The following is a 288,358-nucleotide window of genomic DNA, read 5'->3' as shown; positions in this document are numbered from 1 at the left end:
TTTGAATGGTGTCAACTGTAATTTCTCTTTTCCAGATTTCACGAGAGGGCGCAACACATTTCCCGAATGCTCCGTGATCAACTCCTCATTCCGTCTGATAAAGCTGCGTTTTGGATAAGTCACGTGACCAAATATGGCGGGGAGCATCTTCGTCCGAGATCAGCTGATCTTACATGGATACAGAATAATCTCATTGATGTGTATGCGTTCCTTGGCGCCATTTTACTTGTAGTTTCGGGGTTGCTCTTTCTTGTTTGCAGGGTCTGCATTGTGGTTTTACGCGACTCGTGTAAACGCCAGGATAAGGTGAAAATGACTTAGTCGATCAGATTAAAGTTCATTTTGAACGCATAATGAAGAATGAAGTTCTTATTCTAAATCATTATTTAAATTTTGTTGATATTCCGGGGATACCGGGTGAGTGGTATTAAAATGCACTGGCCATGTCATTATTGGTAATTACTTTAAAGGTAGTGAACACTATTGGAAGTTGATCAAAATAATTATTATCATAAAACCTTACTTGGCAATGGGTAATGGGAAAAGGTTGATGGTATAAAACATTGAGAGAAACGGTTCCCTACGAAGTGCCATAGTTTGCGAGAAATAAGTAATTTTCCACGAATTTGATTTCGAGACCTCGGATTTAGAACTTGAGGTCTCGAACCATCTAAACGCACACATCTTCGTGTGACAAGGGTGTCTTTTATTTCATTATTATCTCGAAACTTCAATGACCAATTGAGCTCAAATTTTCACAGGTTTGTTATTTTATGCATATGTTGAGATACACCAACTGCAAAGACTAGTCTTTGATAATTACCAATAGAGTCCACTGCCCTTACATTTTAAATTGTCAGCATAACAACTTATTTTGTACGGAGCAATTAGAGCTGTTGGTTGTATCAAACCATGAAGGTGTTCTACCTCCATGGCCAAACATTGTGAGAACGGCTTCATTTGAAGTAACGTGTATTTGAGAAAGAAACTTCTCACCAAATTAAAATAGGTTTTCTCGGCCAAATTCGGCAACTGAGCAGCCAATTTAATTTTAATGCGTTCGAAGCGAAGGTCAGAGTAAAACGAAGTTTCAAAACTGTTGAGTTTTGCGGCATGTCCGCCATGAGTGTACTGTGTAAACGACGTATCACCAGTCGATCGCATCTACACACGTCTTTTCGTCGTCAGTGTTTGTACATCTTAATACCTTTTTTTCTGTTCAAAATAACCTGAAAAGCGAGTGTCTGATACTGTGAATCATTTAACTAATCCTTTCTATAATGGTCTACAAACTTACCTTTACAAAATCGTAGACAAGGGGTTAAAGTTGAGCCATTTTATTTATTTTTCAGTAACCATTGTAACATAATTCAAGACCTCTACCCTACCCACCAAAAATAATATAAACAAATTGTATTATAAAACTGATCAAGTTTTTTTTTAATTACATGAAGATATTAACCAAATTTAGCTGTCAGAAGATGACACATAATGGTAGTCACACAGTTTGTCCTGAAAACATTTCAAAAGAATTGCACAAAATATTTGGAGAGAATGGTTTTCATTTAATTTAATGTAGTTGAAAGGATTTGCTGTTGTTAAATTTTAAACATTATAGAGGAACAGTAGACAGGACATGAACACTCTTCACGTTTGGTTGTTGTTGTTGACATGTAATACGTTTCTTGTGGGTCACTCCCTGTCGTTGATGATTATAAAATGAGAAGAACAAGAAGTAAAAAAAAACATGTTTTTAAAAAGGTTATGATGTCATTAAATAATCGTCGACAAATAAAGCTTGGGATTTAAAGAGTATTATTTTGCATAAAGCCCCATTTTCAGTAACATAGCATCTTCACACAAAAAATGAAAAATAAATAGATTTATATATCACGTTTCAAGAAAATTGTAAAAAGGGAAAACAATCAAATTTTGACAGCAGCATTCAGTTAAGCTATTTAAAAAAACCTCTACCATGGTTGAAATTGTGCACAATGTACCATCATCGTGGATAGTTGACGAAGCTGCCGAAGTTTTACAAATGTACCATTTTGAGTTATTTTGTGTGGATCACCGACACTACGACCGTACTAGTTCGGAATCCCGTATTTCATGTACCTCCATGGTTACTATTTGTACACTTCGTCCACTCAGTAATCCCAAAAATATGTAAGTTTATGCACGTTACATCCAGCGAAGGTCACAGTAAAACGAAGTTTCAAAACTGTTGAGTTATGCGCCATGTCCGCCATGAGTGTACTGTGTAAATGACGTATCACCAGTCGATCGCATCCACACACGTCTTTTCGTCGTCAGTGTTTGTACATCTTAATACCTTTTTTTCTGTTCAAAATAACTTGAAAAGCGAGTGTCTGATACTGTTAATCATTTAACTAGTCCTTTCTATAAATGTCTACACACTTACCTTTACAAAATCGTAGACTAGGGGTTAAAGTTGAGCCATTTTATACCGACAATTCCTCCGTCTTCACTATTAATTGTGTAACATTTGTGTGTTGTTTTTACGTGTAAAAAAAAAAAAAACGCGTTTTAAAATGGCCGCTGTGGAGGTTTTTTTTCTACTGGGGCACTAAAAACTAACCTCTACGGCGGTTCGGAATTTTTCGTGTGCTCTCGGAACATTCCGGCACGGTTCGCGACGATCCCCCACGCAGCAGGTTTGGGGAGTTGTTACATAAGAGTGGACTAACCTGGTTGTTAATGATTTCATGTCTAAAAGATGCAATTACTGCTTCAGACTTCTTTATTCAAGTACATTTGTAGCAGCAGGTTTGGGGAGTTGTTACATAAGAGTGGACTTTATATCACTGGGACTTGGTTGTTTATATTTTCATGTTTAAAAGATGCAAGCACTGCTTCAGACCTCTTTATTCAAGTACATTTGTAGCAGCAGGTTTGGGGAGTTGTTACACAAGAGTGGACTAACCACGAGGACCTGTTTGTTAATATTTTCACGTCTAAAAGATCAGTACTGCTTCAGACCTCTATATTAAAGTACATTTGTAACAGCAGGTTTGGGGAGTTGTTACATAAGAGTGGACTAACCACTGGGACCTGGTTGTTTATATTTTCATTTTTAAAAGATGCAAGCACTGCTTCAGACCTCTTTATTCAAGTACATTTGCAGCAGCAGGTTTAAGGGGGGTTGTTACATAAGAGTGAACTAACCACTAGGACCTGGTTGTTAATATTTCCATGTCTAAAATATGCAAGCATATGCAAAATGACGTCATAAGGTCATTCTTGCTCGGGTATTCTCCGATGGGCCGAACCGCTGTGGAGTTTAGTATTTAGTTCCTTCCATTTTTTTTTTTTCTAGCGGTTTCAGGCAACAGTCGTTGAAATAAAGACACATATAAGCCTCGTTCGCGGTGTTTGTCAATAATGAAAACGTTGCGCAGCTAAGACAAGTTTCGTGAAATGCAACTAAAGGAAGTGGTGCAGCTGGGCAACATTTACGTAGCGTTATAGGCCTATCAATCAACAGAGTAAAAAGGACAGAGATTTTATGACAGTGGCTCAAGTTAAGCACTATACTTTACGTGAAATCCGGCACGGGTTTTGTGCGGGTTAGCCTATAGCCTACGTTATTTCTTCGGCAGCGACGACGGTTGGTTACCATGTGCCGAAATATATTTCCTTCTTTCGTTTAGCGAAACAAAACAAACATAAAATCATCAGCCATTGGTTTAAAAGTACGGTTTACGCTCACCACACGTTTTTTTTTTAATAATAATAATATCGGCCACATTTTAGGGGTAGGTCTATAAAACGACCCGTGATCATTATAGTTGAAAAGTACAATTTTAGTAAACACTAATCTTTCGTCTTTTATTGTTTATTTGTCAATCACGAAACCATCGGTTCCCGGTCAACACCTCCACCCACACATCAACCCTTTATTATAAACTTTATTAAACCTCCCATAAAACAAAACAAAATAAATACCTTCATCAGACGGGTCCAAATAAATTAATTAATATGTATTCTTTAATTAAATTTAGTTTAATCTATAAACCTTCTTTTATTTTTTCCTTCAAAACATATAACAGTTTATTGATTGTTAAGTCGTGTTAATTATGAAGAATTCTGTTCGAAACTACAAAAAGATATTAGCTAAATTTAAATATCAGAATATGAAATAATTTAATGTTTGTAATCCACCACAAAGTTAGTATTTTAAACACTTCCAAAAAATTTCACCAACATATTTGGAGAGTAACAGTGGTCTCATGTTGATTAATTTGGTTGAAAGGATTTGAAGTTGTTAAAGAAGTTCGTTATAGTATAACAGTAAGGGTTAAGATGCCCGAGAAATTGACCAACTAGTTTGAGATAATATTATTGGTAAACTTAATTTTTTATTTGTGTTTTTAACTTAGAGTTGTCTAGCAAATTTATTTGCAACTAATAAGCTTATACAGTAATTCATTGTTGAAGAGTAGCCTTACTAAGGGCCCTTAGTTTAATTTCATTAGCTAATTTAAGTCTTTAAAGTAATATTTCATTTTGCTGTCGAGATTTAAAATGGCCCTGCGCTGCTTTTTTACAGCTGTGTCCGGCAACAGTCGTTGAAAATGATATTAGCCTCGTCCGCGGTGTTGGTAATAAATAAAACGTTGCGCAGCTAAAACTAGTTTCGTGAAATGCAACTTTTAAAATGACTGGCACAGCTGCGCAACATTTACGTGGCGTAACTGTACGACATGGCGCAAGTTACACACACTTTCGTGAACTCGGCTGCATGGCCTAACACCGAGAAAAAAGCCAATGAGCAACACAAATAAATGAACTTCCAAATACAATAAATTAAATTCCAAATACAATAACTACAGATCTATAGAAAAAAGTGATTATATTGTGTTTAAGAAATAATTATAAAGATGAATCGGTACATCCTCTTTATTTATTTATTTATCATTATTTTTATTTACTTTTTTTTTTTTTTTTTTTTTGCGGGGGGGCGTAATTTTTGTTGCAGTTAAGCCTCTTTTTAGTTTTGTTTCACTTTTTGTGGTGTCGTGCAGTACCTGATGACAAATCGTACATAGCACCTGAGAACGAGGAAAAACAACCACATCACCGCAAACAAAATGGCGCCCAAGAACGCGTACACGTCGATTAGGTAGTATTGGACCCACGTGATGTCTGCTGACCGGGGGCGAAGATGACCGCCACCGAACTTGGTCACGTGGGCTACCCAGAATGCAGCTTTGTCAGCCGGGTTTTCAAGTTGATCCCGCATCATACCAGAAATGTGTTGCGCCCTCTCGCGAAATCTGGGGATAAAGACCAGACGATAAAAATACCCATCAGTTGCGTATTTGGTTAGAACCTTAAATAATAAGCCAGAGCCCAAGCCATTGGCATAATAGACTGGTCTATAACTGTGACTTAAAAAAAGGGCCCTATAATATCATGTTCTACTAACCGGTTTCTGCCGGTTTATAGTTCATAGTTCTTAGTTAAATTTATTTCCATTTCAAAATAGGTTATAGTCGGAATCAAAGCTGCTAATGGCTTAATGATAAACAAGAACATAAAATCCAGAAGTTGTGTATTTTTGATTAATTCAACTACAACTTACATTGTTTCAGCAATGTTTAACGTTTGTAAAGGTTTTATGTCGTCATGATCAAGTCAGGCCCGGATTGGGAGACTTTTGAACGCTAGGTGGCAGCAGACTAATTTACTGTGTATATTTCCGCTGTTTACATAAAGTTCTAAGCATGTGCACGATACCGAGAACAATGAATTTCGACCGGTAAGTCTGCTGCTACCAAGTGTTCAAAAAGTACCCCACTCCAGCCACGAACAGCTTCGTTCGTAAAGCGTGCCCTATTTGACTGTATTATTTTGGACGTACCTTGGTTCAGTTATCACTCTTGTCACTGCTTCATACAAATCATAATGGGTCATTGATGACACTTCGAGCTTCAAACCCATCCCCTTAGCAACGACTCTCTCCATGTTGTCGAAGTGGTTGCCAAAAAGTGGAATGCCCACCATTGGTAAGCCGTACCAACCCGCCTCCAGAACACCCAGCAATCCACCATGGTTAACGAACGCTTTAACTTTTGGATGATCTGAAATAATAAGAAAGAGAACAACTTTTAACGCGCAGATACCCAACCGATAGATTGTATGCCTCCTAGCAGCCGAATTCACGAAACGCTATGATTAGTTCGAGTAACTCGTCATAACTTAGGACGGGTTCAATGCGTCCTAACGTCTATGGTTAATACGGAACTCGTCCTAAGTCCTAAGATTATTTCTAAGTTAGTGTAAGTTTTGCTGATAACATGTTTCTGTTAAGCAATACTTTTCTGTGCTAAGCAAGTTTTGTTGTGCTTAGGCCTACATCATGCTTTATGAAATTGGGCCCTGGTGGTTAACGACTCAACGTTTCGACCAGTATGATCTAAACATAATAATGATATCAAAGTTTTATACAGCGCACGTATCTACCAAACAAGGTACTCAAGGCGCTGAGTATATACAAACTTTCAGAAAGATAGGTTATTGCAGTGATGAATTCTGAGACCCAATTAAAAAACACATATAAGGGTTTACAAGGTGCTACGGCGCACACAGCAGCCACAGCCAGGAACACCGCGGTGAACCCCTTCTCTTTTCGATAACTGCACTGGGTTCTTTTACACGTGTTATACACACCACATTGGACCAACGGCTTTACGTCCCATCCGAAGGAAGAAGCAATGGTGTATTGCTTAAGGACACAAGAACCATAGGTTAAATAATTATTGTATATCTTACTCATCAGTTGTTTTTGAGGCATCCATTTTACAAGTTTAGTGTTGTTCCCGAAGCGTACGTATGACGTGTTACCAGTGAACTGCCATAGGACCCGCTGGGGCAACCGAGCAAATCCGTCAGAGAAAAGCTGAGCTTGCATAGCTTCCATCTCGTTCACGTGACTGCCCAGCGAGAACAGAACAGCGCCCTCATCGCCAACGGTGTCAAGAAAGTCTTGAATATCTTGAGGTATCTGCGAAGTGATTGGAAAAAAACAAACGTGACGCCACAAGCTCTTTATTTATCTCGAAAACACGTACGACTTGTTGAACCGAAGTTGATTTTGCGAGACATTGTTAATGTCGGCAGGTTACAGTAGATGAGTTGTTGAGATGGTATTGGTCGAGTAGACTTTTAATTTTAAATAGCCTGCACATCTGACGCCAGAGATTGGCCTCTATATCATATTTCAATCCCCGTGTATATTCACCTTTCACTTACATTCATTTCACATAGAGATACGCAGTCAAGTTCTACACCAACATAACATGCAAGTACACGCACAACATTCATGTGTATACATGTATGTACATAATACACACACGTGGACACAACATTCAGAGGAGCTAATTTAGGCTTTCCATCTAGTCTGTGTTTTGATTTGTCCGAGGTGATGTTTGTCGGCTGCACAAACATTACCTTGGACCAATCAAAACACATATAAGTAGGATTTGAAACTTTGCATGGTGGAAATAAGATATAGAAGAGTTTGTGGTAACACCTTGTAATAACTATCTCTAAATGAGTCGGGGTGGTTCTGAAATGAACCGTTGGATTAACTCGACGTTTCGATCAGTATGCTCTGATCGTCTTCTGGAGAAGACGATCAGAGTTACCGCAACTCTTTTATAAAACACATATACGGAAGCCTTTAGCACTGCATTTGTACATCGTATCCAATGTAATCACTTGTTCTCAATAACCAAGGATAAAGACAGGGGCCCAGTCTAAGGCCCTTTCGAAACCACGACTGTGGCTTTGAGATTGGCTTCGGGCTCCGTTCTCACGTCTGGTGAAGCCCTGAACCGCAGGGCCAAGCTAGCCTGAGCCGAATCCATATATGCCGAAGCCGTGGTTTCGAAAAGGGCCATGGTTTTAAGAAGAGACGAGAGAATATGATTATTTATAACGCTAGGGGGCAGCAGACACCATAGTTGATGATAATTTGTACGTGGACAGCGTCAAATGATTAAAAGTGTGTAAACAGAAGGATGCGACATGACACGGATAGACTAGCGCCATTCCCCTGTGCAGTTCAGTCTAGCACCCTGTGCGCGCACGTCGTGCGTTTTTTATGGAACCGTGTAGAGTCATGGAGCAATAAATTGCTCCTTGGTATAGAGTCCAGTGACCAACCAGTTAAACGGGTTAATCACTTGACTCTCTCAATACAAAGCTCGGTACATGGCAAGCCTCTGATGCCACCTTCGTCCCAAAAAGTCGCACAATGAAATGCTCATGACGTCACTGACCACCATCTTTGATGAAACGTGCAAGCGGCGTGCAAGGCTATCATTGGCTGAGCCGAACACAAGCGTGCACTTTGCCATCAAATAATGGCGGTCGATGACGCTACGTGCAATCCATCTATTCGTGAGAAAACTCCATAGTATTTCTGACTCACCTCTTGTTCTGGTGATGTGGGTAGATCTTGAAAAAGTAGAGGCAATACAACCATTATCGTGTTCGGCTGCAGAGGTCTTGCGAATTCCAGTTCAAAATCACCGATGAAGATCTGAAGCTCCGCCTTGGCCAACATCTCGGACATGTAAAGCTCCGGACTCAGGTTATACTTCTGCTGGAGATGTGCGAAAAAATACTGAACTTGGAGGTGGTTTGCTAACTTGTGGACGCCGTACATATATACATTCTTCAGGCGCTGTAGGAAGTTCATCCTGTCTGTCAGGCCGGCTTGGCGGGTAGGGATGTAGGCTGGGTGACTTGGTATTCCGTGCCTGAAACGATTCATTAGACGAGGTTCTAGAAAGTACCGCCACATAAAAATAAAAACAACTCTTTTCTTGTCGTGTACCATGCACGATAAATCCAAATCTATTAAAAATAGAACTAACACAATCGAAAGGTTCCAAAAAGCAAAGCAACACCCCTTTCGATTTTTGAGTTAACGTTGAAATGATGTAAATGTAGGATTGGACAGGCTGTGAAAAAAAAAATGAATAGGACTGAGATGCCTATTTAAACGTACTGGACTTCTCTGGTTATCGTCAAAGACCAGTACTCTCACTTGGTGTTTTCCAACATAAATGCATAACGTTTAAAATCTCTGAAAATGATGGCTCAAAATGGTCATTATAGTTGCAAGAGATCAATGAAATAAACAAAAACCGCCCGTGTTGCACAACATTGTGTGCTTCCAGACGCATAGTAAAATGATTCAGCTGGAAGTCTTTTTTTATTTTAGTGTCCTGTGCTTTTAATGACTATAAGTAATGGTATTGCTGAGACATCTACGATACCCGTGCTGTCCCAGAAGCAAAGGGGTGACATCCTGGAAAATGGTGGTAGGGAGGGAGGGGGGGGGGGGGCTATACTCACCAGTCTCCCCTTGCAGGCATAAAACCCCTTGCACTGATATGGAGAAAGCGAAGACCAAGGCGTTGGGCAAGAAGAGGCTGACATTCACTGAGATCTTCTCCGACCAGTATGTCAAACTTCTCGGCTTGAAGACTCTTTATTGTATCGTTATCACCAAGCAGGCTGTCACAGTCGGTCGCGAAGTTAAAGTCTATTTTTTGGCCCGGTGGTTTAAACCATTGTTTGATTCCACGGTACCATATGTGGTTTAATAACCCTTTCAATTCCCCGCGAAGGCTAGCGCGTGAAATATCACGCAGGGTGCTTTGACGATCGTCTGCCGTGAATTTGGACTTGTGGACGGTGAATTTAAACAATCCGGCGTCGCTCGCGTTCATCCACTTCGTACAGCTGTTGCTGAGGAGGAAGGTGACGTCATGACCCATTTCGACAAGAGAAGCTGCTATTTTGGCGCTGACGGCATGGTGACTACCGTCATCGCCCGCAGTGTAGAAAAGAAATTTTAACACTTTTGTGGATTCTTTTGGTTTTCTGCAGTTAGCGGTGAAGGACAAACAGATCAACATAAAAGCAAGTGGGACGAATATCTTGCCGAATTCAGCCATGACGGCAATTGTTGATGCCAGATAATTTCACCTGTATTAAAATAATGAAGATGAATGTAAATTAATACCTCTTGATGACCTTTCTATTTAAAATAATAATCATTATTTGATAGTATAGGTTTTCTCGGTCAAGTTAGGCAAATGAGCAACCAATTTCATTTTTATGCGTTCGAATTAAAGCTATTTTGCCTCTCCAGTTGTTACTGCGTTTCAAATTTAGAATTCGGCCATTCAATTTTGTTTTGAGATCGAGTCAAATTCCTTTAGCACTCTGTTCAATTTAGTGTATCGTCATTCTTTTTCGAGACACAAACGCCTCAAGAAGCGACTACGAACTTGAATGCTGCTTTGATGAATTGTTAAATTGAATGATTATTTTGTTAAATCGAATGACGCAACATTTGACTTATCATAAAACGAAATCGAATGGCCCTTTTCAGTAGCAATCGATTTCGCGCGAAATAGAATAGCTTAATTTTCTGCTAAACAGATGAAACTGAGGGGCCCTGTTATTCACAGTGAAACATTTTATAATCTCGGGGGGGGGGGTTGGGGGTGGGGTTTGGGGGGTGGGATTTTGGGGGTGGGGTTTTGGTGAGGGAATCGTGAGGGGTTCAAAAGCGTCCTTGTGAGAATGTATTTTGAAATGTTAGCGTAGCTGCAAATCTTGAAACGTAAGCCTAGCTTGACTCGGGATTGAAAGCGTAATTTTCGATTTTAGCGTAACAAACATAAATGATGTATATGGATTGTATGGATATAGAGTAGCTGCGTAGCTTGGAACGTAAGCATATCTTTTGGAACGTAAGCATATCTTGGAACGTAAGCATAGTTGGGTATCTTGGAACGCAAACGTAGCTGCGTATGGATTGTAAGCATAGCTGAGAAGCTGTGTAGCTTAGAACGTAATCTTATCTTTTGGAACGTAAGCATATCTTGGAACGTAAGCGTAGCTGGGTATCTTGGAACGTAAACGAAGATTTTTTAAGCTACTCACACAATAACACTGTCAATATAACAAAATGCGGTATTCCTACGTTTTGACATCGTCAATCTTTTTTTATTGTTTCCTGAAAACTCTAGCAAAAAGAAATTAGGAGCCATGAAACAAAACAGAGTAACGATCATAAGAAATAACGGATTTGACACGAGGTGTACCGACTGACAAACCCACGATGACAAACATGTACTCTGATGTCTGGCTCCAACCCCTTTCAAGCTCACGGCGAGACCCGCAAGCTGGGAGTTCATAGCGCCCGGGATTACACCTCCAGCCCCCCACGAGACACGGCATGTGCGGTACGTGATATGCCCCGAGGCTTACGTTCCGATTGCTCCACGCTGTGGGGCCATATAACAAGCTTCCGTTACACGGACTCTTTGAATGCGAATCTTACGTTAGATTTTTCACCATTATTTACATTTTGTAGTGATAATTTGAATACATGATCTTTTTCGTCAATTACTCGTTAATAATTTTGTAAAAAAAAGATTTAAATTTGGTTTGGTAAGTTACATTTAGACGGCTGGAAGTAAAACTAGCCCGTAAGGTCACGTGATTGTTTGTACCACTTTTTGGTTAGAACAATCACGCGACCTTCGTTTTTGTTTTAAAATGCTCAAAACGGCCAAATTTGATGATTTTTTTTAAGGACTGTTCTTCTTCATTCCCGGAAACCCGTTGAATACATTTCTTAGTCTATTTTGTAGCCCAAATAGCCCAATTCGGCCGGTGTGTCCCTTTAAAGTATGATATTATTATTTTAAATAACACATTGTATTGGGTTACAAGGTTATTGTGGTGCAATATAATGCAGATCAAACCAGGAACCTTTTGATGCGTGCTGGTGGGTTCTTTTAACGTGCACACACGGGACCAACGGCTTCCAATCCAAAGGACGACACAGCAATAATGGTTAAAACTCTCCCCTGCCCTACTGGGTCTAATTTTATAAAGCGGCTAAGCACAACAATTTACTTAACACAACATTTTTTGCCTTTGATTAAAACATATGTTTACCAACCAAATTTCCACGTGATTTTCAGGAAAAGCACTTAAAGGAACACGTTGCCTTGGATCGGACGAGTTGGTCAAAACAAAAGCGTTTGTAACCGTTTTTTATAAAATGCATATGGTTGGAAAGATGTTTTAAAAGTAGAATACAATGATCCACACAAGTTTGCCTCGAAATTGCGTGGTTTTCCTTCTACTGTGCGAACTAACATGGTCGGCCATTTATGGGAGTCAAAATTTTGACCCCCATAAATGGCCGACGTGTTAGTCGACGAGGTAAAAGGAAAACCACGCAATTTCGAGGCATGTTTGTGTGGATCATTGTATTCTACTTTTACAACATCTTTCTACCCATATGCATTTTATAAAAAACGGTTACAAACGCTTATCAAAGACCAACTCGACCGATCCAAGGCAACGTGTTCCTTTAACAGTTGCAGTACCCGTAACAAGCAATATGCAACAGTTGAAAATTTGGTTGGTAGTCCTGTTTTTTTATCAAAGGAAAAGTATCGTGCCAGCAAATGTGTGTGCTTAGCAGCTAAGCCATAGAAGCCATCCCATTATTCTTCTAGTTTTTGTGTTTGCTTATGTGTGTTCATTCATTTATTTGTAAAGTTAAGAGACTTACATATCACGACGAAATGAAAACAAATTTGAAAATATCAACAAAAAAATTATATATCAAAACAATGAAGACACTGATGGGCACCTTTGGTAATATTGTCAAACACCGGTATTCTAACTCGGTGTATCCCAGCATTGACTGTGCATAGAATAACAAAAATCAGGAAAAATAAAATAAAATACTCAATTGGTCATCGAAGATGCAAGAGAGAACAATGAAAGCGAAGATGCAAGAGAGAACAATGGAAGAAAAAGCACTCTTGTTGCATCAATTTGGTACGGTGCTTTCAGATGCCTAAAAAAAATGGCTTCTTGCCTGCATTGCGTATTTTATTTTAGATAGTCGAGTAAGAAATTACCCCTCTCTCAAAAACTATGTTATTTTTTAGAGAGATAAGTTTCTCACATTGTTCTATACTGTCAACAGCTCTCCATTGCTCCAATGCAGATCCATTTCGCCTTACTTTGCCCATGACTCACAGTAAGGCGGGAGATCGAACATTCACTGTTTAAGCAACTAAAGAGTGGAATGAACTTCCCTCCTATATTAAATCTGCTGAAACAGTGAATGTGTTTAAGAAGATTCTCAAAACCTACCTCTTTCCTAATTTTTTTCTTTCTATTGTTGTTTGTTTGTATAATGTTTAATTTATTGCTCTTTGTAAACGCTGTGATATGGTTTTACCATGAATAGCGTACCTAAATGCTTAATAATAATAATAATAATAATAATAATAATAATTGCTCGTTACCAAGTAAATTGTTACGCTAACAATTTTATTCAATTGTTTTATACTACAACATCTCTCCATTGCTCGTTACTAAGTAAATTTTTATGCTAACAATTTTATTCATTGTTATACTACAACATCTCTCCATTGCTCGTTACTAAGTAAACTGTTATGCTAACCATGTTATCGAGTATAATTACCAATGGTGTTCAGTGCCTATATAAATATCCTCACAAATTACAGACCTAAAACGTTAGTGTTGTTTTACTTACCTCGAGTTATTCCAAGGTGATTGCAATATGGAAAAGGTTTGCGGTAACACCATGTAATGACTATCTGTAATGAGTTTGGGTGGTTCTGAAAAGAACCGTTGGTTTCAACTCGACGTTTCGATCAGTAGGCCTATGCTCTGAACGTCCTCTGGAGAAAGTTGATTGCAGCTTCTTGCCAAACGAGAGGTGAGCCGAAGTTTAATAATCTCTGACTGGCGCCAACGATATATACCACTATTTTTTTAGTACAAGCTGAGCTTTAGCACTTGTGTTTTACTCCAGGAAGTACCAGCACTTCCTACCAATAATGTTTTATGTCTTTTGGTTTTTTTGATCTGTTGAAAAATACCTGGACCATGAACAATGAACAATGATTTGGTGAATTGACTGTGACTGATTATAAACAATAAAAAAATAAACTTAAAGGAAATCACAGCATTGGTAAGAACAAAAATCGTCTAGATTACAGGTTTACAAAAAATTACACGGTCTAATGATGATTGTAGTAGAAAACATCCCTTGAAATATTTCTGTATAAAATGATATTTTTGATGAACAAATCAACAAGATAAATTTCCCCTTCAAAAACTATCGCTCAGTAAACGTTTGATTCATTGTTGTTTAAATCGATAAGTCGTTTTTTTTTCACTTCTCCCTTGACCTAGATGGCCGATCAATCTCAAACTTCTACAGGTTTATCAGTTTGTGTATTTATTGTATTTATTTATGATTTATTTAAAAATCTTTATACAGTATACACAAATCAGCGCTCGAGCTGTTTTACATAATGTTCCTAAAGTAAAAAATAAAATAAAAAAATAAAAAAATATTAAGCTGGTAGGTGGGTGTACCGGAGGCTGTATTTATTGTAAGGTTCGCCATTAAAATAAGACCAGTGTTGCAGGTACATGACTCCTTTGGTATTATGTCAAAGACTATAGTATGCTCACCAAATGGTTAATAACAAATCTGTGAACAATCAGGCTCAATTGGCCATCGAAGTTGCAAGAGAATAATGGAAAGAAAAACAACTTTGTTGCACAAATTTGTGTGCTTTAGATGACCAAGGGCTTCAGGCCTGAAGTTTTTATAATTATTGAGTGAGAAGTAGGGGTTGCCTCTTTCTCAAAAACTAAGTTACTTCAGAGGGAGCCATTCCTCACAATGTTTTATACTATCAACAGCTCATTATTTTGAATAATTATCTAATGACCAGTGCCTTTGAACGCGATTCATACTTAATGCGAATGTGGATGGGAAGCCGCGTTTGACGTCACATGGCTGCGAATCTTTCACACAGGAAGTGATTTAAAAAAAGGTGATTAGAGGAGCGAACCTCTATAATAAGGGAATCAATGTGTGGTGAAGAGGTTTTCAACCAGTGGTTTAAACCCGCCGGGGCCTGGTTCTTGATAATTTTAAAGTAAATTAAAGTATAATTGGGGTTTTTTCAAACAAAAGAGTATATGTTTCTAGACAATAATAATGTTTTGTTTAGTAATGGTTTTTAACGATTTATATGTTCAAAACAAATAAAATAAAGTTGTGTGGGGGTGACTCCGCCTACCCCTTTTGCCCCGATCGAACATCGAATACACGTACGTGCAAGTACATTTAAGTCCTATAGTCGTGAGTTTATACGTTTCGAAAAAGTTTTTTTCGGCATTTTGCCCGGCAATGTCGACCAGGTGTATTGCTGCAAAACATTTAAATATGGGGTCAGTTTGCAAAGTAGTCCGGTCCGACATCTTTTCCAGCGTTGTGCAGCAAACACTTCCAGCCGTCGTGCTTCGAGAATCCGGAATACACCACACATTTTGGCATGAAGAGAAAAGTTTTTTTCTAAAACATGACGCCATCCCAACATTTTTTTTTACCTAGTGGGGAAGTCGAAGAAGATACCTGCAATACGTAACGAACCTAAAGGAGCATTTGCCCAACGTGAACAAAATCAGGTAACGTTTCAACTTTGAGGGCATGAATTTAGCTTGCGCCAAGCGTCACTATCTTGTGTTGTGTTGGCACTGCATGCGATTCATCGAACATTGCGCCTCAATTGACGTCACGAACAGTGCCCTCTCGGGCTTTTTTTTCAAATTTGTAAATACCATGAAAACTATTTTTTTTTACCTTAGTTAATTGTTTATTCATATTCCACATTACAAACACACTATTCTAGTGACAAAAGCTTTATTTTGACAAATAACCACTTCTAGGTGACTTTAATGATAATAATTATTTTGAGTAATTGCCAATAGCGTCCACTGCCTTTAAGAAAATCCGCATGCCTGTCCATGCCTATCGAAAAAGATCCCAATATTATTACAAAGTTTGTGTGGGGCTCAACCATTTTAAAACATATTGATATATATATTATTGCAGGCTAAGAGAAAATCCCTCCTCTGTTCAAAGGTCAAGAAAGAGCGGGTAGGGGCCCATAGTTTTAACCTTACAGCAAGAGTAAAAATATAAGCAATGTGTGTACCACATAATTAACAACATGACCAATTCAGTTTAAACTACAGCAAGGTCGTAACACGTCACCCAGCAAAAGTAACGTAGAGCCATTGGAGCCGGTTCGCACACTACGTAGTTACACTGCAAATTTGTTGGTCAAAAAATGTGTTGGGTAAATGCATTACTAATTTGTTGGTCACAAATAGTGGACGTTGGTTAAACAAAACCGTTGCCCAACACGCTTGGGCAGAGTTAACCAAATTATTGGTTAACTGATTGGTCCAATGTGTATATTATTGTAGTTGGGCAAGATTTGCCCGATAAGTTGGTCAAAATTACCACAGTTACCAATGGTGTTGTGCTCAAAGCTTTCTGGTTGTTGGGCAAAGTTCCCGGTGCGCATTTTATTATTGCAAGTACAATGTTCGTACTGTATATGTAGTAGTATAGTAGGCCATACACATACACACACAAGCAACATCATGGCGGCTGGCTGTCAAAAATACTCTTCGAGATTGGGGAATGGAGTGCTTCTCTGAAACATTATAGGTAAGATGCTAACAACGACCAATATTTAAAGGTATACCCATAGAATACACTGATTCATGTGTAGGAACACAGTTTAGTTTTCAGAAGTAAAGTAGGACGGAGCCCACCGTGCATAGATTGATGTTTACTCCCGTGTAGTGGGGGAATGGCTGCACAGTCCGTTGTCGTTAACGATCAAAAGACAAGGGTTAGATTGAATCCGTTGTGTTCCAGACTTTTTAATCGGGCTCAGTTATCTTGTCAAAATTATATAAAGCCAATATAATTCGGAAATTATAATTAAAAAAAGAAGGATTAAAAAAGCAGTGAACACTGTTGATTGCTGACTCTTTTACCAGGTTACTTCTGACATTTATTTACCTCATCAGATCGAAAAATACTACGCTGCCCAGCTTCCAGCAGATACAACAAAGCAGAAGTTGAAGCAAAAGTGAAGAGGAATGGCTGGCTGAAAACATTATATAACTGCACATATCAGATGAATCCAGTGTGGAAAGAGTACCGCAAATTAGATGCCCTTTCCGAATTGAAGTTTTTGTTGCATCATTTTACGTTAAAAAAAAGGGCACTCATCTTCCTCTTTTTGAAAAAAATCCAGACGATCAACGTATATTTTTATTTTTTGGCCTAACCAACAATTGAATAAAGGAGTAACCAACAAAAATACTCAATCATTGCTACTTTTGTTGGGTAACAACCTTTGCCCAACACGGTTGCCCAACGTTGGTTCAAATATCAACTGACTACATTATTGGGTAACATTTTAACCAACATAATGGTAAACAAACTTGCCCAACTATAAGTAAAAAAATATTACCCAACTTTTGGGTAAAATGATTTGACCAACTTGTTTTGTCAAACTGTTTGCCCAACTATTGGATAAACTTTATTGCCCAACCACTGTTGGTTAAATTATGCCCAATTATGTAGCCAGTTGATATTTGAACCAACGTTGGGCAAACAAAATGGGCAATTTTTGACCAACGAGATTTGCAGTGTAGTTGCCCTTTAAAACAATTTGAGACATTTGGGACGCTAATACAATACAATACAATACAATACAATATAATAATGTTTATAGACCCCAAAAGGGTATTCAAAAGCTCGCATACAGTAAAAACATTGACACATTGAAAACATTACAACACAGACAATGGCTAAAATACAATTACAATAAAAAACACTTCGAAGCACGAGGGATATAAAAGGAGGATGGGAAGCAGGCGCGGATCCAGGGGGTGTGGGGCGCACGCCACCCCCCCCCCCCCCCTTTTCAGGCCAAAGAAAAAAAGAAAAGAACAAAAGAGGGAGAAAAACAAGAGAGAAAAAAGGCGGGAGGAGGGGGACGACACAAATAAACTTCATGCCTGGGTATTTTTCTATCAAAAACCCTATTATTAACCCGTCGTTGGCCTACCTCATGTACACTGTTTCATTGTGGACCACTGTTATTTCGCTCACAGACATTGTCTCAAGAGTAATTTAACGTGAATCTGGGCATGTGAAAAGCGTGTTTCCCAAAATGAACATCAGCGCGAAACACACAATTTCAGCTCTGTTTACCGCCGTGAATTCGTCGCGATCACCATTCCACTTCCATCGACCAGCCCTGATTTCGAGGAGGATCCCCTGCATGCGAATAAAATCACACGCCTGAGTTGATCCCTCTTGAAAATGCACGCCCTGGCAAACATTTTCGGTGTAACATGCGTCGTAAAAACTTTTGTTTTCCTTCTTCAGTAAGTTATGACCCCGTTGACGAATTTTAGGTGTGAAAATGCAAGTATTTTGATACCGCAATTATGTTAATGTGCAAAACTTTGATCGCCAACGACAAACAGGGTAAGCAGATTAGGGGGAAAACTAGCCCCATAGATCGGTCCAATCCACTCCGTATACTTGGCCCAAGTTTCTTCATTCTTCCGCTGCTTGAAAGAAAAGAAGAAAAACCGATCTGCAATGATCTGTATCATGAAACATTCCGTGTAATATGCTTCTGAATTTGTAGAAAGCCCTACGCCTAGATTTGTTTAAAAAAAAAAAAAAAAAAAAAAAAAAAACTATGTTGGGTAAATATCAAATGATTTTTAAACCGGAACTTTATCAAAGGTCTTGTTGCGAACTGCTCGTGTTTGGCGGAGCGCGCATACGGACGTTCGTACAGTTAGTCGGGTTCCTTTAATTGTAGCAATTAATTGTACCATTCACGGTACATTCTTACAGGTTTACTCCCCACTAAATTTGTATTTTCCCTCCTAACTCAATATTCACCCATAATCAAGACAGCTTAACTCTGCTTTGTTGAAACACAAACAAGATTGTGCAATCATTCAGGCTCATTCAACTGTAATTTAACATTATTTTTGGTCACCGCAGCAAAATCAAAATGGCCATGGCCGGGATCGGTTTTTTCTTAATTAAGGAGAAGTAATAATAATAATAATAATAATAATAATAATAATAATAATAATAATAATAATAATAATAATAATAATAATAATAATAATAATAATAATAATAATAATAATAATAATAATAATAATAATAATAATAATAATAATAATAATAATAATAATAATAATAATAATAATAATAATAATAATAATAATAATAATAATAATAATAATAATAATAATAATAATAATAATAATAATAATAATAATAATAATAATAATAATAATAATAATAATAATAATAATAATAATAATAATAATAATAATAATAATAATAATAATAGTAATAGTAATAGTAATAGTAATAGTAATAGTAATAGTAATAGTAATAGTAATAGTAATAGTAATAGTAATAGTAATAGTAATAGTAATAGTAATAGTAATAGTAATAGTAATAGTAATAGTAATAGTAATAGTAATAGTAATAGTAATAGTAATAGTAATAGTAATAGTAATAGTAATAGTAATAGTAATAGTAATAGTAATAGTAATAGTAATAGTAATAGTAATAGTAATAGTAATAGTAATAGTAATAGTAATAGTAATAGTAATAGTAATAGTAATAATAATAATAATAATAATAATAATAATAATAATAATAATAACAAATTCTTATTTCGTGTGAGTAAATCTGATTTTAAATTACCATTTTAGAAGTTTCAACAGAAATGGTATTTTTACTTGTTTATAATGCACTTGTTCACCATTTTAATATAATTTTGATATGTGTACACTTCTGAACTTTTCGTCATTATCGATTAAAAAATCAGGCCCCTACCTTAAGGTTTTTTGAAAAACTAAAAACACTTCTGCAGTTGAGAGCGGGCGTCAAAGGACAATGCCGCTGACGTCATTTGTGGGAGTTTGCTTTGTTATACATCAACAACGCGGCTTTATCTACTTATGACGTTTTGAGAGTGATTACGTAACAGCGCTTTTCGCAAATCTCGCAGAAAAGCTGTGGATAAGGGTATACAAAATGATTGTTTTTTTGTACACAATTGAAACCTATCTATAATCACATGACTCGATTTCCTTATTCATCGAAAACATTTTAAGAGGAATTCAACGACTTGACATTTTCGTTCAAGCAGGAATTCACTGCTTCCGTAAGCGCCAAGTTCTTTGCCTACGGTAAAGCACAGCATGACATTTTGCACTGCACATGCCTGGCGGCAATTTGTTATCTATTTTTTTTAAGGATTCCTTTGTATAAAAGACCGATTTAGAAGGAACAACTTTCAAATTGAAAGCACTAACGACAGTAGCAATTTCGTATAATACAGACAAAAAATGCTGCCTGGGGGTGGCGCGGTCTTTCATTCTGAACAACATAAATAAAATCACGCCCCCCGTTTGGAAAATCCTGGATCCGCCGCTGGGTAGCGGTTCGACGCAGGTGGCACTCGCATACGACCAGACCTAGGAACCAGTGGCTGGCAAGCACATCGTGAAGAGGATGGTTAGCACCATTCAGTAGCTTAGTTAGCTTGGCAGTCTGCAAATCCCCATTATGCTGTGTCAGGTGGAAACAAACTTACCAGGTAGATCCGCTGTTCTCGGTAATGTGCGCATACTCAGAAGTACGTAAACAACGGATATTTACCTGAGTCTGCTGCCACCTAGCGTTCAAAAGTCTCCAATGAACCTTGCATTATGACGTTACAGAGCAAAACGAGGCAGACCATTGAACAACAACCCACTGTGGATTTCTTTTTAAAAATTGCACTTAATTTAAATTAAACTTACTCTAATGTTATTATCAACCTTGCAACCCCAAGAAAATGAACAATCAGAACAAGGAATTCATTTTACGCTTAAATTCCAATTTAAAATTCTGATTGATTACGTAATTTTCAACTTTACCTGTCGTTTACACATGTCGCGTAAAACCACGAAGCAGACCCTGCAAACAAGAAAGAGCAAACCCGAAACTACAAGTAAAATGGCGCCAAGGAACGCGTACACATCAATGAGATTATTCTGTATCCATGTAAGATCAGCTGATCTCGGACGAAGATGCTTCCCGCCATATTTGGTCACGTGACTTATCCAAAACGCAGCTTTATCAGACGGAATGAGGAGTTGATCACGGAGCATTCGGGAAATGTGTTGCGCCCTCTCGCGAAATCTGGAAAAGAGTTGGAAGAGTTTGTTAAGATGGCTGATGATGTTCATTGAAACTGAAGCAAAGTCACTTGTCTTGATCCGCAAGACATGCACTGTTTTTAAAACCGATGATTTCATGGGATAAACTTGCTATGACGTAGCTTAGCATTAATAACCTTGTAACCTTGTCACAGGCACCACACAAAAAAAGAATGCAGTTGCAGTTGAAACAGTGGTTTATTTTATTTTAACAGTTGAAACAAACAAAACTACAATGCTACAAATTATTAAGTTTTTTTCTTTCTTTTGGGTTGTTAGGGCTATGGAGCTTAAAATCCGCAAGAATAAGTTCTGTAAGCCATAACAGAAAGAAACAAAAGCTACCGCAAAAAAAATAATAATGGGGCATGGTGTTGTTCCATTCGCACTCAACAAGTTGCAGGGACGGGTTTAACTATTGCCAGAGGATTAGACTTGGGAAACATCAAAATGATGAATACCAGTAGAAACTTCGTTGGAATGTTGGCAGCGGGTTTCGTCGGGCTGTGGCATGGAGCTATGTGACATTAATTCGTTGACGGATGATACAACGTAATTAAAAAGAATAATAAATAAATTAACAAATAACGGAAAGAACGAAAGACTCAAAACAAGTCTTGCCGCTGTCGCTTCTTGTGCAGGAATGATTTGAGTCAAGGGCTGCGCCAATGTAGGATAGTTCCGCGCCACACCATTAACGCCTCAGCGAACTGGCAACTATTCTTTATAAACTGAAGTTACTTATAAGGAAAGGAATTCGGTGAATAAAAATAACTACGTAAACAAATGACTGGGTACTCCATGTCAGTTGGTTACATAATTGGTTCTTTTATATTATTGGTCCTATGTGATTTAGTGTCATCTTGCATTTTAAGACCGTCTGCATGCAGCGTATAGGCCCAACATGTGCATACATGCTGTGTACATCATAGAGTGTTGTTTCATTCACTGTAATTCAGGTGTGATGCGAGGTCAAAGGTCAATGTACGGATCCGGACATCCGCCCAAAGCGGGTATATCATTATGGCGTAGTTCACGAGCCTCGACGTGTCAGATGTTCAGGCTACTGGGGCCACTGATGTAGCGGACACTTTACGGCTATGACGACATTCCCTACCCATAAGCGCCTTGATCGTAGACTAATTATAACACTCTTACCTCGGTTCCTTGATAACTCGAGTGATAGCTTCACCTAAAACATCTTCATTCAACGTCAGGATGTCCAGCTTGAGTGCCATCCCTTTGGCTTCGGCCCGTTCCATGTTGTCAAAGTGATCACCAAAGAGTGGGATACCAACAACTGGTAACCCGTACCATGCCGCTTCGTGTACACCATTCAAACCACCGTGGCTTAAAAACATCTTGGTGTTAGGGTGATCTGTACAAGAGATGAGGACAATAATTATTATACAATTTGGGAAGCAAATCATCATCTTGGAATGGGTTGAATTGCTGCTGTAGCTTGGCTAGAATTTTAAATATTTTTTAGACTCGCAAGCCGAAGTGAATTTCACTGTATATGTATTTATATGTGTGACAATAAACAATTGAACTGAATTTGTTGTTAGAAATAGATGACCACAGAGGTAATAAAAGTAATACTTGGTTATCATAAAGTGCATATAATTATACGTAATATGAAGATCAAGGTCCCTTTTGTTTTCCTTTGCCAGGCGTACAACCCCACGGCACCTACACCCACTCCTTGACTCCGACTTTATAGAAAGCTCGGCAACGACACACACCAAAGATACACATTTACATAGCAAACACTATACACATACCCATGACCTCCTGCTGTGGCATCCATTTTACGGTTTTGGTGTTATTTCCGATTCTTATTCGAGAAATGTTACCAGAAAACTGCCAAAGCACTCGCTGTGGTAGCCTGGCCAGTGCGTTAGCAAACATCTGAGCCTGCTCAGACTCCATCTCGTTTACGTGACCTCCAAGCGAGAAGAGGACGACGCCCTCATCGTTGGCACCATCTAGAAACTCTTGCAGATCTTCTGATATCTATGTAATAAAGGGTAAACGATGGGTTCGTGCTAAAGCCAAGGTTAAGATTAGGCTTTAAACTATAGGTCAGAGCTAAAGTTTAATGTACCTCAATAAATGGATGTGGCTACAGGACCATACGGGTTTATTAGATTATTATTAGGATTCACTTTAATTGGGATGGAGGTGCTGACTTTCTGATGACTATGTTTAAAGGCACTGTACACGTTTGGTAATTGTCAAAGACCAGTCTTCTCACTTGGTGTATCCCATCATAACCATTAAATAACAAGCCTGTGAAAAAATTAGGCTCAATCGGTCCTCGAAGTTGCGAGAAAATGATGAAAGAAAAAACACTCTTGTACGAATTTGTGTGCTTTCAGATAGGAATAAAAGACTTCGTCTTTTATTATTTTAGTGAGAAATTACCCCTTTCTCAAAAACAACTTTACTTCAGAGGGAGTTGTTTCTCACAATGTTTTATACTATCAACAGCTCTGCAATGCTCGTTACCAAGTCAGTTTTTAAGTTAATATTTGTTTTGAGTAACTACCAGACGTGTACCTTCCCTTTAAGAGAATAACGATGGGTTAATGTTGAAACTGGGGTATGGTAAGTTTTAGGCATGATTATAAGTAAAGTTTAGGCCAGAAGTTTAGTAGTATGTACATCAAGAAATGAGTGTGGCTAAATCAAGAAATGAGTGTGGTTTTATAAGGTTTGTTTTGGATCACGTGGGACGGTGGTGCTATATTTCTGGTATCTTGTATAAGGGAATACCGATGTGTGAACTGGAGCAGACTTGAGGCATGCAAAGTGAGGTACATTGTGGCCGTAAGCAAGTCACTGTACCAGACATTATTCAAAGCTCGCAAATGGCCAACAAAACGCTTCAGTTCACGTACTATTTCCCGGTCATTACAGTAGTTGTTAAAACCATATTACGATTGGGCACCCTATCGACCTACCTTATGTTCCGACGGTAAACCCAACAAGGGTGAGGCAGTGAATATGGCGTTCGGCGGTAGAGGGCGGGCTAGGTCAAGTTCAAAGGACACTGTGAACACCCAGATTTGAGCTTCAGCCATCATGTCCGCCATGCTCTTCTCTGGACTGAGATCATAAGCCTCTTGGATTGTACGGAAAGGCACCAACAGGCGGCGTCGGGCGAGCATGTGGACGCCGTACAAATAGCAACTCTTCAGGCGCTGAAGGAACGTCATCCTGTCGGTCAGACCGGACTGGCGCTCCGGGATATAGGCTGGGTGGCTCGGTAAACCATACCTATAGTTATAATGTCACGAAACGAATGATTTGGATTATTACAGAAAACTTGATTTAAAGCCGTTGGTCAAAGATTTACAAATAACTTACAGGGTTTAGTGAAGGAAATTGTGAAATACTTTACTTTTTGAGAAATCATTAAAAGTATTATCAATTCTCGATATCGAGAATAACGGATTTATTTTAAACACAAGTCATGACACGGCGAATCCTGCGGAAACAAGAGTGGGTTTTCCCGTTATTTTCTCCCGACTCCGATGACCGATTGAGCCGATGACACGAAGTGTGGGCCTTTGGACAATACTGTTTACCGATGTGGTGCGGTTGATTTAAATGCAGCCCATATCAATAACTGTGATTTTCATGCATCGCAAGATTGCGCTCACATTCGGTACCTCCTGAGACCAATGACAACACAAAAAGGGGAAATATGGGTTTTCTCGATCAAATTTGGCAAATCACCAGTCAAATTTATTTTCGTACGTTCGAATTAAAGCTGTTTTGCCTCTTCAGTTGTTACTGCGTTTCAAATTCATAATATTATTCGGCTAATCAATTTCGTTTTGAGTCGAGTCAAATTCCCTTATAGCACTCTGTTCAATATTTAGCGTATCGTCACGTCATTCTTTTTCGTGACACACACGCCTCAAGAAGCGTCTGCGAATGAACTATTAAATTGAATGACTATAAATTGTTTGTTAAGTCGAATGACGCAACATTACATTTGACTAATCATAAAACGAAATCGAATGACCCTTTTCAGTTGCATTCGATTTCGCGCGAAATAGAAAAGCTTGGAGGTTAATGGCTGCTCATTTTCCGAAATTGGCCGAGAAAACCTATAATAACTCCATTGGAAATAAAGACCGGGGTGCTACAAAAGAAATTATGTGCACAACGTCTATGGAAAAACCTTCAGTAAAGGGACATTGGAAAGAACAAGAGATGTCTCCACAGGGATGCATATTTGAGAATGTGTGTTTAATTGTGTTTTGAGAAACCCGGGAAATGTAAAAGTCTGATCCTTTTTTTATCAGTCGGTATTCATTGCGTATACTAGATAATCTAAATGGGATTGAACGGAACTTGATGTCTCGAAATCAACCATCTAAACGCACACAACTTCGTGTGTCAAGGATGTTTTTTCTTTCATTGTTATCTCTCAACCTCGACGACCGATTGAGCTAAAATATTCACAGGTTTGTTGTTTTATGCATATGTTGAGATACACCAACTGTGAAGACTGGTCTTTGACAATTACCAATAGCGTTCACTGTCTTTAAAAGCAAGCAGTGTTGGTCTATACTTAATTTCCAAAGGAGCTGCGACAGAATTAAGTAGGCCTACTTTTAACCGGTGAGCTGACGCTAACTGTCTAATCTTGTATGACTAGACAAAGTTTGGGATCTTGTAAGTTTAAAGGGAAAGTACACGTTTGGTAATTACTCAAAACAAATATTAACTTAAAGGCAGTGGAAACTATTGGTAATTACCCAAAGTAATTATTAGCATAAAACCTTTCTTGCGGATGAGTAATGGGGAGAAGTTGATGGTATAAAACATCGTGAGAAACGGCTCCCTCTGAAGTGCCATCGTTTTCGAGAAAGAAGTAATTTTCCAAGAATTTGATTTGGAGACCTCAGATTTAGAACTTGAGGTCCCGAAATCAACCATCTAAACGCACACAACTTCGTGTGACAAGGGTGTTTTTTTTTTCTTCATTATTATCTCGCAAGTTCGATGACCGATTGAGCTCAAATTTTCATAGGTTTGTTATTTTATGCATATGTTGAGATGCACCATCTGTGAAGGCTAGTCTTTGACAATTACCAATAGTGTCCACTGCCTTTAAAAACTTACTTGGTAACGAGCATTGGAGAGCTGTTGATAGTAAAACATTGTGAGAAACAGCTCCCTCTAAAGTAGCACAGAATTTGAGAAAGAGGTAATTTTTCTCTAAGACTTCTAGCTAGAAGTATTTTATTTTCTATCTGAAAGCACACAAATTCGTCCAACACCAACTCCGATGACAAATTGAGCTCAAATTTGCACAGGTTTGTTATTTTATTCATATGTTTAAATACACCAAGTGAGAACACTGGTCTTTGACACAGTTACCAATAGTGTACCTTCCCCTTAAAAAACCAACATCAAAATGTATACGTACCACATTCCCTTAGCAGGACTAGAACCGAATCCACTAATAAGAGAAAATCTGATGCCCAGTATCTTAGCAAGTAGAGGGTGACAACTGCTTAATTCCTCCCCGATCAGCATGTCAAATTTCTTTTCTCTTAGACTGTTTATGGTAGCATTATCCCCTAGGAGACTTTCACATTCAGTCGCGAAGAAGTTGGTGTACATATCACTTTTGTTGGATGTAAGTTTCTGCCGCCATACGTACAAAACCATGCGGAAGATACTTGACGTATCGCCACGCAGACTAGCACGGGATAACTCTCGTAAGTTTTCCACTCGGTCGTTCTCTGTAAACTTGGACTTATGCACGGTGAAGTCAAACAGGGAGGCATCGCTGGCGTTCATCCATTTTGTACAGCTGTTGCTGAGCACAAATGTCACTTCATGACCACTTCGGACAAGTGCAGTTGCAATCTGCTTAGCCATTAGATGGTGGCTGCCTTCATTGGACGCGGTGTGAAATAAAAACTTCAGCTTCTTTTGGGGACGTGTTGCCATGGAGTTTGCGTATACAACAATGAAGGCGAGGACTATAGCATACTGAAGGTTCTTCTGGCTGGAGTGAGCCATGGTGAAAGGGGGGGGGGGGCGGTGGCTGTTGACAACAAAACAAAATTCGTTATAAATCAACAAAACAAGACGAGCAGCAGAGTACTGTTCGAAACGATCGAGACCACACCGGCTCTTTTCAGAGCCAATACTCCCAACAAAAGAGATTTACACACGGTTGTACACGCAATAATGTATTATTTTTTATAGGTTCTTTCACATGACGACATTGACCGTCATTTTGTGATGATAACCAATTAGGAGATGTGAATGCCGTGCACGCACGGCGCAGTGACTCTCAGCCAATGATAGCATAGCCCGAACATCTGACGTCACACTTCGAAGCTTGTGAATGTTATTTTACCCTTTTCGAAACCACGGCTTTGGCTTTGGATTCGGCTTTAGGCTAGCTTTGTCCCGCGGTTCTTTTGACAATTTGCGCGTGCTTTGCGTTCAGACGAGAGGACGGAGCCTGAAGCCGAATCCAAAGCCGTAGCCGTGGTTTCGGAAAGGGCATATGTCAGAGATTTGCAGTTGAGCCTACGTCAATCTTCGTCTATATGCTAACCTTTCACAAACCACTTCACATTTTATTTAAGATACGCCGTCAAATTATATACATTTCATGCAGCGTGAAAACGTTTTTATCAATACGTTAATAATCTCGGTTGGATATTCCCAATAATATTTCCAATCTTGGTAGATCACTTTCAGGTTTTTTTTGTGTTCTGCTGTTTTTAATGTTTTTATTTGTTTTATAAATTAACTCTGTGATTGACAAATCGGTGGTTCTACATCATTGTAGAGGATCAAAGACATGTCATTCCGTTCTTTTGCAGTGTGTAACTATCTTTTTCTGATGCAGTTTAAGACACTGGACACCTTGGGTGATATTATCAAATACCAGTCTGAAGTAAGGTAGTTTTCGAGAAAAAAAGAAATTTTCCACTAACATTTTTTAACTTGATGGCGATAACTCAGAATTAGATTTGGAGGTCTCGAAATCAAGCATCTGAAAGCACACAACTTTGGATGGGTTCAATGCGTCCTTAAATGATGGATACGGAACTTAAAGGCAGCGGACACTATTGGTAATTACTCAAAATAATTATTAGCATTGGTAACGAGTGGGGAGAGGTTGGTAGTATAAAACATTGTGAGAAACAGCTCCCTCTGAAGTGGAGTGCTTTTCGAGAAAGAAGTAATTTTCCACGAATTTGATTTCGAGACCTCAGATTTAGTATTTTAGGTCTCGAAATCAAGCATCTGAAAGCACACAACTTCGTAGGACAAGAGTATTTTTTCTTTCATTATTATCTCGCAACTTCGATGACCGTTGAGCTCAAAATGTTCACAGGTTTGTTATTTTATGCACAATATAGGGCCTATGTTGAGATGCAAGTGAGAAGACTGGTCTTTGACAATTACCAATAGTGTCCATTGGCTTTAACTCGTCCTTTCGTCTTACAGAGTCGAACATCAGCTTCGAAAACATAATCGAGTTAGTTTTAAAGGCAGTGGACACTATTGGTAATTGCTCAAAATAATTATCAGCATGAAACCTCACTTGGTAACGAGTAATGGGGAGAGGTTGATGGTATAAAACATTGTGAGAAACGGCTCCCTCTGAAGTGCCATAGTTTTTGAGAAAGAAGTAATTTTCCACGAATTTGATTTCGAGACCTCAGATTTAGAACTTGAGGTCTCGAAATCAACCATCTAAATGCACACAACTTCGTGTGACAAGGGTTTTTTTTTCTTTCATTATTATCTCGCAACTTTGAAGACCAATTGAGCTCAAATTTTCACAGGTTTGTTACTTCATGCATATGTTGAGATACACCAAGTGAGAAGACTGGTCTTTGAGAATTACCAATAGTGTCCACTCTCTTTAAACAATGAAGACAATTTATGTACATTTTCAAACGGGTTTCTCACTTACTGTTTCTACTAAACATATGTGTTGTCAGCACAAACCTCAGAGAACAAGTGGTGCAAGATGAAGCTTGACCGGAACTTGTTGTTCTATAATCATTTGTTTAAGGGGTCATCAGCCAGCAAGATGTTTGGGCAATATTGGACTTCTACCAGCACATTATGTTTATTAGGTGTTCGGGCCAACAGCCCGGAACACCTCTTATTTTTGTTCGTTTTTTTATGTGTTCGGGCCAACAGCCCGGAACACCTCTTATTTTTGTTCGGTTTTTTTTTAGGTGTTCGGGCCAACAGCCCGGAACACCTCTTATTTTTGTTCGTTTTTTTTTTAGGTGTTCGGGCAAACAGCCCGGAACACCTCTTATTTTTGTTCGGTTTTCTTTTTTTATTGATACTTCTTCTTCTTCTTCTTCTTCTTCTTCTGTACGTCCCTTGTCCCCCTACAAAAACATCTTTTCAAACATTGTATGAACTTGAAACTTCACACATAGTTAGATGACGTCATCAATTCTTGAGTTATGAATATTCAAAGTTTATTAATTCAAAAAATCATAACTTTTGATCTACATGAGGGATTCTTACAATCGAAACATCATCGGAATTGTTATTGCAAACTCCGTAAACGCCCCACAGACATGACCCCATTTTGATGTTGTCTTCTGGCTCAAAAAAGAGGTTGGAAATTTCAAAATTCACGTCTAAAGAACAGAACGTAAATCCCCATTGGTATGTGCATAAACATTGCACGTAGGCATACACACAACGTGTAGTGTATTAGTGGTGCAACAGAGTCACGCTCCGTTGATCATCCATAGAGCGCGAAAAAGCTTCATGCAGAATAGTCTTCCTTCAAGGCGGTTAAAACATACATGCCCATTACAATCTTTTCTACAGTCGTCAATATTTCCTAAGTTCATATTTCCAAAACTACATAAGCTATTTTGACAATCTATACATCATATGAAAGGGCTTTACGTACTTTACAGAAATGGATATGTTGGTGAACTTTCGTTGACCTTTTGACCTGCTTAAACCGGAAGTGACTGTGAAATGATTTGAAAGGGCGTTGTTTAATGCCTTTTAGGTTGAAATCATGGAGGAGTAAAGAAATATACATCCTTTGATGTTTTACCATCACAGCATACAAGTCTGGCAAAGGTCTGGTGTAAAACAAATATTACCGATGACATCACCAAACATCTTTTACTAGAGTAATCAGGGTTGTTTTGACAGTTTTTGCAATTTGAATCATTTATTACAAATCTTGAGAACAAAGCAAGGTGTAACTATTTGTTTTTTAATCCAGGCTTTTACTCCCGGTAACCGAACACCTTGAGTTTGTCCACAAACTCTCAATTTCTAGTTCTAGATATTTTCGTAACTTATTTTTTCCCCGTGCGTGTTTAAGGGCCAAATCTGAAGTAATAGCATAACTGTACACTACTTTTTTACTTCGAATCAAATAAGATCAATAGGACTAAAGTATAATATATACTCAAATGTATTAAAGCAATCGCACAACATCGGTAAACAGTATTGTCCAAAGACCCACCTTTCGTGTATCACAACTTATTATGTAAATTAATATAGGTTATCTCGGTCAAATTCGGAAAATGAGCAGCCAATTTCATTTTCATGCGTTTGAGTTAAAGCTGTTTTGCCTCTCCAGTTGTTACTGTGTTTCAAATTCAGAATTCGGCCATTCAATTTCTTTTTTAGTCGATTCAAATTCCTTTAGCACTCTGTTCAATTTAGCGTATTGTCATTCTTTTTTGTGGCACACACGCCTCAAGAAGCGTTGCGAATTTGAATGCTGCTTTGATGAATAATTGTTAAATTGAATGATTATTTTGTTAAATCGAATGACGCAACATTACATTTGACTAATCATAAAACGAAATCGAATGACCCTTTTCAGTAGGATTCGATTTCGCGCGAAATAAAATAGCTTGGTGGTTAAATTGGCTGCTCATTTGCCGAAATTGACCGAGAAAACCTATAAAAAACCTGTGAAAATTTAGGCTCAATCGGTCATCAAAGTCTGGAGAAAATAGCGGGAAAACCAACTCTTGTTTCTAACGAAAATATTCAGAAAAAAAGTTTAGAATTGACCTTATCTATTAAAGACAACCTTGACAAAAAGAAAGTTGGAATGGCCACAAACACTTCTCTCTCTTAACCGTTTTTCCTCGGTCAATTTAAGAAAAAAAGCAGCCAATTTAACCACAGCCAATCCTTTTTCGCACGAAATCGAATGCTACTGAAAAGGGTCATTCGATTTCTTTTTAAGACTATTCAAATGTACTTTTTCGATTTAACAAAATAATCATTCAATAAAACAATTCATCAAAGTTGCATTCAAATTTATTTTGGGGCATTTAGTTATGGAATTTGTGCTATCTTAAAAACGCTTGGTTAACTTTTTGTTTTCTTATGAATGTTAAACGCATGCGGGTCATTTTGGGCACTCTTGAACATAATTATGCCAAGATGTCTGGCACGCCAAAAAGATTGATGCTTGGATGAAAATTTACAACAACAACAAAAAAAGTACGAGGAAAAAAAATAAAAAATTCAAGCACATTCAAACATAAGGTCTTGCTCAGTTAACCATTAAAGCTCTCCCGAAAAAAATAAAGAGGGCTCTGAGCACACTCTCATAACCATTGCCCACCCCCTTTGTTGCCCCCCAAATGCACCCCTCTCCAAACAAACAAAACAATCTTTGTCTCTGCCAGTGCTTGCCCAACCTTTCAAATAATTATAATACATGTACATTTGTACATGTATTGAAAATATCTTAAGCAACACAACACGCCTCTCTTAATATTTATGCATGAGGTACGTCACAATGCTAACCCAAAACGAGGCGATGGGCACAGCCACTGCAAGTGATGGGGGACTTGCGCCCAAAGCCTCCTTTTGGGTAAGAATTATGACGTCATGCATAAATATTAAGAGAGGCGTATAGTTATAATATGTACTGGCATTCTCCCCCCCCCCCCCAAAAAAAAAAAAAAAAAAAAAAAAAACAATTACAACACCTTTTTGATCTCCTGATAGGAACAGTTGCATTCTTTGTTCGGTGGCAATGATGATTCACATTGTGCCACTGGAAATCTGAAAAGACTTTGTCTCAAAACTTAAAATGCCGTTAGTTGACAGCATGACAGAGAGGGTGGGCACGGAGCCATAGCGGGTCCATAACTTGGAGGGGGGGGGGTAGCCTGGCCCCGCCTGAGTTGAGGGGACAGGAGACAGCCTGGACTTTGTGCAGAGCTGTGCTACCAGAGCACAGCAACATCCATGCAAAATGTGATTTGTCTCTGTTTGTGAACACAAGAGCTGTGTAGTAAAGGCACTGGACTCTATTGGTAATTACTCAAAATACATGTTAGCATAAAACCTTACTTGGTAATAATATGCAATGGAGAGCTGTTGGTGGTATAACACATTATGAGAAACGACTCCCTCTGAAGTAACATAGTTTTTGAGAAAGCGGTAATTTGTAACTCAAGTATTAAAATACTTCAGGTCTGAAGCCTTTTTACTTAAAGGTAGAATATTGGTATAACCAAAACACTAGTCCAGTACCTTTAAGAGAGTAGCATCCATTTTATAATTGTTCATGTGGTTGCTGGTCGCGATTTTACAGTCCAAATGCAGCACAACGAAAGGTTTTAATGCTATACAAAAACACACTTATTTTTATTATGCAAAAAAAAACGCAATACAAGTTTTTTTAAAACTGGTAATGCGTTTTTGTTTTTTTTAAAGCTGGCAGCAATCAAATTAATGACCGAATACTGAGCCGGAGCAGTATGTTAATAAATAAAAAAAACGAGAAAAAAAACCCCCATAAAATTTATGTTTTTTTTTTCTTTTCGTATTATACTTAAATAAATAGATAAATAAATGACATTATAGACTTGACACTATTGGTAATTGCCATAGACCAGTCTTCTCCCTTCGTGTATCTCAACATAATATGCGTAAAATAACAAACCTGTGAGAATTTGGGCTCAATTGGTCGTTCAAGTTGCGAGATCAATGAAAGAAAAAATATACTTGTCACAAGAAGTTGTGTGATTTTAGATGCTTGATTTCGAGACCTCCAAATCAAACTGCGGTCTCGAAATCAAAATGGTGGAAAATTACTTCTTTCGCGAAAACTATGTTAATTCAGAGGGAGCCGCTTCTCACATTAATTTATACTTTCATTGGCTCCCCATTACTTGTTACCAAGTAAGGTTTTATGCTAGTAATTATTTTGAGTAGTTACCAGTAGTGTCCACTGCTTTTAAATAAATAGACAAATAAATGACATTAACAATCTAATGTATTTGTCCTTGCTTGCCTCCGGCAATGATTTTTAGTTACAAATGTCACTGTCTGTCCAATAGTGGACAAATAATTTGCCAATGGGTGTTCGCTATTTATGGCACTACTAAAAAGTATTATTAAAAGGCCAGTAACCTTGTTCAGTTAGGAATAGTTTTGATGTGCTTAGCTATTTTTTTGTTTTATAAAGCAGCTCTATAAAATTGAGCCAAGGGCTCGATTAACAAAAAGCTATGATAAATCTTAACTGCAAATCACTTTAAAAAGTGTGATACATAATACAAATCGATACAAATCCTAGGGCCTTTCTCACACGAAGCAACTTTTTTAGGCAACTTGAAAACAACAAGGTTAGATTTGCATAACAATATATTCCTTCCCAAAGAGAATCATTTGAAGCAATCAAATGTGAATGGATTTAGTTCACAGAAATTGCCTGGAACTGGTTGCCTGTAAGTTGCCTTGTGTGACATGGCCCGTTTGAAATCAGCCCCTGAACTTAAACAAGAAATATCAATAATTTACTACATGATAATAAAGGAGTGTGCGTTACGAAACATGAAACAAACGAAGAAAACAAAATTCAGGCGTGACAGGGGCGCGCAGCAGCACGATGCAAACCATCATGTATGCTGTTACAGTGTCTCCTTCAGCAGTGCATCTCACACCTTTATAAAAATGGTATTAAAGACACTGGGCACTACTGGTATTACGCATTCCGTGTAATGCTTCTGAATTTGTAGAAAGCCCTACGTTTAGATTTGTTAAAAAAAAAAAAAAAAAAATCAACCCCAAGAAAATGAACAATCATAATAAGGAATTCGTTTTACGCTTAAATTCCAATTTAAAATTCTGATTGATTATGTTATTTTCAACTTTTCCCGTCGTTTACACATGTCGCGTAAAACCACAAAGCAGACCCTGCAAACAAGAAAGAGCAACCCCGAAACTACAAGTAAAATGGCGCCAAGGAACGCGTACACATCAATGAGATTATTCTGTATCCATGTAAGATTAGCTGATCTCGGACGAAGATGCTCCCCGCCATATTTGGTCACGTGACTTATCCAAAACGCAGCTTTCTCAGACGGAATGAGGAGTTGATCACGGAGCATTCGGGAAATGTGTTGCGCCCTCTCGCGAAATCTGGAAAAGAGATGGAAGAGTTTGTTAAAGATGGCTGATGTGCATTGAAACTGAAGCGAACTCACTTATCTTTATCTGCAAGACAGACATCGTTTTTTCATCCCAATGATTTCATTGGATAAACTTGCTATGACGTAGCTTAGCATCTTTTTTTTATAGTATTGGTCCTAAGAGTGTCTTGCACAGATTCTTGTTCAGTTAGTACATCACGTATGCAGTGCATAGAAATATGGCGCAGGGTGAGTGTGATGCATGATGGGGACTGCGCATTATTAAACCAATGACAGTGCATGATACGTTTGCCCATCCCAGCACCTTTGGTTAAAGCAAGGCGCTGGGGACGAGCGAAGTATCATTATGGCGTAATTCATGAGCCTCAAAGTGTGACGTCATATTTTCAGGCTACTGAGGCCACTCATTTGGCGGCCATTTATATACGGCTACGACGACATTCCCTACCCATAAGCGCATTGATCGTAAACTAGTTATAACACTCTTACCTTCCTCTAGCTACCGGGCAACCTCGGTAGTCTAGACACTGCTCTAGACACTGCGACGAGGGTCGTGGGTTCGAATCCCACCCGAGTATTATGCCTGTGATATTTTTTCACAGGACTCGGGAAAGTACTGAGCAAAATTAATACTCTTACCTTGGTTCCTTGATAACTCGAGTGATAGCTTCAACTAAAACATCTTCATTCAACGTCAGGATGTCCAGCTTGATTGCCATCCCTTTGGCTTCGGCCCGTTCCATGTTGTCAAATTGATCACCAAAGAGTGGGATACCAACAACTGGTAACCCGTACCATGCCGCTTCGTGTACACCATTCAAACCACCGTGGCTTAAAAACATCTTGGTGTTAGGGTGATCTGTAACAAAGAGTGAGGAAAATATTTTTTTTTTTTTTTTTTTTAAGAATCATCACCTCGGACTAGTTAGCTGCAAAACGTTTTCGAGCCGCAGGGATGGGGCGCCTTACATCAGCCACATCGGACCATGTCCACGGGGCATGCACAGCTAAAGATTGATCATGATTAATTTTTCCGAAGGCCGGGGGGGGGGGGCTGAGCAGAGAACCAACGATAACTCACGTAATAAACATATAGCTAAAGCGGGAATCGAACCAGGGCAATGGTGGTAGGAGGCGCAAGATGTACGGTGCACATTTTAGTCATAGCCTTCTTCAATCAAGGTGTACGCGGCGGCGGCACCCACGGATGTCACGCACGAAAAGACCTGTGCGAGCGGCGAAGCGCCGGTCTTTTTTTCGTGCGTGATTTCTGGGGTCCTGCTTGGGGGTGACGCGCGCGCCTTGACTAAAGGCTAATCCAGCCAGATATTATAATTCCGGAGGAAGGGAACTGGAATGCCCGGGTAAAAACTCCAATGGCACAAGTCGGGATTCGTACCATGCAGGAACACAGTGGTACGAGAGGCGCGCTCTACTCACCATAGAGCCGGCCACTATATTATGAGTTTTAATATTAAAGGAACACGTTGCTTTGGATCGGTCGAGTTGGTCTTTGAAAAGCGTTTGTTATAAAATGCATTAAGGGGTAGAAAGATGTTGTAAAAGTAGACTACAATGATCCACACAAACATGTCTCGAGAATGAACGGTTTTACTTTTACCTCGTAGACTAACACGGTCGGCCCTTTATGGGAGTTGACTCCCATAAATGGCCGACCGTGTTAGTTCGCAGAGTAAAGGGAAAACCATGCAATTTCGAGGCATGTTTGTGTGGATAATTGTATTCTACTTTTAAAAGATCTTTCTATCCATATGCATTTTATAACAAACGGTTACAAACGCTGTTTATAGATCAACTCGTCCGATCCAAGGCAACGTAATCCTTTAACAACTCTAGCAAAGAGTCGACTGTATTATTATTCTTCATCATTTCGCTATGAACCAAAATGCTGTGCCAACACGAACAATGCATACGTTTTGTATGAGATGGACACTGTGTACAAAGGGTCATTCCGTGTCAATTCAACACGCTTTTGGACCTGACCTTCACGGATTTAAATGAAATTCGGTGTGCTGATTGGACTCCCTGGGAAATGCCCAAATCCCAAATGTTATGTAATTCGGATCATTATTTTGGGAGATACGGCTTAACGAACTTTTGACTAATTAGCATGACCTGCTATTTTTGGACAATCATATCTCCAAAAGTAAAATACGTACAGAGATAATATTAACATCATGTTAAAGCTCTTGACATGACCCACGTTTGATAACATAAAATCAAAACATTTCCACGCACCACCGAAAAAATACGCAAAAATTTGACCTTTGACCTTGATTTGCGAAAAATGCGTGTTTTTCAAAATGCGTTTTTTTTTTTTAATGCAAGTTTAAGATGTAAGCAATAATATTCTAAAAAATTGTGATGGGCACTCTTACAGTTTTTTGTTACGATTTTTTGAACATTGGCTATCAAGGCCAAAACCATAAAAACCCATTGTACAACATACACAATGTACAGTGTACAGAGTATTGTGTGGTAGTGTGTATACGCACATTAAAAACCATGTTACCCTGGTGATAATGTGGAGTCCTTCATTGACATGACTTAATGAGCTAATTCATTTCATAACCCTTAATTTAATATAGGAACACTGTGTATCGGACATACTGTATACATGTTATACAATGACAGTGTGTACAGAGTATTCACATTTAGTGCTTTAAAAGTTATTCCCTGGAGGATGACCATAGAGAAAAATGTGTTGTGACCCATTTAAATCACACAGCAAGAAAAAAAGCACGCTTTAAGGCAGGTATCATAAAGGTTTGTACTGGAGCATCCAAGTCTTTATTTCACTCGAGCACACAATTTATGCACCGGCTGTCGCAAGAAGATATCTGCTGTCGCCTGAGAAAATACTCTCATTAACTGAAAGTTCTAGCAGTGATCCAGAAGTTCAGGGACCATCAATGTCATCTGCACATCAGGATATTTTTGTGCAGCCAAATACCGACATTAACATTATCAATGAGGCTATGACAATTATTGGTGTATCTCCTATCATAGGCCTCCTAAGTAATAAGACAGCTCATGGAAGTTACATGGAAAACAAAGTTAAAAGAGAATAGAGACAACAATAAAGCAGAAACTGGAAACTGCTACAGGAAAACAGTTCGGTGACGATGAAAGTGAGATGATAACTCTTGACCGTCTTACCAGCGAGTTGGAGTATCAAAAGAATAGCAGATTAATTTGGAGCATCAAACTACATGCCAAGAAAAGCAAAGAAACTGGTGAATTAGCAGGGAATGCTTTCCATTCCAAATCCTAAGGCTGGAAAGCTCTTTCATTAAAAATGGTGCAAACTGTGAGAGACTTTTACTTGTTCGAGTCCGTCAGCAGACAAATGCCATGAGGGATGAAAGACTTTGTATCGGTTATGTTGATGGTGAGAAGAAACATCTCCAGAAACATCTTGTTCTTTGTATCTGAAAGAAGTGTTTGAACTTTTCAAGGAAACAATCCTCCTGAAAGTGTTGCTGAAAATTTGCTGAACTTGGGCTGAAGCAGTGCATCCTTGCCGGATCTAATGAAATGCATTCAGTTTGTGTTTGTACGATACATCAAAATGTGAAACTCAAAATGTACGTATCATGTACACATTACTACACATTACACTGTGGAAGGCACTAAAAACTAAACTCCACAGCGGTTCGGCCCATCGGAGAATACCCGAGCGAGAATGACCTTATGACGTCATTTTGCATATGCTTGCATCTTTTAGACATGAAAATATTAACAACCAGGTCCTAGTGGTTAGTCCACTCTTATATAACAACTCCCCAAACCTGCTGCTACAAATGTACTTGAATAAAGCAGTGCTTGCATCTTTTAAACATGAACATATAAACAACCAGGTCCCAGTGGTTATAGTCCACTCTTAAGTAACAACTCCCCAAACCTGCTGCTACAAATGTACTTGAATAAAGAGGTCTGAAGCAGTACTTGCATCTTTTAGACATGAAATCATTAACAACCAGGTCCTAGTGGTTAGTCCACTCTTATGTAACAACTCCCCAAATCTGTTGCGTGGGGGATCATCGCGATCCGTGCCGGAATGTTCCGAGAGCACACGAAAAGTTCCGAACCGCTGTAGAGGTTAGTTTTTAGTGCCTTCCTTACAGGGTACATGTACATGTACATGTACATTTACAATGCGTTTTTATGGTTTTGGCCTTGATAGCCAATGTTAAAAAAATCATTTAAACAAAACTGTAAGAGTGCCCATCACAAGTTTTCAGAATATTGTTGCTTACATTGTAAACTTGCATTAAAAAAAAATCACGCATTTTGAAAAATATGCATTTTCGCAAATCAAGGTCAAAGGTCAAATTTTTGCGTATTTTTTCGGTGGTGCGTGGAATTTGTTTTATTTTATGTTATCAAATGTGGGCCATGTCAAGAGCTTCAAAATGATGTAAATATTATCTCGGTAGGTGTTTTACTTTTGGAGATATGATTGTCCAAATATAGCAGGTCATGCTAATTAGTCAAAAGTTCATTAAGCCGTATCTCCCAAAATAATGATCCGAATTACATAAAATTTGGGATTTGGGCATTTCTCAGGGAGTCCAATCAGCACAACGAACTTCATTTAAATCCGTGAGAGTCAGGTCCAAAAGCGTGTTGAATAACACGGAATGACCCCAAAGGGAAACTTTTGATGCGCTATATGTGGCAGCAGACTTACCAGGTGAATGTCCATTGTTTACGTAGTTCTGAGCATGCGCACAATACTGAGAACAAAATAATTACCTAGTAAGTCTGCTGCTACCTAGTGTCCCAAAAAGTCTCCCATTGGCTATCAGCGGCTTGGGTTGGGGGTTGGGGTTTAGGGATGTAAGTGTTAAACCTGTAAACACGCAGGAAATGAGCTTTTGGACGCAAACTCTTCAATTCACAGCCTGTAGATTATAAAATGGAATAGATGACGATTATGTAATAAAAGTGATGCTAGGTTATCATGAGGTGCACATTACACGAATGTAGATCAATGTGCCTTACATCATTGTTATCCTTCGTCAGGGGTCAGCCTTAAAAACTGGCACCTCAACCCACACTTGGACTCCGACTTTATAGAAAGCTCGGCCACGACACACACAAAATATACAGATTTACAGAGCAAACACTAAACATACCCATGACCTCCTGCTGTGGCATCCATTTTACGGTTTTGATGTTATTTCCGATTCTTATTCGAGAAATGTTACCAGAAAACTGCCAAAGCACTCGCTGTGGTAGCCTGGCCAATGCGTTGGCAAACATCTGAGCCTGCGCAGACTCCATCTCGTTCACGTGACCTCCCAGCGAAAAGAGGACGACCCCCTCCTCGTTTGCACCATCTAGAAACTCTTGCAGATCTTCTGATATCTAAGCATGAAGGGAATAACGATGGGATAACGATTGTCATACAAAAGCTTCCCTGAACCAATTGACATTGTCTTTATAATCTGAGGAATTCGAATGTGAGCGGTACACAATTAAGTCAATGTACCAGACAGTATTCAAACCTGACTCGCAAAAGGCTAAATGTAGCTGCAAAACGCTTCGGTTCACGTAGTTTTTTTCCGTTCATTACAGTAGTTGTACGTTTTTGCACCCTATCAACCTACCTTATGTTCCGACGGTATACCCAACAAGGGCGAGGCAGTGAATATGACATTCGGCGTTAGAGGGCGGGCTAGGTCAAGTTCAAAGGACACAGTGAACACCCAGATTTGAGCTTCAGCCATCATGTCTACCATGCTCTTCTCTGGACTGAGATCATAAGCCTCTTGGATTGTACGGTATTTCATCAACATTTGGCGTCGGGCGAGCATGTGGACGCCGTACAAAAAGCAACTCTTCAGGCGCTGAAGGAACGTCATCCTGTCGGTCAGACCGGACTGGCGGTCCGGGATATAGGCTGGGTGGCTCGGTAAACCATACCTATAGTTGTAATATTGTGACGAAATGAATGGTTTTGAATTATTACAGAAAACTTGATTTAAAGGCAGTGGACACTATTGGTAATTGACAAAGATCAGTCTTTTCACTTGGTGTATCTCATACATAAAATAACAAACCTTTGAAAATTTGAACTCAATTGGTCGTCGAAGTTGCGCGATAATAGTGAAAGAAAAAAACACCCTTGTCACACGAAGTCGTGTGCATTTAGATGGTTGATTTCAAGACCTCAAATTCTAAACTTAAGGTCTCGAAATCAAATTCGTGGAAAATTACTTCTTTCTCGAAAACTACGTCACTTCAGAGGGAGCCGTTTCTCACAATGTTTATACTACCAACCTCTCCCCATTACTGGTTAACAAGTGAAGTTTTATGCTAATAATTATTTTGAGTAATTACCAATAGTGTCCACTCCTGCCTTCAAGTGCAGCTCGAGTTTCATAAATTGTGAATTTCATGCATTGCAAAGCAATTTGCAATACATCAGTCAAGATTGTTTGATGTGTTTCAAAAAATCCGAGAAATGTGAAAGTTTTTGTTATTATCCGGTAGTTATTACATACGCCAACCTGAATGGGATTAAACGGAACATGCACACCAGTGTTGGTCTATATTTTATTTCAAAAGAAGCGACGACAAAATTAGGTAGGCCTACTTTTAACTGTGGATGCATCTGCCGCTAACCGCTGAATCTTGTATGACTATAGACAAAGGGTGAATTTTTAAATACAGTGAATTTATCTACTTACCACATTCCCTTAGCAGGACTAGAACCGATTCCACTAATAAGAGAAAATTTGATGCCCAGTATCTTAGCAAGTAAAGGTTGACAACTGCTTAATTCCTCCCCGACCAGCATGTCAAACTTCTTTTCTCTTAGACTGTTTATGGTATCGTTATCCCCTAGAAGACTTTCACATTCAGTCGCGAAGAAGTTGGTGTACATATCACTTTCGTTGGATGTAAGTTTCTTCCGCCATACGTGTAAAACCATGCGCCAGATACTTGACGTATCGCCACGTAGACTAGCACGGGATAACTCTCGTAAGTTTTCCACTCGGTCGTTTTCAGTAAACTTGGACTTATGCACGGTGAAGTCAAACAGGGAGGCATCGCTGGCGTTCAGCCATTTTGTACAGCTGTTGCTGAGCAGAAACGTGACGTCATGACCACTTCGGACAAGCGCAGTTGCAATCTGCTTAGCCATTAGATGGTGGCTGCCTTCGTCAGAGGCGGTGTAAAATAAAAACTTCAGCTTCTTTGGGGAACGTACCGTTGCCATGGTGTTTGCGTAGACAACAATGAAGACGAGGACTATAGCAAACTGAAGGTGTTTCTGGTTGGAGTTAGCCATGGTGAAGAATAATTGGCTGTTGAAAAAAATGTATTATAATAGGTTTCAAATGCAGTGGACACTATTGGTAATTACTCGAAATAATTATTTGCAAAAAACCTCGATCACTTGGTGATGAGTATATAGGGAGAGGTTGATAGTTTATAAAACATTGTGAGAAACGGCTCCCTCTGAAGTGACGTAGTTTTCGAGAAAAAAGTAATTTTCCACGAATTTGATTTCGAGACCTCAAGTTTAGAATTTGAGGTCTCGAAATCAAGCATCTGAAAGCACACAACTTCGTGTGACAAGGGTGTTTTTTTCTTTCATAGTTATCTCACAACTTCGACGACCAATCGAGCTCACATTTTCACAGGTTTGTTGTTTTATGCATATGTTGAGAGGCACCAAGTGAGAAGACTGGTCTTTGACATGCACCAATTGTGTCCATTGTCTTTAAATCATCAAAATAAGACGAGCAGAGTACTGTTCGAAACGATCAGAGCCAACACTCACAACAAAAGAGATTTACACGATGTCATGGTTGTACCCGCTAATATAATTACTATCATTTATAGGTTCTTTCTTCAGCGTAGTATTGTTTTCAACAAAATAATTGCCCACAAACCATCCCTTTAGTTCTTAATTCATAGATGGGTTTCACATGACGTCATTTGTGATGAAAATCAATTGGAAAGTTGAACCCGTGCACGCGCGGCGCAGTTACTCTGAGCCAATGGGAGCATATAGCCTGAACATTTGACGTCACACTTTGAAGCTCGTGAATGTTATGACCCTTTTCGAAACCACGGCTTTGGGTTCGGGTAAGGCTAGCTTGGCCCGCTGTTTTGACAATTTTACGCGTGCTTTGCTAGCCTTGCTCAAGGCAGTCGCATTATTCGCTGCGAAAAGACGCCGCTGTAAACCCACCCGTATACCCTGTGCGTGGTGCGTGCGATCACACCGCATGACCCACCCGTATACACACAGTCACATCGTACGACTACTGTGCACACAAGTCATCCGCACTCGTACCACTAACCGCATGCGGAGGCCGTCAGGCCGACAGCCTTGTCGGGTCTGTAACTTCCGGGTTTAATGTGTTGTATTGAACAATTTCCACTAGTGGAAAAATTTGGGGGGCTCTCGGATATGCTGGTATGCAGCTCATGAATATGTATATCTTTCGTCAGACTTATCAGACAACACAGGATTTGAGGCAAATGAATTATTCATTTTGACGTCCAATCACGCACGCCTATCATGCTCGCTGAGCGTCCGTGGTGGTGGTGTGTGATGTAGACATGTCTCGTCTTTCGCGGGCATTATGGTAATGAGCTGACCGTGGGAACTCTTCGCTTATAATAGTAATGAGGTCAGTGGCTTCAACACAGACCCTACAAGGCTGTCGGCCTGACGGCCTCCGCATGCGGATAGTGTACGGGGGCATCGTGTCGTGCGATGTTACGCACAGTGAATATGGGTGGGTTTTCATACAGCGGCGGTCTTTTTTCGGAGTGAATAATTCGACTGCCTTGAGCTAGGCTAGTGCTTTGCGTACGCGCTCAGGACTTCAGACGAGAGGACGGAGCCTGAAACCGAATCCAAAGCCGAAGCCGTGGTTTCGGAAAGGGCCTACAAAAAAGTGCCAGAGATCTGCCGTTGAGAGCCTACGTCAATCTTCGTCTATATTAACCTTTCACATACCATTTCACATTATCTCGAGATACCGCAGTCAAATCATACACTTACATGCATCGTGATAACGTTTTTAACAACCTATTTTAATAACCTCGGTTGGATATTTTCAATCTTGGTAGACCACTCTCATGTTTTGTATTTGTGTTCCGTATGTAACAATGTTTTTTCTCCAGAACGCTCCAAGCCAAATTTCTGAAAAACGCGGGGTTAAACAAACCCGCGCGACAAAGAAATCGTGACGTCAGTGATGTGGAAAATAGCGCCCTCAGTTTGCCAAAGCTGGAGAACTGTGTTCAAACCCAATTATGGGAAAATCGTCACTGCCGTCAAAGGGTCATTATATAATAGATAAGCCGTTTTTGACTCTCGGCTGAAAAAGCCGCGCGGCGGCCGGTGCATTTTTGATTAGAGTTATTTAATGCTTAATGCAAATGTTGAGAGTAAAATGGTTATATTAACCGGTATCTACGATGTCTATTTTGTCATACAAATGGAATGCTAAATGAACATGTTGATAGTAAAATGGTTATATTAACCGGTATCTACGATGTCTATTAATTTGCCATAAAAATGGAATAGTTGAAATATTGTGGTAATACCTCAATATCTAATCCTCTATCGGCTCTTAAGCTGCAATGGTGGTTATAGAAGACGAAGACATGTCATTGCGTTCCTTTGCAGGGTGTAGGCCTAACTACCTCTTTCGGATGCAGTTAAAGACACTGGACACCTTTGGTAATTGTCATAGACCAGTCTGTTCACGGACTTGGTGTATCTCAACTAGCACAAAATAACAAACCTGTGAAAATTTGAGCTCAATCGGTCGTCGAAAGTGCGAGATGATAATGGAAGAAAAAACGACCTTGTCACACAAGTTGTGTGCTTTCAGATGCTTGATTTCGAGACCTCAAAATCAAATTATGATGTCTCGAAATCAAATTCAAATAATTTTTTGCGAGAAATAAGTTCTAATATGGGTTGAGGGGTCGGCACTTAGTCGGTTGACCATCAGGCAAAAAAGTGAACATCATCTTCCAAAATAATAATCGAGTTACTTTTTTAAACAAGATATTAATTATGTACATTTCAAATGGGTTTAAACTCACTTACCTGTTTTTACCGAACATGTGTTGTCAGCACCAACCTCAGAGAACTAAGTGGTGCAAGATGAGGCTTGACCGGAACTAGTAATTATTAATCACTGGTTTAAAGGGTCAGCAACCAGCAAGATGTTTGGGCATTATTGGACTTCTACTAGCCTTGCTCAAGGCAGTCGCATTATTCGCTCCGAAAAGACGCCGCTGTAAACCCACCCGTATACCCTGTGCGTGGTGCGTGTAATCACACCGCGTGACCCACCCGTATACACACTGTCACATCGTACGACTACTGTGCAAAGAAGTCATCTGACTCGTACCACTATTTATTTATTTATTTATTTATTTATTTATTTATTTATTTATTTATTATTATTTATTTTTTTTGGGGGGAGGTGGGGGAAGCTGTCTAATGGAAATGTTCGAAACAAGTTTAGAATTGACCTACTCTATTATAAACAACCTTGAACACAAAGAGTTGGAATGACCACAAACATTTCTCTCTCTTAACTGTTTTTAATAGAATTGCACAATTCTAACTTATAAGAAAAGAAGTACATTATATAAGCAATGTACATTGTAATTTAAGCACAATGCAGCCTTACTATAATAGTTTATTATCATCGATAATTACCAAAATATTCATGAATAGACATTTAATAAATACAACCTGCAAGCAAAATATAAATACACAATATTTTTGAAAATATCATTATTGTATTGTGAACATTATAGCGACAACCAAAGAGGGTTTCCTATAAATTTAGAATCAAAATCGCTCATAATTTATTTGCATTTTTCTTCTTATACAAAAATACAGTATACAATTAGTAAGAAGCTACAAATCTCCTTGCAGACTGAAGTAGTACACACACAGCAACAATAACATTTAAAGAAATACATTGTTGAATAAATAATGATTTGAGAACAGTTGAAGAGAATGGTTTTTTGAACATTCAGTCTATGGCGTAAACGGGGGTAAAGGAGCAGAGGTCGATTTCACATAGAGTTAGGACTAGTCCTAAATTAGGACTAGTATGAGATAAGACTAGTGCTAGTCCTAAGTAAGGACGAGTAACTCGTCCTAACCTGAGATAAGACTAGTCCTAACTCTTTGTGAAATCCACCCCAGAAGAGGGGCTCTGAGCACACTCTCATAACTATTGCCCACCCCCTTTGTTGCCCCCCAAAAAAACACCCCCCCCCCCAAAAAAAAAAAAAAAAAAAAAAAAAAAAACTTTGTCTCTGCCAGTGCTTGCCCAACCTTTCAAATAATAATGTTATGTAATACATGTACATTTGTACTTGTAATGATAACTTCTTATGCAAAACAATAGTTAATCTTAATCTGTACTGGCTATAAATACAACAAAATTACAGTAATTTTTTTTTCTCCTGGTAGGTTTCTAGGAACAGTTACATTCTTTGTCAACCAGGATATTTTATTATATACCATCATGTGTCACTGAAAATCTGATCAAGTCTTATTCGTCAGCTTAATCGTGAGGGGCGGGCGGGGCCATAGCCCGCCTGGGTTGAGGGGTCCAGAAGACAGCCTGGACTTGGTGCAGAGGCAGGTTCTACCAGAGCACAGCAACATCCATGCAAAATGTGATTTGTCTCTGTTTGTGAACACAAGAGCTGTGTACTAAAGGCACTTGACACTTTATTTAGTTACTCAGTACATTAGCATACAAACTTACTTGATAAGGAGCAATGGAGAGCCGTTGATTGAACATAACATTGTGAGATACTAATCTGCTCTGAAGTAACAAAGTGTTTTAAATAGATTGCTTTCGGTAACTTCTCCTAAAATATTTGAATTTGAAAGACTTCAGACCTTTTGTTAGGCATCTGCACATGCGATATTGAGCAACAACGTTGTTTTTTCTTTTCATTAATTTCTAGCAACTATGATGACCAATTGAGCCAAAATTTTCAAAGATTTTTTATTTGATACATATCTTGAGATACCAAGTGAGAATACTGGTCTTTGACAATTATTTACCAAAGGTGTCCAGTGCCTTAGAGAGTTGCGCCCTCTTTCTCCGGTCATGTGGGTGCTGGACGCCAATGTCGGTCCAAACGCAGCACAACCGAATGTTTTAACACAAAAAACAACTTAAATGTTTATTTTGAATTTTTAAAGAACCATTATCAAAGTTTTTTTATACAAAATTGAAAGCTGGCAGCGATTGAATTACTGAGCACTGAGCCGCAGCAGAATGTAAATGTAAAAAAGAAAAGAAGAAACAGAATAATTACATACGTCATCGATTAGATAAATAACCTTAAAATAAATAAATAAATGTGATAAACAATCTCATGTCTTTGTCCAATGTCTATGCTTGCGTCTGCAATGATGTTTAGTTATATATGTCACTGTCCAATATTGAACTCGCCATAAGGTGTGTGCAAACTGATGAAAGAATCACTAGTCTGTGATCTAACGTCTACCACAAGAGGGCGCTAGTTCCTTGCGCTACTAAATAGTACTAAACACACTCTCACATAGATCCTGTCTGTCGTTTTTGGAGTCAAAATCGTAGACAATATGCACAAAAGATTTGACTCCCAAATTGACCCACATTGACGGAGGTGCATTCCGCTTTGTGCAAGGAGGATATTATAGAAATCAATAGACCCCCTGCATAACGCGAATTGCTACCAGATACGCTGAGTATTAATTGGTTTTTTACCCATACACCGATGTGTGCTAGCTCTGTATACTCAGTACTTTCCTGAGTCCTGTGAAAAAAATATCACAGGCATGTTACTCGGGTGGGATTCGCACCCACGACCCTTGCAATTCTAGAGCAGTGATACGCTGAGGTTACGCGCACGTTTTGAGGCATAAAGAACAGCTATCGTCCAATGATCTGCCTCCTTTTGGCCTCAGGAATGGCACTTCTTGACAGTGCGACGCCATATTCAAGGGGGGTAGTATAGTATTTGAACGTTACATTCAAATGGGAATGGATGTTTTTCATGAGTATTGCCAGGAACTGGTCACCTGTAAAATGCCTCGTGACATGGCCCTTGGAGCTTTGCGAAATCACTTTGGTAGCACATAAGGAATTTTGCAAAACAAATTAATTCCTAGTTCCTAAAGAAAAATATTTTAACATTCAAATGTGAATTGATTATCTTATTGCCTTTAAATAGCCTCATGTGACATGAACCTTAAACTTTGCAAAATCAGCACCAGGACTGAAAGAAATGTCAATAATCATTGAATCAACTACATAATATTGTAGTAGTGTGCGCTACAACACATTAAAAGTAAGAAATAAAAAAAACCAGTAAGGCGTGACAGGCTGGGGTGCGCAGCCAAGATACCAGCTCTAGTCACACCAGTCATATTCCTGAAAAAAATCCAGGGGACAAAATTTCCGCTAGCCCAGGACTACCACATTTACAGCGGGGCCACTTATTTTTCCAGTTTGAGATAGCCTGGCAGGCGAGTGGAAAAATAATGCAAAAATCAACATCACAGACAATAATGAACTGTGCTGTATTATAAAACGAAATACTTTCGGTGAGCAATTTGTGCCATGATTGAAGATGAACACGTGTTTGTTTCGGGCTACCAAAATCTCATCGGGGCTACTAAAAATTATGGGTTACTAGCCCTGACTACCATGAAAATACACTGTATTTCGACCCCTGCTATCATGTGTGCTGCTTCTCTTCTTCAGCAGTGCATCTCACACCTTGACAAAGATGTCTCTGGTATTATACTCATTGAATGCTGCCATAGGCTAAACCTCATAGCTCCATTTAAAGGCACTGGACACTATTGGTAATTACTCAAAGTTGTTGTTAGCATAAAAACAACATGTTAGCCTAACGAACCATGGAGAGCTGTTGATAGTATAAAAATTCGTGAGAAACGGCTCCCTCTGAAGTAACATAGTTTTTGAGAAAGAAGTAATTTTCCACTAAAATATTTGAATTTGATTTTGAGACCTCATGATTAGATTTTGAGGTCTCGAAACCAAGCATCTGAAAGCACACAACATCGTGTGACAAGGGTGTTTTTTCTTTCATTATTATCTCGCAACTTCGACGACCAATATTGAACTCAAATTTTCACAGGTTTGTTATGTTATGCATTGTTGAGATACACTTACCGTGAAGGCTAGTCTTTGACAATTACAAATAGTGTCCACTGTCTTTAATATTTATGCATGAGGTACGAAGACTGGTCTTTGACAATTACCAAAGGTGTCCCGTGTCCTTAAAACAGTTGATACCTCAAATGTTACTAACGGCAGCGGTCTTAATTGGCATGTCTTGTTGTTGCTGGTGCTTCATCTTCACGAGCTTCTGTATGGTGAGGTTACGAACTTTGACCTCTTGATCCAGTGAGTCCCTTTCCTGCAGGAAGTCAACGAGGTCTGCAGAGATTTCTGGCGAGAAAAAAAGAAAGAAAAATTTCAAAGTTCAGTAATAAAATTTAATTATTTTCATTTGTCAAATATAAACCAAGATAACAAGGCCACAAAATGAGGCAGAAACATCATTCAGTCATTTGCTTTAAAGGGATGGTACATACAAATGGTAATCACTCTATAACTGCAGTGAAAATATTTGGTAAGAAGCGTTTGATAAAAGCATTTTTGAGAAACATGTCACTTGGAACATTTCTCTCTGACAGTAATGTGGTTCAAAGATGTAGTACAAATAATAGTTTTTATGCCCCCTAATTTAAAAACACTGGACACGTTTGGTAATTGTCAAAGACCAGTCTTTTAACTAGGTGCATCTCAACGATATGCATAAAATAACAAACCTGTGAAAATTTGAGCTCAATTGGTCATCGAAGTGGCGAGATAATAACAAAAGAAAAAAACACCCTTGTCACACGAAGTTGTGTGCTTTTAGGTGGTTGATTTCGAGACCTCAAGTTCTAAACTTGAGGTCTCGAAATCAAATTCGTGGAAAATTGTTTCTTTCTCGACAACTATGTCACTTCAGAGGGAGCCGTTTCTCACAATGTGTTTTACTGTCAACCTCTCCCCATTACTCATCACCAAGTAAGGTTTTATGCTAACAATTATTTTGAGTAATTACCAATAGTGTCCACTGCCTTTAAATCTTTTTAAAATTATTTTTACTGTGTACATCTTCATACAGGATTTAAAAAACAATCAAACGATTCCAAAAACTAAAGTTTGCCTTTAACGTGGCATAATAATATTATTGTTTCAAGCTCGGTTCCTCCCAGCACCTGTATCAATAAAGACTAGTTTGTAAGACAGTAGTCCGGTAAATCAATAGCTCGCAGCTAATGGTAATCAATTATAACTCCACCCATGGTCATAACTGTCATAACCACTTAATGTTCTACTTTAATTCCTCATCACTCAATACACCACCAGCAGGTGCAGCTGGATGATTTGCATACATGATGCGGTTACACACACTAACATGAACTCATGTGCATTCAGTTGCTGAAGAACTCTTAAAGGCAGTGGACACTTTTGGTAATTACTCAAAATAATTATTAGCATAAAACCTTTCTTGGAGACGAGTGATGGAGAGAGGTTGATGGTATAAAACATTGTGAGAAACGGCTCCATCTGAAGTGCCATAGTTTTCAAGAAAGAATTAATTTTCCACGAATTTGATTTCGAGACCTCAGATTTAGAACTTAAAGTATCGAAATCAACCATCTAAACGCACACAACTTCGTGTGACAAGGGTGTTTTCTTCTTTCATTATCTCGCAACTTCGATGACCGATTGAGCTCAAATTTTCACAGGTTTGTTTTTTATGCATATGTTGATATACACCAACTGTGAAGGCTAGTCTTCGACAACACATGTATTACCATTAGTGTCCACGTGAGCATTTTGTTTCATAAGGTGGTTAGAGGTTTTGAGATATTATTGGTTAGGGCCTGTATTAAAACTTTCAGGAATAATAATCCGTTATAAAGGAATATACAATCAAGGAAGCATTACACAGTGACACTTTCCGAGCAACATTTTGGGGCAAAAAAACACCAGGTATCTTCATTACCAAATAGCAGAGAAGCTTAAATGCGAAGGATTCAACTGAGGGCTCCATTGACAGCCAGAAACAACGACAACCGTTCAAAGCAAGAGTTTGAAAGTGTATAAACTTTTCCAGGGGGGATGAAAACTGAAGAAAAACCCATATATGGCTTACATTGTGTAGGAGAGAACCAATGCACAACTCTACTCGCATATAATGGCCGTTTTTTTTTTAGACGGGAATCAAATCAGGGTGGCAGTAGAGAGAGGAAAGCACTTTATATACGAGACGCCCATGCCGCGTGCCTTTTCCAAGGGGAGCAAGCCTGCCCTTTAAGAATGAACAACCAGACTAAAAGAACAGCACTTGGTTAAGTCAATGCTCTGGAATGTAATTTCACCTGTGACAGCTGCAGTAGGGCCTAGGCTATAAGTTCTGAAAAAAAAGAAGAAAAAAAATTCTTCTTACCTTTTATCATATTTTCATAATTTGATAAGACTTTCTTCATCTCGGCTGCACTCATCTTGTTCACTGCAATAAGAAATTCAGAATGTTTACTTTTATTGTAATGTGAGACGGGCATTTTGTGTAAACAAAAACTTTAGACATGGAGGCTATTGCTAAAATATTGCCCCTGGTCTTGTCTATTTGTCCTTTGCGAAATGAAAACAGACTGGCCCTGACAAAGATTCTTTTTAAAAGTCTTGATGGAAGTTTACTTTCACTGTTAGATGTTCAAAGCAATTGGACTTAATTTCCATACAGTTAAAAAAAAAATCAAGGATAATATTTCTTTATGAGGTCATACTTTATGCGAATGGATACAAATTTTGACATCACAAATTCACAATGAATTCGCAAAAATTGAGGTGTGTTCAACTCATGCGAAACATTCGCTGCGAAAACAGCTAATTTTTGATGTAAAAATTCGCCTCGCAAGCACATTCGGAGGAACCAGGAAATATGAACTGGCATTACTGACTATTAATTCCTATGGACCCTGTACATGCCATAATACAAATACTACAAACACCGTTATATACAGAGCAATAACAAAAAACACAAATCAAAAACATCACGAGACTGAGGGTAAAACAGAAGGCCTACCAATGAATCAAAGGCAGATTAAACAATACTTACATTGCTCCTTGTTCAGTTTCTGTTTATTACTCCATCTTCGAGTTTCACTCTCAACGTCTCGTTTCTCTGCCCCTTCATCCTGAAGGGACAAGACACGGCAGAGTTTATCTGACATTGGCGTCAAAAGTCCCTCTGTCATTTCAATTTTGTTGCTACGGACTCTTGTTGATTTGTCGAACTGTTCATCATTTTCAGATGCTGTCCTAGTTTTTTTGCTATCCTTTATCGACAACGGACTTTTGATGTCTCGGACATCAGGCACTGTGGTGGTTCGGGTGATTTGAGTTTCTGAGTTAATACTCTGGGTTTTGATCACAACATTGTCGTCACTCTGCGACTGAGTCAATCGTGTCCCATAGAGGTACTTAGCATAGCTCTTCCTCAACTCTACGGAGCCTGATTCACAACTTAGATTTTGCTCACTGTTTCGTCTTAAGATGTCTATCTCAGACACACCTCTCAAAGGGACCGGACTGCTTGACCGCGTACAGGGGCTACTGTGTACCTGCAGAAGATTCTTCCGATTTTTCACGTCTTCATTCTTAGATTGATTGATGAGCCACTGGAGTTTGTTGCCGATGGATTCCCGAGCTCCAGGGGATGAAAAGTCTTGTGGGACGCTGCATCCCCGTCGATGAAGAAACGGACTTCGAGATTTCTTTACGAATCTTTGATGTTCTAGAACGAGACAGGTTTCATGGGCTTTTACTTCGGTGTGCAGAACGTCCGGCAACTGGTTGAATCCGATCTGGATTGGGCTTCTCCGAGGAGAGGGTTTCTTGGAGCAGAGGTGGCATGTCGTCAGGGGTTCACCGGTGTCGAGGCTGCAGATGCTGCACTCGCTCGGCTCAAGATTGATCGAGACGAAACTCGTATCTTCCTCTTCTTGCATTGTTCCCGCTTAAAAGTCTTGAACACTGCAATGTGATTATCAGTTGGTAATAGACATTACAGCCAAGGTACTGCTTTCACTGTATCTGAGGAAAAAAACAAAAACAATTAAATTCAGATCAAAAAAGATTGTAAAAAATATGTTTTTTGTAGACTAAGGGCTAATTTCTACCCACATACTATTTATTATTAATAGGCCTACAAAAAAGAAATTTAGTTTGCATTCGTATGAAGTCCATTACAAAGAAATGGCTCATGGTTCGACTTTCCTATCAATTTGATTCACCAATAATAATATTGATAATAAAAAATACTAATAATAGTAATACTAATATAAACTAAAGGTTTTTGTTGAATGAGTTTCACTTTCATTTCAGTATCATCAATTTAAGAATTTATAAACAAACCAGAGATCAGTGCTTCAAAACCACCATCCACAAACAAGAAAATTCCCCGCCTTGAAATAGTCAATTCAACAGGTTACTGCTCGTGTCGTAGCTTTGTTATGGATGTGCACCCTCCATTTTGTTTCACATAAAATTAAATGACAAACTGACAAATCACTAGGCCACTACGCATTATGCTTACTACGCATTCATTTGGTAGCCATGGTTGCCTTACAAAATAATTACAAAAATTCACAGTAAAAATGTGATGATTTGAGGAATTTGTTGTCTATTTTAATACTCACTGTGTGAAGAATTTCACTCAGATAAAACTTCTTTGAGACAAAGAAAAACACAGCCTTTTACCACCACACACTTTCTCGTCTTTGCATCTTGCTCAGCGATGTATTGTTGTATGGCAGTAACTGGAGTTTCGCTTCGAGTCATAACACACGCCACAACCGGACAACAATATTTTGGTTGACAAACGGGTGTAATATAAGAACGTGTAGTACACGTCAATCTAAAAAGTAGAACAATCTACTCTTTTCTCAAACATTGGTTGATATTAAAATCACCTGTACACTTTTTAAGTCACATTGAGCAACTTTAAGAAGATGTTGTTTTCTAATGACCTTAGAAGCTATGTTATGAAGAAAACATGAAGTGCTTGAAATAAAATGATTAGCTCATGACGTCACACCGGTGCAGATCTTTTAGCAATCAATCAGCGAGACTGGTTTTCAACAAAAGGTTTCAGGGCGGATATCCTAGCCTTGCATTGTGCAACACTGGTGCCGCATAAAGTGAACCACTCCCGAAAGTTCAACAACGAATCTATTCATAGGGGTTCGGCGTGTGCCACGAAAACACAATTAAGTCAACTCCATTTTTGGAGGGTAAACTTTAAACTGTTACTCAGCACACTGGCTGCAAGGGTGGGGTCCCCAAACAGGTGCATATGATAAACAGTCCCCATGTTCTATGACCCAGTTTCCAAGCACCTCAAGGTATCATGTGAATTTTATGAGTTCACAAAAACGAAAATGTGGCGCACCCAATTGGTTTCTAGTGAAAGTAGGCGCGCTATATTGATTGATAGACTGCGTAAATGGAATGATTACCCCCAGTAAACCCCCCCCCCTTCCCCCCCTCAAAAAAAAAAAAAAAAAAAAAAACATACTTTATAATTGTATACAATTATTTGGTTTAGTTACTAATAGTATTTTTTTTAGAGATCGCATAACATCATAAGGCTAAGGGGCCGTTCACAATTATCAACATTTTCACAAGTGTACAAAGAGTACACTTTTTCAAGACCCCCCCCCCTCCCCCCTAAAAGTGTACGAATAAAATGTTGATTTTTTTTTCACACAAGTCTACATATAGATACATGTCCTTGCTATGTACACTGTACAGTAAATTTTCATGTACGTTGCAGACTACGATGCCGCGCATGCTGTACCAATCTTGCGCTAGTATCGTCTAATTGCGCAAACCATTCCTGCACTGTTTTCAAATTGCGCAGATAATTCATGCACGATCTCTAAATATTGCGCAAACTATTCCATATCTATCGGCATATAGCGCACACTACTCCTGTACTATTGTCAAATTGCGCAAAATATTCATGCTCAAAAACGCACAGCCACGGTAGACCCCCCCCCCCCCACCACCCAAAAGAATGCATTGCCTGTACAATACTGCGAGTAACCCTGTGTTTTTATTGATATTCAGTGAGTGTCAGAGACTGATGTTGGCGACATAATGGTGTTTGGTGTTTGATGAGCAGAGTGTATAGGTTTGAATCCCGGCGGACAAACTACCTGCTGTGCGCCGGCAGAGATGGTTCTTGTGATTGTTAGTAGTAAACAGCCATGGGATGGTCATGAGCCGAGTATAGTGCATCCTCAGGGGAGCTCATGTTTTAGTAATGTGAGGTAGTTTGGGGCGCCCTTCGCCTTATTAAATCACTACACTATAAAAACTAACTGTTACTATATTGCTATAAGAAAGGCAGAAGAGTAATTATTACAGATGAGATACACTGACGACCGGGCCTCGAAAAAAAAAGAGTTAATATTTTGATGATGGAAAGTTGCGGTTTTATTTTACCCTTTCATGTCTAAGGTCGCATTGCTAGAATTGCCACCCGTGTAGTCTTCATAAAAGTATAACTTAGCATGGAGGAAGGAAATACCATCATATGAAGTCGTCTCATATCAAACACAACGGCGATGTTCAGTATAATGCAGTGTAAGTAGCGCAAGAGGGCGTACTTTACTGGGCCACAAACCACACAGAGCGCAACCAAAGTGACTACTTTATGGAGGATGGCGCCAGCGCCAGACAATTTTTATTTCCTTTCCATGCTACTGACTAATTTATTGTGCATGTAGTTTACTTCCCTCCAAATCACGTAATAAAACCCCCATTTAAAGAGGACGACAAGACCATCAAAAAGCTCCCTTTTCCCAAGAGATCTTAGCCCTGCGGCAGGTCACTTCCATCTAACCAATCAAATAGCTCCATTTGATCGGAGCGTCCCCGTCTGTAAAGCATTTTACTTCCTGGTTCGTCCGGATGAACCCGTGGGTCTATGTTTACAGTAATGACAGTCAAACCATAGTGTGGTTGATTGGTTTTGATGTTATAATTTCAGGGCGTAACGTCGTTAGAGTAGGTGATAATTTCCTGTGTATATTTCACCGGATTGTCTAGTCGTATAAATTAGTATACTTTGAAGACATGCGAGATGGCGAGTGCAGCGGGAATTATCAACCATCGGCGTACCATTCGGCAGGCTAGTTTAAAATCAGCAGCCAGCGCTATGGATATTTTGATGAGCATGGGATTTCCGAAACACAGGGTGTAAGTATTTTTTGTTCTGTAACTGAACACCTATTTTGATCCCTGTTCGTCCTAACAGGAAATACACAACCTGGTCAATTTAATTACTTTGATTTTAATTTGATGGGGGTGGGAGGTGGGGTCCCGATGCGATGGGGCCCACACTTATCATATTCATAATCATATACAGTAACTTAATAGGGGGGGGGGGGGGGGGCTAATACTATTTAATAATAATATGTTGCCTCAACTTTCATGAGTTTACTGACTACTCTCACTTATTTAGCATTGCATGTCTGCATTACATGTAGCCCTGGTAGGACGTCAGTCAGTGCCACTGCACTGCGTTGCCTGCAAAACTAGCAACGGAGGAGTCCAACCTGGGCTACACTACATGATTGATTTTGTACAATGTATCTGAGAACTATCCAGTATGTTTTCATGTTGACTGTTGGCTTGAGTTTGTAGGACGGTTCAGTGACAGAGCCTTTAGTTTTTACTCTATAGTCAAGGCGCACGCGGCACACCGGATGGCACGCACAACCCCAAAAATGTAAAGACTATCACCGTGAGCAGCGAAGCCGCGAAGCGCCTTTACCAACTCGTTTGGGGCCTTATGTTTTTCTTTACATTTGCCAACGATTTTAGTGGGAGAAAATGTAATGCATAATGCATTAGCGTGGTGAGTTGCTGGCCAATAAGAAGGCTCCACAATTACTTGCATGACGCTACATTTTCTCCCACCAAAATCAATGGCAAATGTAAAGAAAAACATTTAAGGCCCCCAAAACGAGTTGGTAAAGGCTAAAGGCTCGCGGTGATAGTCTTTTTTCATGCGTTACATTTTTGGGGCTGTGCATGCCATCCGGTGTGCCGCGTGCGCCTTGACTAAAGGCTATGACAGTATAGGTCCTAGGCCTCCCGTGGCGTTACGGGGAATGATAGTGGAACAAACCTTATAGATCTAGGAGTACTTCTTTCCCTACTTACAGCTACTATAGCCTAGTGTGATAACGTAACCCTCCTGGCGGCGAAGGGAAGGGTCACGTTATCGCAAGTGGAAAAGTTTCCGTATGGCGCCAGGCTCGGGCCTTTATCACACGGCTGCCGACCCTGCCGGCTTTAAACGGCCGTTGGAGAACTCGTTGCTACCCTTTTATTCCCTTATTAAAGGAGTTGGGTACTTTTTAATTTTTCCACAGATTTACATTAAACTTACAGGGTTTGAAGATAATGATAGAGGAAAGCGTCCCTTCAAATATTACCATCTGAGGTTCTGTAGTTTTTGAGAAATGGGTAAAACAAGTCACAAAATGCTTTTCGTCTCAAGTTAGACAAAAAATATTTTACATTTAGCATGTAAAATCCCATTAGGCCTAACCAGATTGTATTATACCATATATAGCATAACTGGTTAATACGGTTTAACATGCTAAAACTGAGACAAAAATTATTTGTTTACTCATTTCTAAAAAACTACATTACTTCAGTAAGTAACATTTCAAGTGAAGCTCATAATCTTCAAACTGTTTAATGTATCTAATCTATGTGGACATTGTGTTTTGTGTTAGGAAAAAGTACATCACCCTTTAAAACTCAGCAGCAGTGTTTTCATTGTCAGTTTTGAGTTTTTGTTTGAGTATTAACAATGACACCTGTAAGGATAGTATCAATTTTGTAGTTTTTGCCAAGGTTTTTTTATTTTAAAAATTACTAAGCCTTTTTGAATAAAATTTATAACAACAAACAGTAATTTGAAATGCTTGGGAACAGAATGTTAGGCCTTGGAGTGCTTTGCTATTCATTGATTGTGACCTGCACTTGAACCCTGTACTCAAGGATGTTGGTCACTTTAGTTGAAGCAGCTGGCAACTCTTGGAAGGACAACCATGGTTTAACTACATTGAGTATTGTAACCATGGTAACACAAGTCCTGTTTTTCACTGATGAATTGAATTTCACTGCATCCTGTCACTTGAAGACATATGTATAATGTGTCAGTCACTACATGTATGTCATCCATTGATGTAATAGCCAGAGGGGTGTCTGTGTGTCTTAATACACACATGTAAGGACACTGGGCACCTTTGACCAGTCTTCTCACTTGGTGTATCTCAACATTAATGCACAAAATAACAACCCTGTGAAAATTTGAACTCAATTGGTCGTCAAAGTTGTGAGTTAATGGAAGAAAAAACACCCTTGTCACACAAAGTTGTGAGCTTTCAGATGCTTGATTGCAGGACCTCCCCGCAAAATCTAATTCTGAGGTCTCAAAATCAAATTCAAATATTTTAGTTGAAAATTACTTCTTTTTCAAAAAATACTTAACTTAAAGTCACCTGGAAATATAATTTTTTTTCTTTCAAACAGAGTATATGCTTACGAACAATAAAACAATTTTTTTAGTAATTGTTTATCACGATTTATATGTTTAAAAAATAGTTGTTTGGGGGCTGACTCCGCCTACCCCTTTTGTGACGTCAAACGAGGCAGACTTTGCCTGCAATGCGTATAGTAAACACATGTGCAAAGTACATGTACGTCCAAGTCGTGAGTTGGTACATTTCAAAAAGTGTTTTTTTGCATTCAGCAGCAAAACACCTGGTCGGCATTTATTTTTTAAACGTACAAACTCACGACTTGGTCGATACATGTACTTTGCAATTGTGTTTACTCTACGCATTACAGGCAAAGTCTGCCTCGATTGACGTCACGAACAGCGCCCTCTCGGGTCGAGGTCTACTCTTAAATTTGTAAATAACATAAGAACTGATTTTTTAAAACCTTAGTTAACTGTTTATTCACATTCCACTCATCAAAACACCCTATTATTAGTGACAAAAGCTTTATTTTGAAAAAATACCACTTCCACCAGGTGACTTTTAGATGGAGCTGTTTCTCACAATGTTTTATTATACATGTAAACAGCTGTCCATTGCTCGTTACCAAATAAGTTTTTATTCTAACAATTATTTTGGCCTTTTGGTTTCTTTACCTGTAGTGTAGTCCCAGGTATTACTTTATTGGCTTGTCCCCTTCATTGCATGCTTCAAAAGCATACATTGTAAGCAGTTTTTATAGTGCTTTAATTCCTCAGTTTTTGTTTTTGTTTTTTTTAAATATTTTGTTTGCCTTTTTATTAAAATGTAATTGTTTTTTATGTTGTGAAATTGTGTGTAATTTGTAAAACAGCATAAAAAGTGACAGATCAAAAACAAAAAATTTGCAGAATTTTCAATTTTTCAAAGCTTTATTGGACACATTTTTCACTTTGTAAAACGACTTGCTTTTTAGCAATTCAGCAAATGTACAACAGCATTGACAGATTGCAGACATCAAAATACACAAGTTTACTAAATTTGCATTTTTGTTGTAAATGCTTTTAGACACATTTCCCACTTCATAAAAACAACACAATTGTAGGGCCTATTACTTCAGTGGGATCTATCCCGAAACCTAGCACAAAACTTGACATGGCTAATCCTAGAAATTTGTGTTTTTGTACAGTCACACTCTATTTTTATTTTAGTATTTTAAAAATGCCCTGTGTACAACATGTCATGCATGTGTAATTGTTAATGCCATTTATATGCTCAATGGACCATTGTGCGTAACAATCAATTTGTGAAGAGACTCCACATATTCTTGCAAAGTTCAAGGGCACGTGTACACACATTTTCAATAAAGAATCTATATAGGCCTACAAAATACGTGGAAATAGGGTGTTAATACTGGCATGCTTTATACATAAAAATACTGTTTGAGCATCCACATCGTTAATGGCTCCTCACTAAATAATTGTGAGAAGTTGAAATTGTGAGAAGTTGAAGCTATAGTTGAAGCTTTGTTATAGCTTCAACTTCTCACAATTTTTAGGTCACAACATACTATGCTTTTAAAAGGCAGTCGACACTATTGGTTATTACTCAAAATAATTATTTGCATAAAACCTTTCTTGATTACGAGTAATCGGGAGAGGTTGAACATTGTGAGAAACAGCTCCCTCTAAAGTACGGTAGTTTTCGAGAAAGAAGTAATTTTCATCAAATTTGATTTTGAGACTTCAGATTTAGAATTTGAGGTCTCAAAATTGAGCATCTGAAAGCACACAACTTTGTGTGACAAGAAGGGTGTTTTTTCTTTCATTATTATCTCCCAACCTTGATGACCTGATTGAGCTCAAATTTTCACAGGTTTGTTATGATATGCATATTGTTGAGATACAGCAGGTAAGAAGACTGGTTTTTGACACTTACCAATTATTACTGCCATGCTTTAAAGGGACACACCGGCCGAATTGGGCTATTTGGGCTACAAAATAGACTAAGATATGACTTCAACGGTCTTCCAGGAATGAAGAAGAACAGTCCTTAAAAAAAATCATCAAATTTAGCCGTTTTTGAGCATTTTAAGACAAAAACGCAGGTCGCATGATTGTCCTAACCAAAAAGTGGTACAAACAATCACGTCTAAAAGTAACTTACTTAACCAAATTTAAATATTTTTTTTACAAAACTATTTACGAATAATTGATGAAAAAGATCATGTATTCAAATTATCGCTACAAAATTTAAATAATGGTGAAAAATCTAACGTAAGATTCACATTCAAAGAGTCCGTGTAACGGAAGCTTGTTATATGGCCGTTTTTTTTTTTTTTCATTTTTCGCTAAATACGTGACATTTTGATTTTCTTTTTTTTACAGCAACCATCTATAAAAACATTATTTATGATTCTACACCCCTAAATTGCGTAAACGGTGAGCTGGTGTGTCCCTTTAAATACAAAAAAAATACACCAGTTTGAGCATCCATATTGTGTGGTGTCATTAATGGCTTCTCAATTTTTAGATCACAACATTATATGCTTAAACCTGCTTATTGTAGCCTAATACACAACAAGGGCACTGGCAGTGCAAGGTTCTGTACGTAGAGACTAAAGAAAAACTGACACTGTCTCCTTTTTGGAATTTAACTTTTTATAAAAAAAGTGAAAAAAAATCTTTGAAAGTTGTATTTTCAAGGCAGTTTGGTCAATTTTGTTTTACATTTTTTTTAATGCAAAATGTATTTATTTATTTTGTTTTAAATACACAAATAATGTTTTCGTTTTTGTGGTCCACTTCTATTCCAATAAATAGAGTCTTTATGAATGAAACTAAAAATCTCTGACCTTACATCAAAACGACCTAAAATACCAAAATACTAGTGCAGGTTGAGGTAAAATCCCAAAATGCTGGATTAAAACAAAATTCAAATACAACATATTTATGGTTTTGTTTAAAAAAAGAGACTTTCAGTTTCCGTTTGAGTTGTTAAATACTCAATCAAAGCAACTATGAGTTTTATCTTTTAATTGGAGCACAACAAAAATGTATCTTTGGATGTACAGACATGTGACAGATTCATTTTTTTTAAGGTTCAAATTTCCTGTCAAATAAAATGGTATTTTAAACCATTTTAAGAAGTTTAGAGACTTTGTTCTGACAGTAGAAAAGGTGAACTACTTGCATAGTACAAAAAAAGAAACACATCCATTTCATATATTCTATGACAGTATGAGGAGATGAGGTCTGGTAGGAGGCTGAGAAGTCTCAAGTGTAGAACCTATTTGTTAAAGAGCTCTTTTCTACCACAATCTTGTGTTCATATTTTTAACGGCAGCCAGACTTTTTCTCTTGTTCTTTATTGTTTTATTTTAGCCCCTTTAGTGTAAGAATTTTGATGCCCTTGTGTGTGATAGGTCCTTTAGGTCTACAGTTTCAATTCCATCTACAGTATTGTGTAAATATTGTTTAACTTAATTCACAGTATAATTTGTTATTCTTTTATTTAAAAAAAAAATATTTCTACTGTTATGGAAAAGCATGTTCAAGCATGTAAAACAATTATTAACATTGAATCAAATTCATTAGTCATTTTGCCGTCATTTCCTCTATAAGGGATTCCTGACGAGCCTCATACATGTATAGCCTACACATTGTTGAAAAAAAAACAAATTTTAAATACTAGTCAAATGTTGAGACCTTGAAGAACTGATAAGCAAAAGTAATTCTTTCTTTTCCAGGTTTCTCTGTATTGTTTTGTTGTATTGACCGCCAAAGGGTATGCCTAATCCCTCAATAAGACTAGTTTAGTTTCAGTTCCATGAGTGCAGCTCCATACTCTGTCAACGTCAACCAGTGTTTGCTCACTTTACTGAATGAATAGTCTCTGAACATGCAATGAATGAAACTTGAAAGGTCAATGGTTGATTACCAAGGGACCTGAAGGGATTTAAGTTTGGAATTTATACTCTGGACAAATTTAACACTGAAGTACTTTCACCTCAAGGAACAATGTCTGAAGGTTGGGTCAATTGATGCATAGAAAGTGAAATTTAGAGGTCCCTGTTTGATGTTGCGTTTTGCTTGTTATTGTTAACTCTTTTGATGTTTGTATTTTATGACCTTTTACTAACTCTTAAAAGAGCTCAAATGCTCAAGCTTAAGAGTCGTTAACCACCGGTTCTTTTCAGAACCAAAACTACTCGAAAAGAGAGGTTATTTATTAAAATGGTGTTACCACAAACCTCTCTTAGTTTTATACTTTCACCATGCAAAGTTTCAAATCCTACTCACAAAGACTCTGTTTTGAAAGATGTAAAATGGTGGAACCTTTTTCCCTCTCTTTTAAATTCACTGTACTGACATGACTGAAACCAAAACTGGAAATGCTAGAAGGCGTTTTTAAACCCTGACCGCTGATTGTTTGAATGTGTTTTTCTTGTTTTCTACAGTGAGAAAGCATTGGCAGCTACAGGGCACCAGGATATTCAGCTGGCGTCAGACTGGTAAGTATTCATCAGTTTAATCAACAGTCCCAACCAACCTTATTGCAAAATGATTATAATATGAGCATTCATTATTTTTGTTGGATATGAGGAAAATGATCAAGATGGAGGCAACATGTTAAAGGCAGTGGACACTATTGGTAATTACTCAACAAAATTATTAGCATAAAACCTTACTTGCTAACGAGTAATGGGGAGAGGTTGATAGTAAAAAACATTTTGAGAAACAGCTCCCTCTGAAGTGAGGTCATTTTCAAGAAAGAAGTTATTTCAACGAATTTGATTGCGAGACAATGTTTAGAATTTGAGGTCTCGAAATCAAGCATCTGAAAGCACACAACTTCGTATGACAAGGATTGTTATTTTATGCATATGTTGAGATACACCAACTGTGAAGACTTAGTCTTTGACAATTACCAATAGTGTCCAATGTCTTTAAAGGTCTTAAAGGATGCTCTGTAAATACTACAAAATAAAGGAAATGTATTTTTTTTAGATTTATCTTCAAGAGGATGTGTAATACCAAACATGACACATCCTGTACATCACTTGTTTAGTGTGTGTACATCTGTACACGTACTGCACGTCCTTTCCTGTTCTACGCCCTTATCTACCCCCGACAGGTCACAAGATCAACTTTAGGTGAAATATTTTTTAGTGTAGTTATCAGTTTGGCAAGAACATTATTACAATGTAGAGTCTATTTAGATCATATCTTTGGATGAACCTTTTGTACATGTAAATAGCAGAACTCTTCTGAACATTTTTTTTTACAGACACAATTTTCACAAATCTTTTGTGGAGTGTCAGACTTAAGGCTGACACTTTGAATCAAGTCTTAATTGTTCTCTGGTTTTAGGACTTGAGTTGATTCTGACTGGACTTCAGAGACTTTAGACTTGACCTCGTAGACTTGAGACTTGGTCCTCGAGACGTTTTGTGATTATTTTAGGGAAGTGAAGTTAGGACTAGTCCTAACTCTTTTGTAAAATCGACCCCCAGACACCTTTGGTTATGGACCCTTCCCATCAAATTTGCTAATTACATTCACGCATGCGTACAGACCCTATTGGTTGGCAAACGCTAGCCCCGTACAAAACAGCGCGATGTTCCCTCATTTTGCTAACCAAAATTTTAGTGCCCACGCGCTGTGTGCAATTTACATATTTCATGGGAAGGGTCTATTGTCAAAGACCAGTATCCTCACTTTGTGCATCCCAACAAATGTATAATAACAAATCTGTGAAAATTTGGACTTGATTGGTCATCAAAGTTCCAAGAGATTAATAAAAGAAAAGACAACAACCTTGTTCAGTTGTTCTGTTGGTGCATAAATTTAGTGTGGTTTCAGATGCCTAAAAAAGGCTTCAGGCCTGAAGTCTTTTATTGAGTTAGAAATTACCCCTTTCTCAAAAACTGTGTTACTTCAAAGAGAGCTGTTTCTCACAATGTTTTATACTACCAACAGCTCTCCATTGCTCATTACGAATTAAGTTTTTAAACCAACAACTATTTTGAGTATTATAGTGTGTAGTGACTTTAATGACAACTGTTTTTTGGTTATCCTCTTCCAGGCTTCTTGATCATGTTGATGACCCAATGCTGGACGAGCCATCACCGAGGGAGTACGTCCTTTACGCATGTCCAGTCGGACCTCTAGGTGAAGAACTCGATGAGTTCTGGACGAAGTCTCTTCAGCATTGCGGGAGAAATGGAGCACACAGTCTCCTGCCTCATGTTACGTTGTGCTCATTCTTTCCCGTAAGTAGAGACTCTAGTGTTAAACAGGGTGTTTGCACACCCTGTTTCAACTTCTTTAGCCAATCTTCATCTTTTATCTGTATTACCCCACATTCACTAGAGCAGGCTAGTCGAAGTGTTGAGACCAAATTAATAAGAACTTACTCAGACTAGTGTTGTAGTCGCAACTATTACATCATTAGTCGAGTCTACCGTTTTTCAATTTTCTTTTTAGCATGTTGCCACAACTACTACAAAAATAGTTGTGTCTACCTAGTTGTGGTAAACCAATTGTGTCGCTCATGACTATTCATGACAACACAATTGACTTACAAAACACAATCAGACATCAGTGACACAATCTTTCAATCCTTTCAGCTTGAACTTTACTATATTGTGCTTGCGGCACAAATTATTCACAACTAGTGTAGTAGTTGCGACTGATTGAGGTGTGACTTGTCGAGTAGTAAATTAGTCGCCTAGACCTACAAACATGCAACATTTGTTTTTATTATTTTTTTTATATGCAAGTTCGCCCCAAACATGGCTTAAAGCCATCCTGCTTGTAGGTACAGAAATGATTAAACATTTAAAAAAAATGGGAGAGCGGGAGGCAGGAATTGATATTCCTCATAAAACAGACCAGATTGTAGGATGGAGGGAAACATCCACCAGGCAAGAGATGCAGTACCTGATCAAGCTGTTGGAGTGACTCCTTGTTCTACATCTGAACAAATCAAGAGTGTATGGTATGGTTTCACGCTCAAACACATTGCAGGGCCCAATTTAATAGAGCTGCTAAGTACACAAATTTGCTTAGCATGAAATTTCTTCCTTGATAAAAACAGAATTACCAACCAAATTTCCACGTGATTTTCAGGATAAGCAAACAACAGCTGAATACCAGTAACAAGCAATATGCAACAAATGGAATTTTGGTCGGTAATCCTGTTTTTATCAAGGAAGAAATTTCATGCTAAGCAAACTTTTTTGCTTAGCAGCTCTATGGAATTGGGCCCACAACATTGTTTTTTACTAAATAATTCTCTTGGACTCTCTGACTCTTTTTTTTTCCCAGTGTGTAGACAGCAATGTAGAGATGTTAACGGCAGCTTTACAGCAAGCCATGGAGGAGCTTGAACAAACAGCTCCAGAGACGGTCACACTAGAACATTACTCATCGGCAAACTTCATTGGGCTGTTTGTCGAGGAAACACACGCTGACTACATGCGTAGATTGACAGCGCAGTTTGCCACTGGGGCACTTAGAAAAGCAGGTAGGTCTTATAGGAGGTACCATGGGGAAAGAGTTAAGGGTCAAATTTTGTTAAAAAAAAAAAAAAAAAAAAAAAAAAAAAGTTAAGAGTAACAAAAGTATGGGATCACAATATAACGTGAGGTAACATAATGTCATTTTGTTTACCAAGGACCTTAACATTTTGGAAAAGTTGTTGGCACATAAAAGTTACTCCATTGTATTTTGTTGTAGTTTACTTTTTCGCACCATAGGTCGATTAGCCAGTGTGTGTGTTTTCAACAGATACTTTCATGGTAAAAGTGCCACCAGTGTGTCTGCTTCCTCCTATCAGAATGTTTGAGGGTGACACCAGGCTTTCTACTTTTTCTCATCCATACACCCTAGCTTTGTAAAGATGTAGAACAAAGAGCCATTCCAACAGCTTTATTTCATGGTGCATGTTTCCCTCCATCCTATGTAGCCCCATATCAGAAGTGACTTTAAGTCTTGTTTTGGGCGAACTTGCAATTAAAAAGTAACAACAATTTAATAAGTTTTAAGGTGGAATGTAAACAACAGCATTAAAGACAATCAGACTTGTTTGTTTGAGTGTGCGGTAAGATTTTAATTTTCTTTTTTGTTTTCAGGGGTGAAAGTTGATCCCCACAAGAAGCAGCTTCACATGACCTTAGCGTATCAGTTTAACACCTCACACCACGACGTCTTAGAGAAACTGTCTAAGGAAGTAAGTATCAACGCCGCAGCAAGATGGGAGCTCAGGTTGTACTCACGAGACCCACGAGCTGCTAAGACAGAGGTAAGAAAGATGGAGCTTCTGGATCTGGATATAATAATAATATTTGAGTTTATATAGCGCTTTTTCACTCCCGAATGGGTGTCTCAAAGCGCTTCAAATTATTTCCCCTGGTCACTGGGCCTTAATTCACTCCTTAGACCATCTCACCTCCCTGGGCAGTATACAGCCTTGTGCAACAAATGTGCTACTCGGCTAAATCAATCACAAGAACCATCTCTGCCCTTACAGGTACCCATTTACCCCTGGGTGGAGAGAAGCAGTAATAGGGACACAAGTGTCACAACCGAGATTCGAACCCACACTCTGCTGAACAGAATCAGCAGAGCTTGAATTCGGTGCTCTTAACCGCTCGGCCACGACACCCCATATATATTCTCAGCGCTCTTATAAGAGCCAAACGAGAAGAGAGAAGACAATGATGAAGAGTCAGTTTTAGATGTGGGAGGAAAACCCCAGAGAATTATTCCAGGAAAAACCCACTCCTTCAAGTAGGGACTGAACACCCAAATGAGTATCTCGTCTCTTTATCCAAGATGCAAATTAAATTGTTGCAGTACCCGCTGCTAAAACACATAGGATTCGAACTGCCTCTAGCTACCGGGCAATCTCATCTGCTCTTGATTAGCAAAGGTTGTGGGTTTGAATCCCACCCGAGAAGGATGCCTGTGATTGTTTTCACAGAACCCGGGGAAAGTACTGGAGTATACAGTGCTTACAAACATTAGGGTAAGGTTAAAAGCAAAATTAATATTCTTTTCTGCACCCAGGGGTATAAAATAGGTACCTGCGAGGGTAGAGGTTGATATTGTTTATGAAAAAAGCCTTAGGAGCACTACCCTTTTGTCCAGGCTGTATACTCCCCTTAAAGACAACGGGTAATTGTCAAAGACAAGTCTTCTCACTTGGTGTATCTCAACATAATATATGCATAAAATAACAAACCTGTGAAAATTTGAGCTCAATTGGTCGCTGAAGTTGCGAGATGACAATGAAAGAAAAAAACACCCTGGTCACACAAAGTTGTGTGCTTTCAGATGCTTGATTTCGAGACCTCAAATTCTAAACTTGAGGTCTCGAAATCAAGAGGGAGCCGTTTCTCACAATGTTTTATTCCATCAACCTCTCCCAAATACTCGTCACCATGAAAGGTTTAATGCTAATAATTATTTTTAGCAATTACCAATAGTGTCCACTGCCTTTAAAGCTGAGAAGGATTAAAGGAATTTTATTTTCCGGATGACCAGGGGACTAATGTAAAACGTGTTGAGACGGTTACTGTGAAATGCACATTACAAGAACTAGTTATTATTATTATTATTATTATTATCCCCGATGCAAATTTAACATCTATAAAATTTCCCATTCCTTCTCAGGTTTTAAGGGTCCTTTACTCACACACACCGCGCGCAGAAGACGAACTGGAACTCATTCCCGACGACTACATCTTTATGTCTGGTACGGATGCCAGAGGGAGTAATGACGGCTGGTATAAGGGCACATCTCATCAGACAGGTTTGAACGGAATGTTTCCGGGTAACTACACAGAAAAGGCACCGGAGTCAGACACATGGACAGTACACAGGTGATATTAATAATTTGATTTGATTTGATTTGACATGGGGCCAATTTCATAGCGCTGCTTAGAGGCCGATTTTGTGCTTACTGTGCAATATCTATTTCATAGCGCTGCTAACCGTAAGCACACGAAAAGGCATGCTAACCTTCCGGTGCTTACCGCACGAAAATAAATGACGTCACAATGCAAATCCACGGTAAACACGCAATATGGCCGCCCAATTTTTCTGCTAACCTGTGAAATACGCTAAGGCTTAATTAAATTTTTCTGCTACAGTAAGCACGCAAATTTGCTTACCGTTAAGCAGCGCTATGAAATTGGGCCCTGGTTCATAAAAACAAAGACCATCGCTGCCGAAGGCTGAATTGCAGTCAAATTACAACTGTACAAAGATATAAAAGTACAAGTTTCAAAGAAGTTAAAATACAAGAAAACGATCAAATATAAAACACCAATATTTGAAAAAGAACAAGATTTACAAAGATGACTAAAAAACTGTAGTGGTCCAAGAAGATTCAGACTGAAATTGCCTCCAAATTAGGACAACCAAAATCTACAAAGGTGATAGCTCTAATTGACCAGCAGAAGTAACTAATTAATCTCAGGAGTGAAGAGAAAAAAACAAACTCAGGTTTACATAACAAAATCAGACTAAAACAAACAAAAAACAAATAAATTAATAGTGGCGTCTTATATAGCGCTCATATCCCCCAATTAGTGTCGCTCAAGGCGCTTCAAATTACAGTATTTTCCTGCAAGGCATGAGGGACTACCATTGAATTATGAGACCTACTCCTTTTTCATAGCACCATGTAATGTTTTTTTCCTGGCGCAAACCAGGAACACTGAAGTTACTAATAGACTAAAGGCTACCTAAGAATCAGCAGCCGCTGCAGCTTATCACCACGGTAACATGAGTTGAAATATAGGTTGCTCTTGGCAACAGCCACAGTGGCTAATTCAGACACAGAGACCATTTTTATTCCATTCATTAGTCAAAGGAAATGTAGTTTCTGGAGTAAGAAACAAATCAAACTTTCTGTTTCATGTTATGTTTCTTGGTTGTGCTGAACATCTCTCAACTTATTGTGTTGTTTTTCACCAGAGTTATTCCCCTCACAAAATCCTTGAGCGCTAATCAAGTCTTGATCAACCTTGATGACAAAGTGCCCAGTCCGCCTGCCCCTCCTGGAGCAGACGAACATCGGTCCAGTCAGTACAAATCACCAGAGGGACTCTTAAAACAGTCTCAGGAGGAGGAGTCCAAATATGCAAATGTGAGTGACATCATATAAATAATAATCATAATAAAAATAGTAGGTATTTATAATGAGCCAAACCAATCTTAACAGGTGTTCAAGGCACAGCAGAGTCAATGTAAACACAACAATACATGTACATATCCATTAAAACCAGGAGGAAAACCACGACCAGACCTGCAGCATTTAGCCAAAGAAAGTCCTGCCAAAGCCGGGCTCTCTATGACAAGATTGTGCAGGCCAAGCCGAGCGATACCGGGCACACACTAAAACATAATATGAAAGATCAAATAACCAAATTGCTAATTAGGATACATTTGTAGGATTTGAACCTTTGCATTGTGGGAGTATAGTTAGGAGAGGTTTGTGGTAAAACCATGTGAAAATCTCTTTTTTTGAGTTGTTGTGTTGGTTCTTAAAAGAACCGGTGGTGAACAACTCACAGTTTCGATCAGTATGCTCTGATTGTCTACCGGAGGATGCTGGACTTTTTTGTGATCACGAGCTCCTCTGCTGCACCTTTGCTCCCACAGAATTTTATTTCAGCCATTTATTTATTGTGGTTGTAAATGACTCTCAGAAAAGCAAACTTAATCACTTTATTAGCCAAGAGCTTAATATAGAGAGAAGACAATGAAGGAAGTTTAAGTTTTTCTTTTAGATGTTGGAGGCAAACCCCAAAGAATTATTCCAGGGAGAGTCCATGCAGTCAGGTATGGACTGAAAGCGTGATACCACAGGTGGAAGGCAAAGCTTAAAGGCTTTTGCATTAGGCACTTTACAAATGTCTTTATTATTATAATTATTAAAGCAAGATACCACTACGCCAACCTGACCGCTCAAACTACTGAAATACCTTGGATATTTTTCTTGTCGTAGCTCTTCAAGTTGACCAAGACGCCGGCGCGATCGAACAGCATTCCCCTTGCCACAACGACGACGGATCTTCACAAACAGCCAAGACGTCTCTTTGTTATTCGCCATGCAGAGAGAGTAGATATTACATTTGGCCAGCAGTGGTTGCAGTACTCATTCGATACCGAGGGTAAGTTAATAGACTGTGCTAAGCGCGCTAGCGATGCACGCTGCCTGTACTCGCACCGCCATTGCTGGGTCGTGGCAATGCAATGATTTGTACACGAGGGCGTGGCAAAATCATCAAATTTTTAGCTTTTTATGCAAATTAAGTGTCTTCCCCATTGATTTCCACACGTTCCCTTGCAGCACAGTTTGACATTATTATGTAGAATGATCTTATTGAATAATTTTATAGTAACAGAAAGTGAATACTAAATCTATTTTCAAAACCTTGCAGATAAAACACATTTTGAAATCGCGCATTGCAGTCCCTGTGCCTATCGCACTTAACTCACCTATTGTCTGCTTAGTTTTCAGTCTTAAATTTCTGTTAAAGGCAGTGGACACTATTGGTTATTACTCATAATAATTACCAGCATAAAACCTAATTAATTTGGTAACGAGTAATGGGGCGAGGTTGATAGTATAAAACATTGTGAGAAATGGCTCCCTCTGAAGTGACGTAGTTTCGAGGAAGAAGTAATTTTCCACGAATTTGAGTCTCGAAATCAAGCATCTGAAAGAACACACTTTTATGTGACAAGGGCGTTTTTTTCTTTCATAGTTATCTGGCAACTTCGACGACCAATCAAGCCCAAATTTTCACAGGTTTGTTATTTTATGCATATGTTGGGATACACCAAATGAGAAGACTGGTCTTTGACATTTACCAATAGTGTCCACTTTCTTTAAGTAGTAATTATTTAGGGTACAGTGTATGTGTTCTATATATCGCTATATCATGCTGTCCTGTCACAGAAATTGTGTTTTTCTCTTTTTCTATGTATTTGTGTACAACACATCGCGCTTTCGCGACCCAGCAATGGCGCTGCAGCCAACGCCAGTGTACAGCACCTACACATGAGGGCTTAAATGGAACAGTCTATACTGTTAAGTCCCACACTAAGAAATGTTTCTTTGTTCAACCCCAAAATTATTTACAATTTTAATTACTTGGTTTTATTACTTGATGTTTTTTTTTCCAAATAGGTAACTACCTCAAGAAAAATATAAACATGCCAAAGAAAGTTCCTGTGCGTGCCGGAGGTCCGCCAAGTTTCAATAAGGACTCGCCTATCACTGAGGTGGGACAATTCCAGGCCACGTTAACCGGTAAGTCCACAAATAGTAAAAGTAAACTGGTGATCCCCTGGCAGCCGCATCCCAAGTTGTGTCGTATAATCGGGTGTGGTCCCTGGCTACACGGCAGCTAACGGTTGTATGGCGTTATTTTGATTGGCACCCCTGATCAAAGTGGCATTTTTTTCCCATGACAAATACATCAGGCTAAATTCATTGGGCGGTTTGGTTGGCGTAGTGGTATCTTTTATTGCCATCGACCTTCTGGATCATGTGGACCCCAGTTTGAATCTCGCCGGGGGCACTTTATGTTTCAGTCCTTACCTGATTGACGTGGGTTTCCCCTTGATTCATTCTTAAAGGCAGTGGACACTATTGGTAATTGCCAAAGACTAGCCTTCACAGTTGGTGTATCTCAACATATGCACAATATAACTAACCTGTGAAAATTTGAGCTCCATCGGTCATCGAAGTTGCGAGATAACAATGAAAGAAAAAAACACCCTTGTCACTCGAAGCTGTGTGCGTTTAGACAGTTGATTTCGAGACCTCAAGTTCTAAATCTGAGGTCTCAAAATCAAATTCATCAAAAACTATGGCACTTCAGAGGGAGCCGTTTCTCACAATGTTTTATACCGTCAACCTCTCCCCATTACTCGTCACCAAGAAATGTTTTATGCTAATAGTTATTTTAAGTAATTACCAATAGTGTCCACTGCCTTTAAAAAAAAAGGTCAAAAATAAGGTGAATTGTGAAGTAAGCAGTGAGTGCCATGGTATTGGGCTCAGCTAATAATTCCTTCTCTGAAGTTTTTTGATGTACTTTTACATTATTTAAATTCACTACATGGCCCTTTTTGGTTGACAATTACAATCTCCCTTGTCTTATGTTTTTGTTCAGGGGGAAAGTACAGTGGAAAATTGATTAAATATAACTATAAAGTAAATACTGTTTTCTCTTGTCTTTCCTGTTTTTCAGGCGAAAGTATGAGGGAAAATGGAATAAAAATAACTCACGTTTATTCTTCACCCGCCCTGAGATGTGTTCAGACGGCGCAGGCTATCTTGCAAGGTAAGAGAAGAAATACATGCCGTGGCATGTCATGGCTTGCCGAATTATAACATCAAAACCCTGTGGAATAGGGACCTAGGCAGGGACAGTGTGTAAGTTTACCGGGGTAACCGTGGGGTAAAACACTCCTGGGCCTCCCCAGGTCTGTATTCCCTGTTTTCCACGGGTACAAGAGAAAGACAGCAGAAATAGCAGGAGGGAGTTTTGTGAAGCATCAATGCAAAAACGCGTTCTCCTTTTTTGTAAAAACGTCATACCTCACTTAGGCCTGCTCTAAACGTTGCAGTGTTGCCGTGTTAAAACTCAAATAATTGGAAAATGACAAGTTAAATTTTACCAAGGAGCGATGTAGCTAGCCCAAACTTTTGATTTAAAGGAACACGTTGCCTTGGATCGGACGAGTTGGTCTATAAAAAGCATTTGTAACCGTTTGTTATAAAATGCATACGATTAGAAAGATGTTTTAAAAGTAGAATACAATAATCCACACAACATTGCCTCAAGATTGCGATTTATGGGAGTCAAAAAGTTGACTCCCATAAATGGCCGACCGTGTTAGTCGACGAGGTAAAAGTAAAACTGTGCAATTTCGAGGCATGGTTGTATGGATCATTGTATTCTACTTTTACAGCATCTTTCCACCCATATGCATTTCATAACAAACGGTTACAAGGCAACATGTTCCTTTAATGATAGCGTAGGCTTTATTCTCGCAATTGTTTGTATTTATATTACCAGGTCTGAATTCTCCCGACTGTCATAAGATACGTATCGATACATCTCTCTTTGAGTGGCTCGCTTGGTGTAAAGGCATCCTCCCGAAATGGCTGACACATTCTGAGCTGACGGCGTTCGGTCTAAACGTTGACACTAACTATAAGGAGCTGATATCAGCGAGTGATCTCAACCTGCAGGAGAACTGTCAATCTTACTATAAGAGAGGAGATGCGTTGTTGAGACGGGAGATTAAGGAACATCCAGAAGGTAGGTCAACTGACTTTAGACTGGTTCCCTTGCCTTTGGATAGTCCGATAGAGCCAGGCACAGGACCCAATTTCATAGAGCTGCTAAGCTCAAATATTTGCTTAGCATGAAATTTCTTTCTTGACAAAAACAGGATTACCAATCAAATTTGTATTTGCTGCAGATTGCTTGTCACTGGTATTCAGCTGTTGTTTGCTTATCATGTAAATCACATGAAAATTTGGTTGGTAACCCTGTTATCATCAAGAAAGAAATTCCATGCTTAGCAAATTTTTGTGCTTAGCACCTCTATGAAATTGGGCCCTGGTCTTATGAGCCAAATGATTTCATTGGATACAATGATTTCATTTATTGTTGCTGTAGATGATGATGATGTACAGATGTAGAGATACATCTAGGACTGTCATGTGACTCATGTTGTGGTAGTGTCGTGGCCGAGCGGTTAAGAGCACTGAATTCAAACTCTGGTGTTTCTGATCAGCGAATCCCCAGCCGTGACACTTAACCATTGCTTCGTCCTTCAGATGGGACGTAAAGCCGTTGGCCCCATGTGTTGTGAAACGCATGTAAGAGGACCCAGTGCACTTATCGAAACGAGAAGGGGTTCGCCCAGTGTTCCTGGCTGTGACTGCTGTATCAGCCATTGGACCTTGTAAACCCTTTTAAAACGGCTCCCTCTGAAGTAATGTAGTTTTTCGCGGAAGAAGTTATTTTCCACGAATTTGATTTCAAGACCTCAGAAAGCATCTGAAAGCACACAACTTCATGTGACAAGGGTGTTTTTCTTTCATTATTATCTCGCAACTTCGATGACCGATTGAGATTAATTTTTAACAGGTTTGTTATTTTATGCATATGTTGAGATACAGCAAGTGAGAAGATTAGTCTTTGACAATTACCAATAGTGTCCTGTGTCTTTAACAAACCCAGTGAACTTATGACTAAGAGGAAGGGAGTTCGTCCCAGTGTTCCTAGTTTGATAGGCAGCATATTGCACCAAAGCAGATTGTAAACCATTAAAAGGTTCAGTTTGCGGTGCTTCACTGTTTACCTTCTACACAGCTCCAATCAGTGATATAATGACAAAACATTGCATCAATCATGTCATGTATGCTGATGATACTCAGCTCTACTTACTCTTCAAGCCATCAGAGGGCACTGCAGCAGTTCATCGTCTGGAGGACTGCGTGAAGGACATTAAGGAGTGGGCTGTCTACAACAAACTCCAGCTTAATAACAGTAAAACAGAGATTCTTCATTTTAGCTCTCGCTTCCGCAGCTCAACAGATCTTCCACCAGCCATGATCGGTGACTCAGTTGTCGATTATTGCACCGAAGCTCGAAGCCTAGGAGTTGTTTTCGATAGTGAGCTTCACATGAAGGTCCATGTCAGTAACATCTGCCGAGCCGGATGGTCCTTCATTTACAGGATAGGCAAAATCCGAAGCTATCTAGACGAACCAGCGACACTGAAGCTAATACACGCCTTCGTGACATCTCGTATTGACAGCTGTAACAGCCTTCTTATTGGCCTTCCAACCAATGAACTAAACAGACTCCAGCGCCTACAGAATGCTGCCGCCAGTTTCGTCTGTCGAGTTAAACGTCACGAGCATATAACCCCAATCCTCCAATCACTCCATTGGCTACCAGTTTCGCAACGGATAATCTACAAGACTCTCATTCTTACCTTCAAAGCACTCCACAACCTTGCCCCTTCGTACATACAGGACCTCGTTCATTGTCATCAACCCACACGCACCCTTCGTTCCGCATCCCTTAACCTCTTGCAACTGCCCTCACCTCCTCGGACATCTACCTATGGTGGCAGAGCCTTCAGTATCGCAGCCCCCTCCTTATGGAATAAGCTTCCATCACATCTTAAGGACTGTTCATGTATTGACATTTTTAAGCGTCATTTGAAGACATACCTTTTTAGGCAATATTATTTTAAATAATTGTTTTTGTAGAGTTGTTTCTACTTTTTCACTGGCTGGTCCAGATTTGCCTTTTAGCTTTTTTGTAATTGTCTTTTTAAACCGTTTTCTTCAGAAACCCTCTGTATTGTAATGTTGTATTTTGTAAATTGTTTTTTTTTTTTTTACCTTTGTATCTAGCGCTTTGAGGCCTTATTTGGCAATTTGGCGCTTTATAAATATCTTTTTATTATTATTATTATTATTAAATGGTCTTTGACATTTACCTAACATGTCCTGTCCCTTTAATACTTGTTATTAGAATTGTTATATGACCTTTACCCTTTGACCTGCTCCAGGTGATATTCTGATTGTGGGTCATGCCAGTAGTTTGGATGGTTGCACACGGTATCTACAGGGTCTATCAGCGAGGCCTGCGTTAGAGTTCTCAAAGATTGTACAGAAGGTAAGACCAGAGGCCTATAGTTTCATGAAGCTTTTAAGCAGAAAATTCTGCTTGGCAAATTTCTTTGCTAAGCAAAATTTTAGTGGGGCACCAGCCAAAACAGTGCAAACTATATGTAAGGTTGGCTGTTAACCTGTTTATACTAAGCAGTACTTTTCTGTGCTTAGCAAACTTTTTGTGGTTGCAGGCTTAATGTACAATTTGTGACGGGTATCCTACTCAATATTGTTGAGCAGGGATTTTTGTAAGCAGTATTTTCTGTTGAGGCAGCTCTGTGAAACTTGGCCCTGTACCATAGAGTTATATATAAGAACTAGAGGGCGCACTGGCCTATGTATATACGCGCCCCAGCATGCGCGCAGGTGGCCATTTTGTAAGTTGAACAAACAGGCATTGCTTAGCGTGTGTTTGTGCGGCCATTTTGTAAGTTGATAAAACAGCATCGCGTCAGCGTTCAATAAACACAAACTCCAACGTGTACTTCGTATTCAATGCGCATACAGAATGGTGCGCGCGTGTCTCCTTGTGGTCCCGTCGGGTTTGTGCAAGAAGCATCACCAGTGCGCCCTCTAAGTCTTATATATAACTCTATGCCCTATACCCAATTTCATAGAGCTGCTCCATCAGAAAAAGTTTAATAATTTTCCACTAAGCAAAAGTAAGCAGAATACCAGTCCCAAGCGGTGGTTGTGATAAGGTTTTTTGGCTTAAAACCCTATTCTGGTAAGCACGATTATTTGTGCTTAAGCAACACAACTTGGACCTCTGAATTGTCAGGAGTTGTCTGGTTTCAGGATTTTTGACTGATCTTCCTGAACCTTAAGATTTTCTTGAAAGAGGAAAACTTGCCATCACAGAGATAACAAGGCTTGGTCCTTGGTCATGACCAAAACATCAGATATCTATTTGAAATGATGTAGAGAGTAACATTCTTTACATTCAGGGTGCACGTTTTCACACAAAGATCTGGTCTTTTAGATTTTCCATGTGTATACAATCTCATCTGTAGGGTGTCATGGCCGAGTGGTTGAGAGCACCGAATTCAAGTTGTGGTGGTTAAGTCATCAGAGTGTGGGTTTGGGTCCCAAAGGTGACACTTGTGTCCTTGAGCGAGATACTATAATTGCTTCTCTTCACCAAGGAGTATAAATGGGTACTTGCGAGGGTAGAGGTTGATATTGTGTATAAAAAAGCCTTATTGGAAGGTTATTGGCCCAATGACTACGGCACTATTGTTAAAAGCATTGAGACGGTTATTGTGAAATTCGCTAAATAAGAACTTGTTGTTATTTTCTTGTAAAATGTAAAATGTAAAATTTTGTACATGCAGTGTGCTGATTTGTCATTTTAATATAATCTTATCCCTCTATTTATCCCTCTGTTCAGGTGCCGTATTGTGGCGCCATCGCTCTTCAAGAATATATCGACTTTGGTATATGGGACCTTATAACTCCTCCGTTTCCAACACTTACTCATGCACCTAATGGGCGATTTGACTGGCACATTATGCAAGGGTAACTCTACCTACATGTATGTACCACCCCACTGACTGTACTCAAGAGAATCAAGAGAATTACATGCTTGGATTTGGCTGCCTAGTCATGTAAGCTTGACTCTCTACTGGACCTTTTTTTAAAGAGGGGCTCCAAGGTTGAAGTTCAGTTTTGTGATGTTATGGAACGTTTTTTTTATGAGACAAAAATTGCACTTTGAAGGGTGTCAGAAACAGTTGCATTTTACACCATTTTGGAGTGAGATTGACTTGTAATTTTGTTCCCTTTCCTGAGGTGACTCTTTTTTAAGAAAATGAGTGCATCACAAAACATATTTTTACCATATGGGGACCCTCTTTGAAATTAATTTCTTATCTTCACAATTTAAGGAATTTATGCCAATGATACAGGAGTAAGTAACAAAATATATTTAAGAAATTGCCTCACCCCTAACAACTCAAGAGATATTGATTATGATATATGGTTTTTTCTGACAGTATTTGTGGTTTAAATTTGAAAGTGATTAACTTGTTGAGAATATTGTCACTTCGTGCTGCTCCATTTATTCTTCCCATGTTGTAACATTCTAGCAATTTGGCCAGTGGCCCCGAATGGAATGACATTAAACCAATACCAAATATGCTTAAAGGTACTGGACACTATCGGTTATCACTCAAAATAATTGATGTCATAAAAACTTACTTGTTAACGATCAATGGAGAGCTGTTGATAGTAGACAAAACATTGTGAGAAACGGCTCCCTCTACAATAATGTAGTTTTTGAGAACAAAGTAATTTCTCACCAAAATGTTTGAATTTGACTTCCAGACCTCAGAAATAGATTTTGAGGTCCCGAAATCAAGCATCTGAAAGCCAAAACTTCGTGTAACAAGGTTTTTTTTCTCTTTCATTATTATCTCGAAACTTCAACGACCGATTGAGCTAAAGTTTTCACAGGTTTTTTATTTCATGCATATGTTGAGACACACCAAGTGAGAAGACTGGTCCTTGACAATTACCAATAGTGTCCACTGCCGTTAAGTGTCTATCCTTCAGGAAAAAACACCTTGGTCCATTTCTGTGCTTACAGCACCCATGTAATGCACATAACTTTACAGGCCTTTTTCTTACTAAGTTCCTTCTGTCATTTAAATTTTTGACTTCTAAGCTGAACTTCGTCTTTTATATTTGTTCTCAATAATAACTGTGTCTTTCATACAACTTTAGCTAGACAAAGAGTATTTTTTCTTAATAAAGTGTACAGTTAAGATTTTATCTCAAAAGTAGAAACCTAACAAGCAGTAAGCAAGCAGGATACATTACATTTATATTTTTCTGGCTCCTTTTAAATTTCAGCTTTTTAAAGTTTTAAGCTAGGGTTAGTTTACATGTAGTGTCACACTTAGTTAACTTTTGTTGTTTTTGTAATTCCTCCCCTGTGAAATTACAAATATTTTGTTTGAAACACCCCAGTTGATTAGAAATTAATTAAATTTTGACTACAAGTTTGAGTCTTCAAAACTCCCCTCAAGGTGCGTTTGGGAAACTCCAATTTCTGCGGCATTCATTTGTGAATGCTTAGGCCTGACATGCAGGTTCGATTTTCGTGATGAAATTACTGTGGCAGTTTTTTGACTGTTTTCTAAACAATTAGGTCAGCTGAAACTTCCACATGTGACTTTTAAAGGCAGTGGACACTATTGGTAATTACTCAAAATAATTATTAGCATCAAACCTTACTTGGTAACGAGTAATGGGGAGAAGTTGATGGTATAAAACACTGTGAGAAACGGCTCCCTCTGAAGTGACTTAGTTGTCGAGAAAAAAGTAAGTTTCCACGAATTTGATCAGGAGACCTCAAGTTTAGAATTTGAGGTCTCGAAATCAAGCATCTGAAAGCACACAGCTTCGTGTGACAAGGGTGTTTTTTCTTTCATTATTTTATGTGTATGTTGAGCTACACCAAGTGAGAAGACTGGTCTTTGACAATTACTACTAGTGTCCACTGTATTTAATGTATCCTCTGGATAAAGCCCGGTTCAAACTTCTTGCGATTGTGAATGTGAAGCAAATTTGTACATCACAGGGCTTGTTTCGCTGCAAATATTTTGCAGGAATCGAGCACAAGTCAACTGTTTTAAATTATTCGTTGTGAATCTGTGTCGTCAAAATTTGTATTGTTTTCACATTCGCAGGAAGTATGAAATAATAATAATAATAATAATAATAATAATAATAATAATAATAATAATAATAATAATAATAATAATAATAATAATAATAATAATAATAATAATAATAATAATAATAATAATAATAATAATAATAATAATAATAATAATAATAATAATAATAATAATAATAATAATAATAATTTCTTGATTTTATATTTCGCTCTCTTCAGGACCAGCCTGTTCGAGGGCGCATGGCAGTAAAAATTGCAAAAGGTTAAGAAAATGACATACAAAAAGTACACCCGTAAAAAATATATCAGCAAAGTAGATATACAAATTGGATTTCATCATCACAATGACAGCCAATCTACGATTCTACCTTTAACTTAGAAAAAATCTAACAAAAAAAAAAGCAAACAATCAAACAAACCTCTTTAGGCCTATGAGGGATAACAAAATGCCCCTGAGGGCCAAAGATTTTGACATTTCCGCTTTTTACGATTTTATGAAAACCAAACGTTTGTACCATGTTGACCCATTCATATTTAAGATGATAATTTGAAATATTTAAACACCAATTAGACATTTTTGAGGTCTAATATAATAGATATTTTGACATTTTTCTGATTGAAAGTGTTAAATTCATCTCAAGAATGATCCCAGCACTGAATTTAATCCATCCCTTAAGGGACAAAAGGCGCTGTTTCAATCAACTGATACCAATTTGGAAATTAAAGCTAGCCCCTAGGCTGTATAAAATATTGAAGAAATGATAAACCTTCTATCTGCCACATCTGACAGGCTTTAAAGACACCCGACACTACTGGTAATTAAAAATAATTGTTAGCATAAAAACGTACTTGGTACGAGCAAGCGAGAGCTGTTGATAGTTTAAAATATTGTAAGAAACTGCGTTCTCTGTAGCAAAAATAGTTGTTGAGTGAGAGGTAATTTCTCACTCAAATATTTTAATCTTATAAAATACTTCAGGCCTGAAGCTTTTTTATAGTCAGTCAGTCATCTGAAAGCACACAAAATTCTGCAACAAGGTTTTTCTCTTGAAACTTCGATTCGATAACCAAATGAACCCAAATGTTCACAGATTTGTTATTTTATGCATACACAATTATTATGTTGGGAGACACCTAATGAGAAAACTGGTCTCTGACAATTACCAAAGGTGTCCAGTGCCTTTAAATTAACGCTAGCAGTGGTAAATTTTATGCGGTTTTATAGGAAGTTGGTTACGATTATTGTTGCATCTAAGCCATCCCAATTGTTCCTATCTAATCTACCCCATAGTGTCAAACTTCATATAGCTGCTATTTAGCAAAAGAATATTGATTAACAATTGCCTGCTTAGCAAAATGAGTATAATACCAGTCACAAACTGTAGTTTAACATGTTATTTTGGCTGGTAATCTTAGTATGGTAAGCATAATTTTTTGTGTAAGTAAAGCTCTTATTTTGTGCTTAAGCAGCTCTATGACATTGGGCTATGGTGGTGTTTAAGCAGACTCCTATACAGGGTGTCTCAAAAAAAAGGTAATCCTACTTTAAAGGGTTTTTATGGCCAGACTATATGTTTACCAGCAGAAAGCATGGCATCATCTTAAAGCTGAAACCTTGTGCTTTCCAATGATACATTTGGTTACATTCAAGGGTCACGCATCAGTGAGCACCATTGTCTTAAAGTTGCGGTGCAAAAATGCAGTTGGTTCATTTTTGAACCCATGTCATTTTGGCCTTCAGACTGAGTCTGTAAACCTCAGGTTGTCACAAACGGTTCAGCTAATAACAGCAGAGTGGTCAAGAAAAGGTATGAAACCAGAAGTTTGCTGGGATCTCTCTCACACCGCTCAAGAAGACACTCACAAAAGTATGTCTTCTTGCAAGATCAGGAAGCAGAAGTTCATGACGGATGTGAAGATGTGGAACAGATGGAAGTGAAGGTCCAGATGAGTGATCCGATTAAAAGTGGTGTGGCTCATTCCGTCTTGCACTTGTCTCCCGTGGGTGGTCAATCATTGCTGTCATAGGGTATCAATGTTTTCCTGAGATCTCGCTGTCCTTGGCTTTCCCGAACTTCCTTTGTTGCAGTTGAAGCTGTTTCCGTGTGCTTCATACTTTCTCACATTGGCCCAGATTGTTTTCATTGCTGGTGGTTCTCGGTCTGGGAATGCTTCTCCAAAGGCATCCCGTGTAGCCTGCAAACTTCTGGTTTCATACCATTTCTTGACCACAAAGATTCTCTGTTCTTCCGTTAGCTGAACCATTGTGACAACCTGAGGTTTACAGACTCAGTCTGAAGGCCAGAATGACAAGGGTTTAAAAGTGAAACAACTGCATTTTTGCACCACATTTTCAAGACAATGGTGCTCGCTGATGCGTGACCCTTGAATGTAACCAAATGTATCATTGAAAAGCTCAAGGTTTCAGCTTTAAGATGATGCCATGCTTTCTGCTGGTAAACATATAGTCTGGCCATAAAAACCCTTTAAAGTAGGATTACCTTTTTTTTTGAGACACCCTGTATAATTGTGGACACCTTTATTAATTGTCAAAGACTAGTATTCTCACTTGGTGTAATTATTATACATATGTTGGGATACATCAAGTGAGAATACTGGTCGTTGAAATTAATACCAAAAGTGTACCCTGCATTTAACAAATACTTTAAAATGAAATTCATGCTTTTTTTTTTTTTTTTTTTTTTTTGCTGCAAATGGTTGTGTATTTGCATATTCGCAATAATGTTTTAATTTAAATGAATTACTAGTAAAAAAGTTTATTTTTGTAAAAATGGCGATGTGAGAAATGTGAAACTAACAGATTTATCTATCAGACATGTCTCTGGACCCGGATAAGGTAAACATCCAAAGTCAGATTCTTCAAAAGTTTGAAAGGAATAAAGTTAAAGGCACTCTAGACACTATCGGTAATTACTCAAAAATAATTGTTAGTATACAATATTACTCTCTAAATGTAAAAGAGTGAAAAACACCACTCTTTTACATTTCGAGCTTCCTCCATACGGCTCTTCAAAAAGAGTGGTGGTTATTTCACTCTTTCAGAGGGGTTTCACTCAGGACAGAGTGAAAAAATCACTCAAAAGATGCAAACTTCAATCTAAAAGAGTGGTAGACCACTCGAAAAAGAGTTGTCCTTCCAATGGCTCTTCAAAGAGTGCCTTTTCACTCTTTTACATTAAGAGAGCACTTGGTAACGAGCAATGGAGAGCTGTTGAAACGGCTCCCTCTGAAGTAACATAGTTTTTGTGAAAGAGGTGATTTCTCACACAAGTATCAACTGAAGTCTTTGATTATGCATCTGAAAGCACTTAAAGTAATGCAAGGAGGGTGTTTTTTATATCACTATTCTCTCGCAACTTCGATGACTAATTAAGCCCAAAATGTTCGCATGTTTGTAATTTTATACATAAGTTGGGATACACCAAGTGACAACACTATAGTCTATGACAATATTATGAAAGGTTTCCAGGGGTGGATTTCACAAAGGTAGCCCTAACTTAGGACTAGTCCTAGGCAATGCTAGAGATAGGACCAGTCCTAAGTTAGGATGAGTTACTGGTCCTAACATAGGGCCAGTCCTATCTCTTAGCATTGCCTAGGACTAGTCCTTAGTTAGGACTACCTTTGTGAAATCCACTCCTTGGCCTTTAAAGGAACACGTTGCCTTGGATCGGTCGAGTTGGTCTTTGAAAAGCATTGGTAACCGTTTGTTATGAAATGCATAATGGTTGGAAAGATGTTGTAAAAGTAGAATACAATGATCCACACAACCATGCCTTGAAATTGCGCGGTTTTCTTTTTACCTCGTCGACTAACACGGTCAGCCATTTATTGACTCCCATAAATAGCCGACCGTGTTAGTTCGCAAAATAAAAGGAAAACCATGCAATTTCGAGGCAATGCTGTGTGGATCATTGTATTCTACTTTTAAAACATCTTTCTAACCATATGCATTTTATAACAAACGGTTACAAATGCTTTTTTTATACCAACTGGTCCGATCCCAGGCGACGTGTTCCTTTAATTGGGTGCCAGTGTGGGTCAGAATGTGACGAAGAATTGTAGCTATATTAGTGACAATCTAAAACCAAGATTATTAAGAAAAATGTACATGAATATAATATACTAACTTGCAATATGCAATTTGTCCGCACTGTATTTATTTTGCTAAAACATTGTAATTATTTAATTTAAGGGTTCAATTTTCGATCGGTATACAAAACAAAAGGTGGTTACTAAAACAAAAGGCGGTAACCAGCCATGAAAGTTTTGTGCTTAGCTGGTTGTCCGTTTATATTTTACTAAGCTTACAAATTTTTAAAGTCATTTCTGCTTAAAATGGGCACAGGTCACAAATCTGCTTAGTAGACAAATCAACTCTAACGAAATTGTGTCTGACAGCAATTTGGCTATAAAAATACAAAGATGTGTAGTTGGTTTGTAACTTGACCTATATTATAAGAGTTGCTATAGCACATGAGTATGGAAGTGTATTGCAGCCATGATAACTTATCGATACGTACAATATAACTTTGCATTTATCGTGTACGTACATAATAAGTTATTCTGTACTTATGTTAAAGGCAGTGTACACTATTGGTAATTATTAGCTTAAAACCTTACTTGTTGACGAGTAATGGGGGAGAGGTTGATAGTATAAAACATTGTGAGAAACGGCTTCCTATGAAGTGGAGGACTTTTCGTGAAAAAGTAATTTTCCACGAATTTGACTTCGATACCTCAGATTTAGAATTTGAGGTCTCGAAATCAAGCATCTGAAAGCACACAACTTCGCGTGACAAGATTGTCTTTCTCTTTCACTATTAACTCGCAACTTCGATGACCGATTGAGCTCAAACTTTCACATGTTTGTTATTCTATGCATATGTTGAGATACACCAAATGAGAAGACTGGTCTTTGACAATTACCAATAGTGTCTAGTGTTTTGTATATTTTGTTCATGTGGCGGCAATACGCTTCCGTACATGAGCCCAGAACACTTTACCCACTCAGTTTCCCCAACTTAAAACGCATTGAAAGAAGGATCTTCGACAAAAATGCTTAATATTATTTTAACTTGCATACTTTATTACAAATCTATATAATTTTTGTTGCATCTATTTTAGCAATGTACATTGGCATGTTAAGTTATATTTAACAGTGTTTTATATAACTCTTTAAGACAATTCTGAGGCATAAATGATGTAAACAAAGTTTAAATAAAAATTTTGCTATTTTTGAAAGAAAACAACTTGTTTGATTTGTCTGTGTTATTTTCGGGGAAGTAAACCCAGTCCTCTCCCATGGTAACAACTCATTCAAAAAGAGCCTCACAAAGCCAGGCATCACCAAAACTACAAGCCATGGCTCAATTTCATAAAGCCTGTAAGCACAAAAACGTGCTTAGCACAGAAAGTATTTCTTAACAGATAGTTTTTGCTTAGAAAAGGAAAATGTGTAAGCAGTATATTCTGTTTGACAGCGTTATGAAACTGGCCCTAGCTGTTAACACTATCGTGGTGCTGGGGCCACCTTGATTTTTCTCCAATTCAAATCAATGTTACCAGAGCGAACATGTACGGAGAAATAGTCTGGTTCCTTTTTGTACGATGAGCACTAGCATCCATTACTGCTATTGGAAACATGATACACGACCAAGATCATGGCTGCATGATAATGGTCTATTGGTAGTTCCCCGGGAAGTAAAACATTATAATATCAGCTTACCCCGCAATGCTCATATGGTAGTACCGGTATACCGATGACGCTAGAGCCAGTTTTGTTCAATTTGTTCGATATTGAGTAGAGGATGTCCCCAACATGTTATGATACACATTGTTTGCCTCTTATACACAGAAGAACTCTGTAAAACCCTTCTATGTGCGAGATTCCAAGCACATATTAAGACACAATGGGGCAGGGCACACCATTATATCCAGCACCATTCATGTGTATCAACATAAACCAAATGTTTCACATTCTTTCGCCTTCATGCACTGTAATTATCCCAATACATAAAGCACGCTTGTTGAACACCTGTGGCTCGTGTCACCGACCTGCTCACGTCACGACTTTTAACCAATCACCATGCCCCGTGCTTATTAAGTACCGCCCACTCACACTTACGTCCAATCGGAGCTGCCGTTACTCCGTAGTACAGCTGGTATTGAATGTAGCCAGCGTGTGTTGTGTTATGTAAGCTCTGAATGCAGTGTTTTAACGCGGGCATTCGCAGACGACATTATTTGCAAATGCAATAAGTCACACTGGATTTTCACACATGTCAACATTACTCTGATTTTCTTTGGGACGAGACCTCGTTAAGTAGCCCTTTATTGATTATTCGTCGACCGCCATTGCTTCGTCAATTAATGGTCATTTCCGCTAGTGCTCGAGGTTGTGCAAATGAAGGAAGACCATCTGGAACACTGTACATGGATGGAAAGAAGAGAATTTAAGGTAAGTGAATGACAACTCGTCTGTAAAGACGAGAGCTTTGTCAGGGCAACATTTCATAAAGCTGATATAAGCAGTACTGCTAGACAAATTTCTTTGCTAAGCAAACATTGAGTCGGGCACCAGCCACAACCCACGACCACAACAAGGCAAACTTTAACGTTGGGCTGGTAACCAGATTCAGCTAAAGCAATACTATATTCTGTCTTTGTGCGAGTTTTTGCGATTACATTACGTGTTTGCATGGAATTGGGCCCAGTAAATTATATTAACAGTCTGAAGACAGTATTCTTTTTTTTTACTAAACTTATAATATGACATTTTTTTTACACAAGGCTTTCTTATACAGGCAGCCTGGACCCAACCAAACTGCTAGGTATACATGCAACAAATAGACCACTGTGGTAGCACATGAGTAATTTTTTTACACAATGTCTTACAATCCCTGAGACTTCAGTTCAATGGGTTCTTTTCTTTGGGATTGCCCGGATTAAATTGCCTAGTGTGACATGACCTTCATTAAACATGCTGTATGCAACAGATGATATTAATTAAACTAATCAACAGATGAGTCTAACATTGGCTACATCAACTTGGGCCTAGTTCTGTTGAAATTGTTAATCACAAACAACATTGAGAGGCGAAATTTCATATTTAGGTTAAACTCAGTGGACATTGTTACCTTTGCCAAGACACAATACCCTAATAAGTTGACTACATCACATGGTGTCAGTGCAGCACAATCCATTTGGTTGGGCCATTTCGGGGTTGGTTTGGTGTTTTACCTTGAGTCTTCTGAGATACCCAAGTTTCATACAAGTTTTGTTCGGCAGAAAATACCATGTGACAAACTAAATGTTATTGTTTCTTATTGGGCCAAAATTTATGAGACTGCTTTACTGCATAAAAAATGTTGTGCTTCATGGGCCTTTGTATAAGGAAGGCACTAAAAACTAACCTCTACAGCGGTTCGGAACTTTTCGTGTGCTCTCGGAACATTCCGGCACGGTTCGCGACGATCCCCCACGCAGCAGGTTTGGGGAGTTGTTACATAAGAGTGGACTAACCACTAGGACCTGGTTGTTAATGATTTCATGTCCAAAAGATGCAAGTACTGCTTGCAGCAGGTTTGGGGAGTTGTTACATAAGAGTGGACTAACCACTGGGACCTGGTTGTTAATGATTTCATGTATAAAAGATGCAAGTACTGCTTACAGCAGGTTTGGGGAGTTGTATACATAAGAGTGGACTAACCACTGGGACCTGGTTGTTTATATTTTCATGTTTAAAAGATGCAAGCACTGCTTCAGACCTCTTTATTCAAGTACATTTGTAGCAGCAGGTTTGAGGAGTTGTTACATAAGAGTGGACTATAAACCACTAGGACCTGGTTGTTAATATTTTCATGTCTAAAAGATGCAAGCATAATGCAAAATGACGTCATAAGGTCGTTCTCGCTCGGGTATTCTCCGATGGGCCGAACCGCTGTGGAGTTTAGTATTTAGTGCCTTCCTTTGTATAATTGTTGATAAATAAAATGCGCTGTCGTTACCCTCACAGAAACACCTGCTGTACATAATTATGGCACCATCATTTACCGTTTAATAGTAATACATGACTTCATTCTCGGCTCCAAGAAAAAATTCTGCTTGCAATATCATGCTTCTGTTTGTGACATTATTTTTCTCAATTTAAAGACACTGTCGGCCCTTTGGGTAGTAAATGTCGAAGCAGTCTTCTTACTTGGTGTATCTCAACGTATATTATGCACATACTAACAAACCTGTGTAAAATTTTGAGCTCAATTGGGAGATAATAATGGAAGAAAATACACACTTGTCACACGAAGTTGTGTGCTTTCTGATTTTTGATTTTGGGACCCCAAAATATAATTCTGAGGTCTCGAAATCAAATTCAAATGTTTTAGTGAAAAATTACTTCTTTCTCGAAAACTTCCGAGAGAGTTGTTTCTCACAATGTTTTATACTATCAAAGTATTCCAGTGCCTTTAATAGTTTTCGAGTGCCTTTAATAAACATGACCTTTCAATCCATGATTTATACCCTTCTTGAGTCATAACGAAGCTCACGCTAGATGTTGAAAACCATGAGTTACGGGGCTTCAATATTTGATTTGATACAGCTCTCAATCAAACATTGATTTTTGGATCTCGTCTGTCAGACCTTGTTAAAATGTTAGAGACGGCTTTGTGTAATTTGAAAAAAGGGTATTGAATACATATAGGATCAGATGACACACATGATATGGCGACGTTCTAGTGTGAATACGACATCATTGCTTGAAGAAGATTGAAGATAGTAACATTAAAATTCCTAATTTCTAAAAATAATAATTATTATAATAACATACAGCACTTATAGATCGCACATTATCTGAACAAGAAAATGTCATTCAAGGGCGCCGGTTCCCAAAGTTCCTGATGCATTTTGAAAGTCATATTCCGAAATTTATTGAGTGCTATAATCAAAATCAAGAAGAATGCTTGAACAGAAAATAACACTTATACGCTAGTAAAAAGTCAGAATTCACTGTTTTCGCATGACTCCAATGATCAAAATACTTCGGATGTACTAACATTTGGTCACATAACATGCCGATTATACATGTCATTGACATCACTCACCAATGTAATGCCATGTGCTATTCGTACGAGGTGTTAGAAGAATAAATGCGACAGCAGAAAGATGCTCGTAAATTACAGGAAGTATTGAAGCTCAAACTCACCAGGTGCAGCCAACATTATCTCATAAATACTGAATACCAATTAAAAGGCACTGAACACATTTGCTAATAATTATTGTCAAAGATCAGTATTCTCACTTGGTGTATCTCAACACGCATACATTTATAACAAAGGTGAACATTGGGGGTCAATTTGTCATCGAAGTTGCACGAAAACAATAAAAAGATACCCTTGTTGCACAATCTTGTGTGCGTTTTCAGATGCATGCCTGAAAAGTTTAAGGGCCTGAATGTTGTTTTTTCGGATTCAAATGTATTTTTGGGATTAGTTAAACTTTCTCAAAAGCTATACATTACTCCAAAAAATGATTTTTTGGACCATCAACGACTCTAATTCTTTGCTCGTTATATCAAGTAAGTTTGTATGGATATATATCATTTGAGTAATTAACAACACTGTGAAGTACCTGTAAATGCGTTTAGACATTCATTCTTTGGTATAATTATTCTTTATGACTTCTGACTAAATGTTGTAGCTGAAACGACTCATCATCCAAAGTACGCCCCATGTGTACTGACACAGAGGTCGAATGAAGTGATGTTAGTTACACCGTTGGCAGTGTTAATTTTACGGCAAATTTCACTGCTAATTAATTGCTACTCGCCGTAGGTGATTTCCCCCGCCCCCATTCCCGCCTTGATCTCCCTCCTGCAGCGTATTTTTATGTTTTAATTTGTATTTGTTTTATACCGGGGAACTGGTCCCAAAAATAAATTCAAACTTTGATTTACAAACACCCCGCCAAAATCCACAAATAAATTAGAAATTGGAAAAAAATAAATTGCTGTCCGGCAGGCAATTTTTGTTTCTGTACATCAACATTGTCACTGTTGTATTGCTTTTCAATTTGGATTTTTGTTTCTTCAAAAGGGGAAAAAAAAACAGTTAACAACCTGGGCCCAATTTCAAAAAGCCTGTAAGCAAAAACAGGCTACCAGTCAACAATCATTCCATAAAGTTTACATTGCTGCTATTGGTGCCCACTAATTTTGTGCTTAGCAAAGAATTTTGTTTTTTTAACCAGTATTTCTAAGCAATAAATCAAAATGAACGCCATTTACATAACCGTTACATCTTACACTGAATGAACACAGTCTAAATGATGACAATGGTGACAATTTTCTGCTAAACAGCGTTTTGAAACTGAACCCTGTACTAAAAATGATGTGTTTCAGGTATAACATGACTTCGAGTGACCTCGCGAATCGACCCGCCACAATCAACACTATATTAATTTGCACTCCGTAGTCTATTATTACACCAGGGTAATTCTCTGAAAACAAACATATAGCGGTGATTTAAAGACAATACTGCGGCGCAGATCGGTTTTTGAACGTTGACTGTTTTAATTAAAGTCATGGTGTAGTGTATGTAGTATAGACATGGACCTTACGTAATGACGTCACATACCGCCATCTTGGCGCTGATAAACAGATAACGAAGCAATGGACATCACATAAATTGCATGCCCAGCGCACATGGGGATGGTCAAATAATGAGCAACCTCTTTTTGACCTCTCTGTAAGGGTGACACTCATGACGTATCTTTTCGAGAAAAAAAAGTGATGAGTTGGATGTTGTTCACGCTACCCCCATCAGTGTCGAGTTTCCTGTGTTGTGGAACAATAATTGAACGCTGGTTCTTATCATACCAAAAAGAAACCAGACTACTTTGTTTGCTCATCTTCAGTATGATTACATTTGCTGGAGTGTTAGAAATTTGAAATTGTTGATTTTTTTTTATTTGCAGGATTAAACGTTTCGTTTTACAAATTCAATCTTCCCATAACATAAACCAACATTTCTAAAACACCTCGTGGGGGGAAAAATACAGTAAAATGAATCAGTTTTTGATGTTGAACCATCTAACAATTTCCGGTTTTTGTTACTGACCCTTAACTGTCTTATCTGTCACTTAAACAAGTGCTCGCACTTTCTCCCAACTTACGTAGGGCGATGACATGGCTAGAATTGAATCGGAGTGTTGGTAATAACCCATCATCGAGTTTACCATAAGGGGTTACTTTGGTTCATTTTGATCAAATACTGAGAGTATCGTTTCCTTTCAAACCTCAACATCAATTTCATATTTATTTATAAGTCTCTTTAATTTAAGCTGAAACGTTCATGCCATTGGGCATAATCATATATAAGAGAAGCATGTTTGGAATTAAGAATCTAGTTAGCCGGTGTAATAACGAAGAGGTTGAGTGTATACGGACAGTGTTCGAAAGGTTTTTAATCAATGTATTTATTTTCTCGCAATCCATGATTTAATCATCTAAACTTAGGCCAGTGAGCTGAGGGCACCGACAAGGCCTAGCACGCGCATTCTCGTGGAGAGATTATTATAATCGTAGTTGAGCATTACGCGAGTAAAGATGGATTACTTGTTGGTGAAAATAATATAGACAGTAAACACATTGGTGACCTTGGCCGTGGCGGACGAGCTAAGCATACTGCAGGCTGAGTGCGGTGACTTAGCAGGAAAAATCCACTGTTCGTGATCTGCGCATGCTCAGAACTATGCGAAGGAAGCTAACCTAGTAAGTATGCTGCCATCTAGCGTTCAAAAGTCACAAATTCTTCGGTTATCCAAAACTGCGTATGAACTTGTGATGATAACTCCTCTTTTACCTGGACGTCAATAAGCCCATTAAGTAAATTGTCTTAGTCCACAAAGCACAGACGAAAACGTAATTACTAAAAACACTTGCATCTTACCAAAAACAAAACAAACCACCTCAAATCGGTCAATATATTCGCGGGCATCCCCCCGCAGATGTCGTTTTTGTCTCCGCTTAAAATTACACCTCGCCACGCCGCCAGCGATTTCGTAACAGTTTTCCTCCTGGTGTGTTTACGTTTCCTCTACAATATGCGGAGAAATAAACCCATTTCTCCTCTAGCTTATTCAAAGGTGGAATACGCTCCCCAGCTGTTTTTCTTGGACGGTGGTAGTAGACCCGCAGCGATGTGTATTCAGTTTACACGGAAGGACCAGGTTTATTTTAAGACCGGTAAAAACTTCGCACCCGAGTTGTCTACGGCCAATGCCGATGGGTTCAAATAATATTAAAGGGAATTTTTCATGCGAAACATTTCCCTATTTTTTTGACCCAGGAAGGCCCCGGAAAGTAGAAATATAGCCTATATACCTTAAGTTCTTATAAGAACCAGTTCAATTTGTTTTAATCCTATATTACATAATAAACTAAAGTTAGTAAGACACTGCTCCATAGAATTAATAACGAATTGGTTCGGATCCAACCCGAGCTCGGGAAAGTGCAGAGAGGTGAAAGGCAAGGCACTACAAAGTAAGCTAACCCGATTCATGTTGATCACAAATACACTAGTAGTTTACTTAAAGATATGGTATACATTTCTGGTTAGCCCCGACCCAAAGTTACGAAAATAGTAGTTGGAAATTTGAAATAATTTTGAATAAATTTGATACATAATAAGGCCACCAAGAACACAGACGTTTGTTTGGCATATTGATATCGTATCTTACTTTTTATAGGCCTTTAGGCCTACAGACCTTTCTCAAGATGTCTCCATCTGGTCAAGTTCCTCATGTCAAATACCAATAACATATGCAAATAATCATTTTGCAAATAGGAACCAGACTATTTTGTTCTTCCAGCCTCGGTGTGGTTACATATCTAACAATAGGAGAAATTCAAGATGGCTGCACCATGATAAAGGCTTTTAAGCCTTGCTTACAAAAGATACAAAAATGCACCGACAATCATTTAAAAAGGAAAATAAAAAGTGAAACTCGTTTTAATGATTGAACTCTTTCCCAACGCAAAATGTCGCCTGTCCCTTTAAACCCTACTCTTGAGTTGACATCCTGTAGACGTGACGATGAAGAGGGATTAAGCACGTTCGAGTTACCCGCTCGTGTTTGGGTGACAAGGGACCGTAATGGCTCTGTAATGTCACTATTGCGAAGGGGCCTTCTAAATCACATTACTACGCAATGTTTAATTATTTAGTGTTGATGTGAACATAGAGCAAGATGTGATGCATTGGGGTCAGAAATAGGGGCGGGGACTCATCGAATAAGGGGGGGCACGTTGAACGATGCGGAATGCAGAAGTTGTAAATAACATAAGGTGAATCCACTATATAAATCATATTCGTAGAGTTTGTTTAAAAATGCATGTTTAATACTAGAAAAACAAAATTAACTTTGTGTGTACCCGATGCAAACTTAGCATCTATCAATATGTTCCATATTTGTGTGTGTTTGTGTACCTTTTGCATTGTACGGCAGATTTGTGAACAGTTTGCGACTTTTATGATAATAGGTCATGATGAGAAAGTTACCTGGGGTCAGCGCGAATGTTTCCATTAATTTAAACGCCCATTTTTGGTCGTGTTTGGGTGACACGGGACCGTAATGGCTGTGTAATGTCAATGAGGGCCTTCTAAATCACATTACTGCGTAATGTTTAATTATTTAGTGTTGATGTGACCATTAGCAAAATGTGACGCATTGGGGTGAGAAATAGGGGCGGGACTCACCGAGGGGATGTTGAACGATGCGAAATGTTCACAGGAACTAACTAATATGGTGAATCCACTATAAATCAAATGTTGGAGTTGGTTTAAAAACCCAGTAAAGTGACAAATTACCGGTTGACGACCAAAGTTAACAAGAGTATTTCCCATGTCTTGACACAAAATATTTCGTATACAAATCGGTGGACATTTCCCGTAATTAGTATTACGGCATGATTGTGACAAGTTTATGGTGTTTTGCACTTATACTTTGGCAAATGTTGTATTTCAGTCAACACTAGAGGGCGCTTGATAAGACGGATCAAATTTACTGGATCGCTCTTAACGGCTAAGTCATATATCGCACGCTAGTAAAACAAATTACTTTTCATTTCTCTAGTTTCTTGACCTGACAAAATAGTGCCTCTTCAATTACCAATATATAGTTATGTAGGATTGAAACTGTGCATGGTTTAAATACGATATGGAACGGTTTGCGATAACACCATAAAGACTATCTCAGTAGTTGGTGTGGTTCTGAAAAGAACCGTTGGTTTCAACTTGACGTTTCGACCAGTATTCTCTGATCGTCTTCTTGAGAAAGATAGTAATAATGGGGGTGTACTTTCCTCAAATTAGGCTGTTATGGCCCCGAACTCGACCCATAATCGATTACCAAGGTCCAGAGTTTTAATAGCAATTTATATTTGTTTAAGGTAGTTTTATGTTCGAACGTGTCTTATTTTTTTACGCATTTGCGCAAAGAAAACACACTCATGTGAAGTATTCGTTTTAGAGTCTTCGACCTTCAGGAGCGCTATACAGGTGCACGTGCACTTTGTGAAGAATCAACCAATAAAGATCTTATCAGGGCCAAATTTCATAGAGCTGCTTAGCACAAAAATTTGCTGAGCATGACATTTTTTCCTTTGATAACAAAAAGGATTACCAACCTAATCTCCACTTGATTTTCAAAATAACAACAGCTGAATACCAGTAACAAGCAATATGCAACGAATGGAAATGTTATTGGTAATCCTGTTTTTATCAAGGAAGAAATTCCATGATAAGCAAATTTGTGTGCTTAGCAGCTCTATGAAATTGGGCCCTGTTTTCACATTATTTTGTATTAATTACCTCGTATGGATACCTTTTCAACTTAATTGGCACTTTTTTTTTTTTTTTTTACTTTTATTCTTTTTAGTTTTCCCAAAGGCAACACAGATTTGAACTTACAATTACACAATGCATAAACACTAAGAAATGAGTTTGAGATAAATTTGGAACACCACACAGTGATTATTAACCAACAAAAACAGGCACGAGCGAATACAAAATGAGTCTACATACAACATATTGCAAACGCTAGCTGCGATAATGCATAAAGTAATATTGTAGTATAAAAAAAAAAAAAAAAAAAAAAAAAAAAAAAAAACAACTTGTCACCAAGTTTGTCAACAATGGTTCATACCAAAACGGTAAGCAATGTTTCTGAAATAATACAATAAATGTGAGATGGTTTGATAATCGAATACATTTCGAATTTTACAACACGTTGTGGTAATTTACTCTTCTGGGTACTTGTTTAAAAACTTCAGACGTGAACCCGTTAATTTGATAACAAGCCTATAGTAATGTCATGCAGGATTATTATAAGGCACGTAATAGACTTACAACTGTGCAAGTGAACTACATCCCCCCCGCTACTTACGTCTTCTGGCGAGTCAGTTTCTGTAAAAATGAAAAAGCAAATCCACCCTTGAGGCTGTGCATAAGAACACACTCACGGCCCATCCTCACAAGCTCATAAAAACAATGTTAAAGACATTGTACAACTTTAAAAGTGAGAATTAAGTAGGTCATGTTTGTGCGAGCCTTTTATTAATTTACTTGACGGCAGACTGAACCTTGTTACGGGAATTATTTTTAAGTTTTCTTCCTCGGTTTAGCCTTCTCCTTATCTGCAGCAATTGTGTTAAACATATTTCATTTAAATTAATATTATTGTCAATTTCACTGACTAGTTTAATTTTGTGGATACGAAAATCATAAAAAATACTCAAGTGTATGATAATCTTAAGATTTATGAATTGAAGTGATGACAGTCTTAAAAATGTATGTATGGAGAATTCCGACGCTTTGAGAGAGAACAAAAAATATATGAGATGATCAACATATCAACATATTTTTCTTTTACATAATAGTCTAAATTAATAAACATTATTTTAAAAATAAAGCTTGCACTGAATTCCCTGCCCCTGTGATCGCCGATTATGTGAACGGTGAGCAGAGCCATGTAATTGTGTCCTTATGGGCCCCATAAAATCGGACACCCAGTTCGGTCTGTCAAAATGGTGTGGCACCTGAGGGTCAAGCTTATTTGAATTCTTAATGGACACTATTGGTAATAACTCTAATTATTTATTAGCATAAAACCTTACTTTGTAACGAGTATATGGGGAGAGGTTGACAATACAAAACATTGTGAGAAACGGCTCCCTCTGAAGTAACGTAGTTTTCGAGAAAGAAGTATTTTTCCACGGCATTGATTTCGAGACCTCAGATTTAGAATTTGAGGTCTCGAAATCAAGCATGAAAGCACACAGCTTCGCGATAAGGGTGTTTTTTCTTCCATTATTCTCTTGCAACTTCGACGACCAATTGAGCTCAAATTTTCTGAGGTTCGTTATTTTATGCATTATGTTGAGATACACCGTGTGAGAAGACTGGTCTTTGATAATTACTAATAGTCTCCACTGCCTTTAAGCTGCTCCGTGTCCAGGTCAGCCTTATAAACCCAGAAGAGTAGTGGAAATATCGTATTGACATGTTCGTGTGAAAAATAAGCATGGTTTCTCTCAGGAGAACGATAACATGTTGTGATAGGGCAGGATGCTATTTGTAGGACCCATCATCAAACAGACAACAGCACACACTAGTTCCTTACCACCTGCGTCCCATTTTCGAAACGACGGCTTCGGCTTTGGATTCGGCTCAGGATAAACTGGCCCCGCGGTTGTTTTGACAATTTGCGCGTGCTTCGCATATGCGCGTCGGGCTTTAGACGAGAGAACGGGGCCTGAGTCGAATCAAAAGCCAAAGCCGGGGTTTCGAAAAGGGCCTATCTTCATCATAAATAGAACCCCAGAGAATCATGGTTCACTTAGTCCTGCGTTTGTACTATACACAAGACGAGTGTTGCTCTGGCTTTATATAGTTCACGGGGTCATGTTTTCTTCTTCCAAGGATTACAACCTCGTACATTTCCGCTTGTTTTGTTTTGTATTCTTCTTTTGGTAAAAGGCCGTGGGGTGACTTGGCTCTGGTCTAGATATCAGCCACGTATTTTATAACCCAATCACCTGTAAAACATTCAAACGTTTTAAGTATTTCACATGCTAGGGAATGTGTAGCTTGTGTGCCGCGAGCGTCTCCACTTTACTATAAGTATTCTTCGCCCACACAGCTAGCGCAGAAATTCGACGCTCGCACAGTAGCAGATAATCAATTTCCAACATATCGATAAAATCACTGGGTGTACACTGGCATATTACCGCCATCACTATGACGCAATTACGCAACATAGGCGTTCGTTGGATTGCACCACGGGCAAATCCAACCACTTATGTTGACGCAATTACGTTGCGCAGACGACAAACGCAACATGGACGTCTAGATTTCCCAAGATTTTTCTGTTTAAGATGATTGTTCATGGTTCAGTGTCACCATAGTAACTTGCATTGTGACATCACGCGTTGCTGAGCAGAACAGACTCATTCTAAATTTTGGTGACATGACAAACAAAATTGAGCTTAAATGGATTGGTTTGTATAGCTTATATTAATAACCCCCGTATAAACCTGCCATACAATGTTAGCAATTCCATCAAATTCAAGATGATCTATCAGACAGTCTGGCTGTTAAACCTCAGCCGTAAAACTGATAGATTTCATAAAGTTTGACACAAGGCCTCACATTATTGTTAGATCAAATATAAGAAAAAAGGCGGAAAACCCCCAGACTGACAGAGAACTATTATCCATCGTAAATGTTGCGCGGCTATTACAATTGGTTATGCAGGTGCTTGGAACGATGAAAACAAAATAAAATACCCATTAACAACAGTTTATAGCTTATTAAAATAAAATCAGCAAACAAACATTGGTCAACTGATTATCTGATCTATATAATGTTCAAAAACTTGTTCTTGCGACGGTGGTTATAGCTTTAAATTGTAATGGAAGGCACACGTTTGGTAAATACTAAAGCAATATTAACTTAAAAACTAACTCAGTAAACCAGAGTTGGAGAGCTGTTGATGAAAATATTAAAACGTTAAGGGAAGTGGCTCCCTCTGAAGTAACGTAGTTTTTGAGAAAGAGGTAATATCTCACATTTCATATTACCTCTTTCACAGAAATTATGCTACTTCAGAAGGAACCATTTCTCACAGCGTTTATACTATAAACAGCTCTCCAATGCTCGTACACCAAGTCAGTTTTTAAGTTAATACTTGTTTTGAGTAATTACCAAACGTGTACCTTCCCCTTTAAGTTCGTTTGAACTATTCGTGTTGGAAAACTGGGGCTACATTGCATCTATAAATAATTGTGGTTAGGTTATACTTTGGTCTGCAACTTGTTCTGTAATATCTTCTGTACTCTAGTGTGCTATGTACGTTTTTCATTGTTATTGAAGAGAAATGCCCAATTGCATGTGTTCTAATTGTTATGAAAATACTGTACCAATCATATCCGAGTAATTAGAATTTCGCACAACACGAAGAGCACTGGAAAGACAAAGTAACGATAGATATAAGAGACAGGAGAAAAGGCGAAAAAAAAATGGAGTTAGATACATCATAGGGATACTAGAACAAACTAACATTTTGCTTTGGGTTGGACACATCTGCTCGAAGAAAATACAATAAGATGGACAGCAAGAATAATGGATTGGCATGCCACGGACAGAGAAAGGGAAAATAAGTAGACAGAGAAGAAGATGGAGAGATGACATCGGGGTTTATGCAGGGTAGGGACAACATGGACCCAAACTGCAAGAAATGTAAATACATGGCATTTGCATGAGGAGGACTATGCATCTTGGATGAACACAGCCTAAGTGATGATGACGATTTTCAGTTGGGAGGAGGAATGTATCACCACGGACGGTATCCAGTGCTTTTAAGTCTAAAATTCTAATAGCATTGGTTATGATATGTAGTTTAGACATTCAATTATATCGATTTAAGAAACTTATCTCCTCACTCGGCGTCTTGGGGAATAAAACTGAGACTGATTTATCCAGAGAAGACAATTTCATTCGGATTCGAAGCTTCAAATCGGCAGACTTAAGGCGTCCCGCTTTGCAAAACATAAAGGCCGTGAATTGGAAGGACCGACTCCCACTAGACTATTGCATCGTGGAACATCAAAACGCACTTAAAACATATTGAAGAGAGGAGAGAATCGTCAATTTATGTGACCCAGACAATTTGATTAATTGTTGAATTCAACCGTGACGGGTAAGTAAAGGATGCTTCTATCTTTGGTGGCATTGGCGACCGTGGTACGATCGCAATAATTGGGGAAATGCATCCTTGCTAGCTTTAACCATTGCAACTTCCGTGCGTACAGCTTGAAAACCGGAAAAACCATCACACGCACTCACGAGGATGGAGGGATTTTGGCTTGAAGGAAACCGGTGTTCGTGCAAGCAACACTCTCTACATGATCCAATATCAACGTACATTGTTGACCCACTCTTCTCTTCTTATGCCACATCCTCGCTGACTTGAGAGGGGACAGGACGAAAGGACGTCCTTACTACACCACATTGACTTGAGTTTAGTGTTCAAGCGAAATGTCAAGTTTGTAAATGGTCTGCTGCGGGTACGTCGACAATAGTGCACCCGGTTGGAAAGCTGTGCAGTAGACATGTAGACTTCAGCAACTTCAAAACGTAAGGTTTGCTTGTTCATGATTCAACTTCTAATTTTACCGCTATTGTTGTGTTGTACTCGAACTACTATGGTTTTGTTTGACTCTCGATGTTTCGTGTCTGTATTATTAGTTTGTTTTAAACTAAAACGGATTTTAAAAACTTTCTGGTCTGAAATTAAGAAGAAACAAAATTAAAACGACGTCAACAATAATGTTTGTTTGTTATATTATTTGAAGCCAATTTGTTTTATTTATAATAGTACAAATGATGAGTCATGTAAAACAAACACAAATTGACATTGGAATACTGAAAATCTATTTGCTGAAAATCTATTTGTTTCATAATGAGCAGCAGATGGAAAATCATGGGGGAAAATGAATAAATAGCAGCCGGTCAACAGCCAAAAACTCATTAGTATGAAAATATCTTGTGGCTATTTAAAGATTAGACGTGTTTCTTAACCGAGCGGATGTGCTGTTCCTGTACAGCAGTGTCGTATACTGCAGATGTACATCAGCTGATGAACTACCTTGATATCTCCGAATCAACGCCGTTTGGCCAAATAGTAAGCTATACGTCCTGTGTGAATGGCAACGCATCTTCTGGAGATTTATCTGATTATTATCGAGAAGAACCCTCTTTTTTGTCTCTCTCTCTCCCTCTATCTCCTTTCTACGTGCAGGGGTATTATTTTTACGAGACTTTAAAAGGGAAAGGAGAGCTTATTAGGTTAATGGACTTTAGAAGGATTAAATATTTCAGGCCGTTGAGGTTGACATTTTGAAGGTGACTTGAAGTGCCACTGCGATTACTTTAAGTTACGCATTCAGCCATAAAGCTTAATTGTTACTGTATGTTTTAGATCTCTTACCGACTGCAGATGACCTGTACGTTAAAATGAGCTTGCATGCAATCATACATGCTTAAAGGTGAAACTCATTTCGTTTGTTCAGAAATAACTATGAACAAAACCAGTTTGCGGATACAAGTACGATTATAATGTAGTAAAGACCCTTAAATTGGCCGCCATATTTGATGACACGTGCCCACTTGAGAGGCTTTCGGGAGGTTTAGCTGCACGTTCCGCGTGAACGTGAACGTGAACGTCAGGAAATGGTGTTGTTAAAATCTCACGTTTTTAGCATACGTGAAGTAACCACTCACGTCAGGTGTACGTGCAGACGTCATGCGTGAGACGCAATAAACCAAAAGTGTTTATTTCACCTCGAAAAAACACAGTTTTCTGAAGTTCACGTTCACGTTTTTGCTTGCGTAACGTGCAGCTGCAGCAGCAGCAGCAGCAGCTACCCCCCCCCCTTTGGTTGAGTCTTGTGCAGTGCGTACACGCATGGAGGAAGAAAATGGTACACGCGTGCACATTCCCCATTGTTTGACCTCAATGACGTTGCTTTATAATGACGTCATGTGCAATCCATCTAGCTATGGTTTCAGCTATTGGTAAGGGTTTCTGTTAAACGACGTAATATACCTCATACATGATCCATGGACACCTAGCCGTAGCCAAAGCCGTATCTGTCAGTTCGGACACAGCCCATTGTCTTGCCGTTAGCTTGGCACCTCCAGCTGGGCCTAATTTCATAGAGATGCTTAAACACACAATTTTACTTAAAGCGAAACAATCCTAGCTTAGTAAAATCAGATTACCGGCCAAGACATTGTTATGCTTAGTGAACAACAGCTAAATACCAGTCACAAGCGTTGTATATGGCATGACATTTTGGCCAGTAACATGTGTAAAATAAGCGAGCTATTTTCTTGCTTACTCAAATGTTTTTGCTTAAGCAGCTCTATGAAATTGGCCCCTGGTATAAAATTAAATTTTATCCACCTGTAAATTCATTGAATTCATATTTGTGGGCAATATTTCAGCATCCATGTGGTGTTGCTTTTTCCATAAAGCATCGACTGCAAATTGTGTGTTCTTGTCATGGTTTTAATCCCGCGATCAATGTTTCTTATAGTTGAATTCAACAATTAGCTTTAACATCTGTTAAAAATTGGATTACCATGACGGGGAAAACCTTTTTTTTCTTCGTGGGGATGTATAGTTTATGTCCAAGCACGGTTGTGTTATTTTTGTTTTGTAATTTATTTGTTGTTGTTCAATATACCGATACTCTTTTGGTACGTCATTGCACTATTGTACAAGATAGTTCGTTCAATGTTTTTATTGAGTACGCTTGCAATTTGGGTAAAATAACACCAGGATGCATGGAGTTATCAGGTTGGAAACCAATTTCCCCCTCAACGGTAGCTTTATAATAATCTTGCAGCACCGATCGATGTTTCACCAATCAAACCCCCGTCCCCCTTTCTGATGTTCATGTTTTGATAAAGCATGTGTCTTTCGAATGTTTTTCTTTTGGTTACAGCTGATGGTAATCGCACAGACGTATATATGCCTGCAATGATCAGTGGAACGGAGAGCTACGCACAGCACATCGCAGCAAGCTGCAGACGACACGTCGTGGCAGTCGACGAATTTGCGGGAAAAATATAACGAGAGGGAAAAGCGCGGGAAACTGACGACAGGGGAAAGCACTGTAGATAGTGATGTATACATTTACATACAACGAGCGTCAATTCGTGTCATGAAATCATCTGGTTTTCATGTCATATGAAATAAGTGGCCGGTGTGTTATCGAGTGTCTTTGGAAAATCTGTGAGTAGTGTGATACATTCGGTCAGTTTGCAAGATTTTGCCACAAGGGAAATTCACCTGCTCAGATTCTATGGATGGTCGTGGTGTGTGCAACCCAAGGCATCTAAAGGTATGACATTCCATCTATCTTCTTAGTTTAGTATTCATTTATTCCAACATGACTACAAGATCATATTTTATTTCATCTCCCCCTTGCATCAACATCAATTGACTTTGGAACACAAAATACACGACGGAGCGACTGAATTATTGATCAAGAGTATAAATAATTTTTACAAGGACGTGACATATTATGACGGGTGGTGATGATGTCGGGGTTTCTAATATCGCAACCACTGGTTGTCGAGTGTATTAAAGGCAGTGGACACTATTGGTAACTACTCAAAAAAATTAGTCGCATAAAACCTCACTTGCTAACGAGTAATGGGGAGAGGTTGATGGTATAAAACATTGTGAGAAACGGCTCCCTCTGAAGTGGAGTAGTTTTCGAGAAAGAAGTTATTTTCCACTGATTTGATTTCGAGACCTCAAGTTTAGAATTTGAGGTCTCGAAATCAAGCATCTGAAAGCACACAACTTCGTATGACAAGGGTGTTTTTTTCTTTCATAGTTATCTCGCAACTACGACGACCAATTGAGCTAAAACTTTCACAAGTTTGTTATTTTATGCATATGTTGATATACACTAAGTGAGAAGACTGGTCTTTGACAATTACCAATAGTGTCCACTGTCTTTAAAGGAACATTACGGAATGGGGGTTTTGCTAACAACACAGTTGCTGACAATGTAAGCAGGTTATGTAAACCACCAACAGCATAAAACGACACACCTGTAGAGTTGAGATCGATCGGCCATCTGGTCACGAGAAAATAGTGAAATACCGATTACACATTTAAACAAAAACGCCCGCAGAGCGTTACACTCTAAACGTGATATTATTTTTATTTATTTCCCATCAAATAATTTGACATTTCAGACAGAAATATTGCAACGGATGTTTCCTACTATCATCATCATTAGACCGTGTACGTTTTGAGCCAATCTGTGATATTTTATAGATGGATTTATTTTCTTACCAATACTGTAATGTTCCTTTAAACGGAGCCGTGACTGACATCAAGATCAAACACGGGAAATAATATATCAGGGCTTGCTCGAATCAAGGTTTACGATTCATTATACCCAAGTACAGCTACCAGCTGTGTTAACCGTCATTCAACCTTGGAAGGGTTTGGTTAATTTCTGTGCAACACGAAAAACGTCTACAAATTTACTTGTTAATTTTACTTTGCCAGTTGTGTTTACTCATTCAACCTTTAGTTTATTGCCTTTACCGAACAAACATAAAACATAAAATGTGATGCAAAAGGGAAACCCCGAACAGGCTCGCATTAATACTACATGGAGAATATTGATCACACATTAGAATAAAACAAACATATATAAACAACAGCAAACATGCAAAACAACAACTGTAGAAAACATGGAACGTAGTAAACAAAATAGTGACAACATTGATATACAAACATACAATGTGTATAATTTGATAGACAATTTAAAATACAATATTGGCTACGTATTGCAGAAGCATGAAGTTAAAAGAGAAAACCACCCTACACTCAATTGCAGGTCATCAAATTACAGACTATCCATGGCTGTGGCTAAGGGTGTCATAAAAGACCTCTTTCGATGCATGGTGGCATGGTGGTCAAGCCATAGCCATATATAGTGTATGAAAACATTTTGTTTAATACTATTTTGTTTGTTTGTAAAATAAAAAATAAATTGAACTGAAAAAAAAAATAATAATTACTTCGTAACACGTAACTTTAATTTTTTTTTTTTAATGTACTGGACGTTTGATTGCTTTATAGCTTGAGGTCGGACTCAGTTCATATTCAAACTTTTATGTTTGGTTTTAATCAACGGTACAGACTCAATAATCCTCCAGAGACCGTCTGATGTGGCGAAACGACCTACACCACGCAAATTAATTGTGCTGTTTGAAGTTTTAATCGTGGACAAGTCTGGGGGACACATAGTCACATTATAACAGCACTCTTCAGCTGTAATTAGGCGCAATTAGTCGAACAATGAAGCGAATTCATCATAATTATTTTATTCCACGTACTAAAAATGCTAATGTATCATTTGCTACGAACTTAAAGGGCACCGTGATTGCTACTCAATATTATTAACATTCAGTGTGGAAATAATTGGTTGATGTTGAGTCGAAAAATGTTGACAGTGGTTTTTATATTGTGTATTCATTATAATATTTGGCTGGAGACAGACATTGGTGCGCTGAAAACAAACGCATAAAGCGCCTAACAATGTTTGGTAATGTTCTTATAAGCGAAATCGCCAGAATGCAAAGTGGCCCCTTTCAAATTGTAATGCAATAATGGGAAACGTTGGTACAATGAAAAAGCCTTCTTTAGATGTATGTTATACCTCGAAATACGTTTCATGTCCGAATACGTTTCATGCATGACATTAACGATCAAATTATATAGAGTTTGAAATTAGTCTAACTTACCCGTAGTAGTAAATGAAAATTGTACATGAAATTGGATAAAAACTTCCCGCTACAGTCCTTGAAGTATAGACAAGTCAGAGTCGTCAAAGGTTGAAACAAACAGAAGAAACTATCTGGAGGTAGACATGCCGCGGTGTGATGATATAGTTTGATAGAAACTTGAGGCTACACTAACTATTAAGTTATCCCGAAAAGATAAGGTACACATTTAGTGATTACTCTAAACGAATATTATTTTAAAAACTGACTTCTGGTAACAATTTGAGAGCTATTAATAGTATGAAACATTGTTGGAAACGACTCCCCCGAAGTAACGTAGTTTTTAAGAAAAAGGCAATTTCCCACTAAATATTAAAACAAAACTTCTAGCTAGAAGTATTTTATCCCAAAATGAATGCGCACAAATTCGTCCAACAAGGATCTTTTTTTCTTTCATCATTTTCTCGCAACTTCGAATACCAGTTGAGCCCAAATTTTCACAGGCTTGTAACTTTATGCTGATGATGGGATACACCAAGTGAGAACACTGGTCTTTGACAATTACCAAACGTGTACATTGCCTTTAAAGGCAGGCTCACGTAAAGATAAATTTAATTACCTTGGATATATTCCAGAATAACTTATCTTTACATCTCTGATGAAGACACTTAAGAGTCATTCGTAAACTCATGGAGAATGTGCTTTCGTGTCGCCGTTTGACGATAGTTTGATGGAAATCGTAGGTAATCACTGCTGAGTTATGAACTAATTAATTGGTTTTGATTACAAAGAACTGTACTTTAGTTCTACGAAAAGTACAATTGAAAAAGTTTACATGTTTCAAATGAATAATTATTGGACAATGTGCTTTAGACATTTCGCCGTTTGATTATTATTTTATTTGAAACATCATGCCACATTAATCCATTTTACCCCAATCAACTGAACAATTGGCTTTATTACAAAGAACTGTACTTCAATTCTACGAAAAGTACTAATTAAAAAAGGTAATGTATTTTAAGAAACGATGAGACAATGTGCTCTAGGTAGAGATGTCGTGGAGATGTCTGATTGAGATGTCTATCTCAAGGCTCCTTCAACTCATGAATAATCCCGTTGAACTGAATTAGTAAAATGTTCTTTAATTCTTCGAAAAGTACTATTCAAAAAGGGAACAATGTATTAGGGATGAGACAATAACCTAGATTGACGTGTAACCGTTTTATCTTGAGGCCCCATCAACTCATGAGTTACCCAAATCAACTGAATCATATTTATTGGTTTCTAGGAAAAGTTCAAACTAAAAAAAAGGACCACGGTAAATATAATGGAACACATTATGAAGACAATGTGCTTTAGGTAGACATGTCGCCGCTTTATGATAGGTGATCAGAAACCCCAGGCTCAATCAACTCCTATGTTGTCCCGTTCAACTGAATAATATACACTCATTAAAGACAGTAGACACTATTGGTAATTGTCAAAGACCAGTCTTCTAACTTTGTGTATCTCAACATATGCATAAAATAACAAACCTGTGAAAAGTTGAGCACAATCGGTCATCGAAGTTGCGAGATAATAATGAAAGAAAAAAACACCCTTGTCACACAAAGTTTTGTGCGTTTAGATGGTTGATTTCAAGACCTCAAGTTCTAAATCTGAGGTCTCGAAATCAAATTCGTGGAAAATTACTTCTTTCTCAAAAACTATGGCACTTCAGAGGGAGCCGTTTCTCAATATGTTTTATATCATCAACCTCTCCCCATTACTCGTTACCAATAAAGGTTTTGTGCTAATAATTATTTTGAGTAATTACCAATAGTGTCCACTACATTTAAGTACGACCGAATTGTACTTTGATTCCACGAAAAAGAAATAATTAGAAAAAGGGCTCACGTTAAGAGAAAGTGACCCTGGATATATTCCAGTAGACTAATTACTTTCGGCACGCAAACCGTCTCAACCTGCCCCGTACCCTTTCCCCGTCTATAATCACTCCATAGGAATCAATGGTGCCCTAAAATCTAATTATTACAAGTTCTACGGTTACTTGCTTTCTAATACGTCTCCTTTCGATTTTCTTGTGGGGTTATTGAGCGAGGGGCAGAGGCAGGGAGGCCAGAAGGAAATGCCAGGAGAGTTTTTCTTCTCATCCGTTTCTGATGAGATATTTCGTTAACGCTCTTGGGGAGGTTCAATTCAACCAGCCGTTCTGGTTTGGGTCTCCCATCCAAATTAGTGTATACTCCATTGAGGCTTTACGAGGGTAAAATAACCTGTATTTATTATTTCTTATTTTTATTTAGAATGCAAACTTCTTTTTTTGTGTGTAATCATCAAAGCATTTACGTTTTAAACAATAATTAGGTCAACACTTTACGAAATGAACAGTTATGATAATTGTGGAATTCAAAAAGTGAAGGAATACGTTGCAAGCCGAGGAAAGGAAAAACAGTTAATTTTCGTGTTCGTGTGTTGGAATCTGACAAAATGTTTATTCAAAAAGGTAACATATCCTTTGTTTGGTAGTTTGTCTCTTTTGTTGGAAAATGCAAAATTAAGTTCTCTCCATCATTTCAACAAAGTTGATACGCAGTTTGATGAGGCTTCTCATTGTTCTTGCATCGATGAACGTATTACCTAGAATAATTAAATAATTATTGAAAAGATCTGGATCATATTATATAATAATCAAACATAATTGACTAATCTGAAAGAGCACATGTTGTGTCCAATGAACTAGACATGATGGCAGGCGCAAGATTGCTCATGACTTCAGGATTTTATCTAAATCTTTTGCGGAGCATATACAATTTCTCAATGGAAACAAAGTCACTAAACGGAGTCACTATAAGAAGGGCATGTGTCCAAACCTGTAGTTTTGTATTACTAAGTGATATCCACATTCTCCAACGTCATGGATTATACCATCGCAGCTGGAGATTCTTGAATGACCATTAGGGAAACGCAAAAACAAAAGCCATTTTTAGGAAATTAAATCCCTTTCTTCAAATATCACGGAAGGGTTTAGTAGAAATCAGAGTCTGTATAATCCTCATGATTCTTTATATTTATGCATGAGGTACGTCACAATGCTAATCCAAAACCAGGCGATGGGCGCAGCCACTGCAAGTGACGCTGGACGTGCACCCATAGCCTCATTTTTGGTAGGAATTAGGACGTCATGCATAAATATTAAGATAGGCGTATAGGGAACCCATATCCACAAGATACTAAGGAATTGAAACAGTCCTCAGACCTAAACCCCAGATGGATGAATATTGAGAGGGGATACGTATATACATGTAGTCATTTGGACGTATTAATCTTAGTTGAGAGAGATGACTATATGCAAGTGTTGATGTGATTTTCACAGATATGCTCTGTGGCTTAGGATGGTGCACTGAGATAAATTGGAAATAGTTGATTGTCTGATGACATGGAACATTAAATCCCTGTCATGACGCGATGAACATTGTCTGCAAGGTATGCGGTAACACCATGTACATGGAATGTCTCTCATGGGTTGTAGTGTTTACGGTATCATGTACATGTTAATCTCTTTGACTGTGGCGTTTCTAAAAACAAAATGACAACTAAAGTCAATGGCTTAAAGGCAGTGGACACTATCGGTAATTGTCGAAGACTAGCCCTCACAGTTGGTGTATCTCAACATATGCATAAAATAACAAACCTGTGAAAAGTTGAGCTCAATCGGTCATCGAAGTTGCGAGATAATAATGAAAGAAAAAACACCCTAGTCATACGAAGTTGTGTGCGTTTAGATGATTGATTTCGAGACCTCAATTTCTAAATCTGAAGCCTCGAAATCAAATTCGTGGAAAATTACTTCTATCTCGAAAACTATGGCACTTCAGAGGGAGCCGTTTATCACAATGTTTTATACCAACAACCTCTTCCCATTACTCGTCCCCAAGAAAGGTTTTATGCTGAAACTTATTTTGAGTAACTGCCAATAGTGTCCACTGCCTTTAAATCAAGCCGACAATTTGATCAGTATACTCTGATCGTCTTCGAGATTTGCGGTAACAGTAACACCTCTTAATGACTGGCTGAGTTGGGGTGGTTATGAAAAGAACCGTTGGTTTAACTCGAAGTTTCGATCAGTAGATGACGATCAGAGCATACTGATCGAAACGTCGAGTTAAACCAACGGTTCTTTTTAGAACCACCCCAACTCATTAGAGATAGTCATTACATGGTGTTACCGCAAATCTTTCCATATCGTATATCAACCATGCAAAGTTTTAAATCCGTGAACTTAAAATAAACATTCTGGATTCGTTTGACTGACAACGGGTTAATCCTGTCTCTTTATTCAATTCTTTCAAGCAAATCGAGCTCGTTATTCGGATACAAGTACTCAAAACACAAGCCGTGCGTGTAATGCTCCTTACAAAATTTCAGGACGAGAAGAATACAACACTGCGTTGTTTATGCTGGATGGAATGGAACCATGAGATCTGTCTAATAATATTGTATGTTGGTGTCTACAACGTATGAGTTTTAAAGCAAAGTATGGTGAGATATCAATTGTTCACGTAGTACGACCAAATCACAAGGTGAAACCACATGAGTCGGTACGCACGGCAGACTAATAAAACAAGGAATTACAAAAACAATTAAAGAAAGGGAAAACCAGCAACTGAAAAAGGCAACGGTTGAAACATTCTGTGTATGATAACAATTAATTAAGTAATTTATTTACAACTTAATCAAAGCTTACAAAGGGTGATGACAAATGAAGTTGAATATAGCATAAATCAAGGCATATAGTTCGTAAATGAACAACTGGATCAGTATAATAAAGTCTAAATTCGTATAGTTGGTTTGCGGTAACACCATCTTGCCAGGTAAACATTTTCTTTTGAGAACTTGTCCCGCTTACTTTATATTTCACTACCGCGGAGTAAATTTTTGGAATCCGGGAGACTTCAGTTCAAAAAAAAAAAAAAAAAAAAATGTCCTGTTTGTTAACATCTGGGCGGAAGGTTGAAACTCGCCCGGTGTCTCAATGTGTTGCAACACTCTTCTGTGCAATCAGCCATTGGATGGGTTGTTTGGAACTGTATAACAACATCTAACACGTTCAGTGTTGACAAGACACTGTTTGACGGAACACTGTAAAATTATTTTTTACACTTGAGACACGGGCAGACACATTAGTAACTGCTGGAATAGCGATGTACACGGGTGAGGTTCCGCCGACGGCCCCTCTTGATTATATTTTTACAATTAAACTCAAATTAACAACCTGGTAACCTATTAGAAACTTCAACACAAAGAGTCATTTTCATTGCTCATGGTTCATGTTTCATTTCCTCGGGTGAGATTTCGCCGAAGGCCCATCTTGATTAGAAATTTTACAATTAACTCTAATTTACAATTTGATAACCTTTTAGAAACTTCAACACAGAGGTTTCGTATCTTTGCCAAGGGTTCCTCATAATGTCTGTATGTGTCAAATGGCTTCAAGGTGACCGTCGAAGCCGTAGCCGTAGTGTATAGCCGCAATCAGAGAGACTGGCTCTCTATGAAGCATATAACCACTGCATAATAAGTCCAGGTTGATTTCACATGTCGTCTCTTAATTTCAGACCATAAAACTTTGAAGGATTTTGTTCCTGAAAATGTTTTACCTTATCAATAGATGCATTGCCTTTCACCAAGCAAGTTTTGTATGGTCATAATAATTGTTGGAGAACTATGCAAAAGTATGACCATACACCCAAGTCTATTGTATTTCGTTATGATTTTATAGCCGCCGGTTTTATCTTTCGTATAATTCCCTAATTCTAAACACAGCGCCAGGGTGGCGAACAAGACAATACAAGCCACAAGTCGTTAATAGTTTTAACTAAAATAAGCATCAGTGGTGCTAATGAGCAGTTGTCATTAAATGATTACATTTTGACACAAAATTTAATTAATATCCCCAGGGGCTGGAACTGTTCATTTTATTTTTAAATCACCACTGTTAGACCATCTTTCGGAAATATGAGTATCCTTTGAACTGCGTAAGCGATGACAATTAACCAGATAAGTCTACTACAACTAGTTTAAGAGTCCCACATTTTTTCATATAATTATTTACTAATTGTATGTGACACGCATTATAGTCTTGGGTGTATCAATTAAGAAAGTTTAACTATTGTTAAACTTCGATGTCAATTTTTGTTGACCAACTTTATATTTGATAGTGTCTGGGACACTCTTCCCGTGTCCCTTCTGTTATCTCCCCCCAAACCCCCATTAATCTGTTCAGTTAACTTATATTAACTAGTGACGTGACATCTTAGTCATCGGTCTCCACACATTGCAAATACATTCTCACAAATTTCTACGAATTTATATGCAGTTTGTGAGAGCAGGTGTTTTGTTGACATTCTCGTCATAAAATGTTACTGGAATGTGATGGATGTTTTGACTTATTTCTAATAGCTTCGTGATGTTCATGTAGTATTTCAAATTGTTTTGTCCTTCAATTATTGTATTGTGTTTTTTGTTCAACGGGAGGAAACTATTTATTAAAACTAAAAATAAACTCACTTTACAAACATGCTGAGAGGCAGAGTTAACCTTGACACAATACTTTGAAAGAGTCAATGTTTGTGTATGAAATTTCAAAGTTGGATAATTAGATATATTGTTAAAAATAAATGTTTCTGAAAATTTCAAACACTAAAACTGAAGTGACGCCAAAAGTCTTATATTCCCTTAAAGGTCAAACAAAACGAACCCTACAAAAGTTGAATAAGAAGATGACAAAACAAACTGTTTGTTTACATGGTGATTGATGTTTAATTACTCTGTTTAATTACTATGTAATTACTCGTTATGTGGGGTTTGTGAGATGTTGATACTGACAGTTTACAGTCCAAGGAATGTAGTTTTACAGATTAATAGATTGCAAACAATAACAATCTGAAAAATGTTCACGGGTGGGTACTTTCTGAATTTTTTATCCCGATGCAAATTTAACATATCTTACATCGTTGTGGTACCCGCTGCCAAAAAGTAGATTCGACTGCCTCTAGCTACCGGGCAACCTCGGTAGTCTAGTTGGTAAGACACTGCTCTAGAATTGCAAGGGTCGTGCGTTCGAATCCCACCCGAGTAACATGCTTGTGATATTTTGTTCACAGGACTCGGGAAAGTACCGAGTATACAGTGCTAACACACATCGGTGTATGGGTAACAAACAAAACAATATTCTGACTTATTCTTAATTGAAACCTTGATTTGTTTTTACCAAGACAATATCTTATAATCAAAATATAACAGAATCGAGTTTGGGCTGTTTTGCCATGGGATTACCAAGTACGTTTACCAACTTAATTGCATTAAAAACGTCAATTTATTTTCTCGACCTCACAACACTGTACCCGTCTTTAAGTACCAATTATAGATTTCTAAAAAGCTTCATCTTCTTGTAACCCCCCCCCCCCCCCCCCGCCCATGCACATCTCGCTTGCGGTCGCTCCTTAAGTATTAAACAAGGTTGTCAAATATGGGTTAAGTACCGTTTCTTTTTGTATACGATTACGATCGAAAAAAAGAACCATCACTTAAAAACACATTTTAAAATTCAAGTAACTTACAAATCGAACGTTCAAGCTCGTTGGAGTGTTTCCTGTTTATTGCTGGGAGTCATTTGCTTTGGGCTCACGTACTTAGACGGTGAAATGTGTACAAGTCTGATGCATGGAAAAATGAATTACTTCAGCATTATACATATGGGAACTGAAGGACAGGTTCCCCGAGTTCCGAAAGAGAAGTCTTACACATTTCAAGTAGTGGTATATATATAAAGCAAGACAAGTTCACAGATGAACATAATCTACCCGGATAGTACATACAGTGACATTGTGTTACCGCAAACCAAATTGATACCTTAACATGTAAGGTCTAAACGTTTTTGTTAGCATACACAACAATGTGCAATTGAAAACCATGATGAGTTATTCCACCAAAATCATAGCGCACAAATTACCATGAATAATATATGAAGGTGGGTTAAAGAGCTTCACAAAATCTGTATCAAGATTCCCCAATGACAAGGGGGGGGGGGGGGGGGTTCTTAATATTTTGGTTCAGCTACATCGCGTGCCTTTTGACACAGAACCGTGTTTGCATGATAATTTATAAGTATGAGTGATGTAGATGTCAGTTGAGGACGGAACAAAACGCAGAGGATCTTATTTTGACAGTAAATTTGAAGAAAAAAAATTATACAAGTCGTGGTATTTTTGTTCAAGAGCAAGTTTGAAAAAAAAAAAGACTAAACAAAACCACGATCGTTCCAGCAACCAAGTCGCCTCTTCACATTTCATAATACTTACATAAAATGTAAAATGGGAAGACAACATACGAAACTTATAGGTTTTATTGCTACAATTAATTACATGAGCTATAAACGAAAGTTTATGGACGGGCCTGGAAAACAAACGTTATATTTCCTCATTAGTTTCTGTAAAAAATGTCTCTCTTAAATTGTGTTCACAGAACAACTTGAATGTAAGGCAATAGTAAAATTTCGAGTATAATGTGCACACAGGGTAACAACATGAGAGACAATTCAAACATCACAAACACACGACTGTGCGGCACATTTAGAGCTCGGGCTACATTTAGGTGCCGCACACACCAATCAGACATTACCTGCGGGATATAATAATAATAATAATAATAATAATAATAATAATAATAATAATAATAATAATAATAATAATAATAATAATAATAATAATAATAATAATGATAATGATAATGATAATGATAATGATAATGATAATGATAATGATAATGATAATGATAATGATAATGATAAAAAGATATTTATAAAGCGCCAAATTGCCAAAAAAAAAGGCCTCAAAGCGCTAGATACAAAGGTAAAAAGCAATTTCCAAAATAAAACATTACAATACAGAGGGTTTCTGAAGAAAACGGTTTAAAAAGACAATTACAAAAAATGCTACAAGGCAGTTTACGAAATCTGGACCAGCCAGTGAAAAAGTAGAAACAACTCTACAAAAACATTTATTTAAAATAATATTGCCTAAAAAGGTATGCCTTCAGATGATGCTTAAAAATGTCAATACATGAACAGTCCTTAAGATGTGACGGAAGCTTATTCCATAAGGAGGGGGCAGCGATACTGAAGGCTCTGCCACCATATAACATCCAAGGTGCAATTTTTGCAAATACGTCTCTTATAAAATGTAAACACAACGATGACGCGAAGCTCATTTTGTTGGTGCAGTACATGTACACACTCTATATGCTTGTCTATCGCTTGTTTGCATGATTTCCTTCTCAAACCAAAAGTCATTGTCGAGGGCTAAATTAACCTTGAAGACATAAAGGCATCGATTTAGTGAGCTGGATACCAATGCATGATCTCGTTCTGGGTTGTAGATGTCATGAACAATGGTTTAATGATATGATGCATCTTTGAAAAATATATTACACTATTTAAAGGGAAGGTTCACGATTGGTAATTACTAAACACAAATATTAACTTAAAAGCTGACTTGGTAACGAACATTGGAGAGCTGTTGATAGTATAACACATTGTGAGAAACGGCTCCCTCTGAGGTAGCATAGATTTTGTAATAGAGGTAATTTCTCACTTAAATAATAAAATACTTCTAGCTACAAAGAAGACTGTTACTCCCATCTGAAAGCACACAAATTCCAACAAGGGTGTTTTTTTTTCCATCATTTTCTCCCAACTCCAATGACCAATTGAGCTCAAATTTTCACAGGTTTGTTATTGTATGCATATGTTGAGATGCACCAAGTGAGAACACTGGTCTTTGACAATTACCAATAGTGTACCTTCCCTTTAAAACTTATCGTACTATGGGATAATGTTTAAACATTCTAGCTACAGATATGTGAGAGTAAATTCAATGGAAATTGCGTTAATAAAAAGTGTTCACGCTTTGAATAATCTGAGGATAATCTGTGCTATTTTATTAAATTGTAGCTAGGTGTGTGAGAGTAATGCTTCAGAAATACCATTTGGAGTAGGAGTGTCTAGATTGTGCAAAAAAAAAAATGAAATTGAGTACGCTGCAGTGTGCTTGGGATTGTTTGTTTGTTATGTCATAATGTATGGATCAATAATAATATGTTTTATTACTATTTATTAATTTTAATGATTATTTTTGTTTTGTCTAAGTTTGTAGTAGGCCTAACTTAAATACCTTTAGAGAATATCTGAATATCTGAAATGTTTGTTACGATTATTTCTCTTATTATTCCCCTCACAAAGTCTTACTTAGTATGCGAGCTATTTCTTGCTACGATATATTCGAGACCACATTTTGTTTGGCATTGCATTGAGTAGGATTGGATTACTTTGAATTGTACCAAATTAATTACATTAAGTGAAATAATGGATTGCTTGTCACTCAAGCTAGACAATGTCTGATCTGCATTAGAAATACTCAACTGTGCCTCACATGCATTACATTTACATTATGTGGACATTTCCTTTGAGCACCGTTACCAAGACGTAGTTTTGTTTCTTTATACAAACAGGGCTTTCTGATACCCTTTTGTTAAAATTGTGAGCACTTTGACAAGTATACCCGTTTGTCATAGGCCTAAAGCGCTATTTAAGAAACTGCGTATTACAGTTTAAAGCCATTGGACACCTTCGGTAAACAGTAATGTCCAAGGCCCACACTTCGTGTATCACAACTTCTATATAAAATAACAAACCTGTGAAAATTTAGGCTCAATCAGTCATCGGAGTCGGGAGAAAATAACGGGAAAACCCACCCTTGTTTCCGCACGTTTCGCCGTGTCATGACATGTGTTTAAAATAAATCCGTAATTCTCGATATCGAGAATTGATATTGTTTTTATGTTTTCTCAAAAAGTAAAGCATTTCATGGAATAATATTTCAAGAGAAGTCTTTCACCATTACCTTCATGTAAACCCTGCAAGTTATTTGTAAATCTGTGAACTTGTAATATTTTTTTCTGCACCGAAGGTGTCCAATGGCTTTAAAACATATGGTTATAAATAAAACGATTCATACATTTAATTGAGTCTGCTATTTTGTATAACCAAATATTTGATTCCACAAATACTGCGGACCGTGTTCCGCTGGCTGTATTTCTTGAAGCAAAGGTTTTGTGTTTCCACAAGGCCTATTCACAAATTTCAATACACTGTACATAAACAAATTGAGAGATGTTAAGGCAATGTGTCCTTTAAAGACAGTGGACACTATTGGTAATTGTCAAAGACCAGTCTTCTCACTTGGTGTATCTCAACATATGCACAAAATAACAAACCTGTGAAAATTTGAGCTCAATCGGTCATCGATGTTGCGAGACAATAACGTAAGAAAAAACACCGTTGTTACACTAAGTTGTGTGCTTTCAGATGCTTGATTTCGAGACCTCAAATTCTAAACTTGAGGTCTTGAGGTCTCAAAATCAAATTCGTGGAAAATTACTTCTTTTTCGAAAACTATGGCACTTCAGAGGGAGCCGTTTCTCACAATCTTTTATGCCATCAACCTCTCTTCATTACTCGTAACCAATAAAGGTTTTATGCTAATAATTATTTTGAGTAATTACCAATAGTGTCCACTGCCTTTAAAGATAGTGCCTCATTTTCAAGAAAAACAAACACGTTCGTTCATTCATTCAAAACATTTGAACATTTCAATGGAAAACATTACTGTCTTAACGATTCTTTTTCTTATTGAAAATCCGTTAACCATAGGTCAGTAACCAATAATCATTGCAATAATATTACAACACTACTTAAGTCCATATCCCTGACTGTATGTGTCAACCATCTACACTTGTTATTATTTTGCAGCGTTGTTACGTCTTACCAGACACTTAAGCTAACAATAGGTCGAATATTCATCACAAATGCACATAGTGAATTAGCAATGCTTACCAATAACCTTGACTGTTTGTGTTATGCATCGAGAAAGGCCCTTGACACCAGTACACACCTTCTCTTCACTTGAAGCATTATTACGTTTACCAGACACATCGCTTAATTATCACATTATTACGGCGATTACTGAAGTTTTGGAGAAAGAAGTATTTTCAAACTAAAATTTGAATTGAATTCGAGACCTCAGCTGAGGTGAGGTCTAGAATTCAAAGCATCTGCTGAGAGCACACGACCCATGTTTTTTATTTTTATCCCGTTAAGTTTTGAGATACACTAAGAGTGAGAAGACTGGTCTTTGACAGTCATCGAATGTGTCTACAAGTGCCTTTAACAATAGGTCAAATATCCATCACAATTACACACAGTGAAACAACACTGCTTACTCATTTAACCTTGGCTATTTGTGTAATGCATCCAGAAAGACCCTCGACCACCATCTATACGTTATCTTCATTTGTAGCATTATTACGTTTTATCAGACACCTAAGTGCTATTCAAACAACAATTTAAATTGCTTTATTTTAGCATGGTTGTAAAAAATACCAATAATTTGACAAGATTCTCAAGATAACTTGGACAGTATAGAAACGTTGTCCTTTCACACGAGGTACGATTTGTACAATTTTACAACCATGCTACGTTTAGCAAAGGAACATTGCTAAATTGATATCGTGTGAAAGGGGATAATTAACAACAGACACTTTTTACTCACAACATCGGTTGTTTGTGTAATGCATCGAGAAAGGACCTTGATCCAATGCATTATTCCCTTCTTTTGTAGCGTTGCTACGTTTTAACAGACACTTATAATACTTAACAACGTTTAAAGGTAGTGTACACTATATATTGGTAATTACTCAAAACAATTATTATCATAAAACCTTTCTTGGTTACAAGTAATAGGGAGAGGTTGATAGTAAAAAACATTGTGAGAAACGGCTCTCTCCGAAGAAACGTAGTTTTCAAGAAAGAAGTAGTTTTCCACGAATTTGATTTCGAGACCTCAGATTCTAGAATTTGAGGTCTCGAAATCAAGCATCTAAAAGCACACAACTTCGTGTGACAAGGGTGCGACGATGGTGTTTTTCTTTTTCTTTCATTAATATCTCGGGAAACTTCTACGACCGATTGAGCTCAAATTTTCACAGGTTTGTTATTGTATGCATATGTTGAGATACACCACTGTGATGACATTGTCTTTGATAATTTACCAATAGTGTCCAGTGTCTATTAAGTGTTATCGACAGTAACTTAACTGGGGTCCCTCGCTTAAGTTAGCATGGTTGTAAAAGGTAGCAACATTGGACAATATTTTCAAGAGAACTTGGACGGTCAATACAATACATTTTGAATTTGTTTACATCCATGCTACGATTTAGCAAATGACCTATTGGTATTGTGTGAATAGGGGTTTTATACTATTAAACATCATTTAACAATAGGTCGAATATCTATCACAATATTACACAGTGAAACAACACTGTTTACTCATAACCTTGGCATTAATTTGTGTAATGCATCGAGAAAGGTACTTGACCACCATCTACACGTTCTAAAATCTTTTCTGCATGTATGATGGTTTACACGACACGGTGGCCAGGCAACATTGCGGCGACGCTTCGCCTTGAAACTTCCTATTTTCGACTCTAATTGGCAATCAATGGGACCTTTAATTGGAGACGTTTATAGCTGGCTGCCTTCACATCTGGTTCATTGCACTGGATTTAATACGCTGAAAAGAGATTAAAAGCAGATAGTCCCAGGGCCTTACCATGATACCAAGTAACAACCAGCGGATTTTTTTTTTCCAAATCGTTTACACAGAATGTGTGTCCGTCTTTATGTGATGGGGAATAAATGTTATATGAAAAGATGAATAAAAATTTACAAGCATAACATTTTCTCCAGAAGACGATCAGACGTCGAGATGAAACCAACGGTTCTTTTCAGAACCACCCCAACTCATTTAGAGATAGTCATTACATCGTTTTACCGCAAACCTGCCCGTATCGTACTTCCACCATGCACAGTTTTAAATCTTACTTAAAGCCATTATACACTTTCGGTAAACAGTAATGTCCAAGGCCCGCACTTCGTGTATCACAACTTATATATAAAATAACAAAACTGTGAAAATTTAGGCTCAATCGGTCATCGGAGTCGGGAGAAAATAACGGGAACACCCACCCTTGTTTCCGCACGTTTCGCCGTCTCATGACATGTGTTTACTATAAATCCATAATTCTCGTTGTCGAGAATTGATAATTGTTTTAATGTTATTTTACCATTACCTTCTGTAATCCCTGTAAGTTATTTGTAAATCCGTGAACTTTTTTTTCTGTTCCGAAAGTGTATCATGGCTTTAAATAACATTTTTGAATAATAATATTATTTATATCAACAACAGCAAATATTTAGCACCTCGCACCTTCAATATCTTTCTGCACTCATAGGCCTAGCACCTTCAATATCTTTCTGCACTGGAGAGGAATGCAAGAAGAATGCGTATATGATGAATCAAACAAACACTTTGGGGAAGATTCTCCTTGAAACGGGGAACGATGGTAGCTTGTTTGTTGTGTGAGGTAGATTTATTCACAGTTGATCAAAGGTTGTGAGTAGACGTATAAACGTACTACATTTAATGTATAATGACATTATTGAAATTGTATACACAGCTAATCGCCTCTTGATGTACAATGACGTATTTTATTTGTTAAATTGGTGGAATCCTTACTAATGTTACCATAGCAACCGGGTAGACAGATATTTGTAGTTAACCTCTTTGTGTTTATGTTTGTATGCGTTTCTAGCAGCCCGAGCCAAATAATGCAGATGGGCTGAAAACAAAAGGAATTGTTAATGAACATACAACCTTTACATGAACTACCATTGCTGAGATCGAACAATGGTTTCCATTGTTGTGTTCTTCAAGCGCGAACCAACCATGCTCAGCTCTAAGCCAATTTGATCTTCATTTTGATCTCACACGAGGCAGTTTACAGGCAAAAGGCAACAGTTTCAGAAAATCTCCCCGAAAAAAAAGAAGAAAAAAAAACATTCATATTTGGATGCTCACATTGTTTTATTGTGGACCGTATAACAAAAAGTGTCTAAACATGACCTATGTCATACCAAAGTGGTCCTGGTGCGCTGTAAGGCCAAATAAAAAGAAATACCAGTTGGTCGTCCGGATTAAAAAAAAAAAAAAAAGAGGAGGATGAGGACCTTATTATTTACTATTTACAATTTTTTACAAGATGGCCGGTTAGTAATTCAAATCAAATACGTCACCAATTCTGCAGTTTGAAGCTCCCAGGCCATCAGTCCTTTTGAAAAGATGAATACAAAAAAGGATGCGGGCGGGGACGATCAACTGGTATTTTTTTGTATTTGGCCTAATCATTATTATTCCTAAGATGGCGGCAGGATGAATGAACCGTTCGGCTGCGTAGACAAGTTAGAACGCCTGAAAAATTAGAACCCAGCTTAAAGCCAAAACAAAATCCAAGTTGCCTGTAACAAATGGTGTGTATAGATGGATCGCACATGACGTCACTGACCGCCATCTTTAATGAGAAACAATTGAAAATCGCACGCGTGTATAGACCTTGATCACGCTGTCACCATATTGGTCAGTGTTCCCTGTTTACAATCGGTAATGAATGCTAACCTTCACTGCGGTAACATGGCACCAGCCTAATATTTCGTCCAGCCTATCTCAAATTGGTTACGATAAGTTGATATGGAGTAAAATCAAGATGGCCACACCGTTATAAAGGTCTATTAAGCGCTGCCAACGAATCTTAACCACGCCAATGATAGCCGTTCACTAGTGCACGTTTCCTCAACGATGACAACCAATGCAACGGGTCACTTTCTTTCTACCTGGGGTTGTACAACCACGTGGCTTTAATGGTATCTCCAAATATAGCCTCACTGCAGACATGACAATCTGTGCAATTATCACAAGCAGCGTAACGCGATCATCATCTGTATTGACAGGTAATTAATGTAAATAATGAATCAATGGATCTTGTGTTATTTATTTACGATGTTGAAATCTTAATTGACATGACAACCTTTTCCACCCAATTACTGAGATTTCCCTCCCGCTGTGTTTGAATACAATCAGAATTAAAGCTTAAAATGTAATTAGTTATTGAAGAGAGACAGTTAATTGGTCGTATGATGCACCTGTGTCTCGCGGTTGAGGTTTTTTCTTGTTCATAGCCCATTTTCGAAACCATGGCTTGGACTTGGTCTCGGGCTTAAGCTCCTGACCGACTGATGAAGCCCAATACCGAAAGCACTATTATTCAAAAGAACTGACGGAGCCAAAGCCAGATTTTCGGATCAAAGCCGTGGTTTCGAGAAGGTTCATTTAGTTCACGACTTGAACATATATTTCACCCCTGAACTTTATTTTAAAAGAATATGCCTATATTCATGCATGACGTCATAATTCTTACCCAAAATGAGGCTATAGGCGCACGTCCGCCACCACTTGCAGTGGCTACGCCTTTGGCCTCGTTTTGGGTTAGATCTGTGACGTACTCAAGAGAGAAGTATAATGATCATCTGAGGAGGCTAAATGTGCCAAACGAACTTAGAAACCGAATCGAACCACCACCTTTAAATACGCAGTTTCATCAGGGATATCCTGACAGAATCCGGTTGCAATCTGAACCTTAAGTTTTTAAAGGTGCATGTATGAAATGGGGTTGTTTTGAATAACTCTTCCTCCAATTTGTTGTAATTTGTCATAAGATTGAAAGTGTGTTGAGAAAACTAATATTACTGTAACTATAGCTCCTTACTGTTGACAACGACAGCATGCTAGCCCCTTCTTGTACAGCGATTATGTCTCATAAAAAAATATACCATAGTTTACCCACGAAATAATTATGTAACTGATATATTTGTGAATGTTTGTTCGCTTGATAAATATAGAAACATTAAGATATACCTGTTTAGAGATAGTGGTTGTGCCCGAACGGCAGCCTACAACACTCGTGGAAAATAAGCAAAGGAGTGCTTCTCAGAATCATAAAAAAAAAGATCGCGTCTCCATTACTACTTTAAACCACAACGTACATCCATTGACGTCTTACATTCGGTGTTACGTCTACAACATGAACAAGACAAAGTGGTGATAGCCAGTTTCGCTGTCAGCACTCACTACAGTTCCGTCGTCCAAGCCGGAACATAATTCCTAATTCATCAGCCGTATGCTTCCACACGATCTGAAGACCGTGGTGCCCCCTAGCTAACACAAGGGTACAACGAGGGGACGATTGAAGAACATGCTGTCGATATCAAACTCGAACTAGCTGAGTTGTCGTAATTTGTTCTAGTTTGTGGTGTGTTTCGTAGACGTTAATGCATATAGTTGTTTATGGAGTTGTGACAACTGAGAAATGTGAGGAGATCGTGAAAGGGCGTTTAAAGTTGATTTCACATTGTAAAAAACGTCTCTGGTAAAGGAAATCTTAGGTCTTGTTTGTCTGACTTCTGTATTTATACTTAATATTAACTTTTCGTTATCTGTCGATATCAATATGAAACGAGTTGTCGTAATTTGTCCTAGTTGAGTGGTGTGTTTCGTAGACGTTAATGCGGAGTTGTTTATGGAGTTGTTACAACTTTGAGCTTACACTGGATGCATGCTTAGAGAAGGTTGTTTGAAGTTGTGTTAACACTATATTATAAACAAAAAATTAAAAAAAATTAAAAAACGGCAAAAGGTCTTCACGTTGTTTGTTATCTGTATTATTTAATATACTTTTATTTCGCTATCTGTTGACATCAACCTGAACCGAGTCATCGTATAATGTTGTCCTAGTTTAGTAGTGGGTTTCGTAGAACTAATGCAGAGCTGTTTATGGAGTTGTGACAACATATAAATTTGAGCTTAGACTGCTAAGAGATCTTATCTTGCAATGTTGTTTAAAGTTGTGATCACATTCAACAAAACCCCATGTCTCCGGTAACGGCAAAAGTCTTGTTTGTATCTTTATTTATATTCTTCATATTAAAGCCATTGGACCCTTTCGGTGCAGAAAAAAAGTGTATTGAAATTTGTGAATAGGCCTTGTGGAAACACAAAACTATTGCTTCAAGAAATACAGCCAGCGGAACACGGTCCGCAATATTTGTGGAATCAAATATTTGGTTATACAAAATAGCAGACTCAAATGTATGAATCGTTTTATCTATATCCACATGTTTTAAAGCCATTGGACACCTTCGGTGAAGAAAAAATATTACAAGTTCACATATTTACAAATAACTTACAGGGTTTACATGAAAGTAGTGGTGAAAGACTTCTCTTTAAAAATATTAGTCCATGAAATACTTTACTTTTTGAGAAAACAGTAAAACAATATCAATTCTCGATAGCGAGAATTGCGGATTTATTTTAAACACATGTCATGACACGGCGAAACGCGCGGATACAAGAATGGGTTTTCCAGTTATTTTCTCCCGACTCCGATGACCGATTGAGCCTAAATTTCCACAGGTTTGTTATTTCATATAGAAGTTGTGATACACGAAGTGTGGGCCTTGGAAAATACTGTTTATACCGAAAGTGTCCAACGGCTTTAATCTTTCGCTATCTGTCGACATCAACCTGAACCGAGTTGTCGTAATTTGTCTTTGTTCGGTGGTGAGTTTCTTATTGAATTGTGACATCAGAGAAATTTGTTGAGATCGTGAAAGCGTGATTACAGTTGTTTTCACATTGTAAAATACAATTTCTCCGGATAATAGCAAAAGCATTGATTGTTTTCTGCATTTTATACTCCTCCATGTTAATCAGGTGTCTTGTGATTATTTATAATCAGTTCAGCTTTCGAAACCAACTGAATAAAAATCGAAATGACAGTATATTCTAGAGGATTGCAGCGTTTCAATTCTTTAATTTAAAATTATACAGATTAATATTAATTGCATTTCACGATCATAATATGATTTTCTTTGATTAGTTTATAGTGAACAAAAACGATCTTGTTATGAAAGATTGAAATTAAATAAGGATGAAAAGCATCTTAACAATGACTGAGTTTCCCTTGAGTTCGTATCCAATCTGATATTTCAATACAGCTCCTTGAACTTTCCATGGAACATGCTTCTCTCATCATTACATGGATTACAAATGCAATTGCACAATACAAAAGAAGTATTTTGTTGTAAGTAAAACACAGGCAGTCACATGGCCCACTTCCATGGCAGTTCTTCTGAAAAGCAAGGTATACGTTTGGTAATAACTCTTAAAATTAATGGCAATAATTTTGATAATACAAGTTATTTTGAGAAAAACAAGTACTTTGAAGCCTCAGTCTTTAGATTGTGAAAAAAAAAAACGAAAAACGCGACCACCTTTATGATCGTAAATTGTTCAGATGTAAAAGTGTATTGTGTACATCAACATTTTTGGTTCCGAAATTCAAAGATATACACTTTGCGTTTAAAGGCATTGGGCAGTATTGGTAATTACTCAAACTAATTATTAGCATAAAACCTAGGTTGATACAAGTAATGGGGAGAGGTTGATAGTATAAAGCATTGTGAGAAACGGATTCCTCTGAAGTGGTGTATTTTTCGAGAAAGAAGTAATTTACCACGAATTTGATTTCGAGACCTCAGAATTAGAACTTGAGGTCTCGAAATCAAGCATCTTAAAGCACACAACTTCGTGTGACAATTTGAGCTCAAATGTTCACAGGTTTGTTATTTTATGCATTTGTTGAGATACACAAAGTGAGAAGACTGGTCTTTGACAATTTACCATTGGTGTCCAGTGTCTTTAAAACGGCACTTTTGTGTTTGATCTGCACTCCACCAACAATCAAGCGCCATTGGCCTAACTACCTCACTTAAGGATCTGCCGTAAACTATTGACGTATTCTCATTGGTAGACTTGGTAAATATTCTTGCTCGATGATATTATTTTCTCTGAAAGTAATATTTCATGTTTGATGTCATATATCATAATGTCTGAGTCTTTTGCTCTGTTACTTTATATTAGGGGTCTTGTGTCATTTGTGCAATTTAATGTTTTCTGGGTTGTATAGTCGAATTATATTTATCTATCTTTTTATCGTATTAACTGTAAAATTGTAAAATTAAAACAGCAGTTCACTTTTTAACTGCCAGTGTCTTTTTTAAATATTGTTGAATAAATAAACCATTAATAAAAATATATAAAGAATGCACGCTGTGTTGAAGGGACGGAAACAAAACCTATTTTGAATGTGTCCGCCGTTTGCGAAGCAAGGCAATTTTTTTCTAGGATTGTTTTTGGGAGAAGACTATACTTCTAGAAATCCCCAGTGATGTAATACGGAATTAGAAGTTCAACTTGGACATTTTTATGTAACCCTACGATTGAAATGTATACTCCAATCGTGAATGGTCGATTTGCCTATCACCGAAGTGGCTCTCACACGGGACCCAAACTACACCTCTCTCGTTACTGCTAACTCGAATATAGTTAAAGGGACACGTTGCCCTCGATCGGGGGCAAGTTGGTCCACGACAAGCGTTTGAAACCGTTTGTTACAAAATGCACGATTATGATTAGAAATGTTTTAAAAAATATGCCTCGAAATTGCACGGTTTTTCTTGTACATCGTTCCTTATAACACGACACTCCATTTTGTGGAGTCAAGTTTTTAACTCCTTTAAATGGTCGACCGTGTTAGAAAGAAACCAGGAATTTTTTTAGGATGGCAATTCTAAACTACTGACACAAAAATTGCCGCCCGGAGGCAAGCCGGGTACAACGGGCCGCAACGAGACGGGATTTCAAAAGGCAATTGTCCCGCTCATGGACTGAAATCGCCGGGGAAATCCTGAGCTTCGATGATCAGTGAGCTGAGCTGAAGAGGGCAAAAGGCTAAAAAAAAAAAATGTTTAGCGTCCTGTCTTAACAAAAAATGGAAAGGCGAGGGGTTTAGTTTTTACTGTATTTTTTTTTCTTTCTCAAAAATTCAATTGTTTCTTCTTATTGTCACAAATGAATGCAAATCTACTTATCTGTTGACAAATCATTTGTGTTTGCTCATGATATCTTTAACCTACCATTTTGAAAACAAACTAACTCATTGCTATACCACAATGCCACCACCAAACCATAAATTGTAAAACGGCTCTCAAAACTGAGTATGTTGAACCACGCTGTAAACTATACAATTTTAGCTGATTTAGCACGCCACCTTCGTACTGCCAGAAAGATGTTTATTATTGTTTCTTCCATCTACACTCTGTGCTTGTTTCTGTTTTGTAAACATAAGATGCTGTCATCCACTCTGTTGGTGTAAATCGTGATAGGCCTATGTCTTTTCTCTCGGTCTGAGTCTGAGAGCTTGTCTGAGTGAGCTCCGTGTATGTCATGTTTTCGTTTCCCGCCTCTGCGCGTGGCAGGGCGACATGGTCTATTAAACTTCCATTATTACGTGACGTCACTGCCTTCGATCGGTCATCGCTCGGCCGCCATGTTTGACCGGAGACGCGAGTAGCCTGCGGGAATGCGTGTGTTTTGTCAGTGTACTCGGATGTATGAACTCTAGTGTTTGCATTGCTAATTGAATAAATATGAGGACTGCTTTGCATTAAAGGGACATTACGAGCATGTTAATTCTTTAGGAGAAAATGTGAACCAATTACTGGGCAGGAAATTATTCCTCCCCGTTACAATAGGTGAGATTATGTGCACCTAAGATAAGCCTTTATGAAATAATAGCTTTGAGTAAATTAATGGCCTGCCGTCAATTTCACCAAACTCTTCCTAACTTAGGATTGATCTTGGGATTTAGGACGAGTTCAGTTCCGTATCCAAAGACGTATGTGCGGCACCATAATGTAGCCCGAGCCCTAAATGTAGGACGCATTGAACCCATCCTAAGTTAGGACGGGTCTCTCGTCCTAACTCGAGACAGGATTAATCCTAGCGTTTCGTGAAATCGGCTGCTGGACAGATTCGCTTGATATTTGTTTTTGAAATAATCTTACCCCCACTTTTGATGTTAGTTTTCATGTTAGTTTAACTGTATACACCCTGATATAGAGGATTACAACAATTCCGTACGGTTTCAAAATACAAAAAAAGGTATATTTTGTCTTTACTTACAGGCTTTGATGATGTGGGTTCTTGTGTTGGACAGTAGTTTATGCATGTAACTACTATTAATGACGGCGATTCAATAACTGAGTGGGTGATTAATGAGTTGTGTGTGTCACATCATCTTGATGCGGATCAATCATTCACATCGGTCATCAATACCCGGCTAACCGTGAACTGGGTCCCAAATGGGGCTAATCTCCCCAGTGAATCCGTAACTGTATACCCAGATTGATTTGGAAATTAGCAATTCCCCATAGGCTTTTATTGAAAGTTTAATCGAATAAAATGATTGGGGTGCCTGATTGAGGATGCTTGATTGAGGATGGCTGATGGTTAATCGCGATATCGATTTATACTGTAGTATATACGATATCATGTAATAGTTAATATGGATATATGGGGATACCACTCAGCCTAAAATTTCACGAAGATTGATGTTTTGTGAAGTGGGGAGTTCCTCGAATATTGGCTTAGAAGCTGTTGATTTCTGGTGTTGAGTTAACACTTGGATCAGGGGCCCCATCATTGCACTGTAACTCATTGAACCCAACCAATAAATGAGACAGTTTAAATAATTATTTCATAAAATAAATGTTCTTCAAGTGAAGAATTTTGCAAACGGTCAACGAAAGTGTTGTGCAAAGTAACAATAGGTCGATAGAAAAACTAGATGTTAGCAATTGCTTACAATTATCATGTTGTTATATCAACCTACACACTAAAAAACCTCACCGGTTCTCGAAAGTGACTATAATTCAGGGTCCCTTAAATTCAAATCTATTCTTAAAACTTATCTCATGTCACATGTTTTAAAAGATTAAATTGGTAGTGTCCGTTTTCTTTCGTTGTGTTTGTTGTTTTACTGCGCCTTGAACATACAGCAGGGTGAGATGTGTGCGCATTACAAGTCTTTATTATTACACCTTGCAAATATTATGTTGTTAAATATGGCAAAAAACAAACAAACAAACAAACAAACAAATAAAACAAACAAACAATACAAGTGTAGTATGGGTGTGACATTTTTCAAGTAATACACATTTATTGTGTACTTTTGTGTACTTTTGTTAGTAGAACCATGGAGGTAGGATCATGGTAGAACGTTGCCTTTAATTCATGTGTTTGTATTTTACACAACAATACAAACATTCCAAACCACTTTGTGGCTGGATCAGCAAGCATGGCTCTGTGCTGTAATCTTAACCCGTCTGCTTTTAAAGAGTAGCCTAACTCTGCACCGCGCAACACCAACCTCCATAAACCTGGACCAGGGACCTTGACACATGCGATAGATTTTACCTTTAATCACCTTGGCGCCGGAGTTTCAAATTACCTCTGGGGGAATAAATAATAAATATTGGACTAGACTTGTTGCCTAATGAAAATGACGCACCAGGACATAAGACACCAGAGGTCTTCCCTGTACGCAGTTTAAAGGCACTGGATGGGCACTATTGGTAAACCCTCAAAATAATCGTTAGCATAAAGCAGTATAAAACATTGTGAGAGACAGCTCCCTCTGAAGAGACGTAGTTTTTGAGGACACACAAATAATTTCTCGCTCGAATAATGACTTCAGGGATCGATTTCACAAAGAGTTAGGACTAGTCCTAACTTAGGACTAGTCTTAGGAGATATGAAAACCGTACGGCTAGTCCTAAGTTAGGATGAGTAACGCGTCCTAACTAGAGATAAGACTAGTCTTTACTCTTTGTGAAATCCACCCCTGGCCTGAAGCTTTTTATTAGTCAAATGAAAGGAAACAAATTGGTGCTAAAAGGGTGTCTTTATCTTCCCTCATCTATTGCAACTTCGATGACCAATTTGGTCCACATAGTCACCGATTTGTTATTCGACGTGTATGTTGGGATACACCGGGGGCAATTTCATAGAGCTGCTAAGCACACAAATTTGCTTAGCATTAAACTTTTCCCTTGATAAAAACAGAATTACCAACCAAATTTACACGTGATTTTCAAGGTATAAGCAAACAAACAGCTGAAAACCGGTTACAAGCAATATGCAACAGATGCAAACTTGGTTGGTAATCCTGTTTTTATCAAGGAAAAAATTGATGCTAAGCAATTATGTGTGCTTAGCAGCTCTATGAAATAGGGTCCTTGTGAGAATACTCGTATTTGAAAATCCAGTGCCTTTAAAACTCACCGTCGTAAATAATACGCAAAGGCCAGTAGGGTATAAATAAACACAGCCGATCGATCACGTAAAATTTACTCAAGCAATAATGCCCTTAAGTGCCTTGTGTATGGAATTTAAGCACATTATAATAACCGTTAACGAGGTGTGAGCATTGGATAAGGTAGTAAGTGCAATGGCCGCTATCTAATTGCCCAATACAACAAGTGTGGACGACTCGGCTCTTGAGCGCATGTATGCTGGGGACGCTGAGACACTGTTTCGTGAAACAAAATCTAAACTTATTTATTTATTTAATAATAATTGTTATTTATTTCAAGATCTTTATACAGGTTACAAATGTCAGCACAATGGCTGTTTTACACAAGTATTAATAAGGAGAATACGGAAAAAAATTATATAAATTTACTTAAATTAGGAATAGGGTTAATAAGGGTTAGGGTAAGCCATTTCACATGTCAACTTGAAAAAGAGACCCTCGCTTAATTTTAGCATGGTTGTGAAATATTACCGGATGCATCTCGTGTGAAAGGAAAACAACGTTTACACTGTCCACAAGGAGACAGCATTTATGAAGATTTCTTTATATAGACGATGTGGCCTGTGACGTCACATGTTTACAAAAAGCCACAGAGCCTGGACTTCAAGCAGACAGGATTTGGACAACTAAGCGGAAGAAAACACGAAATGTTATATTTTATGGAGATTGCACGTTCTGATTCTTATCAACTTTTGATATGATGAAAGGGGGCACATCTCAAAAGTCGTCCAGCTTTTACTTTCATTATCATAACTCTTGGATTTATGTGGAAGTTATGACACAACATGTCAAATTTCCCATATTACCAGTGCAGTATCTTGCCTGCCAGAATACCCAATTAATGTGCAAGGTCACACTTATTGTAAACAGAGTTCACATGGTCTATAGGGACCAAATGCAAACATTTAAGTCCTTGCACTTGAAATGCAACCATGCTCAAATTAAGCAAGGGACCCCCGCTAAACTGATGTCGTGTGAAAAGGGCTTTGATACCGACCACGGGAAAAGGAAGCATGGGAATTTGATATGCGAATGTTCTTGGGTTTGATGTCGATTGATTGAGTTGTTTTGTGACACGAATGTCATGATAGTTCACTGACCTGCTTAATTACGGTTCGCAAAATTTAATGATTTATTTATTGAGTTGTTATGTGATAGGTGACAGATGATGTGATAGGTAAATGACCTGATCGCCATTACGTCTTGCAAATACCGCCCTCTATCGTTTCAATGAGGATAATACTTTTATCTGCGAATGTTTTTGGTTTGTATTTGTATTAATATTGGTTTAAAGACACCGGACACTATTGGTAATTGTCAGAGACCAGTCTTCTCACTTGGTGTATCTTAACATATACATACAATAACAAACCTGTGAAAATTTGAGATCAATCGGTCGACGAAGTTGCGAGATAATAATGAAAGGAAAAACACCCTTGTCACGCGAAGTTGTGTGCTTTTAGATGGTTGATTTCGAGACCTCAAATTCTAAACTTGAGGTCTCGAGATCAAATTCGTCGAAAAATACTTCTTTCTCGAAAACTATGTCACTTTAGAGGGTCCCCTTTCTCACAATGTTTTATACCATCAACCGCTCCCCACTACTCATTACCAAGTAAAGTTTTATGCTAATAATTATTTTGAGTAATTACCAATAGTGTCCACTGCCTTTAACCCTTATGTCGATGTGTGTAAGACTGTGGATATACTCAGTATTTTCCCGAGTTATGTGAAACAAGCACAGGCAAATTATTTGTTTAACGATTTAAAAACGAGGCATATAGGTCTAGAGATAATTGCAATACTGTGATTAAAATGCAATTTTTTCCCTCAAGAACGACACCACAGCCCACAAAAATGTAAATAATATGTCTGCCTATGCCCCAATAATATGATAAGTATTAGCTGAAGTTCTTCAACGAAAAACTATATCCAGCCAAGTCTTGCAATGCCATTTTGCATGCGATAAACCACTGTACTTCCGTCATGAGTTGACTATATGAGCACATTTTCTAATGTTCTTTATGGTATATGGTTTTAAGCAAAATTACGGAGTCTTGCAACGCTGGCTTTACTGCTTTGATAAAAACCACTGTTCGTCTGTCATGAATTGACTAGGCCTATGAGCACATTTGCTAATGCCATGTATGATCTATACGGCTTTTACCTAGTTCTAAGCAAACTTATCCAATCAAGTCTTGCAATTCTGCTTATTGACTATCACATGTTCCAATGTTCTTAATGGTCTACGACCTTTTTTCCAGTTTAAAGCAAAATTAACCAGTCTGAGTCAAATCTTGCTTTATTGCTCTGTTCGTCCGTCAAGAATTGACTGCCACACGCCACACGAACATATTTTCCAATGTGCTTCATGGGTCCACGGCTACACAATACTCTCCATACCACGTCTCCGTTCCAACAGATTACACTCTACCGGTAAAATATTAATTCATTAACGGCAGCGGAAATTAAATCAGCCGGTCTGAAGTTTACCTTCTTTGTACGGAGAGGAAAGAGGCAAGACAATGTTGAGACAGGTACGGGGTACTTTTTCTTTTTCGTCTTGGATTCCAGAGTGCATCTAACTAAAGGCACTGAGTGGTGGATTTCTCAAAGAGTTGAGGCTAGTCTTATCTCGAATTGGGATGAGTTACTCGTCCTAACTTTGACCTTTGCCTTAAGTTTTTAATACCTCCTAGGACTAGTCCTAAGTTAAGACTAGTCCTAACTCTTTGTACAAACCGGTCCCTGGGCACCTTTGACAGTTGGTGTATCCCAACATATGCATGAAAACAAACCTTTGAAAATTTGGCTCAATTTGTCATCAAATTCACTGGTCAGGAGAATAATGACAGAGAAACGCCCTTTATTATTTGAGTGGGAATTTAACTCTTTCTCAAAAAACTACGTTACTTCGGAGGGAGCCGTTTCCCACAATGCTTTATACTATCATCAGCTCTCCAATGCTCGTTACCAAGTAAGATTGTATGCTAACAAATATTTTGAGTAATTAAAGCCGATTTCACAAAACGCTCGGATTAATCCTATCTCGAGTTAGGACGGGTGGGGTTCAATGCGTCCTTACGTACTGGGCCCAATTCCATAGCGCTGCTTAGCGGCCTATTTTGTGCTTACTGTGCAATATCTATTTCATAGCGCTGCTAACCGTAAGCACACGAAAAGGCATGCTAACCTTCCGATGCTTACGGCACGGAATTAAATGACGTCACAATGCAAATCCACGGTAAACACGCAACATGGCCGCCCAATTTTCTGCTAACCTGTGAAATGCGCTAAGGCTACGCACATTTTTCTGCTACAGTAAGCACGCAAATGTTCTTACAGTTAAGGAGCGCTATGAAATTGGGCCCATGTTACCGAACTGAACTCCTCCCAAGTCCTAAGATTAATCCTAAGTTTAGGAAGAGTTTGGTGAAATTGACGGCAATGCCTTTATTCTTATGGGAGCTCTTGGATAAATAAAATACAGGCGATATCACATGTGTTTATTACTGACTGTGTCTATGGGATTTGAATTAATTCCATGGTCCGTGCAGTCAACAGTGCGTTGTGTGTAAATGATCCCTTTCATCTTCACCAGTGATATCAATCTAGGATGTAAAAGTAAATTGATTTCGGATTTACATGTTGAGAATGCTGCTACGAATAGCACGATAACGGCAGTAAAAGTTCGTTTGCACTTTTTTACAATTGGAAAAGTTTGAGGTTGTGAAGAAGGAAAATAAAGCGAATCCCAAAGGTATTATGAGATGAAATTCATAAGTTTTTAAACATGCAAGACGATTGGCAGAATGCTTGAGATCGAATCGTGTGATTTAAAATAGATAAGATGCTTCAACCTTAAAGACCTTATGAAAGGTCAGTCAACTTCTTTCTCGTGTTTAAATGAATAAATCCAAGCTGCAATAGTCTGATGACTTTCGTTGAAATCAAACTCAGTCTGCCTTCAGTCTATTGAATTCAATGAACGCGACGGATTTGTTGCTTGTTGTGATATAAACGAGTCGGGTGCATTCCTCGTGTGTATTAAATACTGTGGCTCTATAGACATTCATGCTGTCTCCATCCTGGCCATGTTTCTTATCGAATTACAATACTGAATGCACAATCATTTTGCAAATATGAACCAGACTATTTTGTTCTTCCAGCCTCGGTTTGGTTACATCGATGTCAATGGGAAAAGTCAAGATGGCAGCATCATGATGAAGGTCTACAGCAGTTGATGTTAAACGTCCCAAATTCATAGAGAGCATTTTCTTCTTCTGTGTGTTAAAAAAAAAACTATACTCTCTTGAAGTTGTAGATTTCAATTATTTACTTTAATCGGTTTAAACTAGTGAGAGCTGCAGATTATTTTAGTCCTAAATCGATTAGTAAGAGTGGGTTTCATTCTAAAACTTTAAGTGAAATGAGATGAGGTTGCTTGAGAACAAAAGCTAATTTACATATTCCCTTCGCGCATGAGCCGGGCGAAAATCATTCTGGGTGATATCCGAGTCCAAGAAACTCAGTCAGTCATCGTGGTCTCTCATGTAAATGAAGCTTCCATCTTGCATCTAAATTTGATTTGTAACTCTCTTCCATGTTTCCTAAGACGTATTACTGTTTATTTTTAAAGACACTTGACACTGTTAACCAATGTCATAGACCAGTCTTCTCACTTGGTGTATTTTAACATTATGCACAAAAGAACCTGTAAAAATTTGAGCTCAATTGGTCGTCGAAGTTGCGAGATAATAATGAATAATAAAAATACAAGAAAACTTATAAGAAACTTATTATAAATGAAAGGAGAAACATTCTTTTCCCACAAAAATGTGTGCTTTCAGATGCGTGATTTCGAAACCTCAAATTCTAATTCTGAGGTATCGAAATCAAAGAAAACTACTTCTTTTTCGAAAACTACATTACTTCAGTGGGAACCGTTCCTCGCAATGTTTTATACCATCAACAGCTCCCCATTACACGTTACCGAGTAATTTGTGGAAATTTACTTTTCCCGAAAACTATATTACTTCAGAGGGAGACGTTCCTCACAATGTTTTATACCACCAACAGATCTCCCCATTACTCGTTACCAAGTAAATTGATATGTTTATAACCAATGGAGTAATTACCAATAGTGTCCACTGCCTTTATGATTGTGAATGTGCATGTGGGCTTTTGAATATTCGAATATAATAATAATAATAATGGAGTGCCTTAAATGTGAGAGGATGATCTTGTATTGGATTCTGGAATGAATGGGTAACCAGTGGAGATTGTGTAAAATAGGAGAAATGTGGGAAGATATTTGAAACCCGTTGAAACCAATGTTATATTGATTTTTTTTTTTTTTTTTTTTCAGATTAATTTAGTCTTCGAGAAAAAGACTTTGCTAGGGTTAAAACGTCAGTACATTAACATTTGTTTTTGATTTTTTTTTTGTTCAGTTATCGTACATAAATTTAAAATCTCAAAGCGTTAGGCCTCCTCCCCACATCAACAAGAAACACATACAATACATTGTCATTTTGTTTTTTAATTTGTCGCTACATTTACGAAGCATCATATTTCGTCCACAAATTTGCCAAATGCTATCTGGAAATTACTGTCTACGCAAGATGTCAAAAAGAGAAGAAAAAACCCATACAAATATCTGCGCTTACAATTACTTTGAATGGAATTTGGTATCTTCAGTGATCCCAAATCCTGGAAGATGATCACACTAAGGAAACGTGCTCAGACCATTCATTCCCTTCTATATATTTACATACATTATACCACCCGTGTGGTTCTGCGTCTCTTCCTCGTCACAACAGTTCCATACAATGAATCCACAACACATACGTCTAATTTATTCTTTATGGTAAAAATGTCTGCACCATCGTAAAACATGTTGTATAACCCGGAGGACTGTTAAAGGATTTGGGTACTTTTTCAAAATGTCCACAGATTTACATTAAACTTACAGGGTTTGAAGATAATGATAGTGGAAAGCTTCCCTTCAAATATTACTAACTAAGGTTGTGTAGTTTTTGAGAAAAAAATCCCCTTAACCAGTTATGATATTATACCGAAACCATAGCATAACTGGTTATTACGTTTTTACATGCTAAAACTGAGAAGAAAATTATTACTTTTACTCATTTCTCAAAAACTACAGCACCTCAGTAAGTAAAATTTCAAGGGAAGCTTTCTACTATCATAATCTTCAAACTGTGTAAGTTTAATGTAAATCTGTGGACATTGTGTTTTTTTGTTATGAAAAAGGACATAATTATGCCCTTTAAGCCAAGGTACTTCAAATTTGTTAAAGGCACTTTTGGTTAAATTACAAAAAAATAGCATAGCAACTTACTTGATAACGAACAAAGGAGAGCCGTTGACAGTATAAAACGTAATGAGAAACGACTCCCTCTGAAGTAACGTATAGTTTTTGAGTTTTTGAGAAGAGGTAATTGATATCACTAAAATATTTGAATCTGAAAAATACTTCAGGCCTAAAGCCTTTTATTCAGGCATCTAAAAGCACGTAAGACACTCTAACACTTTTGGTAATTACTCAAAACACATTAGTATAACAACTTACTTGGTAACGAGCAAATCAGAGCCATTGATAACAGCAACTCCCTCTGAAGTAAAACAGTTTTGAGAAAGAGGGGTCACAGTGACAAAGTTCACTTAAAGTAATAGTAATAATTCAATAGTAAGAGTGGCATTTGTAAAGCGCCTCACGCAAAAGCCTCTTAGTAAAGCGCACATAGAAATTATAAAATGAGCGACAGATATAATACAAGTTAAGCAGATAACAAAATAAGCAGCTTGTTTCAAACAAATCGAGTTTTTAACTGAGACTAAAACGGGTATAAAGAACTAGCCTGGCGATCATGCACTGAAAGACGATTCCAAAGAAATGGAGCAGCGTGAGAGAATAATATTTGACCATACAAAAAAGGAAGAAGCTCTTGTAGTTGAAAGCAATGGCTGTTGAGACGTTAGTTTAAGTATAGGGGAATAATGGTGAACAAGTTCACAAAAATAAGCAGATATTTAAAATAGAACAAAAGAACTTTATAAATTGTACGAAACCTAACTTAAATTTAACTGATGCGTTGCACGTTTCACACAAAAATTAGAGATCAAGAATTAACAGTTTGGTTTTGAATATTATTATTATACATGTCTACACAGCTCTGGAATGCATTGGTCATTGTCTACTGCCATCTAGCGTTCCATAGTCCCACATTGTCGTTGCTGGTTAAGCGCCCATATGTAGCGTGAGACCTATGAAGCTCGGGGACCCAAATATTAAACCGACTGTTTCCCGAATATAAATGTAGTTCAATTTTGTAACTTAACGTTTAGCTCGGAACATTGTTAGTTAAAAGGTTCGAATCTGGACCCAAAGCTACATATAATGGGCTACATTTTAGTTTGGGCTAAATTTTGCGTCAGCTACATGCTGCGTCAGCTAGAGGCGTCGATGAATATCTTTCTTTCCAGTAATACAAAAATCAAGGCTTATGCCACACACACTTAAAAACATCAGCTCATCTAAACAATTGTATTGCCCTAAACTTCATCTAAAAACAACCTAATGTTCTCTGCGTTCCCCAGCGGCCTACGATCTTCCACCGGTGAGGAAGTAGAAACAATCTCGACATTTTAGCCAATACTGATGTGAAAAAAAACACGCTTGTAGAATATTATTCCCACTTAACTTTAAACACGAAGAAGGCTAAACAATAATCCCAAGCAGAAGAAGTCAATCGGCAACTGACGCCTGGGCACTTCAGCGTCGGCTTTTCAACCGATTGTTTCCCTCCAGATCACTGAAGGTGCAGAGAGAGAGAGAGGAAGAGAGCGCGAAAAGTGAAAATGATGCTGAAGTACACAGCGATAGCCTTCAGCAAAACAAGAAAAAAAAAAGGAAAAAACCTTGAGATTCGCCAAAAGAATATGCATTCTATAAAAAGAAAGTTTGTGCCCATCACTCATAAACCCTCTTCAGTCGCGGGCATCGACCCGCGCTAAATGTAATTAGACGTCACTTTGTCACACAAGGCCCTCTTTTGTGTTTTCCCGCGCTTTTTTGATCGCCAACACGCGGGTGCCCGATCGTCCTTTTTCGTTCTAATACACTCACCCCCACCCCCCCCCCCGGACAATACTACGACGTCACTACACGAAGAACGTCCTTTTGTGTTGATTTAATATATATATAGAGAGAGAGAGAGACTATAGTAAAGATGGAATTGAATTAATAAGAAGCAGGTTGAAAAAGCAAATTCTACGGTGAATTTGAGTTATTTTTGTTTAGTGTTGGCTGTTAGATTTGCTCAGGTGGTGCGCCTGTGGATAGCAAACCACTGAGAGGCAGAATTCAATGCTTTACTCCGCTCCGGACAGTCCCGAAGGTTACGCGTGCTCTGCAGCCGAAAAGTCACTTGACATTTTTTTGTTTAGAAGTATCACTAAGCTCGAGGCCTTTGCAATCAGAGTCAAATACTAAGTGCTGAATATATTTTTCTATTAGAAACTGTCGGCTTTAGAGTGGAGTGTTTTACCTGTTTTTTTTTTTTTCTTTTCTTGATACCCTGTTTGGTTGTGTGAATAAATCTGTAAGGGCTGACATTTGACTTTTATAAACACGCTGGTAGCCTGGTCGGCACTTCGGTGTTGGAGCGATTCAAAAGGTATGTACTGTTTATGTTCATTTTGCATTTTGCGAAAAGCCATACAAAATTAGGCAGATGAAATTAGGTAAAGTCAGTTTTGAAAGTATATTTCTCTTCCGACAGCATTCCTTCCTTTATGTGTTGAATCCGTGAGTTTCTGTTGTTTTCATTAATTCATTATATAAAATTAGAAGAAGAACAAAAAAAATCACACTATTACAAATTTAAGAAATAAATTGGTTAATGAGAGACAACAATTTACAATGCATAAAACAAATTGTTTTAAAAGTGGCGAAACCGTATCCTGTATAAGAACATTGCATGCAGGTATAGTCCAGTGAATTTTCAAGGCCATCCAAATTTCAAAAAGCGCATAAAAAGCTGGATTCTACTGTAACTCAGTTGTTAAAATGGCGTGTGAGGCGTGTTTCGTAATCGTTTACAACTATAATGTTGTTATGTACCTTAACTGGTCATCTAGATTGTCACCAACATGTTTAGTTTCGCTGAATTTATATTCCTCCCATAAAACGTAATTGAATACTTTTTGTAGTTTAAAACCCGGCGGGCAAACACCCTCGTTGTCTGTCGCATAGAGGCGTGTTTATCGGTCATTATTTTGTCTTGCTTTAAATTTACTTTGTTCATAAGGTCGAACCGTCGAATGCTTTTCTATAAGTTGAGATTTCTCCAGAAGACGATCAGAGCATACTGATCGAAACGTCGAGTTGAAACCAACGGTTCTTTTCAGAACCACCCCAACTCATTACATAGTCATTACATGGTGTTACCGCAAACTTTCTATATAAGTTGAGATTTGGCAACTTTTGTCTGTAAAATTTGTCTGCAAGTGTAATTAATCATTTGGACACGGAGTTGTTGCGTATGAACGTGTTTTCTTAGTTTGTCAACTGAACGTGGTCGAAAAAAGAAAAGAAAAAAAAACTACTCTACTTTTAAAAACGGCCATAAAAGATACACGTGACCTCCAACATGACTCCTCCTTTTTTCGGCATCAACATGGAAAAACTCCTGGTGATTCTTGTCTTGTTAAGTTTAATTTTAGTACCACGTTTTCTTTTTTCTCCCTTTCTATAATGGTAAAACTATATGAGACTGTTCCTGAAAAATTGCACGGCTGCAGTAATGCATCATCAACAAACAAACACCAGTAACTTTTAAAAATTTGTGCTATCTGTAATACTAATAGGTGTAAGAAAAGAAGAAAAAAATTGTAAAATAATATATTATTATAATAATAAAAAGTTGGCATGAACAAATACTTGCTCTACGTTTTAGGATTCCAACTTGTTGTTGAATCCGTTTGGCATTTCGCTGGAGATGTAAAGGTTTAAAAACACTGGACACTTGGTAGATGTCAAAGGCCAGTCTTCTCACTTGGTGTATCTCAACAACTGCATAAAATAACAAATCTGTGAACAAATTGAGCTCAGTTGGTCGACGAAGTTGTGAGATAATAATGAAAGGAGAATACACACCCATGTCACAAGAAATTGTGTGCTTTCAGATGATTGATTTCTAGACTTCAAAACTTAAATCTGAGGTCTCGAAATCAAATTCGTGGAAAATTACTTCTTTTTTCGAAAACTACATTACTTCAGAGGGAGCAGTTCCTCAAAATGTTTTATACTATCAACAGCTCCCCCATTACTCGTTTCTAAGTAAGGTTTTATGCCATTTTTTGTTTACCAAAAAGTGTCCACTGACTTTAAGTGAGCCTAACATTATAATTTGGCATAGGTTTGCACATGTATTTCACTTCTGTGGACCATGATGGTTTGAAATTATTCTCGGTCCAGAGCCTCATGTTTCTTCAAGTCCTAATTTGATTTACAACAAATTTTATTATGAACTTTTTATCAATGCACTTTATATCACATCTATGGCCAATCTTTTCATTGTTCAACTATTCTCCATTAAGAATCCAAGTCGAGTTTTAATTGATTGAATTCGCCAATAATGCACGCAGTATGAAACAACGTCTTTCAAAGTGCGCTCAATTGCACTTCCTCCTAATCAAAATCATTCGTTCAAAATGCCCCCGTTTTTAGATTTATCAAGGCACTTTATATTTATCTTTGAATGGAAGAAATTGTTAATTTCATAATTCTATTCAATGACTAGATGGGTTGCACATAGCGTCATCGACCGCCGAAATTGATGATACATTATGGTAAAGTGCGCATCGCGCTGCGAAATGTAAGTGTCATTTCAATATTTCTCAAAAATATTCTTTGAAATTGTTGGATCAGCTTTTAAAACGCTAAACTGGCACTTAAATTGTAGCCTGCATACTTTAAAATGCGCAATGCGGGACTTAGCATTATTTTAAGGTGCTGGATTCAACACTTTCAAAGTGTAGTAACTCACCGAACTCATGCAAGTGTTGGATTCAACTCTTTAGTTTTTAGAGTGTATATGGCGATGTTTTGCACTGTTGTTTTCCCTCCATTGTGTTGTGACGCAAACATTTACAGCGTTAAAAGTTTTGCGTGCTGCATGTTACTGTTTTTATTTTCAATATTTTGTTCGGCATAAATTTGAAAGAAGTAATTTTCCACGAATTTGATTTCGATATCTCAGATTTAGAACTTGATGTCTCGATATCAAGCATCTGAAAGCACACAACTCCGCGTGACAAGGGTGTTTTTCTTTCATTGTTATCTTGCAACTTAGACCACCGATTGAGCTAAATTTTTCACAGGTTTTGTATTGTATGCACATGTCGAGACACACCAAGTAACAGAACCGATCTTTGACAATTACCAATAGGGTCCAGTGTCTTTAAATATTACTTGCCGAGGTGATGTATTTTTTGAGAAATAGGTGAAGCGATTTCACGAAAATAATTTTCGTCTCAATGAGTCGATTTTATTTTGGCGTGTACAAAGGATACGCGACTCTCCTGAACACATTGCTCTGTGGTTTTCACATTATTTTCTCCAAAACGTGACGACCAAAGAAGCTGGAACTTCTTTGATTTATTTAATTAGTTCACATTTATTTCCATAATATTGTCCAAAAAAAAACTGCTTTTCATAATGCATATACACAATGTTGTAGATTTTGACTGTAGTTATGCAGCATGTAAAACGGATGCAAAGTACAAATAAAATGGATACACGTTCCAATGGGATCGTGTTCCTGAGTGAGCTACACAACATTCTTATATATCAAATGCAAGCCTTTTAAGACAGTATTTTGCCAGGAGATTGACTGTTGATTTGTACCCTAATGCGACAGAAGGTGTCCACTTTGTGACTCGCTTTCCCATCCATTATATGTATGTATGTGTTGTGTTTTATCGCAGTGTATTGTTGAACTGGAACACGTGCTAATAGTGCAGAGACACCTCACTGACTATGATGTGTGTAAATGGCACATCAGGGCCACTGTAGCCTAACCCTGATCTAATTACGCTAAGATCGTTGTCACAGTTATCCATAAATCTACCAGTTAAAGCCATTGGACACTTTCGGTAAACAGTATTGTACAAAGGCCCACACTTCGTGTAACACAACTTATTATATAAAAAACAAACCTGTGAAAATTTAGGCTCAATCGGTCATCGGAGTCGGGAGAAAATAACGGGGGAAAACCCACCCTTGTTTCCGCACGTTTCGCCGTGTCATGACATGTGTTTAAAATAAATCCGTAATTCTCGACAACGAAATCTGATAATTGTTTTAATGTTTTCTCGAAAAGTAAAGCATTTCATGGAATAATATTTCAAGAGAAGTCTTTCACCATTACCTTCTGTAAACCCTGTAAGTTTTTTGTATATCTGTGATTTTTTTTCTTTGCCGAAAGTGTATAATGGCTTTGATGTTATTTGAACCAACCATTTTTTGTATACAAACTACAACATAAGACCGTATGACGCCATTAGAAGTGCGCTATAACACATTATAGAGGACTATAGAGGGAACAACTTAATGTAGGTATAGCTCTTTTTCTGATCCTGTGAATCACAACTGTACGCTGTCCACCTCTAAGATGTCGGCGTGATGACGTCATTGAATCCCAGATCTATTTTCTGAAAAAACGGGTGTGCATTCGAACTATTTTTTTAACGTACCTCAGTGTTGTCTGAGTGGGTTTGCCCCTTACTTTGGCTGTCACGTTTACAAACAATGACATGTGCACTCGCGGCACTGCGATCCTTTCTCAGCAAGTTAGCTTTCCGCGCGTGGATTTTCATCACATTTTCGGCTTTATAAAACGAGTATCATCAGAACAACAGTGTCAAAGGTTGACTTTCCAAATCTCTTGGCCGATATGTCAACCGTTGTTCGTGAGCCCTGCAGCACCAGTGCACGTTGTCTCTTTACAGGCGATGTCATTCATTGGGAACGTTGAGAACCCATGTTATTAAGACAGAAACTCCAATCTTACTCTGATCATCATCGTGTTTAGCCTTGAGCTCAAGACGTTCCAAGGCTGCTCATCGGCTTATGTCTTTTATCCGTTTTAAAGAGGAAAGTGGATGTACTTGGTGGTGATTATGGGTAGTCTTCAGTTTTTACGACGTGCCTTCAAAAAGTACAGACTCCTCGAATTGTACTTTCTTGTACTTTCATTCTAAACAACGTCAAACAAGTTTTGTTTGTTTGTGTATAACTTTGTTTTGATTGTCTTATTATTTTATAAGATTTGTATCTAAAACTGAGCTGATTTTATGAAGCTTTGCATGGTGTGGTTAAACTTAAAGAAACTATACATAAATAGTTAGCGTGCGGGTACAACAACGTGTATCATATCTTTTGTGTGAGTGGGGACTCTAAGAAGAGGCGGTGAGGTCTCGATGATTCGAACAGTATACTCTGCTCGTCTTCATGAGCTGATTTTGTTCTTTATGAGAAATACATAATATGTTAGCGCTTAGACAGAAGTGCCCGAAGGTTGAACTTTCCAATTCTCTTTGTATGTATGCTCATAAGCCCTGCAGCACAAAGTCACATTGTCTCTTTACCGGCGAATATAATTGATTGGGAACGTTTGAAGACCCATGCATGAAGACAGAAACTCCAATCTTGTTCAGCTGATCATCATCATCGTGTGTATCCTTGAGCTCAAGACGTTCCTAGGCTGTTCATCGGCTCATGTCTTGTATCCGTTTTAAAGAGGAAAGTGGGTCTTGATGGTGATCATGGGTACTTTTGTCTTCAACTTTTACGCCGTGCCTTCAAAAAAAGTACAGTATCCTAAAAATGTACCCCTTTTCACGATCATTCTGAACGAGGGCGTTACTGTTTGTTTAAATCTTATTTGTTTTGATTGAAATTGTAAGTAATAAGTATAAAATTACTGGAAAATTGCAGTAGGATTTAATAACACCGTAGGGGTACACCGTACACCAAAACTTATTTGACTATAAAGTCTAATAAGGGATAGGTACACTGTAAACTACACGAAAACCCACACGCATTTCCATACAAAAAGGTGTAACATTTCAACATACAAATGTACCAACGTTCACTCTCGAGCATCACATGTCGGAATTATTGACCCGGGATTCCGCTTGTTGTCCAATGGGCCTGGACAAGACGAACCCGAAATGTCTTACAGCATGAGATTAAAGGGACACGTTGCCTTTGTATTAGTCGAGTTGGTCTATGCGAAGGGTTTGAAACCGTTTGTTATCAAATCGATAATGTTAAAAAGATGTTTAAAACAAAATATAATGATTCCCGTATGCCTCGTAACTGCATTGTTTTCCCTACGTTGTGAATTAATACAGCACACCATTTTGTGGAGTCCATAAATGGACGACCGTGTTAGTTCGCCAAGTAAAATAAAATACCATGCAATTTCGAGGCATATTTGTGTGGTTCGTTTCATTCTATTGTTTCAACATCTTTCTAACCATATCAATTTCATATTGAAACAAACGGTCACGAATGCTTTTCTAGACCAACTCGGCCGATCCAAGGAAACGTGCTCCGAACGGCGGTTTTGCGTCTGCAGCTATGTCAGGATTCACTGTCAGGATTCACTGCAGTCCGTTATGAATAATGTAAGAGATTCGACTTAAATTGGCCTGTATTTCTGATCCAGGTTAATGGAACACTGACTTGGCCTTGAGTCCGGTCTGGATGTGGAACTGCTTTATTAGATTATCAATTTTCTTTGTTTATTAGGGTGACCAATGATAAGGTGGCTCAGATGTTTTACCCGTATTCATATATCAAGTGTGTTTCTGTGACTTGTTTGAAACAGGGGAGCGAATTTTTTCTTCGTTTGCGTATAAGCGTTTACGTTGAATACAAATCTTAAAACCCATCTGTAACAATACAAATCGGATAACAAATATGCTTGGTGCTTATTTATATAGAGTTATGACGAATGCTAACAATTACTTTATTGTAATAATAACGAAGTCTTATAATAATAACAACGAAGTCTTATAATAATAACGAAGTCTTATATAGCTCACGTATCTACCAAACAAGGTACTCAAGGCGCTGAGTATATACAAACGTTCTCAAAGATTATTGCAGTGATGAATTTTGAGACCCAATTAGTTAGCACCTTCTCTTTTCGATAAGTGCACTGAGTTCTTTTACATTCGTTACACAACACATGGTACCAACGGCTTTACGTCCCATCCGAAGGACGAAGCAATGGTTAAGTGTCTTACTTAAGGACACAAGTGTCACGGCTTGGGATTCGAACCCACACTCTGCTGATCAGAAACACCAGAGTTTGAATTCGGTGATCTTAACCGCTCGGCCATGACACTTCCACTTTAGTTTTAGTCGTTTCCACAAAGCCCGTTATTAGAATGATTCAGTTTATTACTCAATCTGATGTTACATCATGCATATTCATAGAAACGATGTTTAATTTTTTAAACTAGTTTCTTGGGCTTTTGTGTTGAAATTTAGAGCCCTTTCCAATGTTGGTTTATTCTTTAATTGGCGAACAAAGGGTCGAATTAAAGGGATATTATACACAAAAATACACAATTAAAAAATATATATATAATAAATGTATACAATAAATTACAACGTTGAGTCATAACATATGGTTTAAGAGAGAAAATATTTTTAATAAACAAAACAAAAAGGTATGAAGACTAAAATGAAAGTAAATACAGACTAAACTAACATTTATAATTGTATACAACCCTTTAAGGTTTGTTTATTCTTGGCATCGTATGCCTATAACTTACGTCAGATTGAACACGAAGGTCGTGTTATCCACAAGGAAAAATAAAACTCACTTTATTTTTCATTTCATGCTTGCGAAAAGGTCAGGGTAAAAACCATGTCTGAGGAATAGTTTGTTTACTCAGTGTTTACAGAATTCTGCGCATAATTGTTCCTTTGACTATTATATTTATTGTCTTTTTTTTTTTTTTTTTTTTAATGATATTATGACCTCAATTGTTCAATGAATCAAGAGAAACGAAGCAATATACTAAGTCCGCTTTAGAAAAAGAAGAATGGGGCTTTTCATTTTTTTTTTTAAACAACAAGCAGGCATGCACATGAAAACATGTACATGTAAATTCATTCTACAGTTACCATTAAAAGGTTCACCCTTTTATCTTCTGCCCAACAAAGTAACTGACAATTCGACAAACAGAATCTTATAAAATGACGGTTTGGAGAGTTCATAATTTTCAAAAAATTGCTTCTTAACATTTTAATTTGGATTCCTTCTCTAAAGTACAATTCAACTAAATTTATGACAAAATCCTACATACATTTAAACAAAATTACACAGAAAAAGATTAAGGAAAAAGCATGCAACATAACAGTAAAAGCCTTATTGACAAAAAACATAAACACACAAAATAAAAAATAAAAAATAATCTTAAGGTACAAAAGTACAGTACACCACACCTTTAATGTAAGGGTAGCATAGTCTCAGCCTCCAGACACGAGTTGTTTTTCATAAATTATGTTTTCGTATGTATTCAGCTTTTTAGTGTATAAGCCGGCTGATCTGTCGCCCACTGGCGAAATCTTGTCAACTGGTTATTCGGTTAGCTGCCTAGACTTGATTCAAGTCCCGTGAGAGTCCTTTTTTACTTTGAGGCCCATTGCCTACAGACAACTCCCCCAACCTGTGCTGGGACCACAACAGGGAGGTTTCGCATTCGAACGGATACGGTTAGTGTGACGGATACGTCATCATTATGACGTCATATGCTTTCCGCTATACGTAAAGAGGACACTGATATCCCGCTTGCTACACGTAGCTAAACGTATCCGTTCGCGTGCGAGATTACCTGAGAGCTACATTTTGACGGCGGATATGTAGGGACCTCTCGCACGAGAACGGGACTTGAATCAAGTCTACTTGCTGCCCCGATCCATGGATCGACATAATCTATTCCGAAATATTAGATCGCCAGGCGATTCCCATTTGGTTTATAGCATTACTCATTGTATTTAATCCCATGTAGATTAAATCCCGATGGAAGGGAGCCAGGCACTATGTCTCAACGACTAGTAATGCGTGTGCATGTGTGTTGTGTCTATAAAGATTAAATTCAGACTGGCAGTGGAGGTTGGATACGAAAACAGGGTTAATGGAGGGCGTCCTGGAGGACGTAAAGTGTTAGGCATAAAAATAAACATCATCTTGTCTTGAGGTTTCCGGAATCTCTGTGCATAAATTCAATAAGTTTTGTTTCTAATTATCATAGTTCTCCTTAAAAATAAATAAAAATAATCATAATAATAATAATACGGATCAAATTTTGCCCGGCTTCTGGTTCCCATGAAATGACCCTTTTATGGGTCAGGCTGACCTGGCAACACACTGTTTAGAAATGGGTTTTTTAAGAAGAGAGTGGAATTAAACTCTTTAGTTTGACCCAGTGTTGGTTTAAGTTGACACGGATTCGATGTCCTACTGACCTATAAATGGATCCGGCCCAATTTGAATCTTGGCCAATTTTGAACTGGAAGTTTTTTGAGTAGTTTTCTTCTCTAAACCACACACACAACCTCATAGAAGAGATCACGGTACATTCCGTATACTAACACCGTAATATATCTGCAACATCAATGGAAAGTACTTAATCATACCAAACATTAGCACAATCAATATTAGCGTTTTTTTTTTCAACAGACTTTGTAAAGCTGGTAACATTTTGGGGGGCCGAGCGGAGTTCTAGTCGAAACATTTTGCTAAAGAGGAACTGAGAAACATTTTGCTGAAGAGGATTTAGTGTCATTTTTACAAACCACCAGGACTTTTCAACAAGAAATTGATATATCCTTAAGTGATGACAGTAGGAATATGGTTGACTTGTAAGATGCACCACAGCTTAAAGGCACTGGACACTATTGGTTATTACTCAACATAATAATAATTGTTAGCCTGAAAAAAAAAATTGTTGGTAAAAAGCAATGTCTGTCTTATGGATAGTTTACAACATAGTGAAAAGGTGCTTCCTCTGAAGTAACGTAGTTTTTGAAAAAAAGAAGCAATTTATCTCTCGATTAATTTTAAAAGAACTGAGCCTGTTATTAGGCATCTGAAAGCATACAATTTTGTGCAACAATGGTATTTTTTCACAGATTTTTTCACAGAGCCCAAATTTCACAGATTTGTCATTTCATGCATTATGATTGTTGGGATACAGCAAGTGAGGATATTGGTCTTTGAACCAAAAGGTGTCCATCAGCCGATTTCACGAAATGCTAGGATTAATCCCATCTCGAGTTAGGACGAGTAACTCATAGTTAGGACGAGTAACTCATAGTTAGGACGAGTAACTCATAGTTAGGACGAGTAACTCGTCCTTACTTAGGATGGGTTTAAAGTCATTATACACTTTCGGTACAGAAAATAAAGAAACAGTTCACAGATTTACAAATAACTTACAGGGTTTACAGAAGGTAATGGTGAAAGACTTCTCTTGAAATATTATTCCATGAAATGCTTTACTTTTTGAGAAAACATTAAAACAATATCTCCCGACTCCGATGACCGATTGAGCCTAAATTGTCACAGGTTTGTTATTTTATGTATAAGTTGTGATACACGAAGTGTGGGACTTGGACAATACTGTTTACCGAAAGTGTATAATGGCTTTAATGCGTCCTACATCTTCGGATACGGAACTTATTTGGTTCTAATCCTAAGAATAGTCCTAAGCTATGAACAGTTTGGTGAAATTTACGGCTGTGCCTTTAAGACGAACTTCTTTTTTTTGTATCCATTTTTATTGATGATCAGCAAAGTGAGTTGTACATTAGAAGGATTGGGTAACCTGACACCGAGACAGTGAGAGATAACACTACGTGAAACTCTATCTAGCCCTTCCGTTAGTCTGTGCGTAACGATGAGTGACTCAAAACGATCGCAAACTACACGAGGTCTTTTACCCTTTCAAAGCAGGTTGGTAGTTGTGACGTCACGGGCTTAAGATCTGGACCCAATTTCATAAAGTTGTTAATAAGCAGAACAAACAACTTGAATAATTCCTTAGCTAAGCCAGGATTTAGTGGGGAACAAGTCACAAAAATGCAAATCATAATATAATTTTGGCTGGTAAGCTGTTTCTGTTAAGCTATATACTTTTCTGTGCTTCGCAAGTTCGTGTGCCAAGTTTACTTTGCCAAGTAAAAGCTGATCGGCACCAGTCACAAGAATGTACATGTAGTGAATTTTTGGCTGGTAACCTACTTCTGTTAAGCAATACCTTTCTGTGCTTAGCTTAGAAACTTTATGCAATTTTGCCCTGGTGTTTACCCTTTAAGCGGAGATATTCCCAGTAAGCATATAGCCATGACATTGAGTCTTGATACGAATCTCGTCTGTCTGTCCCAATCAATGCACACTCGTCAATTATTCAATGCATTAAATCCCTAGCCTTATGTAAGGGATTTCCGTGTATCTCAAACGACCCATGATTGTAGCCGTGTAACACGAAACCAAAGGCACGAAATGAGCTTTTAATTCAGGAATGATGTGGGCCCAATTTCATAGAGCTGCTAAGCACAAACATTTGCTTAGCATGAAATTTATTCATTGATAAAAACAGGTTCATCAAACAAATTTCCATTTGGTGCATATTGCTTGTTACTGGTATTTCAGCTTTTGTTTGTTTATTCTGAAAATCATGTGGAAATTTGGTTGGTAATCTTGTTTTCATCAAGGAAGAAATTTCAGGCTTAGCAAATTGTTGTGCTTAGCAGCTCTATGAAATTGGGGCCAGAATGTACAATATCTAGATGAGATGGGTCAAACACCGACCGGTACCTAGGTACTCCGTTGGTTTGCCGGGTGGACTTCCGCACAGTAAAGGCCCTGTCACACAGGCCTCGATAACGAGAACGAACAGATGACGCTAAAAATGCACGCCCTCGATTGGTTGAATGAGCGTGGGTGTTTTCTGCGTGGAGTAATTCAACCATTAGAATGCGTTTTCTTTGCGTCGTTATCGTTTTCGTTATCGATGAAGTGTGACTTGGCCTTAAAGGCAGTGGACACTATTGGTAATTACTCAAAATAATTATCAGCATACATGTACAACCTCGCTTGGTAACGAGTAATGGGGAGAGGTTGATGGTATAAAACATTGTGAGAAACGGCTCCCTCTAAAGTGACGTAGTTTTCGAGAAAGAAGTAATTTTTCACGAATTTGATTTCGAGACCTCAAGTTTAGAACTTGAGGTCTCGAAATCAACCATCTAAACGCACACAACTTCGTGTGACAAGGGTTTTTGTTCTTTCATTATTTTCTTGCAACTTCGACGACCAATTGAGCTCAAATTTTCTCAGGTTTGTTATTTCATGCATATGTTGAGATACACCAAGTGAGAAGACTGGTCTTTGACAATTACCAATAGTGTCCACTGTCTTTAAAGGGAAGGTACACTTTTAGTAATATTGTCAAAGACAAGTGTTTTTACTTGGTGTATTTCAACATATTAATAAAATAACAAACCTGTTAAAATTTAGCTTAATTGGTCATCGGAGTTGGGAGAAAATGATGAAAGAAAAAAATACCCTTGCTGGCAGATTTGTGTGCTTTCAGATAGGAATAAATGACTTCTAGCTAGAAGTCTTTTATGAGTTTAGTGAGAAATTACCTCTATTTTCATAATCTATGCTACTTCAGAGGGAACCGTTTCGCACAATGTTTTATACTATCATCAGCTCTCCAATGCTCGTTACCAAGTCAGTTTTTAAGTTTATATTTGTTTTGAGTAATTACCAAACGTGTACCTTCCCTTAAAGCCCATTCACAGTCTCGACATAAACTGATGCGTCCGGTGCGTCATGATAGTTTGCGTCACCGAAAGCGTATGATGTTCGAAGAGACTTCATGGACATAACGTCACTGTAAAGGGCAGCCGGGCGCAGATATCAAAATAATTTGTCAAGACCATCTGTCGTTACAGTTTGATGACACAATATACCGACATTTAGGACTAGCAAGATAAAAATGCATAGATGTCCAACTGACCTAGTTAATTTCGTGCATGTTAAAATGTTGTGTGTGTAGTGTACTTATAGACTTTATAACACACTGCCATGGGCCCTGTGTGTGTTGCGTGTACATGTATCAACTTCTATCGATATGGGGACTTTCCTCGGTTCATCTTTTACACTGCCACTTTTATAGACTTAGTGTATGAAAAATTCAGGACTAAAAAAATGCAAATGGTTCCAGTATGTGTTTTTCTTTTGTGTTTTATTGTTTTTTTTTTTCTAGTGTCCCCTCTTTTCTGAAAATACCATTATCATGGTTTGTACCAACATTACTTCTGTAACATTGCATGGTGTGAAACTAAAGGGTTTGTTAACGGTCATTGCCTGGGGACCAACCAGTCTAAAAAGTAACTTTGCTCATTGGCCCAGGCTAGCTGTGCGTCAGCATAGGCACAAGGCGTCCGTTTTGTCATTAGCGTCTAGTCACATTATTGCATGTTTAAACAATGAATGGTTGAGCTAAAATTCTCAAATATTAGTTTGTTTCACGTGTTTAGATACATGAGTGCAGCATACTGGTCGTTGACAATTAATACTCACTCTTAACATCACAACAATTTAACAGCGCGCGGATCTGCTCACCTTTTAAAAATAAACATCACAATCGTCCAAACAAAAGCTCGGCATTTCCTTTAGTCTAGTTAACAATGGCTGCATTATTTACCTTATTACATCAGCCGCTACCAAAATACAGGTTCTATTCATAGGACGCTCTATAACGGCTGATTTACGAGACTAATAACAAACGGGCTCTAAGCTTTAATAGCTTTACATATCTATAAATATCCGCGAAGGTGTATGCGAGCTGACCTTGAACTAAACAACGGCTGTTTGATGATCCTTTCGTCTTTACTAAGGGGGAATATAACAACATGGGATTCGAATTAAAATTGCTACTTAATCGTACGGCTTAAAATGTGAGGCTATTGCACTGACAATAGGGAAATGTGATTGGACAGTTTGTACTCTAGCTTTAAAGACGTTCACAAAACAGTCGTTCCACAGAGATGACACCAACTGAGTTTGCAGTTTGGTGCCCCAAAACATTTTCAATTTGATGCGAGATGTGTGTTATACCCAGACTTCCGTTGTTTACCCTTTCGGCAGAAAAATACATCATTGTCAAGTCACCTGACTGCGTTGTGGTCATTTACAATGTCAAGGCTGAGAAGATACGGGATCTGTCTGTTTTACTTTTATCCTCGGTTTGGTTTCTATGTTTTTTAACTGAAAAAAGCAAGATGGCCGCACCATTTTTGGCTTTGTCAAAATCAAGATGCTCAGGTAAAAGCTATGGCTTTCTGCTGCTGTACACTATGGGTCATTCCGTGTCAATTCAACATGCTTTTGGACCTGACCTTCACGGATTTAAATAAAATTTGGTGTGCTGATTGGACTCCCTGAGAAATGCCTAAATCCCAAATTTTATGTAATTCGGATCATTATTTTGGGAGATACGGCTTAACGAACTTTTGACTAATTAGCATGACCTGCTAGGTTTGGACAATCATATCTCCAAAAGTAAAACACCTACCGAGATAATATTTACATCATTTTGAAGCTCTTGACATGGCCCACATTTGATAACATAAAATCAAAAAATTTCAACGCACCACCGAAAAAATACTCAAAAATTTGACCTTTGACCTTGACCTGCGAAAATGCGTAATTTTCAAAATGCGTAATTTGTTTTGTTTATGCAAGTTTAAAATGTAAGCAACAATATTCTGAAAAATTGTGATGGGCACTCTTACAGCTTTTTTGTTATGATTTTTTTAACAAGGCCAAAACCATAAAAACGCATTGTACATGTACATTATACAGACATGTACATACATGTATACAGTGTAATGTGTAGTAATGTGTACATGATACATGTACACTAGAAAATCAAAGATAATCATTCAACTTTCGAGTTTCGCATTTTGATGTATAGTACAAACACAAACTAAATGCATTTCACTAGATCCGGCAAGGATGCACTGCTTCAGCCCAAGTTCAGCAAATTTTCAGCAAAACTTTCAGGAGGATGTTCCTTGAAAAGTTCAAACACTTCTTTCAGATACAAAGATCAAAATGTTTCTGGAGATGTTTCTTCTCACCGTCAACAGTAACCGATACAAAGTCTTTCATCCCTGGCATTTGTCTGCTGACAGACTCGAACAAGTAAAAGTCTCTCACAGTTTGCACCATTTGTAATGAAAGAGATTTTCCAGCCTAAAGGATTTGGAATGGAAAGCATTCCCTGCTAATTCACATGTTTCTTTGATTTTCTTGGCATGTAGTTTGATGCTCCCAATTCATCTGCTATTCTTTTCACACTCCAACTCACTGCTAAGACACTCAAGACATGAACTTTTTCACTTTTCTTGGTCAAGAAATGAAACTTTCGTTTCCACTGAGTTATCATCTCACTTTCATCGTAACCGAACTATTTTCCTGTAGCAGTTTCCAGTTTCTGCTTTTAAATTGTTGTCTTTAATTTCTCAACCTTGTTTTCCATGTAACTTCCATGAGCTTTCTTGTTACTTATGATTGGAGATACACCAATAATTGTCATAGCCTCATTGATAATGTTCATGTCGGTATTTGGCTGCACAAAAACATCCTGATGTGCAGATGTCATTGATGGTCCCTGAACTTCTGGATCACTGCTAAATCTTTCAGTTGTGGAGAGTATTTTCTCAGGCGACAGTTCAGATATCTACTTGCGACAGCCGGTGCTGTGTGCTCGAGTGAAATAAAGACTTGGATGCTCCAGTATAAACCTAAATGATATCTGCCTTAAGCCTGCTTTTTTTTTCTTGCTTTGTGATTTAAATGGGTCACAGTGTCTATGATCATGACTTGACTTTTAAAGGACTAAATAAAGCTTTTAAAGCACTAAATGTGAATACTCTGTACACTGTACATTGTATAACATGTTTACAGTATGTCGGATACACAGTGTCTCCTATTAAATTACGGGGATGAAATGAATTAGCTCATTAAGTCATGTCATAAAATATACTTTTGGACTCCATATTATTACCAGGGTGACATGGTTTTTAATGTGTGTGTACACACTACCACACAATACTCTGTACACACTACCACACAATACTCTGTACACTGTACATTGTGTATGTTGTACAATGCAATTTTATGGTTTTGGCCTTGATAGCCAATGTTCAAAAAATCATAACAAAAAAACTGTACGAGTGCCCATCACAATTTTTCAGAATAATGTTGCTTATATCTTAAACTTGCATTTAAAAAAAAATTGCGCATTTTGAAAAATACGCATTTTTGCAAATCAAGGTCAAAGGTCAAATGTTTGCGTATTTTTTCGGTGGTGCGTGGAAATTTTTTGATTTTATGTTATCAAATGTGGGCCATGTCAAGAGCTTCAAAATGATATAAATATTATCTTTTTAGGTATTTTACTTTTAGAGATATGATTGCCCAAACATAGCAGGTCATGCTAATTAGTCAAAAGTTCGTTAACCCGTATCTCCCAAAATAATGTTCCGAATTACATAAAATTTGGGATTTAGGCATTTCTTAGGGAGTCCAATCAGCACACCGAATTTCATTTAAATCCGTGAAGGTCAGGTCCAAAAGCGTGTTGAATTGACACGGAATGACCCCTATGCAGTGACGGCAATGAGAGATTTTGGGTTCTAGACGACCTGGCATTGTTGTTTCTAAAAGAGGGCGTTTTTGGTGATTGTTTCACTGATTTTGAAGACTGGGCTCCTTTCTTTATCCGCAAATACAGGTCCCTGCCGCTAGATCCAGTGATTCCATTGGATACAATGATATTATAAACCTGCAGTGACATAAATGCCCAAATAGTCACTGCTGTCAAACTCGCAATAGAATTTGACTGCGTATCTCTCATTGGTTGCGTTCGTTTAGCTTCCCTGGGTCGACCCCGGTTTGCTCATCCAAGTGGCGTACTTTATTTTTTTTCCAGGACGAACGTGGGCCTTGAAAATTACCTCACGTTCGTCCTGGAAAAGTCGCCTATTTTTTTCAGGACGAACGTGTGCAGATATTTACCCACGTTGCACCTGGAAAAAAAACATGGTGGCGCTGTTGTTCTTTGTAGACAGTTGGGTGCCGGGACGTCTTATTGGGTGCGTTCGTTTAGCTCCCCTGGGTCGAACCCGGTCTGCCCGGTACGTTCGAATAGATTTGAAGGGGCTCACCCGGGTGAGCCCCCAGTGCCCTGCTTGTGGAGTGGGTCACTTGGGGTGACCTGAGGTGCATGACAGCACCACGAGAGGGCGAGTGTGATCGTTCGATTAGCTCTGATCAGGGGTTCACCCGAGTGAGCATTGCGGGGTCGACCCAGGGAAGGTAATCGAACGCACCCATAACAATCCTTTCAAGCCAACAATGGGTGCGTTCGATTAGCTTCCCTATGTCTACCCCGCAGGTGTCGCCATGGTCACTCGGGTGAGCCCCTGACAAGAGCTAAACGAACGATCACTCACCGCTCTCGTACTGGCGTCATGCACCTGGGGCCAGCCCCAAAGTGACCCTCTCCACAAGCAGGGCAGGGTGAGCCCCTGGAATGACGTCAAAGCTATTCGAACGCACCAGGGGCAGACCGGGGTCGACCCAGGGAAGCTACGGGGAAGAACGAACGCACCCATTAAAGACACTTAGTAGTTGTCAAAGACCAGTCACTGACAATACGGACATGTGATTGGACAGTTTGTACTCTAGCTTTAAAGGCAGTTGACACTATTGGTAATTACTCAAAATAATTATTAGCATAAAACCTTACTTGGTAATGGGGAAAGGTTGATGGTATAAAACATTGGGAGAAACGGCTCCCTCTGAAGTAATGTAGTTCAAACTTGCCGAACTTTGAAACAGTGAGTTCTCTGATAAACTCATGACGTCATGTTCAAGTCATCGATTTGATACATCTGATCACCAAAGTGAAGTCCATCAGAATGTGCGGGTCGATAGTAAGAAAGATGTTGTCTTTTTTTTGATGAATCAAGAAAACTCCGGAGTACTAGTTTCGGTCGATTCAGACGAGGCGGGCCTCGCGGTGTCTCTCGTGCCTGGAAGTACCCCTAGAAGTACCCTAGACTATAGCAGGCCATTAAACCTCTTCACTCTGCTCCTTGATGAATAATCATACTGAATGTTTATGCACGTCATCAAAGAGGGTATTTACCCGGACAGAGACGTTGTTGATACAACATAGAGTGTGATCCGATGTTAGTATAGTCAACCTCAAGCCAAGAACCTTTATTGTATGAATCTTATGAGTAAGTTGAAATTCCTTGGAAATCTACGTGGTTTTTGATACATACGGGTTTAATGTTACACGTTTGGCAATGACTGAACATTATGTCGATAAAACTTACGTGAAAGAAGTACGGCGGGTTGGTTACTAAAATGCAATGTAAACAAAGACAAACCAAATTGCCCTTCGAAGTGCTGCGGTTATGAAACAAGTTTATCATTTTTTATCCCCAAAATTTGATATATTTTTTTGTTCGCAGATTGCCGCGCGCGGAGGCGCTTTTCACGTTGTGTGGTCCTGTTTAGGAATATTCTTCCTGCGTAGACATCGCTTTTGAGTTTCGGCGACATCTTAATGTTGTGTCTACCACTACATTTATTTAGGATTTAAATATTTGCTAGAATTCTTGACAGTTTTTGAATGAAGCAGACTGAGTACTGACAAAGTCATGCTATCGAACAAATCATTTAAGGTATGTTGTATTTTTCTGTCATCAAGGATGTACAGTCCCCTTAGGGTTTTGGTACCTTTCGTAGATCAAGTTTTTGGCCATGACATAAATCCCTACTCACAGTGACCTAATAAAGATGTATGTAATATAATTTTACCCGTAGAAGTGTCAGCTTCATATAGGCGTCAAGTTTTTGAGAAAAATGGGTGAACATGACATAGCAATTTATTAGGAGAGTCGCGTCAATCCGCTGTACATGCTAAAAGGATGTGTCGTCTCACCGATTATTTTCATCAAATTGTTTTACCTATTTCGCAAAAATTACAGCACCTCAGCAAATAATATATAATGGCTAGCTTTCTACTTTCAGTATCTTCAATTCGTGTAAGTTTAATGTAAATTATGCGGTCATTGTTTTATGTGCTACAAAAAGTACCCCGAACCATTTTAACCTCAGACGAGAGAGTAAGGGGGACGCATGAAGATGAAGTGGAGACAGACATTCGGTTCTTACAGGTGCATGTTGTTTGTCTTCGGATCTTCCTCGTCCAAATAACTTACCGTACTCCTCAAGGGAATGTAGACGGCAAACAGCCAAGCTCTCTCATAAACAAACATTGCTTTAAAGTCGCAAAGCACACTCTGTTTAATTTAGAATTTGACATTCTACGTCTTAAATTCCAAGTAGTTCGCGTCAGATGAAGTAGTTGTTGCTGTGGAAGCATAAACATATATTCATAAATACATAAGACAGTTTCGCTATTCCTATTGATGGAGAGCGCGTCACGTGGGGGTGTTTAAACCTTTGATAATGACCAGTAAAAAGTGTTGAAACATGGGCGTGACACGCGAGCTTGCACCTGTGCTTATAAGACAGTTTCTTCATTCCTATTGGTCGAGAGCAACGGCTGGAACAGTTGTGCTACATCACGCGATACGCGCGACGCGCACACCAATCTCCTTATAAGTTGTTTACCCGAGGGCCTTACCATTTCATAGCTGGAGGGGTGTTGTGTGTGAAAGAAATCATTTAACAATTTTTGCATTTATTTTACTTTTTGACCAAAGAGTGTTGATGTTTTTTTACCGAAAAGGTATTTATGAATGGGAATCAAAGTGTGTCGGTAAAATTATCAAGAACCAGGCCTCGGCGGGTTTAAACCACCAGTTGAAAACCTCTTCACCACACATTGATTCCCTTATATTTTATTTTATTTTAAACAAACAATGCTTTAAAGTCACAACGCAGCCTGTTTATGGTTTGCCATGTCTTAATTCCCGTAGTTTAAATTATATGAAGTAGTTATTGCTACGGCTGTATATTAGTATACAAGTATTTGTTTATTACTGTTTGACATTAGTAGGCACAATTTTACTTTCCTCTTTGCTATTTCCGTAGTTTTGTCAGAAGACTAGCGTAGACAGCATACGAACACAATGAGCACTTACTAGATGTGTCTGTTTGCTACGTGCATGTGTTTCGGTAATTTCATGACAGGCGCATCAAGTGAACCCAAATAAATCGACAGGATGCAAAGAGTTCCCAAAATTTAAATAAAGAAACTTATTTAATACAATGATTCCATTAAAGGATTCTAAAACAATGCTGGTTAAACTTCGGATCACTATTCACTTTACAGAGTGAATTGCATAATGTGTAATTTAAACAAAGTACACAATTTTGTTTCGACCTGACCACGTTAAGAGTACATGGCCCAAAAGCCAATTTTCTAAAGTCAGGTTGACTAATTTTCGGTTCAAAGTGGCGCACAATACAAATCAAAGCCATTATTGATCTGGATGTCTGGTCGTAAATTCAAAGCAGAAAACGGGACATTTGCAGACCCCAAACATGACTTTTTTTCACTTAAATATTGATTGGTCAATTAAATGATTGATTGATTGATTAATGTGAATATTGGTTTGCCTTGTTTCCTTTACTCTTATCCACTGTGTGTAATGAAAAAAAAAAAAAAAAAAAAAAAAAAACATTTAGGACCTTTACACATTTTAAGGAACAAAACAAACAAGTTGGTTTTAATTGGGAAAAACAAGATTTTGCGTTATTATATGCCAGTCTTTTGAAATGTTGCGTACTGATCTTATGTGCAGTGGTCTTCACTCTTTCTCTTGAAAACGACACCATTGGAAGAGCGTTGTTGATATAAAACAATGGATACCCATCAGGATATCACCTTCTGAGTGGATATTCAAACACCATCCAGATGACCAGTCTTCTCACTTGGTGTATCTCAACATATGCATTAATATTAACAAACCTGTGGAAATTTGAGCTCAATTTGTCGTCGAAGTTGCGAGATAACAATGAAAAAAAAAAAAAGAAAAAAAAAACCCTGTTTCTGTTTAAACTTGCTTTTATGTAATTATGATTGTACGTAGATTTGTTTTAGTAGTATGTAATTTGTCAGTACTTTTTATCTAAAGTTTTATTTTTTTTCTCTCAAATGTGCGGTCGATCATTAATGGGGAAATCGCGCAATAATAATCTCTAATTATTATTGTCTTTAGTATTAATTTAAACATGAAATAGTCACGTAAACAAAACAAAAAGACAATCCGAATTCAGCATCTATGTTTACCGAACTCAATGAATGCGTATCGCCGTACACAGTGGATTAAGTTAATCGACGAATGAATCCTTTCAAACACTATGACTATTTCATGAACTTCAAAAAAATGTGTTTCAAAACACATCTATGCAAAACTAAAAAATAGTTAATAGCCGGAATGTTCAACCCCAGCGGAGATTTTAACCTTCAGGAAAGACTCATGCGAGGTTCGAAACGTCATGCTAATAAAACTATTGTTTTGCATGTATACCACAGGCCTTGTGGTTGGTATACAGTTTGCAACAGCTAATTTTATTTTCTAAACAAAAAAAAACCTCAACTTTAAAACTTACAACATACAATAGCCGTATTTTTCAGCAGCAAACACACCTGTCTTTATTAATGGGACTTGCGAAACAGAAGATGTCTACCTGTGTATCTAGTTACCTGGCTTTTGAAGAACGGGATAAAAATGTTACGCCCCGGAGGAGTTTGAGTGAATCGATTGTACCACTAGGGCTCAATTCCCTGCCGGTGAGGACCAAACGCATAATCACGATTTTGCAACGTTTTGGGTTGTGTTGACGAAGATCTTCAACTGGCCGCGAAGATTTATGCTTAAAGACACTGGACACTATTGGTAATTGTCAAAGACCAGTTTTCTCACTTTGTGTATCTCAACATGTGCATAAAATAACAAACCTGTGAAAATTTGAGCTCAATAAAAGCATGCAGTGGACACTATTGGTAATTGTCAAAGACTAGCCTTCACAGTTGGTGTATCTCAAAATTATGCATACAATAACAAACCTGTGCAAATTTGAGCTCAATCGGTCATCGAACTTGCGAGATAATAATGAAAGAAAAAACATAATTGTCACACGAAGTTGTTTGCTTTCAGATGCTTGATTTCGAGACCTTAAATTCTAAATCTGAGGTCTCGTAATCAAATTCGTGAAAAATTACTTCTTTCTCGAAAACTATGTCACCTCAGTCGGGAGCCGTTTCTCACAATGTTTTATACCATCAACAGCTCCCCATTACTCGTTACCCAAAAAGGTTTTATGGTAACAATTATTTCGAGTAATTACCAATAGTGTCCACTGCCTTTAAAATGATGACTGTTGAAGTGGTGATAAAATGGTACATTCGGCGTGCACAAATATATATGTGCAAGCACGTTTATAGGCACCGAGCACTTTATTGTTTTTATACAGTCAGTGATTTGTGTGTGACCCTTACATTAATAGCCCGTAACTGGATAAAAACAACCCTTTCTTTTCAAATATCAGACATTTTGTGGACAAGGTACTCAAAACAATATACAAAAGTGATTTTGTGTGGTTCGTGAGTTGGGACACTAAAGTTGAGAATGTATGCGGATGATATTGGATGATAATTGGTGATCTGTGACTTGTAGTGTCCTAACAATATAACAGCCCGTATTATAATGTAAGTACACCTCTTTCTTCTCAAAGACTGGACGTTTTTTTGGATGTGGAATAGATATACACAATAATTATATAAAAATGATTTTGTGCTGTCATATAATGGTTTAGCTAAAGGCAGTGGACACTATTGGTAATTACTCAAAGTAATTATTAGCATAAAACCATACTTGGTAACGACTAATGGGGAGAGGTTGATAGTATAAAACATTGTGAGAAACGGTACCTCGGAAGTGACGTCGTTTTCGACAAAGAAGTAATTTTCCCCGAATTTGATTTCGAATAAAAGCATCTACAAGCACACAACTGCGTGTGACAAGGTATTTTTTCTTAGTTCATTATTATCTCGCAACTCCGACAACCAATTGAGCTGAAATTTTCACAAGTTTGTTATCGTTATGCATAATGTTGAGATACACCAAGTGAGAAGACTGGTCTTTGACAATTACCATCAGTGTCCAGTGTCTTAAGACAGTATGTTGAGAATGTTTTTGGATGATATTGGCGGTATTGCTTTATGTTAACTGTTACAGGTGTGGTTAATTAAATACTTAGTTTGCTTATTAAAAACAAGGCTGGATTGCCTTGTGAGGTGTTTCAGTAATGGATTCAATGCGAAATTAATCTTCAGCGTCTACAACCATAATTAGTCTCACTTCAAACATTCCTTCTTTTTAATCCGCCAGTAGGTGGCGCTATATCTAGCTGACTGGTGCCGATGTATTTGTACTTTTATCATGTTTACTTCAACATATCTCAGATGGCTGGAACTGTGCTCACTTTAGGATGAATGTCACGAAGATAACCTGTCATCAGTACTGTAGTCTAAGATATGTAAATTTTGACACCGGGGATAAAGGATAGTAATTAAGGTTTCTACTCGTACACCGAGGTACCTTGGCACCGTATGCTTAGTATTTTCCTGAGTTCTGAAAAAAAAGTGGGAAAGTGAGTATACAGTGCTGAGCATACAGTGCTAACACACATCGGTGTAAGGTAGTACCCAACTAATGAAGCCGCCTAAGATTTCACCAATGAGGAACCGATGCTCACATACTTTGGGGGTGGTGGTCCCAATCAAGGAATAAAGGAGTGAACGTCAGTAGAGAGTTCCCGATTTGGGATAATTAGGATGAGGGTCCAGAAGACAGCGTTGAACTTTCAATAAGACGATGGATATCAAATGCTCAAGTAAAGCCCGCCCTCTTTCGTCGAAGTTCCTTTGAGTTCGAGTCGATCGAAACTGTGTATGTAACAACACATTATTTTGGTTGTCATGATTTCCATAATGTATAGCGACTGGCTAGTCGTTCGTGTAACTGTAACATTGTCTGGATTGAGAAACGGATCAATAATGATGTCTTCCAGTCTGTTTACTGATGGTATGGGTTCCAATGAATATAGACAGAGTGTCAATAGGAATTCATAAGAACCCTGTCTGGTACAGACATACCCCTCACAGGGTAAACGTTAAAGGTATCACACACTATTGTTGTTAAAGATGAAACAACAAAAATCATCAGTGTGTAATATTGTCCGAAAACTTGACCGATTGTAAATTCCATATTCAAAATACAACCATTGTTTGTTAAATATTTCCCTTTAAATTGAAGTCAAATTCGAGGAGAATGTATTCGAAAGACTTAAAAGCCACAACATAGCATTAAATCTGATTTCAATTAAAACAACCAAGGGCCCCGTCTTAACATGCTGCTAAAAATTGTGCATGTTTTTATACAGTTTTATTTATTATTTGTTTATTTATTTTAAATCTTTAGACACACACAATAGTTACAAGCTGTAGTGGGGCTGTCAAGGTTAAAACAAAAGCATAAAACTGTCATCAAAAGATGTGCAAAACCAGACCCCTGCCAACGATAAAAATATAATTATACAATATAAAAAGGTGATTGCACTGAAACATTTAAAAATCACACAATAGAAATCATTAAAACACAAGCAAAACCAGACTATTGAAAACAAAACACTACACCCACAACAAAACACCGCGGCGATAAGAGGAAGGGACAACAATTGAAAATAAAAAAACATAGAATAGACTAAAAACCCTCAAAAAAAAAAAAAAAAAAAAAAAAAAAAAAGACACAGAGTGCACCCTCACAGATTCATGCCAAACCCACTAGGCCCGAGGACAATGATAGCAGAGAGCCTCCCCAAACACCATCCAAAAAAACACAAAGATCCCTTTTCTCCCGATTTTCTCCCGACTTACAGATCAGATTAAGCCCAAGTTTTCAAAGGTTTGGTATTTCGTGTGTGGGGTTGATCAGTCAAAACATGGACGCTTTCAGCAACCATTTCCTCGTTAAAATTCATGGCTGGTGCCTTTAAGATGAGGTAACCCAATCTAGCCCACAGAAATATTGAAGATGCTGGGGTTTGCGGGACTGCAGACGGGATTTGGGGATGTGTTTCGATTTCAAATTAACAATGATGAAGGGCGTTTCTGAAACGTCTGAGAGGTATTTTGAATAGGTTTGGTGAAAGTTCTAAGTCCTTGTAGTTTTGGATTAGACTGGGTGTGTTGAATACATTGTATGTATATCTAGGTCTTGATTAGATATGACAAAACGCATGACGTCATGATGCCAAAAGAGTCACGGCCTCAGTAAATTTCCAACCGGCCTCCTGTCGCGTGTGTCGAGAACAAAACTTGTTATTATTATTTCAAGAGTACTTTAAAGCCATTGGACACTTTTGGTACAAAAAACAAATAAAAGTTCACAGATTTTAAAATAACTTACAGGTTTTACAGAAGGCAATGGTGAAAGACTTCTCTTGAAATATTATTCCATGAAATGCTTAACTTTTTGAGAAAACATTAAAAATCAATTCTCGATATCGAGAATTACGGATTTATTTTTCGCACATGTCATGACACTGCGAAACGTGCGGAAACAAGGGTGGGTTTTGCCCGTTATTTTCTCCCGACTCCGATGACCGATTGAGCCTAAATTTTCACAGGTTTGTTATTTTATATGTAAGTTGTGATATACGAAGTGTTGGCCTTTGAATTCGGTGCTCCTAACCGCTCAGTCACGACGATTCCACATGAGCTGACAAGTGTGTAAAATGTGGCTAAAGACAATTGACATTGAAAATAGTGCTGACAATGACATCTTTACATTGTTTTAATTTCATGTCATGTCAACAAGGAAGTGCCCGAGATTGCTCAAAATTTACCCCATTTAGAACAGGGTCACATAATCTATTGTCCATGAAGGAACATGCAATCGGATGTTTGAGTGAACTGGTGAGAACTAAGGCAGGGTTATTTTTCGAACAATCCAGGCAGAGAGGGTGGAACAGAACGTGTTCTTTGTGTTGTCATGATATTTTCTTGCTCTGACAATAAACAGGCGTTTTCGATGTTGTTTGCTTTCTAATTGTTTCCACTTATTTAAACAACGTAAATTAATAAACAGTATAACAATAAAAAAAAAACATTTTAGAAAATTCAGGAGTGAAGCTTCTTTAAAAACATCCACTTTAAACAGATGAGTAAATCAAACTAAGGGGAAACAGAACAAGAAAATGCTTTTTAGATTTTGTTTACTCATTTTTCTTTTTCAGTTACGATAAAAATAATATCAATTTATCAAAATAAACAATACAAAACAAGATACAATAAATATAAATCAGGAGTGAGTCATCTTAAACAAACATCCATTTAAAAAAAAGGAGTACGAGTTAAACGAGCGAAAACTGAATACGTTAAAGCAATGTGGTGCCTGAAACAGTTGGCATTTTCCTCTCCACTTGTTTTCACACTATACGGACCTTCAATTTGTGAATTAAAAACCACGGTACTCGACCCGTCTGAAAATAGATCACATTGTCCCTTTTAAGTGGGACTCTTCAACTTCCATAAACAAAAAAAAATATCACAAGCACTTAAACAAAATGTGACGCCAGTCAACGTATCTAAAATGCGTATCTATCCGTAAGGCATGAGATTTTATATTCATGGCTCAAAATATCCAATAAAAAGTCTTAAGGGGTTTGTGAGCTTGTTGAAAAATGGGACTCGGGGTTAGATTTGGATGAATTCGGACTTGCTTTTGTCTTGGGGTAGATCAGTTTTAGGGCATGAGGGTAACCCGAGTTAAGGAGCATTGTTGCCCGGCAGACAGTCCTGTCTTTGCTAGGGGTAACTTGACCGCTCAACCACGCTGAGGGAAAAGGTGACTGCCGCCGGCATTCCGGTTATTTTGTCTGCGAGAGTCCCACGCGCATTTTGGAGGTACTGTTGGCTGCCATTTGGATCACTCAAGAACTAACTGTGAAATTAGGGATTTTTTTCTCTTCTCTAAAATTGTCAAAGAGGACTTGCTTCGATATCTTTAACTGAGGAGATGCAAACATTTTAACAATGTTTAGTCTCGAATGAACCAATTCAAAATTTTGACCCAATTCTTTGTTATGGAGTTAACACTGTTATAATGTATTCTTCTTCAGAACTGTCAAAGATTTTTTCGAATACTCTTACTGATGAGATGCATATAAATTTGTCATTTGTCTGATGACTGCACCAATTCAAATTTTGACTGTTGGCGTCTCTCTTGAGTATACGCAGTAACTAAGTGTTTTTCCTTCAATATAGTCAAAGAGGACATACTCTGATTACTGTAACCGAGGAGATGCACACATTGTCATTTGTCCCAATGTTTATTTTCGAATGCAACAACTTAAATGTTGACTGTTGGCTTCTCTTAGGATTACACAGGAACTAACTGAATTTAGGGATTTTTGTCTTTCTTAAAAAAAAGGGGACATACATACTTTGGTTACTCTTACTGATGAGATTCTAAAATGGTCATCTGTCATCTGCATTTTCAGTTCTGACTGCAACAATTACAATTTTGACTATTGACTTCTCTTTGGTTCACGCAGCAACTAGCTGTGAAACTAGGATTCGTTTCTACCTCAAAATGGTTAAAGGCAGTGGACACTATTGGTAATTACTCAAAATAATTATCACCATAAAACCTCACTTGGTAACGAGTAATAGGGAGCTGTTGATGGTATAAAACACTGTGAGAAACGGCTCCCTCTGAAGTAACATAGTTTTCGAGAAAGAAGTAATTTTCCACGAATTTGATTTCGAGACCTCATGTTTAGAATTTGGGGTCTCGAAATCAATTATCTGAAAGCACACAACTTCGTGTGACAAGGGTGTTTTTTTCTTTCATAGTTATCTCGCAACTCCGACGACCAATCGAGCTCAAATTTTCACAGGTTTGTCATTTTATGCATATGTTGAGATACACCGAGTGAGAAGACTGGTTTTTGAAAATTACCAATAGTGTCCATTGTCTTTAAAGAAGACATACTTCGATTAAAGCTGAGGCGATTCAAAAATTGTTCGGTTGTCTCCATGTTTCAGTACCGATTGCATCAGTTAAATTTTGACCTGATTCTTTGTAATGGTGTGACAAAATATAATATTACAATGACACTTGTTGTGTCTTCCCACGTAGAAAACAAAATCTCCTAAATGACGGTAGGCCTATATGGCTAAAAATGACTGAACAACTGAGCTTTCACTTTGGTTTTGAAGTCGGAGAGTGTCGACTTGTCTGAGGTAAGAGCGTTACAAAGAGATGGCCCAGCATGTGAACAAGAACGGTCTCCCCAAAACCTGTTTAGATCGAGGGATGCTGAGGAGCATTATAGTGTTTGTACTACAATTGCGGAAATTAAAATTAAATGTTGAATGAACGCTTACTTTTTTTCAAAACAAGTGCTTGTACAACAGCTGGAGGGAATTTATTTATTATACAAAACCAAATATTATATTGGTGAGAGATTAGTTGTTCTGAGTTTTGTATCCCTTAATGCCAGAGATTGCATCAGGTTTTAGACTAGGAGATCCAACCATTATAAGTTGTGGAACTGTCCACCTTTTTTCTGTTAAGATTTCCACCTGCTTCCTAAAATCTTTCCGGAGAAATCCCAGGAGACTCCGAGCGCTCCTAGCCAAATTGACGGTATGTTCGAAGCAGTCTTCCCTCACGCGTGCTCAACTGAAGTTTGGTTTGACGTTAACATGTCCCTATTACTTCATGTGCTCTCACATGCTGCTTTTACTCATCATTTATTTAAGAAAACTAAAATCATGCGGGTTCTTAAAGTGTTATTGGGTATCTCCTTTGGGGGTACCATGTCGTCACCAGGTCCGGGGTGTGGGAGTGGAGAGGAGGACCCTTTAGGTGAACTGTGTAAAATGCAGGCTGTATGTAAACTAGAAGTGGATGCACGTGATGTCATATTAGTAGGGTGCCCTCGCCTACATATATCTGTGCGTTGTCAATGTTGCATCACTTGAGCCCAATTTCATAAAGCCTGAAAGCACAACAAATTGCTGAACATGAACTTTTCTTCTTTGATAAAACAAGATTACAAACCAAATTTTAAATGGTTGCATATTGCTTGTTACTGACATTCAGCTGTTGTTTGCTTATCCTGAAAATCACGTGAAAACTTGGTTGCCTCATCCTATCTAGACCCTTGTCTCCTTCTACTCGCCCTTGTATCTCATCACCTCACCTCTTCCTTTAAGTTTCATCAATCCCCTCTCTCATTGCAACTCTGTCTTCAATGGTTGCGCGGCACAAAACACAGTGTCTAAAGATCCACATTAAATGTGTACAGTTTAAAGATAACAATGTAATAAAGCATCCCATTACAATTTTAATTGCTGATATGTTAGCAGTTTTTGAGATTAGTCACAAAATACGTTTTCGTCTCGGGGACGGTCGTTATTTCAGCACGTACAATGTATTTTACAGTACTGGTATTTACGCGACTCTCCTATAAAACATCGCTTTGTGATTTTTTCCCCCAACAATTTTGACCAATAATGAAGCTGAAACTCTTGCAGGTAAATTATTTCACACACATCTTCATTCACAGTGAGTAGGCCAAGACTATAGCTATAAGCAAAAGGTATCAAGATCCTTTAACAAAAAATACCTCGTAATGCGATCGTTATTCAATCAGCGCCATTTACGTAATTTGATAATCAACGAGAATGAACACACACTCTGAGAAATGATTTGTGTAACAAAGACGTATTGGCAGTTGCAACTGCGTATAATGGGCAATCAAGGATTAGACACTCATAGTTTATTAATAATTCAGCTCAGTGAAAAAAAAAAAAAAAAAAATCAAATATCTTTCATCCAATGCTTTTTATTTTCGAAAAGCTCAAATTACACGCCGGCTATTAAACACCCTTGCTATTTGAGAGTTATGTTTAGCGTCAATGTCCCGGTCACGAGTACTTTCAGATTTATATTTACATTTGCTCCCATCAGGAATATGAAATTGCCTTTATGTATTGTTATAATCACGAATGTTATAATGTTAACTTGTCTACATATTTTAAACAAATGACACACACAACAAAACGGGTAGTAAATGTCCCTATAGATAGAGCACGTGTTTAATGAAACCATAATGGGGAGACTCAATTTGAATGTTCTCAGATTACACAAAACATTAAACCGACGATTGGTAAGGAGTTTAGGGCCTACATGGTAGGTGCAGGGCCCAATTTCATAGAGCTGCTTAAGCACAAAATGTTCCTTCAGCAAACAAATCATTGCCTAGTAAAATCAGATTACCGACCAATACTCCACTCAATTTGTATGCTAAGTAAACACCAGATAAGTTCTAGTCACAAGCAATGTATACGGCATGACATTTTGGGCAGTAACATGTGTAAAATAAGCGAGGCATTTTCGTGCTTAAGCGAAATTGTTTGCTTAAGCAGCTCTACGAAATTTGCCCCATGGCTTGAGCTACAATGATGTTTGGGCTGCATTTGGGTAGAGGCTTGGGGCTACAATTAGGTACAGAGTTGTAGCTTTAGGCTGATAGGGAAACATTGTACAGATGTAGCATAGGCTGATTTGGGATACATTTAGGTACACAGTTGGAGCCACCTTGATGTACATGTTTGGGACTAGATTTATGTACAGTTGGAGCTGCAATGAGTTTTGGAATACCTTTAGGTAGCGGTTTGATGCTACCTTTAAGCACAGAGTTGAAGCTTTGCTGGGGCTACATTGAGGTATAGGTTGAGAGTTGGGGCCACATTTAAGAACAGGTTTTGAGGCTATACATTTAGGCACAGGGTTGGAGCTAGATTGAGGTTGGGGCTACATTAAGGCAGAGGCTCGGTGCTAATTTGAGGTACAGAGTTGGGATGGGCTGCGGCTACATTTAAATATAGCGGGAAGCTAAAATTGGGACTTCATTTATGAACGGAATAGGGGCCACATTTATGAAAAGATTTTGGGGACTTTTAGGTGCAGGGGTGATGACTTGACAATGGGCTACATTTATGTAGATACTACATTGAGGTACATGGTTGGAGCTATAGTTAGGGTATGGCCGTATTTGAGTTAAGGTCTGGGGTTACATTTTATACACAATGTTGAGGTCATTAATGGTTGGGGCACCATTTTAATCCCGTGCTACATTTATGTTGGGTTGCATTTATGTATGTTGACAAATTATGGTGCCGCACGTACGTTTTGCAATAAGTACATTAATGCTGGAAGTCCTGCAGCTTGAAAAGGGTTTTCATTCTGACGAATGTCCTTGTATCGTTTGATTAATGCGTTAACGAACGAAGCCAACCATTGTGCCTCCATCTGCCGCATGTCACAATCGGTATCATTAGCTGACTTATCAAGAACGCAATAGCCGACACATTGCAATTATCACATTATGAAATGTTGACTTTCACAAGGGGTGTCATGCCGGAATGTCGGCTAGGAGAGAAAGGTTTAAATAGGTGTTTGGTTCTCTCCTTATTTCAGGAATATTCTAAAGGTGGTGACGCATCAATTACATGTCATATTAAAGGCAGTGGACACTATTGGTCAAAATATTGTTTTACATAAACTTTACTTGGTAACGAGTAATGGGGAGAGGTTGATATTAAAAAACATTGTGAGAAACGGCTCCCTCTGAAGTAATGTTGTTTTTGAGAAAGAAGTTATTCTAGATGAATTTAATTTCGATACCTCATTTTTTTTTATCTTGTTTTTTTTTTCCCCCCATTATCATCTCCCGTGAATCACCCAAACTCTGCTGGTATCTTTAACAGTACTTCTTCCCCCGTCTAGCTGAGACTCTCACAGAAACATTATGTTGCACTCTTCCCTCACTGTCTCCCCGAGGTGGGACTTTGCTGTAAAATATATTTGACGAATAACAGTTACTGTAAAACTGTTTTCACCATTAACTGAGATTTGGAGGAAGATGTTCCGCTCAAACCCTCGGGGCTGTGTTAGGACACGCTTGAATGATTCCGAAGCAGTCATAGGTATATTATTATATACTCCCACTTTGAGGTAGCCTAGCTACATTCATATCCAACTGGTTTATAGTGGAGCCTTGAAGGCTGGGGAAAACCAAAATAAAATATGGGATTTTTTTTTATGTTGAGAGAGGGGGGAAACTAATGGACCAGAAAGTAAATATCTCGGAAAAAAATTGCTTGAAAGTCACGGCCGATTTAAGCCATCTGTGTAGTTAGTGAGGCTTCATCGGATATGATTGATTTCGGTATTTTGTATTATTTGAGAACAAGGTAAACTATTTTAAACGTGATGCTGAAGTATAACTTAAGTGAAGTTTATTTATCTTTTTGATTTGTTGTACTATTGAAATTAGTCAATCCGGTTACGAAAATATTAACCTGTTAACAGCAACTTTCTTTCAAGCTTTGTAAATACTTCTTAAAATTAATAGGTGATCCGAGTCCAACGTTAGGGCATTATTTTGTTCTTCGTTTTTATGGTGGTGAAAGGGAAGCTTTACTTAATTTTAAACACTTCGGCACTTTATGCTTTTCGAGCAAGGTCAACCTCCTCTCCAGTATTGCTCAAAATTATGAAAGTGGCGTTATCTTTCTCAGACAATCAGTGTTTTCATTCCCTCGATCCCCCGGTATAACGCCAGGTGCTATTTGCCCCGGCCGGGACCCCTAGTTCCACTTCGTTGATCACGTCACATTCACTCAATCATCGTTGGCACAAAGTGAGCGACGAACGGAATTTAAAGGCACTGGACTCTATTGGTTTTTATTTAAAAACACTTAATACTTGGTAACGTGTGATGGGGGGCTGTTGATAGTATAACACATTGTGAGAAACAGCTCCCTCTGAAGTAGTTTTTGAGAAAGAGGTAATTTCTCACTCAAATATCACAATACATCAGGGGCCAATTTCATAGAGCTGCTTATTAAGCAAAACATTGGCTTAAGCACGAAACAGCTCGCTTATTTTACACATGTTACTGGCCAAAATTGCAGGCAATATACAATCAAATCATCCAATATACATTGCTTGTGACTGGTATTTAGCTGTTGTTTACTTAACATACTAATTGAGTTGAGTCTTGGCCGGTAAAGAAATTTTACCAAGCAAGGATTTTTTTGCTCAAGCAAAATTTTGTGCTGAAGCAGCTCTATGAAATTAGGCCCAGGTCTGTATATGTGCAACGACACAAACAATGGTGTTCTTTTATTTTAATATTCTCTTGCAACTTCGATGACCAGTTGAGTCCGAAATTTCATAGATTTGTTGTTTTGTGCATGTTTGGATGCACAAAGTGAGAATCATGATCTTTAAAGGCAGTGGACACTATTGGTAATTACTCAAAATAATTATTAGCATAAAACCTTTCTCGGTGACGAGTAATGGGGAGAGGTTGATGGTATAAAACATTGTGAGAAACGGCTCCCTCTGAAGTGCCATAGTTTCTGAGAAAGAGGTAATTTTCCACGAATTTGATTTCGAGACCTCAGATTTAGAACTTGAGGTCTCGAAATCAAACATTTAAACGCACACAACTTCATGTGACAAGGGTGTTGTTTTCTTTAATTATTATCTCGCAAGTTTCATGACCGATTGAGCTCAAATTTTCACAGGTTTGTTATTTTATGCATATGTTGAGATAAATCAACTGTGAAGGCTAGTCTTTGACAATTACCAATGGTGTCCACTGCTTTTAAAAAGAGGTGTCCGGTGGCTTTAACAATTAAAATACATCGTTAGTTCGACCTTGGAAAACCTGAAAGCTTTATTGTTCATCCGCGCAGCCTCATCGGAATCTCAAGTGCTTGTGATTGATTTGTATAAAGGTTTAACATTTACTTAAAGGTTAGTTTTTGAGACACTTGAATCATCTTCATCTCCTTGTACTTAAAAGACGCTCACTCGAGGGTTATAGATTTGTGATAGGATCGATCCGAAACCAATTTTGTATCAACAATGTTTAAAGGGTGTGTAGAAAATTGGTTGAGTAAAATTACATTTTTTTTCTTCAGATTTTCACATATCTTTACATGGTTAAAGGGAAGGTACACTTTTGGTACATGTCAAAAACCAGTCTTCTTACTTGGTGTATCCCATCATAATCATAGAATATCAAGCCTGTGAAAATTTGGTTCACTTGGTCATCAAAGTTGCTAGAAAATGATGGAAGAAAAAACACCCTGGATGGACGAATTTGTGTGCGTTCAGATAATAATTGTATTATTTTTTGTAAGAAATTACCTCTTTCTAAAAAACTACGCTACTTCAGAGGGAATAATTTCCCACATCGTTTATACTACCAACAGCTCTCCAATGCTCGTTACCAAGTCAGTTTTTTTAAATTAATATTTGTTTTGAGTTATTACCAAACGTGCTTCTTCCATTAAGTCTTTGTCCTGCAGGATAAATTCCGATGTTTGAAAAGAAGTTAAAAACACAGTTTTTTGTTCACTGTTTTCTCATGACTCCGAATACCAATTTAGCAGCAAACTTTCACAAGTTTGTTATTTAATGCTGGGTCACGTCAAATCTAGATACGGGTCTTTGGCAATTACCAGTGTTGTTTTAAAGGCACATTGGTACCTAAACTCTTAAATCTAAAGAGTTGAATCCCACACTTGTATATGAGTTCGGCGGGTGACTACACTTTGAATGTGTTGGATCCAGCGTGTTGTTTGTTGAGTCTAGCATTTTAAATGTTTGATCCAACGCAAAAAGGGTTAATTCAACAATTTGAGTGTTACTTCAACATTTCTAAAAAAAAAATCCTTTGAACGGTTGGATCAGCTTTTTAAACGTTAAACTTGCACTTAAATGTTTGACCGAATACTTTAAAATACTGGATTCAACATATTATTATAAAATGCTGGATTCAACACTTTCAAAGTGTAGTCACTCATGCGAACTCATGCAAGTGTTGGATTCAACTCTTTAGTTTTTTTAGAGTGTACAGTTTTGTCAGAATTCTGTTAAAATATGATTCAGGAATTGTTAAAAAAGGTGTTCCCTTTAAACATATCTTTCAATACTTGACAATGCACTTTTTCGTAGAAACCCTTTGGGCAGGGTACACAGTGTCCGCTGAGTGTCACACTGTGAAACGTTTTACATCATAACATACCCTCTACTAACAATTTGGCATCAAAATGATTTACCATGAAAAGTATGACACGTTTTCCTGTTCAGATCATCTTAGATAAAAAGATTATTCACACAATCTGCTTTTTCGCGGAAGTTGTTTCGGCGGGAGCTAAATTCATTTTAAAGATGTGGCTGCACGTATCCTACCGTAGTTTGAAGCGAGATGCTCATGTGTTATTTATACGTGCAACTTCTAATTGTGGAGGGACATTGTGTCTGCACATGATGACACAATTTATTATTTCCATTGTCTAAACCAAATCGCACAACGCTGACAGATTATATGTCATGATATCCCAAGCTGGACCATGCCACACGTCCTATAGGGGTGTCAATCAACAGGGGTCGGTGAATTGGTCAGGAGAGGGGGTGGGGGGGGGGGGCAGGACAAGACTCTGTCAGCATCCCTTGTGTACGAACACGGTATAGTCAATTGCCATTGCTAGATGAAACTAAATTATAAAACTTTATGTACCAATGCATACAAATAAACACACTAAGATGTTATTAAGATAACAAACAACAACTAAACAAACCTTCTTAAAGACAATGGACACTATTGGTAGTTGTCAAAGACCAGTCTTCTTATTTGCTGTGTCTCAACATATGCAAGTAAAAAACCTGTGAAAGTTTAGCTCAATCTGTCATCGAAGTTGCGAGATAATAATGGAAGAAAAAACACACTTGACACACGAAGTTGTGTGCTTTCAGATGTTTGATTTTGATACCTCAAATTCTAAATCCGAGGTCTCGAAATCGAATTCGTGGAAAAATTGTTTTTCTCTAAAACTACGTTACTTCAGAGGGAGCGGTTTCTTACAATGTTTTACACTATCAACAACTCCCCATTACTCGTTACCAAGTAATGTTTTATGCTAATAATTATTTTGAGTAATTACCAATATATAGTGTCCACTGCCTTTAACCTACGGAAAAATTCACAATCCCATCACTAACATGGTAGGACAATATTTCACATGAAAGTAATTTCAAGATGTTAATGAATCTCGTTCTCTGTTGTTTGCTCGTTGTCAACCCGTGTGAGATCCGAACTGAATGTTGAACATCGCTGCAGTCATTGTGTGTACTTATACAAGTCTATTTAGACGGTGGTCATGCAATGTAAACAATGTCGTATTTAACTATAACCATAATGTCTAACACTCTAACTCATGTAATTTTCTTAAAATACAAAACAAACAAAGCATTTGCAAGCAAAATAGCTTTACTAAAGCAGTCCAAGCTGTCCCCGCACGTAAACAAATAGCCCCAAGTTACCCTGAGAACCAAAATGTGCATGTATGTTTTTATATCGTATCGATTAAAAGGAGCATCTTATTGTTTACACACATTTAGTGCCCTCCTTGTTATTAGCTTTCCGATCGGTCGTCAGATAATGACGTCGGGATGAAGGGATTATAATCGATGGAGTCTACTCGTAACGAACACCTGAAGAGTCCTTCTGTTGTATTTACCTGGCCGGATAGTCTCGGTTCTTAGGGGCTAATTAAAACCGAGGTATGCGATATTGACATACACACAATACGTGAGCTATTATTATTACTCGTGCTGGGTGGATTCGCAATTATGTTTTTATTTTGTGTTATTAGTAGAGGTGTTTTATGTATACAGGTTATTATTTACTTTGTCGAAGTTGGCTATATGTGTTACTGTCAGTTTATCCAGACATGTACATCATGACTTAGCCCTCATCTCAGTTTAAACCATTGTATTAAATTCAATTAAATCAAATCCAAACTTCTTACCATACTTCGTGAAAAACACTACAAACAACTTTTCTTGAAAGGAGTAACCAATAAACAACGCTATTTTACAATGCAGAGTATTATGTCTAAAATAATAGGACTAAAGACATTTATTTATGTATTTATTTCACAAAACATATTAATACAGTATACATAGCTCAGCTCAATAATAGTTGTCTGTGTTACATCATTGTCCTATAAACGAAGACATAAAAATACAAAAAGAAATTGCAAAAACAAAAAAATACCTAGACAGAAAATTACTACTAACATAAACAAACATTTATTTGTCTACAAGTAAATTATACCAATATTATATACGCCCCTCTCTTAATATCCATACATGACGTCACAATTCTAACCCCAAATGAGGCCATCGGCGAACGTCACGCCACCACCAAATGATAGAGGGGAACAATTTGATGCATATGTTTACAACTCTCTCACCTTAACCATCCATTAGTGCCGGCCTAAATAGCGATACGCAATTCACTTTGATAACCCATTTGCTTTCATCACCCCATCAAGCTCTATCAAAAAAAAAGAGGGGACACATTTTGTTTCCGTGTCGTAGTATTCCCCTTGAGAGGTCTTTATTTTATTACTTGCTTTCCAGCGAGGTCACCCATTCCAAAATAAAAATGGATTTCTATTTTTTTTTCTGAGGTCAATTGATTGAAGTCACAACACATGGACACAGTTTCTACATGCTGCCTGAGAATGTAATAACATTCGGAGATGTTCGACACACTGAACTGGGTCACCGTTCTGAAAATAAGACAAAACCAAAAGGGTTGTCTCTTTCCTTGTCAGAGCAATACACAAGTTGTGTTTAAGTTGAACACATGCAGTGAGAGGCGCTGTCTACAAATGTTGGCATCTTTTAATTGTTCTGTTCTCTTAAAGGCACTGGTCACTATTGGCAAGTACTCAGAATAATTATTGGCATATACAAACCTACTTGGAAATGAGCAATAGAGAGTTGTTGGTAGTGTTAAACACACTGTGAGAATCGACTCCCTCTGAAGTAACGTAGTTGTTTAGAAAGTGGTAGTTTCTTACCCAAATACTAAAATAATTGTTTTGTGGAACATGGGTGTTCTTATCTTTCAGTATATACTCGTTCAACTTTGATGACCAATATTGAGTCAAGATTTTCACAGATTTGTTATTATTTGTGTGCATATGTTTGGTTACACCGAGTGAAAGTACTGGTCTTTGGCAATTACCAACGGTGTCCAGAGTCGATTTAACTTGTAACTAGTGATATGAGACACTTTAGTGTTATTAGAAACTTAAGACTATGGTCCTAATGTAGGACGAGTAGCTCGTTCTAACTTGAGATAAGACTAGTCTGAACTCTTTGTGAAATCCACTACTTTAAGTGCCATGCCTTTAACTTCATCGTTCACCTGACCAGACCATGATATCCTAGTTTGGACTTTACCACTTGTCCTATAGACGGGGTGTCAACCAACAGGGGTCAGTGAGTTGGTCTGAAAGGGGCAGTACAAAACCATTCCCACTATATTGTTTTTACAAAATAATAGGCTTTTAACAGTGCCCTTTGAGGTGGGTAACGTTATTAGTAACTCAGTGGAGACCAGGCCATTACATATGTTAACGCAGCGTTTCGATTTTTGATACCAGCGGGACTGTAGCGCAAATTAACGGGTGGACATTTTTAAGTTGCCAGGGGGTAGATTGTGCTGGTGCGATCATGTTATGTGTACATAAACTGATCACATGGCAGTTTGATATGACAGTAAATTTGGTTTTATATTTGATACTGGATATTCATATTATGTTTGTGCATGTAATGTTGATGTTCCTTTTTAGATATTGTGTATTGTACATTCACATGATTATGTTTACAACAACGTTTTTTATTTTTTATTTTTAAAGCTGTGGATTATTGCCACAAAACCTTTCTTGGTGACAAGTAATGGCCAGAGGTTGATCTTATAAAACATTGTGATAAACGGCTCCCTCCAAAGTGCCATAGTTTGACACGAATTTGATTTCGAGACCTCAGATTTAGAACTTGAGGTCTCGAAACCAACCATCTCAATGCACACAACTTCGTGTGACCAGGGTTATTTTTCTTTCATTCTTATCTCGCAAGTTCGACGACCGATGAGCTCAAATTTTCACAGTTTGGTAAATTTACGCATATGCTGAGATATACCAACTGTGAAGGCTAATCTTTGACAATTACCTATAGTGTCCACTGCCTTTGAGTCAAACGACTTAAGGCAGGAAGCCTTTTCATGTGCCATCTGACACCACATTTTGTATATTTGTTTTTATTCCAACTTCAATGGCAAGTTCAGTCGGAATTTTAACTGTTTTTGTTATTTTTTTTTTTTTTTTTTTTTTATGAATAATTTCGGGACTCACCATGAAAAAGTTAGAATACTGGTCTTTGACAAATTATTGGTGCCTTTACCATTTTCATCGCTATAGACACTGAGTTTACAAAAAATCTGGGTGCGTTACATACATACAATCGACACTTAGGTGGTTCTGAGTGCCCCGTACCTTTAAAACAAGTCATGTTAAGGTCCCAACCCTGCACAAATGACGACCTCGTCTCCCCCTCTCTCTCTGCCCACTCTCTCACTCATCTTGAGACGTCCAGGCATTTTAATGAAATACAATCAATTAATAAGTATCAAATGAACACAGTGAGAGCTACGCACTCATTTTGGTTTCACAGCCAGACAGTTAGTGTCAGACGACTCCAGATGACCTCAAGTACTGCTATGGTATCCCTTCCGTGTACAAAAAGCCAATCCGACTCCAAGTCGCCCAAACAACTGCCAATTTTCTTAATTGTACGCAGTACCAGCTGAGGCTCCGGGGCTGATACAAAACAATTTTTTCCCTCAGAGAATAAACTTGCCTATACCCGTCCACTTTAGGACGTTTGTTGTTTACACCATAAAAAAAGCAATCCGTTCTGCACTTTTTTACTGCACTTTAGAATTGCCATACGCTAACAAAACAAAAAATCCTGATTTTTCTTGTAAGGATTTCCCCCCTTTTTTCCGATTTTGAAAAAGAAAAAGAAAACATTTAAGACCACTAAACCACTACGACAGTGGTAATTACGTAGTGCAGAAACAAAAATGGTGCCCCGTCATTGTAGGTAATTTGTATAAACCAACAGTCCAAAATGTTTTTGGTCTGTAGCATAATAGGCCTAATTGCCATCTCAAAAAGTTGTACTGATTATTGTTGGAAGATTTCCTTTTGTGAAGTCAATTGAGAAGAAACTAAATTCCCTATTGAAAAGCGCTACGACAGTGGCAATGTCGCAGTGCAGAAAAAAAAAAAAAAAAAAAAAAAAAAAAAACTTGCACCCGATCACTGTATAGGTCGTTTGTTGTTTACACCTATACAACAAGCAGTGGTATACTTTGTTTTATCTCTGAGTTTTGGACCTGCCTACCCGGTCACTATAGGTCGTTTGTTTTTTAACAGTTTTACACCTATAAAATAAACAGTCCAGAATACTTTTCTCTTCTTGTCACCATGAGCGCGTAACGGTGATATTTTTTTGACAAAGAGTAGACATTAGAGACTTTAGCTCCCGTCATTTTTCGCCCCGGAGGAAGCAGAGCTCTCGGTGCAACGGCGTTCAACTGAAATTTGAAACTGCGCATATCCGATACCCCATCACGTTATTCTCACATTGATGTAGCGAAGTTTTAAGACTTTGCTGTCATACTCAACACTTAAGACGTTATTGCTCAGGGGAACTTTTAAGACGTTCATCTTGAAAGACGCTACAATAACTGACAAATGTGGCTTGTTGTGTCCCCTAAGGTAGAAACTGTTTTATGCAGAAAGTGTGAATGGATTTCTGCTATAGGAAACATTAATCTGAACCGATGTTGGAAGGAAGTATTCTGGGCCGATTACACAAAGCAATAAAATTCATCACAATACACATTTTCAGTTTCACCATACTGATTTGTACTGTGACATCACGTTTTACTAAGCAGCTACGATTGATTTGCAGTTACGATCAATCTTAGATCTTTGTGAAATCGGCCCGCTGGTCTTCTTGTTCAGTCCAGGTTACCTTACAGGGCGTCGTCGTTCTGTATGATGAATCATTGTGAACATAGCATACATGCATGGGGACACCGATCATTTTCTGTTTCAGCGCCACACCATTGGAAACTTGGATAGCTTGTTTACATTCTTTTGATTTATGCCAAGAATTTACTTTAAGTTACAGCATCATTTTTTTCTATAACCTGCGACAGGAGTGTCAAGTTGATGGACATGGACCGTTACACATGACCATTTTATTATGTATCCTTACATGATCAAAACCTTGAGATGCGACCTTTACAATGATGGCACCATAGCTAGGTTTGTTAGCGTACATAGCGCAACGGCGACTGCTAGTTACTTTAAGTCGTCACTATTCGGGCATTCATGACGTTTTACCTACTCTCTAAAAAGGTAAACGTTCTCAACCAAATCTGGGTCACTCTGATTTGCGTGTGATCGTCTTTGTTTTCAGTCCATTTTTTCGAGAGAATGTAGAAGCCATCCGCAATCGCCAGTGCGAGTAAATTCAAGGGAGCTGCCGTTTGAACTGCCACATGTGAAGCTTTTTCAAAACGAAACAAGGGTCGTCATCAAAATCTACACACAACCCATTAAAACATTTATGCGCTTTGCCGGGTAGCTGCTGCTAACCATGTGCCAACGAAACATCACTACTGTAACGCAGAGGCGACTGGGAAAAGTCAAACGAATCCACTGCCTCTTTATAAAATTATACTTTTCTTCAGGCCTCTCTGGAAGGTTGGTATTGTTACAGGTTTTCGTACAGTACACCATAGAGAAATTTGATACCTATTTCTGCTTCGCGCCTGAAGTAAAGTTTGTATACAATACAGACAAATTAGATTTCTGCTTCTATGTCCATTTGAGCTACGGGCAATTGCAAACCGCTGCTCGGAGGTAAACTGACCACTTTTCCTCCTCCCTTCTTCTGGCAAAGCTTCTATGCTAATCGAATAATTGTGACAGGGAGAAGGGGGGGGGGGGAGAAAACTCATAGTACGCGCGGAGTGCTATCGGTCCTGAGTTGACAACATGGAAAGTGTTTTCGTGCTCAGGGAATACTTGCTGAGAAAAAGAATGGCCATAATGAGACAGCTAATTATCAAAATTTCTAAGTGTATGCAAAAACATGCTTTAAATAATAATCATTTTGCGCTTTTTATTTAAGGAACACGTTGCCTAGGATCGGACGAGTTGGTCTTTGAAAAGCGATTGTAACCGTTTGTTGTAAAATGCATATGGTTAGAAAGATATTTTAAAAGTAGAATACAATGATCCACACAAATTTTCCTCGAAGTTGTGTGGTTTTCCTTGTACTTGTGAACTAATACGTTCGGCCATTTAGGGGAGTCAAATTTTGATATTCCCGTCACAAAAATAAAAACATGTTTTATCAACAAACAACTATAAAATAATTTGTCTAGCTTGTACCTGCCAGACACTTTTTGTTCTGTGACGTTCAATGACGTCACGTTTTAAAGAGCATCAACTCATGGGGCATATTTCACTAATTTTAATGTGCGGTTAGTAGCTATTCGTTTCCCCCCCCCCCCCCCCACTTTCCCGAGGTCTCTTTCTTAGAAAAAGAGTCCCTCTGTAAAATATTTGGTCAATAAACCACTTAAAGCGAATGTATGTAAAACTTGCCTAAACTAAGTATTGTCTGATAGTACCGACAGTTTCCTTTAAGGCGTGAATATTCACTATACAGATCGATTTTAGTTCTGCCTGTGACTGTAGCTTTAACTCCAAATGTATATGTGAATACAGAAACAAACCAACACTCACTTACAGCCTTATTTTACAAGTCCATCTATAACTACTTGGGTCGTATAACTGATCGGTCAATGTCAAATCGATTCGACTGCCCCACACTCCATTTCACAAGCATTATTAAATCCCTCTGCATCCCCATTGCTCGCATTTTCTTAAAGGTCCACCATGCAACCCCGGTGCCATTTCTGTCGTTCCCTCCATGATACCTTTTCCCACTCTACTGTAAACCATTATACAATTGTTGTACGCTGTGACGGGGTCCATGGCGTTTTGTACACTCGAGGGGGAAAATGGAACCCGAGGCGAAGCCGAGGGTGCCATTTACCCTCGAGGGTGTACAAAATCCATGGACACCAGTCACAGCGTGCAACACATGTTTTGTTATACCTTAATATAATTGTTATTCCTCTTATCGAAGTTCTGTTGGCATCTTCAAACATTATTACGGCGGACTATTCATTGTTTAATAAGCAGACGAACAAGAAACAATTCACTCGAACCCGCGGTACAGTGCTGGAAATCGACCGACGCCGGGAACGATAAAGGTGATGTACACCGGTGTACGTCACTTGTCATGTTACCCGGCCCGTTGAGCCATGTAACGTGCGTTTTTGTTGCGCGTCACATGATTGGTTCTCGACCAATCAAACTTCACAGTTTATTACGGAGGTATAACAACAAATAGTGTAACCCTTTCAATTATGTCACCTTCCCATTCTGTAACCCTTTCCTTTTATTACAAACCTTCCAATTGTAAAAATTTCCATTATATTACCTTCTCATCATGTATCCCATTAGTGTACCTAAAATAATGTAACCCTTATATGATTTGAGGCATTGCATGGTGAGGTTTGGTTTGCGGTAACACCATGTGTGTATCTACTAACCAGGTAGAGTTTGTTCTTCGAGAACTGTCTTTCTTTATTCTACTACCGCGGAGTAGATTTCGTTGATGTTCGGGAGACTTCTCAGTTCTGAAAAGAACTGTCCTGCTTTTTGACTACTACCCGGGCGGAAGGTATAGACAATTGGCTGGGACTACTACTTTAGCTTATAGGATCGTACTACCGTGGAGTCAGTTCTGTGATTGTTCTCAAACGTTTCTACTAGCTTGCTCTAGTCAACGTCAGGAGACTGTACAATGTTACCCATCCTATTTATTAACCCATTAGTGTGTCTTCCAATAATAAAAATCCTTTCCATTGTGTTACCCTTCCCAGTATGTACCCCACTACCGTATCTTCAAATAATGTAACCCCTCCTTGTGTGTAACTCTTTAATGTATGTTCTAATAATGTAACCATTGGGCCAATGTTCCACCTTCTCATTCTGTAACCCTTTTCCCCACTGTATACCGTAAACCTTTCGTCACAAAAGGAATGTGACGAGATACGGAAGGGTTACAATAATTGGAAGGTTTAAAATAGTGTGAACAGGTTACAAAATGTTTGGTGACAGAAAACATCACATTATTGAAAGGTTCAGTAATGGGCTACATGAAGTAAAGGGTTACGTTGTGGGAAGATACAGTAGTGGGTTACATTAATGGGAGTTACAGTAACGTCTTCGACTGCAACATATTCCCTCTCGTATTGCAACCCAACCAACACTCTGCAGATACCCATCGTAACATATAATGAAGTTGGTTCCTAATGTAATCAAGGACAGGGGGTTCCCCCACATCCAGACCCCAGACGCATTTTATTCCTAGACATACCAAAATACAACGTTCATAGTGTTTTTTAATGGGAAGTTAATTCCAGTAGAACCCAAAAAGGGATTAACAAAATAAATCAAGATAAAATTGAAGATGGCACTTCTTATGTTCAGGAAGAAAAAAATGCACTCGGTCTTGATCAGCACCTCCAAACACAGAAGAAAGTCCAATGTTAAATCTAACACTCAGCGACTCCCCCTGGTGGTTGGCACGTAGGTCTGTACCCCGGCCCCCGGGGGCCTGTATAGATATTCTTCTCACTAATAACAGGTGTTTCTGAGCGTCCGTGTCCCATGCGTCGCTGTGTAACAATTGAGGTGCAGATAAATTGATCTTAGTCGGATATCATAACACTGTGTGTTTGAATTAAGGTGGGGCTATCAGGCGTATACGGAAAACAACAGCATTATGAGCTTAAGATAATCCACAAATCCTTGTTGGTATTTGAAAATATCAACCATGAGTTGGTACAAGGGTGGCATACTGTTGATGTAGATGGTTGTCGACCTGTGCGACCCGGCGCTGCATACTCCTAATGAGTTAAGATAACTTGATGCTTTGGCTTGAATGACCGGATATAGCATATACATTAGTATTGAGCATTGTTAGATTAGCTAGGGTCATTATAAACATTACATACACATTAGTAATACCTAACATTATTGTTTAAATATGGCATGTTCTGTGGCTGGTAGCCTTATTCTGGTCAGCATCTTGTGCTCAGCTGTACTTTACCAGAGTGTGCGTTCGAACCCGGAAAGTGACACCTGTGTCTATGAGCACGACACTTTTCAATGAGTTACTTCATATCACACTAGAAGTATGGGTTGTCGCAAGGGTTGTATTGTCGATGTGGATGGTTGTCGACCTGTGAAAGTCTGTGTGGCTTTGGTAGTGATCTTGTAGCGTAATACAGCTACTTGAAAATAATAACACTTTCTTGAGTGCCTTAGGACCTGCCATGGGGGTGTATAACATGTTTGACCCGTAAATGCTAAGCTAGAGTCTCTATATGTGCTTATAGCCATTTTTGCGTAACACTTATCAGTTGGAATATCAACCTACCATAATGATATCATCACCAACTTTTCAAATACAATCCACTTCCCTTTAAAGTACGTGGACACTATTGGTAATTACTCAAAATAATTACTAGCATAACACCTTTCTTGGTGATGGGTAATGGGGGGAGGTTGATGGTATAAAACATTGTGAGAAACGGCTCCCTATGTGCCATAGTTTTCGAGAAAGAAGTATTTTTCCATGAATTTGATTTCGAGACCTCAGATTTAGAACTTGAGGTCTCGAAATCAACCATCTGAATGCTCACAACTTCGTGTGCCAAGGGTGTTTTTTTCTTTCATTGTTTTCTGGCAAGTTCGATGACCGACTGAGCTCAATTTTTCACAGATTTTTAGAATTGTTGCCAGTACAGGCTCAGCTAGAATCTGTATGTGCTCTGCGACTTTAATGAAATACTTTACCAACTGGAATATCAACATACCTAATGATCATCACCAACTGTTCATATCACATCCACTACCCTTAAGGAAAGACGGGACCTCGTAATGAGTAGGGAAACTTTCCCAATGTTTCTTTAGGGACTTGCTAACATGGTGTTTAAGATAATATTGACCTGTGCATGCTAAGCTAGAGTCTGTATGTGCTTAGCGAACTCAGTGTAATACTCATCAGCTACCTGAAATAAGAACCTATAGACAATTCATTATTCACTTCTCATTACCACTCCACTTCCCAAAAGGAAGGACGGGACCTTGTAATGAGCGGAGAAACTTCCGTAACTTGACGTCCCCAGTGATGGTCCTTGGGTCGCATCGACCGGTGGCTTATAGGGTAGGCAGCTGGTGCGAGGAGACGGTATGCCGAGGCATTGAGAGGCGTCTTCGTCACAATCCAAGGGCGTTGTAGACTTTAATGGACATTATATGTCTGTACTGTTTTTTGGTTTTTTTTTGTGATTGGGAGGGAGGGAGAAGTTGGTGTCTGGTGTTGAACAAGGTTTGTTTATGCTGTCATTTTTTTTTTTTTTTTTTTTTTTTTTTTGGCTGTGAGTGAAACATGAGGTTTATTATTAAATCTACAACTAACTAAAAGGCAATTAATTTAGAATTCCTTCCCGAGAAAAATGTACTGAAAATTACTATTAGATTTGTAATGAGCCAGTTTTGAAATATTGAAAACATAACTTTAACTACTGGGAACTTATTGATTTGGGAACATAGCTTGATGATGCAGTCACTATAGTGTAGTGGTGATACGTTACTGAAAAGAGGTGAGTTTGTGCTCCGTTTTTCATCGACATATTATAATCGGTAAACATGAACATCTATACTGTACACGAATATAGTATTTGCATTAAACACCATTAGTTTATTACAGCTCGAAGTGTCTCCTGAGGACAACCAAAGCTAACTGATCGAAACGTCGAGTTGTTATACGCTACCCGTTTTGTTGGTAGAGCCAATCAACTCATAAAGAACGATTTGTTTGAATAAACAGGGTGCTGTCGCAAACGTTACCGCCAAATGGTTAAAGGAACACGTTGACTTGGATCGGACGAGTTGGTCTTTGAAAAGCGTTTGTAACGTTTGTTATAAAATGCATTTGGGTAGAAATTTGTTGTAAAAGTTGAACATAATGATCCACACAAAACATGCCTCGAAAATGCGCAGTTTACCTTTTTACCTCGTCGACTAACACGGCCGGCCATTTATGAAAGTCAAATTTTTGAATCCCAAAAATGACCGACCGTGTTAGCTCGCAATGTTAAAGGAAAACCACGCAATTTCCAGGCAAATTTGTGTGGATCATTGTATTCTACTTTTAAAATATCTTTCTACCCATATGCATTTTATAACAAACGTTACAGACGCTTTTTATAGACCAACTCTAGAACAATAGTCCGATCCAAGGCAATGTGTTCATTTAATGCCAATGCAATGTAACATCATGTGTATGCAATATTCTTTGCATAGTCGACGGTAATATTTTTGGAGATAATTTCTGATACCCCAAGGCCCCGCCCCCCCGAAAAAAAAAAAAAAAAAAACTTTTTGAAGTCGTCGATCATTTTCTGAGAATAATGCACACCAATGCCTCATGAATGCAGCGAGCATCGACTTTTGATAGCTCACGGAGAATAAAACTGAAATAGTGTATTTATATGTATATTTCTCTCAGCCATACTGACAGCTGTGCCATCTATTCACATGGGGGGATCCGAGGCACTGATGCGGCAAACTAGATTAGTAAAATGTGTGTCTTGAGACGAGGGGGAGCAAGGGAGAAAAGAAAAGGAGAGAACGAGGCAGTCCCCTTGGCAATTAGCAACGTGTAGATCAATCATCGTGACGTAGAGCTATATAGTAACGTACAGTTGGTATCGATTTTGATGCGGCGCGTGATGACATGGGCGATATGACAGGGCGATGTATGATTCGCATTGATTCGAGTTCCATAGCCTGGTTTGTGTATCACTGCATAGTGGTGCCAATTAAGGAGGGTATTGATGGTTGGGGGTTTCAGGCTAATGAAAGTAGACTTGCTACCAGCCCTGCAGTGCTTCACCTGTGTGCAGGTGACAAAGTAGGTCTCGGATGATTTGAAGTATTGATCAGAAGGAGGCACTCAAAAGTGTCTGCTGAGAGAAATTTTTACATTAAATTTAGTTTTCGCTCATTTTGCGGCAAAAAAAATAATACATAATTCAAATAACTATGTCACGTGATTATTTAATTTCGAAAATATAATTAGCTGTTGCAAGCTGCTTACCAACTAAGGAACATTGAAAGAAAAAAGTGGCCAGGAACATTGAAAGAAAAAAGTGGCCTGGGCCCAATTACATAGAGCTGCTTAAGCACAAAATTTTGCTTAAGCAAAAAAATCCTTGCTTAGTAAAATCATATTACCGGCCAAGACTCCACTCAATTGTTATGCTAAGTAAACAACAGCTAAATACCAGTCACAAACAATGTATAGATCATGACATTTTGGCCAGTAACATATGTAAAATAAGCGAGCTATTTTCGTACTGAGATAAATGTTTTGCCTAAGCATCTCTTACAAGTTGGCCCCTGACCCCCGTTTTCAGAAAAAAGGAATAATAAAGCAACAATGCAATTAATCTTAATACTAGGGCAACTTTCATTATGGGTGCTTTGTAAGTAGTCTGTTAACCTGTTAATATATTTTTTGTAATTCTCTGGTGTCCATTTCCCCTTTGTTTGATATACATTTTAGAAGTGAAAAACGTTGGCAGACTGAACCTGTTTCGATTCGATGTGTCCACTATCCTACTCAGTCTAACCTTCTCCGTATCTTGTGTGTGTCATTTGATTGAACTTGTGGGAAAAAATAAAACAATAATTCACATGAATCGGAACTGCCTTTAATTCCAACTTATATTAATGTGTGATCGCGAGTTGAAATTCGCCGTTTTTAGACTCCTTAAAGGAACACGTTGCCTTGGATCGGACGAGTTGGTCTATAAAAAGCGTTTGTAACCGTTTGTTATAAAATGCATATGGTTGGGAAGATGTATTCAAAGTAGAATACAATGATCCACACAAATATGCCTCGAAATTGCGTGGTTTCCCTTTTACTGTGCGAACTATCACGGTCGGCCATTTATGGGAGTCAAAAATTTGACTCCCATAAATGGCCGACCATGTTAGTCGACGAGGTAAAAGGAAAACCGTGCAATTTTGAGGCATGTTTGTGTGGATAATTATATTCTACTTTCACAACATCTTTCTACCCAAATGCAATTTATAACAAACGGTTAAAAACGCTTTTCAAAGACCAACTCGACCGATCCAAGGCAACGTGTTCCTTTAATCTACTCAAATTAAGAGGACCCCCAAAAAAAGGATTGATTTCAAACTCGTCTGTGAAATGGCATGATCGTTTTGCTTGGCCAATTTTATAAAAGCCCCTTGGGCGTTAAAGGAAAAATTAATCCAACATTTTTAGATTAATTTACTCGATTGAAATTGGAGAGAGAAATAGAGAAATGTCTTAAATTAACTTGCGGAGCAATCGTCATAAAATGAAAAATAATTTTCTTTGTCATTTTGTTTTTCATCAGTGTGAGTGGGTCTATACATGGATTGTTCACATTTACTGTACACTTAAAGGCACTGGACACTATGGACGATGTGACCTGTGACCTCGCATGTTTACAAAAGAGCCACAGAGCCATGGCTTCAGCCTAATGGAAGAAACCATAAAATCTTATATTTTATGGAGATTGCACTGTCTAATTCTTATCAACTTTTGATATCATGAAAGGGGGCACATCTCAAAACTTGTCCAGCTTGTCCTTTGGTTTGTGTGGAAATTAAGACACAAAATTTAAACTTTCCCATATGACCTGTGTAGTATTGTGCCTGCCAGAATACTGAAAGAATGTACAATGTTCACATTGTCTATATGTAATATGTTTTCTTAGCATGAAACCTTACTTGGTAAAGGAGTAATGGAGAGATGTTGATATTATACAACATTGAGACAAACAGCTCCCTCTGAAGGAACGTAGTTTTTGAGAAAGAGTTATTGACCACCACACTCTTAGTTTCCACCTGTTGTAATGTTCCCTTGTCTAAAGATATTTTAAAGCGCAAATTATGATACATAGGTAGTTATAATTGCCTGTAAAAATAAAATTCAGTTAAAATACACAGACAACGTCATCAGGCTTGCATTAAACAAATTGATAAAATGTGAAGCTTTACAAACAAACTGCATCCTTCAAAAACACGTAGACCAATTTCTTCTCCATACAGTATACACACTGTCAGATTGTCCAGTATTAATTATAATTCCATGTCATGGCGTTCAATGGCCCCGTCAAACCCGTCCATAACAGCAGCGTCCAAACCCCGCCTCAATACTAAAACCGATCGATTGACGAAAAAGGACAACAATCGAAACATTGCGATGGAATATGATGGCTATTCACTAAAGGTGTAACCGAATCGAATAACAGGTGTCTATTAAAATAAGTATTATGGGATATGAGTTGAGAGATAGCTGTATGGATGATGTTTGCCTAGTTTGATGAAGGTGTCATGTAGGAGGCTAGCAATGTGGTAGTGTTTGGGTAAGCGCATTGCGCTGGTTTGAGTGAGCCTTGGCGACAAGTGTAATGAATTGATTGATTTCAAATCTATTATACTCCAGACGGGATGTACATTGTCAAAGTTTCATGAAGCCTGGAAGCATTAAAACTTGTTAAGCAAAGACAAATATTGCTGGAAAAACAGGTATTTTCAGTCCGGTTAAGAAAAAAAAAAGAATTAAAATGATAACAAGACATTTTAGTAAGCTCTCCATGAATTATTAAACACACTGTAACAATTTCCCTGTTTTGGGTGTTAATTATAACAACATGTCATTGCGTGGAACTGCAGTAACAAGCACAAATTCATCGACGCTAAAAAAAAAAAAAAAAAAAAAAAAAAAAATGCAGACGGAGTTACCCATTATTGCTAGTTTACCGAGTTAAAAAAACCGTGCGCAGTTATATCTTCCAAAGGTCTATGTATAGCTTGAAATATTAAACAAGCTTTTATTATAATCATCTTAAGAAAAAACTCCCTGATTTCGACAGAATATAAGCACTGCGGTTCAATAGCCCTCGGAGCTTTAGACATCAGTGCCAGCGGCCGGCCGTCACATTTCGCTTTTGACGGGCACGCTTTGCCCCAATAAAGACCTCGCAACTCGGAAGATGTGGAGCAGTTTAACGCCCTAACTCCCATTATCTCTGACACGCTCCCACATTGAGAGCGTCTTAAGCAGCTTTGCTTAAGATACAAGACTGGTCCCTGGTGACTTCGCTCTGTGTTTTGGCGGCTACGAAAGTGGGTGCATCTTACCTATGCCAACCAAGATTCTCCATTTCTCCAAATGACAACGTCTCGTCTCGCCATCCTATAGGCGTGTCATGGGGGGATCAATTCCTAAAAGCCTTAAAGCAGATAAGTGACTTAAGCAATTACTGGCAGGGAACCAGTCACATGAACGATACATACACTATCGTGATTGGTAACCCACTTAATGCTAAGCAACAATTTAATATGTTGAGCAGCAGTGTTGTAACCATGTCAAATCAAATCACTTCAAGTCACCGGTTACATACTGTCCCAGAATAAGCCCACTCCCAGACAAAATGAAATAAAACAACTGTTAAAAGACCGCTTAATAAATGCAATCCATGAATTAGAGCACTGCAGATTTAACGTTCGGCCTTGAAAACGTGAAAAAGAGCATGCATTTGGAAACATTTGACGGCACTTTTGCCGAAGACTCAATTTTGTCACATCTATTCTTAAACAATAATTGCATTGTCGTAACACTCTCAAATCATTATTCCTCAAGTCAAGTCAAGTCTGAAGTCATTTTCCCTCAAGTCAAGTCAAGTCGCAAGTAAGTCAGTGAAATGTTCAACTCGAGTCTAGTACTCAATCCAACTCGAGTCCACAAAACTGCAGAGCAGTAATCCTATATGCGGTATGAGGTAAAGCGGACCAAGCCAAGTATTTATTGGTTATTCCTTAATAACATTGTTTGTACTCTGTTCTTTAATGAAGTATGGAAATAATTATCAGTTTGAATGAATAAATGAAACAGTAGGATTTGAAACTTCGGCCTAGTGTTGGTTCAAAAAAAAAAAACTAGATACCGCAAACCTCACCGGATTATTATATTATCATCGATCCAAACCAATAATGTTTAGACAAATCGACCCAATGTGAAAACTAAAATGGTGATATTACATACACACGAGCTGTACCACAAGAATGACACTGTCTAGCACACGATTGTACAGCATGCTGAGCCTTCCACCATGCAGTGTTATGATACACTATAGATACATTATTGCAATAACATGCACTTTACAGTTCACATGAAGCAGTGAAAATAGTGCTACACTAAAAACCCCAGATTAAATTACAGGAATGTTTTGATAATATGAAACTGACACTGCCGTCATAGTATTGTGATTCTAGACGCTAGACGACTGTCATTGCAAATTCAATATTATGATGCTGAGAATATTATTAAAGAAAAACACAAACTCAGAGCTGACAACTATATTTGTTCAATTTATAAAAACCGATGCATGTCAGTAGCCCTTTCATCATGTTATATTTTCGTTAACAATATTTGAATCGAGGAACAATTTCGTATGGCGGTAAATTTTTCACAGTTAACACAACAATGTATAATATCGTACTGATGTACGGTGTGCGCACGACACCCGTTTTACATGTGCGTACAGGTCACCCGAACTGTGCGTAATGTACGTACCACGAGCACGACAGCCGCGCCACCTGTCGCATAGGTAATCCGCACTCGTAATACGGTCTGCATGCGGATGCCGTCACGGCGACTGGAAGACACATACGTTTACACATCAAGTACATGTACGCACTGCGTGTAAATGTACTCGCATGTACACATCGAGACACGCATAATGATTGTTCTCGGTGCGTGTAGCGCGGCAAAAAGGGGGACACATTAATTTGAATAATAAACCAATGGGAGGAAAACTTCCACGTCATGGTTAAATCTGGTAGAGCTGTTGCTGAGCACAAGCGAGTCTTGCCCAGCAGGCAATTTAGCTCACCAGCTAAAATTGTATGAAAGGTTTATGTTATTCATTGCGATAATGTTTGACTTAGGGAAACATATTTGTTAGCAGGGAGTCCATGTTGTGTTTTTCCGTGAGTGACGTCAGAGAGCGGGTTGTAAAGCTCAGTGTATTGCCTTCGCGTAACCTATAAGGACTGGAGTATGCTAGTTAGTATACACAGCCCACATCATATCCAATGTCGCTACTGAAGAATCGATTAGTCCGTCTGTCTGGGTAATGAACATTGATTTGGATAATACGGTTTCGGTGCAGAAAACGCTCAACCATATAAGTTGGCCCTTCAACATGCGAAGCAGCTAATGGAAAGAGGTGTGGGCAGGCCTGATACTCCACGGAGGCAACGAAGGCGATTGCCTCCATGCCCCCAGGTCATTGCCTCCGTGCCCTTGAAATGCTCCACGAGAAACTTAACATGTCCTCATAGGGAGCACTTCTTTACCTAGGAGACAATGCGTTGGAGCTCTTGCCATTTGAAAAACGCAGCATACATAGGCATGTGTGTGGGTGTACATCGTAGACGCTTTTCACGATGGTCTGTTCGTGTTTTCTTCCCTGATGTTTAATATCACCGGTTTAAAGACACAGGACACTATTGGTTGTTGTCAAAGACCAGTCTTCTCACATGGTGTATCCCAACACATGCATACAATAATAATCTTGTGATAATTTGGGCTCAATTTGCCATCGAAGTTTCAAGATAATTAAAGCCATTATACACTTTCGGTAAACAGTATTGTCCAAGTCCCACACTTCGTGTATCACAACTTATATATAAAATAACAATCCTGTGGAAATTTAGGCTCAATCGGACATCGGAGTCGGGAGAAAATAACGGGAAAACCCACTCCTGATTTCGCGCGTTTCGCCGTGTCATGACATGTGTTTATAACGAATCCGTAATTCTCGTTAACGAGAATTTATATTGTTTTATCGTTTTCTCAAAAAGTAAAGCATTTCATGGACTAATATTTCAAGAGAAGTCTGTCACCATTACCTTCTGTAAACCCTGTAAATTATTTGTAAATCTGTGAACTTTTTTCTTCTGTACCGAAAGGGTCCAATGGCTTTAATGGAAGAAGAAAAAAAAAACACTCTTGTTGCACGACTTTGTGTGCATGCAGAATAAAAACTTTTCAGCTGAAGCCTTTTATTATTTGTGTTAGAAATTACCTCTTTCTAAAAAACTACGTTACTTCAGAGGGAGTCATTTCTCACATGTTGTATACTATCAACAGCTCCCCATTGCTCGTCCCATACGTTTTTAAGCTAACAATTATTTGTGAGTAAATAACAATAGTGTCCAGTGCCTTTAAATGAAACCGCCGGTTGGCAATTTGAATATTAGGTCCACCACGTGCGTTGGTGAATCACGCTGGTGCATGCGAAGTGTGTTACCAACCCACGCTCGCTCGATAAAACCCGCCACTGTAGAGAGTTATTTCCAGGCAATGGTTTGGTCTACCAAAAGCACGATCGCTACTGTAGTAGCACTGCCATTAACAAACGGGTTAGAATCCAGACCATTCTATGCAATATCGGCGTATCGAGTGTTAGGGGGGAAAAGAGCAATTGGTAGACCACGTGAGTACGGAGTTGACGGAAAGCCCACTCTTTTAAATACATATGTCACCTCCATGCGTTGCAGTTTTTGTTGCAGACCATTCGTAGCAGACAGCGGAACACAAAGACATGGAGCGTGGATGCTACATCACATTCCAAAGGTTCGATTTGTAAAGTTCAATAGTATTGTGTAGTATCACCTGGTAGTTCTATTTCGAACAAATGTCCTTGATAGGTCACGGGTTAAGTTGCAATTGAGAGAAGATTCTAACTAGATGTTACGCAAATCTGTTGAAGTCGACTGTGACACTACTACACAACGGAGAGCGTTAAGTGGGTAGTTGACACCCGCTATACCTTAAACAGACACCACTGCAAGGGTTTTAACTAGACGTTATCATCAGCAGAAACTACTTCACGTACACGCTATACTCGCTCCCTGTTCTCCTTGATTGCCGAGGAAGTTTTACAACCAATGTTTCAAGGATTTCTTAAGTCAATCTTATTGATGAGAATTGTATCTGCAAACGTGTGTATTATAATTACACGGGATCCAATTTAGCTGAACGTGGAAAGTCACCTGGCAGTGCATATTGTTGGATGTTGACTTTGATAACCCGGCAGGATCTTTAAGTGAGGACGTTGAGCCAGTGGTGCTTGATTGTTGGTGGAGTGCAGACCGGACACAAAAGTGATATCAAAAACAAAACTTAAGGAACTGAAACTACTGAAGACAATACAACTGAAACTCAAGTGGTGTGAGACATAGTGCAAGTAATCTGTGCCGCTATCAGATCAGAGTGGTTAGTACAATTGAAGCACATTTTACACTGAATGTCACACATTCACCGCCTTCATCAGCTATCTTCATGGTATCTCCATTTTACAATGACTGGTAACATATACTGCAGTCCGTTCATCGTCACTCATCGTCACATTCTGAGAGTTCTCCGGGATTAATTCCATACCCAAGCCCTTTCAGACATCTCAATTTGCGCAAGATCGTGTGTCGTCTCACTCGGGAGCGTCTTGGATTGAGGACTGTTTAATAACCTCCGTGATTGTTCTCAGGTTTGGGTAAGTACTCAAAAGTGGCTCCGTTGATGAACTGTTATCACTCAACGGTACTGTTAAAATGCTTAGAGTTTATGGATGGTTGGTCTGTTACGCAGTTTGTCCGTACACTTGAGGGTTTACAGCGATGAATTGCTAAGGGCACTGGCACCTTTGGTTCGTTGTCAAAGACCAGTATTCTTACGTTTTGTATCTCAACATAAACATAAAATAACAAGTCTGTGTGGAAATTTGGTCATCGTAGTTACTACAGAAACACCCCTCGTGCACACATTCAAAGACTTGCAGATGCCTATAAAAGGCATCAGGCCTAAAGTCTGTTATTATTTGAGTGAAAAACTACCTCTTTCTCAAAAACTACGTTTTTCATAGGGAGCCGTTTATCACAATGTGTTATACCATCAACATCTCTTCATTGCTCGCTACCAAGTAGGTTGTTATGCTAACTTTGATTTGAGGAATAACCAATAGTGTCCGGGGCCTTTAAGGTAGACTCATAATAGAACCTGTGTCTAATTGTTTCGGGATCGGTAAATGTCAATCCATCACAATTTAACTGGAGGGTAAAATTGCGACTTGGGACACGTCTAGATTGTGAACCACTTAACCTTTTCATCTGCTTATTATACAAATATACGGGTTTTTTTTTTAAGTGCATGATCCATGCCATAGAGTTTCATTTCTAAGAGTGTTCAAAATGTGATAGAAAATGTTCGCAGAATTTAGCCGAAGTGAATTAAAACGAAGTACGAATTGGGTAAATAAACGCCGGTGATTGAGACGTGGGCAACCAGGGTGCACTTTTAGGTGTCTGCGTCATGTAACCGGACACGCTAGTGAGTCGCAGGGGTGGGCTAAATTTTGCTGACATTTTTCGTCAATGCAAATGATAGTCCCCGGGCCCAGAATCTAATAAGCATTGATTCTGAACTGTTTGCATTGCACATTTTAGGGTCGCGAGGGGGAGGTGTTGGTGAATGGGGAAGTTCGGGAAGGGTAAAAAAAAAGTCTACGAGAGCACCTTGAGGGGTTCTATCAAAATGGCACCTTCTGTTTTTACTAAAGTCTTTAATAAATATTGTTTAAAGTTTAATCGAGGCACTTCCACTCAACAAGCTTTGCTTTCTGGGGATCCCTTCCACATCCATTTAATGATTCACTATTTACTGTATTACCAAACAAAAGTAAAACCAAAATTTTCTCATAAAAGTTATTATTTGTCTCATATATTTCACTTTCATTTTTTAGATGATTTGATTATAAGGTTAAAGCTGATTTTTGTGTATTATTGTTTTGTTTTTATAATGAAGCGAACTCAATACGAACTCCCAAATAAAACGCATGCAACTCCAAGTGGGTTTATTTCAACACAGAGTTCTACTGACTGTTAAGTTTACTTACAGCCGCGTCGCCTTTGATTGCAGAACCGTATCTCGGCCAAACACACAGACTCTGCCAATCTATAGTAGGAGAAAATAAATAATTGAGTTGTGTTGCAAACTGCTTTTACGAACCAGTAGTATCAACAGTATAAATTCAAGACAACGTTAATGGCCAGATGTTTCAACCCTAGCAGAGTTTTCTAAAGCTAAATGGCGAATGACGAAACCGTCATGCCAAAGATCTGCATAATTCAATGCAATTAATACTTTTACTTTGTTGATGGCCAGTGTAAAGAATGATTCAAACAAAATACAAGAAACAAAACCGTCATGCAAAAGATCTGCATGGTTGCAATGTAATTAATACTTTTAACTTGTTGTTAGCCAGTGTAAACAATGATAACAAAAAAAAAGAAATAATAGTTTCAACTGATCCGTCTGAAAAAAAGTGTTTCTTTTAGAATCAGAATTAAAAACACAATATATCTTGAACCACGAGTCCAGCATGCACAAATAAAACGATGGTTCGGGTGACTGCTACTTTCTATGACCCTTGATAGGCATTTCGAATTGCATGCATCTAGTGACCGGGCAATATCGGTGGTGTGGTTGGTAAGACACTGCTTTAGAATTGCAAAGGTCGTGGGTTCGAATCCTACCGAGTGTTATGCCTGTGATTTGTTATCACAAAACCGGGGAAAGTACTGGGTATATACCGTGCTAAAACACATCTGTGTAAGGGTAAAATCAATTAGTATTCTTTATCCCCGATGCAAATTTAAAATTATATACAAACAAAGGTAATGGCAACATCTACTACAAAAAAGGTAATAAAAATGTTCGCAATATTATACCAACTACCTTTTATTTTTGCAAAGATTCAATACTTGATAATATAAAAACCAGTTAACATTGATATATATTATTTTGTAAAGTACATCCGATGTTTGAACCCCGTTGGATATTTTCCCTCTTACTTTCGTCCCAAATACCTTGCCACAACCTTATCTCACGCACGGTTTACTGGACTTAATTCACACAAATCGTGCAGAAGTAGTGCCCTTGCCAAATTGAATTCGAAATTTAAGTTTTTAATCTCTAGATTTAGAGCCCCGAGGCGGTATTTTCTCAGGATCTTAGAAAACATCGTCAACTTTACACCGAGTGCGCTCCCAGGCGCTAGTTCTGCCATAAAATTACCTCTAGTGTAAGCAAGGGGCTTGCTAAGAAAAGTAGAGGGGGGTGAAATGATCTTCCTGTGTCTGTTTCTTTGTGTTGAGGGTGGGTGTAAAATTATATCGTGCTGCATTTGATAATGTTGTATTTCCACTGCTGTAGTCTAGCCTATTTCACTCCACTGCATGGAGGTAAGCCTCTTCACCAATTCTCCATTTCACTCTATCATGGCTGTCTGTTGCCAAGCAATGCCTATAAACTGTACTAAGCTCATGCATCTCTCCATCTTAAATTTGTTCTTCCTCTCCGTTACTTCAGAGGGAGCCGTTTCTCACAATGTGTATAACATTATGTTTTGATTTTTAGTGATGTTAAACAGACATAAAAAACTGAAGAGCAACACCATAAATATATGGTCTAGAATACTTCATTATAAAATAACAGAGGTACATTGCTACTGAAATAAATTAAACCGCGAGAGCCGATAAATGTTGACGGCACCACGCCCAAGGCCCGACTGCTCTGAATTATGGCAAGCTGATTTTACGGGGCGAAGAAAAAGAAGAAGAAGAAGAAGATTGAAACAGTACGAATTGTATAAACTTTAAATGAGGGGCTGAGCTTAACCTGCACCAGACAAGTGAATAATTCACCGCGGCAAATTTGAGAGATCGTCTTAGAAGATTGAAGAAATTATGAAACTTATAACCTTTAATGTAGCTCGTCTGCACTAGATGAATGAATAATTACTAGGGTTAAGTTGATAACAATAACTAAGAAGATTAACACATGTCTGGAAGTACACCCGCACCGGCCACGGATGACATGACCTCCATTGCCACTGGTCTTGGCCTTGCTGCCCCTCTCAAAGGTTTCTCAAAGATTGTCCCATGAAAGTCTCCTAGTTTGCAAAATGAAAATGGCCTTGCCCTTTTTCAATATGAAATTCGAGGCCTGATATTAAACATGTGTAAAATATTTGCAAAATCGGAAGAAAAAAAAACCCGCATATTAGATGCCGTCCCTTGGAAGTTTACTAGGTGTAATTAATTCCCCGTCTTCAGCAGCAGCCGTCGAGGGCCGAATCTTTACCAGCCCGTGAGCCTAGATTACACGTATCCAATCACACACGCCTTGCAGCAAGCCGCTGGTGTACGAATCCGATTACGAAGATCACTTACAACCCGTAATTAAATACAGGATGACGTGTCTGTGACGCTGGGAGTAAGTCATTAATATTCATTAGAGGGTTTCGGGGCGGTTGATAGACCGTGACGTCACAAATTAAATGTCCGTTTTGTATGCATAATACTTATTATAGTTGTAGCACTTTTTGTTCAATATTTTTTTCTAGTAGTATTCATATCATAATTGGTATAATAATTGAACTGTTTCCCGTCTTGATTTTTCATTTAATCACAATAAGTTTTTGGCGCGAGTTTTAAAATTTTCGAAATATCAGTGACGTCATGGACAGGACCCGATTGCATAAAGCTGTTAGGCAGAATATACTGCTTTGCCATTTCGTTTGCTCAGAGTAGGGCGCCTGACAGTGTAAACTCATTTTGTTTGTCTTGTAACCTAATTTTGTTGAGCAATAGGCCTACTTCTCTGTGCTTTGCAAGTTGCTTAAAGGCAGTGGACACTTTTGGTAATTACTCAAAATAATTATTAGCATAAAACCTTACTTGGTCACGAGTAATGGGGAGAGGTCAATAGTATAAAACATTGTGAGAAACGGCTCCCTCGATGAAACGTTTCGTATTTTCCTATAACTCCGATTGCCGATTGAGCTGAAAGGCAGTGTACACTATTGGTAATTGTCAAAGACTAGCCTTCACAGTTGGTTTATCTCAACATATGCATAAAATAACAAACCTGTGAAAATTTGAGCTCAATCGGTCATCGAACTTGCGAGATAATAATGAAAGAAGAAAAAACTGTCACACGAAGTTGTGTGCGTTTAGATGGTTGATTTCGAGACCTCAAGTTCTAAATCTGAGGTCTCTAAATCAAATTCGTGGAAAGTTACTTCTTTCTCGAAAACTATAGCACTTCCCAGGGGGCCGTTTCTGACAATGTTTTAGACCATCAACCTCTCCCCATTACTCGTCACCAAGAAAGGTTCTATGCTAATAATTATTTTGAGTAATTACCAATAGTGTTCACTGCTTTTAAAAAACAATATGGACTGTATCCACCACCCGCTCACAATCAATTCCTAAAAGACGTCACAGTAATGATTGAGTCACAAATCAATTTTATTATTTCTGAGAATCATTGCTAAAACAAAAGGGCCTGCCATAAACAAAACATATTGCACCGAGCTGGTGTTGCCTTTAAAGGGTGCGACAACATTCTGGTTGTATTGAAATATAAACGTTCACATTAATTGGACATTACTTAAATGGTACAACAACAATTAACAACATTTATGTCCATACATTTATATCAACATTTATTACCAGACTTGGTAACTAGCATTGGAGAGCAGTTGATAGTACAAAACATTGTGAGAAACGGCTTCCTCTGTAGTAACGTAGTTTTTGAAAAAGAGGTGTTTTCTCACTAAAATAATAAAAGACTTCTAGCTAGAAGTCTTTTATTCCTAACTGACAGCACACAATTTCGTTTAACAAGGGTGTTTTTTGTTTCATCATTTTTCTCGCAAAACTTCGATGACCGATTGAGCCCAAATTTTCACAGGCTTGTTATTTTATGCATTAATGATGGGATACACCAAGTGAGAAGACTGGTCTTTGACAATATTACCAAACGTGTACCCTCCCTTTAAACGAAAAAGCTAGAAGACTGGAATGTCTTGTACAAAGCAAAACAAAGATGGAAAGTATTTATATATAAAAACAAAAATAATAATAAAAATGCATATAATTGGTATAAAGACGGTCATGGCGGGAAACCTTCCTAGAAATAGTTTTGCTTAAAATGCTATAGTTTTTAGGAAATTAGTAAACAAACAAATGTTCTTTGTCGCGCGTGTCCCACTGGAACCCGATGTTTAAAAACAGTGAACAACATTTTGTATTTTCCCATAACTCCGATTGCCGATTGAGCTTAAAGGAACACGTTGCCTTGGATCGGTCCAGTTGGTCTTTGAAAAGCGTTTGTAACCGTTTTTTATAAAATGCATATGAGTAGAAAGATGTTGTAAAAGTAGAATACAATGATCCACACAAACATGCCTCGAAATTGAGTGGTTTTCCTTTTACCTCGTCGACTAACACGTCGGCCATTTATGGGGGTCAAAATTTTGACTCCCATAAATGGCCGCCCATGTTAGTTCGCACAGTAGAAGGAAAACCACGCAATTTCGGGGCAAACTTGTGTAGATCATTGTATTCTACTTTTAAAACATCTTTCCAACCATATGCATTTTATAAAAAACGGTTACAAACGCTTTTTTTTTTTTTTTTGACCAACTCGTCCGATCAAAGGCAACGTGTTCCTTTAAACTGTCGCAGGCTTGTTATGTCTCGGATATGCTATGTCATATTTATACATAATACAGTGCAGATAATGGTCTTTGAAAATTTACAATGTTATACTTGTGCTTTAATTTCGTTATAGAAACTTTGATCGCAATTGGATTTCTTAATGAGGTTGTCTTGGAGCATTGTCTCCCATACAAGGGTGAAGACAAGACGATTGTCATTGTTGATTATTTCCGCTGACAACATTCACAGACACCGACATACCTTGTTTAATATGCAAATCAGTCTCTTTGATGTTTACCGCTTGCTTTGTAAAATGGTCTACATCGCCTTGTCAATGAGCGAACAAAAAATAAATAAGTAAAAATACGGAGCTCTGGAAGTGCCATCCGTTGAGATTATGACATAAATATCTCTGGATGACGACATCCTAAACGCAAATAAGTCGATATTTATGTCAAGATGTCGTATTGCTGTGATAATTTAGCTCGTGATGACCACATCATAAAACTAGGATGTCGTCTTCTTTTTGGATGTCGACATCCCGACATAATTATCTCGGTATGTCGACTTATTTTTGTTTAGGAAGTCGCCATAAAAACGTCTAAAGAGTTATGTCTACAAAATCGACAAATAATAACTAGTTTTTAATACATCACTACTTTAATCTACCAGCGAGGTATTCTTGTTTAGTTTCAACGTGGTACGTTACCATAAAGCTTTGCCCAGAAAGTTTCTGCTTTGAATTTATTTTCCAACGATCAATTTATTGAGTGTGTGGTTCATGAGTACAAGTATTTTCTGGGTTAATTGAAGCTAATTTGTTGGCCTATAATTAGGTTTTATAAATTGGTTTCATCTGCCATTGACAACTGACGACCAATTTCGTAAATAAATGATGTTGACAGAAACATTGGAAATGCCTAATCGGGTGAAATACTCTTGTCCCATCTCCATACAACGAGAATCGGGCATCATCTTTTAAAGGGAAGGTTCACGTTTGGTAATTGTCAAAGACCAGTCTTCTCACTTGGTGTATCCATGGTGTATCCCAACATAAGCATAAAATAACAAGCCTGTGAAACTTTGAGCTAAATTGGTCATCGAAGTTGCGAGAAAATGATGAGAGAAAAAAAAAAAAAACACCCTTGTTGGACGAATTTGTTTGCTTTCAGATAGGAATAAAATACTTCTAGCTAGAAGTGTTTTATTATTTAACTGAGAAATAACCTCTGTCTCAAAATCTATGCTACTTCAGAGGGAGCCGTTTCTCGCAATGTTTTATACCATCAACAGCTCTCCAATGCTCGTTACCAAGTCAGTTTTTAAGTTTGTTTTGAGTGATTACGAAACGTGTACCTTCCCTTTAATACATCCTTTGAGGTACAATACAATGCCCGTTAGAGCATGATAGAGTTCAACAACAGTCAAACTGGCAGTATCTTGTCCTGTCCTCTTCTATAGCCATGTTGATAGACACACCTATAGGATGTGTGATGATATGGTCCAGTTTAGGATATCAAGATCTGAGCTGACCAGCCTGTACGATGTGGTTAAACAAAGACAATGATACTAAATTGGGTCATCATAATGCTGACAGCGGCCCTCATCGCAGGGTTTTAAAGGCACTGGTGACTATTGGTAATTACCCAAAATCATTGTTAGCATAAAAACTTACTTGGTAACGAGCATTGGAGAGCTGTAGATAGTATTAAACATTGTGAGAAACGACTCCCTCTGAAGTAAACGTAGTTTTTTAGAAAGAGGTAATTTCTCACTAAAATGATTTAAATGCAAATTTGGGCTAAAGCCTTTTTATTATGCATCTGAAACCACACAAAGTAATGCCATAATGGTGTTTTTTAATTCATTTTTCTCCTTCAAGTTCGATGACCAACTTGGTCTTTGACAACCCTGGTCTTTGACAACCACACGTGTTGACCAAAACAAATAAGTGAATTTCGAAGCAAGATATTTTTACAGTTTGAATTTTTTTCATATGATAACCGTTTAGAAAGTAACATGTTATCGACGACGTTGGCGCTTTAAACCCAGTGTTTTTATTTAAAGTTAACTCACAAACTCTATCATCGGCTTCAAATAATATGTGTTTTCTAAACGTTTGTTTTTACCGTAGTTAAACAACGCCTCTTAAATGAGGTAGTCAAACAAATCAAGGGTTTGTAGGTCATTGGGTGTGGATGGTCTGTTTACTACCCGAGTGTGGGTTTACAACAAGACTAGTTAGAGGTGTTCCTTAATTCAGACGTATTCTTTTTAAAGGCACTGGACTTTAGTCCAAATAGATATCAGCCGAGCACGTATCTTGGTAGCGAGCATTGGAGAGCTGTTGATAGGATAAATTAGTGTGAGAAACGGCTCCCTCTGAAGTAAAAAGTAGTTTTTGAGAAAGAGGTTCACACCAATATTAAAATACTTCATGCCTGGTGCATTTTGTTAGTCACCCTGTAATCACACAAATGAGTGCAACAGGGCTTGTTTCTTGTATCTTCTTTCCTCTGGCAATTTCGATCACCAATTGAGCCCACAAATGTTCACAGATTTGGTCTTATGCATATGTTGGCATACACCAAGTGAGAACACTGACCTTTGACAATTACCAAAGGTGTCCAACCAGTGCCTTTAAAGTATTAAACTTTACCCCACAGCCTCCCCCTCTCAAATTGAATCACCAAGCCCTTCATTGGAAAATGTTATTAATGATCTCAAACCGATTGGAACCGACACAACATGGAGCAGCGATCGGATTCCACGATAATTTCAAAAACCCACCGCTGATTGCGAGTCCCCTCTCTCTCGACTACTTGATCAGATGGTTCATCCAGATTTTATTTTCTCCAATTAAGGGCGGTGAGAATTGTCTGCTCTTTTCCCGTCTTCTTCTTCTTCTTTCTTTTCGGGGAGGGTGATATAGGAAGAAATGAGAATGCGATGCGGCAATGCAGGTCAGGCGTAAAGCTCCTTGTCTAGTGGCGGTTTTGTTCGGGGAGAGTTTTCGGGTTACCAACAAAGATGCCCAAATACAGTCTTAAAGGGGTTTGGTACATTTTGTGGATCAAGTCTTTAGCCATGAAATGAATCCGTTCTCACGGTGTTGCTTGTATAAGTTTCAGCTTCGTTAGACATCAAGTTTTTGCGGGAAGAATTGAAAATCACAGAGCAGTGTTTTCAGGAGATAGGCACACATGCTGAAATAATTTTGTCTCACTGAGACGAGCCTTGTTTTGTGAAAGTATTATCGCTCATTTTCAAAACAACAATAATACAGCACGTCAGCAATTAATAATATTTAAAGGCAATGGACACCTTTGGTAATTATCAAAGACCAGTCTTCATACTTGGTGTATCTAAACATATGCATACAGGAACAAATCTGTGAAGATTTGGACCAAATTGATCATCAAAGTTGCAAAAGAATAATGCAAGAAAAACACCCTTGTTGCTTAAATTTGTGTGTATTTAGATACCTATAAAATGCTTCTGCCTTGAAGTCTTTTATCGGATTCAAATATTTTAGTAAAAAATTACACATCTTTCTCAAAAACTGCATTACTTCGGAGGCTGAGTAGTTTCTCACAACGTTTCTACGTTTTTTCGTGACCAAGTATGCCGTTATGATAACAATTGTGTTTTTTTTGTAAAATACCAATATAGTGAGAAAGTGAAGATAGAACCAACACAATAAATGAATCCCAAACTGTACAAGGAAAACAATAAATAAGGGAATTGGGTAAAATGATGCTCGGAGCAGTGCGTTTCTAGGTTGATTTCTTCCATACTCCATCCCCCTTCCCCGTAAATATAAGATCCTAGATGTAGATAGCTGGGCATGGTATTAAATCCCATGCACTCGTCGTTTTCGAAATCTTCTCAAAGGGAAGAAACTGCATCAAATATAGTTTTTTTTATACGTTTTATTTTGTAATGTGGACAACGCGTAAGGAACAAATAAAGTGAATGTTTCTGTTTAGTTAGTCATTTTTTAATCACACCTTCTGCTAGTGTCTTATCACTTTCTTTGTAAAAGTTTTGTGTGTATTTTATAGATTGTGAGGGCCCAAATGAATAGCTGTGCTGGATGGGTCGCCTTCCTTTAAAGGCAGTGGACACTATTGGTAATTACTCAAAATATTTATTAGCATAAAACCTTTCTTGGTGACGAGTAATGGGGAGAGGTTGATGGTATAAAACAATGTGAGAAACGGCTCCCTCTGAGGTGCCATAGTTTTTGAGAAAGCAGTAATTTTCCACGAATTTGATTTCGAGACCTCAGGTTTAGAACTTGAGGTCTCATAATCAACCATCTAAACGCACACAAGTTGTTTTTCGCAAGTTCGATGACTGATTGAGCTCAAATTTTCACAGGTTTGTTATTTTTAGGATATGTTGAGATACACCAACTGTCACGGCTAGTCTTTGACAATTACAAATAGTGTCCACTGCCTTTAATGTGGCTTTTAAATAAATTGAAATAATAAGTCTATGTGTTACACAGACTCCGAAAAACTCCCATGTCATATTTGACACAGTTCCGAATCTTTGGGGATCTGACACAATTAAGGGACAGTGAGACCCTGAATGTGCGTCAAAATTACCCATATAATTTATTGTTCTAACTGACGCAGAGACCATGCTAAAGTCCAAAAATATTTTTAAGTAGTCAAATCCACACAACGATCGAGTAGGTTTTCCCCTTACTCAAAAACTGCAAGGGTGATATAAGACCGAACCGATCAATCTACAATTTGAAGCCAATTCTATGGGATTTGAGGCATTGCATGGTGATGTATCAAAGTTTCCGGTAAATAACAGTAAACAACACAAATAAACGTATTTATAACGCGCCTTTTCCAAATGATACAAAGCGCCAATTATTTTTACTGCAAGGTGAGTGGGACGAAGATTTTGAAATTATGAGACCTATTCCTTAGCACACCAATGGTTTACAAGGTGCTACGGCGCATACAGCAGCCACAGCCAGGAACACCGGGGCGAGCCCCTTCTCTTTTTGATAAGTGCATGTACTGGCTTCTTTTACATGCGTTAAACAACACATGGGACCAACGGCTTTACGTCCCATCCGAAGGACGGAACAATGGTTAAGTGTCTTGCTTAAGTACACAAGTGTCACGGCTGGGGATTCGAACCCACACTCTGCTGATCAGACACTACTTGCTAGGTAGATGTTTTTTGAAAACTTGTCTTGCTTTATATTCTAATACCACCGCGGTGTAGATTATCGGAGTTCGGTAGACTGCTCAGTTCTGAAAAAAAAAAAACTGTTCTGCTCTTACTACCTGACTGAGCGGTAGCCAGATATTGTGACCTGCACCAACTTTGATTTCGGCACACCGTACTCCGCTCACCTTACGAACACCCAAAATGTTTCTTGTCGGTAATATCGGACTTCTTTGATTACACTCTGCCAGAGCTACCTTCTTCCAGGAGCTTGATTATAGTTTAATTTAACTTGGAATTTGATCCGGGTGGACATAACGACATTGTAATTGGAGATTATAGAGGGGGCATATTTGGAGCTGAATATAAGAAAGAATTTCTTTTCTTCCGAATTTGTATAATATGAAAGGATTTAGGTGGATATATTATACGGGAGACGGAAAGCCGAGTTAGTTGATGTCGACATAAGGGCAGGATTCTGTGTTTGTAATTGCTAGATTACTCTCAATGATGTTGATTGAGCGTTTGGCGACGTATGTGACGAAAAAATGGGAAAATTCTTCAAATCGGACAAGCGCATTGAATTCAGGTTTACATGTAATCCATGCTTTTAAAGAACCGTTTTCTAAATGGACGTTGCTTTTTGTATTTCTGTATGTTTCTAAGTTTGTTTTTCTGTTTTGTTTTTTCGTTGTCGGTCTTTTTATTGGTCTCTTGTTACCCTTTGCTCGTTTATTTAGTGTATGGCATGACACGCTTTAGCTTCGGCCCAGCTTCTTTGCGTTTCCTTCCATTATTTTATTTCCCTTATTCTGTCATTTACCTCGTACAGAATTGTAGACGCCGCCACACAAATACACAATGAAAAACCCTAGGAGTACAAGATAACTGTCATGTACATACCTGACCAATGCCAGGTACGTAAACAATAAGTATGATGTACAAAAATGATCGTTTACGTACACAGCAACTATTCTGTACGTACACAACAGCTATTCTGTACGTACACAACAACTATTCTGTACGTACACAACAACTATTCTGTACGTACACGACAATTATCGTGTACGTAATTATACAATATGCATCATTTATGTATACATGGTTTGTACACATCAGGTTCGTAACGGAGAAAAATATCATCAGTTGTTATCAGTTAGTATGTACGTAAATGATAACGCATATGTACGTACACAATTACTATCTTGTTCGTGCAAATTGCTGTCCTGTTCGTAAGCAAACTATCGTGCACATACACAATAACTATATTTTACAATTAAAGGCAGTGAACACTTTTGGTATTTACACAAAATAATTATTAGCATAAAACCTTACTGGTTGGTTGATATTATACAACATTGTGATAAACGGCTCCCTCTGAAGTGAAGTGGTTTTCGAGACAAAACAAATATTTTTTTCACGAATTTGATTTCGAGAACTCGGTTAGAATTTAAAGTTTCTAAATCAAGCATCTGAAAGCACAAAACTTTGCGTGGCAAGGGCGTTTTTTCTTCCATAGTTATCTCGCAACTTCAACGACCAATTGAGCTCAAATTTTCAAAGGTTTGTTATTTTATGCATATGTTGATATACACCATGTGAGAAGACTGGTCTTTGACAATTACCAATGGTGTCCAATGTCTTTAACCTATCATGTACGCAGGGCAGTAATCATTCACGTACGCGATAAGAGCTTGATTGTTTTGTATTCATGTGGCGGCACATCGCTTCCATAATTTACTTCTATAAAGTAATGTGAAACAAAAATTAATTAAATTCAAAAAACAGCAAAATGATTCGTCACCGCTCAATGATTTCAAGTCACTAATATCAAACAGCAGCGTCTGATGGTGACTCAAGTTGACTAATCAAAAATACAGAAATTAAACGGACTGTCATCACCTTTATGTTTTGGAAACAATATAATATAGTGATGACAACAGGTATGGCAACTAAAGTGGTTTGTTAGTTTTTGTTATTTATATTGGGGCGAAGAGACTTTGGTCTTATAACAAGAGTAGACTAAAATGTCGCTTGTGTCGCGTTGTATTCTGGAGTAAAGGGCGACGTGACTGTATGACACTTGATGCAATTATAGCCCCATAATTATGGCTACAAATTATAGGAAAAAAACACCACCTCGCTATGAGATGTTTTCTTCTCTTCAGCATTTCTTTGTTACCAGATCTGGTGACCAATCATTAGTCTATGAACGAGGTCAAGGGCGAAGCCAAGCTCTTATTCGTCCTTGGGATGGGACGCGTCCTTCGGATAGGACGTAAAGCCATTGTTCCCGTGTGTTGTGTAACGCACGTAAAGGAACCAAGTGCACATATCGACATCAGGAGGTGTTCGCCCGGGTGTTCCCGAGCTGATTGGCTGCATATTGCACCTCATCAAATTGTAAACCATTGCATGGTGCTAAACAGGACTATACAGGAATGTATCATACGTTAAGCATTTTTGTTCCCTTTTTTTTCCTGCAGAGTTTGTTTTGAAGCTTGGAGGTACAAGTTTAGCTTATTGACATCCCCAAAATATATAAAAACAAACCACTAAGGTTTAATTCGTGGTAACACCTTGAAATGTTCTCATTTAAGTTATAGTGGGTCTATAATGAACAAAATAGAACAACCTGACGTTTCAATCAGTATTCTCCAATGATCTTCAGGTCATGGGTATTGACAGTCCACTTTGATTTCATAAACTTAGGAGATACAATACTTTCTACCTGCATATGTAACACACACCGACCGGTATCCATGCATGCACAATTTATGAAACCTTTTACTGTGATAGGTTACAACGTTTAATCACATCATGTAAAATATGCCACCGTCCATCACACAGAACACCCGATGAATGTATCGCTGTAGTTACACACAGCACTAGCTGTAAATGGAAGACCTAGAGGAAAATAAGTGATTTCATTTTACCGGAAGAAAAGCAGAAGAAATGTGATGCAGTTTTATAACTTTTGCTACTATTATATCAGAGTCTTCGTAAATTAAATTGAATTGAAACTTATCGTGTACGTACATAATACATATCATGCACGTACGTAACACATTATTATGTACATACACTATCATTCACACACGATAACTATGTTGTATTCATGCACACACAATTTGTGAAACCTTTTACTGAAGACCAGGAGAGAATTGATTTCATTTTACCGGAAAAGGAGCAGAAGAAATGTGATGCAGTTATATAACTTTTGTTACTTTTAATCAGTCTTCGTAAAGCTGGATCATAACTTATCGTGTACGTACATTTCACATATCATGTACGTTAATAACACATATATCATGTACGAACATGTACACATACACAGTCGTGTTTGACCATTACGTTAGAGGACACCTGTACTTTCTGCTGTTCCTATGTTGAAGCAATCCCTATTGGTTTTGTACACAAATGACTAGTGAGGACCCATGAAAACAAAGAGCCGACTAGTGAGGACCTAATTGTCCCTATAGACCTTATGCACATGACGTCATTTCAGTAGGGCGCCCTCACCTAGAGGTCAAAAGGAGGTTGTTAATTGGCAAAATCTGTGCGCCGCGCGTACAAATATGTGCGTTTTGATTGTTTCGTCACCGTTTGTCCACTAAGATGGCCGCTGGATGACGTCAATGCATAAGGTCTATTGAAAAATGTCCTCGGACGGTAGGCTATACAGACCCACGATAACTATCATTCACAGTCACACAGTTTGTAAAACCATTTTACTGAAGACCTTTATAGAGAGCAGTTATTTCATTTTACCTGAAGAAGAGCAGAAGGATTGTGATGAAATTTGTTAACTATTGCTACTATTATATCAGAGTCTCCAGTAAATTGAATCTGGTTGCATGTGATGCACCTGCCCTCCTTGCCACCGTCTTGTAGTCACCCCCCCCCACCCCCCCCCCCCCCCCCCATCACGGGGTAGAAGAAGAAGAAGAAGAAGGGAAAGAAGGAACCCGTACCTTCCCGTATGAATCAATTAAGTCTTATACTCAACCTGACCATGCAGTATAACAGTCTCGCGAAACCTTGCCGCCGTTGATGCTTAGATTCACCTAGGAAATTTAATTGTCATTTGATTAGTGACGGTATCCCGGTTTCCTTGTATGGAACCAATTGATAAATCGACGTCGGTCTTCGTTTGCAAGATTTCCTCTTTTTTTTTTTTTTAATTTACCGGTTTTTTTCTTCACCCTTTTCTTTTTTATTTGTCACCCTTTTTCTTTAATCACTTTGAGGCCTTTTAAATTAAAAAAAGTGTTAGAGAAAGTTAGAATGGCCGCAAGGGTTATTTTTCTTTTTTTTTTTTCACTAGAGATTTATTTGGGTTTGTTAAATAATGCCAACGGCCTGATGGTGAGGACGAGTTGTCTTCTCAATCAACCTTCAGCAAACTGTATGATAAGTAGAAACCAAATAACGTTTATTTGTTTTCTTCAAACGGTTCAAATTTGAAACTATAATGTGCTTATAATTTCTGCGGGTGTCAGATTTTGAAGGATATATTGGAGTTGGGATTCAGACGCCTCGTGTTTTGTTTACTAAGGCCATTTCCAAATCAGCGGTTCTGGCTACGGCTTAGACTTCAATGAATGATGACGGAGCGATCAAGCCGTAGCCGGCAGCCGAAGCCGAAGCTGTCAATTCAGACACCTTCCCCATAGTCAGCCCTACCCATTGGCAATACACAGCACCTCAACCCTAGCTGTATAAACTCAAACTCAAAAGCTCATTAAAGGGACACGTTGCCTTGGATCGGGCGAGTTGGTCTTTGAAAAGCGTTTGAAACCGTTTGTTATGAAATGGTTAGAAAGATGTTTTTAAAGTATAATATAATGATCCGCACAAATATGCCTCAAAATTGCGTGGTATTCCTGATAGAGTCTCAAACTAACACGGCACTCCAAGCTGTAAGATCAAATTTGGGACTGCACAAACTGACCGACTGTGTTACTTTTGCAAAGTCAACAGGAAAGCCACCCAACTTCGAGGCATTTGTGCGGATCACTGTATTATACTTTTAAAACATCTTTCTAAACATTATGTATTTGTTATAACAAACGGTTTCAAACACTTTTAAAAGATCAACTCACTCGATCCAAGGCAACGTGTCCCTTTAATTTCAGCAGATTTTTTGGGGGGCGGGCAATTTTGAGCCGTCGGATTCAAGCCGGCCGGGGTCCGTTATTGCAACATGACGTCACCAAGAGTGGTTCTAGCTACACTAACACTTAATATCATCCCTTTATTGCAACCAAGTGGTTTCTAAAGTGACCTGTCATTGGTCAAGAACAGGCGTGAAAGGCCAACTCAGCATAGTACGGTGACGTTGATTGGCTGTCAGTTTTTCATAAGATGTGGTGTTGGTTCACCTGTACGTAGAGTGTTCCACATTGGATGTAAGTGTTGATTTTACGGCGAAGTTTCGCTGACACTATTTTGGTTAAAACTTTTACCACAATTCCTCTATATTAGACACAAAGGAGGAGGCAACGTAATTTGTTTTATCAAAGGCCATTGCTCCTTGTTTTAAACCCATACTTCATACGTTTGGAGGGGTTGTCATGGCAACAGACCAAGGAGGTTTCTATTTTGGGATCCCCGTTGAGTGCCAGTGTGGAAGAGTTAGCCCAAATTTTGGGGGGAACTCGAAAGAGCCGGCGGCTGTTTTATGAATTTGAAATTTTATACACTGTCCGTACGTTCAGTGCTTACTTTGCCTGACAGAGATTCACAGGTTATATGTTTCCTCCAGAATTGCCATAACTTAGTTTACCCTTTTCTGATAATCATATATTTGGGGAAAAAGACTAGAGTGCATGATCCGACGACTGTTAAATGTATATACATTTATTTAGAAACAAAAGAATGGCACTCGATTGATTGGAAGAATCTCACTCGCAGCTACGGTAACCCACACTTGAAATTAAATTCACCAGATGTGACATAGATATCGAACTGATCACTCGCTACCAAAGATACGGCGGCTGTTCCATGCGTTATGTAATTTTAAATTATTAGGACAGAAGAAATTGTAAGTTACGATAAGCTTCATTTACGAGTCTCCCTATTAATCTAAAATAACAAAGATCAATGTCCCTGTTCTTGTCTCTGCTTACCATATAAATATACGGTTATTGAGCAAGGTTGGTGGACAATTCTAAGAGTTTTAAGCACAGCATGTCAAGCAGATACATGGAATCGGGCACATACAATCCTGTCTATCAGCTGTGGTTTAATTAGTTTTTTTTTATTTCGAAACCAACTTTGTTTATTTATTAGTTTATTGGATTATTTGTTGGTTTAATTATTTATTTACCCATATTTTGTTTATTTTGCGTAGAAGATAAACAACAAAAAGAAAAAACTGTACACCAATAATCAAGAAACACATTTATTAAGGAAATACTTTTTTTGTATTTTTTCATTTTATATTATTATTATTAGTAGGCAAGTTTTGATTTTTTTTTTCTTGTTAATATTACGTAAAATTTACGAATTACAATGTACTTGCCTTACAACGTACATCACAATTTCAGACCACGCCAATGTGTGCGTGCGTTTGTACACGGTGCTCCTTTTCACATAAATAGGTCATGCCATATTGGCATATCACTTGAAGAGTCCGTTTTTAACTGATGGTTTTATTGAACGAAATTTCCCTTGATACTGCTCCCAGCCCTCTGAGTGTTTACACACCTATTTCCGGCCCAAAATGATTATTATTCTTTTTCATCTTTTGCAATACATCTAGCCTCTTTGATTCCCAATCATCAAGTCAGAATGCTCGATCGCTTACATACAAATCTAGTATGTTATGGGAACTTGATTTGTCTTTATTTCTTCGGGCCCTACCAGTGTGGCTTGAAGTGTTTTCCTCAGCACCTTTTGTTTCAAATACTCAACCTCGAATCCTCCTAAATTCCCGTGCATTTCGGAGAACTTTAGAGTCTAGACCTCAATTTGCTTATCCTGTCATCATGATGCCTGGGCTGAAATAAGAACAACTTCGCCATGAAAACCCCTTATATCACATGTAAAAGGAACTGGACACTATTGGTAAGTACTGATGAAAAATGTCAGCAGAAAAACTTACTTGGTAACGAGCAATGGAGAGCTGTTAGTAGTTTAAAACATTGTGAGAAACGGCTCCCTCTGAAGTAACGTTGTTTTTGAGAAAGAGTTAGTTTCTTATTTAAAGATGCTATGTCAGATTTTTGGCCGATTTGACTCCAAAATTTTGATTTAAAATTTAATAGGTACTTTGATCGGGCTCGAGAAAGTTACAAGCTTTCATTTGAGCCATTGCTCGCAAAAGTCCGTCAATTATTAGTTAGCAGTGAAATAAAGTGCTCAAAATTAGTTTTTAGATCGGGATCCCGACAATAATATCACGTGACCAATTCTTATGTGTTTTATATAAGAAACGTTTTACATTTTTGTCATGGTTCCTGACCATTAAAAGTAAAAGTTTAACTTGTTTTCGTTAGAGCGGGTGATACTCTTTGAAATACCATTCACTCAAAAAAATCTATTTTTTAATGTTTGGTGCCAAAAATCTGACATAGCATCTTTAAGTATTAAACAAAATATATCAGGCCTGAAATCGCTTATTATGTATCTGAAAGCAGACAGATTGTGCAATAAGGGTGTTTTTGTTTGTTTGCATTATTCTCTTGCAACCTCCGAGACCAACTGTGTCCTATTTTTACAGATTTGTTATTTCATGCATTTTGTTTGGATACAACAAGTGAAAATACTGGCCTTTGACAATTATTACCAAAAAGGTTTTCAGTGCCATTGAACCAACTTGTGGAAATCACGCAAAATCCACATAGCACCAAATATTAGTATCACATGTTTTGAAGTTGAAAACTAAGTGTTTTCCAAACACAAAATAGGTGGCGGACATGCTCAGGACTGGGTGTCGAATCCCAGTGGTCTAGATTCCGCCTAGACCACCATGCATAAATGGGAATGTACGCTCTGAATACCAGTCCTAACCACCGGTTCTTTTCATAACCAACACTACTCAACACGATATATACACATGGTGTTACTGAAAACCTCTCCTATCATCAATGTATGTGAAGTTGAAAACTAAGTGTTTTCCCACCACGATAGGTCTAGGTCCCGCCTACACCCTAATACATCATGCATATATGGGAATGTATACTCAGATTACCTAACCGGTCATCAGTCTAGTTGTTTACGTGCCTAACGCATCCCGGACATCATTCAGTGAAAGTATCGACCCGTTATCGATCCCTATAGATCCAGGATCCCTTAGTTTAATTCATACGTACATATATTATAGATTTCTCCATCTCTCCCTCTCTCTAGCTCGCGTAGTCTGGCATGCTGGGCTTAATTCGGTTAGCCCAAGCGACCGGGACGGTGGCCACAGCACACTCACGTCTCGGGTTACGTCCAATACAAACACAGAGCGTATTGGCGCAGGAAGAGCGAGTAGGTAGTAGTAGCCTTTCTGCGATCGGATACTAATATAGGAGGCAACCGGGGAACAATCTAGTGTTCCTTTTTTTTTTTGCCGGGAGAGAGAGAAAATATGCCACGATTGAAGTAAACAGTCCTCTCTTGTGGACCGAACTTCAAACTCTTTTTGGCTTTGAGAGAGAGAGAGAGAGGAAGAGAGAGACAAAATACGCAGTGAAACTTTGGATGATACCAGGTATTTGGGGCTACGATTGGAATTTGTGTGTAGAGACGGACCTATCCTTTGGTAAGTGTTACTTTGAGGTTGAGTGGATGAATGCATTGGGTTCGGTGGTTTTTCAATATATGGCTGCTAATCATCATCGGTAGTAGTGTGCAAGATAATTTATTATTTTTTTCCGGTTTGTGATTGGGATTGTGGTATGGTCTGTGGTTATGTTAAAACTGGTTTTCCATTGTGGCGCCATTACAAGTTACCACTGAACTACGTACAGTTTCCAATGATTATTAGGTTTGTCTGTGAAATTTCATTTAGCTAAGTGTTCAACGGCATGTGTTTTGCTCGAGAAAAACAAACTTTCATTGGATGCAGCGAAGGATCTTGTCTCCTTCATTGCACCTGATGAAACATCATATTTGTGATTAATTATTTTAATGATTTGTTGTAAGTAGATGGACGTAGGATTGGGGCAAACTTTACAACTCGTTCTTATGCCGTGCTGTATCATATCCCTAAAGTGACTTATCAAAGTGCTCCGTATTTTGTCCTGTAAGATTGTGGTGATACGTTTGTTTAAGTCCGCGGTAGGATTCGAACCGGGCCCGTAATGTAACGTCCACTTCGCCAAACACACTCCATGTCCTTAAATACCGCCCCAGTTCCACAGTATCGGAGCCACAGTACAACTTAATTATGCATTAACGGGATTGCTTGGTTGACTATCTAAGTACATGCTCCGTATACTGATCAGTGAATTAAAACAGACGAATTTAATTGTTTTTCATGGACGTTCATGATAAACCTAACTTCGAAGTCGTTCAGTGAGGATTTATTTTGTTAAACCGTACCGTAATACTAGCTGTATTTCCAAATCTCTTAAGTGCTTTTGCATTTCCAGTTCAAGATCATAGGTCTATGGGGGAAAATAAGGGTCCTAGTTTTAAACTGTGGCGGTAGCATTTGAAGCACACAATGTGAAATTCAACACACAAATTGAGTGTCACTTGTTATTTTCTCAAGAGACTAAGAATGTTTTTTAGAAATGCGAACTTCATGAACCTGGACGTTTCATTGCTTTCAGCTTTAAGAAAAACATTGTAACGGTGATAGGGGAAAACATCGATCCGAGAGTCTTTGGAAAATGGTCGTGGCAGTTGCCTCCAAAGAAATAATCAGTATCATTAAATGTCTCGGGGGTGAATAAACGTCTTGGGTAAGCTAAGTATGGGACGGAATTAGCACTGCAACTGGATTTGTCACTCAATCTTAACATCATGCGGGCCACTTGATCATCTATCGTCAACTTATGTTTTATCTATCAATTTATTCGTCAACGTGAGGAAACATTGTTAGAAGTCTAAAGCTCGATTGAGAAAGTGTCAATTTGAAACCGGTGACAAAACTTGCTCTTGTTTTTAATCAGATATTTATTGTTGAGTATAAATTAATTGTGTGATGCTGACAACAAAATGAATTTGTTAAATAAGTAGTCATCCTATGCGTCGTTTCATATCTCGCTTTGGGTTGTTTTTAATATTGTAGGATATTGGTGTTTATTAGAAAGTACCTTGTAAAGGTAGTATCGACTATTTTTTATCAACATCAACTGTACTTAGTGTGCGGCGAAATTGCTTCTTACTTTTTCCACAATCAGTAAAACAATTCTATAGTTGGCCGCATTGCAAACGTCTACCTGTTTCAAATGACAAGACGCGATCCAAATTAGTTTATGGCCACAAATTTGAAAATAATGCAGATGTTATCTCTCGTCCCATCTATCATCTTCCTCAAAAGACAAGAGAAACACCCACACTCGATTTAGTGCTATTATTAAACACCGTTGTTTAATTGATCATCTTATCTACAATGCTCCTCGTCCATCATTACATATCTTTCATGATAAAGGCAGAGGGCGCTTCGCCAAATTATACCCGCAAAAACAGTCGGGGTTTTTTACTTACGAGAGTCGAGTTGCAATGTGTAGACCGACCGTGATTTCCCATTCATCGCGTAGATATCAAACTGCTATCTACCGCAGACGTACATTCGCGTTGATGAACTACCCCTACGTTAAAACATGCATACAAACGGCGTGCAGCGATCAGTGTGGTTTCAAGCTACGTTTCTTATGCAGCTGAGCTCAGTGGGAAAATGCTATGTCTCCAATCAAGCGGCATGATTGTGTTTGGTTTGTAAGCGGTCCGGAAAACGTGAGTATAATTGTTAATAGATATACACACGGCCAGTGAGGGGTGCATTGATGTATGATATGGTTAACTGGACTCGATGGTTAGAAAGTACATGGCCCTGTTTATAGTTCCCTTTTTCGCAAAAGATTTATATGTAGTTTGTTGCAAAAAAAAAAAATCACAATTTGTACACCTCTGTCTGAAAATCCAAACTTAAAATGATGATCAAGCTAAGTTATGGAAAAGACAAACACTCCACCGATCACTTGGGAATTTATGGTACAAAGTACATAGCACTGTTTGTAGTTCTCTTTGCAATATTAGTTTGAAGTTTGTTGCAAAAAAAAAAACACCACGTTCACACACAACAGTAGGGAATGGAAACCGTTTCCACGGTTGCTTGGACAACATAAAATGTTTATCAAGCACTACAGCGATGACTTGAACAATTTAATCACATATAATCTGATAAAAGTATTGAGATCATGATTGCATTCTCTCCATCTTTGATTCTTGAGTTTGAATTGAGTTATACGAGAACTGTTCTTGTAGTTATGTAAGATAAAAATATATTCGCACAAAACAAGTCCGTAACGTAACCTTAAAATAGATTTGCTATTTTCCCAAGGGTAGGTTGGCTTGCATTATCGTGTTCTGAAGGTTACAGAAACGACAGGATGTGCAGTAACCATCAAGTTCACTATTGTAAAGCTTGAACTGTGTATGGTTTACAATCTGAAACTGGAGAGTCATAGCAGGTTCTAAGCGTACAGGGGTCGATTTCACAAAGAGTTAGGACTAGTCCTAACTTAGGACTAGTCCTAGGAGATAAACAAATTGCATGGATAGTCCTAAGTTAGGACGAGTAACCGGTCCTAACTCGAGATAAGACAAGTCCTAACTCTTTGTGAAATCCACCCCAGGTCCTGCTATAGCTTAAGTTGTAACCGAACAAATATCTTGCGAGCGGACATTAGCACGCTGCAAACACTCCGGTGTTAATTGTTTCACTAGGTATCTACAATAGGTACTCTGAAAATGCCACCAACGATTTGGGAAAACTAACCTGTGTCATTTCAATGTAGAGTAATTTGCGTAATTTGTTATATTACATTCTTCGCACTCTCTTCAAAAATTACATAATATGATACAAAATCAGAAACCATTATTATATAGCCCCTATAGCATTCAAGGTGTCAAACCGTAAGGTGTCAAACCGTTTCTCCATTTTATTCAATTTTACTATTATTGATATTATAATATGTAAATTAAACAAATGGAGAACAAAATCACAAATTGTTCAGTGGTGTTTCACCCGTTTATTATAGCCAGTACTGCAGTGGTGCACGGATTTTTTTTTTCAATGGTGCACGGATTTTTTTTTTTTTCAATTTTGTCATCCTTAAATTGGAATTTGTAAAATGAAAATCTTTACTGACGAAATAGTTGTACAGAAAGAACGACTCAATTTAAAAGCCTACTGCGCGTGCCAATCGGCAATTCCTTCCTGCCTGACAGAGCCTTGCTCGATTTCTAAATAAAGACGTGACCGATATATTTTATATGGATATTTCCATTCATCTCGACCACCAAAAGGCAGTCCAGTAAGATACATAGCTTTAAGGTGAAGGTTGCATGACATTGGTTTGTTATCTACCTGAACATTATGTTGATTACTGCATGTACAAAAAATATATAGATCTAGTTTTGAAATAGAGCGCATAGAATGAAATAATATCACAAATTACACAACCTACCACACCGTAGATTGATGATTTCGTTCAATTAAAAAAAAAAAACGGTTTAATTCATTTAAACAAATATCATGTCATGACATATACTTATAATACAAAATATTGAAAGAAGAGGAAATTACACGTTAGTTTAGGAGGGAAAGGGTTAAAAAAAAATGTTTTAACAGTAGTTTGACAGTGGCCTAATTAAAACGAAATTTAGAGGTGCAACCCGGCGAAACTTTTTATTTTATTCTTTGTATTCCAAATAGCTCAAGTATTTTTTCTTTGTTCAAATAATATTGCATTGGAGGAGGAGTCACTATAAAAGGACATTACAGTGAAAAAAACTGTTTACATGACTGCATCAATGGTAGTGGACACTGTTGGTAATTACTCAAAATAATTGTTAGCATAAAAACTTACTTGGTAACAAGCAATGGAGAGCTGTTGATTGTACAAAACACTGTGCGAAATGGCTCCCTCAGAAGTAACGTAGTTTTCGGGAAAGAAGTAATTTTCCACTAAAATATTTGAATTTGATTTCGAGGTCCCGAAATCAAGCATCTGAAAGCACACCATTTTGTGTGACAAGGGTGTTTTTTTTTCTTTCATTATTATCTCGCAACTTCGACGACCGATCGAGTTCAAATTTTCACAGCTTTGTTATTTTGTGCATATGTTGAGATACACCAAGTGAGAAGACTGGTCTTTGACAATTACCGATAGTGTCCACTGATTTTAAAACAAATTTAGGCTTTCATTATTTGTTACCCTTTTGAAAGATACACCTTTGAAGCCCTTAACTAAACTTGTTAGCCTAAACACAAAACCTAAGCATTACAGAAAATAATCTTCTTTTGAAACATAACAATATTGCGCCATGCACATCGCTTTTGTGTCTGCAATAAATAATGTTTGGTCCTTAGATTAGTGAAGCTTTTCATTGTGTAAGAAGTAAGAGATGCGTGTATATTTATAGAGTTAAAAAATATACATTTAAATATCTGCTATAAGAACCGACAATCTCTTCCCCTGAGTTTAAATAAATCTTCTTTTGAAACATGACAATAATGCACTTAAAGGCAGTGGACACTATTGGTAATTGTCAAAGACTAGCCTTCACGGTTGGTGTATCTCAACATATGCATACAAATAACAAACCTGTGAAAATTTGAGCTCAATCGGTCATCGAAGTTGCGAGATAAAAAAAAAAATAATGAAAAAAAAAAAACACCCATGTCACATTTCGAGACCTCAAATTCTAAATCTGAAGTCTCGAAATCAAATTCGTGGAAAATTACTTTTTTCTCGAAAACTATGGCACTTCAGAGGGAGCCGTTTCTCACAATGTTTTATACCATCAACCTCTCCCCATTACTCGTCACGAAGAAAGGTTTTATGCTAATAATTATTTTGAGTAATTACCAATAGTGTCCACTGCTTTTAAGCTTTCTTGTTCATGCAGTATGAAGATCAGAAGCTTTTTATTGTGTTTTAAGTGAGTAGTGTGGGAGGGTTTAGTTCTTACTTTCGTTTTTTTCTTTGACAAAAAAATAAACTTTGTCTTTATAGGATTCAAAATAATAACTAATAAATATATTATAATATAGCAAACTTTGTGCCAGAAGAATGAACAAACTTAAGATAGTATCTAAAACACGCAAGTTCATATGATGTAGTTCTTTTGGGGAATATCATAAAGACTTTTTAATTTGAAGTTGTTGATCTCCCCAGGGTCTTCTAAGAACCGACACCCACACATTTGTCTCAATGTTACTTGTAATTCTACCCACTTATTATTAATCCCTTACCTCTTGAATCGCGAAGTCCTCTTCTGAACCCGCCTCCAATCCACTCACAAATTTAAAATTGTATTCCTCAAGAGCATGATTATGCAGCATGGAGGCGAAGAACATACATCTTATTAGTTTCCCTTTGTACTTACATTATAAAACCCAATACATGGTTTGCACAATAAGTGTGCTGCCTCCAGACTCATTCTAATAATATAGAGAGATGAGAAAGTGGCAACCTTGTTGGTTATTATTGAGTAGGCCTAGGAACTAAGGTAAGATCCTTCCACTGAGTGGACTCCGTGTTTGTTATCATTCTTATTACTTAGCCGCAAGGTACGGCCAAGACGTGGGCCGAAGGTTGGCCACTTGTTAATTAAGACTCGCTTTAATTATCCATATATTTTTTGCCTTCTGCTTTCTCCTGCTTGTGTGCCGTGAGATTAACACTGCATCATTTAGCTGCCAAATAATTATAGGTTATAAGCGGACTTCTGTCGTAACAAATATTATTCATTATTTGATGTAGTATTTGTTGGTTAACTCCATTTTTGTAAGGCAAGGCATTTATATCAGTCTGCTGTCTGAAACAAAATTATTTGGTTGTATCATTTTCACTCGCTTTTAAGCTATTATACACTTTCGGTACAGAAAACAAAATAAAAGTTCACAGATTTACAAATAATTCTCAGGGTTTACACAAGGTTATGGTGAAAGACTTCTCTTGAAATATTGTTCCATGAAATGCTTTACTTTTTGAGAAAACATTAAAATAATATCAATTTTCGATAGCAAGAATTACGGATTAATTTTAAACACATGTCATGACACGGCGAAACGCGCTGAAACAAGAGTGGGTTTTCCCGTTATTTTCTCCCGACTCCGATGACCGATTGAGCCTAAATTTTCACAGGTTTGTTATTTAATGTATAAGTTTTGATACACGAAGTGTGGGACCTGGACAATACTGTTTACCGAAAGTGTATAATGGCTTTAATTATCTTCTTCTTCTTTTTTCTCTCTCTCTCTTGCCTGTGTGCCTTGAAATTAACACCAATGCTTGAAATCCCCTGCCATAGGCTACTACGTTAAGCGGAGTGCTGTCTTAAAACTAACTATTCGGTATGAGCTTTAAGATTGAAACAAAAGTATTTTCTTGAGTTAGTTTGTTGTTACGTCCATTTGCACAGCAATACATTTCTCTTAGTCTCAGCCATTTTTAAATTAAAATTAAGTTTCCCTTTTTAGCCTTATACGATCAGCGGGCTGCTGTCTGAAAACAAATTGTAAGCTGCTACATTGAAACAAAATGACCTGGTTGTATAATTTTGTTGTACCTCCATTTGAATGGCAAGACATTGTAATTTCGGTCACATTATCATTAACCAAATATTAAGTTTCCTTGTAAACAGCTTACTTAGTTAAGCAGGCTGCTTTCTTAAAACACTCTTAGTTATAGGCTGTAAGAAGAAAAAAAAAAATAATTATTTACTTGGATAATTTTGTTGCACGGCAAGCAATTACCATCAGTCTTAGCCATTTTATCATACATTTACCAAGCGTCACTGGCCTAGGATTCTGCCACCCTTGTTTTATAGAATGTATACAATTCCCCCAAATGTATATCAATCTCGCAGAAGCTCTGACATTTCAAAATCAAATTATCATCACTTGTCTTATTGAACGCTCGAGGCTACAGTCCTCTGTTGATGTAGAATGGAACTCTGTGACGTCACCACAGCTATCGTGTGTCGGGTTTAATTTCAACTTGTGAACAATTAGAGTGTGGAATTACGTCTTCAAACAAAACTAAACAAAATGGCAAAATTATTGGATGGGATCGAAATCTGATAGCGGGGGATTTGTTAGTTTTGATCGGTTAGCGGACACTTTGATTGTGAAGCTACATCCTGGGAAAAGTACACTGTGTTTTCTTGAACAGTTTCCTTTTGAAGTGTGGATACGACTAATTCACCCTCTGTCTGCTTCGGGGGGGGGGGGGCATCGTAGCAAAGTGTTCGGAGGAGTGGGCATGTACGGTCACTGAAGCTAACTACACAAAAGATTGGGGAGGTCTGACAATTTTTCAGATTATGTATGTTTTTTATTAATTGTGTTTTACCCATACTATATTCAGACTTGCTTTCCCGAGTTCGGTGAAAACAATCACAGGCATGTTACTCGGGTGGGATTCGAACCCCCAACTTTGCAGTTCTAGAAAAGTGTCTAGAACTAGTCTGTTTTTGTTTGTTTGATTTTTAGATAATTAACATTTATAGTCCAGCTGTTAAGACCATGTGGGAAAATTGTGCACTTTGTGGTAAAAGCATGAAACTTCAGCTAGAAAGTATACGAAACATGACGTGTAAAGATCCGAAATGACGCACTTAAAAGCTATATTTATTGTTTCGATCTTAATGATTATGAGACTTGAACGCAGAGTTGCACTCCTCATGTTCAATCACCGGTCCATTGCCGTTTTCCCTGCCGACCGGGCACTTACGCATTAAAAACAAAAAGTCTCATCTGCAAAATTAATTACATAAATGAATGGAGATTGCTCAATTAAATCTGACGTTCACTTTGTGCATCATTAGTCGCTGTGTGTGTTTGTTCAGTTGTCTTTGTGATTCAATTTGCGATTCTTGGGAGTGTCTTGATGATAATGACATCATGGTGCTCTGATGGGCATGCATGTCAAAGGTCATGGTTTGATTGTTTCGCTACTGGGTACGTCATCATTCGAAGGTGATCAGAGTAATTCAATGTGACATCTCGGTAATTAATTAAATGTACAGAAGGGTAACACAAATACAAAGCGAATGAAATCAGTGAAAGCAAAATAAACACAAGGTTGCAGTGTAATACGAGAACTCAATTGCATGGCTCTATTAGCGCCGACTTATGCGCTTCCGGACAATATAATTGTTCACTTTCTATTCACGGTGCCATTAGCGCAGAAATCTGCGGGTAACAGCTCCTGAAATTGGGCCCTGATATAGATTACTAGACTCAAATTAACATAGCCATTATCAAGTGTTTCATTTCAACTCTTGTTAACCCCAAAAGTATTGTACAAAAGTATTGTACAATTTTATAGCAGCCTATCAACTGTATCCATTTATTCATGAGTTATTGTCAGCCATCTTTCATAAATAAAAAATAGCGCGGGGGGACATGAATGGCTGAACGACACAGCGAGAAAAACTGGGCGGAAAACTTGAACAAAGGTTGACATATAAAGATTGATAATACGTTTACACGAGGGTGTTAAAAATACAGTTTCCTTGTATGCACACGTTTATTGTCCAGTAGTGCTGTGTGGGCTAAAGGGACTGCATTTGAGGAAGTTCAAAACACCTTAAGTGTCCGTAAAAAAGTTTAATGTCAGACCTACTATATTAGGATTGGATAAAGGGGTTTTAAATAAGACGCTTAAGTCGTCGTTATTATTAATATTTTATGTTTCTTGGAATTAAGCTTAAGGATGCCTCATAAAGTGAACTTAATCACTGAAGCTCACATGCCTGAGGAAACCTGATAAGGGTTATTGCTATGTGCAAAAAAAAAAAAACAGAAACAAAAATATTACTCTTTCACGAGAAATGTTCTTTCATACTTTCTATCTTTGTACACGGGGTCTGAACGTATAAATATTTCACCCGTATTATGATGGTAACGTATCTGACTCAAGAACACAAGTTACTCGACAGGGACTCGAACCCACATTCAGAAACACTATAAGCTTGATGCAGGTAAAGCACTTACTATTACAGTAAAGCACTGAGTATTACACTCTAAAAACTCCCGGGTCAGAATTGAACCGAATTTGGGTCCCGGGGGGGGGGGGTCAGACCCATTTCCGGAATCAGTGTCAATGTGTCCTGGATTCCAAGTCAAAATCCCCGCTTTTTTTAACCGAGTTTCTGGTCTTATAATGACACAGATTCCGGGTCACATTGACACGGATTCCGGGTCAAACAGACCCAGAAATGGGTCTGGCCCCCGAGACCCAAATCCGGGTCAATTCTGACCCGGGAGTTTTTAGAGTGTGCTGTGTATAGGTGGGACCAAAACGTAATATGTTTTAATGGGTTGTATTTTATGCTGAAGCGAATACAAAGATGTATACAGTTGCAATAACTAATCGCCTCAATTTTCATTCCGTCTCTTTTTTAGGTTCCAGAGTTGGAACTTTGAGTGACCGGACCACGCCCAGATGAGGAAAAAGGGGCCGCAGTTAGAGAAGTCCGAGGTAAGACATACACTTCTGATTGGCCAATGGCCCGATGTTATGAATTGTGATTGGCTAGTTTGAAAAGGTCATGCAATGTGATATTTTGATTGTACAATCAACGTTTTCGACAGCATGGATAGGATACAAGAGCCGTATACTGGGAGTGTCGCGACAAATAGCAATTAAGGCCATTTTCGCTACAAAAAGCATGTGCGCACACAGGGTGCCAGACTAGACTGCTCATTGGGTTGTGCAAAAGAACTTTCAATTGCGACGTCACATCCTGCTGCTTGGTGGACATTTGCTGAGCACTATGCAATTGAGCCCAGAGCTTGAATCCAGTACTCTTAACCGCTGTAGGACTTAGCCCTTTTGAAGTATAGTGGACACACGAGTGTTATGTTTGGTTTGTTAAACTAAACGAAAAAGAGTGAAACACACCACTCTTTACATTTCGAGTTGTCCCTCATATGGCTCGTCAAAAACTGTGGTGGTTATTTCATTAGAGGGGTTTCACTCCAAAATCACTTTAAAAAAATCAAACTTCAATCTAAAAGAGTGGAAGTCCACTCAAAAAAAGGTGTCCCTCGTATGGCTCTTCAAAGCGTGCTTCTTCACTCCTTTGCATTTAGAGAGTATGGCACGTGCAGACTGCATCAAAAATGCGCAAGATGCAGTACCGTACAGTAGCTTACCACGTCGGTTGCAACACTAACGAGTTTTGATTACGCGGTTTCACCTTCCGTGGTGTAACTTTCTTGCCGCACTTCTGGTCGTCTTCATTTAAAACCCAAGATGACGTGGTTCCTTGGGTCAAGGTTTTCTCATTGTCACAATTGATATACGTCTGACTGGTCAGTAGCGGCGAGGTCAGACACGTCTGGCCGCGCTTGATTAAAAAAACTGGATCCGTCTTGTGTCGGAAATTAAACTTCTGGATAGTGTATACCGCGCTTAATACATATCTTATTATTACAATATTTTTTGTAATAATAACTATACTGCGCTTATTATTTCTTATTCGGGCACCGATGTACGGAGATACAGATACAAAAAAAAAAAAAATAAATAAAATAAATAACACAAATTAATATGAGTAAGGTTCACAAATACTCAGATACTATACAAGCTGCAGAATGAGGTTACTACATATATTATTAATTAATAAGTTGTTTACTTTTGTTGTGTATTCTTCTGTTATTTCAAATTTTAAAATACTTTTTAGGCATCCAAATGAACGCAAATTTGTGTAAAATTTGTGTTTTTCTGTGATTTGTCTCTTGCAAGATTGAGGACCAATTGAGTCAATGTTTTCGTGGATTTGTTTATTGGTGCATATATGTTATTGTACACGAAGTACTTTGTGGTGGGCGACTACCGGTACCACGCATATGGATCACAACTGTACAATGTCATAACGGACATTTTGATTGACTTTTTGAATAGCTTGTAATCTTCAAATCCTGCCTCTTAAAAGAGACCGAAGTCCTGTTCGAATTGCTTAGGCTTCTGACCTCATTTGCCCGACCCGAGAGTACGTTTGGTACTGTGTGATTAAACCCACCTCTTCTGATAATCTTGCCATGCATGTTAATTAACGGGTATTTGTTTTTCATCACTGACTGGCGAATGATATGGCCAATCGCCCCTAAGACAAAGTAATCGAATACCCGAACGGAGCATCGCACACTATAGCATTACGAATTAGGGTTGCGTGGAAGGGATCTCACACCGCCTTTGGTGTCGCCGTCTAGGGGCTAGGTTGTCGGTGGACTAACTCATGAGCAAAAACAAGCAGGCGCCGTATTCTTGTGACACCTTTAGTCTGGTACCGATTTGTGGAAGGGTTGTGCGATTTTGTACTACTGGGTCGATGTACACATTTGTGAAGATCCAAAATTGAAGATTCACGTTTTGTTAAAACACAAAATGAACATAATTTAATAACTCTTTGGATATGAAATTGAACAAAAGTACCTATGTTGCATCATTCACACAGCGATTGTTATTGATAAATGGATAACATTGAGATAGCATCATTAGTTTTTCAAGTTTGTAAAAGGGAAGGTACACGTTTGGTAATTACTCCAAACAAATATTAACTTGAACACTGACTTGATAACGAGCATTGTAGAGCTGTTGATAGTATAAAACATTGTGAGGAACGACTCCCTCTGAAGTTGAGAAAGAGGTAATTTATCACTAAAATATTAGCTAGAAGTCTTTTATTTTCTGTGTGAAAGCACACAAATTCGTCTAACAAGAGTGTTTTTTCTTTCATCATTTTCTCGCGACTTCGATGACCAATTGAGCCCAAATTTACACAGGTTTGCTATTTATGCTTATGATGGGATGCACCAAGTGAGAACACTGTTCTTTGACAACTACCAAACAGTGCCTTTAATGGACACAAACAAAATGTGTGCCAAGCATTGTTGGTGTACATATCTACGTTAAATCAGTTTATTAAAACATGATTGGGCGTGTATTGTCCTAGCCATCACTTCACATGAAATTGTTTAAAGGGAAGGTATACGTTTGGTATCCAAACTATTGACAGTGAAATTGTTTGGTTATAAGCCACTGTAGCTTTCAAAAGCATAACACATTTTGTGAGACATTTCACCTTGAAGTAATGTGATTATTTGTATGCCTCAAAATATGAATATGAGAACAGCGTTACCGCGTAATGTTTTCAGTCTGTGTATTCCTATTGGGGATTATTCGTATTGCGTGGACAACCAGTCCGGATTTTTGGCGATACCATCAAAAAGGTGACCACCTTTTGAAATGAACTTTTCACGTGTTAGTCCTATCTTAAAAATCTACATTTTTTTTACGAAACGATGGAACGGTTCTAAAAACAAGAGGTATATACTCTGCCTTAAAGGCAATGGACACTATTGGTAATTACTCAAAATAACTATTAGTCTAAAACCTTTCTTGGTGACGAGTAATGGGGAGAGGTTGATGGTACAAAACATTGTGAGGAACGGCTCCCTCTGAAGTGACGTAGTTTTCGAGAAAGAGGTAATTTTTCATGAATTTGATTTCGAGACCTCACATTTAGAACTTGAGTTCATGAAATCAAGCATCTGAAAGCACACAACTTCGTGTGATCATTGTGTTTTTTATTTCACTATTATCTCGCAACCTTGACAACCAAATTTTCACAGGTTTGTTATTTTATGCATGTGTTGAGATACACCAAGTGAGAAGACTGGTCTTTCACAATTACCAATAGTGTCTACTGTCTTTCAAAGCATAACATATTGCTTACAGATCTTCTGCTTTAGTAAAAAATGAGTAGGATCAAAACAGTCACAATATTGTTGGTTGTGATTATTGTAGTGTGGCTTGCAACCTTATTGGTAAAGCGTATTTTGTTATTATGCTTGGCTACTTTTTGTGTTACTCTATGAAATTTTACCCAGTTGCTTGAGGTGATGAGCTGGAATATTTATAGTTGGGAAATGAAGTAAGTAATAGCTCTGTCTAAACCAAATGATAATTATTATCAAGATTTTACGTCATCCAGACCCTGACCTGGTGTTCAAAGACAAGACAGACACATGTCCAGTATTTTTCCTGAAGCTAAAAAAGTGACCCAAGCTCGAATCCATCTTTCCTGTCACCGAATTGAACGTCAAAAAGATGTACAAACTACGTCTAACAGCAGCAATAACATCATTATTTGACGTCATACGAACACTGACGGGTTTTTAGACACATGTCCAGTCTATTTCTCGAAGCTAAAGAACCACGCTGGTTCCAGTCTAGTTCATTCTTTCTCCAGCCAGCAACTACAGAGACCCCTAAAGGCAATCAATTGATTTGTTGGAGTCAGTGGTGGGCAACCGTGCGCGGCTGGTCGGTTCGGGTCACGGGAGGTGGGCGGGAAAACCTATCAGTCCTAAATTACCGCCTGAAATTCTTCATAGCCTTATTCCTGCTTATTTCAATCATAAAGTAGTCCAACCATGATCTTGATAGCAGGGCATACATGATCTGTCTTCATGTGTTGTCTTAGTTCTTTCTTGGAAGGTTCATTGAATATTGTTTTCAAATCATTGTCGTTGTCGCGGGTGGTGGGCGGGAAAAACAGATCAGACCTAAATTACCGCCTGATACTTTGTAGCTCTTCATCTGCTTCTATCAATCAAACTTCTTTTCCCACTCATGATCTTCATAACTATCACGATACATGATCTGTCTTCAATTGTCTTAGTTGTTTTCTTGAAAGGATATGATTGTTCACATTGTTCGTTGCTACGGGTGATGGGCGGGTGAAACAGATCAGTCCAAAACTACCGCCTGTTTATTCTTTAGTGCAGTCTTGTTATTTCAATCAAACCTTTTTTTCCAGCCATGATCTTTATAATAAAGAATGTTCTTCGTTTGTCTCTCTATTTGTTTCTCTTAAAAGGTTGAAGGATTTGTTTATTTGTTTTCGTGGGCGGGAAAACAGATCAGTCCAAAATTGCTGCATGAATCTTGTTTAGGCCTCTGCTGAATTCAATCAAACTGTTTTGCCCACCCAAGATCTTGATAATAGAACAGATAAGTCCTAAATTACCGCCTGGTTCTTCTTTAGCCTTGTGCTACTTTCAATCAAACTATTTTGTCCATGATCTTGATAATAGACCATACATGATCTGGATTCATTTGTATTAGTTACTATTTTTTGTTCTTCTTGAAAGATTCCTATAATAAAAGTAAACAAGGTGAGCAAATGACAGAATTCGCACATTTTATAAAATGTGTTATGTTCAACACTCATTGCGGGCTTGTTTACTCCAACAATATAAACAACATTGGAGTCAACTGAAATGCCACCTCTGCATTTTATGGGTATTTGATTTGATTTACTACCGGTAACTATTCCATCTTAAGCACTCTTCCAGATTAAAGTTACAGTTTAGATTATCTTCAAAAAAATCACCTCCGTTAATGAGCAAAAGATATGGCATAAAGCGGCACTCGCTCTTGTTTCTTGGAGATTAAAATGACTTATACCGGTCCCCACTTCACGTTAAGCACTCTTCCAGATTAGAGTCATTGTTTAGATTATCACCAATTAAAAATAAGTCACCCCATTAATAGGCGAAAGATCTGGCTTAAAGCGAAACTCGCTCTTGTTGCTCGGATATTACCTGACTTTGGTTTTTCATCTTCTTCTCATGAACATTCAGTGGTTTTGAAGAGGGTGGTGGCTTGAAATTACTGCACTTTACAAACTCGATAGTTGTGGTTTTGATGTGTAGGTTCGAATCCCAGTCTAGCTGTTTGCAGCATTCGAACGAGCTCAATGACCTCAATATCTTGCAAACGTAAGAATATTTATACCCATCAGGATGCTAGAGGTTTGGGTGCGAATCCCACTCTGGACAGTCGCTCCCCTCTTGTCGCTGAACAAGTTCATTAACCCCAATCTGATGTAACCTTTTCATTGTTACCTCTTAAGTGGATGGTAGAGGTATGGGTTCGATTTCTGATCTGGATGGTCGCTGCCCAATAGTTAATATCAATTCCATGCAACATTTTGTTTTTTATAGTATAAGGTGTGGGTTCGAATCCCTGTCATTCTGACCGCACCCCTCTTTTTACATTTATGTTGTTACCACCCATTGGGCGTTGTGTCTTGGAATCCCGATCTGGCTGATCGTTCGCACTAGCAGTCCCTGATGAACAAGTTCAGTAACCTCACTAATGCTTTACTTTGATTATTTCCATGCTATAGAGTATGTGTATCATGTTTCTGTTGAAGCACTCTTCCATACTAAGACTAATTTGCACATGTGTTAGTACTCTGATATGGATTTACCCTGGTGTCTCTTTAAATTGTAGGGTCAGGGATTAATGTTGCTGTTGTCAGAACACTCTCATCTGCTCACAACCGGACCTTTTCCTTTATTGCTCCGCGAATAATGGAACAACCTCCCAGTACGCATCAGAAATTGTGACTCTTTGCCGTTGTTAAAAAAATCTCTCACTTGTATCTTGATGTAATTTGTTGTATTTGGTTCCATTGGTTTTGCTGTTTCCAGCGCTTTGATCTTGATGTAAAGGCGCTTTATAAATATTTAGTTGTATTGTATTGTATTGTTTTCTAATCAAGCAGACACCGTTTTCAGCTGAAATGTTCACAATTGACTTTTACCACATAGCATTTTCATAATAATGAGATCCCTGGCTACACGTTGCAGTTATGACAGTTGTATGGCTTCTGATTAGCACCCGAACAAAGATATTGACAAAATAGGGACACCGCCGACAAAGGGCTAGATGGCTCAGTTGGTAGAGCGCCGGCACGTTAATTCGGATGATCGTTGGTTCGAATCCCACCTACGGTCAATTCTGTGTTCCACCCCCGAAATCATTGTTTTACAAGCTGCCCTTAATGAATCAATACTGTGTTGAAACAAACACTTAAAGATGCTATGTCAGATTTTTGGCCCCAAACATTAGAAAATGTATTTTTTTTTAGTGAATGGTATTTCAAAGAGTATCACCCGCTCTAACGAAGATAAGTTAAACTTTTACTTTTAATGGTCAGGAACCATGACAAAATTTAAAACGTTTCTTATAAAACACATAATAATTGGTCACGTGATATATTGTCGGGATTCCGACAAAAACTAATTTTGAGCACTTTATTTCACTGCTACTAATAATTGGCGGACTTTTTCGAGCAATGGCTCAAATGAAAGCTTGTAACTTTCTCGACCCCCATCAAAATACCTATTGAATTTTAAATCAAAATTTTGGGGTCAAATCGGCCAAAAATCTGACATAGCATCTTTAAAGCCCCAACCCTTAGTTATCCGATTACCAATATGAAAGCACTTACACTGTAAATGGCCCAGATGTGATATTACCACTAACATGGAAAAAGGATGTGATTTCGAAAAGGTTATCATCAATAGAGGACACAAATCGTGTTTGACACTTTGTCAGTTTGCTGCCAAGAAAACATTATATTTAGTATGCGCTTTACAGCGCAAATTGAGTCTGAGGTTAAGGGGCAAACTGAAATGAATACTTGCCGAAGACTATACCTCTGTTTGATTCAAATAATAAATTATTTTTCAGACATGAAAAGTAAGCAAACGAAACAGTTAACCTTCAACTCGAAATTGATTATGGCCAAAGACTACATCAGTTTGATTGACATATTCTTTTCCAGACATGATAACTAGGTCATAGTAAGAGTTCAATCTTTAACTTGTTCGAGTGAGCTGTGTGTATAAGAGGTAAACCTTGAGAATAGAGCGTACACATTCAGAAACATTAGAATTATCGAATGATTGATGGTCCTTCAGATTGGAATTTCTCATCAGCTTCTTCATATATGTCTTAATTATCAACAAGAAAACAAAGACCGACTATTATGCCGGTTGCATATCATGTAACACAAATAGACTGGTGATTATCAACAAAGATGTATCAGTTTCATTATGTTTTTTTTTTTTTTTTCTTTTTTTTTTTTTTTTTGACAAAACAATAAAACAAGCACAGGCCGTCCAGGGAGGGGCAAAAGTAAAAAAAAAAAATATATATATATATATAATCAAAAAAGAGGTGCCCTTCCAGACTCAGCTCTTAAAAGGTAAACATTTATATACATACATTAAACACTCGAAAATTGCAGTACAAATTAAAACAAACAATTGTAAGTAAAAAGCAATTACCCAAATGATATAAAACAAGAACTACCGTATAAAGCATACCACAATAAAACTAATGCCCTTAAAGGATTCGGTACTATAAAAAAAAAGTTGCTGCATGGCACTGTAATGCACTTTATGTAATCCACCACATACATAAACTGACAAACCCGAAGTTTTGAAATCAATCGGCCTTCTGGGTCGCGAGTAAATTGTGAAAAACCGATTACACATTTTGCATGACATCGATTTAAAACAAAATGTGCTCAGTAAGCGATAAACTGCCAACGGGAAAATAGCTGATGTATTTCTCTCATCAAGTATGACATTCAGACAGGAATATTTCAAGGGATTTTTCCTTCTATCATCATCATTAGACCATGCACAGTAAGTTTAATGTAAATCTGTGATCTTAGAAGGATTTTGTTTTCACCAACTCTGTACTGTTCCTTTAATAATGAAGCTGACATATGATCTGTGTTTCAATTTTCTGTTATGAAAGATCACTGTCGAAGTCATATCCATCCCACTCTAGTCTTCCTTAGATCATACCACGGTGTTTTACTGGTCAACCGTAGCGACGGCTTTATCTACCGGGGTATATTGCTTCTCCTGTCAGTTCAGTTACTAGCAGTACTCTCCGTTATTTCTCTCATACACGAAGTTCCTGAGCCGTCTTAAGATTTTCTAGATCGAAAACTAAGATCCTTGGAATTTTCTCATTGACTCGAGTATAGGAGACTTATACAAATGGCAAGTTTCATGCAGTTGATGGTGAGTAACGTAAGATCATCTTTTTTAAGCTGTACTTTTTTTCGCCTTCCTGGTTTAATGAGCCAAGGATTCAGGTCGACCCTTGATGAAAATGGTCTGTGATTTTGAAGTCTTTTTTTTTGAAGAGGTGTGTACAGTTTGGTTGCCTGCATGTCTCGCCTGTGTGGATTTTCACTTAACAGAGTTGATTTCGTTTAACGTCCCGAGGGTGCCCTAGAGAGCTTGATAAGAACACTCAAAAACAAGCAGCCTTCACCTTGTCAATATTTATTTCACCTTCTTTTCAGAGTTGCAGAATCTGTTTTGTTTTGATTTTCTTTTGTTAACTAACAGAAAGCAACAATTAACAAAGGACCACTTAAACGGCCACATTATTTGTTTCTCCCATTCGGACGGTGAAGGTGTGTTCTTTGACACCTGGGGCTTGTCACACGAGGTAACTTTTCCAGGCAACTTTGAGGCAACCGATTGAAGTGCATGCTACGTGACAACTTTGGTATAGCACATCGGCCGTTTTTTGAACGATGTCTTAGGAGCCACGAGTATTCAAATGTGAATGTGTTCTTCTTGGGCGATTGCCTGGAATTTGTTTGCTGTTAAGTGCCTCGTGTGTTGTGAGATGGACTTAGGATTTAACAAAAATATCCAAAACTTATTTTTGCTGATTACCTGTATTGTCTGAATATTTAATTTGATCAATTGCCCAGTTACTTCCTTGTCATGCTCCTTTCCCCTGAGATATAGATGATGAGTTTAGAATTGTTTTATTTACAATATATAAGAGATGTTAAACCCGCTGCCAAAGCATTCGAACTGCCTCTATATATACCGTAACCCCGGTAGTCTAGTTAGTAAAACACTGCTCGAGAATTGCAAGGGTCGTCGGTTCGAATCCCACCCGAGTAACATGCCTGTGATATTTGTTCACAGGACTCGGGGAAGTACTGAGTATACAGTGCTAATACACATCGGTGTATGGGTAAAGTATAATATTATTGGGCACGAGGACCGTACGGAGAATCAAACATGAGTCACAGTGAGCTGTCATTGGTTGACGCTTATTGACACTCGTTGACAGTTAACAGGGCAAACTGGATATGGCGATTACACGAGACATTGTCCAGATCGATACATTAGTTTATATTGAAGCATAGTCAACATCCATGCAAACCCTTCATGGAGGATAAAGTCATCGAGTTGGAGGGAATGAGGTCTAAAAATAAGTGTTCTACTCACTTTACCAATGACCTCTTTAAACGTCTCAAAATGGTCCAGGGACTTGTAACAAAATATAAAGCCACGAATGCAACGCAAACAATAAGGTATTACACAAATGTATGTATAGGACTATAGTGATCACCTGGAGAATATCATGTGCACGTCTTAACCCCCCCCCCTCCCCAACCCAACCCCCCCCCCCCCCCCAAAAAAAAAAAAAAAAAAAAAATAGAAGACTGACTGAAATTAACCTTACAAGTCGTGGAAATTATACCTTTAAAATGTAACTTTCCTTTTAGAGGATACTAATTATTTACAATACGCAAATTAGCCTAGTATATTAAATTCATACTTAGAAGGCTTCCCGACTGAACGATACCAATGGTGCATATGTTATAACCCTACAACGCCTATAAATTATACCTGTCAAGGGTATCGTCTTTTGAGGGTGAAATAATTTCACACACAATTATTGTCATAGTATGAATTTCATATTCAGAAGGCTTTTAGACTAAAGTTAAACAAAGGTGCTAATTTATTAACATCACAAAGCTTAAAATTCTACGTTTAAAATGTGTCGTCAATTCAAAAGAAAATAATGTTACACACACAAGTTGGCCTAGTATACTAACTTGGTCTTCAAAAGGCTTTCAGACTCAAATTTTAAACAATGGTGCTTTTGTGTTAACCTTACAAAGCCTAGAAATTATACCTTTAAAATGAGTGAAGGTTGTGGCACGATAGGATGAGTGGGTGTCACAAAACACAAAGTGACATGTTCAGCATTGTTAGCATTGTCGTCAGCAACACTACTCAGTATAAGCATATGGAGACTTATCGGTTAAAGGTGTGCAGAGGAATGAGGATTTAATTTGCCCGAGGTGTTCTTTATTGTCCAATCTTACAATTAACATACAAATGTCTGAAATGTATTAAAGCTCCAGAATGGGAGGGACAATACGCATCTTAAACACAGATACATATAAAAGTAGTTATTAAGACAACAACAATATTTTAGACAGTAAGTGCAGTACAACATATAAACTGCATCCCCCATACACACACACACACACCCCGATTGGAGACAAGTGACACTTAAAATATTACCTAGATCAGTAACTAGCAACACACTCGCACTGGCTAGCCTCCAGCTCTCACACCAGCAAGATAATGAACACAAAAATCAAATTAATTCATTACGAAGTCTAACAGAAAACGGAACAATTGACTTAAGATGGCGAGTTGTCCTAGAATGGAGAATACAAAGTATTGAACAAAAAAAATGGACGAAGCGGCTTGTTTGTTTTCAGCCGTAAATAATTCCAAGCAATTTTGATTAAACCGCCACCCGTTGTTCTGGTGCGCGTACGGAGATTTTTGTTTTGGTAAAAAGAGGGTGTAATGAAAAGACACTCGGCACTGTTGGTAATTACTGAAAAGAATTGTTAGCATAAAAAAAACTTGCTTGGTAGCTATAGCAATGAACAGCTGTTGAAAATATACAAACATTGTGAGAAACGGCTTCCTCTGAAGTAATGCTGTATTATTTAACATACTTCAGATAGCATATACTTCAGTCCTGAGCCTTTGTTGGCATCTGAAAGCACACTTACACATTGTGAGGTGCAACAAGGGTATTTTTTCTTCCATTATTCTCTCGCAACTTTGATGACCAATTGAATTCAAATGTTCCCAGATTTGTTATTCAATGAATATGTTTGGATACACAAAGTTAGAATAAGCTGTTCTTTCAAAAAATCAGTGTATACGTACCTTTAAAATATTACCTTGGTTAGTATTTATGTCAACACGCGCAAGACAGTTTCATGCATCAGAGCGAGGTGATTGGTTTTCCCGGGGGAGGAGGTTGAACTGGCTCCCAGGGGTGGTGCATTATACGACGGTGTACACATACTTTGCACCCGAGGTTGCACGTAACAGAATCGGTACCCTCTAGGGGCAGTGGAAGAAATGAAACCTTTTTGTTTTAGTTTCTTCGTCTTTTTTTTTGTGTGTGCAAAAGATCCATTAAAAACAGCTGAAATGTTTCTTCGGTATTCTCAAACAATCATGGGTTTCATCAGTACATTTCAAACTAATGAAAAGGTCAATCCGTAGTATAATTTTGATACTAATAACGAATTTGAAGTGCAACATATTTCCCGGCGCGTGTATTGGTAACATTTGTTAAAACCCAATCTGCACAATGACTATTAAAAAAGTATACATGAATTAAGTAAAATGTTAACACGATTTTGTCTCTTACCTAAATTGCATTATCGCTCTAATGTCAATAGCGAAGTTAACTATTTCATTTTAACATTCATTTTGTAAACCAATGGAAATCGTTGCCCCCCCCCCCCAGAAAAACGAAAAAAACGAAGGAAAAAAAAACGAATCTCGCTACATGCAAAACACACTTTTGGTCCAATTGGGCATCGAAATGGCAAGAAAATAATGAAAGCCAGAACAAAAGAAAAAATTGTTCCATAGAATTGTGTGATTTTAGAAGAGCTCATATTTAAAGGAACACGTTGCCTTGGATCGGACGAGTTGGTCTTTGAAAAGCATTTGTAACCGTTTTTTTTTATAAAATGCATAATGGTTGGAAAGATGTTTTAAAAGTAGATTACACTGGTCCACACAATTAGTTTGCCTTAAAATTGCGTGGTTTTCCTTTTACTTTGCGAACTAACATGGTCGGCCATTTATGGGAGTCAAACATTTGATATTCAAAAATGTATGCTATGCATCAAAACCGTACTGCAGATTGTTAGCAACATAATATCCAGCTTCATTAATGGTGAAATGCCGCTCACACACCAACGGGCACTTTGGCTACATCTGAGACGCAAGAAGGTTCAGCAGACCATACGCTAAGTGCACTGCTATACCTCAAGGTAGTCTAGTCAACGATTCATTTCACATCTTGATAATGCTTCATGAATGTATAGACTCTGAGACTGTCGGGCACTTTTTATGCGTGGAAACGGCTTGTGGGGAGAATAAGGAGTAGTCGATTTTTTTTTTTTTTTAATCAGTGATGTTTAATAATCAGGTACTTCTGGGCGTGTGGGCGCAGGATACTAAACCGTAATGAGGGTTTATTGTAGTGTGTGTAGATGTAATACAACACTGTGAGCTTTCTCCCTGGATTTCCTTATGATCGGACTACAAGATGGTTCATTAAGCCAAGCTTACTTTAAGCTGCATATCAGTCAGTATTCAAAAGCTAGATAAGTTGATGTATCTTTCGTGATTGGTGTCTTAATTTAAGCACTACTTTCTCATTAAAATACTTAAAGTGAATTTGAGACCTTAGCTGTGGTCTCGAATTCAAGCATCTGTAAGCACACAACTTGTGCGATAATGGTGTTTTTTTTTCTTCCATTATTCTCTCGCTATACTTCGACGACCAATTGAGTTCAAATTTCCACAGGTTTGTTATGTCGTGCATTTATGTCGAGATACACGAAGTGACAAGACTGATCATTGACAATAATTAAATTATCAAAGATGTTCAGTGCCTTAAATACTTAATAGAACTTCATCTCCCACGGATTTTCGACGATTCTTTTTATGCCTACCATGTGTTTAAATGTTCCTAAACAAAAGTCAGAGATTGATATAAACAAACGGTGTATGACCAACAAAGTGCAAACGAAAAAGGTCGCTATATCTGAGAACGATTGTCATCAATACCTGCCCCCAAAATGGCGCGAAAATAAATAATGTGTCCGGTTACCTTACGGGAATATTTACCCGGGAGTGTGTGCAATGCGTAATGCCCTATCAAATATCACACTCGGTGAAAACCGCTCTTGATTTGTTTGGGTGGGTGGGAAGGGGGGGGGGGTCTCTTGTTGAGTATTAAAGAGACTAGACACTATAGTATGTAATTACTTAAAGTATTACTTTCACTGTATTAACATAAAACGTACTTGTTAAAGAGCTAACGGACAGCTGTCGAAAACATTGTGAGAAACGGCTCCCTCTGAAGTAACATAGTCTTTGAGTAAAAGGGGTGATTTCTCACTCAAAAGACCTCAGCTGAAGCATTTCTTATTATGCTATATTATGTTGTTCTTTGTTTTATTCTCTTGCAGTTTCGATGATTATTAATTGTTTGAGCCAAATTTTTTAATAGGTTTGATTTGTTATCCTTGTGTTGAGAACTCCAGGTGAGAATACTGGTCTTTGACAATTACCCAAACATGCTCAGTGCCTTTAAAGGATGACCGTTCGTCCGTTATTACGAAATATCACGTGACTTTCCCTGGCGGATTTGGAGGCTATGTTTTGACAAGCTTTTTGGCGCGAAAATCCGTGTGCTCCCAGGTTGCGGGTTAACTCGGAGGTGTCGTACGCGGATTTCGCTCTCTCACTGATGCAACAATAACAAGATGGCTGTATGGTTATGGCATAACAAAGTAAATGTAATGTAATTACGTACCGGTGAACACCGCCTGTGTGTTATTGCAACCGCCTTTCATGATTTCATCAGCTGGATGAGCAGAGTCTTGATGAAGTAAAACCATCCAACGAGAAGGTGGATTTTTTTTTTCTGCGTTGTTTTCTCTGCGAGATGTAATTGGTTAGGAAAATGAAATTATGCAAATTTTTGCTCAACAGGCAATGCGGTTAAAGGTTATGCAGTGTCAACAATTGGTTGCAAAAAGGTAGTGCCGGGTTGAGTCTGGAAATGAGATTTACAGTTTGACTAACATTTTCAAAAACTGTATGGTATTCTCTTGCGAGATGTAATTGGTTAGAAAAATGCAATTGTGCAAATTTTCACTCATAGTGCATCAAGGTTATGGCGAGTGTAGTTTTTGTTGCCAAAAGGTATCGGTTGAGTCTTGAAATACGATTTATAGTTGGACTAAGGTACCATGTGTATATGGTGGCTAGACAAGGGTGGCCAAATTTGGCCAAATCATGTGTGCTTATATATCCGAAGTATTAAACCTTCTCTTACAATATTACTTGCTAAGGTGCTGTATTATTTTTTAGAATCACGATGGCACACATACAAACCGTTATTGTTTTCACTACAACACTAACGATATTATTTTGTATTTTCCCCATATACTAATATCTGTGGGCATGCCGAGTATACAGTGGTAACACAGTTTGGTGTTGTGGTAAAACCAAAAGTTAATACTTTTCATCCCTGATGCAAATTTATTAACAACACAGCACTATACCAACAACAATACAAAACCAACATCGACTGCCTTGCTCATTATCGCTCGGTTTTTGAGCAAAATATTATTTCACCAAGATTCAATTACCACCTTTAAGTTTTGAAGAATTATAAAACATCTTTCCGGTAGCGATTCCACCAATATCAAGTGCAAAGAATCCAATGTCACATTTCTTCTCACACCAATACTAGAATAAAAAACCTAACGAAGATGTATGGTTTTGTCATCAGATCTAAAAAATAATAAGAGTACTTATATATATAAATATGAATAGTAAAATAGAGAGTAAAATATCTCTTTTGAAGAAGTGGTGTTTTTTTGGATTTGGTCTCGACGTTTCGAACAGTATACTCTGCTCGTCTTCAGGAGAAAATAATCTTTTTCAGCAAAAAAAGGGCGATGAAAAGATGCGAACAATTATAAGATGGATGAGAGAAAAAACACTTTTGTTTATGTAGATATATTAGATGGAAGGAGCCGACGTCAGTTCGCAAGATTGTCACCCTGTTTGTGTTTGTTGTCTTCAAAAGCGCTTTTGTTAAAATGTCAATTAGGTCTGTGAGATGCGCGTCCACGATTTTAAGAAGAATACCGTATGGTCATACAGCCGTGAATAACATACGCATATGATCATGGGTGACTGTCTTTCAGATGATAATGTATTTTTAATAAGATTTTACTGTTTAAAGGCAGTGGACACTATTGGTAATTGTCAATGGCTAGTCTTCACAGTTGGTGTATCTCAAGATAAGCATAAAATAACAAACCTGTGAAATTTTGAGCTCAATCGGTCGTCGAAAATGAGAGATAATAATGCAAGAAAAACACCCTTGTCACACGAAGTTGTGTGCTTTCTGATGCTTGAATTCGAGACCACAAGTTTAGAATTTGAGGTCTCGAAATCAAATTCCTGGAAAATTGCTTCTTTCACGAAAACTACGTCACTTCAGATGGAGCTGTTTTTCACAATGTTTTATACCATCAACCTCTCCCTATTACTCGTAATCAAGAAAGGTTTTATGATGATAATTTTTTGACTAATTACCAATAGTGTCCACTGCCTTTAAAGATGGTTATAATTTCTATTCATGAGAAAACACATATTTTTTTTTCTGAATCCGATCTTGAGAATTGTTGCTAATTATACAAGAGAAAACAGCAATACTTATAGAATGTGTACAACCACATGCATATTTTATGTTTTAGGGTCATTATTATTATTATTATCATTATCATTATCATGATCATTATCATGATCATGATCATGATCATGATCATGATCATGATCATGATCATGATCATTATCATTATCATTATCATTATCATTATCATTATCATTATCATTATCATTATCATTATCATTATCATTATCATTATCATTATCATTATCATTATCATTATCATTATCATTATCATTATCATTATCATTATCATTATCATTATCATCATCATTATCATCATCATTATCATCATCATTATCATCATCATTATCATCATCATTATCATCATCATTATCATCATCATTATCATCATCATTATCATCATCATTATCATCATCATTATCATCATCATTATCATCATCATTATCATTATCATCATCATTATCATCATCATTATCATCATTATTATTATCATTATTATTATTATTATTATTATTATTATTATTATTATTATTATTGTTATTGTTATTGTTATTGTTATTGTTATTGTTATTGTTATTGTTATTGTTATTGTTATTGTTATTGTTATTGTTATTGTTATTGTTATTGTTATTGTTATTGTTATTGTTATTGTTATTGTTATTGTTATTGTTATTGTTATTGTTATTGTTATTGTTATTGTTATTGTTATTGTTATTGTTATTGTAATTGTTATTGTTATTGTTATTGTTATTGTTATTGTTATTGTTATTGTTATTGTTATTGTTATTGTTATTGTTATTGTTATTGTTATTGTTATTGTTATTGTTATTGTTATTGTTATTGTTATTGTTATTGTTATTGTTATTGTTATTGTTATTGTTATTGTTATTGTTATTGTTATTGTTATTGTTATTGTTATTGTTATTGTTATTGTTATTGTTATTGTTATTGTTATTGTTATTGTTATTGTTATTGTTATTGTTATTGTTATTGTTATTGTTATTGTTATTGTTATTGTTATTGTTATTGTTATTGTTATTGTTATTGTTATTGTTATTGTTATTGTTATTGTTATTGTTATTGTTATTGTTATTGTTATTGTTATTATTATTATTTGTATTTATTTTTTATTTTATTTATTTTTTCACAGTGGGCATAATTCAATTCATAAATAAAGTCAGTACGCATTTGCTGTCTATGTTATCACGTGATAAGCCTCAAGGGAAACTGATAGCTCAGTTAAACCCAGTTGTCGCAGGTTCAACCTGTTCTTGTATTTTCTTCGCTCACCCCAAGTTTCAATTGGTATTTGTATCCTTATTACTTTGTGGGAATTAGTGTAACAGTGTACATTATTGCTTATTTGGTTTTAGTTTTTATCAACACATCTCTATCAAAAAATTGCGTCCATGTTTTGCAGGTTTAACCCGTTTGAACCTTTTATCTTGGTTCATCCCCACATTTGATAGATATTTTCTATTGGTATTTGTATCTCAACTCGCAGAAGATAGTGTTGTTTTATCGAGAACTGCGTGGATCTTTCTCCGATCAGCAGCACGACCCTCATTCTCCTTGACAATTATGCTAAGAAACTGGACTGGAAAATCGAGTTAAGAGGCAAACTGAGGCATAATTGCTCGATGGCTCGGCACAGCAGGCCATTGTTATCGCGAGCCCAGAATATTAAATTGTAGTTTGCACGGTGTGCGTGGGTGGGCAGCTCCTTTCTTTTGTGTTTCGAAATCGCCATTTTTGATCATCACCCTTCCCAATGGCCTATAATTGTTTGTTGATAATTCCCCGAGTTTCTGGCGGTTCCATGTATAGACTCTAGATCAAGCCGGTTTGGCCTTGCGGTAGCCAAGTCAACCGAACGCAATATTGCTATAAGTAGCCTCCAATTCAAGGCGCAATATATAATTAATATATCGCGCTCCACTTCTCACTGCCCCTTTTGCCGCAATATATACAGGACTAGTTGCAGACGGTTCGACAGCTGTTCTTGCAACTCGAGTAGAAGATTAAGCTAAATGAAATAATCAAAATCTTCACTTTTTAAAGGTTTGTGTATTTTGTGTACGACATAAATCACAAACGTACACAGACTTACATTTAACTCTTAGATAATGATAATAGAAAGGTTCCCCTAAAGTTTACTTGCTGATGTGCTGCAGTTTTTGTGAAAATAGTAAACCAATATCCTGAAAATATTGTTATAATCATTGTTTCGCATTTACATCGGAAGACATTGCTCAGTGATGTTAACTTTTTTGTTATAATAACAAAAATGGACAACAAAAAATTAATATTAAAAATATAAATATTTCCTATTTTGGGGTCAGATTGACTCAGAGCTGAGTCAGGTAAGGCTCATTGAGACCCGGAATTGCGATTATTCCTGACGCCAGGAATGGATTTCACAAAAAGTTACGACTAGTCTCATCTCAAGTTGGGACTAAGGAGTAACCTTAAGTTTGTAATAACTCTTAACGAGTCAGGGGTTTCGAGAGTGCATCTTTGAACCCTTCTTAACGTGTATTAGTATGTACATCTCGTAGTGACAAAGCAGGATGTAGATAAGCGCATACTACTTGCAATACTTCAACATACAATGTATTCACAAAAAGTATAGCCATACGTTTTAAACCCCAAGGCTACGCACGTCGGTGTACTCAAAATATGATTCACAATTGTAGAAATTTGTACATATCATTCATGGAGATACAACCTTGCAGTTCACAGTCCTTCCTCTGGAGCCTTTTAGTGTACGTCGATTTCAAGAGATGGCACTTTGCTATCCTCCCCTCCCCACTCCAAAAACCTTCCCCTTGTAACGAACTTCTCATCCCTCCATCTCCGTGTGTAATCTGCTTCAACGCGTTCGGTAATGGAGTGAGCAAAAGTCTCCACTGATGCGCGAGGGGAAACGTGCCGACAGCCTGCGCAATTCGCGTTTGCTCATTAGTTAGTTTAAAGGCACTGGACACCTTTGGTAATTGTCAAAAACCTGTGTTCTCACTTTGTGTATTCTGACATAAGCATGAACCAACAAATATTTGACAACTTTTACACTCTTTGACGTCGAAGTCGGCTAGCGAATAGTGACAGAAAAAAAATGCTTACACACTTTTGTTTGTTTTTAAATGCCTAAAATAGCCTCCAGGCCTGAAATTGAGTTAGAATTATCCTCTGTCTGAAAACTAAGTTACTTCAGAGGGAGCAATTTCTCACAATGTTTTACACTACCAACAGCTCTCCATCGTCGTACAAAGTAAAGTGTTATTCAAACAATTATTTTAAGGAATTACCTAAAGAGTCCGGTGCCTTTAAAAAGGCAGTGGACACTATTGGTAATTACTCAACATATTTATTAGCATAAAACCTTTATTGGTGACGAGTAATTGGGAGAGGTTGATGGTATAAAACATTGTGAGAAACGGCTCCATATAAAGTGCCTTAGTTTTCGAGAAAGAAGTAATTTTCCACGTATTTGATTTCAAGACCTCAGGTTTAGAACATGAGGTCTCGAAATCAACCATCTAAACGCACACAACTTCGTGTGACAAGGGTGTTTTTTCTTTCATTATTATCTCGCAAGTTAGAGGACCAATTGAGCTTAAATTTTCACAGGTTTGTTATTTTATGCATATGTTGAGATAAACTAACTGTAAAGGCTAGTCTTTGACAATTACCAATAGTGTCCACTGCCTTTAACCCCATGGTCCAATCCTCCAACAGATACACACACACACACAAAACGCGGCTCTGTTTATGCTGGCTCATTGCACATAACCGTTGCAACGATAACCGTTATTTTACTTAAAAAAAAAAAAAAAAAAAAAAAATGCCACGTGCTTGAGGTTTGAATGCCTTAATATCATGGCTTCGCTTACCATACTCCTAGAGAGTATAATGGGGTTCCATGAACTTACAATACAAGGCCACAGACGAAAGCAGCAATGAATATTCTTCTTCTTCAACGGTTTCGTTTCTGAAAGAGAGGAACTGATTCTGTTATTTGAAATTGAAAGCGCAGTCCTCTATCCTCTGTAACAACCCCAAAACAGCCGGTACACTCTAAAAACTAAAGAGTTGAATCCAACACTTGCATTAGTTCGGATTTAACATACAAAACGCTGGATCCAACACTTTCAAAGTGTAGTCACTCACCGAACTAATGCAAGTGTTGGATTCAACTCTTTAGTTTTTAGAGTGTACGAACCCGTTCAAACCAGGGCCCAATTTCATAGAGCTGCTAAGCACAAACAATTTGCTAAGCATGAATTTTTTGCCTTCATCAAAACAGGGTTTCCAACCAAATTTTCATGTGGTTTTCAGAATAAGCAAACACAAGCTGAAATACCAGTAAAAAGCAATATGCAACAAATGGAAATTTGTTTGGTAAGCCTGTTTTTATCAAAGAAGAAATTTCATGCTACAAGCAAATTGTAGTGCTTAGCAGCTCTATGAAATTGGGCCCAGTTCAAACCAGTCAAGGACGTTTCAAAGTAGGTTGAATGCCCTGGCTCAGTGACAGTCTGAATGCAAATAACCTACAGTTAAGACCTGAAACATGACAAACTCATATGGTTTTGTCAATCATAATTATGACAGTTAGTCGAACTGCCCGCAGTCTGCACTGCGCCCAAAACTGAGATGATTAGCAGGTAGTGTCGAGCAATGTTAGAGACTTGAAAATTATTTCTTTTAACATTTTGCCATCTGAAAGATTTAAGTGGACTCGGGGGATAGTGGAATTTTTATCGGGGCATATCTAAAAGACGATGGATGTTGGAAAACACAGAATTTGAACATTATTTGAGATATTGTATGTGGAGGGTGGGCTTAAGAATAATCTGGACCCAATACTATTACGAACAGAGCGAATAATACAGGAGAGCAGACAGGTCATGTTTAAGGCGCTGGACATAATGTCTAGGACCAGTTCCCATACTTTGTGCATCCCAAAATTATGCAAAACAAACCCAATTTGTGTTAGTTTTGACCCAATTTGGTCAGGCTCCACTGGATCCGGATTGGTCAATTCCGACCGTGGCGTTTTTAGATTGTGTGTGTGTGTGGGCATGTTTACTACTGATAACCGAGGACATTAACAAAAAGGGATCCGTGAAAAAGTCACACCGGGGACAGTCCTCGGTAGATTTTGTGTACAAAACCAATGGGGACGTCTGAAAAATAAACTATGTCCAAACAATGGGAGAACAAAGAGAAGTCCACGGTCTGCACCATAAACATGCCGGTGTGTGTGTGCCAGCGTAAACCCTCGATATTGCGCTGTACAATAACAGTTATTAACATGTGTAACTATATAATGCCATTGAAGTGATTCTAAAAAGCAATAAAATGAATAATAATCAGCGAAAATGTTGCACGATAAAGCTTGACCATGGGGTCTTACTCATAAATTCGTAAAAAATGAAGTCTTCCACCATGCCTGATATTGTACACGCCTACAACGTGCGCAGCTCTCCCCAATCATATTAAAATGACTCCCATATAGCCGCCGTTAAAAGAGGACAAAGGACAAGTTACTTGAGATGAGTTCATTTTTAAAAGGAGAGTTTCCCGGCAAATTTTCTCGTCGATCGATGGCCAGCTGCGGGGAGGAGCGGCCCTGACAAGCGGGGAGGGTAAAAGACTGGAGTGATATAATCGGGCACGTTGCTTCTGTATAACTTGAACCACAGTGGCGAAATCACGTACATTCAACCGCGAGATGCGGTTCGGTTACAGGGCACAATTTGCGGGTAAAAAAGGGACAGTAAAAAGCAGTTCATTATAGTGCATCTGGTTGTTGCTTAGAAATTCCAAGAGTCCATTTTATGACCTTGTATTTATATCATTTGGGAAGGGCGCCCTCGCCCGAGAGGTCAAAACAAAGGGAGGTCTATTGACATTGGGAGAGGTGTTGGTTGTGAGAAGAACTGGTGTGGTTTCGACGTTTCGATAAATACTGCTTGTCTACAGAAGAATTGATTTGTTTTAAGCTTGCAATGTTGAGTTATGTTTAGTATGCTCTCCCGAGTCCTGAATAAAATACACTTAAAGACACTGGACCCTAATGGTAATAACTCAAAATAGTTATTAGCATACAATTAACATGGTAAAAAACTGTGTGACAAACGGCTCCCTCTGAAGTAGCGTAGCTTTTGGGAAAGAGGTAATTGCTCACTCATGTTAAATCTTAGAAATCTTGCAACTTCCACGACCAATTGAGTCTAAATTTTCACAGATTTGATATTTTATGCATTTGTTGGGATACACCAAGTGACAATACTGGTGTCCAGTGCCTTTAACTCTTGGAGCAGGCTGTACGTCAGCAAAGTCCACCAGCTCCCAAAATCCAGCTCTCATACAACAGTTTCCATCCCAATGCTCTCACATCAACCGACATAAAGACTCCAGACAGTCAAATAAATATGCCTTCATATAAACAAACAACTAAACGGTGTTTATGTTTCAACATGTTAATTGGATAAACTGGGAATTCAAGTCAAGCTGTCTTGGTCAAACAATCTAAAAATTATGTTAAATCCCCTGCCGCAGATCAGTGCGTGTCTCAAGAGTTGTTTATAATAACCACTATAATGTAGTGAAGTGTCTAGGCAGAGAATGAATGATCATTGTGCGCCGAACCTCATTACCCCCGTTTCACTTAGCTAGTTATTTCATCCCTATGGGGATGTATACAGAATGTGCTCCTACAAAGTATGAGGGGCATTAAACTAAATCAATCAAATAGGCCTATCTGTCCTCGTTTCTCTAGTTGTTTGTGGGTTTTTAAGTGGAGTGGATTCTAGCTTTGATTAGAGGGTAGTATAGATTTGATTATGATCAATAACAATTCATCTCCATATTATCACTCAATCACAATTACCAGCACTCGCACCGGCCGTTCAGCACTGATTGACTACTCAAACTAATTTAGTTGGCTAAATATACCAAAAGGTCGTGCTCCATTAAAGACAAGTAATGGGAAGAAAGAGGGGGAAAAGATGACCAGACTACTTTATTAAAACTGCGTTGCTATTACATAAAGGGTGTTGTAGACCAAGATATTAAAACTAAATATATTACAGCAATAAAATAACACCAATGTGTTTGTTTATGTAGAATTTAGTGAAAGTTATCCATAACATAAACTTTGATATGGAAAGGTTTGTGGTAACACCATGTGAATGACTATCTCTAAATGAGTTGGGGTGGTTCTGAAAAGAACCGTTGGTTTTAACTCGACGTTTCGATCAGTATGTTCTGGTTTTGATTTTGTTTTTGGTATCTATAATGTGACAACGCATAGGTGGCAATGTAACTACCCCCGGGGTTTTTGCAGTATCTTTGAACTATTTTTTGTAACCAATGACACTCCGTTCCTTTAGGTCAGTTATGTCAAACATGAGAAGTACATTCTTTGTACATCGCTAATGGCTATGATGAAAATTCAATACCAAGCACAATGGCCCAAAAGGCACACAGTGGCCACGAACTGCTTCAATCACCCTGATGAGAGAATTTATCAACCTGTAGGCGTTTCGTATAATCAATGGAAGTCCGTGTACAATTGTAAGGAAGAAACAAGGAAGAAACATTGAAGAAATAAGAAAATAACAAGGAAAATATATATAAGAAAACATGAAGAAACAAGGACGAACGAGGACAAAAACACGGAAGAAACAAGGAAGACACAAGGAAGAAACAAGGAAGAAACAAGGAAGATGGGATGACATGTATGACTGGCTCCTCTAAACTTTGACCATATGTTCGAAAGTTGGATTTTGGTAGAGAGTTTGCTTCTTTAGAACTTGTCTTGCTAGAGACTACTACCGCAGGGAACATTTCAGAATTCGAGGGTTGGGGTGAGTACTCGGTATCAACATTCAAACCGAGGACCTATAACACAAGAGGGCACATTTCAGGAAAGGTCCACGGTGGGAAAACGTGTATAAAAACAATTGAGAGCTATTGTCAGAAAAAAGGAGGGACAACGGTTCAAGGTTGGAGGCGTTTACACACTTGGGTGTGTTCGTGGTATGAGGGTTTGAGGGGGGCCTGAAAATACATGCCTGCACAGCTTATCCCGTAGCTGTGTGGTGAAGAGATAGGTCAATCAATCACAAACCTCACTTAATTACTTCACTTTCGCTTAGTGGATCGGAGCGTCCTGCAGAGTATGGGCAAATATTAGTTTGATGGTTTCGACTTTCTTGCTTTAGTCATCGTCCATCTGATGACAAATCACATACTCGTACTTCAATCAGTTAAATCGAATCGTGCGAAATGCCTTGATGATTTCTTGAAAACCTGGTGTCCGTTTACTTTCTGTGTTGTATAGTTAACGTTTTCAACAAAACTGTCCTCGTACTTTTTGCAGAGCAGTTCTCTTGTGTTAAGCATAAGTGATACTTTCCGCATCTTCAAATATAGTTCTTTCATAAGCGCAACATTTGTGTGTGTGCGCATTACTCAAATGGCGACCGTTTCGGACATCATCATCAATTGTGTCTTGCCCTTTAATCAGTCGTGTGTTTTCCTTCTTTCTCGTATTTGGATTAAGACGTGTCTCCTCAAATACAACGCTGGAACCCGCTCCTTGTGATTGATGTTGCGTTCCAAATAGAAGAAGAAAAAGAAGAGAACTAAACTAGAAAAGAGGAAGAGTATGACATGAGAGAAAAAAAAACGCTACAAGTGAAGAGTGGAATCTCGGTTTATGTACCGAGTCATCCACGGGGACGACTAGGAAAATACCAAGCGCATTTAATAGAGGTGGAGACGGACGCGTTGTGTGGTGAGGGAAAACATGGGTTTGTTTAGACGGTTGGTGGGAACTCATGACATCCACTAAGTAAACCCCAGCGAACCCCGGTGGGGATACAGTGTGAAGGAGACCTGTATATGCCAAGACGGACACTCAAGGGAAAAATGTTGATCAGAGATACCACCAAAGTGCCAGCGACTCGTTTCCATGTATTAAAGCTCAGTGTGAACATGCAACAAACAAAATCTGACGTCACCACTTATTGTGGTGGTTAATTACAATATGTTGACCCAATTCTCATGACGTAACAACCCTTATTTTTTTATTTTGACGTCACCACATAATGCGGTGGTTAAGTACCATAAATTGACCCATTTATCTTAACCAAGGCGCCATGTTTGGGAGTCTTGATTCCATTTGTTACCGTTAACGTGCAGCAAAGACTAATTTGACTTAACCATTTTGTGGGGGTTAATTAATATTTACATTATTCTCATGACGTCACAACAACCATACTATTGTACGTTAGGCCGTGTCCGAAACGACGACTTCGGCTACAGCTACGTCTAGATCAGTGCGTCTACCAGTGTTGAAGAATAGGCAGACGCGCGCGATCTAGCCGTAGCTGTAGCCGAAGTCGCCGTTTCGGACACGGCCTAAATAACTTTTGGTTGTGCCATTTTGAAAGTCTGGTTCCCAGACGTTTATGCTCAGTTTCCTTAAAACACAATTTTTACATTATTGCTCACGCCCTTTCTCCTGTAAACTTATAATTACCTTTGTCATCGAGGCACACGACGTTATACACAAAGATATAACAAAATATAACCCAATTACACACTACACAATCAATAATACATCTGTGGACGAGTTGACTGATATTCATCCTTTAAAATTGATAACACGCAAATATCACTGTTCGCACTATAAATATGAAGGAACTCGTCCCCACTGATATGATACTTTATACATTTCTAGAGACGAGTTGACTGATATTCATCCTTTAAGGTTAATAACACGGAAATGAAATCGCTGTAAGCACCAGGACAAAGACTACTCGTCCCCACCGACATGATACTTAATACGTTTCTAAACGTCACACACCGAAACAACCCCTCGGAACACGGACATGACGTCAATGTCACATGACTAACGGTGAAGATCAGAAAACTGCGTCTAGCCAATATAAAAAAAAACTTACTTTGCTCCTGGCATAAACATTACAATTTCAAAAGCATATTTTTGAATTAAGAAATTGTAAAACCGACCCGTTAGGATATTTGCGCCCAGACACAAGATGAAAGCTACCCGACATGGCCTCGATAAGATTTTGAATCCTATAACCTAGGCAGGTCACCGGAATATTAAAAATATTTATATCAGAATTTTGTATACGCAAAGCCGCTACCCGTGTGAATCTAATAACCCCCGGATTAAGCTACAGAAACATATGCTTCGTAGGATGTTACAAAACTGTTTTGGCGCCAACGGCTCCCACTCGCCAAAATGAAAAAGAAAATCCTCCCGCCAAAAATATAGTTTAAGTACGTTAAACCTCATCTACGGATGCCACTGCAAATAAGACGAACTATAACATGGATTGCCGCGGTATGCTGCGCTTAATGTGTGTAATGGTGTGTGGGAAAACACAGTCCAAGTATGAACGGAAAAGATTTTCTTAAGTGGTTTAGCGGTCTGGTGTCTTTATAATTATGGCGAGAAGATTGTAAATAATAACGGTTTGGGATTTTGAGCGGGAGACGCTGGTTTAATCCAATAGGGTTTGTTAGTCCGGAATGTGTGTGCTTGATCCGTTAAGTAGTAGGGGGTTGATATAAAGTTTATAGGACAATATTGACAATGTTTGATGCACTTACTGGGTTGTTGTTTTTGTTGACGAAAACAATTAGGTTTAAGTTGTTTTTAAAGTAAACTTGTTATTAACTGAATTAGAGTATGTGTACCTTTGATATTTTTGTTTGCTTATGTTTGAGAGTGTTAAGTTGAGTCATGTCTTTAGAAATTTCCACTGTGCGTTTGTCTTGTGACAATTTGATAGTAATTGAACACATGATAAACTATAATATCCCCCAGCCGTGACATATATGTCCTTAGGCAAAACACTTAACCGTTGGTTCGTCCTTCGGATGGGACGTACAGCCGTTGGTCCCATGTGTTGGGTAACACATGTAAAATAACCCACTTCAATGAAGCAGAAATGAAGAAGAAGAAGATTTGATTGTTCTCAAGAGTTAGGGGAGGTAGCTGAACATGTTGTACAAGGTAATGGACTTGCCACGCCACATGCTCCTCAAGAAGCGTTCACAAGGCAACTGACATTTCAAAGAGAAATGAAGCTCTCAATACAAGTGATGTGTTTACTGAGGCAAAGGCAATCGGTGGCATTGCAAAGAAGCATTTCTTAAAGGTGGTAAATGACAATGTTGTGCCACATATTCTAACAAAGGATAACATAACCACTGATCAATGGCGCTTCCAAAAAAGTAAAGAGCTCTTCACTTTTACAGAAAGAAGCTTTTGAATGAAGACCCAAGACCCCGATACTCCGGGTAGAGGAAGGTGACACATGGAGATATTTTGGTGATGAAGTCAGCATCCAATCGAAAAGAGAAGGGGTTCGCCCCGGTGTTCCTGGCTGTGGCTGCTGTATGCGCCGTAGCACCTTCTGAACCCTTATAAGGTGCTACATAATTTGGTCTCAGAATTCATCACTTTCAAAGACATATCTTTCTGAAAGTTTGTATAATATAATATACGCAGCGCCTTGAATACCTTGTTTGGTAGATGCGAGCGCTGTATAAGACTTCAATGATATGATATCGGGGATATGTAATGTACAACGTTGATTTAACTAAAGAGTATGAGCGGAGTTGCAGTGACCCTGATGTTAGTTTAACTGAAATGCAGGGGGCGGCACATGATATGTGCCGCCCCGTACAATATATCAACGTATCAAAGAATTTCATTTTCTTTGCAATAACTGCATGAATTAATCGCAAGTACTTTTTTTTTTGACAAGTTAACATCCGTTCTTTTATGATATTGATTCGAGTGAATGAACTTCTCATACAAAATGCCATCGGTATTTCTTTCATCATAACCACTCGGAATTCATTTTGAGCAAATTAAATTACCAATGGGCTCTTTCATGTCTATTTTCACAGAAGGTAGAAAACTTTAGTCTTTGGGGAAATAGATTTAGCATTCTTTAGCAACCATAAAGACTTTATGGTATAAATGCATAAACGTCAGGCAATTAAGTTAAAGGAACACGTTGCCTTGGATCGGTCGAGTTGGTCTTTGAAAAGCGTTTGTAACCGTTTTTTATAAAATGCATATGGGTAGAAAGATGTTGTAAAAGTAGAATACAATGATCCACACAAACATGCCTCGAAATTGCGTGGTTTTCCTTTTACCTCGTCGACTAACACGTCGGCCATTTATGGGGGTCAAAACATTGACTCCCATAAATGGCCGACCATGTTAGTTCGCACAGTAGAAGGAAAACCACGCAATTTCGAGGCAAACTTGTGTGGATCATTGTATTCTACTTTTAAAACATCTTTCCAACCATATGCATTTTATAAAAAACGGTTACAAACTCTTTTGTTTTGACCAACTCGTCCGATCCAAGGCAACGTGTTCCTTTAAGACTTTAGCTGATTTGTAAAGATCCGTTTTGGGAATTCCGGAGATACCAACTGACTCGTCAGTTTTAAGTTGTATCGATGCGGTCAATTACACTGATGATGTTATAACGCCGACAGTGGATGGTGCACTATGGCAGATTCGTTGTTAACATCTTGTTTAGCTATAATCAAATATGATCATCTTTGTTCTAAAATGATTTCTTGGAGGCCTAGACTGAAGTAAATGTTCACACACACCCGTCTTCCGCACGGCATTTCAATGTGGCACAACAACATAACTCGGAAAAAAAAAAAGTATTTTTATGAAAACAAGCATTATGAGATGCTTGCCATACAAACAAACTGGGACAAAATTGTAAATAGATGCCGAGAAAGGACATTCACATCCATACATGTACTCATGCTTACATGTTAGGCCTAAGAGTGTTTTGTAATAATAAAAAAAAGTGCTTATAAAGCTCCCACATCTATAAACGGACGGAGGCGCTTTACAAAATCCAAAAACGTACAAAAATACGAGGAAATAATCAAAAACATAAACAAATATCTCAAAGTATTAAGAACAAAAATAGAGCATCCGATAATTAGAACTACGCACAACTCACTGTGGCATAATATTAGTTTAATTTTTGGATTAAAATTATATTTCCTTTAAAATTAAAATCAGTTAGTGAACAGTTATTTCCGCATAATTTTGTAAAGTACAACACACTAAATGTAAAAAATGTTGCCATAATATGCAATACATTTTTCTTCCTGAAACTCCATCACCTCTGGAAAATTGTCAGGTATAAACAAATTACTTCCGCTTCAACTTTAATTTAAAGTACAGCATATAAATGTAAGGTGTTGTCAAAATATACGATCTTTTTTTCCTTCTTGATGATCCATCACCTCTGAACAAAAATATTTCAGATAGAATAACATTATTTCCGCATCAACTTAAAGTTGATCACAATAAACATAACGTGTTGTTGGCATAGTGATACGATCTATTTTTCTTCTTTAACTGCAATCACCTCAGTCTGAACATTATTTTATATACAAAAAAGTTGTTGTATCAACTTTAATTAAAAGTATAGCATAATAATGTAACGTGTTAGCAAAATATGCGATGTATTGTTCTGAAAAAGTCCATCTTCTCAAAAACATATTTCAGATAGTACAAAATTATTTCCGCATCAACTTAAAAGGATGGCATAATAATGCAAGGTGTTGGCCGACACTCATACATGTAATGGCGTCACGCATGGCTTTAAAGATGAATCTTTTAAAACAATCCGCAAAGTCGCTGAATAATTAACTCAATCTTCTGTGATTTCTTGTATCCCCTCCCCAGCACGTATACGATCTAGGTCATACACTGCCTGTACCCGATGGGACCAAGACTGTTGATCCAATTGCACTATAATGACTAAATTATTAGGGTCAGATTTCCTATACAGATGTATAATATCTGCCACCAAAATCTAACCAGTTTGGGATGAAAGTCATTACCAGCCATAAGGATTATGTTGTTTGGGTATAAAAGCTGCCTGTACCCGATGGGATCAAGACTGTCAATTCAATAGTTGTATATTGACTAAATCATTAGGATCAGATTTCATTCGTTTATATAATCTGCCACCACTTAAGGATGTTCTAGTCTTAAATAATACGTTGTTGGTGTCAACAAACTATTTAGCACAACATGTGTCCCGTTGGCCTCTTAGGCGGCTATCTTAAACAAAAGTGGGAAAATAAAAACTAACAGATAATCAGCCACTAATGTAAATTCCACAGTGTTTTCGGCTGACCGGTTCGAATCCCAACACTGGATGAAATTTCACTTGTGAATTTGGTTTTGAGTCCCTCACCTGATTGTGTGGGGTTTACCCAGTTGGGAGTGTCCCACTACCTCTATAAGACTGAGATTTCATCCACATCTTCTCTTCGCATGTATCTCTAGACACAGTGGGTACGCAGGTTGACAGTTCGAGGCACTTTATAGGGCTCCTATGGTTTCATTTCCACAAAGACACTAGCATTTAACCCAAAATCAACAGTCGAAACATCAGTGTTAAGTACTCGGTCTTATTGTTTTCTGACAGTGATGTATATCAGTGTTATGGATAAGTGACTAAGCCATCTTAAGTTGGTAAATACTATGATTGATTGCGCTAAGTGCAAACCTACTGTCGACGATACATTATTATAGTGTGACTTTCGCGATCTTCAGATGTCAGGAATGATGGCAGTGCATACACTGATGCATCATCAAAAGTGTAAATAATTGATGTGTCTATACCTCCCAGTGGTTGCTAGTTATTAAAGGGAAGACATAATAATGGTGTGACTTTTATGTCGTTGTAAACCCATTCGTATTTTTTTTTTTTTTTTTTTTTTTGCAACCTATTGAAGAAATTACTTTGTGCTTTCCATTTTACCTGTACTTTAAGATTTTCCCTTAGACTTAAAAAGTCCCTGTGGAGCTCCCGGTCCTTTAGAATTCCCATATGGAGTCATGTTATTTTCCATTTTTGTTCGTCATTGGTCTCCAGGAGGTACCGAACACGAGAGCACTGATGCCTCACTAATGCCTCACCATTGCCTCACCAACAGTGTACATACATGTGGTTGATGTACCAACCCCAGTGGTTGCACATTAGTGAAGGGAAATTATATACATTATGGTGCGACCTATGTGATATTTAGGGCCTTAAAGACAGTGGACACTATTGGTAATTACTTAAAATAATTATTAGCATAAAACCTTACTTGGTAACGAGTAACGGGGAGAGGTTGATAGTATGAAACACTGTGAGAAACGGCTCCCTCTGAAATGACGTATAGTTTTCGAGGATGAAGTTACTTCCCGCGAATTTGATTTCGAAACCTCAGATTTAGAATATGTGGTTTCGAAATCAAGCATCTGAAAGCACACAACTTCGTGTGACAAGGTTTGTTTTTTTTTGGTTTTTTTTGTTATTATTATCTCGCAACTTCGACGAAGTTGAGATACACCAAGTGAGAATGGTCTTTGTTAATTAGTGTCCAGAGGTCCATTTCACAAAGAGTTAGGACTAGTCCTAGGAGATATACAAATCGCATGGATAGTCTTAAGTTAGGACGAGTAACTGGTCCTAACTTGAGATAAGACTAGTCCTAACTCTTTGTGAAATCCACCCCAGGGTCTTTAATTATCACACGAGGCAACTTTACGAGGCAACTTTACGAGGCAACCAGATACAGTGCATGTTACAGGAACACCTTGGTATCACATTTTGTCTTTTTTCAATCCCTGTCTCATGATGATCCCCAGAATAAATGTTAACATTAAAATGTGAATGGCTTCTCTTCTTGGAGATTGCCTAGAACTGGTTGCCTGTGAAATTGCCTCGTGTGACATAGGCTTTATTATACCAATTATTACCAATATTCTGCCTTTTCATTGGTTTAGAGCGCGTCACATGATATGTCTTAGTTTAGCTAGACGACGGCCGTGTGATAGTGCATCGGTTTGCCGTGCGCTAGTCCGAAAGACTAGCACGCGGCGTGCAGTACCCAGACGTCCGTTGCGTGTACGAGGCTAAAAGTTTAATAGTCTGTAACCATTTCGGATTACATGACACTACATGCAGCAGAGCACAGTAAAAGTTTTCGCAATCTGTATTCGCGTTGTCCGTGGATTGTAGCATTCAGGTCTGTAACTTAATAGTTCAGTATTTAGAAATGTTTGGGTGTTCTAAAACAAATATTGGCTGCTTTTACTCGTGGAATGGTTTAAACTATGACTCCCTCGGTGATCCCCGAGTGTTCTACTTTCCCTCGGCTTCGCCTCGGGAAAATAGAACGCTCCGGGGATCACCTCGGAAGTCATAGTTTTAACCATAGCACTCAAAGCAGTCAATATTTGTATAATATGCGTCTGCAAAAGTAATACGTTGAAGTGATTGATGTACTTTTGTATCAATTTCAGTGGTTGCAAGTTTATTAAAAAGACGACATATTATGGTGTGACTTGTGCGATCTGTAGATGTCTGGAATGGTGTGTGACCAATGCCTCGGCAATACATCTATGTTATTGACGTATCAACTGCAGTGATTGCAAGTTTGTTAAAGGGGTGATTATTATAATAGGTGACTTTTGCGATCTCTAGATGTCAGGAGTGATATTGTTGTGTAGTCTTATACACTGATGCCTGACAACAAAAAAAGTGTAAATACCTTTATGTGATTGATGTATCAACTGAAGTGATTGAAAGTTTTTTAAAGGGATGGTATAATTGGTAATTAATTGGTAATCGATCTTAAAATAAATGGCAATACAAAATTGTTCTTGGAATCCTACAACAGCTTTCGATAGTAGAAATCATTAAAGGCAGTGGACACTATTGGTAATTACTCAAAATAATTATCATCATAAAACCTTACTTGTTAACGAGTAATAGGGAGAGGTTGATGGTATAAAACATTGCGAGAAACAGCTCCCTCTGAAGTGACGAAGTTTTCGAGAAAGAAGTAATTTTCCACGAATTTGATTTCGAGATCTCAAGTTTAGAATTTGAGGTCTCGAAATCAAGCATCAGAAAGCACACAACTTTGTGTGACAAAGATGTTATTTTATTTCATTATTATCTCGCAAATTCGACGACAGATTGAGCTCAAATTTTCACAGGTTTGTTATATTATGCATAATTATGTTGAGATACACCAAGTGAGAAGACTGGTCTTTGACAATTACCAATAGTGTCCACTGTCTTTAACTCACTTCGAAGTAGTGTTTATATCCCACAAAATTTTAATCTGAAAAGCTTAACAGTAAACGTGAATAGCTTTTGTGAAAATCAGCTTGTACAAATAATCGCGTACAATCTTGCCACACAATCCGTCACGAAATAATATAGTCTTATACATTACAGCATTATTGATTAAATTGATGTCAGGATGATCGTGACGTGGGTGTATTGGAAATTAAATGCTTAAAGTGTTTTAACCCTTTCAAGGAACAAATTTATTGCAACCATAATATGGTATATAATGTGCAATGTTGTTATTGTTGTTTTTCAAATTATTTAGGTATCAAAGGCAGTGGACACTATTGGTAACTACTCAAAATAATCATTAGCATAAAACCTTACTTGGTAAAGAGTAATGGGGAGAGGTTGGTAGTATAAAACATTGTGAGAAACGGCTCCCTCTGAAGTGGAGTACTTTTCGAGAAAGTAGTAATTTTCTATAAATTTGATTTCGAGACCTCAAGTTTAGAATTTGAGGTCTCGAAATCAAGCATCTGAAACTGCGTGTAACAAGGGTGTTTTTTTCTTTCATAGTTATCTCGCAACTCCGACGACCAATCGAGCTCAAATTTTCACTGGTTAGTTATTGTATGCATTTGTTGAGATACAGCTAGTGAAAAGACTTGTCTTTGACATTTACCAATCGTGTCCACTGGCTTTAAGATAACTGTATTTGGGGCTGTTTTGTGTAACCCTTGTTCACTAGAAAGCAAATACAACATCAACAACTAGTTATTAACAATGAAATAAGTATAGGTCATTAATACTTTTGTGGAACGATAGGTCTATACACTTTGATCGTAGGCTTGTTAGATCAGCTATAAACCAGCGAGACTTACACAAATTTATGTAACAACAGACGACAAACAACATGTTGAAGAACCCATGAAAGAACTGGTGAGACTTGTACAAATCTATTGAATAATAGAAGACACAAACTAACACTTTGAATCCTTAATGTAAGAACAGGCAAGACAAATCTATGGAATAAGAAACGAAGGTAACATTTCGAAGCCATCGTGTATAAGGACTGGCGAAACTTTATACAAATCTATGGAACAAAAGACGGAAAATATAATTTTGAAGCCCTCTCGTCCATCAGTAAAAACCAGTTTCAGTCGAGCTGATGTACCATCACATTAGCATTTATATAAACATGGAAGAGCCGGCGAGAGACTTAAACAAGTCTGTGGAACAATATACAAAAAAATAACATTTCCAAGCCCTCATGTATAAGAACTGACGAGACTTAGACAAATCTATGGAACAAAAGACGGAAAATAACATTTTGAAGCCCTCTCGACCATCAGTAAAACCCAGTTTGACTCGCGCTACATTACTTCTCAATATCTTCCTGCCTGTCATAACTGATTCAGCTCACCCCCGTAAAAGAGAAGACAGGAAGAAAAAACGCCGACAAGAAAATAAAGTAAACGACAATTCCAAGGCTTTTGACCCTAATATTTAACCCGGGGCGTGCTAGTGTAATACAGTCCTGGACGCCGATCGGTGTACGATTCCGGTTGTACGAGGACGAAGCTCTGGCGCGGGTCGGTCTACGAGCATCGGGCGGTCGGGCGGTGTCAAGTTACCCGGTACGGCCACCAGTGGTGGCCCGGTAGGTATCCGGAAAACTTCCCGTTTCATTATTATAAGAAGTGTTGATTTCTTGAAGCGAGGAACGATTCTTTTTTAGATGTTTTCTAAAGCAATATATGCAATTTGTAGTTTTTAAAAAGTATATTATTTAGTCTGGGTGGGGAGATGAAACTTCGACCTCTATGAAAGTACATATAATTAATTTAAGGTTGTGAAAGTAGAACGATTAACAAATTAATAATAATGTACTTAGACTATCTTATAACTTTTGGCCTCTGAATAATATTGTTATTATATCAAAGAAGAGATGGTTTGAGATCAGTGTTTTACTGGGTACGTACACACGTGCAGAACTGGCCGATTTTATATTAGTTGTCTCCATACCAATTTAACATCAATTATATATTTTGTATGACCTATTTTTCTTAAAAATTATCACCGGATGTTTTGAGTATTGACATATTTTGCACTGGAAAGGTATCGAATGCAATTAGAATAATAATGGAGGTTGGAGACTTTTCTCCCCGCCCCACTCACACTGAAACTCTATCTATGAAAAATACGAGTTCACCACACAATTTAAAATTTATATTCTCCCTTCCTCTTTCAAAAAAACAAAATAAAAATGATTTCTCACGGTTGGACGCATTATCAGTGAACTCAGTAAGAGCAACGCTCTTTTCAATTTTTTGTTATGGTAAGAATTACTTTAAGCCGGTATGGCCTAACATTCATACCACAGTGTTTGAGAGATAGAATAACTAAGTGTGAAGTTGTAATAGCATTTGGCGTCAGGCGAAGGTTACACAAGCACGGGTGACCTACCTACCCAGTATCTTTGTCTAACAGTGCAAACCCGTCGTCAGGCTTACACCATCTAGCTGATTTCTTTAATATCTTAGTTTGCTTGGACAGTTTTTTTTTTATGCCGTGATTGTAAGCATCAAGGTGTCTTTCTACAGCCGATTATATGCAAGGTTTACACTTTAACGCCTCTGATGTTTATTGCATTTGATTGAGAAAAAGCTTATCCATGTATTCATTTATTTATATATTTACTGAATTGTCTTCAACAACTTCGGTATCAATAAATAATTATTGATTTGTAAATATTATCGAGGAACTACAAAACGACATGCCGTATGTGATACAAGATATTAGCGACAAGTCAGTACTCAATATACCAGCTTCAAAACTCACCTGAAAACTTGTTGTTTTGTGCTTCAAAAATCATTTTTGTATTTCATTAGGCACACTTGCTTCGCCATCTCTCCTGCGCCAGGAGTGTCTTTTAGACAGACATGGCGCATTAAAATTGGCCACCACTGCTATTTATTGTCATTCAATTCAAAGTACAGCCACTTATGACAATCAATACTCGGATTCTGAGTTTCAAATATAGATGGGAATATGACATTATTAAAATTATTGAAGATTGTGAGGAGAACCTATCGATCGAAACGTCAACTTTAAAACTACATGATATTTTTAAACCACATGGGGTAGATTTCACAAAGAGTTAGGATTCGTCTTATTTCGAGTTAGGACGAGTAACTCGTTCTAACTTAGAACTAATCTTGAGGTTTGCATGCTACAGTGCAGGGTTGGGACTCGTCCTCTGTCCTATAAGATTAGTCTTAAGTTAGGAAGAGTTTTGTGAAATCGACGGACAATAGTTTTTGACAATTTTTCAGATCCCATCTTTGTTTAAAGACACTGGACACCTTATTGTCAAAGACCAGTTTTCCCACTTTGTGTATTTCTTGGAGATGTATTTCTTGGAGATGAGTAAACTTATTGATCGAAACGTCGAATTGTAAAACCATATTTATTTCTTAAATCACATGGTTTTAAGCTTCAGAGTGGAGGGTTTTTCTGAACGCGTCATCTACTATAATATAATAATTTCTGACATCCAAACTTGTTAAACATTAATAACTATCAACTATCAAAAACCAAAATTCATATTCTTGATCCCCGCTGCAAATTTAACATCTCTCATATCGCTGCGGATTCGAACTGCCTCTAGCTACCGGGCAACCTCGGTAGTCTAATTGGTAAGACACTGCTCTAGAATTGCAAGGGTCGTGGGTTCGAATCCCACCCGAGTAACATACATGCATGTGATATTTTTCACAGAAGAAAGTACCGAGATAACTATCAACAACTTACGTGACGAGAAACATAAAATTATATCCGTATGGCCATATGCTTCTCATTATTGATAAACCATCGTCTGCACATAATTTTACCCTGACGGAAACGCACTGTAACGACATTTGGCCTTATTGAATTACTGCGGAGTGACCCATTGATTTTCTTCTATATTTTTTTCCTTTCACGCGTCTAAGCAATTCAATTTTCATGAATGTGCTGTCGATATTTTATATTTCCGAGGACTTGAAGCTTGGCACGGACGAAAGTACTATCTAAGGAAAATACCACCAGAACATTAAAGGAACACGTTGCCTTGAATCGGACGAGTTGGTCAAAACAAAAGCGTTTGTAACCGTTTTTTATAAAATGCATATGGTTGGAAAGATGTTTTAAAAGTAGAATACAATGATCCACACAAGTTTGCCTTGAAATTGCGTGGTTTTCCTTCTACTGTGCAAACTAACATGGTCGGCCATTTATGGGAGTCAACATTTTGACCCCCATAAATGGCCGACGTGTTAGTCGACGAGGTAAAAGGAAAACCACGCACTTTCGAGGCATGTTTGTGTGAATCATTGTATTCTACTTTTACAACATCTTTCTACCCATATGCATTTTATAAAAAACGGTTACAAACGCTTTTCAAAGACCAACTCGACCGATCCAAGGCAACGTGTTCCTTTAAGATAATAAACTTGAGAATAATGCATCGCGATTCTGGGTGGCTCCAGACCATCGTATGCAACATAGTTTTAATAACATTGACTGCTTTGCGGGGTACATCCTTTGTTCCTTAAAGACTCTGCCGTCGATTTCACAAAACTCTTCCTAGCTTAGGATTAATCTTAAGACTTGGGGCGAGTCCCAACCCTGCACGGTAGCATGCAGACCTTAAGACGAGTTACTCTTACTAACTCGAGATAAGACGTGTCCTAACTCTTTGTGAAATCGACGGCAGGACACTATTGGTAATTGGTCAAAGACCGGTATTATCGCTTGGTGTATCTCAACATTTGCATACAGTAACAAACCTGTGAAAATTTGTGCCCAATTGGTCGTCGAAGTGGCGAGATGAAAGAACAATGAAAGAAAAATCACCCTTGTCACACGAACTTGTGTGCTTTCAGATGCTTGATTTTCGAGACCTCAAAATTTAAATATTGAGGTCTCGAAATCAAATTCGTGAAAAATTACCTCTTTCTTGAAAACTAGATTACTTCAGAGGGAGCCATTTCTCACAGTGTTGTATACTATCCACCTCTCCCAATTACTCGTTACCAAGTAGGTTTGTATGCTAATAATTATGTTGAGTAATTACCAATAGTGTCCACTGCCTTAAAATAGTACTAATAATATTATTGAACAATTCTAGTGCGCCATGTCCACCAAGTTCAAAAGATAGTATAAAACATTGTGAGAAACGGCTCCCTCTGAAGTTAAACGTAGTTAATTTTTAAGAAAGAGGTTATTTCTCACTCTAATATTATTAAGGTTTCCGAAATAGATAGTTTTTGAGAATCATCATGAATTGAGAACAAGTATTTGCTCGTCTGCATTTAGCAGACTGTTGTTTGTTAGCTATCTGTCCATTTTGTCTATGTTTGTCTGTTTGTTTTGTATCTGTTTGTCCACAGGGTGATTACTAAGAATATTGTTCTTATCCAATCGGCCTCCGTACTGTCGGTGTTTATCTAGTTGTCTTGTCTTTGTTTTTCCACATTCTGGTTACTACAAGCCTCGGCTGATACAATCAGCCTCCATTTTGTTTCCCTGGTTTCCCCTTTCAAGTCTATATTAACTCAGTCTATCATAATCAGTATTACCCTGTAGTTTGTATTACTATGCTCACACCATGGCCCAAATTTCATAGCGCTGCTAAGCACATATTGCTTAGCACTAAATTTCTTCCTCGATAAAAACAGGATAATCAATCAAATTTCCTGTTGTTGCATGTTGCATGTTGCTTCGTACTGGTATTTAGCTGTGGTGTGCTTGTCTTGAAAATCACGTGGACATTTGGTTGGCATTCCTGTTTTTATCACGGGATAAATGTCATGCTAAGCAAATTTTTGAGCTAAGCAGCGCCATGAAATTGGACCCAGTATGGAAATAAAAGTAAATTGGGTTTATTAATGAAATAATTATTTAGATTTTCCAGTTTTGAAAAGCACTGCCATAAAACCTTTGTCCTAGTCGCGTTTTGTGTTCAAAATCTGTAAAGGAACACGTTGCCTTGGATCGGACGAGTTGGTTTATAAAAAGCGTTTGTAACCGTTTGTTGTAAAAAGCATGATTGGAAAGATGTTTTAAAAGTAGAATAAAATGATTCACACAAATTTGCCTCGAAATCGCGTGGTTTTCCTTTTACTTTGCGAACTAACACGGTCGACCATTTATGAAATTTGACTCCCATAAATGGCCGTGTTTATAGTCGACGAGGTAAAAGGAAAACCGTGCAATTTCGAGGCAAACTTGTGTTGATCATTGCATTCTACTTTTACAACATCTTTCTAACCGTATGCATTTTATAACAAACGGTTCGAAACGCTCTTCAAAGACCAACTCGACCGATCTGAGGCAACGTGTTCCTTTAAACTGATCCGGTGGTAATATTTCTTCCTTTACGTTCTTTGACCTTTCTTTGACCTGTCAGTTTCTCAGTTTCTTATTCATCTTGTGTTGACGCACTGCCATAATGACTTCCCCATCTCATATCCATTCTGCCTTAATTGTTTAACTCTACCTCGAAAACTGGTATCTCCACCCGTAGGCAATAACTGCCTTACGTTTCCCCGTTTGTAATAACACATTGTTTCTTTCTTCTCCTTCATGAATACAAATCTTAATTTCAATAAGATGAATTCATTTCCATCTTTCCGGCAAAGCATCTTGCAAGCCGATCACATCATTGTTTCTTTTTTATCTTATCTTCACGAGGCTTCCTCCTTCATGATGTAAGAAGCGTTTCCGCTCAATATATCTCTCTCCATCAAAATCCCAACCGAAGACACAAAAGCTGTTTATTTTTACAATCTTCCCTTCTCAAACCGCCGCCGTCTCTTCAATCGGAAACCATCAAAATTGCTTCATTTGCTCCGGGAGGTACACGGTAGACTTCATCTTTTTGTTTCTTCTTCATCTTCTTCTTCCTCCTACTCTTTTCCATTCACAACCGCACTCCAAGAAAACACAATAAGACGTCAGGAAGAATTGGCATCTTCAAGGGTTTAAGTGTTCATCTTATAAGTCCCCGTGTGTTCACAGGGGCTAAGCCCGTAGCTTGTAATTGTCGTGTCGGGGTGATTGTAAGAGACATGACATGTCCCGACTCATCTAGCGGCTGACAGACTACACAATGGGGAAGACTTCATCATATTACAGGATGTCGTCCCACCTGGAGGACATCTTGCAACTGTTTCTCTGCTGGTTTTTTTTTATTCGAAGGTTGCAGATTTTTATACGAACACTCATGTTGGCATCATGTTCTATTCCGTCTTTCCTGTTTCCTCTTTCTGGAAATATTCCACCTGTTCCGATGTTTGACACCCAAATTACGGCAGTTCATTTGATAAATAAACCAACCACAAATCTATGCGATGGGACTCTTTATTTTACATTAGTATTTACAACATATGTAACATCCCTGAAGGTAAACTATGTAGTGATGTTCAACCGTGTTCTATGAAACGGCCTTTAAAGGGTTTGTACTTGTTTGTAAGACACAGAACACGTGTCCACAAAATAATGTGCAATAATCTTACACAGTTTGAATTATAATGATGTCAGATAGCTTCCTTCAATTGTTACTTTGCTGAGGTAGTGTAGTTCTTGAGAATTGGGTACAACTATTTCACAAAAACGAAGTTCTTCTCATGAGACGGTCATTATTTTAGCAAATACAATGGATTTACGCGAATTTTCTGAATACATTGCTCTGTGGATTTTCACGTAAAAATTACTTGACGACTAATGAAGCTGAAACTTCAACGGGTTGATTATTGTTACTTACATCATCATTAGAGTGAGTAAGGATTCGTGACATTGCCTGATCTACAGAAGTTTGTGTTACCATTTCGAACCATATAACATGAATTCTGTGGGCGGCTATCCCGTGCACGATGAATTATTAAAGTGCTTCATGGGTTTTTAGGCACATGCTCTAATTACCATGCAGTAGGATGATTGTAGAAACGTAATCCCAGTCCCACCTCGCGGCTCATTTAATTTACTCTCCCACTAACCCATCCCCTTTAGGTATACAACATTGAAACTTTCATTCCATGAAGGTAATACAAAAAAACTGCACCGCTCGAAGGTTAAATTGTCCCAGGCCTGAACTTATATCCCATGCAGTAAAAGTCGCTACAAGGCGTTTTGAATTACTCGATTGCACACGCCATCGTTGGTTAGCTCAGGGATCCGTTTTGGTTTAGTTACGTCAAATCCTGAGCCGATTGGATTCTGTTACTTTTAATACTCACAGGCGCGAGGGTTAAATTGGAGGGACTACGCGAAGGCTCGGATCATTTGGCGGATTGGCGCCTGTAGCCGAATTACCTGCAGGTCTCGTGAAAATGGTTTATTTGAAGTCCATCCTTCATGTTCACCTATCTTTGCATTCGTTAATCTTGACCGACTTAACTTGCAGAGGAAGAGGGATGCAATGATGACGTGTTTCAAGCCTGGGAGTAAATCCCCAATCTGTACTGACCGATTTTCAATTTACCAAGGATTATTAATACTAGTTTTGACAAAAAGGGGCAGAACTATGAATTACAAAGTACAAAGTAACTCATTTGTGACATGGTGACCCAATTTATCGAAAATATTACTTATTTGTGTACGTTTAATATTCTGTTGATCATTCTAGACATTCTAAACACTAAACAAACAAATACATTGTGATAGTGTCCTTCGGATGGGACGTAAAGCCGTTGGTCCCCTGTGTTGTGTAACACATGTAAAATAACCCAGTGCATTTATCGAAAAAAAGAACGGTTTCGCCCCGGTGCTCCTGGCTGTGGCTGCTGAATGCGCCGTAGCGCCTTTAAACCCTTATAAGGTGCTACAAAATTGGGTCTTATAATCCGTCACTGCAATAACCAAGGTCTGAAAGTCTTGGTAGATTCGTGCGCTATATAAGACTGCGATATAATGTGTTTCAAACTAAAAGGGTTTCTGAGTATGATTTTCTTTTCTTTTTACTGTTTAGGCTACATATTGTCATTGTTGTTTGTAAACAGTAAAGCCGATATTCAAGAAATATAGATGTACATGAAGTGCATAATGTAATAGTAGAACGTCATGCTGTTGGGTGCTGTATTGATCAATGCATTACTCTTTTAAACAAAACTTAACATAATAATTATAAGAACAGCGTGTCTTGGCCGAGCGGGTAAGACCACCGGACTCAAGGTCTGGTGTTTCTGATCAGCAGAGTGTGGGTTCAAGTCCCAGTCGTGACACCTGTGTCCTTAGCAAGACACTTTATCAAGATGCTTCGTCCTTCGGATGGGACGTAAAGCTGTTGGTCACGTGTGTTATGTAACGAACGTAAAAGTGCACTTATCAAAAAGCGAAGGGTAAGTCCTGGTGTTCCTGGTTTGATTGGCTGCATATTGTGCCAAAGCATCTTGTAATTACATACGTGGCGCCCTCTCTTGTCATTAAATCTCCCGCGTTGATTAATCACACGTTATAACCCTTAGTTGGTAAGCAGTTTTTCAAGCATGCAGCTAACTTTATTTTATTTTATTTCCCCCTTTTCTGTGTTCTCAGGTGATTCGACTCACCTCGGACGAGATCAACCACAAGAAACTCCGCACTCGCAAACTCCACAACTACACCATCCTCCATTACTCCCCATTCAAAGCTGTCTGGGATTGGTTCGTACTGCTCCTAGTGGTCTACACGGCAATCTTCACGCCGTACGCAGCTGCTTTCCTGCTCAACGATGACGAGCGACGGGCGAAACTCAACAAGGAAGCCGAAACAAGGGCAGGGGAGGGGCTCAAATCCAGCTACTCGGAACCCCTGGTCGTACTGGACCTGATTGTAGACGTCATGTTTATTGTGGACATCTTCATCAATTTTAGGACCACTTTCATTGATGACGTCAAAGGGGAGGTGGTGTCCGACCCGCCTAAGATCGCTAAGCACTACCTAAAGGGGTGGTTCGTCATTGACGTATTGGCCGCTATTCCATTCGACTTGATCCTCTTTGTGGTTGCAAATGACGAGGTAAATAAAAGCAAAAATAAGCAGTTCCCTTTTCACCCCCGCTTCATTGATTTAAGGGTCCAATAGGTAACCAGCTCCGGGTTCACAGTTTATGTTTTGGTCCATATTCCGTTAAAAATGACGAGTTAAATACAAAAGAAACAGCAATAAAGTGTATCTCCTTTGTCACTGTACGTTCAGGGGTCGAATATGTAAACACAGCTCCTGATACGTTCACATTGAGCTGTTTGTAGTTGCAAATAAGAAGGTAAAAAGAATAAATAGTTATGCAGTTCCCTGTTCACTTTTCGTTACTGATTATAAGTTTGAATAGGTAACCAGCTCCTGGTTAACAGTTTGCATGTTGACCGCTATTCGTCTTTGTGGTTGCATATGCCGAGGTAAACAGAAAATCCCTAAACAGTAACTAATGCATGCATGGTATCTTTATTTTGAGAAGCAGGTTCCAATCTGGGTACAAGTATATCCCAATTGAGAACACTTTTGATTGTTTTTATTGGCCATAAAAGAAATGTGTAGGCTTCAGACTGTCCAAATCAAGAAGAATGTTCAAAAATGCACATTAGTTTCGCAATTTTGACAATATAACCATTATGAAAAGATTACTAGCCACTGGCCATACACACTCAACAAATTCACTGGCCATAACCAATAGTCATATAGACGACACTGGCTAAACCACTAGCCATATAGCCACTGGCAAAAAACAGCTGGACATACCATTGGCCATTGACAATGACTGTTTATTTTATGACTCTGAAAAGAACCTGGGCCCAATTTCATAGAGCTGCTAAGCATAACAATTTGCCTAGCATGAAATTTCTCCCTTTATAAAAAAAGGATTGCCAACCATATTTCCACGTGATTTTCAGGATATGCAAACAACAGCTTGATACAAATAACAAACAATATGCAACAAAAGGAAATTTTGTTGGTAATCCTGTTTTTATCAAGTAAAAAAATGCTAAGAACAAGAACGTTTTTTTGCTAAACAGCTCTAAGACATTGGGCCCAGGGTTTTTCTCAACTGGACGTTTCAATCAGTGTGATGTTATTATCTCCAGAGATAAACTAAACTCTGATATTATGGGCTCTCTAATACCTTTTTTGGTTGACGCGTTGTCATTCTATCTTCGAGAAAGACTCTGCTAGGGTCTAAACATCTAGGCCCAATTTCAGAGCGCTGCTTAACGGTAAGCAAAATTTGCGTGCTTACTGTAGCAGAAAAATTTGCTTAAGCCTTAGCGTATTTCACAGGTTAGCAGAAAATTGGGCGGCCATATTGCGTGTTTACCGTGGATTTGCATTGTGACGTCATGTATTTTCGTGCCGTAAGCATCGGAAGGTTATCATGCCTTTTTGTGTGCTTAAGGTTAGCAGCGCTATGAAATAGAAGTTGCACATTAAGCACCAAATCGGCCGCTAAGCAGCGCTATGAAATTGGGCCCGGGCCATTAACTATTGTTTGCACCCTTCTTTTTCGACAGAAAACCACAACGACCATGGGCCTCCTCAAGTCAGCCCGTCTTCTGCGTCTACTACGCGTAGCCCGTCGCCTTGACCAGTATTCCCAGTACGCTCCGGCCGTTATATGTCTGTTGATGTGTGCCTTTACTCTAGTAGCTCATTGGATGGCGTGTTGTTGGTACTCTATAGGGGAAAGAGAGAGGTCTAAAGAGTATGGATGGCTCAATCAATTATCTAGAGACGTTAATGAAACATATAGGGTGAGTTTTAAATTACTATTTGGAGACTTTTGAACGATCGGTGGCAGCAGACTTACCAGGGGTCGACTTCACAAAGATATTCCTAACTTAGGACTAGTCCAGTTTTTTTGTTTCTTTCTTTTTTGTTTTGTTTTTTACTTAAAGGCTTGTCCTAAATTAGGACGAGTAACCCGTTCTAACCCGAGAAAAGACTTGTCCTAATAACTCTTTGTGAAATCCACCCTATGGTTTACATCTTTTTTAGCATGATCACATTGCAAAGAACAATGGGTTTACTAGGTACGTCTGCTGCCACCTAGCGTCCTCAAAAGTCTCACACTCGAACAAAGGGCGTGTGGTTTATTATATGCTTTGGCTTCTGCTCCAGCTTAGCCTTCGGCTTGGGGCTTAGGTTTTGGCACATGTTTCGGTTTATGCTTAGGTCAAGGTTTCGCCTTAAGCTTAGGCTTAGGCTCAGATCTAGGCTCCGCCTAGTTGAAAAAATACCCTTTCATAGATAACGGAATTTCTAACAAGTAGACGGTATGGTACCTAAGTGAGACCCAAAGCTTAAACTATGCTGCGGAGAGGTTGACAGCATAAAGCATTTTGAGAAATGGCTCGCTCTGAAGTAACGTGGTTTTTGAGAAAGAAGTAATTTCCCACGAATTTGATTTCGAGACCTCAGATTTAGATTTTAAGGTCTCGAAATCGAGTATCTGAAAGCAGACAACTATACGTGTGACAAGGGTGTTTTTTCTATTATTATTATCTCGCAGCTTCGTTCGACAACCAATTGAGCTCAAATTTTCACAGGTTTGTTATTGTATGCATATGTTGAGATACACTGAGTGAGACGACTGGTCTTTGACAATAACCAATAGTGCCCAGTGTCTTTAATATGGCATCCCCGGAGGACCTATACTCCAACGAGTTCACAGTGTGTGTTGTAGGCGTTTTGCAGAGTTATTGTATAAGAATAATCCATTACCCTCAGCGTGCCTCCCACTTAAGACGATCAAAATCGATTTGACATTTAAAAAAAAAGTCTACAACTACGATCACAAGAGACTAAAAAACACAGGTGTATTTACTTCCTATATATAGGAAATAAGGAGCGAGACACGTTGCTCAGTCTTGAGACGTTATTGGAGCGGAGAACTGGCGGGGGACGGGGTGATGTGGAGGTTGGACGAACACAGTCAATGTGACAGTCATTAGTAGTTATGTACTTTATTGTACAGGGCATCGTGAACAAACTTTTCCTTGTGTAGTTTGACTTGGGTAATGGTTGGGTCTTTCGGTTTTGTCACTGTCACAAGGCAATTTTATAACAGGCAACCAGTTTGTGGCGAAGGATTGTTAAAAAAAGAGAAAAGTTCACACTGCAGTTAGCACATTGTTTTTTTTTGTGGACCGCCTTATTGTTGTAACGTTTAAAGGAAACAAACTCTCGTACCTTAACGTGTCACTGTTTTGTCAAAATACGCGTAAGACTTGCATAAGTTAATTCAGCACGTTAGAATGATAAGCGCCTCCCAATTAAGCAAAAACATTTAAGATGTTTTTTTGATTACTGAAGTGACACAAATATTGACAGTGCTAAAACTGTGCACCACTAACGCAATCAATCTTGCACAAGTGGGTTCACGTAGATGCGTAAACTTTCGCAACATTGGCTCAGGCCAGCGGTTGATTTCAAAAAAACTTAGGACTAGTCCTTAACTAAGGAATAGTCCTTAACTTAGGACTAGTCCTTAGTCCTTAACTTAGGACTAGTCCTTAACTTAGGACTAGTCCTTAACTTAGGACTAGTCCTTAACTTAGGACTAGTCCTTAACTTAGGACTAGTCCTTAACTTAGGACTAGTCCTTAACTTAGGACTAGTCCTTAACTTAGGACTAGTCCTTAACTTAGGACTAGTCCTTAACTTAGGACTAGTCCTTAACTTAGGACTAGTCCTTAACTTAGGACTAGTCCTTAACTTAGGACTATAACTAGGGGGTATTAAAAACTTAAGGCTAGTCCTAAGTGAGTATAGCTCGTCCTAACTGGAGATAAGAATAGTCTTACTCTGGACACATTCAGGTGTTGAAACACAACAACACTTAACAGTGCAAACCACGTGGGATGTGCCCGAGTTATTATGACACGTTCGGAGATGTGCAGGAATAGAGCAACACGACCCTGCAGCTGAATTCTAGCCTGAATTTGCCGGCCGTGTTTGACAAACAAGGGGTTCATGTATCTAGTATTGAAACAAGGGGTTGGTGTTATCTCAATTGGTGTGTACACCTACACCTGTTTTAATGTGCGGCTTATTACAGAAGAGGCGTATATAGAACCATGTATAGTGTCGCAAATTTTGTTATTTTTGTACTATGCTCGTCAAAATGCGGCAATGCTAATTTTATATGCACCTGCGCCAACTCAAAAGTATATAACCAATCCATACGTAAGGCTCCGATCGATGATGAGATTCGAACCAGGGGTCCACGGATGTGACAACCAGAGAGAAAGAAACCATCGAGTGAACCTAGTTCCCGAGTAAGGATGCTGTGGACATTATGTCAAACTTGCCATTGTGAGATCAGTTTGTTTGTACTTAAATGATTTGGGTACATTTCAAAATGTCCATAGATTTACATTAAACTTGCAGGGTTTGAAGATAATGATAGTGGAAAGCATCCCTTCAAACATTACTTATTGAGGTGCTGTAGTATTTGAGAAATGAGTGAAACAATGTAATGAAAATACATTTGTAAATGATTAAAATAGTTTTCGTCTCATGAGACGAAAATTATTTTCATAACATTGCCTTTACTCATTTTCCAAAATTTACAGCACCTCAGCACGTAATATTTTCTACTATCATTACCTTCAAACTGTGTAAGTGTAGTGTAAATCTGAGGTAATGTGTTTTTTTGTCCTACAAAAGTTACATAGACCCTTTAACGACTTACTTGTATAGTTTTTAACTGTCCACCCTTTGATATCAGTGAGGCTTCAGAAATGTATTGAGCATGACAATGACGTTTGAAGACAGTACTATTTATTTCGATCTCACCTTCTGGTGTTTTTGTTATTCTTCAAAATCTTGCCGCACTTTTTTTGTATCATTAAAGACACTGGACACTATTGGTAACTGTCAAAGACCAGTCTGTTCACTTGGTGTATCTCAACATTATGCATAAAATAACAAACCTGTGAAAATTTGAGCTCGATAGGTTGTCGGAGTTGCGAGATAACTATGAAAGAAAAAAAAGAAGAAAAAAAACTTATCACACGAAGTTGTGTGCTTTCAGATGCTTGATTTCGAGACCTCACATTCTAAACTTGAGGTCTCGAAATCAAATTCGTTGAAAATTACTTCTTTCTCGAAAACTACGTCACTTCAGAGGGAACCGTTTCTCATACTGTTTTTATACTATCAACATCTCCCCATTACTTGTTACCAAGTAAGCTTTTATGCTAATAATTATTTTTTAGTAACTACCAATAGTGTCCACTGCCTTTAATTGTCCACCATATTACATAAGTGAGGCTTCATAATTGAACATCACAAAAGTGTTTGAAGATAGTGCTGTTTATTTCGATCTCATCTCCTGCCTGCTTTTTTTTCTTCAAGATTTTGCCGCACTTTTTTTATCATCGAGAAATCTTGAAGAGTGATGATTTAAAGGACACCCTGGTTCAAAACGTATGAGATAAAGTACCCCCAACCTCCCGTCTCGGGTCACTACTCCCCCCTCAAAAATCACTTCTCGCTCCCTTTGCTATCGATCAAAAACTCCCTGGAAATATTCATGTAATTATTTCTGAACATCATTTGCCGGTGTCAGATGCAATTGTGTCCGCCATGCAATACTGTCCGCTCCGGACACTTTTGCATATGCAATCGTGTCCGGGGCTATGCAAAAAACCGTCCGACGGACAGTACATGTACATGATTGTACATGTATGTGCGCACGTAAGCGAGCGTGCATGCACTGAACCTACCTACTATAATTATGCAGCATGAATATTCACGTATTTTTATAATTGCAGCGAATACCCAACGGCCGAACATTTTCCATGTCATTCATGACATGCACTTAGCTTGTAAAAAAAATGGCGAACGTGTTCCGTCAACCAAGGACGTTTAAATTACTGTAAGGACTGTTTTGCACGGGGGCGGACACAACTGCATATGCAAATGTGTCCGGGCGAACACAACTGCATTATGCAGCAGCGTCCGGGCGGACACGATTGCATATGCAAAAGCGTCCGGCGGACATTATTGCATATGCAATAATGTCCTCCGGATAGTATTGCATAGAGGACATAATTGCATGCGACACGGCTCTCAAAACGGATACACACTGTGCCTCATACAAATCTAGGTGCACTATTTCATGAACTCTTGTGATACCACACCTTTAAAACGTAGACATTATTCTACCGTTACTAATATAAATTCAATAGCGTTATCAGTCATACGAAGAACCAGAATTTCTTATTTGGTTATAAAAGAAATGCGGTATCAACTCATCCGACCCCCGGTACCAGACTGATCCTTCTACCCGATGGGTTCTATTTAAATTCGCTAAATTAAATGTGTGCTGCTGCGCAGATAACACGATTACACGTAAACCAATTAGGGGCTCAGCCGGGTGAATGTTATCACATTTTTATAAGGGTATTTTGTATGAGTTTATTTGCGTGTTGGGAAAACTGCCGCTCGGTGGTAATTGAGCATCGCTGGGGCTTGGACGTTCACCTCGCGTTAGCAATTACGAGTGGCGAGGGGAAAATGTTGGGTTTGAAACTATGCATGGTGTGACTATAGTTACTATGTGAGGTTTGCGGTAAACTCATTTTATAAGTGTTGTTTCTGAAAAGAACCGGTGGGTGGTTGACAACCCATAACAAAATTATAAAAATACAAAAAATGCAAACCTTAGAATGAGGTTTATTAGCACCCATTGCCATCAACGATTTCTCTTTCAGCAGGTTATACATAACTCATTTATATTTCAGTTAATATTATTTAATTTAAAGCACAATTAGTGTACATTGGACGAAATGTAAAGCTTTTAGATGTTGGGGGAAAACACCGAATTGGAAAATTCAACAAAAGGACCTGAAAACTCAAAACATTTAAAGGAACACGTTGCCTTGGATCGGTCGAGTTGGTCTTTGAAAAGCGTTTGTGACAGTTTGTCATAAAATGCATATGGGTAAAAAGATGTTGTAAAAGTAGAATACAATGATCCACACAAACATGCTTCGAAATTGTACGGTTTTCCTTTTACCTCGTCGACAAACACTGTCGGCCATTTATTGGAGTCAAATTTTTGACTCCCATAAATGGCCGACAGTGTTATTTCGCAACGTTAAAGGAAAACCGTGCAATTTTGAGGCAAATTTGTGTGGATCATTGTATTCTACTTTCAAAACATCTTTCTAACCATGTGCATTTCATGACAAACGGTTTCAAACGCTTTTCATAGACCAACTCGTCTGATCCAAGGCAACGTGTTCCTTTAAAGAGTTACAGATAGGTGAGATTCGAACCATATAGCCGAAAGGCAGGTGAATTGATGAGTAACTTCATGTCCGTTTTTTAATTTTGGATTCGCCTATTCTTCTGCCTGTTTTAAGTCCTAGTTCCCGATTCATAAATAAATACTCATAATAATTTAATGAAAAAGAAGGTCTAGAATTCAGAATTTTTACTGAAAGTGTTCAATAACTATTGGTTACGACTCCGACCTACTATCCCCGTGCGGACGAAACGACAACACATGATCATCTCTCCGCGCTCCTTTGTGCGTCAACTGCTGAAATATTTATAGACGGAATCACTGTAAAGTTACAGGCCGTGACCGTTGTGCAAAGTTTATATTACGACGCGTCTAGTGTATACGCCCGGTCGAGTTGACACAGTCGTTTATCTTGCAGTTCACACCAGGCGTGTTTTACATCAACTATCTCACCTATTGCAAGCAGCGCCAAAACTAGAGCAACATTGGGGGTACAATGGGGCGCACAAAGGGGTACACCTTATTTTCCTGAGTGACTCTTCTGGCCAAGTTCCCGTTTACCTTCTTTAATTTTGTTATAAATACACTCTGGCGTAAGTCTTAAAAGAAAAATACATAGTCACACGGACGAATGGGCAAGACATTTTAAGAACCTTCCATTAAAACTCGTGAAAACTCTAATACCGTAAGCCAATTTGAAATTGGCGGGGAATCGTGTGGGCACTGACGATACGCCGCAGCTTTAACAGCCCACTAAAGGATTTGTTATCAGCGAAAATTATATGTACATGAATCAATTCAACTTGGATGGTTGCTGAAGATAAAGTTAAAATCACCGAGAAAAAAACATTTAATACTGTTTATGTTGTTTTATTGGCTGTAGCAATCGGATTAAGATACACTAATAGAAATTCCTTACAACTTTTCACAGTTTGGTTCTTTTCTGTAGTAGTGTCTGTTTCTTCAGAACTTGAGGATTATGACAAAATTACTGTCCCAATAACCGTTGATATAATCCCTTTAACTCCACGGATACAGAAACTTGTATCTTTATTCATTCATAATCGGTGCAGAGATTGTGGGGCTTTACACTACACCCTTTTGTTAAGGGGGGGGGTGACATGATGACGTCAGTTGTTCAATAAAGCCAGATGTGGAATCAAATCCGACTGGATCAATTGAGAAAATCTTACGCGGTTTTTGCACTGTGAAAGGCTTTCATTATATGAGGTTAAAATCCATTGATTTATTTAATTCCATTCAATTTTTGCATCGCTCAAGCTTTCATCGGATATACATCCATTGTTCGCTCGTCAATGGGAAAAAGAATGCTTTCACAATTTAATGAGAATATCGACTTGAAGAAAGACTAGTCCTTGACCCTTCGTGTAGAATGGGATCAAGAAAATATTAATCAAAATTTAATCAAAAAATTACTCTGACGCCGCTGTTCATGCGATTTTTTTTGTGTTTCTGACGAAGCCTTGGATTTTGAAATGATTATGAAATCTTGTGCACGCACGTTTTTAATTTTAGATGGCTTTATTCATCTGTGTTTGTTACAGATTGTACTTGTTTATCGCATATAAAAGTAGAGCCGTTAGATTCAGCAAAGGTTCTACAAAAAAAACAAGAAAAATTACGTTTGTTCATTTTTTGTATTTACTGTTCCCTCTACAATAGTTGTTTAGCTTCAGGAAAACTACATATTTGTTCAATAATCAAATCAGTGATGTGATAAGTAATTCGAAGGTCATGTTTTAAAAATGAAATAAATAGGTTTTGTTTCAAAATGTTTTTATTGTACAAATAGTTTGAATATTCCAAAGTTAATCCAGTCAACGATCCCCCTTTAATGAAAATCAAAAACAAGCATGCTTCCAATAAAATGTACTTATTACAAGGTTAAATTTTGGTGCGTGATCGGGTACGGTGGGTGTCTGATGGGGGAAGGTGGTGCCTTGCTCTTTCTTCCATCGGCACACGACTAATGTATGTTATGTTTCGTTTTGTTTACTGAACATGAACAAGTAAACTAAACAATTTTGTTTCTCTTACACTCCCTTACACCTTGGTAATATTGTCAAAGACCAGTCTTCTCACTTGGTGTATCTCAACAAATGCACAAAATAACAAACCTGTGGAAATTTGAACTCAATTGGTTATCGAAGTTGAGAGATAATAATGGAAGAAAAACACCCTTGTCACACAAAGTTTTGTGCTTTCAGATGCTTGATTTCGGGACCTCAACATCTAACTCTGAGGTATCGAAATCAAACTCTACTGTTTTAGTGAAAAATTACTTCTTTCTCGAAAACTACGTTACTTCAGAGCGAGTCGTTTATCACAATGTTGTATCAACAGCTCTCCATTGCTCGTTACCAAGTATTAAAGGTTTTATGCAAACAATTATTTTAAGTAATTACCCTGAGTGTCCAGTGCCTTGAAGTGCTACTTGTTATGTTCTATTTACGTTAATCCCAAGGTCTCGCGAATCAAGTTATCAATATTTCATAATTGATATACTGCGAGCGATATTGCCCAGCGAAGCTTTTGCACGCTATATTTCCACTCGTTCACCATTCCGTAAAATTTAATATTGCATATTTGGATTAAAAACATGAAATGATTGGAAGGAACGTACATTGCCCGGGACTGTTGTTAAGTGCATATCAAAATAGTGCCGTAATAATTTAATTAGCCAAGCGTCGTCGGTTGCAAAAAAAATATAAAAATTTCTCCCATGAGTCACTGAGCACTGCACCGTTTAATTACTTGTGTGAAAATGTGTTTGGCAAAACTTCGAAGTACTGTCCCCAATTCCATGGAGCTGCTGATATATAAGCAGAATCTATTGCTTAGCAAATTTCTGCTATTTAGCAGAAATGAGCAGGATACCAGTCAAAATTGTTCATATGACATTGTATTTGGATGTTCTGGTAAGCAAATGTTGTAAACGTGCTTCGCTGTCTTTTTGTTCTAAAGCAGCTCTGTGAAATCGGGGTTGAGTGGGGTTAAAGTTGAGTTGAGTTAGGTTATAGTGGGTGAGGTGGGGTAGGTGTGGATTGGCTTTCGTACCCTATAGTCATACAAGAGTATTTGCCAAATATTGGACTGTTTGCTGTGATTGTAGACCTCGACCTAAACTTAATCTTATTGATATTTTGTTTTCTGTGACTATGCAGGGAGACGATACAGGAGGCCCCTCCCCTCAATCTAAATACGTGACGTCACTCTACTTCACCCTGACCATCTTAACCACAGTGGGCTTCGGTAACGTGGCGCCGAATACAGACGCAGAGAAGCTATTCGCTATATGCATGATGCTGGCTGGATGTAAGTTTTGCATAACTCATGATTTTGATGTACAGTGGTGATTGGCTGAAAGTTTCTGATTTGCACATTGATCTGCATATTATGAAAACGCTGATTGTATTTTGGGGTATGCAGTGATTGGTTCGTTCTACAGCTCAGGGCTCAACTTCATAGAGCACATACAAGAATTGCTCAACAGTAACAAGAAAACAAGCTAAAATTACATTCTACCATGTTGTGACTGGTGCCCCACTCAATTTTTGTTGGGCAAAAGAAGGTTTGAAGCCTTATCTGCAACAGCTTTATGAAATTGGCGAGTCACACACTTTTGGTCACCGTAAGAGAATAGTTCTTCTTTAAAGGCAGTGGACACTATTGGTAGTTACTCGAAATAATTATTGTCATAATGATTACAAGTATTGGGGAGAGGTTGAAAGTATAAATTATTGTGAGAAACAGCTCCCTTTGAAATAACGTAGTATTTGAGAAAGAAGTAATTTTCCACGAATTTGATTTCGAGACCTCAGATTTAGAATTTAAGGTCTCGAAATCAAGCATCTAAAAGCACACAACTTCGTGTGACCATGGTGCGACAATGGTATTTTTTTCTTTTCTTTAATTAATATCTCGCAACTTCGACGACCGATTGAGCTCAAATTTTCACAGGTTTGCTATTTTATGCATATGTTGAGGTACACTAACTGTGAAGACTATAGTATTTGACAATTACCAGTAGTGTTCACTGTTTTTAACAAGCAAAGCCTTGAAAAATAGGCACCGTTTACGATTGACTGTTAATCAAGTTCCTCTATTAGTAAAAGCATTCTACGTAACTATGTTTTCCCTCAACATGTTCCTCAAATTGCTCGTTGTATCTTGTCGTGTCCTATTCATACGAAAGTACAATAACATTTAACGTTTAATGCCTTCGCTGAAGTAATTAGCTTCGGGGGGGGGGGGGCGGTTGTAGTGCGATGTACTGTTTGACACAATGGTTTTTGTTATAAAGATATTGTGTAGTCAATATTTAATTCAATGATCTTTGTTAGTTTTTACACTAATTGAATCCATGGGCGAAATGGTTGTCAATATCCTTTTGGTCGATTGTTATACTGAATGTGGTAATACCACATTCAGAGATGGCACTCGCGAGTATTGCTGATAAAATGTTTTGCAGTGATTAGTTTTATGTCCATGCTTAGTTAATGCCGGTGATGTAAAATATGTTTTTATTGACTTGTTTTTGGCGAATTTTTTATTTTTTATTTTAGAGTCTATGATGCTTTGCAGCATTTGCCTTTGTAATCAAGACCTCACTTTATGTTTTTTGTTGTTAAATTGGTATTACCCCGTAACTATCAGTGATCCAGTCCATTTGCAGTACAAATTGTTTTTCCCTTTTTTTTCGGACATTAATTTTCTTTGTTGGCAGGGGCCGTCCAGGGTAAGGCAAAAGTAAAAAAAAAAAAAAAAAAAAAAAAAAAAAACATAGCGTTGTGCCCTCCAACAAATGGCACACATGTTTATGTATATACGTGGATTCAGAGGAACTAAAATCATTAATACTAAAATTAGAGATGATAAACTAATACAGAACACTACGTTAAATAATAGCAAACAGCACTATATGACACAAGCAATAGGTCAAAATAATGAAAATTTAGGTGATCCTTAGTATACGAATTGATACTTGGTTGGAAGATCCTTCAATGTTATCCGCAAGTTTGTCTTCATTTTATAAAATAAAAAATAAAAATTAAAAATTAAGGTCTGACGTCTGAACATTAGCAGGGTCTTTTTCTAAAGGTTAAATGATCATTGGGACTATCTAGCCTTCGGTTTAAAGACTCTGCAAGGGTCGAAACGTCAGGCCATTCACGATCGTTTGTATTTATACTCTTGTTTGGTTGGCATTTTAGAACTGCTAATTATATTTTGTCTCCTTCATTTTTGTTCAACCATTGCAGTACCCGCTCCTATATAAACATAGGATTCAAACTGCTTCTTGCTACTGGGCAAGCTCAGTGGTCTACAGTTGGTATGACACTGATCTAGAATTGCAAAGTTCGTGGGTTCGAATCCCACTCGAGTAATATGCCTATTGATTTACTCTTCACAAATCAAGGGAAAGTACAGTGCTAACACACATTGGTGTATATGGACAAATCCAAAATGAATTAGTATCCCGATGCAAATTTAACATCTATTAAGTTCTCATGTTATTTAGCCTTCGATATTAAGACTCTGCTAAGGTCAACATGTCTAGCTACTATAACAACATTTTAGGTTGGTAACCATTTTGAAAGAGTTACTTATAATTTGTCCGTCTTTCTTTTTACCTACAGCTCTCATGTTTGCCTGTATCTTCGGTAACATGACTGCCATCATTGAGCGTCTATACGAAGGCATGGCTAGATATCACCAGCAGCTAACACTAGTTAAGGAATTCGTCAAGTTTCATAACGTGCCGCACCCCCTTAGACGTCGATTACAGGAGTATTTCAAACACGCCTGGGTTTATTCAAATGGGAACGATCTACAGGAGGTGGATGAGGTAAGATTATGTCTGGAGTCTTGACCTTTATCATAAACGAACATGATGAGTGATTTAAGAACTCACTCTTCGGTAGTGCATGCAGTTAATAACGATCCTAAATAAGCTAAAATAGTAGTCCAAGCCAATTTTCTATACCTTCCGCCCGGGTAGTAGTTAAAAAGCAGGACAGTTCTTTGCAGAAGTGAGAAGTCTCCCCAATAATCTGATAAATCTTCTCCGCGGTAGTAGAATAAAGCAAGACGGTTCTCTAAGAACAAACTCTACCCGTAGATTCACAATTGAATTTGATGTGTATTTTGTGTTATTAAGACTCTTGTTTGTATTTAGCCTTCGAGAAAGACTCCGCTAGGGTCGAATTGCAGGCAATTTGCTGACACAAAATGTCAAAAAAGTGATGTTAATTTTATATCATATCATTGCTGATAGTGTATGCCGATACCCAAAGCTTCCGAGACACATTCACAGTGATGTCCCATACATACACTTTCAAAAGCACGATCTGTCAAGCAAACTAAGGCTATGATATTGACGCCAGTTTTGTTTGTATAAAAACACGGCAGCGAACTTGAGCCGGACGTGTCCCAGGGAATACGTCCCTCGGATAGTCTGTCCCCCATATGGGAAATTAACTTGGGTTGAAGGAGGATGATTCAAAAGAGGGCGCTATCACTCCAGTTTGTGCAGTTCGCCAAAATGGTGGGACTTTCTTCTGACCTACTGGATTCCACACCGTTGTGTTTTGCAAAGGCCTGGGGCCAATTTCATAGAGCTGCTTAAGCACAAAATTATGCTTAAGCATAAAAAAATCATGCTTAGTAAAATCAGATTACTGGCCAGGACTCCACTCAATTGTTATGCTAAGTAAGCAACAGCTAACTACCAGTCACAAGCAATGTATATGTCATGAAATTTTGTCCAGTAACATGTGTTAAATAAGCAAGTTATTTTCGTGCTTAAGCAAATTTTTTGCTTAAGCAGCTCTATGAAATTGGCCCCTGATAATATCGTAAAGTGGTGACGCACTTAAAGGCACTGGACACTATGGATTACTCAACATAACTTCTAGCAACTACAAAATTACTTGGTAACAAGCAATGGAAAGCTGTTGATAGTATAAAACGTTGTGAGAAACGGTTCCCTCTGAAGTAACGTATAGCTTATTGAGAAACAATTTAATTTCTCACTAAAATATTTGAATTGAATTCGATACCTCGTGTCGAAATTAAGAATCTGAAAGCACACAACCTATGCGACGAGGGTGTTTTTTTCTTTCATTATTATCTCGCAACTTCGATGACCAATTGAATTCAAATTTTCACAGGTTTGTTCTTTTATGCATATGTTGCGATACACCAAGTGAGAAGACTGGTCTTTGACAATTACCAAAGGTGTCCTATGTTTTTCACTGCTGAGGTGCAGTTTGTATTTTCATTATGCCAAAGTCCGTGACAAATCTAGGCTTCATACCATAAGGATGTTAGCAATAAAGCGCTAGATTCAGCACCCAACCCAGGCCCATTAACACCCCTTTAATTTGTCCAAATGGAACTAACACCCCTGAATCACCATTTAGCCAAGACACCTTGGATTTCGCTATGGCTGTGTTGTTTTGGCGGGTGATGTCCGGTTAACCACCCTAGCGTGGGTTCGCGGGAATCGATGCAGGCTCGGTGGCTTGGTGTATATCTTCAAAATGTTAAGCCAACACTTCGGGCACCGTGGAGCACATGATATGAATTTAAAAATGTCAGAGGGTTTAGCCATTCTGTTATGTGATATTTATGAAAACTTACTGTCTGCGTGTGTGTGTGGAGTTAGTTTCTGGACTTTATTTCTGTTTGAGAAATGTGGATATTAGTTTCTCCGATCAAACTATCATGTTTTTACGCCTTGAAATAATGTGAAGAGGTTTCGAAACTTACTGTCCACACATTTAAGGAAGTCATACACACGTTAAAGTGATGGTATACGTTTGGAAATCACTCTTTAAAAAAGTGGCAATAACAACATTTTGGGTAGAAGCTCATAAGGCATTTTTGCGAAACATTTTACTTTAAAGTAATGTGGTAATGTGAAAATATGATAGCCGTTGTGTTGCCCAAAATTAGAATCTGAGAAGCGTTACCGGGCAACGCTTTTCAGATTGTCTGTTCTTAAGGATTGTTCTTCTTGCGTGGTGGATCTGAGAAGCTTTGGATAATAAAAATGCATCTTGAGAAACATTTCACTTCGAAGTAGTGATGTTATGAAAATAACGGTTATGTTAGTTTTGTTATTGTGTATCAACTACATTACTTATAAAAGATTGCAACAATCGAGCGGTTCCAAAAAGTAAAGGCATATAATTAGCCTTTAAAGCTTTGGACACTTTCGGTAAACAGTATTGTCCAAAGACCCACACTTCGTGTATCACAACTTATATATAAAATAACAAACCTGTGAAAATTTAGGCTCAATCGGTCATCGGAGTCGGAAAAAAATAACGGGAAAACCCACCCTTGTTTCCGCACGTTTCGCCGTGTCATGACATGTGTTTACTATAAATCCGTTATTCTCGATGTCGAGAATTGAGAATTGTTTTAATGTTTTCTCAACAAGTAAAGCATTTCATGGAATAATATTGAAATATTTTACCATTACCCTCTGTAAGCCCTGTAAGTTATTTGTAAATCTGTGAACTTTTTTTTTTTTTTTTTTCTGTTCCGAAAGTGTATAATGGCTTTAAAACAACATTACGCAATGGTATCTCTCTCACATTTGTTTAATGCGGTGTTCATCCGTTTAATTCAAGAAGTTACGAATCAACATGAGCGAAAAAAAAAGATCAAATATTTGCACGCAAAGTAAAAAAAACGAGAAAAAAAACAGGCACTTCTTTCTAAGAAGTTACACGCAAAGTACAAAAGGGAAAACAAGATGTTCAAATTAATTAATTTTTAGAGACGTAGAGATATTCTGTTTCGGATGTGAATATCATATACGTCCCGTAGGGTGAAATAAAAGGCAATGCGGCTCTGCCATTTCGCTCAGGACTCTAATTGGAAATCTCAATTCTGCACAAAAGTCATATTGTATAACTGCAAAGTTTGAAGAAAATTAATTAAGTTTCCCTCATCGGGATCTAACACTTGGGATTTTAACACTTATAGTGCTGCGCAGCCTAAACAAATATGTTTTCTTAGTTGTTGAACCGACTGTGTGATTTTCATGGCGTATACTGATTTGTGATACCGTTACAAAGGCTGCGAACAATCATTAATAAAACCAAACTGAACTGTATAAGAACCATAAGCACTTATAAAGCGCAAAGTAACTGACAGAAACAAAAAATCATTCAATAGTTCTCGTTTGCAATAGTTGTTGAATAGTTAAAGATAAACTGTTCAAATGCTCGTTTGTACTCATAGTATGAAAAACTAACATTGCAATTCGCATAGTCTGATATTTTCGAGGAAAATGCAATAATTCCTGGGCCCAATTTCATAGACCTGCTTTAGCAAATATTGTTGCTTAAGCAAAAAATTAATTGCTTAGTAAAATCAGATTACCGGCCAAGACTCTACTCAATTGTTATGCTAAGTAAACACCAGCTTAATACTAGTCATAAGCAATGTATATGGCAGGAAATTTTGGCCAGCAACATGTGTAAAATAAGCGAGCTTAAGCAGCTCTATGAAAGTGGCCCTTGTTGTAATCTTGTTACCACAACAATGCCCTGTGTCTTACGGACAATAACACGTTTCGACCCTAAGCATAAATTGCAGTCGGAAAGTGAGTCCACTTTGTTTAGTTTCTATACACCATCACTTCGAGTTAAAGGCACTGGACACTATTGGTAATTGTCAAAAAGTGTTCTCACTTGGTGTATCCCATCATAAGCATACAATAACAAGCCTATGAAAATTTGCACTCAATTGGTCATCGAAGTTGCGAAAAAATTATGAAAGAAAGAACACATGTTGTTGTACGAATTGTGTGCTTTCAGATAGGAATAAAAGAATTCTACCTAAAAGTATTTTTATTATTTTAGTGAGAAATTACCTCTTTCTCAAAAACTACGTTACTTCAGAGGTAGTCGTTTCTCACACAGTTGTATACTATCAACAGCTCTCCAATGCTCGTTACCAAGTCAGTTTTTAAGTTGATATTCGTTTTGAGTAATTACCAAACGTGTACCTCCCCTTTAATTCATATTCAAGTTGTGTATTATTATTATTTTTTGTAAAGGTTATGAAGGACTTTCCGGACTTCCTCCAAGCGGATATCTCGCTACATCTCAACCGTAACCTACTCAACGGCTCGCCAGCCTTCAAAGGCGTCAATCACGGATGCTTGAGGGCGCTGTCGGTCAAGTTCCAGAACACCCACACGGCCCCAGGGGACATTCTACTGCACAGAGGGGACAGTCTGAATCAAATGTACTTCATATCTAGGGGGTCACTCGAGATTCTGCGTGGGAACGACGTCTTAGCAATATTGGGTGAGAACATAACTTGGCCCACTGGCAGAATAGAAGACAAAATCAATAATGACAAATTTCATGTGAAAAATTGAAGTGCTCTCACAAAATGTCCTCTTTTATGAAAAGTGCATAGTGGAGGGTTTTTTTTCGATTAAAACGAAGAGATCCTGCCAAAATTATCCTCAAAGCATGTCAACAATGCAGTCTTTGAAGTGAACCAACTTACCTAAAAGATCTACTCACTCCATACACTTCCAGTAGACTAGAAACCTCAGTTCTGCTAACAAAGACACCTTGTAATCCGTAGTAATCCCTCACAAGGATAATGGTGAACGTAGTTTTCAATAATTGCTGCCCTAAGAATAAACTATAAATAATAGTAAGCTTGCGGGTACAGCCTTGTACTTATTCTCCACTGAAGCCAATAAGCCAGATCTTTTCAGAGGCAACACTTGACCCCTCATAAAAACCAATTTTACATGGTTGTACCCGCCATCTTACTAAAATTGTAGTTCATACGTACCCTTCACACCATGCAAAGCTTCAAACATCACTTGTTGCTCTTCATTTATGGAGCAATCTGCCTAATTGTACACATCAAACAAGTCATCACCATTTCACATTTCAAGAGTCATCTCAAAACATTTATTTTAACTTTATCCTATAAATAATTGTGTTCTGCTTTATCTAAGCTCTTTCCGTTTCATATGAAAGGGTTTCCTATCCAACAATGTTTGTTTCTTTCCGAAAAAGGCAAGGGAGATGTTGTTGGAGAGAACTTTTGCCAGCGACCTCTGGTTGGAAGGTCAAAGGGTACAGTCAGGGCATTGACCTACTGTGACCTATTGACCCTGTATCGAGAAGACCTTATGGATGTCATAACGATGTATCCAGATTTCCGACAACACTTTGCTGAGAAGGTTGAAGTTACAATAGACATGAGAGATGTGAGTATCTGAGGGAAATTTAAAGCAGGCCAATTTTTGAAGTAGCAAGAGCAAGGGAATCTCAAATGACTGGAATATTATGTTTCCAAGATCAGGGCCCAATTTCATGGAGCACATTTCATATGCGGTTGTGCTTAAAGGCAGTGAACACTATTGGTAATTACTCAAAATAATTATTCGCATAAAACCTTACTTGGTAACGAGTAATGGGGAGAGGGCGGTAGTATAACACATTTTGAGAAACGGCTCCTTCTGAATTGGAGTAGTTTTCGAGAAAGAAGTAATTTTCCACGTATTTTATTTCGAGACCTCAGATTTAGAATTAGAGGTCTCGAAATCAACCATCTAAACGCACACAACTTCGATGTGACAAGGGTGTTTTTCTTTCATACTATCTCGCAACTTCTATGACCGATTGAGCTCAAATTTGTCACAGGTTTGATATTTTATGCATATGTTGAGATGCACCAAGTGAGAAGACTGGTCTTTGACAATTACCAATAGTGTCCAGTGTCTTTCAAAGCAAAACATAATTGCTTACAGATCTTCTGCTTTAGTAAATGATAACGGTCACAATATTGTTACTTGTGATTATTGTAGTGTGGCTTGCAACCTTATTGGTAAAGCGTATTTTGTTATTACGCTTGGCTACTTTTTGTGTTACTCTATGAAATTTTACCCAGTTGCTTGAGGTGATGAGCTGGAATATTTATAGTTGGGAAATGAAAACCGGGTCAACTAAAATGTTATGTATTAATGTTGTTGAAATTGAGTGGTTATCTTGCTCAAACAAAAAAGTTTATTAATGCAAAAACCTCGCTACAATATGAGCCAAGAAGACAATTTGTTCTGTGGCTTGAGCCATCGTGAGGACATACATTTCAGAATGTTGCTCAAAAACCCCAAAGATCCCAAACAAAATGTCATTGTCATCTTTGTGTAGAACGAGCTGGATAAAATAGTTCCAGACATAGCCCCGAGGGTCAACCACTGGCCAGGGCCAAGACGGTCCTAAACCGGCGCTTTTCTGAATGTTGCTTAAACACCCAAAGATCCTAAGCACAATTTAATACATTAAAAATCATGTATCAAACTTGTCCTCTTTGTTTAGACGGAGTTGGATAAAATAGCTCCAGACATAGCCTCGGATGTCAACCACTTGGCAAGGTCCAAGACGGTCCTCAACCGGCGCTTCTCATTCTCAACACATGTCATTATTCCAATTCATTTATCAAAACTCCCCTCTTATTATTGCAGACTGAGTTGGATAAAATAATTCCAGACATAGCTCCAAAGGTCAACCACTGGCCGGGGGCCAAGACCGTCCTCAACCGGCGCTTCTCGGCCGTGGTCGCCGCTGCTCAAGCGGCCCGCAAGATGAAGTCCGAGCAGAGGAGTAGGGTCACGCTGACACCGTGTCCGAGCACAGAGACTGTGGCATCTAAGACGGGGTCTGAGAGCAGTAAACGGGGGTCGGATGGCAGCAAGATCAGAGATTCGCTCTTCTCATTCCAGAGTGGCAAATGGAAAAAGAAACCCGGCAAATTTGGTAAGTCATTCTTAGTGACACGTTCATTTGACACAAGGCCCGATTTTATAAAGTTGGTAAGCAGAAATTTAGTTACCAGCAAATATCTTTACCAAGCATTGTATGGGTGCGGGCATCAGTTGTGAACAATGTTTACCTTATTGAAATGTGGCTGGATAACCAGTCTATGATAAACACGATTTTTTCTGTTCTTAGCAAGTTTTTATGCTCACAGACTTGTTGAGTTGTTTTCCTGGTCACCAAGGCTTTTTACGTTTTTTGTTTTTTCATAGCTCTAGAAATCTCTAATCAATTTGTTATCGACGTTGCAAGAAAAACACCTAACAAAAGGCTTCTAACCTGAAGTATTTTATGAGGTGGGTGAGAAAATTACCTTTCTCAAAAACTATATTCAGAGGAATCCAACGTTTTATATTCTCAACAGCTAACCGTTGTTTGTGGCCAAGTAAGTTTTATGCTAACAATAGTTTGAGAGTCAAGTGTCGTTAAGGCTTTAAGAATGGTGTCCTTATTTCTCATGTTTAGATACAGTGGTTTCCGTGGAAACAAACGAGCAGGATGACGATGGAGACGGAGATGATCAAAATGTTCCTCTCATGCGAAGAAAATACCGACATTACACCGAACCATTACGCACTACCGGCAAGACATCAACAGACCAAAGAAACCTATATCGCTCATGCCCCCTCAGAGACACAAGAAACGACGAGGCCACGCCCCCATCGTCAGAACTAGGCAACCGGGAGGCCCCAGAGGGCGCTGTTACTTCCTCGTTGAATCGGCTGAACGCCAAGGCTTCTTCCATTGACCTTGACAACAATAACTTAGGGTGTTTCGTCGACAACAATGCCATCCACTTTCGGATTGACGGGTTGTATAAGCAGCTCGGGGAGATCGAGAGGAAATTTGACGAGCAGAAAGCAGCTATCATTGAGTGTCTCCTAGGGAAGGCTCACCCATCTATCAGTGGGGATCGAGAGACCAGACGTGGCATGCAATCTGCTTCCAACCCTGTGTTGAATATGGCTTCTCGCCCAGGAGTGGGCAGACATATAGATGTTGTACTAGCTCCACCCGGTGTGGGCACAAGCAGTGATCCTAGTATTAGTCTAGCTGGGAAAGAGCAAAAGAGGGATAAAATGCAAGCGGGTAAACCGACGAACCACACAGACCATCCTCTGATTGAGCTGGACGTTATCAACGAACCGATGGCAAACTCTTTAAGTGGTGCCTCTACGGAAGAGGATTCCAGAACTGAGCATTCCAAGAATGTAGTCGTCACTTCCTCATCGCATCCTCCCCAGGATCCCAAGCAGCAAGAGGGGTCTACAGAGAAACTGCCCCAGCTCCGGTCTAAGAAAGCAGGAAGGGATAAGTTCTACCAGCGTGGACCGGGGAGATCTCGTGGGAACGGGAGACCCTTTGCCATGCCAGGACGAGTGTCCATGGGTAACCGATCGCCCAATACTAGAGCGCCTGTCCTTTCCTTTCCGCCTGTAAAAGGATCCGATGAGAGCGGTGAGGTTATTTGGCTAGAGAGGCGCGGGGAAGAAACAGGGGGCACCAGGGTGTCCTCGACGTCATCGTGTTAAGGTTTAGGATCAGTTGATGAATATTCATTTGAATATTTGCATAATTAGCATAGGTTTGCACAATGATGTATTGTTTTCACACAATCTTGCAATTATACGAATGGTTGGTTTGATCTACCATACTGTACCACATTTGCATACTGATTTACATATTCATATTATGTCACACACAGTTGTATGTGTGTTTTGATTTTGAATAGTTCTATAAAACAAAATGCACAATGTGATTTTTTTCATCTGATTTATTTGATTCAACAATAAATTACTGTTATTTTTTTTTTTTTTTTTTTTTTTTTTTTTTACTTCCAACTGTGCGTTGAAGAAAATATGAACTGGATTTATGGTGAATGGCATCAGTTGACTGAGTGACAGACTATTTCTTGGACAATAATCAAATAATAAATTCAACGAATTTGAGTTGAAGAGGGCACGTCATTCAGTGGATTAGTTTGGTGACATTGATGGCTCTGCAGACAAACTAACGGTTACCAAATTTCTTATTTTCAAAGCAGTTTGCTTTTAAAGGACTGAAAAGTTAAAGGACTGAAAAGTTGAACATCTGTTCAAGGCTCACTATAAA

At 38.1% G+C, this 288,358-nt stretch overlaps 7 protein-coding genes across 10 annotated transcripts in view; 3 read left to right on the top strand and 4 right to left on the bottom strand.

Annotated features, from left to right (window-relative positions):
* LOC139951750 (UDP-glucuronosyltransferase 2C1-like) overlaps positions 1-1,922 on the top strand; it is an 11,061-nt gene extending 9,139 nt beyond the window's left edge. For 2 of the 3 annotated variants that reach the window (XM_071950817.1, XM_071950816.1), the window contains exon 6: positions 36-1,922. In XM_071950817.1, coding sequence (XP_071806918.1) covers positions 36-321 — 286 coding nt within the window. In that variant the 3' untranslated portion in view covers positions 322-1,922. The remainder of the gene's footprint in view (positions 1-35) is intronic. The other variant, XM_071950815.1, reaches the window with a different exon arrangement.
* A 1,795-nt stretch (positions 1,923-3,717) lies between these two features.
* On the bottom strand, positions 3,718-13,854 carry LOC139951770 (UDP-glucuronosyltransferase 2C1-like). The gene is made up of 6 exons (XM_071950849.1): positions 13,643-13,854; positions 9,394-10,029; positions 8,462-8,792; positions 6,799-7,030; positions 5,888-6,107; positions 3,718-5,300 (listed from the first exon to the last, which is right to left on the bottom strand). The coding sequence occupies exons 2-6, from the start codon at positions 9,996-9,998 to the stop codon at positions 5,015-5,017; spliced, it is 1,674 nt and encodes a 557-aa protein (XP_071806950.1). The 5' UTR covers positions 9,999-10,029; positions 13,643-13,854; the 3' UTR covers positions 3,718-5,014.
* Positions 13,855-20,946: 7,092 nt separating this feature from the next.
* LOC139951440 (2-hydroxyacylsphingosine 1-beta-galactosyltransferase-like) lies at positions 20,947-27,300 on the bottom strand. The gene is made up of 5 exons (XM_071950339.1): positions 26,699-27,300; positions 24,216-24,531; positions 23,034-23,265; positions 22,408-22,627; positions 20,947-21,232 (listed from the first exon to the last, which is right to left on the bottom strand). Exons 1-5 carry the CDS (start codon positions 27,298-27,300, stop codon positions 20,947-20,949), a joined length of 1,656 nt encoding a protein of 551 aa, XP_071806440.1.
* A 6,566-nt stretch (positions 27,301-33,866) lies between these two features.
* On the bottom strand, positions 33,867-45,060 carry LOC139951439 (UDP-glucuronosyltransferase 2B20-like). The gene is made up of 6 exons (XM_071950338.1): positions 44,827-45,060; positions 41,432-42,052; positions 40,349-40,664; positions 39,875-40,106; positions 35,352-35,571; positions 33,867-34,701 (listed from the first exon to the last, which is right to left on the bottom strand). The coding sequence occupies exons 1-6, from the start codon at positions 44,841-44,843 to the stop codon at positions 34,416-34,418; spliced, it is 1,692 nt and encodes a 563-aa protein (XP_071806439.1). The 5' UTR covers positions 44,844-45,060; the 3' UTR covers positions 33,867-34,415.
* A 997-nt stretch (positions 45,061-46,057) lies between these two features.
* On the bottom strand, positions 46,058-53,663 carry LOC139951659 (uncharacterized). Its single transcript, XM_071950633.1, has 4 exons — positions 53,539-53,663; positions 51,957-52,933; positions 51,285-51,347; positions 46,058-49,225 (listed from the first exon to the last, which is right to left on the bottom strand). The coding sequence occupies exons 2-4, from the start codon at positions 52,846-52,848 to the stop codon at positions 49,071-49,073; spliced, it is 1,110 nt and encodes a 369-aa protein (XP_071806734.1). The 5' UTR covers positions 52,849-52,933; positions 53,539-53,663; the 3' UTR covers positions 46,058-49,070.
* Positions 53,664-55,758: 2,095 nt separating this feature from the next.
* LOC139951301 (ubiquitin-associated and SH3 domain-containing protein B-like) lies at positions 55,759-79,850 on the top strand. The gene is made up of 13 exons (XM_071950126.1): positions 55,759-56,104; positions 62,864-62,917; positions 64,492-64,678; positions 65,736-65,934; positions 66,542-66,711; positions 68,085-68,293; positions 69,393-69,564; positions 70,426-70,591; positions 71,614-71,736; positions 72,683-72,775; positions 73,514-73,759; positions 76,035-76,141; positions 77,528-79,850. Exons 1-13 carry the CDS (start codon positions 55,989-55,991, stop codon positions 77,657-77,659), a joined length of 1,974 nt encoding a protein of 657 aa, XP_071806227.1. The 5' UTR covers positions 55,759-55,988; the 3' UTR covers positions 77,660-79,850.
* A 22,356-nt stretch (positions 79,851-102,206) lies between these two features.
* Positions 102,207-287,821, top strand: LOC139951300 (potassium voltage-gated channel unc-103-like). Of its 2 annotated transcripts, none has more exons than XM_071950125.1 (10): positions 102,207-102,305; positions 222,836-222,911; positions 265,664-266,125; positions 267,613-267,852; positions 276,542-276,692; positions 279,017-279,225; positions 283,456-283,708; positions 284,444-284,637; positions 285,895-286,186; positions 286,712-287,821. In XM_071950125.1, the coding sequence occupies exons 2-10, from the start codon at positions 222,876-222,878 to the stop codon at positions 287,776-287,778; spliced, it is 2,904 nt and encodes a 967-aa protein (XP_071806226.1). In that variant the 5' UTR covers positions 102,207-102,305; positions 222,836-222,875; the 3' UTR covers positions 287,779-287,821. The 2 variants fall into 2 exon arrangements, with proteins under 2 accessions (XP_071806226.1, XP_071806225.1); XM_071950124.1 differs by lacking the exon at positions 102,207-102,305 and adding an exon at positions 212,939-213,004.
* Positions 287,822-288,358: the final 537 nt, after the last annotated feature.

Source organism: Asterias amurensis, chromosome 19 (assembly GCF_032118995.1).
Source record: "Asterias amurensis chromosome 19, ASM3211899v1".
Taxonomy (NCBI): Eukaryota; Metazoa; Echinodermata; class Asteroidea; order Forcipulatida; family Asteriidae; genus Asterias; species Asterias amurensis.
Note: the sequence above shows the minus strand (reverse complement) of the source record. Positions and strands in the feature narration are given on the sequence as shown.

Excerpts from the sequence above, each read along its gene's own strand:
- LOC139951440 (XM_071950339.1), bottom strand. The coding sequence starts at position 27,300 with ATGGCTCACTCCAGCCAGAAGAACCTTCAGTATGCTATAGTCCTCGCC. Across the intron at positions 23,266-24,215 it reads GTTTACCGTCGGAACATAAG|ATATCAGAAGATCTGCAAGA; the intron begins GTAGGTCGATAG and ends TTTATTACATAG. Across the intron at positions 22,628-23,033 it reads GCCACAGCAGGAGGTCATGG|ATCACCCTAACACCAAGATG; the intron begins GTATGTGTATAG and ends TCTCTTGTACAG.
- LOC139951301 (XM_071950126.1), top strand. The coding sequence starts at position 55,989 with ATGGCGAGTGCAGCGGGAATTATCAACCATCGGCGTACCATTCGGCAG. Across the intron at positions 64,679-65,735 it reads CGTTGTGCTCATTCTTTCCC|TGTGTAGACAGCAATGTAGA; the intron begins GTAAGTAGAGAC and ends TTTTTTTCCCAG. Across the intron at positions 68,294-69,392 it reads GACACATGGACAGTACACAG|AGTTATTCCCCTCACAAAAT; the intron begins GTGATATTAATA and ends GTTTTTCACCAG.
- LOC139951770 (XM_071950849.1), bottom strand. The coding sequence starts at position 9,998 with ATGGCTGAATTCGGCAAGATATTCGTCCCACTTGCTTTTATGTTGATC. Across the intron at positions 8,793-9,393 it reads ATGCCTGCAAGGGGAGACTG|GCACGGAATACCAAGTCACC; the intron begins GTGAGTATAGCC and ends GAATCGTTTCAG. Across the intron at positions 5,301-5,887 it reads AGAGTGATAACTGAACCAAG|ATTTCGCGAGAGGGCGCAAC; the intron begins GTACGTCCAAAA and ends CTTTATCCCCAG.
- LOC139951439 (XM_071950338.1), bottom strand. Across the intron at positions 35,572-39,874 it reads GCCACAGCAGGAGGTCATGG|ATCACCCTAACACCAAGATG; the intron begins GTATGTTTAGTG and ends TCTTTGTTACAG. Across the intron at positions 34,702-35,351 it reads CGAGTTATCAAGGAACCAAG|ATTTCGCGAGAGGGCGCAAC; the intron begins GTAAGAGTATTA and ends TCTCTTTTCCAG.
- LOC139951300 (XM_071950125.1), top strand. The coding sequence starts at position 222,876 with ATGAGGAAAAAGGGGCCGCAGTTAGAGAAGTCCGAG. Across the intron at positions 284,638-285,894 it reads TTACAATAGACATGAGAGAT|ACTGAGTTGGATAAAATAAT; the intron begins GTGAGTATCTGA and ends TTATTATTGCAG. Across the intron at positions 286,187-286,711 it reads AAAGAAACCCGGCAAATTTG|ATACAGTGGTTTCCGTGGAA; the intron begins GTAAGTCATTCT and ends TCTCATGTTTAG.
- LOC139951659 (XM_071950633.1), bottom strand. The coding sequence starts at position 52,848 with ATGCAAGAAGAGGAAGATACGAGTTTCGTCTCGATCAATCTTGAGCCG. Across the intron at positions 51,348-51,956 it reads GAAACTGAACAAGGAGCAAT|TGAACAAGATGAGTGCAGCC; the intron begins GTAAGTATTGTT and ends TTCTTATTGCAG. Across the intron at positions 49,226-51,284 it reads TTATGAAAATATGATAAAAG|AAATCTCTGCAGACCTCGTT; the intron begins GTAAGAAGAATT and ends TTTTCTCGCCAG.